At 48.0% G+C, this 249,737-nt stretch overlaps 5 protein-coding genes and 1 pseudogene across 8 annotated transcripts; 3 read left to right on the forward strand and 3 right to left on the reverse strand.

Annotated features, from left to right (window-relative positions):
* The first annotated feature begins 8,755 nt into the window (after positions 1 to 8,755).
* EXOSC2 (exosome component 2) lies at positions 8,756 to 22,691 on the forward strand. Of its 3 annotated transcripts, XM_059925840.1 has the most exons (9): positions 8,756 to 8,884; positions 10,232 to 10,333; positions 12,109 to 12,154; positions 12,379 to 12,468; positions 13,539 to 13,604; positions 19,483 to 19,551; positions 20,714 to 20,890; positions 21,295 to 21,423; positions 21,953 to 22,691. In XM_059925840.1, the coding sequence occupies exons 1-9, from the start codon at positions 8,763 to 8,765 to the stop codon at positions 22,031 to 22,033; spliced, it is 882 nt and encodes a 293-aa protein (XP_059781823.1). In that variant the 5' UTR covers positions 8,756 to 8,762; the 3' UTR covers positions 22,034 to 22,691. The 3 variants fall into 3 exon arrangements, with proteins under 3 accessions (XP_059781823.1, XP_059781824.1, XP_059781825.1); XM_059925841.1 differs by lacking the exon at positions 10,232 to 10,333; XM_059925842.1 differs by lacking the exons at positions 13,539 to 13,604; positions 19,483 to 19,551.
* Positions 22,692 to 26,098: 3,407 nt separating this feature from the next.
* Positions 26,099 to 26,965, forward strand: LOC132367449 (uncharacterized). The gene has a single exon (XM_059925846.1). It carries the CDS (start codon positions 26,865 to 26,867, stop codon positions 26,961 to 26,963), a length of 99 nt encoding a protein of 32 aa, XP_059781829.1. The 5' UTR covers positions 26,099 to 26,864; the 3' UTR covers positions 26,964 to 26,965.
* A 19-nt stretch (positions 26,966 to 26,984) lies between these two features.
* Positions 26,985 to 160,649, forward strand: ABL1 (ABL proto-oncogene 1, non-receptor tyrosine kinase). 2 transcript variants are annotated; one of them, XM_059925843.1, is made up of 11 exons: positions 26,985 to 27,713; positions 131,401 to 131,574; positions 132,123 to 132,418; positions 139,443 to 139,715; positions 147,718 to 147,802; positions 148,461 to 148,638; positions 150,445 to 150,629; positions 152,735 to 152,887; positions 154,088 to 154,177; positions 154,522 to 154,686; positions 156,940 to 160,649. In XM_059925843.1, exons 1-11 carry the CDS (start codon positions 27,578 to 27,580, stop codon positions 158,652 to 158,654), a joined length of 3,450 nt encoding a protein of 1,149 aa, XP_059781826.1. In that variant the 5' UTR covers positions 26,985 to 27,577; the 3' UTR covers positions 158,655 to 160,649. The 2 variants fall into 2 exon arrangements, with proteins under 2 accessions (XP_059781826.1, XP_059781827.1); XM_059925844.1 differs by lacking the exon at positions 26,985 to 27,713 and adding an exon at positions 117,950 to 118,128.
* On the reverse strand, positions 89,498 to 90,498 carry LOC132367998 (S-adenosylmethionine decarboxylase proenzyme-like; annotated as a pseudogene).
* A 5,790-nt stretch (positions 160,650 to 166,439) lies between the features above and the next one.
* On the reverse strand, positions 166,440 to 166,847 carry QRFP (pyroglutamylated RFamide peptide). The gene has a single exon (XM_059926601.1). It carries the CDS (start codon positions 166,845 to 166,847, stop codon positions 166,440 to 166,442), a length of 408 nt encoding a protein of 135 aa, XP_059782584.1.
* An 8,893-nt stretch (positions 166,848 to 175,740) lies between these two features.
* Positions 175,741 to 204,207, reverse strand: FIBCD1 (fibrinogen C domain containing 1). Its single transcript, XM_059926603.1, has 7 exons — positions 204,136 to 204,207; positions 194,527 to 195,006; positions 192,282 to 192,441; positions 191,722 to 191,858; positions 181,686 to 181,782; positions 176,616 to 176,795; positions 175,741 to 176,000 (listed from the first exon to the last, which is right to left on the reverse strand). The coding sequence occupies exons 1-7, from the start codon at positions 204,205 to 204,207 to the stop codon at positions 175,741 to 175,743; spliced, it is 1,386 nt and encodes a 461-aa protein (XP_059782586.1).
* Positions 204,208 to 249,737: the final 45,530 nt, after the last annotated feature.

Raw genomic sequence — 249,737 nt, forward strand, 5'->3', positions numbered from 1 at the left:
AAGGGGTTCAGGGGCAGCCAGAAGAGGCCGGAGAGACCTGCCCTTCCCTGCCAAGCGGGCCCTTCTCTCCTTCGGGCCACCTTCCCCCGAAAGTCGGCTCCTTGGGGATGGACGAGGCACAAATGTGCCAGGTAGGCTGAGAATGAAGGCAAGACGGAAATCCACTATGGGGACCCTGGGAAAGGCCCTGCCCTTCTTTGGGCCTCCGTTTACCCTTTCCCCATCTGTAAAATGAGAGGGTTGGACCAATGCCTCCTCCCCTTCAGCTCTGACATCAAGCCTGGAAAGTGGAAGTTTCCCGCCCCTCCTCGCCACTCTCCGACCCGAGGAGGCCAAGACTGGCTTCTCAGCCCGGAAAGCATCTCCGAGCTGTGCGGGATCCCGGGAGGTTCCGCCCTTGCTCTGTCCCAAGTTTCCCCAAGCTCCGGCCGTGGGCGCCCTCTGGTGTCGCCTTTCCCACCTTGCAGTCATTAACTAGAATTCCCGTAGGGCGTTTTGTAAAATAAACTATAATATTAATGAAAAGTACAAAATGTATAGAATTTTCAAAAACTTGTGTTCTACTTCCAGAAAATGGTCACTTTAACTTTGTAAATATTTATCTAAAATGATATTTACGAAACTGTGATATATATTATTTGATTGTATATGTACAACTGTAAATACATTTGTACCTCTCTTGTATTCTAAAATAAAAATTACTTGGAACATTTATCACTTAGCATCTGAATGGATTGATGCTTTTGTCTGCATGAAAAGGAAATATGGAAAAGGAAAAGGAAATATGGAAAAGGAAAAGGAAAAATGTCTAGAAGTTGGAGAGGCGGCAGGAAGAGTTGTTCCACTTACTGGTTTTGAAAGTCACCCTTGTCACAGCTGGGTGTCAGCTCCCAGAGAGATGACCACAGTACAAAAAAATCAGAAATCTCCCAAGGGGCTGGGCAGATTCCTTGTGGTTTCCAGCTGACTCTCAAATATCAGTGTCTTGCTTTGTTACTGCCCCCAAATCTTTACTTACTTTTTTTTTTTTTTTTTTTCATTTTCATGGACAACTTGAGGAATCTAAGCAGCCAGTGTGGGTGGACCAAGATGGACACCAAGTGCACTCCCAAAACCTAGAATTTCCAAATGCTCTGGGCACCCATTTCCAGACCCTCCTTGAGGAAGACCAAAGAGACCATCAATGTAGGGCCAGGCCCTGGCTCTCCTTTCCAGGACCTCCTGACCAGGAGGAGGTGTACAAACTGGGAAGTATGAGTTCACACCTGTGCTCCGGCATGTAAGGCTGTGAGGCTATCACCCTTCCAACCCACTGGCATCCCTCAGGCACACCTCTCTGTGCACCCTCATCTAGCTGTACACACACACACACACAAACACCTGAAGACACTGGAATTCACACTTGTACACACAGGCCATCCCCATTTGGAGCTTCAGGTATTCCCAAAGACCGCATACTTTGGGGGACTGGTCTTGCACCCTGGCAGATGGGGGAACAGGCAGAGATGTACACTTGATGTGTTCACTTGTAGGTCCCATCTAGGGTCTGGGGTTTCCTCCTTGGGCTAGTGGGGGATGTCACCCTTGGTACTCCCCCTCCTCCCATTACAAACCTTGCCTCTCCTTTGATTCCTCACCATGAGGATTCCGATGCCTCTGGTGGCCCCTGGCCTTACTCTTCTCTCACTGCAGTGCAGGTGTCAGACTTCAGAGAAGTCAGTGGGGCCCTTGATCAAAAATCTAAATCGCTCTCTGTTAGGTAATTCTGTGAAGTTTCAGCTACAGTTCACAGGGCCGCAGAGCGGGCTCCAGAACCCACCTGGTGGCAGCAGACTGTAATTGCAGACGAAAGTGCATGTGGTCTGCCGGCTGCTGACCTGTTTCTCCTCCAGAAGTGTGCTGGCGCTGGAGATGCTAGGATGAGCAGATAGGAATCATCATTCTGAAGAATTGCACACTGGTGGGAGGCCTGGTACTCAAAGCCTAATCTACCTTGCTCCCATTTCCAGAAGAGGCTTCGGGCCCCTTTCCCAAGAGTGCACGCCCCCTCCTCCCCACAAAGGCATGCAAACACAGCCACAGTCATTTTGGGGTTTAGGGATTTACATGCGTGCATTCCAGGAATCCTCCCCATGAACCGATGAGCTTGGTACTCTTTTTTCTTGTTTCTCCCCCATGCTCTATTAAAGTCCATTTGAAGTATGAGAAAACTGTGGCAGAGAGGAAGTCATTTGCCCGTGTCACTCAGCCAATGAGTGGCAGAGCAGGTTTCACCATGGCAACTGACCTTAGAAGCCATGCTCATGACCAGCAGGCCACACCACCTCCCAGTCAGCCTGCAGATTCGGCCAGAAGGGCTTGCTGCGTATCCCATAGGGATGCAGTGTAGACCAGCACTGTAAATTGTCCTTGTATATTTCAACCTTGCAAAACTCACTTATTCATTCTCGTAGCTTTTTGGGGTAGACTCCTTAGGACTTCTATGTACATGATCATGTTGTCTGTGAATAAAGGCAGTTATATTTCTTCCTCTTCAATCAAGATGCCTTTTATGCCTTTTTTATTGCATGGTTCAGGACCTCCAGGTGTAGAGGATCCTAGATAGAGGCCACTGGTCTGTGTTTGAAACCCTGCTCGGCCATTCACTAGCTGTGTGACCTTGGGCAAGTCAATTAATGGCTCTGTGTCACAAGTTCCTCAAATGGAAAATGGGGTGATACTTAGCTCCTGAGGATATTGTGAGGATTAAGTGGGATAATATAAATAAATGAATAAAGTACATGGCTTGGTATCTGGCACATAGTAAGTGCTCGATATATGGGAGCTGTTGTTAATATACGGATGCCTTTGGTGGTTAAGAAGGGTTGTAGCTGCTTCTACCACCTACCTCACTGGACATCCCCCAGAGGGTATCTAAGGCAGCTGTCCATCTCCTCTTCTCCTGCCCTGTCCTATAGCCATTATCCTCAGATCTCTTGAAATGGAAGAACAGATATCCTAAGCTTTCAGCTTCCTTCCCCCCTTGGATCTGGTCTGCTGGGATGTGTGGCCGTGAGGGGTGGGAAAGGTTATGGATGCTGGCAGGTTAGCACCCATCCTGACTGCTTCCTACAACATGGTTGCCTCAGGGAAGTCAGACTTCGTGCCTGTTGTCTCAGGGCTTCAAGGGCAGGTGTTGCAGAAGAACCAGGTGGAAGCCACATGGTCTATTCTGACCAGTCCTTGGAGTCCCGTAGAGGCACTTCTGACATGCGCTAGCTATTGAAGCAGTCACAAGCCTGCCCGGATGCAAGATGAGGAGGCACTGACTGCACTTCTTAATTGAAGACGTGGCAAAAAATCTGTGGACAGGGACTTCCCTGGTGGCACAGTGGTTAAGAATCTGCCTGCCAATGCAGGGGACACGAGTTCGAACCCTGGTCCGGGAAGATCCCACATGCCGTGGAGCAGCTAGGCCCGTGTGCCACAACTACTGAGGCCCGCATGCCTAGAGCTCGGGCTCTGCAACAAGAGAAGCCACTGCTATGAGAAGCCCGCACACCACACAAAGAGTGGCCCTTGCTCGCCACAACTAAAGAAAGCCCACGCGCAGCAACAAAGACCCAGCACAGCCAAAAATAAATAAATAAATAAATACATTTATAAAAAAAAAAAAAAAAAAAAATCTGTGGACATGTATAAAAACTGCCACAGACATCAAGGCTATTTCTATGTTTTCAGGAGAAGGCAATACTTTGATGAGGGTCCTTGGGCAGAAATCTTTCTGCACACCTCTGATTAGAAATTTTCTGAAGAAAAAAGAAAAAGGGAACTCCCTGGCGGTCCAGTGCTTAGGACTCGATGCTTCCACTGCCAGGGGCACGGGTTCAATCTCTGGTTGAGGAACTAAGATCCCACAAGCCTCGTGGCACGGCCAAAAAAAAAAAAAACAAAAGAGAAAATTTCTGCAGTTACTTTTACCATTTCATGGAACACAAGGTGAAGCCAGTGGGTAGATCAGGATTGGGCAAGAGCTCAGGGCCGGAGGGTTCCTGCTGCCTCTGTTTTCACACTTTTCAAGATTTCCTTGTTGTTTACTTTCACTTGAAGTTCATCTGTCCCTCTCAACCCCCTCCCCAGTGTCAATAATTCCTTTCCTTCAAGGCTCACTCATATGCCGCTGCTGTCAGGAGGCCTTTTCTGTCCTCCCCTCACTCCCCCCCACCCCATCCCTGAGCTCCTGACCGAGCACCTTGATGCCTGGGGCAGAAGATGCTCCAGAAATGCTTGCCGAATAAGTTTATTCATTCGTTCCGCAAATATTTATTGAGTGCTGTTCTAAGGGTACCCGGGATTTGTTTTAATCAAGTATGGTAAGACATGCAAACATGGAAATGACTGTCCTGAGGGAGAAGTTCATCATACTTAAGATTGCCTAGAAACAGGAGGCACAGTACACCACGGAGAGCCACATGGGGAAGCACGTGGGGGGCCGATCAGAAGGCAGCGGGAATGAGGAGAAAATGTGGGAAGGAGCCTTTGCTAGGGTTTCCAAAAGGAAGGACCAGGGGAAGCAGGGGAAGCAGGTTTAGGATTGGCTGGTTTCAATAATTTCAGTAGGCTCTGAGGCACAGGGCCTGGCCCTAGTTGTCTGGTACAGAGCCCTGGGGGGATTAGGGCAGGCGCATAGGGGTCCAGAGTCTGAGAGCCCCGTAAAAGAGGTGGTAGGGGGCATGGGCTCTGGATTGATTGGTTTGCATTCAAAAGGCACACTTCTGGGCCAGTTGCTTACCATTTCTAGGAATCGGCTAACCCTGGAAGGGGCAGTCCTTCCAGGCTCTGGGAGGCCCCAAAATGTCCAAACATCAGACTACAATCGAAGATATGGTTAATAAAAGGGCCTACTCTGTACCCAGACAGTGCTAGGGACTGGGCAGTGAACAAAAAGTCTGGGCATTTGCGGGGCTTATACCCTGTGGGGAAGATACATGGTGAGTAAATATTTTGTAAATATATGTCATTTTTTCGACAAATGTTTTATGGTTGCCCTCTAGGTACCAGATGAACAAAATAGATAAAGGCCCTATTCTCAGAGTATTCCCGTTCTAGTGGAGGAAGACTGCAATAAACAAACAAACAAAAAAAACAAATAAGAAAATTCACTGACAAGAAATAAAACAGGATCAAGTGGTAAAAGAGGGACTGAGGATTATTCCAGATAAGGTGGTCAGGAAAGGCCTCTCTGAGGAGGTGATATTTGAGCAGAGATCTAAGTGAGGAAGAGCAGCCAGCTGCACAAAGACCGGGAGAAGAGCATTCCATGCAGAGAGCACCAAAAGCACGCAGATCCTGGGGCCAGCGCCTCTGGCTGCAGCGTCTGTAGTGAGTAATAGAGCAGGTTAGGTCAGAGATGGGCAGAGCCAGGCAAATGCGAGTTTGGATTTCATTCTTGTGTACAGGGAAGCTGCCAGAAGTGTTCTAAGCAAGGAAGTGGTTTAATCTGATCTGTTTTTATTTATTTATTTATTTTTGAATATCCTAAAAGACTTATTTATTAATTTTTATTCTTTTCCATTATGGTTTATTACAGGATATTGAATGTAGTTCCCTGTGCTGTACAGTGGGACCTTGTTGTTTATCCATTCTATATATAATAGTTTGCATCTGCTAATCCCCAACTCTCAATCCATCCTTCTCCTATTCTCCCTCCCCCTTGGCAACCACAGGTCTGTTCTCTGTGTCTGTGACTTCGTTTCTGTTTCGTAGATAAGTTCAGCTCCCTCTGGCTGCTGTATGGAAATTGGGTGGTAGGAGGGGCAAACACAGAATTAGGGAGCTGAGTTAGATGGTGATGCCCAGGTGAGAGATGACATTGATTGGCTTGGGGAGATGGCCCTGGAGATGCACAGATGGGGAGGTAGAAGGATATGGGAAGAAGTGGTGAATGTTAGACCTGATCAGCAATTAAAATCACACTGGGAGTTAAGACACACCCTCACAGACTTCTGGACCCCACTATGCAGAGCCCCAGTGCCTAAATCTGGTTTCAGGAATCTGTATTTCTAACAAGCCCCTTAAGGATATGCACTCAGTGGCCCCAAACGTCCATCAAGGATAGCAATGCCTACGTCCAAGATGGGCTGAGTATAAGGAATTCATAACGTAATGTTTGTAAAGCATTCAGCAAAGGACCAGTCCCTCAGGACGTGCGGGCTCTAGCGTAAAGCAGGTGCAGTCTGAAGGAACATGGCCCTGTTACCAACTGCTGTATGAATTCTAGTCCTTTTGGGGCCTCGGTTTCCTCCTCTTTAAAAAGGTACCTACAATGGACTGAATGTTTATGTCCCTCCCCCCAAGTTCATATATTGAAATCCTAACCCCAAGGTGATGGTAGTAGGAGGTGGGACCTTTGGGAGGTGATTAGGTCATGAGGGTGGAGCCTCCATGAATTGGATTAGTGCCTTATAAAAGAGGCCCCAGAGAGCCCCCAGCCCCTCCCACCATGTGGGGACACAGGGAGAAGACAGCTATCTGAACCAGGAAGTGAGCCCTCACCAGACACTGAATCCGCCACTACACTAAGACAGATCCATAATCCCAACGTTGTGACAAGCTCCCTAAACGTAAGTGCTGTGAGAATGGGAGGGGTTAACGTTATGTCCATCCCTCCTTGAAACTGAATGATGTCAAGACTACACCCCAGCCTTGGTCTAGGGGCACTCCCAGGCCTAGCTGCCTAGCGGACTGAGCTATGCTGGTTCAAAGGACAGCAGCGCCCTCTTCTGGCTGAGGCCAGACTCCACATATGGACCCTTCTCATGCTTTCTTGGCTCTAGCCCCTTCCTCCAGGCAAGGAGGAGGGCAAGCGTCTGGCCTGTCCACTTATCCATGACCTGTGGGGCATTAGAATTTATACCATTGACTGTCTCACAGGGTTGGCTTTCTTGACAAGTGTAGTTGTGAGCCGTGCTTAGGTGAAAGAAATGCTGTCCTTTTGGAGATTTATCAATCTCCAGACAATTCCTGGCTCAATTCACTGTATGAGTAAATACAAGCGAAGATCTTCGTATTATGTGTGCGCTTGTCCTCCCTGCCAAATACACCCTTCTTGAAACGCTCCTGGCCCAGTGTCCCTAGACCAAGGCTGGGGTATAGTCTTGACATCATTCAGTTTCAAGGAGGGATGGACATAACGTTAACCCCTCCCATTCTCACAGCACTTACGTTTAGGGAGCTTGTCACAACGTTGGGATTATGGATCTGTCTTAGTGTAGTGGCGGATTCAGTGTCTGGTGAGAGCTCACCTCCTGGTTCAGATAGCTGTCTTCTCCCTGTTGGACCTTCAGGAGGTCTGTTTGACCTTCAGGAGGCAGCAGACCTGATTTACTGGGCTCAGTGTGTGGTGCTGACACAAGTTATTTCATTGAATCCTCTTTAGAGTCTCTGTGCATGAAGAATTATCATCTCCAATTCCCTGAGGTTGAAACTCAGTCTGTTGTGGATGCTATAAACCATGCAGGGGAAAGGTGAAGGAGAGGGTAGTGGGAAGCAGGGAGAGAAACGAGGGAAATGCTCTTGGCCCAGAGATAAAGCCACACATCCATCTATCTGTTCATCATGGAACCCTTAGAACAGCTCCTGGCTCAATTCACTGCATGAGTAAATACAAGCAAAGATCTTCGTATTATGTGTGCATTTGTCCTCCCTGCCAAATACACCCTTCTGGCAAGGTTTGAATGTCTTCTTAGATGGTTCCTTGTTTTTTCAAAAGAAATACTAGGGAAATCAGCTCACTTAAGAAAGAATGGAAACAGCACCTGGAGCATTGTTTGGGGGTGTAGGTGATGGTTGGTGCTGAATCAGCGCCCACGAGGCAGCAGTATGTAGAACACAGGGGCCACTAGTAACAGTATGAAAAGGGGCTCTTCTCTCTGTCCAAATGGTGTTTTCTGTATATCCCACCTCCTGATCCTCCTGGGCAATCTCATACCCAAAAAATTAGATTTTTTTTTTTAAGATAAGCACTTCTTAAAAATTAATTAATTAATTAATTTTTGGCCGCCTTGGGTCTTCGTTTAAAGATAAGGACTTTTTAAAAATTAATTAATTAATTTATTTTTGGCCTTGTTGGGTCTTCGTTACTGCCCGCGGGCTTTCTCTAATAGCAACAAGCTTCACTGTTGTGTACAGGCTTCGCATTGCGGTGGCTTCTCTTTGTTGCGGAGCACAGGCTCTAGGTTCACGGGCTTCAGTAATTGCAACACATGGGCTCAGTAGTTGTGACACATGGGCTTAGTTGCTCTGCGGCATGTGGGATCTTCCAGGACCAGGGCTCAAATCTGCATCCCCCTGCATTAGGCAGGTGGATTCTTAACCACTGAGCCACCAGGGAAGCCCTCCCAAAATTAGATTTTAGCAGCTTAGAGTTGGAAGGAAACTCTGAGGCCCATTTCTCAATTATCTCTAACCCTGTAAAACAATAACTGGGATGACGAGTACAAGAGAGCTTTGGTGAAAAGTCAATACATCATACAGCTTGAGATTTTTATTACTCCACAAAGGCAGCCTTGCCAATAATAAAAATGGCAACTCGACTCCTTCCTTCCCTTCATGTTAACCTAATGGTTGACAATAGTCAATATGGCAGCCAGACCGTGAGTTCCCATTGGCGGCTGCTCTGAGACCCCGCCCCGCCCCGCCCCAAAGAGCGAAGGGCGGGAATTGCGGAGGCGGATATTGCGACTCCGAGTCGGGCTGCGCCTGCGCAGGTTATTGACGTCAAGATGGCGATGGAGATGAGGCTTCCCGTGGCTCGCAAGCCTCTTAGCGAGAGCCTGGGCCGTGAGACGAAGAAACACCTGGTAGTGCCGGGGGACACGATCACCACGGACACAGGCTTCATGCGGTACGTGGGGTCGTGGGGGACTCTGGGCCACAAGGGGCGGCTACATTGCTCTCCACGTGAAACCCGGGCCTGTGCTCTCTTGCATCTAAGTTCCCGTGGTACCCGGGGCACATCTGCTGAGCATCTCAGTCGCCTCGTTTTCTAGGCTTCGGACTTCTTACCCCCTGCATCTTGTGTTTCCTCGTCTGCATTTGCCCCAGTCTCCCGAAACCTTCCTCTCTTGACCTCTGGTGGCCGCGACTCGTGGGTCCTCTGCCTGAGGCCCAGATCCCGAGCCTTCCTCGTTGAGGACTTGGAAAACTGGGGTGGGTTAGGAGCTGGGGCCTCTTAACAGTTTTAGGCGGGGAGGCGGTGGGCGTTTTTGACTTGGCGCCCTTATCCCTCAGCGTCGTCTCCTAGCCAGGGGCACGGTTTTGGAACGAGTCATTGTTTGGGCTTAGGGCGTACAAATACATTGCTATATGCACCCAAATCTCCACCTTTGAATCTGAGGGCGGTACCGTATGTTGTCGTTAAGAGGGCAGGCCCTTGAGTTGGACAGCTGGAGCCCCAGTCCTGCTGCCATCACAATATTATTGGCTGTATTGTCTCTCCGAGGCCGGTTTCCTCATCTGTAAACTAGTGATAATAACATTAACGATTCGATAAGGTTGTGAGGATTAAATTAGGTAATGATTACGAAAAGAAGCAAAACTCACCGTTCTGTCACCATCATAGAGAAGCACTAGTGGTTATCTCAGCCTTTTTTTGGGGGGGGGGGTACACTTGTACATACAGGAGAGGTACAGCATTTATACCGTTGCCCTTTAACCTCTTAGTTTGGGGTTATTGGATCCCAGGAAATCTTAAGATTCAGTCCTTTATTCATGCATTCAGTATATGTGTGCTTGGGGTACAACAGTGAACAAAGTGGAAGTCAATGTCCTGGTGAAGTTTATATTCTACTTGGGAGAGACAGATAACAAACAATAAGCACGACAAGCAAATACGTTATTCAGAATGTTTGGCGATAAATGCAATAGAAAAACTTAAAAGCCAGGCAGGGTGAGTGGAGCGTAGTTGGGATATGGTAGTGGTGGCAGCAGCAGGGTGAGTGACTATTATAAATGGGATAGTCAAGGAAGGCCTGGTGGAGAAAGTGACATTTGAGTAGACTTGAGTAGAATGAGGGAGATGTCCACGTCGCTGTCTAAAGAAGGAGTGGTTTAGGAATAGATGGCAACCAGGGCAAAAGCCTGCCTTTAAGGGCAGGAGAAGTCTGTTAGGTTTGAGGAACACACTGGTCTTGATGCGAGAGGTCACCTCAAGTGTTACCCTGGTATTCTTTGTATCTTCCTGGTGCAACAGGGGCCATGGGACCTATATGGGGGAAGAGAAGCTCATTGCATCTGTGGCTGGCTCTGTGGAGAGAGTAAACAAGTTGGTCTGTGTGAAAGCTTTGAAAACCAGGTGAGAACAAAAGGTGTGTATTCTCTTGTGGCATCCGAGTTGCACAGCCAGGTCTTCTGCCACGACATACCCTCCACCCCGATCCCGGCCTGCTCTGTCGTTCTGTAGGTCTGGGATTTTGGGAACATGGCTATAGGAAGGGTATAGATGACTACAGGTAAGCGCGGGCTTCAAAGGTTTCCCTGTGTTACCTGACCTCTCCAAACTTTGGTTCCCTCCTCTGCAAAATGAGACCTAGCATGACCTACCTTGTAGAATTTTCAATGGAATTCATTGAAACAGTGCATGTAAAGTACTTACACAGAGCCTCCTACCTAGAAGGGCTCAGTGAAGGTCAGCCCCAGAATGTAAGCCAGTGGGGTTGGAACAGAGTGAGCAGGCGAGGGGTAGGAGCAGATGCAGGCAGAGAGGTGAGGTGGGCAGTTTGTCTGCCTTGTAGCCACAATAAACATTTTCGACTTCCACTCTGTAATCTAGGAAGCCACTGGAGGAGGTGGAGCAGAGGAGGGACATGATCTGACTTCTGTTTTAATAAAATCACTCTGGCTGCTGTGGGCGGCCGGGGAGGTGGGGGGATAGGGGCAGGGTTAGGGAGACAGATTAATGTACTGTTTTGAGTATGTTTTGTGTTCTGAGTGGTTTTTTAATCATGAAAATGTGTTGGATTTTATATTCCTTGGCATTTTCTCTATATAGGACCATGGTCCAATATAGAGAAGAGATATTCTTCCTTTCCAATTTGGATGCCTTTTATTTTCTGCCTATATCGTAAAGGTCGAGGTAGTAGGATCTGCTGCTGGACTTGTCCTGGAGCATGAGAGAGAGAGACAGAGAGCGAGAGATTGAGAGAGATCAAGGGTTCCTCCAAGGATTGTGGCTTGAGCCACTGGAGGGGTGGAGTTGCCATTTCCTGAGCTCGTGACAACTGGGAGAGTTTCAGTTTGCTATGGGGGAGTGAAGGGGGCTGGTGGAAAGCTTTGTTGTAGGTGTGTTACTTTTGCAAATTCCTATTAGTCACGTAAATGGAGGTGCTGGGTAGCCAGCAGTTGACTAGAGTCTGGAATTGAGGGGAATGGTGTACTCATTAGTGGTATTTAAAGCCATTAGGCTGGATGAGCTCACCAAGTGAGCATGGGCTGAAAAGAGAAGAGGTCCAAGGACTGCGCGCCTTCGGCATGGAACACGTCCTCATTAGAATTGGGATGAGGAACTAGCAAAGGGGCCTGAGACAGGCAGCCAGTGGGTGGGGGCACGGTGAGCAGACTGGTTTGGGCAGTGTCCTGTCTCAGTTTCCTTTCTCCTCCTCTGGCTGATGCAGAACCCGTCTGTGTTCCAGAGCCCCCCAGAAAAGATTCCATGCTTATCATTTTCTTTTTATTTATTTATTTATTGTTTTAAGTTTTTGGCCGCACCCCACGGCATGTGGGATCTTAGTTCCCCGACCAGGCCTCCTGCATTGGAGGGCAGAGTCTTAACCACTGGACCGCAGGGGAAGTCCCTCACTTTCATGTAATTAAGAAAATAGGGGTTTCAGGCTTAATGAACTATTTGCAATAAATGGTTTAAGAATAGTTAGTTAATGGAGACTTTGTACATATAGGACGTTTGAAGTTATCAGTTCCTGAGAATAAGTCCAACCAGCATAGTTATGTGAATTTACTAAATGTGGTGCCTCATCAAGGCCTTCATCCCTGTTTAACTAAAATCTCAAATGGTAACTTGGTCTTGTAATGAAGTCTTTTCACTGATGGAGGACCTTCTGTTTTATCTTTCAGATACCATGGTGAAGTGGGAGACATTGTAGTGGGGAGAATCACAGAGGTAAAGTCTATCTGATTGGTTTTTACAAAGTAAAAGCAGGCTGGTGATCTAATGAATAGCATAGTCATTCTACATGCATTTATGCTAACTAGGCATTCGTTGTGTTTGGCTCTCATGTGACCTTTGATGTCAACAGTTTGTTACATTTGGAATTATTGGTCATTTACAGTGTGAGCTCTGGCCCCTGGAGTATGTGTCCAGGTGTGGGGTTTCTTTGTTTGTAGGTTCAACAGAAGAGGTGGAAGGTGGAGACCAACTCCAGGCTGGATTCAGTCTTGCTTCTCTCATCCATGAACCTTCCCGGAGGAGAGCTGGTAAGGGTCTCTGGCTGGGACTGTATAGTTTGCTGGCGAGAGCTCTGGGGTCCTTTGCTCCACCAGAGAACTTCGCTTTACCCTGAGGTTGCCACTTTTACAAGGCAGTTTGCTACCTTGATGTACATGTAGGCTTTTCACTTGGCCCAGGCCTCCCAACTTAGGCAGCAACTGGCATATGGTAGGATCTGGAATGTCCATGGGGAGCGATCCCAAAAGAGAGTTGAGAGAAGCTCTCAGATGCTTGGTGCTAATAATTTTCCTTTTCTGGGTGTATCAGCTTTGCTCAGTGAAAGTGTTCCTTGAAAAGTTGTGTTTAGATTAGCTTTTCATGAATTGAGTAGCGTTTGATTATTCCAGACAACCACAGGACCTAAGCTGCCTCCTTTTATAAAATGCAGTGGTTCAGCTTTACCTTCAGGCCAGCATCTATCTATAGAGAGGCTCACTGTGCTAGGCTCTCTGGAGAATGCCAAGATCCAGGAGGCACGACTGAGTTCCTGAAAGAGCTTAGACTAGCAGGGGATATGAAATAACTGGTCTGAATACCCGGCAGTCCAAGAATAAACAAGCGTGTGATTGTACAAAAGGAGTGATTAAGTTCCCGGAGAGAAGCTCATAGGAAAGATGAGTGTTGGAGTTGATCCTTGAAGGATGGGTAGAATTTTAATGATGAGTTCAGGGAATCTGAGATAAAGGGAAATGTGTGAGCAAAGATACAGTCAAGCTGGAGGTAGTCTGGTTCTGCTGGAGCGTGGAGGGCCTCTACAGAAGGTAAGCGCGGAAAAGGGGCCTGGTCTAGATTGGGAGGGTTTTGAATATCACGTAAGGAGTTTGAATATTATTCAGAGGAAGGAGAAGAGGAGCCGTGGGAAGGTCTGTAAGACGGAAAGTAGTGGTTGTCACTTTGTCTTCCTTCAGTGGTACAGGTTACCTACTCTGGTGTGTGAACATTGTGGCTGCCTTCAGAGATCTCGGGAGGAAGTGAAAGAGAAAGAAGAGATGGATGGAGAGAGATCTTCCTTTAGGATCTGACTTCCATAACGTGGCCATCTCTTTGTGTATTTCAGAGGAGAAGATCTGCAAAAGATGAGCTGGCGATGAGAGGTTTCTTGCAGGAAGGGGACCTTATCAGTGTATCCTGTACCTTGCATTCCAGCATCTTTATGTTTGCTGTGGAGCTGGCAATTGGGGCTTAAACTGTAGGTCTCCCACACGAGAAACATGTAATCCTGGCAGGGATCAGAGTCTTTGACTGGGTGTGAAGGGCTCTGCTACAGCCTTTCTCTGTCTCCTTAACCCAGCTGACCCTCCAGCTCTTGTTCGGACCTGCTGCTGCTCAGGCATGTCTTTGGGTCTTGTAACTTACGGTGGCCCGTGCTTTAAGCTAGCTCAAATTTTCTTAGCGATGTTAACTTTTTTTTTTTTTTTAATGAAACTATAAGAAAGATATTGTTTGGTAAAACTTTTGTTTCAGTTGCTTACACAAACACAGATACATGTACTCTGAGTAAAATATGCTTCTTACTGTGGGTTGTATAAAGAAAAGTTTGAAAGCCACTGATCTATATTTTTGTTTATTTATTTATTTATTTGAATTTTTGAAATTAATTTTTTTATACAGCAGGTTCTTATTAGTCATCAATTTTTTTTTTAAATCAGTCATCAATTTTATACACATCAGTGTATACATGTCAATCCCAATCTCCCAATTCATCCCACCACCACCCCCACCCCCTCGCCGCTTTCCCCCCTTGGTGTGCATACGTTTGTTCTCTACATCTGTGTCTCAATTTCTGCCCTGCAAACCGGTTCATCTGTACCGTTTTTCTAGGTTCCACATACATGCGTTAATATATTTGTTTTTCTCTTTCTGACTTACTTCACTCTGTATGACAGTCTCTAGATCCATCCACGTCTCTACAAATGACCCAGTTTCGTTCCTTTTTATAGCTGAGTAATATTCCATTGTATATATGTACCACATCTTCTTTATCCACTCATCTGTTGATGGGCATTTAGGTTCCGTGTCCTGGCTATTGTAAATAGTGCTGCAATGAACATTGGGGTGCATGTGTCTTTTTGAATTATGGTTTTCTCTGGGTATATGCCCAGTAGTGGGATTGCTGGGTCATATGGTAATTCTATTTTTAGTTTTTTAAGGAACCTCCATACTGTTCTCCATAGTGGCTGTATCAATTTACATTCCCACCAACAGTGCAAGAGGGTTCCCTTTTCTCCACACTCTCTCCAGCATTTGTTGTTTGTAGATTTTCTGATGATGCCCATTCTAACTGGTGTGAGGTGATATCTCATTGTAGTTTTGATTTGCATTTCTCTAATAATTAGTGATGTTGAGCAGCTTTTCATGTGCTTCTTGGCCATCTGTATGTCTTCTTTGGAGAAATGTCTGTTTAGGTCTTCTGCCCATTTTTGGATTGGGTTGTTTGTTTCTTGAATATTGAGCTGCATGAGCTGTTTATATATTTTGGAGATTAATCCTTTGTCCGTTGATTCGTTTGCAAATATTTTCTCCCATTCTGAGGGTTGTCTTTTCGTCTTGTTTGTAGTTTCCTTTGCTGTGCAAAAGCTTTTAAGTTTCATTAGGTCCCATTTGTTTATTTTTGTTTTTATTTCCATTACTCTAGGAGGTGGATCAAAAAAGATCTTGCTGTGAGTTATGTCAAAGAGTGTTCTTCCTATGTTTTCCTCTAAGAGTTTTATAGTGTCCGGTCTTACATTTAGGTCTTTAATCCATTTTGAGTTTTTTTTTGTGTATGTTGTTAGGGAGTGTTCTAATTTCACTCTTTTACATGTAGCTGTCCAGTTTTCCCAGCACCACTTATTGAAGAGACTGTTGTTTCTCCATTGTATATCCTTGCCTCCTTTGTCATAGATTAGTCGACCATAGGTGTGTGGGTTTATCTCTGGGCTTTCTATCCTGTTCCATTGATCTATATTTCTGTTTTTGTGCCAGTACCATATTGTCTTGATTACTGTAGCTTTGTAGTATAGTCTGAAGTCAGGGAGTCTGATTCCTCCAGCTCCGTTTTTTTCCCTCAAGACTGCTTTGGCTATTCGGGGTCTTTTGTGTCTCCGTACAAATTTTAAGACTTTTTGTGCTAGTTCTGTAAAAAATGCCACTGGTAATTTGATAGGGATTGCATTGAATCTGTAGATTGCTTTGGGTAGTATAGTCATTTTCACAATATTGATTCTTCCAATCCAAGAACATGGTATATCTCTCTATCTGTTTGTATCATCTTTAATCTCTTTTATCAGTGTCTTACAGTTTTCTGCATACAGATCTTTTGTCTCCCTAGGTAGGTTTATTCCTAGGTATTTTATTCTTTTTGTTGCAGTGGTAAATGGGAGTGTTTCCTTAATTTCTCTTTCAGATTTTTCATCATTAGTGTACAGGAATGCAAGAGATTTCTGTGCATTAATTTTGTATCCTGCAACTTTACCAAATTCATTGATTAGCTCTAGTAGTTTTCTGGTGGCATCGTTAGGATTCTCTATGTATAGTATCATGGCATCTGCAAACAGTGACAGTTTTACTTTTTCTTTTCCAATTTGTATTCCTTTTATTTCTTTTTCTTCTCTGATGGCCATGGCTAGGACTTCCAAAATTATGTTGAATAATAGTGGTGAGAGTGGACATCCTTGTCTTGTTCCTGATCTTAGAGGAAATGCTTTCAGTTTTTCACCATTGAGAATGATGTTTGCTGTGGGTTTGTCGTATATGACCTTCATTATGTTGAGGTAGGTTCCCTCTATGCCCACTTTCTGGAGAGTTTTTAATCATAAATGGGTATTGAATTTTGTCAAAAACTTTTTCTGCATCTATTGAGATGGTCATATGGTTTTTCTTCAATTTGTTAATATGGTGTATCACATTGATTGATTCATGTATATTGAAGAATCCTTGCATCCCTGGGATAAATCCCACTTGATCATGGTGTATGATCCTTTTAATGTGTTGTTGCATTTTGTTTGCTAGTATTTTGTTGAGGATTTTTGCATCTATATTCATGAGTGATATTGGTCTGTAATTTTCTTTTTTTGTAGTATCTTTGTCTGGTTTTGGTATCAGGGTGATGGTGGCCTCATAAAATGAGTTTGGGAGTGTTCCTTCCTCTGCAATTTTTTGGAAGAGTTTGAGAAGGATGGGTGTAAGCTCTTCTGTAAATGTTTGATAGAATTCACCTGTGAAGCCATTTGGTCCTGGACTTTTGTTTGTTGGAAGATTTTTAATCACAGTCTCAATTTCATTACTTGTGATTGGTCTGTTCATATTTTCTATTTCTTCCTGGTTCAGTCTTGGAAGGCTATACCTTTCTAAGAATTTGTCCATTTCTTCCAGGTTGTCCACTTTATTGGCATAGAGTTGCTTGTAGTAGTCTCTTAGGATGCTTTGTATTTCTGCAGTGTCAGTTGTTACTTCTCCTTTTTCATTTCTAATTTTATTGATTTGAGTCCTCTCTTTTTCTTGATGAGTCTGGCATATGGTTTATCAATTTTGTTTATCTTCTCAAAGAACCAGCTTTTAGTTTTATTGATCTTTGCTATTGTTTTCTTTGTTTCTATTTCACTTATGTCTGCTCTGATCTTTATGATTTCCTTCCTTCTGCTAACTTTGGGTTTTGTTTGTTCTTCTTTCTCTAGATCCTTTAGGTGTAAGGTTAGATTGTTTGAGATTTTTCTTGTTTCTTGAGGTAGGATTGTATTGCTATAAACTTCCCTCTTAGAACTGCTTTTGCTGCATCCCATAGGTTTTGGATCGTCGTGTTTTCATTGTCATTTGTCTCTAGGTATATTTTGATTTCCTCTTTGATTTCTTCAGTGATCTCTTGGTTATTTAGTAACGTATTGTTTAGCCTCCATGTGTTTGTGTTTTTCACGTTTTTTCCCTGTAATTGATTTCTAATCTCATAGCGTTGTGGTCAGAAAAGATGCTTGATATGATTTCAATTTTCTTAAATTTACTGAGGCTTGATTTGTGGCCCAAGATGTGATCTATCCTGGAGAATGTTCCGTGCTCACTTGAGAAGAAAGTGTAATCTGCTGTTTATGAATGGAATGTCCTATAAACGTCAATTAAATCTATCTGATCTGTTGTGTCATTTAAAGCTTATGTTTCCTTTTTAATTTTCTGTCTGGATGATCTGTCCATTGGTGTAAGTGAGGTGTTAAAGTCCCCCAGTATTACTGTGCTACTGTCGATTTCCTCTTTTATAGCTGTTAGCAGTTGCCTTATGTATTGAGGTGCTCCTATGTTGGGTGCATATATATTTATAATTGTTATATCTTCTTCTTGGACTGATCCCTTGATCATTATGTAGTGTCCTTCCTTGTCTCTTGTAACATTCTTTATTTTAAAGTCTATTTTATCTGATATGAGTATTGCTACTCCAGCTTTCTTTTGATTTCCATTTGCATGGAATACCTTTTTCCATCCCCTCACTTTCAGTCTGTATGTGTCCCTAGGTCTGAAGTGGGTCTCTTGTAGACAGCATATAGATGGGTCTTGTTTTTGTATCCATTCAGCAAGCCTGTGTCTTGGTTGGAGCATTTAATCCATTCACGTTTAAGGTAATTATCGATATGTATGTTCCTATGACCATTTTCTTAATTGTTTTGGGTTTGTTTTTGTAGGTCCTTTTCTTCTCTTGTGTTTCCCACTTAGAGAAGTTCCTTTAGCATTTGTTGTAGAGCTGGTTTGGTGGTGCGGAATTCTCTTAGCTTTGATTTCTCCATCGAATCTGAGTGAGATCCTTGCTGGGTAGAGTAATCTTGGTTGTAGTTTCTTCCCTTTCATCACTTTAAGTACGTCATGCCATTCCCTTCTGGCTTGTAGAGTTTCTGCTGAGAAATCAGCTGTAAACCTTATGGGAGTTCCCTTGTATGTTATTTGTCATTTTTCCCTTGTTGCTTTCAATAATTTTTCTTTGTCTTTAATTCTTGTCAATTTGGTTACTGTGTGTCTCGGCGTGTTTCTCCTTGGGTTTATCTTGCCTGGGACTCTCTGCGCTTCCTGGACTTGGGTGGCTATTTCCTTTCCCACCTTAGGGAAGTTTTCGACTATAATCTCCTCAGATATTTTCTCGGGTCCTTTCTCTCTCTCTTCTCCTTCTGGGACCCCTATAATGCGAATGTTGGTGCATTTAATGTTGTCCCAGAGGTCTCTTAGGCTGTCTTCATTTCTTTTCATTCTTTTTTCTTTATTCTGTTCCGCAGCAGTGAATTCCACCATTCTGTCTTCCAGGTCACTTATCCGTTCTTCTGCCTCAGTTATTCTGCTATTAATCCCTTCTAGTGTATTTTCATTTCAGTTATTGTATAGTTCATCTCTGTGTGTTTGTTCTTTAATTCTTCTAGGTCTTTGTTAAACATTTCTTGCATCTTCTCGATCTTTGCCTCCATTCTTTTTCTGAAGTCCTGGATCATCTTCACTATCATTATTCTGAATTCTTTTTATGGAAGGTTGCCTGTCTCCACTTCATTTAATTGTTTTTCTGAGGTTTTATCTTGTTCCTTAATCTGGTACATTGCCCTCTGCTTTTTCATCTTGTCTGTGAATGTGGTTTTTGTTCCACAGGCTGCAGGATTGTAGTTCTTCTTGCTTCTGCTGTCTGCCCTCTGGTGGATCAGGCTATCTCGATCTGCTAGTGTTGGAGGGTCTCCTGCAGAGGCGGGGGGTGGCTGTGTCTCACCGTGAGGACAAGGACACTGGCAGCAGAAGTTCTGGGAAGTACTACTTGGTGTGAGCCCTCCCAGAGTCCACCATTAACCCCACCCGCGATGTTAACTTTTATCCGAGGGAGTAGAAAAGGTGGTGTTCATGCCAGAGTATTCATGACAGCCAAGGGGGACAGGTTAGGTCACAGCAGTGTGACCTCTGGGTCTGTCTACGACTTTGGGCGGGACTCTTGGCCATGAGAGGAAAGGATGGAGGGGGGAGCCAGGGACGCAGGTGACGTGAAAGTGTTTGTTCCTTCATCACCCGGCCAGGCTGAGGTCCAGGCAGTGTTCTCTGATGGAGCTGTCTCTCTGCACACGAGGAGCCTCAAATACGGGAAAGTAAGTTGGGCTCTGGCTGTTCTCATTTGCTGACTGAGACTTCAAATCCATTTCCCAATCCCCAGTGCTCTCTGGAATTCTGACCTAAAGCCCCCCAGAAGTCAAGCCTTATCAGGCTGGCAGCCTACACACTGATTCACACAGTCAAGGGCCGGTAGCATCATAAAGGATGGCAATTCTTAACCCTTTTTCTACGGAGGAGATTGTTCTGGCAGAAGAGCCCCTATGACCCTGGACCCGGGGCCCTGCGGCCCTGCTGTCTCTGCTCTCTCCCAAGGGGCGTGGCAGCTTTGCATTGCATTTGTGCTGAGAACAAAGGGAGGTCATGTACTGATGAAGTAGGATGGCCTCAGCCCTTAGACACATGTCCAGTCAATAAAATGGATATTATTGTTAGGAAAGATGGGCTTGTCACTTGAGCCTCTAAATGAAATTTTACCACTTTTCTTATTTAAGGTGACAGTATGGAGGCTATTTATTTTTTTAATGACAGCATACTTTCCAAAACAAATTATGATTTATCGGTCTCTTGCCTTTCTCTGGGTGAACCTTCTCATTTTCTGAGTGGAACAAAAAACCTCTGTCCTCAGTGGAGTGGCTACAGCCAATCATGCTCACATCCTTGAAGCAGGAGAGGAAACAGCTACACTGCACGTGCTAACCTTCGTGGGCCTGGGTCCTGTAATAGACGCCCCCTCAGCGGGATGTGGGCCTTGAGCTGACCTGCCGGGACCAGGGATGGATTTGCACTCAGCCTAGGCCAGTCGCCTTGTCCAATGGCGTATCTCGTGGGCAGGATGGGTGGTTGGGGTCGAGGTGGAACAGAATAATGCTCCTTGACCCACAGGAGGCTCGAGCCCACGTCCTCATTGGCTCCAGCTTCTCTAACAGCTGTGGCACCAGCCCTGGATTAGAATGTGAAGACGACTGCAAAGGAAAATAAATGGTAGAGAAGGGATGGAAAGTTACCTTCTGTTGGGATATGTAAACAACTTAATGCATCCGGAAGTGTTCTCTGTATTTACTATGTGTGTGCATGTAGGGGCAGTTATCAACAGGAAGGACCCTGATTCCAGTCTAACTAGGACATATCCTGTACTCTGCTTTTAAGTTACCTCACTGATGACCCTACAGTGACTGAATTTGCGATATACTTTTTTAGCTAGGTCAGGGCGTTTTGGTTCAGGTCTCCCCCTCCCTGGTGAAACGGCAGAAGACTCACTTCCATGACTTGCCATGTGGTGCCTCAGTGATTCTGGGCAACAACGGCTTCGTCTGGATCTACCCAACACCTGAGCACAAAGAAGAGGATGCAGGGGGCTTCACTGCAAACCTGGAGGTGAGTAAACGCCATCGTCACTGTTGGGATGGAGCGGCACTTAGTCGGGGCTGTGCTTCTGTGGCGGGTGGGGACGCTCTCTATCTCTCTGCCGCATTGCTATAGTTTGAGTTGGTTTGAATTTCCATTGAGACATTGTGTCGCCCTCTCTTGTTCTAAAGAGATGAAATCAGCGCCTGGTTTGATCTTTGTTGGCAGAGATGGCAAAGTTGCAGGGTAATAGCCCAAGAGCCACTGAAGAAGCCGTCCTTTTTAATCTCCCTTGGAGTTAGCTGTTTGATTGGTTTGGAGTCCCAGAGTGATACTGCCTCAGTTATAAATGATTCCCGGGATTTGCTGTAACCATTCGCTTCTTTTGGTCCTGATTCTATTTCCCTCCCCTTCCCCTTGGCATCCCCTGGTAGCCTGTCTCCCTTGCTGATCGAGAGGTGATCTCCCGGCTTCGGAACTGCATCATCTCGCTGGCAACTCAGAGAATGCTGCTGTATGATACCAGTATCCTGTATTGCTATGAAGCATCCCTTCCACATCAGGTACTCTACCCGGGGCTTCCCTTTTCCTTGTTGATCTGTGAGCAGCCTTAAGTGTCATCTGCTCCATGTTTCCTCAGACAGCAGGCACGTCTCCCACATACCTTAACCATGTCCATCCGTGTGAACTGATCTGGTGGACAGCCTTGTTGAGTGTCTGGAGAGCTTTCGCCGAGTTGCTAGTAATATTCTCAATGTCTAATGTCAGTGTAAGGATTTGTGGGCCTTTGGAGGTGCCAGGTGGGGCTAATTTACAACAGCGACCCCCTGGACTTCATCTTGCCCATCCCAAGTTTTAGCTGTCTTTCTAGTGACTGCCAGAGTAACATCTTTGTTCTTGTCAGCTGTATCCCATAGAATCTTGCTGATTTATTAAGCTGGTTCTAGCAGATCATATCTTGCAAATACTTAGCCTCTGATACATGAAAGGAAAACAGAAGGTTCATGTTAACCATGCTTGGTTTCTGCATTTGGATTGGCTTGATGGTGTGCTTATTGATTGAACAAGTACCTTTTTTCCTTTCTTTTTCAGATCAAAGACATCTTAAAGCCAGAAATAATGGAGGAAATTGTGATGGAAACACGCCAGAGGCTTTTAGAACAGGAGGGATAAGGAGAGGCACCTGAAGGACAGGACTGTGTGTACCTGACCGGAGCAGTCCTTGAAAGTGAACAGTTTGCTTGGTGGTCCCCATGTGCAGCTCAGTGAAGACCTGGGGAGCTCATCACTTTACCTACAAGGGGCTGCCTCCACCCTCAAGACCTGCTTTCTCCTGTTTTAAGGCAAAGCCTGGGGGAAGGTGAACAGCACTGCCAGCCCCTTGGGTTGCCCACAGAGTTTTGGTACTAGGGGTAGTTTCAGGCCTTAAAAGCACTCAGTGTTCCAGCCGAGTGGACTCCTATCCTGGAATAATACAAGGAATCTTTTGTCCTGTACTTACCATCAACTCACCAGGCACAATGCCCCATGAAATTGCCTGTATAAAAAACGTGGCCTCCCTGACCCCCAAATTGTCTGTTTTGGCCTCCATTCCCACCTCCTCTACAGCGCGAGTACAGCACTGAAGAATATAGTTGGTAAAGTTAACCCAAGAATCAAATGGAAGAATAAAGCAACCAAGCAGCCTTTGGCTTGGTTGGAATCTTATTTCCCATTGCGTGTTCCTCCTAGTGATAGATGCGAGTATATTCCCGCCAGGCTGCCTTAATCTGTCCTGCCTTCAAGGATGATTTGTAAGAAGTTCAATTATTGATAAAAGAGAATGAATGTTTTGGGTACTCTGATAAACATGAAAACAAAGTAAGAAAAATGGAGATGGGAAAAGAAAAGGTGTTTTCCTCCTACAATTGAAGGAGTAATGCATTAACTGTTCAATAATTCAGGGTTAAAAGGTAAAAAGAAGCTGTTGAAATTCTCAGTGGGAAAGGCTAGAATGTCTATGCATTGTTTTTCAGATGACTATCTAAAAATGATGCCCTGATTTGGGTTTTGGGAAACATTCTTTTAAAGTCAGTATATGAGAGTGCTGTTTGGTGAACTATTTTTTTATATTTATAAATGTGGCATCACTTTCTGTTCTTGTGTTCTGTGTAATACTTGGGAGCTGAGTACAGTTGAAGGAAGGCTTGGGAGATAGGAATTCTTCTGACAGAGACCTAACTAATCTACTCGGGTCACCTAGTAAAATTTAAACCTAGGACAGTTTCAGGAGTAAGGTGGCGCATTTGACAGTTTTGAAATATAGCTCAGCTCTTTCTTGTTAAATTGTATGTTTTTTCTTTATAACATTATTCAGACAAATTTTATCTCATTTTTTTTTTTCTGTCCCAAGTGTATCACCTGTTTTGAGGAGTTTGCAGACAACTGAATACTGTATAGGCTATGTTGCAACTTTGGATTTGCTCCCTTGTTGTTTCTGAAACACATTCCAGGTTGTGTGCCCCTTAAGAGAAGGGAATGGGGAAGGATGGGAGCCTGCATCCCTGGTTTGGGTTGGTTTTGACCAGGACCATATGGAGGTTCGTTGAAAGTTTATCTTTCTCACTTGGTCTCCCAAGCTGCCAGCCTCTGCTGTTCATTCAGTATATTCTGAATAGTGATTACCTACTAAGTGGAAATATATAAAGGTCTGAAAGCACCTTTTGGTGATTATCCACTTTCTGTGGCCCACTAGAGGGTGCCCTTGTTAAGTGTAATTCCAGTAGGTGTTTTTAAAAAAAAGCTGACGTTTTTACACGGGTACTGAATCCCGGTAGCAACTTGTGGGTTGCTTTGCTTTATAAACATGAGGACAAAATTAGACTGAACTGAATCACTTTTAATAGAATATATGAGCTTAAAGGGATTTGTTCAAATTTGGCAACATTTATTTACTTCTGACTGTCAGGTATTTGCTGGGCTCAGGATTCTAGTTTTAAGTCCCTTAAGAGTATCATTCTACAGTGTTATACAGTGCATCTGTGGAAGAAAATATTACAGTCTGGGCTTGGGGTTCACCTAAAACTAGTGCCGTTGGCTTCTACCCAGACTTTAGGAAGCATAGTCTCAATCTTTGTGGGAAACAAGATCCCATTTGATCCTCATGATAACCTTGTAAAGTTTGATATGTCCCCCATTTATAAATGAAAGCCATTCACAGAATTAAAGTGACTTCATTAAAGCTCATTAGCAACTATGAATCAGTAGGTTTAAGCTCTAGAGAGGGGTCATAAAGCAACCCTTTAGAGAATGGGTTGGACTGATTGTGAAAGGTTATGGGGTACAGAAATTTTATTTCCAGCATTGAGACCAATACTTGGTTTGGATTTTACTCATTTTACTTATTGCCTGTCCCTCCCATGTCTGCTCTGGGAGGACAAGGATGAATCCGTTTGTGTCCCCCCCTCAATTTTATCCCAGCACCTAGGACGGTGGTACACAGGGGCTCAACAATGCTTGTGAATGAATTATTAGTTTAAGAAGTGTGGGTTAGTAAGAGTTCTGATTTGATTGCTCAATTTTAAGCTAAACTAGAGAGTGAAGAATGAAGATGTGTAGGAAATGATGAAAGCATTGATAGGAATAAAAAGCAAAATTCAAAGAGAAAGATTAGGGTGATAATCAGGATAAGAATGGGTGAGTAAAGGGAACAAAGTTGTGGAAGTTTGAAGAGTGATCTACAAGCCAGGACCAAGTCTGTCAGCCAGACTATTTAGTGATAGAGCAAAGCTAACCCAATTAACATCTAAATATAAATTCCACTTCTAAATTTGGGCACACATTTTCATATGCTTCACATTCAGTACCTCCAAGTGACTATTTTTTCTTCAAGCCAATATCTATAAAATTAGCACCATTTCCCAATCCAGCAAAAGTATTTCTAAAATACACAACTCAGTAACTGAATGTACAACACCCGTTAATACAACTGGTTTCCCCCTACTCTCAGTAGCAACTTCTAAAAAATCAACTGTCTGACACTAAGTCAACAGTTACTTGATACTGAATGGTACAGTGGAAAAATCAAGGGCTTTGGAGCAGTATCAGTCTGGGCTCAAATAGTGACTTTGTCACATCACTAGGCCAGTGACCTTGAGTAAGTCACATCTCATTCGGTTTCCCCATCTGTATATGGGGGAAAGCAATCCATGCCTCACTGGGCTAGAGTGAGGATTAAATGAGAATACAGTTTATGAAAAGCATAACAGCATAGTATAGACTAGGCGTTGTGATGAGTGGATCCCCTTAGAAATGGGTATATCCGGAGAAGGTAGGTGCACTGCTCTGGGGAGACATGGAGTGAAGAACTGGGGACAAGGGTACATTTTAGCTGCATAAAATGGGTTATGGCAGGTGTGGGTTTGGTGTGTCCGGGTCATCGGCTAGCTCTGTAGGCCTACTCAACAATCTCGGCTAACATGTTTTCATGTAAATATGTGTACACCTCTGAAATTAGATTGTTTAATCTTCCCCCCCCCCCCCCCAGAAGTTAACATACATCACTGTGTGAGTTTGAGATTAATCTCAAAGGTTCCTTCTCACCCAAACATCTACGATTGTGCTTGGTTTTGCCTCCGAAAGGTTCTTAAATGCTGTTTCTTTAATGGGTGAGCTTCCTGATACTCCAAAGGAAGAATTCGTTAGCAGAATGTCGGACGCTTTCCAGTTGTCTATTTTTCGTTAGTTCTAGTATTTATGCTTCTTGGAGTAAAGGTGGAAGTCGGGGGTGAGGGACGGCGGTGAAGTCACCAAATACCTCGGTTTCCAGAGGCGAGCTAAATTTTCTCTCCTAAAGAGGCTCAAGGAAGTAATCCAACTCCAGTCTGGGGAAATCCAATCCGCAGATTTCCCCTTGCTTTGGTTCCTCGCCGGTCTTAACTACCCGCTCAGGGGAGCCATCGGCCAGCCCTACGCGAGGCCGGATAGAGTCCACCGGCTCCCAGGAGGGCGGGACCGAAGCTCAGGAGCTGGGAGTAGAAGGCAAGTCCCCGGCGAGCGCTGACAGGCGCTGGCGCCGCAGGACCACAACTCCCAGCACGCCCTGCGGGCTACGCCGAAAGTGGTTGGCTGGGAGCTCTAGCCGTACCGTCCCTAACGGCCAATGGGATGCAGGAGAGTGATCTGACCCGGATTCTCGGGGACCAATGGCAGTACAGGGGAGGCGGGAGCTTCCTTACCACTCACCTTGCGCTCGGAAAAAATACATTTAACAGGTCATGCGGGGCTGGGCTCCGGAGGGCAGGAAGACTAGAGCCGAAAGGCGCGGCGGCGTCCCAGAAAGCGGTGCCGGGAGGGTCCCGGTCACCTCGCGGCGCGCACCGGACGTCACTGGGGGCGGGGCCGGAGGCGGGGCCTGGCCTCGTTGTGAGCGGCTCGTAATCCATCATGGCGGCCGCGGGGGTCGGTGACCGTCCCTGAACAGCGCTGGAGCCGGAGCCGGTTCCCGGGTCCTGCGGCTGAGGAGCCCTTCCGTTGTCCACGGCCCCTACCTGCGGGGGGAGGTCGGGTCCTGCGACGGAGCCCGGGGGATGTGACTGCCTGGCGGCGGCGGCCGTAGCAACGTCCGGGGCCGGGGGAGGGGGTGTTTCGGGCAGAGACCCCCAGGCTCGGAGCAGCTGAGGCAGCCGGGCCTCCTCCCCCCTCTCCGCCCGCCACCCGCCTTCGGGGCCGCGAGAGTCTTTCGTCCCTTACAGCCCCGCCCCGGCTCTGGGACCCTCGGGGTGGTCTCTTTCCCCAGACCTAGGACACCCCGTTTCCTGAGGCGTGGAGGAGCGTCGCCCCCGGAGTAAGCCGCCCGTGCCTCGTCCCGGCAGCCTCCCTCTTGCCCCCGAGCCGCTCCTTGCTCCGACTCCCGGCCCCAGGTTTGGCCTCGGAGCTCCCCATTCAAATCCCATCCCTGCTGTCAAGGGGCCTCCCCTTCCCCCCAGGTTGCTCCCGTGAGGCTCTAATGCCCTGACTTCTTCCAATGTCACCTACGGCCCCCTTAGTCTCAGCCCAGCCAAAAACTTTAATGCAAAGGAAAAGCTTGGACTGGTTTCACAGGCCTTTTAAAAAGCGGACTTAAAAGTTGCTGGCAATGCATTCCTTCTCGTCTGAGTGGAGGGCCAGCCCTCGCTGAAGTCGGGGTGACCCGTGTCCTTTTCCGGAGAGCAGGGTAGAGAAGCAGGAGCGGCAGCTAGTGCAGCAGGAAGTTTGTCGGAAGATGAAGACACCAAGATAGGGGCTGGGTGACTTCCCCAGGAAAAGTTCTGGAGGAGCATCCAAACACGATCAACGTTTCCTTGATGTGTGGAAATCGACATGACTTTAGCCTTACTGACCCTTGTACAGCATACCCTGTGAATATTTCTGTTTAGGTTTTTCTCCTTGAAAGGGAAGAAACTTACTCAGCCAGTAAAAGACACTTAAAATCAAGAAACTTTGGGATCACAAAGCAATTACATTACTTCGAATTGATAAACTGCGAATATAATCTGAACTCCTCTGTTTACATATGTCAACCTAAAATCTTCGCTTCCTTTCACTGTGGAAGATGTCTTGTGATTGACCTCAATTACTGACTTGTGGAGATGCGGTGAATGTGAAATCCCACATATAGATCGTTTTCCTTCTAAGCTCACTGATCAATTCTGAAAGATCTTGAACCCTCTTCTGGAAAGGGGTGCCTATCGTTACTTTATGGGGCAGCAGCCTGGAAAAGTTCTTGGGGACCAGAGAAGGCCAAGTTTGCCTGCCCTGCACTTTATCAAAGGAGCAGGGAAGAAAGAATCATCGAGGCATGGGGGTCCACACTGCAATGTTTTTGTGGAACATGGTGAGTGCTTTTCAAGCTTTCCTGGTCCTGTTTTCAGCTTCGGGATGCCTAAGGAACTTTTGAACCACAGCACTTGTTGTCGGTTCTTTCCAGTTTTACTTAAAACTTCTGTTTCTGTAGTTATCTCTTAGTTTCTGGTGGAACTTTCTTTGTATAAGAAAAAGTTACTTGGTGACACTGGATGGCTTTATTCAAAATCTCTTTTGAGTTGGTTATTTTTGCCTGATTCCCCTTCTAACTCACTGTTGACCTTGGACAAGCCATTTTACTATTCCACCTTCCTGAGGAGGTTGGATTTAAGTGGTTTCTCAGGATCCACAGTCCACGATTCTGCTCTGATCTAACGCATGGGCTCTTCCTTCCCCTGCGGTGCGGGGATCTTTTACTACTTTATCTACAGGGAGCTTTTACCATACCCTCAAAGGGGTTTGTGCTCCCCTCAAAGTTAAAAACCACAGGTCCTAGTTGACACTAATATTCTTGACCTTTTCAATCATAAGTAGAACTTGAAAATACTCACTTTGGAGCTATGTGGGAACAGTCGAGGCGGGGGAGGCAGCATTCCTTGTGAATTGAGGACCCCCAGCTTCTAGTTATTGCACCTTACGCCAGGAGTACTCCTTTGCCATGGATGGAGCTTTTTCCTCCTCCTCTCTCCCTGTTTCATGTGACATTTGGGGCAAGAAAGGTTGTCTTTGACATTTTTATGAACGTCACTGGCATTTGAGTGCCGACAGTACATATTACACTGGTCACGTCCAGTCATTTTGTGTGAAGTTTTAATGCTAAGTGTCAGCTTAGACTGATGTCTGGGACAGGGGACAGCCATGCGCCAATTAATTAGGGTCCTGTTTGTACTGTCACAGCCTGACATTTTTCAGACTGTGTACTTTATATTAAAATATCAACTGAGCTCACCCACCCTGTTAGCAAATGTAGGACGTGTGCAAGTAGCATATACTTTGAAATTCAATCACAAATACCCTTAACAATGGGTGACTACAGTGAACAAAGTTCTCTATTCAGTGAACTTGCATTTGACAGTTGAGATTGATTTTCTTAACGGAAATCGTCATCTAAATAATCTGAGTACTTGGATTTTACTTTGCCTTGAAACATTAGTTATATTTTAGCATTGGTTTTAGACAGGCGAGTATAGTAATATGTTATGGCGCTTCCCAAGTTCAGGATTTATAAAGTGAATTGTTCACATTTTTAATTAGTGATGATCATGCAACCTTAGTGAAAATTGGTACAGACTTTTTGGAGAGCTTTGGCCAAACTTATCAGAATCTACAATGTACATACCAGTGACCCAGTAATCTCACTTCTAGGAAACTATTCCTGGTATAGAACACTGTAGTGCCTTACATGTGCCTTATACCCCTTCAGGGGGTCCAGAGGTTAAAACTTTTCATATTAACACAATACTAAGACGTTATTTGCACTCTTTGCTCTATTGGTGCAAAAGTAATGCAGGCTCCTAAGCATGAATCAAGGCTGTGGCAACTAACTATAGTAGCCATTGTGTCCTTCAGGCCATGCACTCATAGTAAAAAAAAAAAAATTTTCTTTTTGGTTTTCACTTAAGAACGTTCCTGGTGAAGCAGCAAAAATTATTAATTTTACTAACTCTTGACTCTTGTGTATATATCTTGTTAATCTTCTGTGGATGAACAGGGAAGTAATTTTGTTTGCTGGTTGTCTTCTAGGAAGAGTGCTTGGGCAGTGGTTAGTTGCGAGCTGAACTTGCCACTTTTTTCATGGACTACCATTTTTACCGACAAACTGTGGTTATTCAGATTAAAAAATGTATAACAGAGTCTTTCAAGGAAGACAACTGGTAGTGTCTATTGTCAATGATAACATTTTTGCTTTCCAGCGAAAATTAGGGTTTTGGAAAACTTGTATCTGCTACTGTGATGTAGAGATTGGTGGTAATATTTACAAATGTGCTATTTTGATATCTTATAATGGAATGTATTATTTGGAAAATCTACATAATTCAGTGAACTGATATTTTCTAAATGATCAACACATGATGTTATAAAATCAGGCACAGGTAAAAAAGATTCATTCAAGGTGCAAGATGGACCATTGGATTTTAATGTAACAGAATACAAAAATTAATTGATAGAGTTTTAGATTCTACTCAAAACTAATCTTTAAGAAACTACCACTTAGCGAGTTTGGTGTAGCTTCAAAGAACAATACCTACAATTATGTATAAACAGGGGAAAACAAGTTATTTTCCAGTGTTAATAAACTGTTTATTTTTAGGTGAACAAATGAATAAATGATTTAAATTTTTCAGTTTAAATTTATACTGTGGTAAATATTGGTGAGATAACCTATATAAACAAAAGCACTTTGGGGTCCTATATAATTTTCAAGAGAGTAAAGTGGTCATGAGATAAAGTTTTAGAACTGCTGCTACAGAAAGTTTATCAAGAAGTCATATAAGGGCGTGCTCAAAAAAAAAAAAAAAAAAAGGAAAGTCATATAAGGATGTGTATTGCCAGCATACTCTAAAGTACCAACACTGAAAGATGCCCATGTAATGGTAAGTGGAAAAAAGCAATTTGGGGATCAGTCTGCATGGTATGGCTCTATTTTTGTAAAACAAAAATTAACTATTTATTTGTACATGCACAGAAAAAAGTGTGGAAGGATTTAGACTGACATAGTGGTTAATCTCTAGGGAATTGGGATTTAGGTGGAACAGCACAGAGAACTTTCACTTTTTACTTTGCATTTGTGATATTCCAGACCTTTTACAACATATTTGTTTTATTTTGTAATACCCAAATTATGAGGGTTTAAAAACCAAATTGGTGGCATCCCAACCAAATAATCACTTCTTTGTAGCACCTTTTAATGAAAGAAGTTGCCTAGATCATGTTTTACTGAAGACAAGTCAATTTCTTTGGACTTCGGGTGTACTTTTTCTAGGGGAACAAATGGTTCTTGATCTCTCACAGGCTGATCTTTCTAGAGTTGGTTAACATCCGTATAGACTGGATTAAAAAACTCGCAGCCATAACATACAACGTTGAACCAGACGTGAATCTGGAAGCCAAGAATAATGTTACGTGGTGGTGGTGAACCTGAAAGGAGTGGGCAGATGGCAGCTTTTTGCTAGGATCTTTCAGGGTCAAAGGGCTGGTCATATGTACAGGGGAAAAAAAAAGGAAACCATGATATTATTTCAGGGACCATATGTTCCTTCCAAATTTCGGTGTCTTGACTAAGAAAATTCACTTTTATGAAAGCTGGTAAAACAGGATTGAAAGCATTCACTAGTAAACCTGTTTACCTTAGTGTGTCCTTCTTTCTTCAACAAATATTTATTGAGCTCACACTATGTTCCAGGTAGTGTTTTAGTCATTGGTGATACATTAGTGAATAAAAACGCTTCCTTAAACTTACATTCTAGTGGGTGGAGACAGACCATAAATAAGCTAAATAAGTAAAATATAGAGTATATTAGGTGGTGGTAGGTGCTGAGGAGAAGAATAACATAGAAAAGGGGGCAGGGAATATTGGGGGGGGGGTGATTTTAGTTAGGGTGGCTAGAGAGGCCCCACTGAGAAGGTGGCATTTGAATAAAGACCTGAGGAAGGAGGTGAGGGAGCAAGCCATGGAAATGATGGCTTTCAGGCAGAGGGGAATCAGGGCGCACAGGGCCCTAGGCAGAGCTTGCTTAGCAGGTTCACGGAGAAGCCTAGAGTAGCTGGAGCAGAGAGGGCAGAAGGAGAGTTGTAGGGGATGAAATGGGGGGTGGGGGGAGGTGGCTGGAGAAGAATGTGGCCTTGTTGTCCATTTCAAGAATTTTGACTTTTACTCATGTGTTGGGAGAATTTTGAGGGAGGAGTAACAGGGCCTGATTTACGCTTTAATAAAATCTCTCTGGCTGCTACGTTCTGAAGGAAAGCAAAGGAGGAAGGAGGGATTCCACTTGGCTGTTGATGGCACTACCCTGGATGAGAATGGTGAAGGCTTGGCCCAGGGTGTGGCGGTGGTGAAGGGTCAGATTCTGTGAATATCTGAAGGCACGGCAGACTAGATTTGCTCTTATATTAGATATGAGACGTGGGGTGTGAGGGAAGTCAAGCGTTTTTGGACTGAATAACTGGAAAAATGGCGTTGCCTTTTACTGAAATGTAAACTGGAGGAGCGGGGTTTGGGGAATGGGTTGGGGGATGAAGATCTGGAGCTGAAGTGCGTGTTAAGCATCCAGGTGGATATGACAGATACACAGTTGGGTCTACAAGTCTGAATTCAGGGAAGCAATCCAAGTTGGTGAGAGAACCTGGGAGTCACCAGGTTCTAGATGGTATTTAAAGCTAGGAGAATGGATGACATCCCCAAGGGAAATCTCCTTGTATGTGTCTTTCATATAAGTAAGGTGCTATTCAGTAGTTTATGATATTAAGACTTTACATTTTTATATAGGATTAGTTTGAATCTTTTGTGCTTTTTTTTTTTTTTTTTTGCGGGGCGGGGGCGACATTCAAATTTTGCATGGGAATGATTTTTAAATCCTATATCTCCGTGGGTTTTTTTTCCTCTAAATCAGAAAGTTGCAGAGTTAAACAAAAATTGCACACAATTTTTCCTGTTTTTCTTGGTAGTGAATATTTTTAATATAAAATCATCTCAATTTTTAAAGTTTTGTAATGCTTTTCTAGTTAATGCTTTAAAAAGATTGAAGCTTTTTTTTTTTCTCTACAAATTATTTCTGGATTTTCTAATTTTAAGTTAGTACATCTATGTCCTTCAAGGTATTACTTATTTAATTTGTTTATATCAGATGTTTTGCTATGACCTTAACTGAAAAATGATTTTAAGAAATTGTTTACTCTCAATTTAAAACTGTTTTCAAATAAAACTTTATTCAAGGTAATCGAATAGGAACTTGATAGATCAACACTGTAATTCTCATCACTGTTAAATTATACTAAGCATTCAAACACATCAGGAGGTGGGAGAACATACAGCTATTGAGTCTTACAGGTATTAAAATTCAATCAGATCCTTAAAAAGAGGTTGTTTGGAAAGATTATATCCCTATATTTATGTTGGGTATTGGGGTTGTGGTACATGAACTAAGAAAATGCAAAATTGTATGTTTGTACATTTTTTTTAAGGCATCCTGTTATTTTCCATAGTCTAATACATTTTGTATGGTTTCTTGTTTTTCATGAAATCTTATTGCCCACTTTAAGAAATATGCTTATAATATAGAAGAATACAGAAATTTCAGTTATGGGATAAGTAACGGAGGATGATCAAAGATGATTTAACAAAAAGAGTTTTTACCTTATTTAAATGAAACATCCGTTAAAGAAAATAATAGAAATTGGAGAAAACAAGAAAGCATTTTGTATTGGTTAAGATCTGTGCTTCAGATCTCCGTGTGATAACCGCTGGTGTGTTGTGAAGTGTGTTGCAAAGAGATAAATTTTATGAGTGGGAGGAAGAAGGATGAGTTAACATGACTGAGTTAGGAATTATACCCATAGGAGTATGTCAGGCATATTATCTGGGTCTACAGGATAAAAAGATTAAAATTGCTACTTAGATGATGAGCTTCAGTTAAAAGAAGCACTCCCTTAAGGTCTTCTGTGTGCGTATTCTGCAGTTCCCTGACTCCTTGCCTTTTTGGTGGTTGTGCCCCTGATGTCACTCTTCTGTGGGTTCAAAACCCACCTGCCTTTCAAAACTCTGCTTGGGGTCCCACTTCCTTCTTGAACACAGATTTTGATGTGTTGTTTTTGAAGTGTTTATTTCCCAGATATTTGGGAGAGTCTAGATATCTTACTGATTTCTAACTTAATTCCATGTGGTCAGAGAACATCCTCTGTAAAATTTCAGTTTTTTGACATTTACTGAGATTAATTTTATGGCCCAGCCTATGACCTGTCTTACTGAGTGTTCCATTTGTACTTGAAAAGAATATGTGTTCTGCAGTTGTTGGTTGTAATTTTCTATAAATGTGAATTAGATCAAGTTGGTTGACAGTGCTGTTTAAAATCTTCTACAGCCTTACTTATTTTTTGTATACTTTTCTTATCTGTACTTTCGCTAAGTTTCTTTTTGGTCTCTTTTGTTACTGAGCGGGGATGTTAAAAATCACAGCTATGATAGATTTTGGGTTTTCTTTGCTTTTAATTCTATCTTAAAATTTTTTTTTAGCTTTTAAAGTGTTTATTAGAAAACAAAGATGGCAGGGGTGGGGGAAGGAGGGGGCTAAGCAATTAACTAAAGAAGCTAGAAAAACAAAGTAATCCCACAGTACACAGAAGGAAGAGAATGGTAAAAATAAAAACAGAAATTAAGGGACTTTCCTGGTGGCACAGTGGTTAAGAATCCGCCTGTCAACACAGGGTACACAGGTTCAAGCCCTGGTCTGGGAAGATCCCACATGCCGTGGAGCAACTAAGCCTGTGCGCCACAACTACTGAGCCCACATGCCACAGCTACTGAAGCCCGCGCACCTAGAGCCCGTGCTCCACAACAAGAGAGGCCACCACAATGAGAAGCCCACACACCGCAACGAAGAGTAGCCCCCACTCACCACAACTAGAGAAAGCCCATGTGCAGTAATGAAGACCCGACACAACCAAAAAAAAAAAAAACAAATTAAGAAATGATAAAAATACCAAAAGCTGGCTTTGAAAGAAATTTGTAAATTAGGTGAACGTCTAGCAAGATTGATGAAGAAAAAGAATAGGTATACATGAGCAATATTGAGAATGAAAATATAACTATAAGTATTCTGTTAGTTTTTGTTTCATGTATTTTGAGGCTCTGTTAGGTCACCAAAACTTAATTTTTTTTTTCTGTTTTTCAGTTGGGATACTTTCTGTTGATCTGTGTTCAAGTTCACTAACTCTTCTGCAGTTTCCAGTCTTAAGTTTCTTTAAAATTTTCATTTCAGATATTGTCATTTTAAATTGTGAAATTTTCATTTGGTTCTTTTTTATAGTTTGCATTTTTCTATTGAGATTCACCATCTTTTCACTCATTAGGTCCATCTTTTCCTCCAAATCCTTGAAGGTATTTATAATAAAGATCTGTCTGTTTATTTAAATATCCAGGTCATCTTGGGGTCTATTTTTATTGATTGCTTTTTCTCTACATTATGAATCACATTTTCCTGCTTCTTTGCATGTTTAATCATTTTTTATTATATGTCAGACTTATGTATGTTACATTGTAGGGATTTTTGGATCTTGTCTTACTTTAGAGAGGTTTTCATTTTGTTCTGACAGGAAATTAAGTTACTGACATACTCTTTTGACCCTGAAGTTTGGTTTGTGTTTTGTTAGATTGAGTCTATTTTGGATTTATCCTCAGTTCATAGGCATGGCCCTTACTCTAGGGGTCATTCTTTTTTTTTTTGGCTGCGTTGGGTGTTCATTGCTGTGCGCAGGCTTTCTCTAGTTGTGGTGAGCGGGGGCTACTCTTCATTGTGGTGCAGTGGCTTCTCTTGTTGCGGATCACTGGCTCTAGGTGGGTGGGCTTCAGTAGTTGTGGCTCGTGGGCTCTAGAGCGCAGGCTCAGTAATTGTGGCTCACGGGCTTAGTTGCTCTGTGGCATGTGGGATCTTCCTGGACCAGGGATTGAACCCATGTCCCCTGCACTGGCAGGCAGATTCTTAACCACTGCCCCACCAGGGAAGTCCTAAAATGCTTTTAAATTAAAAATTTTCTTTCAAATTTTCTTTGATACTTAGTACTTGGTTCCTTGATGGTAGAGACCAAGTTCATACATCTTCATGGGTCAAGCACTATATTTTTTACAGGCTAGATGCTCAGTAAATATGGAATTGAATCTAGTTAAGTGATTTTCTCAATGCCCCCTCTGTATCATGGACTGTGTCAGTCTGGGGTAGGACAGCAGACTACCCCAGAACAAGGCGGCAAGGTAGCTAGCCAACAAAAGACTCTTTGTGTCCGGTTTACAATCCTGAGGACCACCATTGGCCATCTGCTTGGGAAAGTGGTTATTGCCTTTGAATCAACAGTGTGGGGTAGGTCCAATAAACGGGCTGAAGTAAGGGGATACTTGTTCAATTTGATCTTGGTGGTTAAGTGGTGGGGAGACCCCTGTTGGAGCCAACAGTACCTTTCACCTAGGTTCTCATCTTTTTATGCCAAGGGCTGCTTGTGGCCACTAACTGAATCTGGAAATACAGTATAGCACAGGAGTATTGGGCTGAATTTATAGTAATACCTAAACTTAATTGGAACCTTCACTTAAATAGATTTTATTTTTGGCATTTTCACTTTTATGAGAAAGAAAGAAAGGCAGCCAATCCAGTATTAAGAATTTGGTCAAAACAAACAACTCCTGAATTTGCCCTGGTATTGAGTAGATTCAACCTCAACTTCTGTACTTTCTGCTTCTGAAATATCATTTAGTAATTCATGGTTTTATTGGTGATTCTGTAGAATCCTGAATTACAGAGGGTGTTTCTTATGGATGTGTAAAGATCTAAATATTTTAAAAGCACTTTCATATACTTTTTTGGGGGAAATCTATGATGTAGATAGGATAGATGTTATTCCTCCTTTTCAGTAGAGAAAACTGAGGTTCAGGGTGGTGAAGTAGTGTTTTTAGGATTATATTGCTGATTCATTATAGAGCTGGGGTTGAAATCAAGTGTTTTTTGATAGCTTGAGTATTTTTTCTGTCAAAAACATTACTTTTTTGAAGATGGACTAATGCCTTTTGAAAATCTTCACAACGTTGAAATGGAGCAGCGGGGTGTTTAGATTTAGAATGCATCTAATCAAGAAGTTTATTTTTTTACTGCTTTGTGGAATATGTTTTTGACACTATATTGAATATTCTTACCTTTTGGTAGTTGGGTGTTTGGGGATGCTAGTACATAACAAAGTACCTTATTTAGGCATTTATAACTTATAATTTATGCTTTAATAAATTTAATTTTATTGTTCATAATTTTAGAAACCTATAAATTTTCCATGCTTTGTGACAGTTTTAAATTTTATTTTAAAATTTTTAATAATTTCAAATAGTACAATTTCTGATTTAACTACAAAACTACATTACATACATTTAAACTATAAAACTATATTACAAATGTCTATTCTGAGAAGCTTGCTTCTATCCCAGGCCTCTCTATCCTTTTTATTCCACTACTCCCTTTGGGAAGCCAGTTTTATTAGTTTCTCTTATCCTTCCAGTGTTTCTTTTGCAAATATATATTTATTAAACAAACGATAGCATGCAGTATATACTGTTCTGTACTTTTAAAATTTTTCACTTAATGTATCCTTAGGATCTCTCCATATTGGAATATAGATATCTTCATTCTTTCCGTTGGCTTCTGTTGTATCCCACTGTCTTGGAAGTACCATTGGTTTTTCAACTAGTCCTCTGTTTCTGGATATTTGGGTTGTTTCCTGTCTTTAGCTATTATGGACAAAGCTGCAAGAATAACCTTATATCTGTCATTTTATACTTGTGCAGGTATAGCTGTGGGAGAGATTCCTAAAAATGGGAGTACTGGGCTAAAGGGTAAATGCATTTGTAATTTTTATTAATAGCTAGATATTACTTAGTAGATAGTAGTAGCAGATAGATAGATATTAATATGGATACTATGTTGATAGCTACGTTCCCTTCACTAGTAATGCACAAGAGTGATTGTATCCCCAGAGCCGAGCTGAGAGAGTGTTACCAAGTTTGGGGACTTTTAAGTAAGTGATAGTATTTTGGATTTACTATGGATTTAATTAGTAGCTCTCCTATGAGCTAGGTTGAGCATTTTGAACATGCTTAATGGACATACATATTTACCTTGCCGTGAACCATCTCACCAGGTTCATTATGTGGCAAATGCTGAAGTAGGGAACTGCGCAGGGCCAGGTTGGTTGCCTGCACAGCATCCGCTGTCCTCTGATCCGTCACTGCCCGGGTATCTCACAAGAAACAACCCCATCCCAGCCGCCGGAGGGGGCCTGATTAGGTGGTATCCAGCCGTAGCTGTACATTAAAATCTCAGGAGCTTAAAAAGACTTCTGTCCAGGTCCCACCCCTAGGGAGGATTTAATTGGCCTGGGGAGATGCCCGAGCATCAGTTTTTTGCTTGGTTTTCTATTAAGGAGAGATTTTATTCAAAAAGTTTATTGCGAGGGAGGGTAAGGGACTATTGAAATAGAACGCTCTGACCATAAGGGCTGCAAAGTGTCCCCTTGTTTTTGTTTTTAATTCTCCAGGTGATTCTAACAGGCAGCCAGGATTGAGCACCCCTGGTCTAAGACAGTCATAGCATTCTGAGTTGACCCAGTCTGATGGAAAGCAAGGCCTTTTCTTCCCTGGAGCTGGGGGTGGACCGTCTTTGCTTCTGGTCGTCAGTGTAAACCTAGAGGGCAGCCAGGCTCAGGCTGGAGCCTGAAAGCCTTGGGGGGGGGTTGGTGTTGGGGGTGGAGTGGGGGAGGGAGTGGGCACAACGTGGGGCTGCTACGCCAGCTTGCCTCTGGACTTTGAATTATGTGACGTCGTATGTTTCCTTATAGTTTAAGTCATTTTGTGTTGGGTTTACTATTACTTGCACCACCGGTGTTCTCGCTGAAAAAGCAATACATTTTAACTTGATCAATTATTTCACCTTTCCATCTTTTGAGAGAAAAACGACAGATTCCATTGACAAATGATGTTATAATTCTTTATATTTGTTAGGCTCTTAATTTACATACCACTTTCACACTTGTTTTTATGTTTTGTAAAATTGGCAAAATCCTGTGTTATAAGGATATTCTTACTTCTCCCTAGCACAGTGTACTAATTATATCCCTGAGGTGTACTGCTGGACTGCCACGTTAGAGCAGCACTTTGTTAAAGATAACGCGTTAGTTATATTGTCTTAAAACCCAGTCCTGGGTTGGCCGTGCGGCCTGGCTGCTGCCACTTCTCGGGCACTGACTGGCTCAGCCACTGCCAGCCCTGCTGTGCCCCTACAGCCTGGCTTGTCCTGCAGTTGGCACCTCCAGCTAACGTGCTGAACGCCGGGCAGCTTTAAAGAACGCAGGACTTCTGGCTTAAGGACCTTTTATGTTTGTTCCAGACTGTGCTTCGAGGAAGCCACGGGGAGAGTGGTAAAGCCTGCTGAGTGCTCAGGGGGAAAGGCTGGTCAAGGACTCAGCTCAGTTCCGGTATCTACCTTGAAGAATGCTTCTGGCTACTGTTTGCCTAAATGTTAAAACAGCTTCTACCTCACAACAGTGTCTGTTCTTGAGAAATGACGGTCAATTAGGAGGAAAACCAAAAAAAAAAAAAAATCCCAATGCTAAGAACCTCATAGCCTAAGATATAGTCAGAACATTGCCTAAGGGGAAAGAAATGTCATGATAATGTTTGTCTTTCAATTGCCCTTCCTTCCGGAGGCTGACAGTACTGACAGGTGACATTTGATGAGTGCGTACTATATTCAGGCACTAGTCCAATCACTTGTAATGTATTAAGTTATTTAACACAACAACAATTTCAGATATTTTTAACAGCAACGAAAAAATGGAAATTAAGAAGTGATCATTATTAGCACATCTGGAAGGTTTGTTTTTGTTTGAGAATCGCATTTGAGGTAGTTGCTGGGATCCGGTGGTTTGTGTGGATGAACGATAACACATAAAAATGTTAAAACATGCTATTATGAGTAATAGTAATAGTTACTACTCTCCACCCCCCACTATCCAGAACAAAATATATTGTTCAGTGGCTACAAGGTAAGGAAAAATTTTTACCCTTAGAGAAATGTGTTGTTTTTTTTGGGTGTTGGGGGGTGATATGTGAGCCTTTTCAGTCTAGCGGGGAAAATAGAGCTCTTGAAATACAGAAAAGTGCATTGCCTCTGTTATGTGTTCGCAGTAAGCTGCCTGCATAGCCCTGTGTTACTTCGGCTGAGCCATGACATGTGACGTTTAATTAGTAGCACCCTCCTTGGCATTGTCTAATTCACGAACATGCCATCATGTCATTGTCAGTTAAATTAAATGCGTAGTGTTTCCTGAAAAAAATTTTTTTGAGGGCTCTTTTTTTTAAGTTTAATTAAGATATGGGCACAATAGAGAAAAGCCTTCAGGAAATATAAGAAAGATGTATTATTTTTTAAATAGCTACATTGTTTTTTATTAAAAAAACATGCATTTCTGTAAATTATTCAAAGAAGATTTGATTCAGAAAGTAATTCGAAGTTCAGTCAGCCTGATGAGTGTTACTTTAATTCCTGTTCAAATGAAAAGTAATCATTTCCTAGTAAAAGTAATACATGATCAAAGTAAGAAAAATGTAGGTGTCCTAAGAGCAGTTTTCAGGGTGCATTTGGGTTACAGTGTTTCCAACTTATGAAGTCATCGTTACTGGATGGATTTTTATAAGTTGATCAAATCCTGGTATGACTTTCTGTGTAAGTTCACATCATTGCTTTGTAAGAATGTGTAATCATGATGTTGATAGTGAGTCAGAAGGGCCAGTAACTTACGATTCTTTAATAGAAATGAAGTTTTTGTTTAAATTGGCTTGTTGGAGAACTTATCAGTAAATTCATAATGAATCCCGTAATGAATGGTCACAAATACACAGTCCAAAGAGCCACGTCCTTGCTCTTTGGGATGTCCTTTCATTGTAGGGCTGGAAAGAACTGGAAACTGCCTCCTTCTCTGTGCTCAGGTACAAAGTTCCTAAGCTAAGTGGGCGGCTGCTCTGCTCTGTGTGAGTGCTAGTCATGGGTCTGCCTGTGCCCACAGATGCCGTTGCAGACCCATGAGCAGGGATGCCAGTTAACCCACTGGAGAGCATGTTTTGGCCAAGAATTGTGGCTTACCCAGAAGAGGGCAAGACCACACCTGTCCTCAGGCATTTACAATCCAGTACAGAGAAAAACAAGAGAGAGGTGAGAAAAATGTAGTAAAAAGGAAATTGGATGAGGGCCTAAGAAAAGGGATAAAGTAGGTTGGTTAGGATTGGTGACACCCAGCTGCTTGCCACTGCATAGCACCGGGGCTCTGGGGGCTGCAGTACATCTGACCCAGACCTTCTCGAGCAGGGGACTCTGTGCCCTTTTCAGACCAGTCGTCAAGAGAGAGGAACCCAGACCAGAGGGCAGACAGCAGAAGCAAGAAGAACTACAAGAAGAACTACAGTCTTGCAGCCTGTGGAACAAAAACCACATTCACAGAAAGATAGACAAAATGAAAAGGCAAAAGACTATGTACCAGATGAAGGAACAAGATAAAACCTCAGAAAAACAATTAAATGAAGTGGAGATAGGCAACCTTCCAGAAAAAGAATTCAGAATAATGATAGTGAAGATGATCCAGGACCTTGGAAAAAGAATGGAGGCAAAGATCGAGAAGATGTAAGAAATGTTTAACAAAGACCTAAGAATTAAAAAACAAACAAACAAAGATGAACAATACAATAACTGAAATGAAAAATACACTAGAAGGAATCAATAGCAGAATAACTGAGGCAGAAGAACGGATAAGTGACCTGGAAGATAGAGTGGTGGAATTCACTGCCGTGGAACAGAATAAAGAAAAAAGAATGAAAAGAAATGAAGACAGCCTAAGAGACCTCTGGGACAACATTAAATGCACCAACATTCGCATTATAGGGGTCCCAGAAGGAGAAGAGAGAGAGAAAGGACCCGAGAAAATATTTGAGGAGATTATAGTCAAAAACTTCCCTAACGTGGGAAAGGAAATAGCCACCCAAGTCCAGGAAGCACAGAGAGTCCCAGGCAGGATAAACCCAAGGAGTTTATGCTAAGCTAAGACACATAGTAACCAAATTGACAAGAATTAAAGACAAAGAAAAATTATTAAAAGCAACGAGGGAAAAACGACAAACAACATACACGGGAACTCCCATAAGGTTAACAGCTGATTTCTCAGCAGAAACTCTGTAAGCCAGAAGGGAATGGCTTGATGTATTTAAAGTGATGAAAGGGAGGAACCTACAACCAAGATTACTCTACCTGGCAAGGCTCTCATTCAGATTCGACAGAGAAATCAAAAGCTTTACAGACAAGAGGGAGGAACTCGGCCATTTGCCCCATAGTCTAAGTCCTCTGTTGTGGTGTGAGTCTCATTCCTAGGCCCATCAAGGTTACAGTGTCATGTGTGTTCTCTGGTTGTCTTTGGTTTTGGCTGAACTCAAGGGATGGCCATTTGTGAGGAATATTGGTACATTTTACCACTTATGGGCTCCAGCTGCAGTGGATGTCATTTTGAGGATGTACGCTTGGCAGTGAGTCAGATGGGATGCACACATGGCTTTTCAGTTATTAACCCAATACAGTGCACTCTCCTGACAGACTTCTGAGAAGTACGGGTGACTACATTTAAAAGCTTTTCTCCGCTGGCTGGAGGTTGAGCCCTATTTCAGCAAAAGCACTTCCATCTCTTCTGAAGTGCATTAGGAAAACTGGAGGCCGTCCCTGATTCACAGACAATGGGTTGCATCTAAATAACCCATCTTAGACACCAGAATGTCATACATTCCTTACCTGTTGTAGCTGCCCTTTGAGTGCTTTCTCTGTGCTAGACTCTGTGCAGAGCCCTTGGCATATTATTTTTAAAAGTTACCAAACAATGCCAGAGTCCTTATGCTAAGAACAATCTAAGTTTGGGGTTTTGTAGCTTAAAACCCTCTCGTGGTTCCCACTGTGTGGAGCAACAGTCTCTATTTTTGTAAAAAATCACGTACCTTTATCCCTAAAAATTTTTTGAGCAAGCAAATTATAGTTACCAATTAATGTCAGAGCCCTTATGCTAAGTTGCAATCTGCTTGGCGTTTTGTAGCTCAAAAACTTCTGGTGGTTCCCATTATATAGTGCGGCAGTCTCTATTTTTGTAAAAATTTATGTACTCTTTTTTTTTTTTTTTGCTGTGCCATGTGGCATGTGAGATCTTAGTTCCTCGACCAGTGATTGAACCCACGCCCCCTGCAGTAGAAGTGCAGAGTCTTAACCATTGGACCACCAGGGAAGTCCCCAAAATTATGTACTCATCTGAAAATTTTTTGAGCAAGCAAACCATATATATATATATATTTTTTTTCTTTTGCCAAAGTTGTATTTAAAGTTTTGGAGTTGAATTTTCTCACCTGTTTGCTTTTATGAAGACCACGTGGGCAAGGAGTAAAGGTAGGGAGGTGAGAGGGTACTACCCTTCCTTGGGACCTTTAATTGTCTAGTGTGTGGGTGGTTTTTGCTGGCCGACCTAATAGAGCACCCTGCTGTTTTGATTTGCAGTTTTCGGTAGAAGGAAAAAAAAAAATCAAAGCTCCTCGTTTCTCCCTTCCTTCTGCCTACATACTCTGGCTTATGATAGGAAATGGAAACTCCCGGAGTGAGCGGGAAATGACTTTCACATTTAGGTTTCTCATTCTAAAGTTCTTTCCCTCAGATTTCAGCCTGAACTCTTTTGATAACAGACCTTAGCTCTGTTCTTTGAAGTGCATATGGAAAAATGTTTATCAATGTTGAAATTTAGCATTTTTGATTTCATAAAACTCCCAGTTTGGCTGATTATTAAATTCCTGCTTGTTTGGTTGTGGCTGAATTCTGTTTTTAAAAGAGTAGACTGTGCTCCCAGCAAATTGAAGATCAAATTAATAAATAAAAGTGGACCTGGAAAAGTAAGGCTTGACAGTGTGACAGTATATGTTAAACCAAACCTTCCCAGAAATGAAAGTACAGACTATAGAATGTATAGTTATTTTGTCCCTTGACAATTTCCTGCTTCTGTGTTTATCTCCTAGTCCAACAGGGAGACAGGGGTGATATTGAAATCATGGTTTTATCTGAACTCAAACCCCAGTTTACCACTTAGCAGCAGCGTGACCGCAGGCATCAGGACTGATGTAGTAGATACTGGTTGAGCGCATTGCTAGCAACTGGCAGTACAACAAGTCGTTTTAATTCTCGGAGTCTCTGGTTCCTGATTTGCAAAATGGGAATATAGTACTTACCTTGATTGTGCTGTTGATGAGAGAATTAAATGAAATAATAAGTAAAAAATGTCTAACAATGCCGGGCACTTAGCCTCTAACAAATATTAATTATTGCTGCTATTATTATTTATAATTCTGGAATAATATACCTGTCAGTAATAAGGAGCAGGCCAAAAGAGACTACACCAGAGAAAGATTAAGAAATAAACTCTAGTAGTGATAACGTGGTGATGAGCAGTTTGCCTGAGACAAGGTTGTACAGGGTTGGTAATTATGGATTATCTGTAAAATCCGTGGGTTATATCTGAACACATTGATGACACTGGAATGCAGCTCCTCCAGAAAATTCTAGAGAAGACCCCTGCTTAAACTGTAAATACTTTTTTTTTTTCAAAGTACTTCCTATAGGGTGATTGGAGGATGTGAGCTGTAGAGATCTTTCCACCCCTGCTGCATGAAATCCGGGCTTCTCATGACTCGCCCTGAGGATTCCCTTGTCTGGGCCTTCAGGCAGTTCTTGCTGTGAGAAGCAGCATCCTCTGACCAGATGGCTGCCTTTCTTTTCCTCGTGTAATTTATTGTTTCTTCAGGACAAAGTTATCTGATCCTTAAATCTACTGCTTCTTGTTTAGCACACATTTTTTCAGCTCTTTTCTCCGAGTCTGCATAGGTTTTATTTATGAACCTGTGTAGACGACAGATTCGTGAAGCACAGTTTGGTGTAATATATTGTGGTTAGTTGGCTGGAGGTGAGTTCTGAGGTTTATAAGTGTGTGTGGTCACCAACCCAGCAAGCTTTTTTTTTTTTTTTTTTTCTTTTTTTTTTTTTTTTTTTTTTAAGTACAGTTTTTTTTTTTTTTTTTTTAAAGTTTTTTTAATTTATTGATTGATTGATTGCTTGATGGCTATGTTGGGTCTTCGTTTCCGTGCCAGGGCCCTCCCCAGTTGCGGCAAGCGGGGGCCACTCCTCATCGCGGTGTGCGGGCCTCTCACCATCGTGGCCTCTCCTGTTGCGGAGCACAGGCTCCAGACGCGCAGGCTCAGCAGCTGCGGCTCACGGGTCCCGTCGCTCCACGGCATGTGGGATCCTCCCAGACCAGGGCGCGAACCCGCGTCCCCTGCATTAGCAGGCAGACTCCCAACCACTGCGCCACCAGGGAAGCCCCCAGCAAGCTTTTAATTTTCCTTGGTCCGAAGGATTTCTTGTGTGGACAAAAGCCTAAGAAATTTACTGGTCTACCAGAGTATTTGTGTTTTTTCTTTATGTTGTTGTGATGGCTAATTCTCCTCATGACTTTCTGGGAATCTGTCAATTTAAAGAAATTTATAGGAATTTAAAGTAAACCTTACGCTCTGTGCCAGTTATTTGGAGATTGGTCTTCCAGGCCCCTGCTTTCAGTCTCCTCCCTTCTTATGCCATTTAGCCATGTTATTTTTTGCCAGCATCTTCACTACCCATACGATGAAGGGAACAGGTGAATTTCTTTGAGGCTCTTCCCCTATAGGAGCATTTTTTGACTTTATAGCCCTTAAGTTTATATTTAATTGTGCAATGAAAGTGGGCTGACCCAAACGTCTTTGGAGAATTCTTCTGGCTCAGAAGTTATTTCATTCTCCTTTGTCACTGTGCTAGTGCTGATTTAAGTAGGGAAGATATAGAATAGACTATAAATAAAACTTAAAGATTTGTGTAACTACCACCCACCACAACAGGACGCAAAATACTTCCATAACCCCCATAACCTTTCTCATGTGATCCCTTTACAGTCATTCCCTCCCCTCACCCCTGCCCCCTGGCAACCACTGATCTGTTCTTGTCACTGTATTTTGTCTTTCTGAGAATGTCATGTAAATGGAACCATGCAGTGTATAACCTTTTAAGACTGGCTTCTTTCACTGTGCACAAGGCCTTTGAGATGCATCCAAGTGTTGCATGTAACAATAGTTTGTTCCTTTTCATTACTGAGTAGTATTCTGTTGTATGGATGTACCACAGTTTGTTTATTCACTCACCTGTTGAAGGACATTTGGGTTGTTTCCAGTTACTGATGCTTATGAATAGAGTTGTTATAAATCTTTGCGTACAGTTTTTATGGGAATACACACTTTCATTTCACTTAGCATCTTAGTTTCCTATGGTTGCTGTAACAAATTACCACAAGCTGGGTAGCTTAAAACAAGAGGAATTTCTTTTCCCACTATTCTGGAAACTAGAAGTCTGAAATTAGTATTGCTGGCCCAAAGTCATGGTGTCAGCAGGGCCTTGCTCCTTCAGAGGTTCTAGGGAAGAACCTCTTCCTTTCCTCTTCCAGCTTCTAGAGGCCACCAGCATTCCTTGACTTGTGACCCCTTCCTTGAATCCCTCCAACCTCTCACTTCCATTGTTACATCTTCTTCTCCTGTTTTGTAGTCACATTTCCCTCAGCCTCCCTCTTGTTTTTTTTTCTGTTTTGTTGTATTCATTCACTTGTTTTATTTTTTAGATTCCACGTATAAGTGATAACATACAGTATGTGTGTTTCTCTGACATTTCACTAAGCAAAATACCCTCGAGGTCCATCCATGTCCTTGCAAATGGCAACATTTCAGTCTTTTTTATGGCTGAGTAGTATTCCATTGTATGTATATATACCACACCTTTTTTTATCCATTCCTCTGTTGATAGACACTTAGGTTGCTTCCATATCTTGGCTATTTGTAAATAATGCTGCTATGAACATTGTGGTGCATGTATCTTTTTGAATTAGTGTTTTTGTTTTCTTTGGACATATACCCAGGAGTGGAATTGTTAGATTATATGGTAATTCTAGTTTCAGTTTTTTGAGGAGCTTTCATATTGTTTTCCATAGTGGCCAGTTTACATTCCCACCAACAAGGTACAAGAGCTCCCTTTTCTCTACATCTTTGCCAGTATTTGTCAATTGTGGTCTTTTTGGTGATAGCCATTCTGACAGGTGTGAAATGGTATCTCATTGTGGTTTTGATTTGTATTTGCCTGATGATTAGTAATGTGGAGCATCTTTTCATGTGTCTGTTGGCCATCTATATATCTTCTTTGGAAAAATGTCTATTCAGTTTTTCTTTCCATTTTTTAATGGGGTTGTTTTTTCGATAATGAATTTTATTAGCTGTATATATATTTTGGATATTAACCCCTTATCGGTCATATCATTTGCAAGTATTTTCTCCCATTCTGTAGGTTGTCCTCTCATGTTGTCACTGGTTTCCTTTGCTATGCAAAAAGTCTTAAGTTTAATTAGGTCCCATTTGTTTGTGTTTGTGTTTGCTTCTTTTGCCTTAGGAAACAGATCCCCAAAATATAGCTAAAATTTATGTCAAAGAGTGTTCTGCCTATGTTTTCTTCCAGGAGTTTTATGGTTTCTGGTCTTACATTTAGGTCTTTAATCCATTTTGAGTTTATTTTTGTATATCGTGTGAGAAAATGTTCTAATTTTATTCTTTTGTATGTAGCTGTCTAGTTTTCTGAGCACCACTTATTGAAGAGACTATCTTTTCTCCATTGTATATACTTGCCTCCTTTGTTGTAGATTAACCATAAGTGCATGGGTTTATTTCTGGGCATGGATATTACTGGCTCTTGTGATAAGTTTGTTTAGTTTTATAGGAAACTTCTGAACTATTTTGCAGAGTGGCTATTATTTTACATCCCTACCAGCATCTTTTCATGCCAGAAGTCCTGGCATCCTTGCCAGCACTTGGTATTATGATTATTATTTATTTTTGCCATTCTTGTTGAGTACTCATTATGGTTTTAATTTACATTTCCCTGCCGGCTAATGATGGTGAGCATCTTTTCATATGAAAACTTCAGGGGCTTCCCTGGTGTCACAGTGGTTAAGAATCTGCTTGCCAGTGCAGGGGGCACGGGTTCGAGCCCTGGTCCGGGAAGATCCCACATGCCGCGGAGCAACTAAGCCCGTGCGCCACAACTGCTGAGCCTGCACTCTAGAGCCCGCAAGCCACAACTACTGAGCCCACGTACTACAACTACTGAAGCCCGCGTGCCTAGAGCCCATGCTCCGCAACAAGAGAAGCCACTGCAATGAGAAGCCCGCACACTGCAACAAAGAGTAGCCCCCGCTCGCCGCAACTAGAGAAAGCCCACGCGCAGCAACGAACACCCAATGCAGCCAAAAATAAATAAGTAAAATAAATTTATTAAAAAAAAAAAGAAAGAAAAGAAAACTTCATGCCTTTTAATTTTTGTCTTTTTGTTGCCTTCATAAGTATGAGGAAGAAAAGCGTGAACTGAATCATAGCTAAAGAAAGAAGAGCATTATAGTCTTACAGCAGAATCTCGCCTAATAGCATTGTTATACAGTACAGTACCATAACACGTTCCAAGTCTCTTTTATACCATTTAATCTGTCTTCTGTTAAATGTCTTTAATTTTTTAAATAAAGTATTATCTGAGTTGTTGATATGCTTGGTTCTATTTTAAGAGGTAAGTGTTATATAGCTTTCTAATGAATAATAAAAAATCTAAATCATGCTGATTCTCTACCAAATTATCTTTTTAAATGAAAAATCTCTACCAGACCCCACCACCACCATGATCCCAAGCATGATATGGGCTTATCTTTTTGCTTCTGTCAGGCTGCAGTTCACGCTGGTTTAATGTTGCTGTAGATCACTTTTAGGGACATTTAATCATCACTTAGACTACATTTGAAGTCCTGACCATTTATCTTCTCTTGAAGCAGTGGTTTATAGTAATAAGTTGTGCTAAGTTGTGGTTTGGTCCTTGATTAAGTCCAACACAGTAGCTTCTGATGCTTGAGTTCTTACTGAGCTATGACGGGCAATTAAATGAACGCTGGTAACCATTATCTGAGAATTAAAAACCTCAGTTCAGAAGGGCATGGCAGAGTAGAATAAATGAGCTGATGCAAAGTAAATGACATATCTTTATATTATTAAGTTATTCTAATTGTGCTCCTTTTAATATGACATTTGGGGTTTAATATAAATAAATAGTACCAAGTTTCAGTCTCTGAAAATTGAAGAGCCCATTATTTCACCTAAAAATGGTCATGGCTCAGAAAATGGGATTACATGTCATTTCCTTGCTACCTACCAGAATCCGCCCCCTCCAAAGAGGTATCACTTCCTCTGCTCCCACAGCATTCTTTGCTTATCACTGTGTTATTTATCGCACTGTGTTATAATTGCCTCCCTGTCACTTCCTCTTAAATGCCTTTAGAGCAGAGATTGTGTGGTAGTGCCTATCACATAGGATGTTCAGTAAATATTAAATGAATGAATGCAAAATGAATAGTTAAAGAACCTGGGTGATGTTTTGAGCTTGGAGGAGAGGAGACTAAGGGAAGGTGTGTTAGCTGTCTGAAAATATTTAAAGGATGGTCATATAAGAGGCAGTTGGTCTCACCCTGCACTGCTTTGGAAAGCAGAATTAGGAGAAGTAGATGGCAGTCACAAAATAAGACATGTTTGGGCTTAGTGTGGAAAGAGCTTTCAGACAAGGAGAGCAGTCAAGCAATAGAATGGGTGCCTTGGAAGACCATGATTATTCTGTCACTGGGGATATTCAAGAGGAGGCAAGATATGGCAATAAGGAGGGATTTGAACACAGTGGGGCTTCTCAGGACTCTTCCTTCTCTGAGTATCGTTGTTGAGTACACTAGGGAACAGTCTCAGGGAGATTATTATCTAGTAAGGGAGAGACGATAGCTTCAGGTGGCAAAGGGCAAAGTATGTTAGGAATAGCTTGGCTGGGATATTCAGGGTAGTACATGGATTAAGATGGAAAGGCACGTTTGGTCTACTTCAGTGATGACCTTGAGTGCCAAGCCAATTCCAGAGATATTTGGTGGCCAATGAAAGTTATAGATGTTAGCATCATGAAAGTATCCCCAGTACATAGAACAGTGATAGTACATGTTCAATAAATATTTGTTGAAGGAGTTTGTCAAAAGATCAGAGCCGCATGATTTAGCAAAATTAACCTGTAATCTAAGTTTAGGTTGCAAGTGGAAGGGAGGACACTTAAGTAGGAAGTAAGGAGAGCCTGAAGAAAGGAAGATGACACAAAGAGCCCTCTTGGATATGGGATTGACTGGATTGGTCAAGTGGGCAGAGATGGGGAAGAGGTAAAAATGATTCTCTGAAGTTCAGTCTGGTGACCAGAAATGGGAGTGACATTCACAGAAATAGGGTGGTTCCTTGTAGTTCTTATGTAAGCAGAAGGCAAGGCTTTTGGTTCTGGACATGCTTCAGTAATGGTGTTGGGTTGACAGTGTCTATCCACTCTTCCCACTGTGGTTTGTACGCATGTGTCACTCACTCCTCACTTACTTCCATGTTATTCACGGTTCTCACCATGACTTGGAAGTCTGGGTCACTAGAGAGGATCAAATGTAATGATGAGAATAAGTGCCTGGTAGGACTTATTTCCTGTAGGTTCAGTAAGACACGCCCCTTCATGTGGTTTTCCTGTTCACTCATAAGGTGTATTTGATGTGTTAGCTATAGTAGTGGGTACATTAGGAGACCCTTTTGACCCATTCTCCCCTTTTTGCTATGTTGGAAAAGCCAAGCAAAGCTCTATTTTGTTGAGTCGTTGGCGCCAGCCCTGGAGGTCCTTTCCCTGGGCATGTGGGGTTGTGGAATAAGGGCGCTCTGCGCAAACCCAGCGTAAGGGGCCTCTGCTTGGATGCTGCTCTGCCTGGTCCCCAGAGATGGGGTCTGTGACCCGCCATCTGTAGATGTCCGCTTCAGGTGACCGAGGAGGACCAGGACACGCTCCAGGACCTATGCCTTTTAGGACTTTCGTTGTGCAGAAAGAACACTCTTTAGTGTCAGGATAAGTTTTTGTCAAAATACAGAAAAGTGTTGATTACACTTCTCATTTATTAAAAAGTGATTTGTAAGCATTGTAGTTGGCCCATTATGTAAGCTATTTAGTATAATATTTCTCCATGAGAAAAGGGGCAACTGCTTTTCTTATGAAGAAGAATGGGTTTATTTATTTATTATTTTTTAATTTTTTAATTTTTGGGGGCAGTGTTTGGGTCTTCATTGCTGTGCATGGGCTTTTCTCTAGCTGCGGAGCGGGGAGGCTACTCTTCATTGCGGTGCGGGGACTTCTCTTGTTGCAGAGCATGGGCTCTAGGCTCACGGGCTCAGTAGTTGTGGCTCGTGGGCTCTAGAGCCCAGGCTCAGTAGTTGTGGCTCACGGGCTTAGTTGCTCCGCGGCATGTGGGATCTTCCTGGACCAGGGCTCGAACCCGTGTCCCCTGCATTGGCAGGCAGATTCTTACCCACTGCGCCACCAGGGAAGTCCCAAGGATAGGTTTAGAAATGCAAAGATCAACAAATAGAAGTTGGTTCCCTGCTGTAGCCTGCTTCCAAATTTATACTGCTTTAGGAAAGCCGCTGTATTTGGGAGGCTTTGTATTTTTTCCTTTCTCCTGACTTTTGACACACCGGGTTCACACCGAGGCTTCCCCCCAGTTCTCCTCCTGCAGAAAGCTGCTTCTTGGGCTTTCTGCATTTGGATAGGGAGTTTAATTAATTATTTGGTCAAATGAAAGACACTTACCTCAGATTTTCCACATGAAATTGCAGCAGTCTTTAGATTTCCAGTCAGCTAATTCAGTGGGTCACGTAGTTCTTCGTGACTTTTAAACATTTTACAAATTCGAACACTACAAAGTTGGTGCCTTTTTCAGCTATTTTTCAGCACTGCTATAAATGGAAGGTTTTCTCTTCCGAGCCATTGAAATGCATTTTACCCTAACATTGTCTCTTCACCTTTGGAGTTATCTTGACAGTGTCTAGGGCAAAGAAGAGAAGTTAGTAGGGCTGCGGGAGTGAAGGGAAGGTGTTGTTTCTGTTGCTGCTACTTGCCGAATCATCTTTGGATGTCTAAGGGAACTTTCGTACCCGCGGTGCGGGCCGGCTGCTGGCCTCTGCAGCGTCAGCGCTGGCTGGCTGCGTTCTAATATGTGATAACTGATCTGTGTCCGCTTTGACTTGACTGTAAGAAAGTTTTGAGGTGTGTGTGTCTGGGGCGTTTTAAAAGGAAATGAAAACAAAGCTCTTTCTTGCCTTGCGCTCATGGTTCTGGAATCTGGGCATTTGGAATCCTCCAGGCCCTCAGCCTGGGCCGAGTTGGGCCCTTCTTGGTGCTGCCTGCTGTCCTCTCCACATAGTTGACCTCAGGGAAGGGGGGGAACCCTGAACACTGGATTTTATTCTGCAGAATGCTCTTCTGACCTTGTGGGAAGGCAGTTTGGGGCCCTTTTAGAAGCTTGCTTTATAAGTAAAGAAACTGAGGTTGGCTCAAGCGTATATTCTCAGAGCTCAGAACAAGTTGCTCTAAGACAGGCTCTGAGATCAGCCCCCTTGGGAAGGGCTGCTCGCCTCCTGGAGGAGAGCACCAGATGGTGGGAAGCATACAGGCCCTGCTGAGAATCTAACTTTCATACAAGAAACTGGAGGAGTTTGAGGAAGATTCTGAGAAAGCTAAGAAGCTGTGGTCCCTCCAGGGCATCCCCCAGGCACTGTCTTTTCTCCCCCAGGAGTTTTACCTCAGTTCCTTTAGAAACTGGGACCAGTGATACCTTCCTTGAAGGGAAATTGTTAATGCTACTTAGATGATTCGCCAACTTATATTGAGTGCTTACTCTGAGCGGGCGATGTGCTGGGTGCTTGACATATTGTCCCCCTTTTGATTTGCAGAGTGGCGAAGAGTTTGGGCGCAGGAGTCAGTCAGACCTGGGATGGAGTTCTGACTCTGTCTTTACTAGCCGTCAGACCTAACTACTTATTTCGGCCCAAATCATACCTGTTTCATTGGGTTTGGGAGGTTGACTAAGAGAGGACATTCTCTCATTCATCAGAGGAGAGGCAGGCCTGGTAAGGTGCCTTCCAACCGTTCTCCAGAGCTGTGGGGGCCTGGGGGCGCCTGCACAACTTGCAGGCACGGGAGCAAGGGGTGAGCGTTTCCCAGGATATCTGCCATTATCGTAGTAATTGTTGAGTATATTGTGTGTCTGGGATTCTCCTAGTCTCTTGCTTAATCCTCCCAATAGCACTGCAGGGCCAGGATTACTCACTAGCCACGCTTCTCACTTACTCAGTGGTGAGGCCAGGACGGGAGCCCAGGCTCCTGTTGCAGACTTGGAAGGCTCACCCCAGGCCACGTTGCAGTTGTTTAGTTTTCATGATTTAACCTGGTTGAAATTGGTCTCCTTATGTTGAGTCACAAACCAATTGTCATTGCCTTGATTGCATATCCTGGTGCCGTTGGGATGTCATTTTGCTGTACCAAGGAGAAGCAATTGCTGTGTTTGGTCTCTTACCCGCTCCTTGAAGGCAGTCCTTTGGTGTGGGGACTCGCATTATTAAGAACTGGAACAGGGGCTTCCCTGGTGATGCAGTGGTTAAGAATCTGCCTGCCAATGCAGAGGACACGGGTTCGAGCCCTGGTCTGGGAAGATCCCACATGCCGCGGAGCAACTAAGCCCGTGAACCACAACTACTGAGCCTGCGCGTCTGGAGCCTGTGCTCCACAACGGGAGAGGCCACGACAGTGAGAGGCCCGCGCACCGCGATGAAGAGTGGCCCCCGCTCGCCACAGCTGGAGAAAGCCCTCGCACAGAAACGAAGACCCAACACAGCCAAAAATAAATAAATAAATAAATAAATTTATTAAAAAAAGAACTGGAACATTGTTATCAAATGGATTCCTGGTATTCTTGGATTTGTAATAGACACTACCATCCTGTAACAAGAGACCTGTTGTTCCTGGATTTCTTTCTGTTCACTTAACATACACCCTTCCCAGTCTTACAAATATCAGGGGCTCTTGAAAGCAGGAAATATTCTGATCTTTTCCAAGGGGCTGCATAACTGATCCTTGTAAAAAGACCCAAAAATATTAGGAGGTGACTTTTCTGCTTAAACGTTAGGATAATAAATCATTATACTGCTTCTCTACGTTTTAAGGAAGAAAATTTCTCTTATCAGTTTTTTTTGGTGGCTAAATGTACTTTTTCCTACTTTTGTGACTATTCACGGTCTTTGGCATATTACTAAAATCTGATAATTGACTTCTGGTTAGCAAAGTGACATCTATCTTCTCTCCAACCTGTCCGTTCTTCCCCACCCTGAAGCCTCTCACAGCCTTTTCTCTTTTCTTTGTGAAGGAAAGGTCTTTGTTTTGAAGCATTTTTAGGACCAGGAGAACAAAAATCAAGAAATGCTGAAATATCCTGTTTTAACCAACTCCTCCTTTAATTTTTTAAAAAGTCATCATTAGACGTTAACAGACAAGAAGCCGTTCACTGTTATCCAGCACTGAGAGCATCATTTCTTCCCTGCTCTATCATGAACGTTGCATTTCGCTGTTGCAATATGATCAGAAGATTCTCCCCGTTAATATTATTTCTCCTTTGAAATAATATAAATCTTCATTTAGTGGACTATCCAGCCATTTCTTCAAATTTCTTTCTTTTTCTTTAAGTATACAGAAAAGTTAAGTGTTTTCCTACAAATGAAAACAATTTTATATTTATCTCTATTAAATAAATACATGTTCATCATTAAAAAAGAATTCAGAAGTATAGAAAGGGATAAGGAAGAAAGTAAAAATCACCCACATCTGCACTGAGATCTCTAATCCTATTTAGAGATAACCACTGTTTATTTTGTGGAAACCATTCAGATTTATTTCTCTGCTTAGAGCCATGCCCCTCATGCATAGAAACTGTTCATTTGCTCTTTAAAAAACCTTTAACAATATACTGTAAACATTTTTCCATGCCATTGAATGTAGAATACGGTAAGTTTTTATTCTGTGTTGTGTGCATGTGTACTTTATAGTGATTGCATACGTTTATAGTGATCTTCAAATTGAGCATTTGCAAAGAAAAAATAACAGTTGGGTGCATAAAGTCTGCCAGGCGTTGTGCTAAGCACTATATAGGAATCATCTCATCAAATCCTCACTTCATCTGGACTTGTGCAACGGCCTCCTCTTGCTTTCAGACTTTCTGCTTTACAACTTATTTTTCATACAGAAACCTGAATAATCTTTCAGGAATGCAAATGAGATCATATTGCTCCTCTGCTAAAAACCCTGCAGTAGCTTCTCATTTCACTTCGACTAAAAGCCAAACGCCTAACTGAGATCTGGCCTATGTCCCCGGCATCCCCTCACAGCCACGTTGGCCCATCTTTCTATTCATTAAATATGACAAATCCATTTCAACCATAGGGTCTTTGCACTGCTTTCTAGTTCTTCTGCCCTGGGGCATTTGGATGATTGGCTTTCTTTTCTTTCAGATCCCAGTTCAAATTGAATTCAAGTGAGGTGAACCCCATAATACATGTACTTTGTAGAAAAATTTTAAAATATAGCAAAGTATAGAATAGAACATGTCACCTATAATCCCACCATTGACTCTTAACATTTCTGTGATTCTTTGCATTTCATTCACTCCATTTATTCATTCTTTTGACAAAATATCTGCTATATGCCAGGTATATTGTACTAGTGTTTGGTGGGGTTACAGCATTAAAAAGACAGTCATGGTTCTTGCCTTGTGAGGTCTTTTGGGGCGTTAATCCTGCTGTGGAGAAGGCTGCCTGGTGTAAAGGTTAAGAACTCAGGTTCTGGAGTCAGACTAGCAGGATTCAAACATTTTGGTCCCACCACTTATAAGCTGTGTAACTGTGAGCTAGTTACACTCTGAGTCTCAGTTTTCCCATCAGTATTAGTTTAGTTATCTATTTCTGCATGACAAATCACCTCACAATGTAGTGGCTTAAAACAGCAAATATGTATTATCTCAGAGTGTCTGTGGGCCAGGAATTTAGAAGTGGGTTAGCTGGCTGGATCTGGCTTGTGGTCTTCACTGAGATTGCAGGCTGGATGTCAGCTGGGGCTGCAGTCATCTGACAGCTTGACTGGGGCTGGAGGGTCCGCTTCCAAGGCGGCTCACTTGCAGGACTGGCTAGGCGGTGGTCGGCAGGAGGCTTTAGTTCCTGGCCACATGGCCCTCTCCACAGGCTGCTTGAGTGGCTTCAGAGCAGGCAATCCCAAGAGACCACAAGACAGAAACCATTATGTCTTTTATGACCTGGCGGCAGAAGTCACACTGTCATTTCTGCAGTATCCTATTGGTTACACAGGTCAGCCCTATTCAGTGAGGGAGGGGACTAAACAAGTGCGATGGGAATCACTGGGGACCATTTTGGGGGCTGACTACTATACCAGCTGTACAGTGACCATCATAATGGTACCCACATCCTTGGTTTATAAGGAGGATTAAATGAGAAATACACGTAAAGTGAATGAGGAAAAGTCCTGGTACTTAGTGAGCACTCCAGAAATCTTAGTTGCAATTGTGTGTTGTCATTACCATCACCACTACCTCCTCTGCCAGCCCAAGTGGGAAACGAACCTAACATGATGGGGTCGGGGGGGGGGGGAGGGCAGGAGGAGGAGACATTTAAGCCGAGACTGGACCAAGGGGCAGGCTTTGGAGAAGTAAGAACATTGCAGGCCAAGGGGCAGTATATGCGAAGGTCCTGAGAGGGCAGGCTGCTGAGTGGAGAGGGCAGAGTGGCCACGAGGGGGCAGAGATCACGTCACGCCCAGCTGCCGAGGCCAGGATGCAGTCATCACCATGCTCTTTAGGGAGATTTTCTTCTCTAGGAGTATAGCTGAGTTTATCCAGAAACCAGTGGAGAAAATAAGAGTCGAGCTTTCTGGATTGCATTTATCTTGCAAAGTGAGGTTCTTGTGTACCATGCATCTCCCCAGAGCTCTTGAAGTGGTTTTGTTTCATTACCCTGGGGGGGAATGTATATCTGGGTCTTCTGGTTCAGACTAAACTCCGTTGTTGACCTTTCTTTTGGTGAGAAGGTCCATAGCCTTTACCGGCTTCTCAAGGCGGTTGTTGGAGGTGCTAGGCGAGGCTTTGGCGCGGTGATGGTAGCGCTGCAGCCAGCAGCCCGGGGCCACCTGCGTGCTGCTCACCTGCGTGCTGCTCACCTGCTTCTCTGCTGAGTTCTTGCAGGAGGAGGGAGTGCCATACAAACGTGTGGCAGAATGGAAATCTGCCATGTGAGAGATGTGGATATATCATGATTTATTCTCCTAATCCCCTATTCATGAGCACTTAATGTTGTTTGCAGTTTTTCTCCCCAGAATCTTCTTCATGATACATTTTTGTATGTTCTTATTATTTCCTTAGGATAAGTTTCTAGGAGTGGGATTTCTGCATCGAAATAATAGGTACTTTAAAGGATTTAGAGACATACTGCGAACTGCCCCTCTGGAAGGTGTGTCCAGTAGAACAGTTTACCTGCACGCTGACAAGGACAGATCAGTATGTATTTCTCTTTATCAACGAGGAAATCCAAGTCAGTTTGTGGCGTAGAGCCGTAATTCCACCCGACAGCCCCTGTTTCTGATCTGTCTCTTAGGCCACCAAGAGCCCTTTTTCCTTTTTTTTTTTTTTTTTAACACCATAGCTTAATGCTTTAACAAATGTTGAAATTTTTGAAAGTGTTATAAATCCAATAGGGCATCACAGTCTGGCACATTTTCCCAATCCTGGCACTGACCAAAAATTCAGTTGTGTGCGGCGGCTTGGTGGAAAAACCATTCATCAGCAGAGTTAGGTAAGGAGACTGTCACAAGGACTGGGTGTTGGTCTCTTTTTGAGCACTTCCCCGAGGAGAGAGAAGATAAAGCAAAGAATTGGGTAAATTCATCAGATTGTATTTGGCAGCATGGAGACCAAGTGGGTGCGGGTCATCGCCCACGACAAGTTTCCCAGGGTTGTAGAGAAACGGCTGCCCGGGGCTTCCGGTGCGTTGGTGTGCTCTGAGGAATGCGGCCGTGGCCGTGGCATTCCACCCGCACATACCGAGCCCACTTGGCCTCCCCCGGCGTCGCCCGCCACTTGCTCACGGTCGGGCTGAATAACCAGAGCAAGTCGTGTGACCACAGCATGGAAAGTGGGTCCGGCCGGGCACCCCAGACGCCTTACTGTTGGCTCAGGGAGAGAAAGGATGATCCTAGACAAACCTCTGAGGAGGACCCTGAGAAAAGAATGGAAAACCCGTTGTGAACGGCAGCCCCAGCCAACAGTGGCTTCTGATAGGAAATTGTAGGGCCGAGTAGGTAGGCTGCCGGGGTGGCTGTGTTGGACGTGGCTCATTAGGGCACAGATGAGAATGTGCCCTATGATTATGAAGAGAAGGAAGGGCAGGTCTTTCAGGGGCTTTTTTTTTTTCGCATTAATGGGTTCTCACCAAACCTGGTCTTCACATTGTCGTCCTGTCCTCTTTTGGATGGCTTAGGACCTGGGGAAAGGGTGACAGCCTGTGACCATGGCATCATATCCCCAGGTACCCTGCCACCCCCGTAGGTGTCATCCTTGACTCCTCACTCCCACATCTGATGCAGCAGCAAACACTCCAGAATAATGAATCCTACAATAAATCTTAGAATAATCCTAGAGTCCTAGAAAAAATCCTAGAGTAAATAAATACCACCCTGGCCCCTCACCACCACCATCTCTATTCTGAAAAATTTCTCAGCCTTCCAGCCTGGTCTTGTTCCCACCTGTGTCTGCTCTCTTGCCAGCAGAGAGACCTTTCCTCAGACATTTATGTCAGACCTTTTCACTACCCAGTTTTTAGCCTCCATTAGGTACTCACCTCAGAATAGAATTCCCAACTTCTCTCCACAGCCTGTTGGCCCTGTGTGGTCTGGGCCTGGTTTCCCTCTTGGACTTCCCCTCCCGTCACTCCCTTTGTTTACTGGGGTGCTCTTCTCTGTTAGTGCCCGCCGCAGGCCCTGCCCTGCCCTGCCCTCTGCTGGGTACTGTTACACCAGATCTGGTGCAGGCCCCAGCTCATGTGGCACCTTTAGGAAAGACCTCCCCTGACGACCTAATCCAGAGTACCCATGCCAGCACCAGCTCTTTATCTGCTTTCCCCCTTCAATTTCTTCACAGTTCATGCCATCTGAAATCACCTTGTTTAGTTATGGGTATAGTTTGCACTCTTACTAGAATGCCGAGGATGCCTTCATACTCCTGTTCTTCTGAAGGCTCCCCTGGCCTCAGAAGGCCCTGGGGAGTCTGACCTCATGAGGAAATACCAAATTTTAGTTCCGGAAGAGCTGCAGGTTGTATGAGAAACACATTTGATTCCTCAAACCAGCCACGGCACAGCCTTCCAAAATAAAGTGCACACATACACCCGTTCCTGCCCCACCCTCCGCAGAAGTAAGGCATCTCTTTTAAACAGAAACTGTCACCTGCATTTGAGCAAGGGAAGTTTTCCCACGAAAGGAAACATCAAAATATATCTCCTACCATGTTAAGCTCAGTCATCAAAATTTAGACAGAGGGGAACTCTGGAACAAATGACTTGGTTTAATTAATGAGTAAATTAGAAGAAAAAAATTAAGTGGAACCTATAGATTAAAGGAGACATAATCACAATATATGGAGCTTATTAAGATCTGAATTCAGACAAAGTATAAAAATTGGGGTGGTGGAAATCCATGAATTATATAATATTAGATATAGGCTTCAAAATTATTTGGGCCAGAGGAGTGGGTGGGGGTCTAGGTGAAAGAAAATGAGCTATGAGTCGATGCTTGTTGAAGCCAGGAGGAGTAGGACGTGGGTACGTGGGGTATGTGGAGTGCACGGAGGTTCTGATGCTCTCCTACTTTGAGATATATTTTTTAAATTCCATAATCCTTTTTTTTAACTGGGAGATTTTTATCCCCTGCATTTTTACTTGCAGCTGTCTGCTGGAGCTGAGTGGCTGCTTTTCTCTTAAGTAGCATCTCTTAAAATGGGAGAGCTGGGACTTCCCTGGTGGCACAGTGGTTAAGAATCCGCCTGCCAATGCAGGGGACACGGGTTCGAGCCCTGGTCCAGGAAGATCCCACATGCCGCGGAGCAACTAAGCCCATGCTCCACAACTACAGAGCCTGTGCTCTAGAGCCCGCGAGCCACAACTACTAAGCCCGTGTGCCGCAACTACTGAAGCCCGTGCACTCTAGGGCCTGTGCTTGGCAACAAGACGAGCCACCACAATGAGAAGCACGTGCACCGCCACAATTAGAGAAAGCCCGCGTGCAGCAAGGAAGACCAATGCAGCCAAAAGTAAATAAATTAAATAAATAAAATTAAAAAAAAAAAAAAATGGGAGAGCTCTCCCTGTACATTTCATTCATGTGTACAACTATCAGAGCTTATGATCTCCTCTTTTTGTGTCCTTTTTTAAAAATTTAATATCTGTCTGTCTGTCTGTCTGTCTATCTATCTATCTACCTACCTACCTATCTAGGCAGGCTGCGCCGAGTCTTAGCTGTGGCACTCGGGATCTTCAATCTTTGTCGAAGCGTGTGGGATCTTTAGTTGCGGCATGCGGACTCTTAGTTGCGGCATGTGGACTTCTTAGTTGCGGCATGCATGTGGGATCTAGTTCCCTGACCAAGGATTGAACCCAGGCCCCCTGCACTGGGAGCGCAGAGTCTTATCCACTGGACCACCAGGGAAGTTTCCTTCTTGATAGAAAGATTGGTGGCAGGATTTACTTGGTGGCTACATTTGTGAACACGTGAAATAATTCATGATTTGCTGAGTATACAACTTCCTCGGAGGCTTGGTGTGAACTGGCATTTAGTAGCAACATGCAGCTTATGGAAGACTTTCGTTTCGAGAGCAAAGCCTCTCTAGGATAGAGCCAGTGTTGACTCTCACTGTGTGTCCTTAAGCTGATGGGGATGGAGGAGAGGCAGCACCAAGGAGCAGAAACAGGAAGCCCTCCCCCGGTGGTCACCCTGCACCCAGTCCGGGCTGAGAGTCCCTCTGCAGGCCCCCAGAGCCCTCCTCTCATCAACCCTGACTTGTATGGTCAGGGGGGTTGAGAGGGTTGTTGCCTGTTACAGCCAGTGAAGAAGAAAGGTAGTGAGTTACATGATGGCCAGGAGTATCTGACCCTGTGCACTGTTGTATTCCTGGCACAGAGTAGTATTTGTTGAAGGAACAAATTAGTGCATCTTTCCAAGCCTTGGGGGACTTATCTGTAACAGGTCCACTCTACAGGGTCGTTGGGGGAATTAAACCCTCTGTGAGGAACCTGACTTAGAGCATTTGGAATGACTTAAATATTCATCATTAGGGAATGGCTAAATAAATTGTGGCCAGGGTTCTGTGTAACATTCTGCAGCTGTTAAAGAGATGAAGGTAGCTTTATGTGGATTGCCACGGAGAGATGTTTAAAGCATCCAATAGAAAAGCAAGTGTACTACAATCCCATTCATACTACAGGGAAAACTGTGGGTCTGTACATGTGTAGAAAAAAGTCTGTTGATAGCTGTTATCTCTTGGGAGTGGATTGGATGGCGGAGTATGGTGTGGAGAGGTGAGGGGGCATGTTTCCCTCTTTATTTTACATACATCTGTAACTGACATAGAAAATTAAGCAGTAAACCTAAAGAAACAGAATAGTACTTGTTACATAGTTAGCTCAATAAATTATAACTATTATAAAGGGTAGTTATAAAGTTAATAAAGGCTAGAGGTCTAATTAGAGTAGGTCACTTACAGAGAAAAAATCTAATCAGGTTTTGTTTAACTTTTATGGAATGCAACTTCTTTAGCTTCTGAAAACATAACCAGTCTTTAATTTGGAAAGCCAAACTATGGACCTAGTCTTTTATTGTATTTTATCTTATTATTTATAGTCAGGTTTATTGAGTTATAATTTCTATATAGTATAAAACTTACTCTTGGGGCTTCCCTGGTGGCGCAGTGGTTGAGAATCTGCCTGTCAATGCAGGGGACACGGGTTCGAGCCCTGGTCTGGGAGGATCCCACATGCCGCCGAGCAACTAGGCCCGTGAGCCACAACTACTGAGCCTGCGCGTCTGGAGCCTGTGCTCCGCAACAAGAGAGGCCGCGATAATGAGAGGCCCGCGCACCGCGATGAAGAGTGGCCCCCGCTCGCCGCAACTAGAGAAAGCCCTCGCACAGAAACGAAGATCCAACACAGCCAAAAATAAATAAATTAATTAATTAAAAAAAAAAAACAACTGCATTGAGGTACCTTTAAAAAAAAACCCAACTTACTCTTTAGTGTATAGTTCTGTGGACTTTGACAAATGCATACAGTTGTGAAATTACCACCTCATTCAGATGCAGAACAGTGTTATCACCCCCGAAATTCCCTTGTGCTGCTCCTTTATAGTCATCCTTCCTCGATCCCTCCTCAGCTCCTGGCAACCACAGTCAGTTTTCTGTCCTTATATGTACAGGATGACGTATAATGGAATCATGCAGTATATGGCCTTTTGAGTCTGGCTTCTTTCACTTACCATCATGCACTGCAAGTCGTTCACAATGTTACATGTTTTCACAGTTCCTCCTGTTATATCTCTGAGTGGTATCCCCTTGTGTGGATGTACCACTGCTTGTTTATCCAGTCAGCAGTTGAAGGACAGTGCTCCAGCCTTTTGGAGCACAAACAGACTTCTGGCTTTTGCTGTTAGCTTTATTTCTACCAATTTTGCCTCCTTTTTTTTTTTTTTTAACCCTAGAAGATTGTTGAGATTTTATAATATAGGCTGTTATTTCAGAATCCTCAGATGAGAAGAGTTGCATTAAATACAAATTATTTGGAGGTTTTAATTTTTTGTTTATTTGACACATATAGTGCTTACAACAGGTGCAGGCACATAGTAAGTGCTATATACATGTTTGTTAAATAAATTAAAAATTTAAAGTTGCCAAATAACTTGCATTTTATATAGAAGAGCGGGGCTGTGGGGTAGTACAGAGAGGCAGGAGACCAGGGTGGTAGGCCCTAGCGATATTCCTTCCCCATCTCACCCCTGCCCCAGTTGCAGGCTTTGGTACTGTGGGTGATTAATTGACTCTGGGTCTCACTAATGTGAAATAAGGGTCCCAATCTGAATTCTCCTGAAAGGAGCAGATAATATCTTAACTCTAATATTTTAACTCTAAAGTTTGGTCATTGTGAAAGTAATCTGTTATAAAATATCCTATAAAATGTGCCCTGGGTAATTTGTTCCTTCCCCTACTGTTCTCAAGTACATAACACATCCAATTGGTATCTATGTTAAAAGTGTACTAAAGTTAGTCACCACATGGTGGCACTCCCTTAAAAAATGAAATTTAAAACATTATAGTTTTGGGCATGGAATTGAGTACAGGCAGCTAGAGTGCCAGTTTATGTTCTATACATTTGTGCCTTGAGTTTTGGGGGACAAATAGGGACATAGAATCCTTTCATTCTGTTGGCTCAGGAAATTATGCAGATGTCAGGATATAGGAGCATTTGTTCTTTCTTAAACAGTGTGACATATTCATGTTACATTAACCAATGCTATACTTTTAAAATGTTGCAGATATCTTCACTCAGAAGCTTGTGTGCTTAGCAGGAAAAAAATACATCTGTAAAGAAAATATCACCAATATTTCTCCTTCAAAAATTGGTATTAAAAAATGCTGCCTGATAATTACTGTAGGGAGTGCAGTTTTTTTAAAAATTATTTTGTTAGATTTTCTTCTCAAATTTAGGATTTTTTTAAAAAATTAATTAATTTATTTATTTTATTTTTGTCTGTGTTGGGTCTTCGTTTCTGTGCGAGGGCTTTCTCTAGTTGTGGCAAGCGGGGGCCACTCTTCATCGCGGTGCACGGGCCTCTCACTATCGCGGCCTCTCTTGTTGCGGAGCACAGGCTCCAGACGCACAGGCTCAGTAGTTGTGGCTCACGAGCCTAGTTGCTCCGCGGCATGTGGGATCTTCCCAGAGCAGGGCTCGAACCCGTGTCCCCTGCATTAGCAGGCAGATTCTCAACCACTGCGCCACCAGCAAAGCCCCCGGGAGTGCAGTTTTAACATTTTAGGTGTGATTCTCTTGAAGCAAAGTGTACATGCCTTGTAGATTTGAAGTGGATGTTTCTAAGCAGTTCTTGCTGTGACTGTCTGGATTTGGGACATTTACATCAGAATGTCAGGCTGGTTGACCTTGGCACCTTTGGGAGCTATCTCCCATTATACTACTTTCTCTTCAGGATTTTCATTCCTGCGTGTGTCCAGTGATTCACTTGCCAGGTATTTATTGTTTGCTCACATGAGCACAAGGCATTGTGCTATAGAGCTGTGGGAGATTCAAAGATGGTCCTGATTTTCAGGAATCAAATTGAGAAGACGAAACACCCAAACGTTTAATTCAAATGCTAGGCCTCATGTTGTTCACATTAATAATATAGGTAAGAAGAATTACAGTGGTTGAGAGAAGGAGAGACTGCTCTTCACTAGGGTGAATGGTCAAGGAGAAACTTGGGAGTGGTATTTGGTGGGGGGAGATGAGGAGGGAGAGCTTTTGGGCGTATGAAGAGACCAGGAGTAAGGAGGTAGAATTTCACCCCACCCCAAATCTGACTATTGAAAAGAGTGAAGGGTACAGGACAGTGACACAGATTCCTGGCAGAGGGCATGTCCTTCCTGTACAAGAGTCTGAGGAAAGGAAAATACAAGGTCCTTAGGAATTAGGTTGTGATCCAGCTCTGTATGCTTGCCCAAGGGGTTTTGTTGTTGAAGGATTTGGGGTGGGATGGGGACAATGTGACAGAACTTCGGGGAAATTTAGCATTGCCTTCAAACACAGATATGAGGGAGACTTTTGCTGGTGATATGACAGATTAACTGTTCTGAAAATCCACCTGATAAAAACACTTAGACATGATGCCTAAATATATGACATCTTTTTAATGAATAGCTGAACTTGCAAGAAAAGGGGGAACTCCTCAAGGCCTAAAAAATAAAGGACAAACTGGAAGTTTGAGGTGCAAGCTCAAACTACAGCTGTCTTGGAGTCATTTGCTGATTTCAGTAACCAAGAGGCTTTTTTTCCCCCCAGATAGTTTTATTGAGGTTAATTGACATACAGTAAACTGCAGATATTTAAAGTGTACAATTTAATAAATTATGACATGTGTGTATACCCATGAAATCATCACCATAATTAAAATAATGAAAATATCGATCAGCAAGTTTATGACCTTCTGCAGTCTTTTGCTCATCTACACCCCTCCATCCCCAGTCAACCACTTAGCTGTTTTCTATCCCCATACATTAGTTTTCATCTATATAAAATTCTAGACAGTACAGTCATATACTATATACTCTTATCTGCCTGACCTAATAATTTTGAGATTCATCTGTGTTGTTGTGTGTATCAATAGTTTGTTCCTTTTTATTGCTAAGTACTATTTCATTGTCTGAATGTACCATACTTTGTTTATCTATTCACCTGTGGGTGGGCATTTGGGTTGTTTCCACTTTGGGGTTATTACAGATAAAGCTGCCAGAACATTTGTGAACAAGTCTTTGTGCGGACATATGCTTTTATTTCCCTTTGGTAAGGAGCTAGGAGTGGAATGGTTCAGTCATATGGTGGGTGTCTGTGAGACTTGGGTTTTAAAGGCTATTTGGGTGCAGGAGACAAAGTCTTGGGCTTGTGTTAAACATGGAGGTGGAACTGAGACCACCATATAAAGCTGGGACTTTTGAAGTGCTATCCATGTCTCTAGCAAAATGGTAGAATGAAAAAATAAGCCCATTGGCAGATTTTTTTTTTTTTTTTTAACTTGTCTGATTTGGCCTATACTTTGAATGGGGGAAAAAAGTCTCCTCAGGTAGTTTTTACCCTAGGCCTGCCTTCTCTTGAACTTTGTTTGAATTTACCTGACCTATGTAGTCTGGGTATTTCCAAGAAGAGAAATTATCTTAAAGAGATCCTAGGTTGATAGAGTTCCCAGATATTAGCAGTAGTCAATACATATCCTTTTTGGATATTCCTGCCTTTATCCAGCCTTAGCCCAGGATTCCCACAGATAAATCCTCGCCAAACATGAGCTCATAATCCAAAACTTAAAAACACAAGGAAATAAACAACCATGAATGAGAGAGAGAGAAAAAAGCAGAACTAGAGTGGAGCTTTAGATATTAGAATTATCAGGTTCAGAATATAAAATAATGGCTTAAAAACATTTAAATAAGTAAAATGTGAAGTAGAAAATAAGTGAGGGCTAAAATCCTATGAAGAAAGATCTGGAAGAATTGAAAACACAGATATATAATCAGTGAAATTAAACCCTAATGGATCGGTCAAACGATGAGTTAGACACAGCTAAAGAGAGATTTTGTAAATTGGGGATAAAGATTAAGAAATTACACAGAATGCAGTATAGAAAGACAAAGATGAAAACTATGAAAATTAAATCTAAAGAAACAGAACAGAATGAGATGATTTAAAATAAATGGTGAGAGACTTCCCTGGTGGTCCAGTGGTTACGAATCTGCCTTCCAGTGCAGGGGACGCATGTTCGATCCCTGGTCGGGGAACTAATATCCCACATGCCACAGGGCAACTAAGCCCTCACACTCCAACGAAGAGCCCGCACGCGACAATGAAAGATCCCGGATGCCTAAACTAAGACCCGATGCAGCCAAAAATAAATAAATAAATAAATAAATAAATAAATAAATAAATATTTTTTTAAAAATGGCAAGGCAGAAGATGATAGAGGTAATAGGGGAGAGGCAGTATTTGAGGAAATTATGCTAAAAATTTCCAACAATATTGAAAACCAGAACTCTTTAGATTTAGGAATCAGAGTAAATCCCAAGTAGAATTTTTTTTAAAAAACCTTATCCAACTCTCCCCTCCTCCTCGGCTTCTCCCTGCGCCCCGCCAGCCCTCGCGCTCTCCCACTCCCTCTGCCCATCCTCCCCGCTCCCCTCCTCCTGCTCATTCACTTGCCCCTCTCCCTTCTCCACTCTCTCCCCCTCTCTCCTTTCTTCTCCTTCTTTCACCCTGGGTCTCTCACACCCCCTCCATTCCCCTGTCTCCTTTCTGACACTGCACTGCAGCTGCTCCTCAGCCCTGCCCCCTCCCCAGTGAGAACAAACCAGCAACATTGCTTTTTTTTCCTAAAGAGATTTCTATTGATCCGATTAAAAAAAACAAAAACAAAACAACCTTAAGAAACCCCAAAAGCAAAAAAAAAAAACAAAACAAAAAAACCTTATCCAGACAAACTGGAGTATAATAGAACACCAAAGACATAAAGGTGATCTTAAAGCAATCAAAGAGAAACTGATTACCTACCAAGGAATGCTATTTGACTGCAAGGAAACCTCTGCAGCAACGATGGAAACCAGAATACAGAGGAATAGTATCTTAAAGTGCTGAGAGAAAATTACCGCCAACCTAGAATTTTAAACTCAGCTAAAATATAATTTAATAATGAGGGAATGATAACATTTTCAGTTAAACAAAAACTGAGCTTTTACCTCCAACAGACTCACAAAGGAACTTTTATACTTTAAAAAAAGGGAAAATGACCCCAAAAGGGAGAATATCTGCAATGCAAAAGAGAATGTCTGTGCAATACCCAGGAGATTAGCTCTTGAATGATGAAGCCACTCTGAGATAAAGGAGTTAAACCTGAGAGTCCTCTGTCAGTCTGCTCTAGGTGTCCGCTGTGAAATCTGAATCAAGTGAGCTTTAAGTTAACCTAAATTAAGAAGTTTTGGTAACTGATTTTCAGGCACATTGGTGGCCAAGGATGGTATGCAAGAGAAAGCCCTGGAGAGGATGGGCAGAGTTGCAGGGATAGTGCAGGCAGCTACAGAGCGATGAAACAGGGTCACGTTTCTTAGAAGGGGCTCTTTGTTTGTATTAATTTAATATTTGCCCTCCTGGACCTTTGCCTTTTTTCCTTTGCTGTTTGGGAAATTTCCTTGACTACTTTTCATTCATTTTTTTAAATTAATTTTTTATTTTGGCAGTCACATTTTTAACTACCAGAGGTTTTTTTTTTTTTTAATTAATTTTAAAAATCTTTCTCATAACATGACATTCTTGATTTCTGAACATATAATCCTTATGAGTCTCTCTGAGGATGTAAACTAGAGGAGTTGTGGGGTTTTGTTTTTTGGTGTTTTTAAAAATTTTCTCCAGTTTCCGAAATTATCTGTTTCCTTCAGGGTTAATCTGTTTGTCTTGGTCTTTTTCTGTGATGTTCTATGCTTTCCTTAAAAGTCTGATGATCCTTGTTGTCTATTTCTATTTAAGAAAGTGGGAATGGGAAGGTTGATTGGGAGTTCTATGTATGTGGGTGGAATTGTAGCTTGGCTGGTTCCATTTCTGGATTAACGAGTAGGGGAATTAAGAAATCTTCTCAGATGGCTTATATGACATTGGGGCACCAACATGCTGCATTAGTGTTTTCCAGACTTTCCTTTAATTTCTTTTCTTTTTTTATTAATTAATTTATTTATTTTTGGCTGCGTTGGGTCTTTGTTGCTGCGCGCGGGCTTTCCCTAGTTGTGGCGAGCAGAGGCTACTCTTTGTTGCGGTGTGTGGGCTTCTCATTGCGGTGGCTTCTCTTGTTGCAGAGCACGGGCTCTAGGAGCGAGGGCTCAGTAGTTGTGGCTCGGGAGTTCTAGAGCACAGGCTCAGTAGCTGTGGCGCACGGGCCTAGTTTCTCCGCGGCATGTGGGATCTTCCCGGACCAGGGTCGAACCCTGTCCCTTGCGTTGGCAGGCAGATTCTTAACCACTGCACCACCAGGGGAGTCCCTCCTTTAATTTCTTTAGAGGAGATTCCTCCTTACTGGTGGTAAATGTCTGGGCGTGCAGAGGTGGGTCAGGTGTGTGTTTTGGCTGTTGACCATTTCATGTACAGATGTAGACTCATCAGTTTTCACCCCTATGTCTCACTTCCACCTGCATTCTACCTGCAGTCTTCATGTTCGGAGCTCTTCCTGGCACATGGGCTCCCTCTGTCACTCTCCTCTTTCAAGACTCTCCTCAGCAGGGATTTCCTCCGCTCTGCTTCACTAGGCAACGTGCACCCATCCACTTTCAGATTCCAAAAAATTTGTTGAAATTTGTTGTATGATGACAACCCCCTTTTTTTTCTCTTCACTGTTGTGGGTTTAGACTTTTTAAAAATTCCTTTATTGTAATTTAAAGGGGTCACAGTCAGGAGAGGGGATAAGCACATGTGCTCTGTCCACCATCTTTCCCCAGAAACACAGTCATTATTTTAACACCTTTGATAATTATGGATTACTGCAGATAGAGAAAACATAGGCCATGAAGCCAAATATATATTAACCTCTAGGGTATTATCCAGAGCTTAGAATTTTTTTTTAAGTTCCTTATATTTTGAAAATTTGTCATTTTCTCCTTGAAAATTAAAAAAAAGTTTATGGTAATTTGGGAGGAAAAACCTTTCTAGTTAATTGAGAATTATGATTAAGTGAGATTTAAATGTTATCATATATTGAGAACTATGACTTTTTAAAAAAATCTAAGAATTAATTTCTAATTACTTTTTCACGAAACAGCCCCCCTGTGTGATGTGATAACAGCCTCTGGTCTAAGCAGCTGCCAGGTGAATGAAAGCTGAACTGGAGTGACAGAGTGGCAATAACAGCTCTGGAGATGTGTATGCAGTTGTTAAGATGATTCAAATGGTAGTTATGGCAACGAAGATCAACAGAGGGAAAAAGAGAGACACTGGAAAAGCAGCAGCACATTTTAGGAACAGTCATTATTCACAATGGCAAAGTTGTTTACTATAAAAATTCCATCCTCCTTTGCCTCTTTGCAGCCCTCCGCCATTTTTTACTTTATGTTAGAGCTTGCTGATTTATGGCATAATGTGGTACAATTTCACCTCTGAAACAGAGTCTGTAAAGTCTCGAGGTACATTAAAGACTTTAGTCCCCAACTGTAAATCACGAAAGGATCTTGTACTGTTTATCCCTTTATGCTTGGAGAGGGGGAGCTTATAAATTTATATAGAGAAATGAGTTTGAAGTGGTGTGTTTGATAGTGAAATGCCTCAACTAACCAACCAACAATATGTATATCATATGAGTAATCTGTTATGTGGGGAGTTACTTTGGGTTTAAAACAATGTCATACTTTTGATACTTTTAGGTGGCTAATGTCTTGGTAAGGATAAAATAGAAATACAGTGAAGTTGCATTTGATTTTGAGATACTACTGGCAAAGCCTGACATTTAGCTTGATTACTAGAGGTTTTATTATTTACAGCTGCTCAGTTATTATATTAATAGAGCCCACTCTGCTTTCTGGCACCACGGATACCTTTTATAATTTGAGTGTTCTCAAAAGAACACTGTGTGAAAATGATCAGCCCCAAATGTAAACTACTTTTGTAAAAAGCAGACACATTTTATGTTGGTTCAGTCTCTGGTTTTTGGTTGTGTGTTTTGGGAAGGAAGCTGTAGGGCTGGAGATGTGGTGAACCAGGTAACGCCACAGTTATCTGGTTACAGGCCACGCAGACGTAGCCTTATTTGCCTTTGTCATATTGGTGGTGATCTTGGGACTGTCTGTATCTGACCAGTCCCCAAATGAAACCTCTTGAAGCTTCAGTTTTGGATTCTGTTCACCTCATATTGATTCTCGTAGTAGGTCCTTCCTTCCCTCAGGCCTTTGTACCTGCTATTTCTAGGTGAACTGTTCCCCCCCACTTCCCATATCTCACACTTTCCTCTCCTTGGCTAACATCACCTCTTCCTCCAGGTCTCATCTTATATGTCACTTTCACAGAGACCTTTCCACTCTCAGTCAGATTCTCTAGCACTCGTGTTAGTCTGTGTTGGCATGTTCCATACTTAACAATGAACCCTATTAGTGTGGCAGTTATTTAAAGCCTTCCTCCTTCACTGTACTGTCAGCTCCAGGCAGGGAAGGGCCGTGACTGTCTTAGTCAGTCTGCTCTGTCTCCAGCGCCTGCATTGAGCCTGGCACATGCCACGGGCTGATGTTCTTCATTTTGAATGGCTGGGTGGAGGTCTGCCATTGCCAGTCCTTTCCATAGTTATCCACTATGCCCATGGTTGGTGGATGCAGATGGGGACTGATTTAGGAGATCAGGTGAGCCATTCAGTGTCATCTCTATTAGTACTGGAAGAAATACTGAGTTATAGCCAGCTCTCAGTTATTTCTAATAATGAGGCAGGAGAGCATGGATAATTTAAGTTGCTCTCCCACTCCCCACAATGAGTTTTCTTTTTTTAGATTAAAAAAAAAAAGGAGGGAACTGGAGATGTGTGAGATACCCAGCACTGGAGAAATGTGAAGTGGATTTCTTGTTTCCATTCTTTTCTTACCACATGATCAAGTAAGTCCAAGAAAGTAGATTGGCCCCTGAATGGGCAGTGAAGATGGATGTGAGGTCCCAGAGAGGATGGGCAAGTTAAGAAAAGATTTAGAAAAGATGGTCAAGCTATTTTACCAGTTGAAGAAAGAGATTAGACTGTGATGAAACAGAAGATGAGGAGCAGAGCATTCTCATTACCTGCCCGGTCCTAGCAGTCCTGTGAATGGGCGCCTGGTTGGTCTCTTGGCTCCTAAGACAGCCTTTGCCTGGATATATTCACAGTCTGTTTTGAAGTTGTACAGAGAAGCTCACTTGCGTCATTCTGAAGATGCAGTGAGTCAACACAGTCCCAGGGGAGCAGTAATGGCCTCAAACAGAAACTTGGAATGAAAAATTGCTGTGGATTTAAAGACATAGTACTTTCTTCCTATGACTTCACTTGGTAATGGTAAGATTAATTCAGATAACCCTCCTTTAACGGTGGGCCTTAAACACATACGGAATTTTTTGTTTCTTCACTTTTGTCATTTAACCTTTTAAAATAGGACATCTAGTTGGGTGCTTGGTTTGGGGAGACTCTACTGATATAATTCTCTACCGCTCACTTGCCCTGCCCACCTCCCCCCACCACCCCCCGCCAAACAGCACAGACACATACATGCAGTCCTCAACTTGGACTTCTCAGTATAGTTTTCCCTGGTCATTCTTGACCTCAGTCATGTTGACATGCAATGGGATTTTCAGTGGAGAAGAATCACCAGAGAAGAATCTTCACTTAACTTTAACAATTGACCATATTTATATGTACTATTTCAGCCAGAATTTTAAATTGATATTATTTAATAGGATTGCAGATAACATTTTACTATAACAAACATCAAGGGGATTATCCAAATTCCTACTTGCAAATGTCTTAGCAAATTTAGCAAATTTACCAGCTGCATGATTATCCGATAGTGTGTACTAAAAGTATATTATTTTGGCTTACTTTGAGATTAGAGAATTCTCAATAGAATTTTTCCCTTAACTATCCAAATCTGCATTGCTTTTTTTCCCTCTAGTCCCCTAAACAGTGAGCCTTCTGGGCAGGAAATGAAAGAGGAGGAAGGAGGCAATATAGAATAATGTAGTAGTTTTCAAGCATTGCAACCTGCGTGGGGAATACATAACTCTACTATGAGTCTGTGTGTGTGTGTGTGTGTGTGTGTGTGTATGTGTATCTGAAGAAAGTCTGTGAATTAATACATACCCTCATTATACAGCACAGTGATTGTTCTTTTTTATTTCATATTGAAAAATGCTGGCTGTGACTTACTAGTGGATTTCATGACCAAGAGGGAGTCCTGATCTAGGTTTGAAGAGATGGTAGTGTAAAGAGTGTGGGCTCCAGAGTTTCTCTATCCAGAAATCCTGACTCTACCATAACTTGAGTGGGATCACACAGTTACTGGATTCGCCCTTGAAAGCTTTGGCTCTGACTCCTGTGAGATAGGAATGGAGATAACACACACCCACCTCAAAGGATTATTGAGAGGGTGCGAAGAGGCAGTGCACTAAAGCTCTTAGCATGGTGCCTGCAGAGAACCCCAGTAATTGTAGCTGCTGCAGTGGTAGTTGTGACTGTCCTTACTAAGGTGCTGTAGCTGTATTGGCTTCATGGGAAGTCATGGAATTTCCTTTCCTGAAGATGTTTAGAAGGATGGATTGTATTTATCAAGAGCATTTATTTTATTTTCTTAATTTTTTATTATGAAAAATTTCAAACCTATAAAAACTTGAAAGAATAGTGCAAAGAACTACCAATCTATCCCTCACCTTGATTCCAACTCTTAACACTTGCCACACGCTCTCCATCTCTCTTTACATAAAACACTTCCCTTTTACCAGACCACCTGGAAATTGGCTGTAGACTCATGATAGCCAAGAATAAGGACATTCTCTTACACCACCACAGCACCGTTGCTACACATAAGAAAACCATCATTAATCCAATAACACTGTTCAACATGCAGTCCATGTTCAGAATTCTCCAGCTCTCAGTAATGTTTTAAACATGAACCATTCAAAGAGTTTAGGATGAACTAGATGGCCTATGAAGTTCCTCATGGAGCTGAAGACTCCTGTGAAGTTGAAAGTAACCACCAAAAGTGTAACTCTCATGTGGAATATTAATCAGTTGTTGGCATCCTTTTATGTGAACCTTAAAGAGCTGGTGAGGTGAGATGGAGGCTGTGGTTGTCTCCTCTGTGTGGGACAGTCAACACACCTGCTTTAGAGATTGCATCCTTTACTTTGCCAGTTCACACAGATGTGTCCTGGTAATAAAATGAGGCACCAAAAAGATACCCGCCGGAATGCAAAAGTGGTAGAGCAGTAGGTTACGTTTGAATTTAAACGGCTGTGAATTGGAAACACATATTTGTTGGAATTAGAATGTGTCTAGGTAGGAATTTAAGTTCTTCCCTCAAATTGAGGATGACAAGGATGTTTTTTAAGGAGAGAATTTAAGATGAATAGTATGGAAGTTTGTACATGTGTGTTTTTTAAATACACATACACACACAGTAAGAAAATGAAAGCAACAAAGGCAGGCATTCAGTAGAAGTAAGGCCTACCTTACTGGTTTCTTCTGTATTTTTTCAAAGCTAATTAATTCCAAAATGTCCATTATTTCACATTTAAAAAAACTCTATAGCAAATATCTTATAATAACTACAAATGGAATATAACCTTTAAAAATTGTGAATCACTATATTGTACACCTGTAACATATATCAACTATACTTCAGTTTAAAAAATTAGTTAAAAAATAAAAAATTGAGAAGAAAAAAAATCTCTAAAATTAGGATGGATCTTATAATAATTCTATTATAATAGAATGCCATGGTTTAATGGAACATAAAGTAAAGTGTATCTCACAGTGGCATCTTAGACTTGATGAAGTATAATATTCTATGCATTTACAAGTTTGTGTGTTCTTTTTGTTTTTTTCCTCTTTTTTAAGACATATAGTAATGTAGAAGAGTCATAGATTTGTATACTAGTCTACTACCCAGCTGTGCAGAGATATGATAGTCTTAAAAAAAAAAAAATCACCAATCTGCCTTCCTCATAAATTGCCATGTTGTAGTGGGGAGAAGTAAAGAGAAGTGTTTTAATTAGGCAATTAACAAGGTCTCTCTGCCTTATCCTGCCATGCTACTCCCGACTTTTATTCTGTGGCCATCCATGTATACATGGATGGGAGGTTGCATCCCGCAAGGTGATCTTCTCTCAGAGTTTCAATTAGGAGGTGGGGCAAAAGCTCATTATTTCCCCCTCAATCTACCAGTCTGACCTCCCTTCCCCTCACTGTGCCAGTTACCAGTTTATTGCCCTTCATCCCCAAATCCATTTTTCTTCGCTCTGCTTTGTGACATAGGATCTGGACTCTGTAAGCATTTCTCCCTTGCCAGCTGGCTTACTGTTAGGCTTTGTCAATAGAGGGACAATGTTAAAGGGACACTGCAAGGCCATCGAGGGAGAAGGGGTTTCCTTTCCTATTTCCGGTGTGCTGGTTTTCAGTGGGGTATGGCTTTCAGTGGACTATGCCCAGTGACAGCATCCCTCACAGACCACCCAGGAGGCCGCACTGTGGACTAGCGCCAGCCCATTCACACCCTCCAACAAATTTCTCCACTGCATGGTGGGCCGCTTTCATAGACCTCTGTGGATTACTCCCTCTGGCAGGCGTCCTTGCCGCTAGCAGGCTGTGTGTTCCTGCGGAGCACGACCTCTCTGCAGGGTCTGAACCTAATCTTTGGAATGGAGGGGAGGTTCTCCTAAGTTCTTTAGTTCCTTCCTTGTTTGCTTTCCCTCAGCCCTAGTTGTCTGGTGCTTGGCCCTGGGTGACTTAGGGCAGGGGAAATACTGGCTTGGTGTATGGGAGTTGGATAAGGAGGTGGTTTAGAGTATTGGCTCTGGATCACAGGGCAGATCTAAACAAGTTGGCTGGGTACTTTGGCCTTGTAATTAATGGATGCCAAATAGACAAACAGGGACTCTTAAGAATACACAGTTAGAAAATCCTCTTATTAGTTAACAACTTTTTGTTAGTTAATTCTTTTTTTTTTTTTTTAATATTTTATTTAGTTATTTATTTATTTATGGCTGTGTTGGGTCTTCGTTTCTGTGCGAGGGCTTTCTCCAGTTGCGGCAAGTAGGGGCCATTCTTCATCGCGGTGCGCGGGCCTCTCACTATCGCGGCCTCTCTTGTTGCGGAGCACAGGCTCCAGACGCGCAGGCTCAGTAATTGTGGCTCACGGGCCTAGTTGCTCCGCGGCATGTGGGATCTTCCCAGACCAGGGCTCGAACCCGTGTCCCCTGCATTGGCAGGCAGATTCTCAACCACTGCGCCACCAGGGAAGCCCTAGTTAATTCTTTATATTAAAATTTCCCTGTACAAATTACTGGTTTGGTTTCCGTCTCCTGACTGGACCCTGACTGATTTCCCTCAGAATTTTGCAGGGAGGGCAAGTAATGACACTTGTTTGACTATTTGCTTCTTCCTCTCTTCTTCTCTTCACACTTTGATATGATGGAAGGGTTGGACCTTCTACTCCTTTCTGGTGGGATGGAGCTCCTCTCATATCATTTCCTCCCTCTTCCCTAATGCAGTAAACATCTCTGCCAATTTGTCATAGAAGGACATTTGAGTTATTTTGCTAACACAAACAGTGCTGCAGTGAAAATATGGCATATTTTGAAATGAGTTATTAGCTTTAAAAGCTGGTTATCGTATAATAATAAGTAAAAAATTATATAAATAATTAGCTTTAAAAGCTGGTTATCATATAATAGTAAGTAATAAAAGTTGGACCAATAAGTATGGAGGAAAAGCAAAGAAATGACTAGTCAGAATTAAAGGGAAGACTAAATTACTTTTATTTATATTATTTCTTTTTATATTTTGAAGCTCTGTTATTAGGTACATACACATTTAGGATTGTTAAGACTTTTTGTTGAATGGACCCTTTTATCATTATGTAACATCCCTCCTTATCCCTGGTAATATTTCTTGTTCTGATAGCCAGTTCAGCTTTCTTTTGATAATGCTTGTGTAATATTTTTTCCCCATTCTTTTACTTTTAACCTACCTTTATTATTACCCTAGTGGTAAATTGCTGTAGCTTTTTACTTGGAGCCAGGCTCATGGTTGGTTGGGGCAGAGAGTTTCTTGGTCCTCTTAGTTCTTAGTCTTAGGCATGTCCTGTGGTGGGGATCTCTTAGCATTCCAGCACTTCCACCGGTGCTCCGTGGCACCCAAACTCTACCTTCCGGTTGGGGGGGGTTGGTTGGGTGGGATAGAATTTCTCATGGGCCCCTCCTCCCCAGCAATAGCAAACCTCTATGTTGTATCAGTGCATGATCCAGCCGACAATGGCTTTGCTTCTCCTCCACCCCGAGAAGCAGTAGATCTTTGCCTGGATCCTGGGGGGCAGGGAGGGTTTCTTGCCCTTCCCCCAGTGGATTAAAGTTTTCACGCTATATGAGAGAATGGTCCAGGAAGTGGGCAAGATTTTATCCCAGTTCAGTATTGGGGGGCTCTCTCTAGTCTCCTTCTCTGCTCTCAACCTTTATCATGAGTATCTGGTAGAGGTCCCATGGAAAAGAGCTTGCAAGTCCGTTCAGACAGCTGTGATGTCTGGAACTCCCAGGGATTCGATATGTTATACTAAGCCACACTGGACTTTATAAGAATTTATTAAAATTTAAGCTGTTTTCCTCTTACCTAATTTTATGGCAGACACCTGTTCCTCCTGTGCTCTGTGAAAGGTCACACAGTTTGTATGTCTTGTCTCTCTTTGGAGGGACTTGTCACTCTTTAGAATTCTGTTCACTTGGTTACCTTGTGACCTTAGCTCTCTGATTAGCTTAAGAAATGTTACGATTTTATAGATTATCCAGGCTTTTCTTATTAGTTTGGGACGGATGTTCTCTTACGGCTTTCTATGTCTTAAGCAGGAGCAGAACTCTATATTATTTCTTCACCTGTTCCTCAGCAGAAATATTTGGTAAAATGGAGTTTTAGATTCCTCACAGATCAGTACAGTTTGCTAATGCAAACACTGTATGTTTGTTTATTCTGTTTTCCACATCTACCATTGGCTCAAGTTTTTTTACTTTGTTTTTTACTTTGTATTTTGAAATTGTTTCAAAATTTACTAGTAGAGATTCCCACATGCTCTTTACTTAGAGTCATCAACTTTTAGCATTTTGCCACATTACATTTGCTTTATCATTCTCCCCCCTCCTGTCTCTCTTTCTGTATGTGTATGTGGATAGAAAATTCATTTTTCTGAGTCAGTTGAGATTAGGTTGTAACATTTTGTCCCTTATGCTTCAAATATATTTCTTTAGACCAAGGATATTCTCTTACTTAACTACCGTATAATTACCAATTTTAGGAAATTTAACCCTGATAACAATATTTTCATTTAATCTACCGTCCATGTTCCAGTTTTCTCACATAATGCCTTTTATAGCATCCCCCCACCCCCACCCCCAAGTGTAGGATCCAGCCCAGGATCATGGATTGCATTGTCATGTTCTTTAATCTCCTGTAATCTGGAACAGTTCCTTAGTATTTCTGTCTTGCATAACATTGATATTTTTAAAGAGTATAGGCCAGTTATTTTATAGAATGTTTTTCAATTTTGGTCTGATGTTTCCTTACTATTAGATTCAGGTTACACATTCCTGGTTAGAATACTACAGGAGTAATGTTATGTCTTTCTCATGGTATCACATCCAGGTGCACACAGTGTCCTTCTGCCTGTCATTAGTGACATTAATTTTGATTATCTAGTCAACAGTGTGGTTTGGTTCCTCCATTGGATAATTAGTTGCTAGTTTTCCTCTTGCAACTAAAAAGCAATCTGTGGGGAAGACATTCCCTGACCATGTAAATAATCTGCTCCTCACAAAACTTTAACCCCAGAAATTGATGATACCCTGGGTATACAGATTCAAATGACCCAGAACTCTGGTGGGGTGAGGGAGGAGAGTAGTGTGCCTGTGACAAGCTTGGGCTCTCTTAGGGTAGAGAAAGGGGTCGCTGATCCAAGACTATTTCTTGTAAAGCCAAGACTTCAGAGAGGTTACACTCTCAGAGAAAAGGTGGACTAGGAGAGGAGTACTTTACACAGTATCAAGCAGCAAAGAAAATTTTCCATTTCACTTTTGGCTTTGGGTGGAGGACAAACTAAAAAAAAAAAAAAAAAGTCACATAAGAACTTGTGGCTACTGACCAGCTCTCACATGGGTTTGGAAATTGATTTTATACTATTTGTGTGACACTGCCCCCCCATACTTGCAAGTTGGAAATCTTGATTTAAAGTGGACCTAGGTTTTTAGTGTCCCTGGGCACATGACAGAAGCAAATTGAAGTCTTCTCTGGACTCAAAGAATTCCCATTGATCATTCCAACTAATATGAACACACCAAAAAAGGAGAAAGGCAGACACACAGACCCAAAGAAAGAGGATATCATGAGCAAGAGTCACTAGAAATCATAGTAAACTCAGACATCTAAAGATTTCAGATATTGGAAATATTGGATATTGAATATAAAATAAATTCACTTAGTAATTTTTGGAAACAAAAGAAGGAATAGAAAATATGAGTGAAGAAAAAGATATCATCAAGAACAGCCAGGCAAATTTATTTTAAAAACCAAATATAATGTCAAGAAGTGAAAAGTGTAATCTTTGAAATAAAAAATTCAAGGAGGGGTTGAATATCAGAATAGATATAGCTGAAGAGAGAATTAATGAACTGGAAGATAAATCTGAAGACGTAACACAGCTTGCAGTTTAGAGAGATAAAGAGATAGAAAATATGATTGGTTAACAGACAGGGTATATAGTGAGAAGATCCAACTTATGTTTAATTGGAGTTCCAAGAACATAAGAGGATGCTATGGGGAATGGCAAAGAGGAAATATTGAAAGAGATAACTGGTGAGAATTTTTATAATTGATAAACATCAGGCCATCCCTTGTCATTTGTGGAAGCTAGGGCATCAGTATAAATGGAGGCCCACAAACTATATGTCTAAATATTTAAAAGTTACAAGTGTAACAAACTACTAAATAAAATATATTCTATACTCCTGCCTTGGTGAATATACCATAGTAACCTAGAAATTTAGAGTGTTTGAACTTCACAGAGCTTCGCACTGGCATGTAGCAGCACAGACTGAGCCAGACCCTGACCTATGGCCTGACCCTCTTCTCTTTCTTCCCCCAGCTTTTTTGTGCACTGTGAGGGGCCTCCTGCACACATGTATAGATGTTTCAGCCTGCCTATATAATCTCTGTTCACATTTCTCACAAACATGCCACTAGAGGACACCTCTGGCATGTTTAATCTGTGCACACTGCTGGTGCATTCCATTTTCAGAGTAGACCTGGGAAGAGATCCATGTAAGCCTTGAATGTGGGCTTGGAGCTGACTAGGTAGGGAATTCCAGGGTCCTGGATACCTAGAATATGGTAGTTAGGTTCTGGGTGGGCACATCCCCTGAGCCTTCAGACCCCTTGCCTTGTGGGGAGAGCTGGAGTCTGTTAAATTGTGGAATTGAGGACAGGGTCCTCTCTTGTCCTAAGTTCTAAGTGTGGTAGAGAGATAAAAGTTCTCAGGTTCAGGAAGCCCATCAAAGTCCAACACAGTCAAAAAGGAAGGAAAAGAAGGAAAGAAACCCATGTCTAAATATATAGTGAACCTATAGAATATCAAAGACAGAAAAGACTCTTAAAATAGCTAGAGAGAAAAGACAGATTACCTACAAAGGATTAGAGTGACGGCTGGCTTTTCTACAGCAAGAGTAGAGGCCCTGAAAAGGTAGAATAATATTTTCAAAGTAGGCAGAGAAAATAACTATTAACCTAGAATTGTATAGCCATAAAACAGTCTTTCAAGAATGAGAATGAAATAAAGACATTTTCAGATAAATAAAAACAAAAAGAATTTACCACTGAGAACTCATCACAAAAGGACATTCTCAAGGATATATTTCAAGAAGGGAAATGACTCCAAGAAAGAAGGTTTAGAATTTAAGAAGTTAAAGTTAATCCACCCAGAGATGTGGATTAACTTGCCTAAAGATCCCAGTTGGTTTAGAACCGAGCCAGGACTTAAACCCCCAAATCATCTTTCTTCCATCCAGACAGAATGCAAGTAAGAAATAAAGTTGAAAGCAGAATAGCATTTTCATCTAGGAAGTAGACCTAGGGTGCCTTGGGGTTCACTTCTGAGGTAAGCCCTACGTTTGTGCGAGGACACACCATCACTTAGATTGAGTCTTGACAGCCTCTGGGAATTCGATCTGAGCTTCCCATTGCTAATGTGTCATTTTTCCTTTCTCCTGACACTGAGTTGGTTGCTCAAACTGAGAACTTTACATTCTGCCCTTCAAGAGGCCACATGGTAGCCTGAGGCCACAAGTAACCGAAAGCCTCTCCAGGGAGGTGACCACTTTCATGTCACTGCTTGTCTCTTGATTTTCTTCTTTTTCCTTTCCAGTTTCCATCAGCTACCTCCTGCACCGACTGGTCCTTCAAGAATTTCTTCATCCTCCCAGCCCTCCGCTTGTACACTTTCTCTATAATAAACCAGTAACCATGTCAAATAAGATTTCTGATGTGGGGTCCTGGGCAGCACAAAGAGTGGAAGTATTGAATGGGGGAGGGTATAAGATGTGTGGAAAATGTTGAATAGGATATTTTAAGAGAAAAGCAACTATACTTGAAGAAAACTTAAAAAAGGATATTTTAAGAGATATTTCAAATAATACTGTACTGTCTATTTACGTAGTTGTGCTTGAATTTTTAACTGGTGGTAGTCATAATAATCAGGATTTCCTGTAATTGGAATGTTCTTAAACCTTTCAGAACATTGTTGATATTATCCTCTCCGTGCAGTTTAGAAGTTTCAGACTATTTCTTCTAAGAAATAAATCTGGTCCATACAAGCTGTGTTGTGAATTGCACATTTTGACTTGAGTTTTAGTACTGAGCTTTGCCTGCTTTTTAAAGAGTCAGGTAAACACAGCTAATGAGTGCAGTTTCAAACCTGAGCTACTATTATCCTGCAGGTGACATTGGATCATGGTACATCGCTATCTTGTTGAGTTTGGTGCTTCAAACAGCAAAGTTTGTGACTGCCCTTAGGTCATATATATTTTCTTACCTGCAAGCTTACATCCATAAAGTTAGCAGAATATATCATAGTCAAGTTCATAAACTAGCTGATTTATTTTGTTCGTTTACTGAGCTTGGGAAGAATCTTTTTTTAAAGGCCAAGTTTAAGATACCTTAGAACATAAAAATATGTGTGTTTCCTGGCCCATTCTATCTTTTGAAGGCCAGATTTCATCAAAACAGATGAATCACTGTTTTTTCTTCCTTCATCATCCCCTAATTGGTTTCCAAAATAAAATGATTAATGGCTGCGTTTCTCAACTGCATTGTTTTGATTACAGTCCTACCACCAGTACTGATGATACACTGGGAAACACTTTCAAAATGGGTGATGTTCTTGACTGGGTCACATGACTTCCCGAAGGGTTCCCCTGATGTGTTGCCACCAGGAAGTCTTCAAAGGGGCAAGCCCTTTCATATGCTTTTGTTATAAGTTAAGGAAAATGATTTTAAATAATGAAACCTTGGTTATGATTCAGGCTCCATTTTTCTTCAGATCTGTTCTAGTTTTCAGACTGGAAAAAAGTATGCTAAAATTTTAGAATTCCCTAGAGCATATTTTTAATTCCTGGAGTGTTTTTTGTATTTTTTTTTTTTAAATCATCAGTATGTGTGAAAGCGTCATCAGTTGACCCACTGGCAGAATATGATTATTCCTGACTGTAGGCACCTCTCTCCTGGTACCCTCAAAAGAGCGACTCTCTTCACATTTCTTGAGCACTTTGTCCGATGTGTGATAAGGAAGCATAAAGCTAGTTGGACCAGCTAGAAGACCCAAGGGTTTCTTGTGAGCATCCCTTGTACTACAATTGGGCCTTTTGTTCATTGGTGAACTGCTCCTTGCCATGCTGTCTTATAGCTCGTTGGCCATTGAGTATTTCATTTATAGCAACAGGAAGGAATAATTACCCAGATATTATGAAGTGGGTGGTTTTAGAATTCCACTTCAGATGGCATCGACCCTTAATGCAGCTGGTTTCACTTAATACATTTTGTTTAAACAAACCCTGTTCCTGGAAGTGGTTTCGGAATAGTCTGTTCCTGTAGCTGTTCCTTTGCTCTTATTTTTAAAAATGTTTTCCCAACGATATCCTAAGTGCATGAGCCTGACAGATACAAAAATTTTGCTTAAAGTTATTGCACTTATGAATAGAGTTGTGTCCAGATATGATATATTGATTATTGTATTCATAGCTTAAAGATTTAATTGGGTACCTTTATTTTGCATAACTGGCCACATTTTTTGTTTGTTTGTTTAGGTATATTTCTCTTTAAGGGACTCTGATGTCTAGAAATCACCACTGACTAAATAGATAGAGAATAAGTGTTTTTCACTTTATAAACATGAAAAATTCTTAACAAAAAGCCATGGCTAGGCTGATTAAGCAATCAGTATATTTTCAAGTGGGCTATAAATTTCTAGTTTAGGTAGGATACCACAATATTAAAATTAAATTTTAAAAAAGACTGACTAGAAATAAAAAATAAGATACTGGTAGTGTCTACTCTGACTTTTCTAAAACAAGTTTGTATTACTTTATCAAAAGAATTTTAATGAGAGAATCTTTTAAGAACAGGAATTTAGAAAACATATGCAAGTCATTAAGAACTTTTTATATAAACTTTCATTTTGTTGTATTCTCTCATAGGATTTATTCTTGTCTTTGGAGAACTTATTTCGAATTATAATTATACTTTAATTAATGTGATACTTTGTTCACTGCCCCTCCCCTCCTGGACTGTAAGCTCCCTTAGGACAGGACCATATCTTGTGCTTTTATTAAATCTCAGTACATATTCTGTTACCTGGCACATAGTAGATGTTTAGTAGAAACTTATTGAATGAATGAATGAATCAGTGAAATGCTTTTCACATTTCTATACTACTAGAGTGCAGTATAGTGATAATGATAGCAAACTTACATTACTCTTAACTATGTCAGACCCTGTTCTGAGTGCTTTATGTACTCCCTAAGTATTGGGTGGTCACTGCATACAAAGCATTCAACAATGTGATGGTTAACATTTAAATCTTGCTGCCAAGACCTTTATTATTTGTGTTTGACAGTTATTCCAGGCATTTTCCATATAGGAATATTCTGGTAATAAAAGAACACAGGATGTTCTTCCGCTCCCAGGACTAGTGCGTTTGTGATTCCAGGTGCAAATCTCTGTTGCCAGGACCCGTGGACCTGTTCTCAAAGCTCAAACACTACATCAAGAGATTAGACCAGGTACCTTTTCCTTTTTTCCCTCTCTTTTTCTCTCCTTTTCCCCACTTTGATGTTCATCTCTTCAGCAGGTCAGAATTGATACAGCTTCCAGAAGCTTCCAGTAAACAAATGATTACCTTTTAATTCTTATTCTGATGAATACTTTTTGGTTGTAATTGTTTTTATTACAAAGGTAGTATTTACTCATTATTTTAACGTAAGTAAATGTCTCTTTCTCTTGATCACCCACCTTAGGAGTAACCCCTGTTGTTTGTTGAATATTCATCAGACCTTTTTCTCCTGGCTTCTTGAATGTTTAAGAAGGTTGCATTTTGAAAACACTGTATCCTACACCATATGTAAAAGTGGATGTTCTGCTTCTCAGAGTACAATTTAATTTACTTTGTAGATGTTATTAATGGAAGGCAGAGAAGACTCTGGGCCCAATATTAAGTGTGGAACTTACAAAACGTTTATTAATGATTGTTACTAAGTTATTGCTCCCAATGGAACCTGTAACATATTCCTGTTAAATTAATCTCAAATTGCTAAGTATATTATTCCAGTAATCAGAAAATGTAGATAAGTAACAAGGAGCAGGAGACTTGTGCCCAAGTAAAAAATAAATGTGGATTTACAACATATAAGAATCTTTTGGCAAATCAAGAATGATCACCACGGGGCTTCCCTGGTGGCGCAGTGGTTAAGAATCCGCCTGCCAATGCAGGGGACACGGGTTCGAGCCCTGGTCTGGGAAGATCCCACATGCCGCGGAACGGCTGGGCCCCGTGAGCCACAACTACTGAGCCTGCGCGTCTGGAGCCTGTGCTCCCCAAAAAGAGAGGCCGCGATAGTGAGAGGCCTGTGCACCGCGATGAAGAGTGGCCCCCGCTTGCCGCAACTAGAGAAAGCCCTCACACAGAAACGAAGACCCAACACAGCCATAAATAAATAAATAAATAATAATTAAATAAAATGGAGATTTCTTTAAAAAAAAAAAAAAAAAAAAAGAGTTAAAAGAATGATCACCAGTAGCAAACAGCTTTACTGCTCATCTGTCTGCTTGGATTTAGTACACTGGTTTAGTATAATATTTGGTAGAACATTACTGACCAGAAAACATGGATGTCACATCTCTAGAAAGAAAAACTATAGTAGTTCAATTCCCAATGTGTACCTTAGTTGTTTTTTGTTGTTGTTTTTATTTTTACTTTTCAAGTAAAAATAAGAATCTCTAAAAAAAAGAAAAGAATAATCACCAAGCTCTTTCTCACTACTTGAGAATTGTGAAAGTACAGAGGAGACATGCAATGAGATTGATTGGTATTTCCCAGCGTGCTTTTTCTATTTCTTTTCTTTTCTTTTTTTTTTTTAATTTATTTATTTATTTATGGCTGCACTGGGTCTTCGTTTCTGCGCGAGGGCCTTCTCCAGTTGCGGCAAGCGGGGGCCACTCTTCATCGTGGTGCGTGGGCCTCTCACCATCGCGGCCTCTCCTGTTGCGGAGCACAGGCTCCAGACGCGCAGGCTCAGTAATTGTGGCTCACGGGCCCAGCCGCTCCATGGCATGTGGGATCTTCCCAGACCAGGGCTTGAACCCACGTCCCCTGCATCAGCAAGCAGACTCTCAACCACTGCGCCACCAGGGAAGCCCTTTTTCTATTTCTTGAAAATTGTACAGTACTTTGCCACGGTTTGTTGAAATGAGAAACCTGTGCCTTCAGTATTTCCTACCAACCCTTTCTTGACTTTGTTCTCCGCTTCTCCCTATAGTAACAATGAATTCTTTAAGGATAGCAGGGGGATTGAAGAAGCAAGGTGGTTAAACAAAAATTGTCTTTACACATACTAGCCCATTCTGTGATGTACATGAGTTCAGAGCAACCTCAAAGGCCCCTCTTCCAGCCCCATGCTTCACCCTTAACAGTAATGTGAATGAAGCCAGGAGAGTCATAAAACTGTGGGTTTAAGGTGCCATAAGGAAAGGAGGCTTCACTAACGCCAATGTTTGGAGCTGTGTTTGTCCTCCCAGAGGTGTTCGTACTGGTAAGCAATGCTTGGTGGTGAGGGTAAGCTTTGCCTTTGTAAAGTGCATGACGGGTGATAGTGAAAGGGCCATGAGAAAGAATTACTGGGAGGGTTGCAGGTGCATTGGCTCAGGCAGATTGATTGTAGGAAGAGTACACAGGAAGGCTGAGGTTTGGGAGTTTATTCTTTTGAAAGTGATCCGTGTCTAATAACCCCTGGAAAATCTTCATTTACTTCCAAGGGGTACACATACCCCAGTCTGAGTCCTGATCTAGATTCTATCATGTATTAGCTGTGACCCTGGACAAATAACTTTACTCTTATGGCCTCAGTAAGAAAGTGGATCATAATGCCACCTCCCTAACGGGTTTGATGGGATTTCAATGGGATATTGCATATAGAGTGCTTGATACAGTAAGTAAAAAGTTATGTGTCAACCATTATTGATATCATGATGATAAAATCTGTAACATAATGGTTTTTATAAGTGAAATATAGTTGAAATTTGTTAACAGTCAACTCCTCACAGACCTTCAGGGAAGCCTGTCAAGGAAGGAAATCTTAGTGACGTAATGGAGAACACTGAACACTACCTTGACAGAGTCTTAGGGGAGGCTATGTATAGAATATTAGGACCTGGCTTGGGGGATTTTTTTTAAGTAATTAAAAAAAAAAATTAAGGTATTCTTTACATGTTATATAAAGTCCACCCATTTTATAAACTTTTTTTTTAAACTAAGTTTGGGTTTATTTATTTATTTATGGCTGTGTTGGGTCTTCGTTTCTGTGCGAGGGCTTTCTCCAGTTGCGGCCAGCGGGGGCCACTCTTCATCGCGGTGCGCGGGCCTCTCACTATCGCGGCCTCTCTTGTTGCAGAGCACAGGCTCCAGACGCACAGGCTCAGTAATTGTGGCTCACGGGCCTAGTTGCTCCGCAGCATGTGGGATCTTCCCAGAGCAGGGCTCGAACCCGTGTCCCCTACATTGGCAGGCAGATTCTCAACCACTGCGCCACCAGGGAAGCCCAGTCCACCCATTTTAAGTGTACGTTTTGATGAATTTTGGTGCGTAATCATGGAACCTCTGTCACAACTGAGATTATAAAACAGTTCTTTCATTATTACAATTTTTTCTGTGCCCCTTTCCAGTTAATTCCCTTCTCCAACCACTGGTTCCAGGCAACTACCCATCTGCCTTCTGTCTCTGTAATTTTGCCTTTTCAAGAAGTTCATGTAAGTGGAATGATACAAAAACCATAGACTTTTGTATTTGACTTCTTCCACATAGCATGATTTTTTGGTATTCAATCATATTGTTGTGTATACTGTCTCTTTTCTTTTCCTTGATAAGTTTGTTTATCCATTTATCAGTGGATAACATATGAATTGCTTCCGTTGCTGGGGCTCTTATGAATACTGCTGCTATCAACAGTCCTGTACTCGTCATTGTGTGGACATATGCTTTTATTTTTGCTGGAGAAATACCTAGGAATGGAATTTCTGGGTCATAGGACAAGTGTAAATATGGACCTACAGATGGACTCTATTCTGATCCTGTTGATATGTGTCTGTTCTTCTACCAATGTCATACTATCCTGGTTACTGTAGCTGTATAATGTATCTTGAATTAAGGTGTCATCAGATTTTATTGTTCTTTTTCAAAATTGTTCGGCTATTCTAGGTCTTTGCCTGTCCTTATAGAGTTTAAAATTACCTTGTCAATTTCTTCAAAAAAGCCAGTTAAGATTTTGATTGAGATTGCATTGTCTATTATCCATTTGGAGGGGATTGCCATCTTAATATTGGCTTCATGAGGAATCAGTATTCTACAATCCATGAGTATGTCTCTCAGTGTATTTAGGTATTTTATAATTTCCCTTTCCAATGTCTTAATAATTTTCAGTGTACAGGGCTTGCACATCTTTCATTAGGTATATAAAAAGTATTGTTAAATGATATTGTAAATAGAATTATTATTTAATCTTTCTAACTTTTTTTTTTCACTAGACAATGAATTAAGCAAACCTTCACTGAAGCTTAAATTGTGGTACAGAAATACATTTCAACGGATATAAGTCCAACACCAGGAAGAAATTATGGCACCAAAATTTTCCCTCCTCTATCATACACACTAGGATTAATTTAGATTACTATTCAATCTAGTTTTCATTTTTCTAGGCTTTGTCCATACAAATTTGTGCAGTTTTTCAACATTAAATAGAAATCTTAAATCTATTGGGGTGGGGAGAATCAGACCTCAAGCCAATAAATGTTCATCAAATCTACTGGGACACTGTTCAAGAACAAAATCCACTTTGAGCATTGGTCCTCATAATAGCACCAAAACATTAGGTACTGTGCGCTAATTACAGAATCAGACTGATCCATTGATTGAAAGCTTTTTCAGTGAAGCTCTGAATCAACAACATGTTTAAAAGTCAAAAGTGTTCCAACCACTTGATTTCAAACCAAGTAGAATTTATGTTTAGAAACACTAAAAAAAAGTGTTTCATTTTTAAATACGGAAGGAATAAAAACATCACTGCATCATCCAGAAAGAATCAAAAATTGTTTGAGGACAAGAAGAAATACAAAATTGAGTCAACTTTGCTCTTTTCTCACATGCTTAAATGTCCGTATTAGCAAATACAGCTAAAAGATGCCAACTCTTTTAAGCCTGTATTTCTAGTCATTTCCCATTGACCATTTTGGAATTTTGTATGTTATGTTTTATGGATAGCGTTCTGCTTCACTGTGTAGTATGTCTGAATAATCTGAACGGTTCTCATTCATCACTTGATGTTACTCCATGGTGAAAGAAATACCAGTCAGAGGAACCGTCAGAACACTATCACATGCATCACAAAGTCACAGAACTTTTTAAGTCACAAGATGGCAAAGACATCGATTCTGCTTTGAACCAAAGTTTATGGCATTACCATTAATAGAAATTAGTGGAAATGGCTGCAAAAGTAAAAGTTAAGGTGAATCATCTGAGCTGACTTGACTTGTTGAATCCAATACAACCTTTATCTTAAATCTCCTTGCTAACAAATTTAGTGATAATTCTTTTATACTACTACTTAGCAAGTTAATAAAGCCATGGTACTCACGAGAAGCTAATCTCATTTAATGGGGGGCACAGAATGGCATACGTTTTCCATACAGTTCTGCCAATATTCCCTAGTATCAATCTACACCTTCTTTGCTAATCAACACCAGCTTATTCCAAAAGAGCTCATGGTAACGAAAAATGCCAAACTCCCTTGACCTTAAAAGAAAATTAAGCCCAGGGTCCATCCCCCCGTTCCCCCTCTGGGGTATAAGGTTAGTGTAAACCCACAGTGTAACAGTGTATTGCTTTATGGAGTGGGTGTGGTTGGGAGGGAGACACCATGGTGAGGAACGTATCAATTAAAGTCACACAAGTATAGGAAGCAGTGAGATAGTAATACACAAAATGGATAACCACAGTCATTTTCTTAGAGGACTCGACTCGTGGAAGAAGAACTTTGATTGGTGCTGCAAAAACATTTGTATGAAGTAGAAATTGGTTTCAATAACATTAGTAGAGAGTATGTTCTAGTAAGTGGAGATAACTGGATGCAAAATCCTGGTAGCAATTTAATAGAACAGTCCCAGATGGCTAGGCTGAGGCCAACGCCTAATGAGGACGAAAGCCTTGTCTTTGGGGAATTTTAGATGATACCTGGAGAAATATTACACTGTACATAAACCAAATTGAATCGTTTTCACAAGTGTTGTAAAGTTTCATATAGTAAAAGGTTTTTTCTACATGCACTTCAATGTCACAGCAAGAGTGACATAGGATACCTAAACAAAGAAGAGAGCATTCATGCAAGATATCTAACTCCTAGATATAATAATGCATACAATTCAAAATGATTACACTATCATTACATCTAGGGCTTTCTGCAACTACAAGGTGGTGGTTATGGAAAGCGTGGCCCTTGGTATCAGTATCTAAAAAGCAGCCACCACCTTCTTCTATGTGTGTTCTCTTTTTGAGTTTTTTCTTCATTTTTCTTAATCAACTCTGCTGTTGTTGCTGCTTCTTAGCAAAACTGGTAAAAAAACAAAATTGTAATCATTGAACATAGCGCTCTGGCAATCAAGACGTTTAAAACCTTCAGTCTTCTGGGGCGAAGAAAGCACTGTGTGACATTTAGAACTCTGATTTACAAACAGGGTGGTCACAAATTTTCCTGGCTTGAAGGCTTCCACAACTTTCCTGATCAGGTCATCATAGGAGGTCGGACTTAAGTTTGTTTCAAAGCTAACATAAGAAAATTGTGGTTCTGGAGTGATGTGAATAGTCCAATAAGTTCCATCCGATTTCATTCCATTCATTGAATAGCCACAAGGATTGAACAGTGTGGGATCAATGACGGAACCTGGTATCAGGTCACGAATTCCACTCTCACGAGTGACATCCTTTGCAGTAACACCATCTTTCATGTAGAACTGGTCCATAACTGCTGGGTCAAGCTCACTCATCAGAATTTCCAGGGTTTGATCTGGCTGATTGATTACCCGACTCCCTGGGAAATCCAAAGTATACAAGTACCAACAATCAGAATTCATGCCTCCCATACAATATGCTGCTCCATTTGGGAAAATTGCATTAAGAAACTCTATTTCTTCCTGGAAATTCCAGTGTGGGTACCCTTGGTGAGAAGACTTCATGAAATTCTTACAAGAATAAAAGAAGCTTTGAGTCAAACCCACTGTAATCCCTAGCAAGTTTCAACAAGGGAACCAGTGCTTTCAGCAAGAGGGAGTACCACATGTCTTCAAAATGAAACGTCTCTTGGAGACAAACATGCTACTCTCACTGAGTACATAAGCTTCCTGCTTGTCAGTTTTTGTCACACTTCTGATTGAACACTGCACATCCTTCAAAAGTATGTCCCACTCGGATCTTGGGATGGTGCGAAGATCCCCAGATCCTTGGTTTGCATCGCATTGCTGCCTGGAGAACCAAACCTCCATCAGCTTCTCGGTCCCTTCGAAAAAATGTACAACTTCCATCACCGTGAGACTAGCGAACAACCAACAACCACAGAAAATCAACTAAATTAAATCTCTTCTCCCGCCGCTGCCACCGCAGCTGCGGATTGTTCCAGCTGTGTTAACTAAACTTCAGGTTCCATTTTTGCTATAATTTTATATTAACTTTTTTTTAAAAAGGGTTAATAAAATTTTCCCGGCTTTTTTTGTGTGTGTGTGAGCGAAAGTTGAACGTGAGTCTGTTGGAAATAGAGGCAGATACAGCTCAGTCTCTTGTAGTCTGCTGTTTCCCCATTAGAGAGAGTAGAGCGAGCGCTGACTAATGTCGCCAGCCATACTGTGGAAGCCTCAAACTTTTTATTGCTAGAAGTAAGAATGACTTTTGTATACTGAACTTGTATCCTGCAATATGCTAAATTCACTTATTAGTTCTAGTACCCTTTTTGTGTGTTGCTTAGGGTTTTCTTCGAACACTCGGAGTTTTTTGTTGTTGTTTCTGTCTTTAGATCTTTTGTCTTTAGCTGAGCTGCTTTGAGTCTGTCCCACATATGAGTATGAGTAATTCAAGGGTCAGTGAGAGATGAGTGTACTGAATTTGGAGATCACGCCGTCTCTCTCCCTTCTAAGATTACTCTACACTTTTCGGCATTCGTAGTTTATTGGCTTCACTTTCCTGATTCACCAAGTCAGAAATGCTGTGAGTTTCTCTATGCATGTTCCTACCCCCTCTGTATATGACATGTCATAGTATCCAAAGACAAGAAATTGTTGATTATAGGAACTTAAAAAAAAAAGGGAACTTTTTTTCAAAATGATTCTTGAGTAATGACAGAAAATTCAGATAGTTAACATAATATTTTGTTGATAAACAGGAAAGGAATCTCTTATCTGGCAGTGGAATAACTTGGTCACTTTACAGAAAGAAAACCCAAATTCTGATTTTACTTTTTGTCTATCACTCATTTAAAAATTTGCAATAAAGATTTATAAGTCCTTTTCTTAATGAATAAATAAATTTATTAACATTGAGCCAAGATTTCCAGTATTTTTAAACACAATTCAATATTTTCTTCAAATTCACTATCTGTAGGCATTATAAATCTAGACAAACAATTTATTTTCCTCAGACCCTTTACGTTTACCATTAATAGTTTATCCTCAAATTTGTCTTCTGGTTATCTTTTATCATTTATAAACCTTTGAATTAATTAATATACCTTCTTAGGTATGTGTTTATGAATAGATGACAAAATTTTTTTTTTAATTTTATTTTCTATTTATTTATTTATTTTTGGCTGCCTGGGGTCTTTGTTGCTGCACGCAGGCTTTCTCTACTTGAGGCGAGCGGGGGCTACTCTTCATTGCCGTGCGCGGGCTTCTTATTGCGGTAGCTTCTCTTGTTGCGGAGCACGGGCTCTAAGCGCGTGGGCTTCAGTAGTTGTGGCACGTGGGCACAGTAGTTGTGGCTCCCGGGCTATAGAGCGCGGGCTAAGTAATTGTGGCGCACAGGCTTAGTTGCTCCGTGGCATGTGGGATCTTCCCAGACCGGGGCTTGAGCCCGTGTCCCCTGCATTGGCAGGCGGATTCCCAACCACTGAGCCACCAGGGAAGTCCCATAGATGATAAAATTAAACCTCTTAACTAGTTGTAAAATTGAACTGACTATATCACATTAAATAAAACAATGCATAGATTATATTTGTTTACTCTCTTAATAAACTAATAATTTTCTTAATGAAAAAAACAGACAAACCACATTTATCTTACACACATATTCCTATTTCTCTGTAACCATTTATATTAGCCAACTTTAAAGTTAAAGTTTCTAGACACAGGAGAACACTAGAAGACTGGAAACCAAGAACTGTCTAGCAAATTTTTCTATGAGCATACATTTTATGTCACTTTAACAAATTTTAAAGTGGCAAAATAAGCATGGATATATCATTTAGAGAAATTTACACATCCAGTTAATCAATCTATAGGTAATTTTTATATAAAAATAAGGAGGAAGGGTAATTTAAAACTATATGTGGTGCCCAATGTTTGGATCTTTTCCTTTAGTTAGAAATTATCCATATATCCAAAGATTATTAATTAACTCAATTTATCATTTGTTTAAGAGATCTTTAAGTGGACTAAACATCTGGAAATTAAAACTTAGACCAACACATCAAATCTTTATGATTTAAAGCATTGTAAGAATTCATGAGATTGTCATTTTAAAAAGATATTTTATTATATAAGTTCTTTCAATTAAATTCAATTTTATTTTTTATAATTTTAAACAATTTGTGGAAACAATGATAACTTACTGGATCCATAGAACTAATAAAGTTAATTTAGAAGGTTTAAATCATGAGAAATTAACCCCAAATCTTACACTGATTTAATTATTGCATTATTTTTATATCATAATAAAATCAGGAGGCATAGAGTTATTTTTAAGCTAATTTTATCTCACTCTTGTATATAGTCCAAAGAATCATCTAATTATCAGGAATATTACATAAATATTTTAATATAAATAAACCTCCTATGGTCATATATCCAAAAAGATTTTTAAGACTCTTGGATATACTAAGCCTAGGTATAGGAAACAAAACTATTACCCAAACCCACATTTAAACTTTTGGGTTATAATTTCAGCAAGGGAAAAGTAGAAGCAAAAATAGTTTAATTTTTCTCTCTTTCTTATGGAAATTTTGGACTGTTAATCTGTACTAGATATTTCTTGAGCCTGCACAGAAGGACAGAAAAACTATTTATAATTAGTTAATCTCCAGACTTTCCCAAGAAAAGAGAAAATATGGGAAAGGAAGGAAGAAAGAAGTGAGAGCAAGCTGCCTGCAGATAGATGGGAGTGGCTGATTATCTTCTCTGTGTAAGGAGAGGAGAAGACTTAGACAAAGCAAAACCCATTTTGACACACCCACTCAAAACTACCAGAGCTAAAGTCAGTACAGCTCGTTTAAATAGTAATTCAGATTCTTGGCATCCTATTAAGTCATGTCCTTTAAAAGCTGGCACTTAGTAAGTATGGAAAAAAAAAGGAGGTCTCCCAATTTAAAAAGGTGATCTGTCTTTTAGATGGGCAAGACAGAGACTTTCCTCATGAGGTTTCTTCCCTTTTTTGTTCTGCGTTTAATGTGTCTCTTAAATGAAAAATCTTACTCATAACAAAATTTTCAAAATGGCAACTGCAATTTCAGATTGGTACAATTATACCAGTTAGAGAGAGATACGTATGCGTTCAAATATGAAGAGAGCAGGTATTTGGCCCAAAGGGCCAGGAAAAGAAGACCTCACAAGAATGGTGTCAGTAGGAATGGTGCTTATGCAATCTTGAGAAAGAAGAATAGAGCTAGAGGTATCACACTCCTTGGCTTCAGACTATACTACAAAGCTACAATAATCAAAACGGTATGGTAGTGACACAAAAACAGACACATAGATCAATGGAACAGAATAGAGAGCCCAGAAATAAACCCATGCACTTAAACAGTCAACTGATCTATGCCAAAGGGGGCAAGAATATATAATGGGGAAAAAGACAGTCTCTTCAATAAGTGGTGCTGGGAAAACTGGACAGCTACATATGAAGGAATAAAATTAGAACATTTTCTTACACCATATACAAAAACTCAGATTAAATGTAAGACCAGAAACCATAAAACTCCTAGAAGAAAGCATAGAACACTGTTTGACAGAAATTGTAACAATATATTTTTTATCTGTCCTAAGGCAAAGGAAGCAAAAGCAAACATAAATAAATGGGACCTGATTAAACTTAAAAGCTTTTGCACAGCAAAGGAAACCATCGAAAATATGAAAGGACAGCCTACAGAATGGGAAAAAAATATCTGCAAATGATATGACTGATAAGGGGTTATTATCCAAAATATATAAATAGCTCATACCACTCATTATCAAAAAAATAAACAACCCAATTAAAATAGGCAGAAGACCTGCACAGACATTTTTCCAAAGAAGACACAGAGATAACCAACAGACACATGGAAAGATGTTCAACATCACTAATCATCAGAGAAAGGCAAATCAAAACCACAGTGAGATATCACCTCACACCTGTCAGAATGGCTATCATCAAAAAAGACCACAAATAACAATTGTTGGCAAGGATGTAGAGAAAAGGGAACTCTTGTACACTGCTGGTGGGAATGTAAATTGGTGCAGCCCCTATGGAAAACAATATGGAAGTTCCTCAAAAAACTGAAAAAGAATTACCATATGATCTAGCAGTTCCACTCCTGGATATATATCCAAAGAAAACAAAAACACTAACTTGAAAAGATACACGCACCCCAATGTTCAAAACAGCATTATTTACTTACAGTAGCCAAGATATGGAAGCAACCTAAGTGTCCATCAACAGATGAATGGATAAAGAAGATGTGGTGTGTGTGTGTGTGTGTATGTATGTGTATAATGGAATACTACTCAGCCATAAGAAAGAATGAAATTTTGCCACTTGCAGTGACATGGATGGACCTGGAGGGTATTATGCTTAGTGAAATGTCAGACTGAGGACGATAGATACTGTATGTTGTCACTTATATGTGGAATCTAAGAAATAAAACAAATTAATATAACAACTGAAACAGACTTAAAGATATAGAGAACAAACCAGTGGTTATCAGTGGGGAGAGGAAAGGCAGAGGGGTTAAGAGCTACATACTACTATGTATAAAATAAATAAGCTACAAGGATATATTTTACAGCACAGGGAATATAGCGAATATTTTATAATAGCTTTAAATGGAGTACAGCTATAAAAAAATTTTGAATCACTGTGTTGTACACCTGAAACTAATATAATATTATAAATCAACTATACCTCAATTTAAAAAAAAAGAGAGAGACTGGTGCTTATGCAAACTTCATATCTCCAGAATCTGGTCAAAGGCCAGGGAGTCACCAAGTGGAGTCCCAATGAACCCCCCAACAATTGATGTCTATCACTACCCTTAGAAAACAGGGCTTGTGGAAATTCACTTTAACACCATTTGCTTAATGGTAGAATTAGGTTCTTAATTCAACCAACCCAAGCAATCAAGAATGAGCGACTGTATACAGGACTTGGCTGTAGGTATATACAAAGATGGATCAGACAGAAGACATAGTTTCAGCTGCCTAGGGAGCTCACAGTCTAGCTCTTCTTTTGAGCAAAATATTGCTTAAGTTGTTGCCTTAATGGTAGGATAAATCTGCCTTGGAATTGATCCAAGGTGATTTAATTACTGTGAAATAGTTACACCAATAAGACTTAAATTCCAGAGAACCCCCCTACTGGATTCCAGCATGCTGCAGAATATTAGGATTCCTGTTCTTATGTTAGTAAGCCAGGCCAGCCCTATTTTCTGTGATGACTTTTTTTTTTAAATAAAATAATGCATTCACTAGTTTAAAAATATATAAAAATGTAGATTGACAAGTCTTACTCTGACCCTTGTGCATATCTACTTGGTTATTGCATTCTCATTTCTCCCATGAATAAACACTATAATTAGTTTCTTAGATGTCTTTCCATTGTTTCTTTGTGCAAATACAAGCAAAAATGAATTCATATACTTTTAAATCCCATTCTTACACAGAAGCTAGAATACCAGTTCAAAGGTGGTCAGGCAGGAGGAATTCTGTCTTACTTGGGAGAGGATCAGGGCTTTTTTTTCTAGTCAGGCCTTCAACTGATTGGATGAAATCCACCCACATTAAGGAGGGCAATCTCATCCAAAAACACCCTCATGGAAACACCAGAATAATGTTTGACCAAATATCTGGATATTCTGTGACCCAGTTAAGCTGACATAAAATTAACCATCGCAAGGGTCTTGTCCCAATTAATGGTAGAATAAATGCTACTCTGGTCTTGCCTAACAACATTTAAGAGGAAAACCCAAATGGATCAAATTGTTTCCAGACTGTATCTCAGAACAAAGCTAAAGAATATTTTTAGCAATGCAAAAATATCTAGGACCCAACATGGTAAAATACACAATGTCTGCATCCAGTCAAAAATTACTAGGTACGTAAGGAAGTAGGAAATATTCCAGTAACTGACCAGAAATGACACAGATGGTAGAATTAGTAAATATGGACATTAAAATAATTATTATAATTGTATTCCATATGTTTAAGAAGCTAGAGGAAAGATTGTGTTAGAGACATGGAAGATGAACTAGAGATGAAAACTACAATTTCTGAGATGAATACACTGAATGAAATTGATGTCAGAATAAACAGTGTAGAAATAAAGATTAGTGATTTTGAAGACAATGTAAACTGTCCAAAATGAAACACAGAAAGAAAAAAATCTGAAAAAAATTAATGAACAGAGCATCAGTGAAGTACGGGGCCAATTATATGTGTAACTGGAGTGCCTGAAGGAGGAAGGAAGTGTGAGGGATAGAAGAAATAACAGAAGAAAAAAATGACTGAATAAAAAGCACCTCCAAATGTAATGAAAGTAATAAACCCATAAATCCAAGAATCTCAAGGAACTCCAAGCACAAGAAACATGAAGAAAAATGGTATCAAGGCACATTATACTCAAATTGCTTAAAACTAGTGATAGAGAAGAATGTTAAAAGCAGCCAGAGAAAATGAAGATTAGGATGACAGCAGATCCCTCTTTGAAAACAGTGTAAGCCAGGCAACAGTGGAGCAACATCTTTAAACTAGCAAAAGAAAAACATCGTCAACCTAGAATTATTTGCTTGGTGAAAATATCTTTCAAAAACAAAGGCTGGGCTTCCCTGGTGGCGCAGTGGTTGAGAATCTGCCTGCCAATGCAGAGGACACGGGTTCGAGCCCTGGTCTGGGAAGATCCCACATGCCGCAGAGCAACTGAGCCCGTGAGCCACAATTACTGAGCCTGTGCGTCTGGAGCCTGTGCTCCGCAACGAGAGAGGCCGCAATGGTGAGAGGCCCGTGCACCGTGATGAAGAGTGGCCCCCGCTTGCCACAACTAGAGAAAGCCCTTGCACAGAAACGAAGACCCAACACAGCCATAAATAAATAAATAAATAGATTAAAAAATAATAATAATAATAATAATAATGATCCTAACAATAAAATATCCTCTTTAAAAAAAAAAACAAAAACAAAGGCAATATAAAGTCTTCTTCAGACATAGCAAAAACTGAAAGAATTCATTACCAGCAGGCTTGCACTAAAAAAAATGTAAAAGAATGTCCTTGAAGCAGAAGAAAAATGATACCTGGTGGAAACCAGAGCTACAAAAAGAAAGTGAAACACTGGAGAAGGGTAACTACCTTGTAAATATATAATATTTTTTCTCATTATTAATTAATTAATTAACTTATTTATTATTTATTTTTGGCTGTGTTGGGTCTTCGTTGCTGCACGCAGGCTTTCTCTAGTTGCGGAGAGTGGGGGCTACTCTTCGTTGCGGTGCGCGGGCTTCTCATTGCAGTGGCTTCTCGTTGTGGAGCACGGGCTCTAGGCACACGGGCTTCAGTAGTTGTGGCACGTGGACTCAGTAGTTGTGGCTCACGGGCTCTAGAGCGCAGGCTCAGTAGTTGTGGCGCACGGGCTTAGTTGCTCCGCGGCATGTGGGATCTTCCCGGCCCAGGGCTCAAACCCGTGTCCCCTGCATTGGCAGGCGGATTCTTAACCACTGCGCCACCAGGGAAGCCCTTTTCTCATTATTTAAATATCTTTAAAAGATATGTCTTTTAAACAAAAGCAGAAATAACACACTGGCATTTACAGCTTATGTAGAAGTAAAGTTTATGACAGCAGTAGCACAAATGGGAGTGGGAAAATGGAAGTATACTGTTGTAAGATTCTTATACTTTATGTGAAGTAATATATCATTTGCAAGTAGATTGTGATAAGTTAAAGATGTATATGATAAACTCTAAAGCAGCAGAGTTATAGCTAATAAGCCAACAGAGATAAATTATAAAAATGAAGATATTTAATTAATACAAAAAAGAGCAGACAGAAAAACTTGGAAAAATGAACAAAGAACAGATTACATAGCAGTACATCTGAAACTTATTTTTTTAAAAAGAACAGATTGTATAAATATAAAATAGCAAGATGGTAGATTAAATTCCATATTGATATTATGTTAAATATAAAAGTCTAAACGTCCCAATAAAAAACAGAGATTGTCAGATTGGATAAAAAAGTAAGACCCATTTATATGTTACCTACAATGAACCCACTTTTAATATAAAGATACAAATAGATTAAAAGCAAAAGGGTGGAAAAAGATGTACCATGTCAACATTAATCAAAAGATTAACTTGAGGGCTTCCCTGGTGGCGCAGCGGTTGAGAATCTGCCTGCCAATGCAGGGGACACGGCTTCGAGCCCTGGTCTGGGAAGATCCTGCATGCCACGGAGCGGCTGGGCCCGTGAGCCACAATTACTGAGCCTGCGCGTCTGGAGCCTGTGCTCTGCAACAAGAGAGGCCGCGATGGTGAGAGGCCAGCGCACCGCGATGAAGAGTGGCCCCCGCTTGCCGCAACTGGAGAAAGCCCTCGCACAGAAACGAAGACCCAACACAGCCATAAATAAATAAATAAATAAATAATTTTAAAAAAATAAAAAAGAGTGGAGTCTCTGTTTCCCACAGTCCTGTCGAAGTCCTGCAATCAAATCCCACTAGCCTTCAAAGTCTGATTCTCTGGGAATTCCTCCTCCTGTTAAAAAAAAAAAAAAAAAAGATTAACTTGAATGTCTATATCAGACAAAGTAGATTTCAAAACAGAACATATTACCAAGGATAAAGAGAGTCATTTCATAATGGTAAAGAGGTCAATCCAATAAGAATATATAATCCTAAGTGTTTATATATGTATTAGAGAGTCAAAATACATGAATCAAAAACTGATAGAACTGCAAGGAGAAATCCACAATTATATTTGGAGATTTTAACACCTCTCACTCAATTGATAAAACACATAGACAAAAATCAATAAGGATATGGGAGATTTGAACAATATAAACAACTGTCTTGGCTTAATTAACATTTATAGAACACTCTACCCCTCCACCCCAAACAGTAGAATACACATTCTTTACAAGCGCACATGAAACTGTTACCAAGATAAATCATTTTCTGGGCTATTAAAAAAGTCTCAATGAATGTAAGCTGATTCAAGTCATAGAAAGTATGATCTCTGACCACAGGGGAATTAAATGAGGAATCAGTAACAGAAAGATATCTGGAAGAGCTTTCAATTATTTGGAAATGAAATAACACACCTTTAAATAAACCATGAGTCAAAGAAAAAAAAATCAAAAGTGAAATTAATAAGTATTTGGAACTGAATGAAGGTGAAAATGCAACATAAAATTTGGGGGATGGGGCTAAAGGGAAATTTATTTAACACTAAAACCCTGTATTAGGAAAGAAAAAAGCTTCAAATAACTGACCTTGGGATCCCATCTTAAGAAACTAGAAAAATGAAAGCTAGTGAAACCCAAATTAAGCAGAAAAAAAGGCCAATGTGGAAATCAATGAAATGGAAAACAGAAAAACCATAAAGAAATCTATGAAACCAAAAGCCAGTTCTTTGAAAAGAGCAGTAAAATTGATAAACCTCTAGCCAGACCAATCAGGAAAAAAAGAGAAGACAAAAGAGCAACCTAGAAAAAACAGACAAGTTCCTTGAAACACACAAACTGCCAAAACTCACTCAAGAAGAAACAACCAGAATAGGCCCAAATCTATTAAAGAAACTGAGTTTGTATTGTAGTTAAAAAACCTTCCCACAAAGAAAATGCCAGGGCCTGATGGTTTTACTGGTGAATACTACCAAACATTTAAGAAAGAAATATTACAAGTTCTATACAGCCTTTCCAGAAATTACAAAAAGAGGGAACAAACACTTCCCAGCTCATTCTTCAAGGTAAGCATTACTGTGCAGATGTTCCCTCTTAGTCTCTTCTCCCTGTACAGCCAGAGTACTCCTTTTAAATATAATCAAATCCCAGTCTCTCCTCTGCCCCAAACCTCCAGTGCCTTCCCAGCTCCTTCAGAGTAAAAGCCAAAGCCCTAGCAATCACCTTAGGCAGACAAGATCTCCCCACCTTCCTGCAACTTCTGAATAATGTCCTTTTACTCTACCTCTTACCTACTCTGTTCCATCCACGTTGACCTCTTTGCTCTTCCTTGGACCTCCCCCAGTCATCCTTCCTGCCCACTGACTTTGCAATTGCTGTTCCCTATGCTAGGAAAGTGCTTCCCCCATAGTTCACGCTACCTCCTTTGGGTCTTTGCTCAATTGTCATCTTCAGTGATGGCGTTTCTGACCACTTTACTTAAAATTATAATCTCAATCCCCACTCCTCAACCTCAGCAATCCCATCCCTCTTACCTGCTTTTTCTCCCTAGCGGTTTTTACCCTCTTATGTATTCTATAATTTATTTTGTTGTCTGTCTCCCCTCCCCCCAATGGAATGTGAACTATCGAGGGGCAGGGATTTTTCCCCCATATTCTACCTGTTGTAACCCTAGAGCGTAGGACAGTACCTAGCTCTTAGTATGTACTCTGTAAACATTTGCAGAATATTTCTCTCTTAATGGTGCTCTCTTTGCTTTGTTCTCAAAAAAAAGAAATAAAAAGAAAACCACCTTCCTGTCTAAAGCGATATATTCTCAGATTGCCCCATAGTTTGATGACCAGGAATTTTTAAACCCATGGATTTACGAGAGGTGTTCCTCTCCTTTGCGGGGAAGGAGAGGGGTAATTACGAAAGCAACATCAGGAAAGGAGAACTGACAGAGGAGTTCTTAGGCAGATCAGTTTTAGAAAGGATGATGTATGAAATTGAGGCTTTGAAAGTTGATTCCTTTTTAAATAAATACTTGCATACTTCTTGGAAAGCTTACATGAACCCCCATCCAGGCATCAATGTACCCCATTTTGAAGGCTAAGACCAAAGTTTATTTAACTTAATGATAGATCCTTGCTATTTAAACAATCTACAGTGAATATAAGTGTATTCATATTCACTTGTATGTGTATGTGTAGGCAAGTCTGTAAATTCCCAGAAATAGAATTGCTGGGTCAAAGGGTAAATAAATTTGAAGTTTTGAGAGATATTGAATATTGCCAAATTTCACTTATGGGGCTTTTTTGAGAACCAGGAATCAGATATGCAAATCCTAGGCAGAGTCAAGAGCTAGCAACTATAGGTCAAAGTTAAAGGCAATTTTGTCACCTTAAATAGTGGAAAGCTGCAGAATTAATTAAACACTGCTTTCAGTCCTTAGGAGACCACGTACAAACCTGATAAGCCCCCGCCCCTTGTCTTTGTACAACTCACTGGCAGGAGGTTGAACACCCAGGGCTCTGGACACTGTTTTTCATAAAGCTTTCTGGCTCACTTGCTCTGGAAATGTTGAGACAGGAATCAGTTGCAGCCAGCCAGGGCTGACTGTCCATGTTCTTGATGTGGTTTGCTGGAGACCTGCCCCTCATCCTCCTGTGGCCCAAAGGCTCCTAAATCCATTTGTGAGGATTGGTTGGTTGTGGGCACAGTCTAGATAAGGGAAGCCAGTTTTGGCGTACAAGTGCCGGCATTTGTAAGTTAGCAAACTTACTCTTTCTAGTCAGGAAAATGTCATTTTTAAAAAGCCCTTGACAAGGAGAAAGAGAAAAATTTACCTTAGACCTTGAATCAGCTCACAGACTGAGAGCCTAGACAGATGATAACGCATTTGGCTCAGCCTCCATTTTGCAGGTGAATGAGGCTCAGAGTGGGGGAAGTACCTCCCCGAGCCTCCCACTGGAACCCAGGGCCCTGCTGTCTTGCAGGGCTTCTCTCTACCACCCACAGCTGCCTCTCCTCCACAGTCACCAGTGCTTTCCTATCCAGGTACAGGGAGGTTTGCATTAGAGAAAGACAACCCTTTAGCATGGATTTCTACCACCTGGCATGACAATGGATAAAGCTACTTATTGGTGCTGTTTGTACTTCTGGTATATATTCCACTTGGGGTCTTGTAAAGCAGAAGGAACGAAGGGAAAGAAACCGAACTGTATAGACTGTACTCACTCTAGGACCACTCATATAATTCTCACCAGCCAAATCAAGTCCAGCAATGGCGTGCCCTCTCACCGCCCCAGAGGGGCTCTGTTCACAGGGAAGCACCAAGCAGGGCCTCTGGCAGTGAGTGGACTCTCCTGAGGAATGGGACATTTGAAGAAGGAAAGCAGTGTTTTTATTGAGGTATAATTTACATATGGTAAAATTTGCCCCTTTTAGAGTATGAGTTTTGACAGTGCTTGTAGTCATGTAACTACCACCACCCTTGAAATCTAGAACTGTCCCATCACTCCCTGCCCCTCCCCCGCCAGTCCTAATTCCTTTGGTCGTCAGTGCATCCTCCCAGCCCCTGCAACCACTTTTCAGTTTTCTGTCCTTAGGATTTTGTCTGTTACAGAATATCATAAATAGAATTATGAAGTGTATAACCTTTTTTTTTTTTTTTTTTTAAAGGGAAGAAAGGAAGGAGGGAGGGAGGGAAGAAATGGGATTGAGTTTTATTTATTTATTTATTTATTTTCGGCTGTGTCGGGTCTTCGTTTCTGTGCGAGGGCTTTCTCTAGTTGCGGCAAGTGGGGGCCACTCTTCATCGCGGTGCGCGGGCCTCTCACTATCGCGGCCTCTCTTGTTGCCGAGCACAGGCTCCAGATGCGCAGGCTCAGCAATTGTGGCTCACAGGCCTAGTCGCTCCGGGGCATGTGGGATCTTCCCAGACCAGGGCTCGAACCCATGTCCCCTGCATTGGCAGGCAGATTCTCAACCACTGCGCCACCAGGGAAGCCCCGTGTATAACCTTTTGAGTCAGGATGCATTTAAGATTCATCCATGTTGTTGCATGTAATCAACGTGGTTCATTCCTTGTCATTGCTGAGTAGCATTCTGTTGTATGAAGATACCCCAGTGTGTTTATCCATTCAGCTGTTGAAGGACATTTGAGTTGTTTCCAGTTTTTGATGATTATGAATAAAGCCACTGTAAATTCACATACAGGTTTTTGTGTAGACATTAATTTTCATTTCTCTTGATTAAATAATTAGGAATGGAATTGCTAGGCCATATGTTAAGTGTATGCTTAACTTCTGAGAAACTGCCAAACTGTTTTACAAAGTGAATGTATTATTTTGCATTCCCACCAGCAGTTCCTACCAATTTGCATTCATGCCAGTTGCTCCACATTTTTACCAGCACTTGATATTTTCTCCCAGTCTTTGACTTGTTCTTTTCATTCTCTTAACAGTGTCCTTAGAAGAGCATAAATTTTGGGAATTCCCTGGCGGTCCAGTGGGTAGGACTCCACGCTTTCACTGCCATGGGCCCAGGTTCAATCCCTGGTTGGGGGGAACTAAGATCCTGCAAGCCTCATGGCACGGCCAAAAAAAAAGAATGGCATAAATTTTTAATTTTGATGGGAGTCCTATGTATGAGTTATTTCTCTTAAGGTTCATACTTGGTATTGTACCTAAGAAATTTTGCCTAACCCAAGATCACAAAGATCTTCTTCTAGAAGTTTTCAAAGTTTTAATTTAACATTTAGATCTATAATCCATTTTGTATTAAATTTTATATGTGGTGCATACTGACCAAGTGTCATCATTTTGTATATGGATGCACGATATTCCAGGACCATTTGTTCAAAACACTGTCCTTTCTCCATTGAATTGTCTTTGCACCTTTGTGGAGAATCAATTCAGCACATGTGAGTGGGCTACTTGTATGCTTTTAACTGATTTCTAAATTCTGAAAGGAGAATGTAAAAGGAAGAATCTTCCAGTCTTTCTATACTACTCCTTTCTCCACTAGGAAGCCTCTCCTAACATCTGTAGGCAGAATTATCCACTTCTTCTGGGCTCCTTTTTATTATTATTTACTTATTTACTTATTTATTTGGCCGCACAGCACGGTTTACGGGATCTTACTTCCCCGACCAGGGATTGAACCTGTTCCCTCAGCAGTGAAAGCGCGGAGTCCTAACCACTGGACTGCCAGGGCATTCCTGGGGCTCCTATAGCTATTATGCATATACTTATTATTGAATTTTTCTCACCCTTATGATTCCTTGTTTCAGGGTCTGCTCCTCTCTCCTTCCCACCTCTCTCTCAAGACCAAGCATCCTTGGAGGCCCAGAAGTGTGTCTTCTTCCTTTTAATCATCTTCATCACCACTGGCTCTATAATGTTTGTTGAATGAATGGCCCATTCTCAAATCTCTGATGACAGGTCAAATCTTTGATTGACAAGTGATGACAAGTCAAGAGTTTTATGAGAGCTATACCAGTCAGATGAGGACCAAGAAGTGAAGATAAAGACCCAATTCTCTTTAAAGCAGGAGCTGTTTCTTATTCTACTTTGGTGTGACGTCTGTTTTGCCAGGCACGTGTAGGGTGGGTCTGTCATACCAGGCACATTTGGGTTATTGGTGGAATCTCAGCTTCAGAGCATGCCTGGCTTCTTGAGTCCCTCTTCCTGTGGGATTCCTTCGTGCTGGGCTTCAGTCACTGTGGCTTTGTTGGGAATACAACTCCCTACTTCCCTTGAGTTGTTTTGGAGATCAGGCAAGAAAAAGTAAGGGAAAACGCTGGACAGTATTGAGAATTATTGACTGATTAACCTTTGCAATTCGTTTGTGTATCAGAAGCCTAAGACTCATGAAATATTTACTGTTAATTCCAGTATTTAATTGGTTGCTTCTCCTTCTCCTAGTACTTTGGAAACATAATATTTACTACCTAGAAATTTTACTACCTAGAAATTTTCCTACAATAGATCTTAAATATTCTGCTTAACATTTTGATCTCAACTAATTTACTCTGATTCTTGATTTCTATGAGAAGTTTAACAGTTTGGACTGTCTGTCCAGATGATGAGTGGTGCCAGGGTGTATATTTGGGAACTCTTAAAGTTGCAGCCCTTCAGGCGTCTGTGAAGGCTGCAGACTGGAAAGCTGCAGTTACTTGTGAGAGTATCCAGGTGCTTCCTATGAGTGGGAGATGTGTTTCTGTGCCTTTCAGTCTCTGATGTGCCAGGCTGCTGGCTTTCTCAGATGTCTCTATTTTAATCAACCTGAGCTACATCTCCCACTCCCACCCAGGTCTTGACCATCTTAGTTGTATATACTTGTATATACAGTCCTCCCCCTCACATAACACTCCTTAGCCAGGGGTATGCTGGGAGTCAGTAGAGGTGTCAGGGCTGGGTGGAATTGTTGCATGTTTCCTCTCCGGGAATGTGGCTCTCACCAGAAGCATCTCTAAATAAGATGCCACGTACCTGCAACACATAGAGCACGGTCTTTTTAGGTTCACAGCATGGAACTGAGCAGCCAAACTTACTGCATTTCTAATCCTCTGTCTCATCCTTTGTATGACATCCAATCAGGAAATGGGGTCAAAATCCTAGAACACATTGCTTTCTCCCTTTTTTATTAACATTTTTTGAGGTAAGATTTACATGCCATAAAATTTACCATTTTAGTGTACAGTTCAGTGATTTCTAGTAAATTTATAGAGTGTGCAGCCATTACCACAGTCCAGTTTTAGAACATTTCCATCATCCCAAAAAGATCCCTTGTGCCCCTTTGCAGTCAGTCCCACCCCCATGCCCAGGCAGCCGCTAAATCTGCCCTCTGTCTCTGTAGATTTGCCTTTTCTGCACACTTCCTATAAATGGAATTATACAATATGTAGTCTTTGTGACTGGCTTCTTTCATATCACAGTGTGTTTTTGAGGTTTATCTATATCGTAGCACATATCAGTACTTCCTTTTTATTATTGAATATTACTCCATTCTTTGGATGTACATTTTGTTTATTAATTCATCAACTGATGAATTTATTAATTCATCAACTGACGTTTGGATTGTTTCCAATTTTGGCTGTTATGAATAATGCTTCTGTGGACATTCATGTACAAGTCTTTGTGTGGATATGTTTTCATTCCTCTAGGGTAGATTCCTAGGAGTAGAGTTGTTGGGTCTTGTAGTAAGTTTACGTTTAACTTTTTAAGAAACTGCCACAGTGTTTTCTGTAGTAGGGCTGTACCATTTTATGTTCCCACCAGCAGTGTATGAGTGTTCTAGTTTCTCCACATCCTCACCAACACTTGGTTTTGTCTGTCGTTTTGATCATAACTATTTGAGTGGCTGTGAAGAAGTACCTCACTGTGGTTTTAGTTTCCATTTCTGGAATGACTAATGATGCTGAGCATCTTTTCATGTGCTTATTAGCCATTCATATTTCTTCTGTGGTGACACATCAATTTAAATCTTTTATCCATTTTTTAATTGGTTTGCTTACTGTCTTATTATTGTGTGTTGAGTTCTCTGTATTCAAATTCTTTATCAGATATATGATAGAACACAGAATTTTTTAATCTTCCTCACACCAGTACCAGAGACTCTGGAAAGGGGAAGGGACAGTTAAGGTAGCAATAATAATTAATGTGTAATTTTTGAGTCTTTGTTATGACCTGGATACTGGACTATGTGTTTCACAGCGATTATTTAAGACACTTTCTCATTTTCTAAAGGTTATAGGATAATTTCAAACGCTTGCTCTTCAATGAACAGTTTTTAATAGATAAAGAAAAGAAACAATTGATTTGGGAAATTCTTAGATTTACAGGAGTTAAAACTGGTCTTTTAGTATTACCGTAAAGACTAAATGGCTGTTATACAGATGCAGAATACCAGCGGTTTAAACAGCTAGATGTTTATTTCTCGCTTCTGTTAACAGGCTGACATTAGCAGTCCTGCATGTGTATGGGGACTCCACAGAATCAGACACCTGCTATGTTGTTACTTTTAAGGTGTGGATTCTACCTCAGGATCCAAATGGCCACTCCAGCAAGCCTGTCCCCTTGCAGGCAGTGGGAAGTAGAAAAGAGAGGGAGGGCATTCTCATTCCTTTTAAGAACCTGACCCAGAAGTTGCATGTATCGGTTCTGCTCACCATATCATTGGTTAAAACTTAGTTACCTGGTAATGACTAGGCACAAGAGGGACTAGGAAATGTAGTCTTTATTCTGGGGCCATATGTCCATCTAAAGCTTAAGGGTTGATGGTGAGAGAGGAGAACAGATGTTAGGGGACATTGCTGGGCTTGGCAGTTCCTGTAACTAGTCTGTGTGGGATTCCCATTACTTTTTCATCAAAGAAAGTCTAGTTGATATGAGGTTATTGGCCTAAACCTTTTGGAGGAGTTCATTTTACTTTTGTTTTAGAATTGCACTAGAATGTTCTTAATGGTGAAGTAGCGATAAATATGAATTACTATTGCTTAGGGAATGTGAAGATACCTTAGTGATTAAATACAATTCTGGAGTTGCTTTACTGAATACAGATTTTATATACCAGCTCGGAGGAGGGGTAGCAAACAAGAGGACAGCTTCTGCCAGGTTGACTTTGTTTTGTAGTTTTCTTTTCAAGTGGCTCTTTCCTCCTGACTGTGCCATTTAATGAGCAGTTTCTCCAATGTTAACTGTAGCTGTTCTTCTCTGGTTAGTATGTAGTTCTGGATCAATATGCCAGATCTGTCTCTTTAGGAAGAAAAAGAGCAGTACTGTTTCATTTAGAGATGTCATTACTTGTCTAAGGACAACAGTAATTTCTAACACGTGTAGGGAAGCAATCTTCTGGCTCCATTTGTCCTTTGTATGTTTAAAACCCTGACAACAAAACAAATTGGTACTGAATGTTTTGAAGAAGCAAACATTAATGCTCTCTGAGTGTTTCATTTCTAGGTTTTCAGGCCTTGGTAACATTACCAAGAAATCTGCTTTCCCGGGTGCAGCTCTATTGCTGAGAAGATTTTAATATCAAAGGAGCCCATACTTTTACAGCCCATTTCAGCTGCCCCAGAGATAACTTGGATAAACATGGGCTCCTCCACGTACCTCCTAATCCCTGCTGGGTCTTACACTGTGGGGAGGTTCAGACAACTTGTTTTCTTTCCCTTCTGGCCCTTCTCTCTACACTCCCCTCCAGCTGCCTTCTTTCCCCCACCCCCAAAGTAACGTGATCTCCTAGGCCTGGTCTGCTGCTTTGGCAGATTCTTTTAGTCTTAGAGAAAGAGAGGAAAAAAATTAACCATTGGTTTTCCAGTTCAGACTTAACAAAACTATAAAAGCCAAAAGCAGTACCAGTGTTTGAAAATAAAAGTATTGTTTGTAAATAACCAGTGCTTGGGCTTTTCTTCTATCAACGAGTTCTACTTAAGTGAGATTAAATTTACCTTATTATAATGATGATAGTTTATCGCCTTTAGATTTTTGCAACATTGCTACTTTTGACTTGTTTGTTTTGTAGATATCTTAATCTTTATTCAGTACTCAGATTAAAAACAAACAAACAAGACTTTCCACGATTTAAAATAAAATTCTGTGGCATTTATTTCAAAAGTTAACCAAAGTAAAAGGGACAAAGACAATTCATGAAATCATGCAAAACCTCTTTAAGTTGAATTCAAGCACTTAGATTTTAATAAGAATATCTCAAACTATTTTTGTTTAATAACTGTTTATAATTTAACTTTAAGTTATGTGACTGGATTTAAGAATTCGGGGTTTGGTTGTTTCTTCACCACCAGCAATATTAAGATTTGAGACCTGTAGTTTGCAACAAATTTTAAATACTTTTTCAGCCTAGTATCCTAAAACTAGTCTGTCACCTCTTAATTATGGGTGCCTAGTGGGTGTCACATAATCGAAAAAATCTAGCAAGGTGGTTTGGAGATCTGGGCTCTTTTCCTGGCTCTGCCACTAACTTGCTATGAGACCTTGTACAAGTTTCTTAGCCTGTTTGTGCCTCAGTTGCCTCATTCGTAAAATGGTCGAACTAGATTCTTTTTTTTTTTTGATTTTTTAAAAAACTTAATTAATTTATTTTTTATTTATTTATTTTTGGCTGTGTTGGCTCTTCCTTGCTGCACGCGGGCTTTTTCTAGTGGCGGCGAGCGTGGGCTACTCTTCGTTGCGGTGCACGGGCTTCTCATTGTGGTGGCCTTTCTTGTTGCGGAGCACGGGCTCTAGGCACGCGGGTTTCAGTAGCTGTAGCATGCGGGCTCAGTAGTTGTGGCTTGCGGACTTTAGCGTGCAGGCTTAGTAGTTGTGGCACATGGGCTTTGTTGCTCCGTGGCATGTGGGATCTTCCCAGACCAGGGATCGAACCCATGTCCTCTGCATTGGCAGGCGGATTCTTAACCACTGTGCCACCAGGGAAGTCCCAAAACTAGATTGTAATTTAAAATGATTAAAGTTTGCAGACCTGTTTTTTTTTAATTTTTTATTTATTATTATCTATTTATTATTTATTTTTGACTGTGTTGGGTCTTCGTTTCTGTGCGAGGGCTGTCTCTAGTTGCGGCAAGCGGGAGCCACCCTTCATCGCGGTGCGCGGGCCTCTCACTGTCGCGGCCTCTTTTGTTGCAGAGCACAGGCTCCAGACGCGCAGGCTCAGTAGTTGTGGCGCACGGGCCTAGTTGCTCCGTGGCATGTGGGATCTTCCCAGACCAGGGCTCGAACCCGTGTCCCCTGCATTGGCAGGCAGATTCTCAACCGCTGCGCCACCAGGGAAGGCCTGTTTTTATTTCTATTACCTCCTCCAAGCCCCACTGGAATGATAATAAAAAGATTTTTTGAAAAGTGAAAATGCATAAGGACCAAATGAACCCAAAGGGAAAAGTAGATAAGAAAGGTGAACACATTTTTGGAAAATGAGAGGCAGTCAAAAGCATAGTAATAGACTTAGCAGAATCGAAGAAGCTGAAGCCTAACCTCTTCTAAGAGAGACATTGATTAGAAGTAAGCCAGTTTACTTGTACGAACCTGAGAGAAAAAGTCCGAAATTAGAGGCATTAGTACCATGGAAAGCAAGGGGTCGTGAGGCCTTAACTGAAATCAAGGGGATCAGTTGAAAGTCTGTAAAGGAGTTTTTAGATTCTTCACACCCTTCCTCATCCCTGTACAGCCAGATGACCACTTCTGTTTCCCACCTACATGAGATGAGAAGTATTATTGAGAAATTGCCCTATAAAGGCTCCAGACTCAGGGATATTACCCCCAGCTGGGGTGCAGGTAAGCCATTGGGCTGAAAACAGTGGGGTGGGCAAGAGCAGATTTTTTTTTTTTTTAAGTCTGCATGCTGAATAATGAGATTCTCAGCCCTCTTCCAATATCTGGTAGCTAGAGCCCTAACAGAGAAGAGATGGAAAGATTCTTTTCTAGAGAAAAAACAAAAAAATAAAATTGAATGGTCCCAGAGAAAAGCCCATTTGGGGGTTCTCTTGCTGGAAAAGTAAGCTCACCACCTCCCTTCACTGAAGTCCACATGTTGTACCACTTCCATGCATATTTTTTTAGTTCCTCTTTCATGTATAATGAATGGACAGTCAAATTAAAAGTTTCTATATGATAGATAGAGGGTAAAACAAATTCGCAGAAAAAGGGAACATGGTGGAAATAAAAACAATGCAGGAAACAGAAGAAAAATTCAGAAGAACTATTCATTGCTCTCCTCAGAGAAAAATACAGCAAACATCAAACAACAGCGTGTTATTAAAAAGTAACAATCAGAATAAAATGAGCTCTTTAATATTGAAAACATGATAGCTAAAATTTAAAATTCAACACAAGACTTGGCAAATAGTCTATCTCAGAAAGCAAAACACAAGACAAAGATTTAGACAACAAAAGAGAACAGATAAGAAGATTAGAAGCTCAATCCCAGGGCTTCAGTATACATCTGGTAGGAATTCCAGAAAGAGAGAAAATGGAGGAGAATTTAGGAGACAATAAATATCAGACAAATTCCAGAGCTTAGTGAAGTGAGTATTTTCTGGAGTTAAATGACAAATCTTTGAATTGCATTGGCTCCCTGAGTACACAGCATATATATATTGAGTCCAAGCCATATCATTGTAAAATTTCAGAACACCAAGAATATTAGAAGATCCTAAAAGCTTCCAAAGAGAAAAGCAGGTGATATATAAAGGATCAGGAGTCAGAGTGGAATTGCACTTCTAAACAACAATACTGAAAACTAGAAGACAGTGGAGAAATGCCTTCAAAATTAAGTGGGGAAAATGATTTTCAACCTAGAATTCTATACCCAGCCAAACTGAGTGGAATGGAAAGGCATTTTTTAGACACGCACCTCCCCTAACCCCCCAGGAATCTACTGGATGATGAATTCCAGCAAGATGAGGATAAGTCAATACACAGAACTGAGGATATTTTAAGTGTCTTAGTATTTGGAAAAAATTCTACTAGGTGTTTGGCAGATACTTGAAATGTTTGGGGAAAAAACAGTAATAGGCATAGAGAAGACTAATTAAATGAAAAAATCAAGGCAATTAATATCTCCATGATAAAGTTATATAATAAAGGAAACATTCATAGTATATTATTGGCGGAGCAATGAACAATATTTATATCATCATAATAATGTCAACACTGACCAATGATTTAACCAAAAATTGTGATTTTATTGTTATGGGAGGTTGGAGATGGTGATAGTATAATACTACTATAACAAGTTAATATATAATGTGGAAAGCTGAGGAATCCAGAAACAACAATATGAAGATATTAAAAATCTGAAGAAGGCTGCCTCTGGGGAAACAGACAAAGGGATGGAGTCAGGGGACTACTGATTTTATTATAAGACTTTTAGTACTATTTGATTCTTAACAATGTACGTATTGATATATTACTTTGATTAAGAAAAAAATAATAAAAAATATTTAGGGCATACCAACAATATTAGTTTCTTCCAGGAGAAAAATTGTTTAATCATTATGTTTGACTTGTTGATTATAAAAAATATAGTAAAATCTTACTAAAATGGGATTTTCTAGAAAGTGGATGTAATTACCCTAAAGCAGTTTAGATTTGGCCCCCCCATTGAGAATTGTAGCTCTGTAAATACCAAAGGGACTAACAAAACAAGCAGTGTTATATGAAAGACAGTCCTATGTGTGGCCTGCACATCAAGTTCTGGGCCTGAAATAGGCCCGCACTAAAGATGTGGGGTGTGGAGTTTGTGTTTTGCCACAAAGCTGTGGTTGTAAAACTTTGGCTTTAGGATTAAAGATAGGACTCTGTGTGACATTTGAACCTTGGTTGCTACTCCTACCCCATAGCTAGTGTTTCTTTCCCTTAATAAAATAAGTTGATTTCCTTGTCCCTTGGAAAACCTCCAGACTGCTTTCACTCCCTCAGACTGTGCTTTCTGGAATCATTTGCACATATCACATTTGTTAATTTTAGCTCTTGACTTAGTGGCAGTAAGACTTAGGCAGGAAAACAGACCATCACCTGATACAGAAAGAGGCCTCTTTTGGAAATAACAATAGTTATTGTTTATTGAGCACCTTCTCTGCATTGGGCACTTTCCATACATTATTTCCAATCTTCATAACCCAGTGAGAGAGCTACTCTTAAGACCATCCCCCAATTTTACAGACTAGAAAATTGAGTCACTTGCCCAAGCTGTCACAATGAGAGGCAAGTCTGAGACTGAGAATAAGTTTGCGAGATGTCATACCTCATTCAGTCTCCACTGTGTTGCCTCCCCCTCCCACCTGGTTTCCCCATACCAGAGTCCCTGGACCTTTCTGACACTTGACCAATGAACAGTGTTATCTCACTGAAAATGTATGATACTTAAAGGGTTGCATGTATGCCCTTTACAGGGGCAAAAGTGGGTATGATTGATGTGATATTCTAAGCTGCATTCTCCAGTGGGTTGGGCCCACATCACTAGGGAGGCTGGCAGTCTCTCACTGGACAGTGTCTGCAGAATCAGAGGATGTGGGCTTTGTTGGCATGTGAAATAGCATACACATACCTCAAGATCTTTGCTCTTTCCTCCTAAAGTTATTAACTGGGCTGGAAACAGTGAAGGGATCAGTCAGATCTGGGCCCATCTGGTCCTGGGGGCCCCAAACCAGGCACCATGTCAGATTCATCTGTCTGCCTTAAACTCCCACCCCCATCCTGCTGCTCCCAGATGGAGCTTCCACATCCTGCATCTGTGTCCTGCTTTCTCCCCTTGACCAACTTCTGTGGTGGGCCCTTGTCCACCCGCCCACCCTGCTTTTAAAAAAATAGGACTGAACTCCAAACTTTAAAAAAATTCAATCTGTATCCAAAATTTTCAGAGAAGAGTTCTCTTTTGGTAATTTGTTTAGAGTTATACAATTTCTTTAACTCAAAGATTGCTTTCAAATGAGTAAATTTTAGAAATATCCGTCCCTGTTTGTCCTATTCCCAGGGAAAATAAGAAGCAGCTCTTCCCACTTCCAAAACAGTGGTTTTTAAACTTAAGTATGGGGACTTCCCTGTGGTCCAGTGGTAAAGAATCCGCCTTCCAATGAAGGGGACGTGGGTTCGATCCCTGGTTGGGGAACTAAGATCCCACATGCCGCGGGGTAACTGAGCCCGCGCGCCACAACTACTGAGCTTGTGCGCCTTAGCAAGAGAGCCCGCGTGCAACAACTAAGACCCAGTGCAGCCAAAAAGAAGAAAGAAAGAAAATAAATAAATAAATATAATTTTAAAAATGTCTAAACTTAAATATGCACACAGATCATCTGGGGAACATGTTAAGATACAGCCCGCTCCATATATTCTGATTGTGTAGGTCTAGAATGGAGATCAAGAGTCTGCATTTTAAGTAAGCACCCCAGGCGATTCAAAATAGGTTGTCCATGGACTGTACTTTTAGAAACACACAGCTCAGATCACATACTTTAATTAAGAACCTTTATTCTTTCTTTCTTAATATATTTAAAAATATTCTTAAATATCAGTAGTTCTAATTCCCTGAATTGTTTTAAGACATATTTTTCAATAGTTAATGATTTTTATTTCATCCTCTGGCTTTGCTACAGTTATCCACCTTTCACTTAAATTGCAAATTATGTCCATTTTGGAAAGTTCAAGGGCTTTAGCCCTTACTACTTCTAGGTGTGTGAACCTGGACAGAATACTTAGCTGTCCCGGTCCCTGCTTACCCCCCTGTTTCCTTACCTGTGAAATGAAGTTAAACTACACAAAATTCGTAGGGTTTTTGGGAAGCTTGTGCCTGGCACATATTAAAAGTTTATTCCTTTCCCAAACTGAATGTAATGTAGCAAACACGTTAGTTCACAGTCTTTTTAATTTCTTTGTTTGTTTTCCTTTTTTTTTTTTCTTCTTTAAGTTAATGGCTTTTAGGTTTAAGGTTGCTTAGAGGGAATCCTTCTCAGGCCTTTCTTCATTCTAGTAAGGAGATTGAAGCTCTCTTATTTGCTTGTAACAGAATGTTTTTTGTATCTTGTGAATAAGCTTCAAAGAGCATCAAAAGCCAGATCTGGAAAGAATAGTACTGGTTTAATTTGGTGGTGTGCAGCTTGAGGATGTTTTCAATATTCGTTGCTGCTAATTCAGAGTGTTTTGCCAGACCTGTTGATGTATGGTTTTATAACTTAAGTTTTAAAAGATTTGGACACGGTTTATAAGCATTACTCATTTTAAGAGTTTTTAAAGGGATAAAGTCATTTTATTTTATTTTATTATTTATTCATTTATTTAGGCTGCGCCTGACCTTCACTGCGGCATGCGGCATCTTTTTAGTTGCAGCATGTGGACTTCTTAGTTGTGGCATGAGGGTTTCTCTTAGTTGCAGCATGCGGACTTCTTAGTTGCGGCATGCATGCGGGATCTAGTTCCCCGACCAGGGATCAAACCTGGGCCCCCTTGCATTGGCAGCGTGGAGTCTTACCCATTGGACCACCAGGGAAGTCCCCAAAGGGATATGGTTATTTTAGACTCAAGAGCAGAATATTAGTAACAGTCATTAGCTTTTTAAAATAAACTTACATCCTAATATAAAGTATAGCACATGCAAACAAATACCTGGGCCTGTATTAATTGATAGAATTCAAGGATATGGTTAGAATTGCAAAAATGTCCATTAACATATAATCCTTTGCATTAAGGTGCCTACTTGAATATAGCCCATTAAATCTTAAATGCTATATAATGACAGACTTTATTATAGTCTGGTCCAAAGACCTTTAACTTTCTAAAATGGCACCAACACAGTAGTTTTCAGCTTATTTGTAATGGTGGCACCCTTTGGGATTTTATTTTTGGCATTACACTGGAGGTTGAAAGTTTCAAGTAACACTAAACAAGTTGGCTATCATTACAAACAGGCTCTCTAGCAGAAATGATAGTGGCTCCCAGAATCTAGACAGCATCCACAGTCACTTGTCACCTGGTGGCCCTGTAGCCCTGTGTCTCCAGGCGATGGGAACTGCTGTGTCTTCTTAGGTGCTCATGAGGCCTGACCTGGTACTACAACACAAACCATAGGTCCCTTACTTGCAGTAGAAACACATTTTGTACATGAATCAGAAACTGACAGGACATCTCTGAAAAGTTAATGACGCCTTGGCTGAGAAACCCTGTGATATACACTAGTCACATCCAGTCCAATCCTGAACTGTCGGGTACTAGTTTTGGCAGACCTGAGTGAAGATCTTGTTACTTAGCCATTCCTGGTGTACTGAAGATACCCAGGTTTCTGTCACTGCAGGTTAGGCTAGACCACGAACGAGTCCAGCTTTGCCTCTGGAGCTGATCACCGTAGCTGGGGTCTCTTGACAAAGGCTGCTTCTGAAACATATGACAACCTTAGTTATTTAACCAAAGATATAGATATCCAAAGCTTTAATTTACTTGGAATTTATTCTTGGTGGGAAGGGGCTGCATAATCCACTGGTTAGGAGCTTGATCCTTGGAGCTAGGTAGACCTGGGTTGAGTCCAGCTCTGCCTGTTGCCAGCCATAGGACTTTGGGCGAGGTGCTTGACTTCTCTAAACTTCAGATTTTTACCTGAAGAATCAGATAATAATTCTGTTTTCCTCACAGGACAGTTGTGCAAATGCAATGTGGTAATGAACAGAGGGTGCTTCTCACAAGAGTCTGACTCATAGTAAGATCTCAATACATGTCAGCTGTTAGTATTCATGTGCTCTAAGATGTGTACTAACTTAATTTTTCTCCCTATTGCAATTTAGTTATCTAACACTATTTAGATAACTTCACTTTCCTATAGTTACTGAAATTTATCTGATTTTATTTATTTATTTATTTTCGGCTGCATTGGGTGTTCGTTGCTGCAAGCGGGCTTTCTCTAGTTGCGGTGAGCGGGGGCTACTCTTCGTTGAGGTGCACGGGCTTCTCTTTGCGGTGGCTTCTCTTGTTGCAGAGCACGGGCTCTAGGTGTGCAGGCTTCAGTAGTTGTGGTGCACAGGCTTAGTTGCTCCGTGGCATGTGGGATCTTCCTGGACCGGGGCTTGAACCTATGTCCCCTGCATTGGCAGGTGGATTCTTAAAACACTGCGCCACCAGGGAAGTCCCTATCTGATTTTTATTAAATTATTTGATATGATTGGATTCCATATGGTTTCCCACTGATCTGGATTTCCGGTTTTGTGCCAAGGAACACATTATTGTGATTATTGTTATTTATTATGTTGTTATATGTTATGATATTGTCTTATCATTAGTTATAAAAGGATTTGAGCCAAGTACAGCAATGAAATGGGTTTTAAACAATGGCCCCCATGGCACACACCAAACAAGGGGAAGAGTTCTCTGTTGAAGAAAATGAGGCTTCTTAAAGAAGGGACACAGGCCATGACCCTGATGAGTTCTCATTGTGGAGACTAAGCTCCCTTTACAAATTATCAGAAGTTATGTTTGAATTTGAACTCGCCCATCTCTTTTGTCTCCTAGTCTGGATGTATGATTTGACAAATGTGTTGCAAACTTGTGTAGTTGTAATGTGGGTTGCAGCTCTCTGATTATTCATTCCTCAGACGCCTATTGAGTTAGCCTGAATCACAGTAAGCTCACTGAGTATAAATGAGACCAGAACTGATAATTCCAGAGGAATCTGCATTATTCACCAACAGTCTAGGGACATAGGGTTCGCCAGGGCACCGCGCCCAGTGGAACTCACTTGGCCTTAAGTGGTGCAGGTTGGGGGCATCTCCTGCCACAGAGATGCAGGCCTGCCCTCCCCAACTGCCCTAGTTGTCGGTGTCTGTCTTGGGGTGTTAGGACCGCACTTCCCAACGTTGAGAACCCGTGAATGCCGCGCTTAAAATAACCACCCCCTCTTTCCTTAACCTAGAAATTGGCGGGGCCTCGGTTTCGGACCGCGGTAACGGCCCAGGGCCGGGCTGGGCCCTGAGAACGCCGGGAAGCTCTGGGTCCGGGCGCGGCGCGGAGAGGGTTAAGGCGGCGGGGGCGGGCCTCGCGGGCCGGGCTCCTGGCCCTTTGTTAACAGGCGCGTCCGGAGCGGAGACCGAGACGCGGCCGCGGCCACGGGCGGGCGCGCGGGGCGGCGGGGAGGCGGCATGGCGGGGCCGCGGGGGCCCGGGAGGGCAGGCGGGGCCAGCCGGGAGAGCCGGGCTTGAGCCGCGCCGCGGAGCCAGCCCAGGGCGCCGGCCTCGACGCCGCCGGCACGCGAAAATGTTGGAAATTTGCTTGAAGTTGGTGGGCTGCAAATCCAAGAAGGGGCTCTCGTCCTCCTCCAGCTGTTACCTGGAAGGTAAGCGCGGGGCCGGCGCCGGGACTGGGTCTAGGCGGCCGCGTGTCCGCCGCCGGGCCTTCCTAGGCCTCGCCCGCCCGCCCGCGCGCGCTCCCTCCTCTTCCTCTCCCTCCCTCTCCCTTTCTCGCCCTCTCCCTCTTTCTCCCGCTTTCTCTTTCTTTCCCTCGCCCGCCCCTGGGCGCTGCCGTGAGCCGGGAGGGTGCGGGGCTCCGGCCCCCGCGCGCTCACCCCGGGAGAACCCACGTCGGGAGGGCGAAGTCGCGGGCCCCGGGCTGCGGGGCTCTGCCCGAAAGTTGGGGAAAGCGAACTCTATAGGCCTGAACGGCCTTGTGAGCCCACGTTGTGGAATTTCCACCGTTAATTGGGAATTATGTGTCAAAAAGGTCAACCCGTGTTTGTGAAACATATGATTTTCATTAAGTCTCGTGTACAAAGAGAACACGGCTCTACCATTTATGGATACAGAATTTCAAGTGATCTTTCTACTCCCCCACCCCCCCACCCCTTATCTACGGACCACGACGAGGTCTTAGGAATTCTCTCACTTTTGCGGGTGAAAAGAAAAGTTACACCGTATTTTAAGAAGGCATTTTGAATGAGTCCAGGGTACTTGGGAGGGAAGAGGGTAACCTCCTGTTAAGTTCCTTCGATAAAGCCTCAGAGCCCGGAGCGGTTCACTTTCGCCCTCTTTCCATTCTACTCTCCTTTTCTTCTCTAATCCCATTTTTTTTCTTTCCTGTTTATTTGTCTTTGTTTTCTGTCTTAGTAAGGTGACAACTGAAAAAAAAAAAAAAAGCCAATTGAGTATGATGAGTGGCCCTCATTTTGTAGCTTCAGGATGAATCTGAAATTTATCTGATTTGGGGACTGGTCATCCCAGACTGCTTGCTTTCAGCAGAAAGGCTAATTGTACTTCAGAGATGTAATCCTGCTTGCATTTGTTTGTCATTTTCATTTAGGACTTGAAATAGGAATAGAAATGTAAAGCTCATTTTAGAACAAGTAGGATTTCTGCTGCTGTAGTGCCATGAAGTTGTAATGTTTTTCTTTTTAAAATGAAGGCGAAATAAACGGAGGCCTTGTTAATCGTCTAACCTATTTTTCTTTTCTTTCCAACTTTTTGACTTGAGGGTCTGCCTGATGTCACACACATGTACAGCTCAAACCATAAACACCAGTGATACAGGTGAAACCCGTTGGCCCCTCTTGCCATGAGATGTGTATATTGTTAGCCCAAGGTTAGTCCCTTGGAGAAGATGCGTCCAGATGGAGTGGGCTCACAAAATCTAGCATTTAGAGGGGAAGATGGTTGATTTGTCCCTAAAAGTTGGCATCTGAGCAGCCAAAATCATCTTCAGTTAATATGTTGCTTACTTTCCAAGTTGCTCAAAATTCTGGACACATTCTCATTTACATCTGTAACGAGTTAGTGTTAGGCATTACCATCTCCATTTTGCAGATGGATACTTAAGGCAGAGTAGATGAATGGGCTTTTGTAACTGCAGAGCTGGAAGAAAGGTTAGGTCAAAGCAATGCTGTGACATTGTTTTGTTTTCCTGGGAGTAAACAGGGGATTTAGTTCTTACCTGGCTGGTTTAGTTATTGTTTTGGGGGAGGGGAGGCAAAATCTAATGAGTCTTGTTCCAGCATGTCTTGAAATACTGTTGACTGTCCAGTCTCAAAAAAAATAAAAGTTCTGATTACAGCAGACTGCCTTGCATTAAGGCTTCATCTAGGAAGGTATCACTCTAGGAATTCTTTTTTGTGACTGAGTTTTCCTTCTTTCATTGTTATGGTTAATCGGAGAAAGTAAAGGAATTACTGTTTTGTAGTTGAGAGAATTTAACAAACCTCAGTGATTGTTTCTTAAAGACTGCATGTGCTATTAGTCGCTTGGGAAAAACACTTGCCAACATCTGGATAAGTAATCCAGGCTTTTTGCTTTTACTGACATCCTCAATCAATCAGTCAGTGTTTAATTGACATGCACTAGGGACCCAGGCATCCCGAGTCACGGAGAAAATTGAATATGGTCAAGTTTTCCATTCTATCAGAGAAAGTTCAGCCATAAATGCAACTTGATCATGCATCTATTGCTACTTGGGCCTAGCTGTCAAAGCAACAATTATTAAATGCTTACTGTGTTCCAAGCACTGTTTCAGCATTCTATGTGATTTAATTTGCTTATTTTTCATGACGGCCCTTTGGTTGCTTCCATTTTATAGGTGAGAAAGCCGAGGCATCTGAAAGTTAGGAAACTTGTCTAAGGTCACAGAGCTAGCAAATGGTGGTGCTGGGATTTGAACCCTTGCTGTCTGGCTCCAGAGAGCCCAGTTTTAGCCAGTATACGCTTTACCAGCTGTGATTGTTCAGCTCCTTTGTAGCTCTCTGTGGATGTTAAAATGGTATCTTCAGAAACACTCTAAAGCCTGAAACAAGGATATTCTTTTTTTTCTCTTTTAGAAGCCTAATACTGATAAAAATGATTACCTTTAGCAGTAGATGTATATTAAAATAGCTGTACATCATAAAAAATTCTAAATAGGAGAGTGAAAAGAAAATTCTGTCCTTTATCCAGTTTCCCTACCCAGAAGCCTCACTTGAGTTTATGTGTCCTTCTAGAAACATTTTATGCATATATAAGCATTTATAGCATTTAAATTTTGTGCTCCAACTTTGTGAAAGTGTATGTTTATAGCGGTAACTAGTCACCATGACCACATTTTGCTTTACAATCTTAGGTTTACTTCAAGCACTGAATTTTCTGATTATTTCTTCCCTCTTCTAGAGGTGTGAAAGAAAACATGAACATTAGCCAATTGAATTCTTTTTTTTTCCACTTTACTTTTCTTTGTTCATGTATTTGTGTTTGCATACATTGTGCATGAATGTTGTACATGGACATGTTAGTTCTGTACTGTGGAATCAAAAACTAATGTCTGTGAAGTGAACTCTTCTTGAACTTTCAAAACTTATTTTAAGGGCCCACTTTTAAACGCTTCTTTTCAGCAGTTAACTTTCTGGTGAATGCTTTATGTGGTGCCAGCCACACAGATACACTTTTAGAACTTATGCCTCAGAGAAGCTTATGCTCTCTTTCTAAATACTCTCTTCTGAGGTCATCAAATACTTCCCTTGTTTAGTAACAAAGAAAATCTGAAGCTCTTTCTGCAACCAAATAGAAAGCCAGTCAGTCCTTTTCATTTGGGGTTACGTTGAAATTGTTGAGCATTTATGATGTGACAGTTCTTTGGCACCAAGCACTTCATAGACATCCTCACTTCATTCTCATACCAACGCTATGAGGTTTCTAGAGAAGAGGAGGAAGAAGGGCCCCAGTTCACTTTGGTTGGAAATACTTTTGAATGTGGAGTCAGGCGATCCCAGTTTTCGTCTCTCAGCTTTTCCGTTTTCTTACCTCTAAAGACCAAGAGAACAAACATTCTGTCCAGCCCACCTTCAAGGATTGTTTTGAGGATCTAGGAGATGATTCAAGGGAAAGTGTTGAGACCAATGAAGTGCTAAATGTATGTATTTATACTGATGTGAGGTTCTTTTGAGATGTCCTTAAGTCAAGGCAGTGTTATGGCTAGGGTATTGCCAAGGTCCCATTCTCACGTGAAGCACACAGCTCTTTAGCCAGCCCGCCTGGGCTCAGAGGCCGGCCTGGGCCCAGATGCCCGTGACCATGGGCATGTTGCTCTCTGAGCCTTGGTGTTCTCATTTTTAAAATAAGGCTCATAGTAGTCCCTACCTTCTTGAGTTGGGAGATTCACATGAGAGATTTCATTTAAATTGTTCAGCACAGAGCAAGATGTTTGCAAATGTTAGCTGTTGTTATTTTAAGTAAATATTTCACAGTCTAAAATATTGGCATTGCCAATTTCTCTAATGGCTGAAGTGTGATGGTAGAATAGAGCTAAACCCACCCATAGTTTTTCTTGTTGTTAAGAAAACAATTTGTTTCCAAGTTTGCTTTGATGCATGTAATTAATACTTCCTGTCCTTGGTTTTAAGGAAAAGTATCTTCCCTTCCTCTGACCCTTTTTTTTTTTTAATAAATTTATTTATTTTTTGGCTGCGTTGGGTCTTCATTGCAGCGTGTGGGCTTTCTCTAGTTGTGTTGAGCGGGGGCTACTCTTTGTTGCGGTGCGCGGGCTTCTCATTGCAGTGGCTTCTCTTGTTGCGGAGCACGGGCTCTAGGCACACGGGCTTCAGTAGTTGTGGCATGCGGGCTCAGTAGTTGTGTCTCGCGGGCTCTAGAGCACAGGCTCAGTAGTTGTGGCGCACGGGTTTAGTTGCTCCGCGGCATGTAGGATCTTCCCAGATCAGGGCTCGAACCTGTGTCCCCTGCATTGGCAGGCGGATTCTTAACCACTGCGCCACCAGGGAAGCCCTCAAATCCTTCATTCTTAATCCACACCTTCGGTACTTTGTTATACTGTATGTTGGGTGGTGGTGATAGAGAAGACAGACAGAAGGGAGAGATACAGACAGACTGGGAGACAAAGACAAGAAGTCAAGATAAGAGGGAAGGAAGGGGTGGGGGCTGGGACAGGGGCAGAGGGGGGATGGGGGGCGGCAGGGAAGAGATCCAGAGATGAGAAGGAAAAAGAGCCAGATCGTGAGAGAGCAGTGCTGGAGACTTAGTGAGACCGACAGACTGACAGACAGACAGGTGGCTGATGGATGGATAACTGGAGGGAGAGCAGGTGAGTGACTTCACCTCTGTTTCCACTTCCTGCCCTCTCAAGTGCACTCGGTACTAGCTGTTATTCACTCACGTTCAGTGGCGTAAACTTTAGCCTTATTACTCTTAAATTCTCTTTGGAGACCTAACCCTTATCAGTCTCACCAGTCCTCAGATTTACCTAATAGCATTGTACATTGAATACCTTAACATTTAATTTAAAGGCGGGCCATGAGTAGAATTAGCCGTTGCTTTTTGGAGCCAAAATACCTGTTTGGGGGTCATGTTCACTTAGTCCAATTAGCAATAGGAATAATAATGGCTAATGAGACATTCTGGGGAACTTGCCTGCCATTGGGCAGCCCCTTCACTTAAGTCAGTCGGGTCTAAACTGGCCCAGGAGCCTTGATGATGCTTTAAAAGAGAACAGGAATTGTGAAATGCGTGCTTTCAAACCATCCCAGGCCTGGCAGGCAGAGGGGAAGGCTTTCAGTCTGTTGCAAATGGCCTGTGACAGAATAAAAATGCCTTTATGGTTAGCAGGCTCACTGTGGACAGTTTGCATCTGGGCCAGTAACAGGGATTCATGGAACCTTTCTTCGCCCACAGACAAGAAGTGTGTGGAGGCATCGGGATCTCACCGGGTGTCTGCCTGTTGGGAGACTGTAACAAATCCTATTTCTTTTGAAAGCACAGAGAAATGTACTTTCCTGTTACACCTTGTTTTAGGATCTTGGCCGTGGTTTACATTCCATTAAAAAGTTACTATATTTCCTAGATCTTTATAAAAGTTTTCCTGGTCAGGTTGCATTTGCTTTTCATCTTTACTGTCTGTCATTTCTGCTTTTCTTATTTCAGGTTAACAGATAATTAAGGTGCACTCTTCAATCGTGACTTAATATTTTTACCTTGTTGCTAAAGACAAACAAGTAAAGGGTGTTCCTACAGTTGAGTTCATTTTAAGAAACACTGAGCGGTGCTGTGTGTCCTGCATTGCATTAGGCAGGTGCTGAAGACTCTGATAAGAATGCTTGGTCTCTGCCCCAAAGGAATTCACATTATTGTGGTAACAATAACAAGAGAAGGAATAATTATCCTGTAGTGCAGTGCCCTGGTGCCAGGTACCACTCCCGCATTCGTGCAAAAATTCTCTGCGTGCAGTATTCGTTGACCCCTCCTGACGGCCCAGCTAGGTTGAACCATCGTGCAGTTGAGAAACTGAGGCTCAGAAATTAATATCTTAAAGACGTGGTGGGCTGAGATTTGAACAAGGCTTGTCCACCCTGGAGCCCAGGCTTACTGTACTGCAAGGGACATGGGAACAGATTCCTTACTGTGTCCCTATCAGACACCACGTGCTCCCCAGATGAGGTGAAGGGGAAGTAATCAGCGGGAGGAGAGGCGGTAGGGAGGCAGAAGGACCCGTCAGAGGTTTCCTAGAGGGCGTGAGGGCGCAGGATACGGAGTGGGCTGGGAAGGCATTCCAGGGGGAGTGACTGGCCCTTGTCCAGGTGCACACAGCTGAGGCAGCAACAGGGAAACTGCAAGGCATTTGGGGAGGCTGGGTGAAGAGTGGGTGTCGGGGGGAAGGTGCCGCTTCTGGAGCGCGGACTTCTCCTGTAGAGGTGGTGGCAGTAACAAGCCCAGCCGTTTTCTGAGGGCCCCTTTTAGTCGCTAGGAGCAGTGTCGCCTGCACTATCGGCAGACTGCCAGCTGTCCTGCAAGGCACATGATAGCACTGTTCCTTCTGTTGCCAGAGGTGACAGTGCTAGTATTGATAAATGTGACTGAGCGTCGACAGGCAGAGCTGCCCCCCAAGGTTTCTGTTCTGCCTCTTGGCCAGCCGCCATCTCAGTGGGTTTTAACAGAAGAGTGACTTGGTCAGATCTGCATTTTAAAACGACTGCTCTGGTGGCAGCGTGGAGGCGGAATGCAGGGGGTGGGGTCAAAGGGGGAAACCAGTCAAGGGTGTGGTGGGACATGGAAAGTACGGGACTGATCAGAGGTTTGGGAGGGAAAGTGACCAGACTGTGGGTGTGCACTTACTGGGATGAGAGGGAGAGGGAGGTGGTGTGAATGATGGGGTTCAGAATTGTTTGAAGACGGTAGGGTCTTATTTTATATTGGTCTTTATACTTCATTTTCAGTAACTGTAGACTTCTTTGACAGTAGGTTCTTAGAAGATGACACAAAATTCCTTTTATTTTTTGGCTTTCTGGTGGAGGGAGGGGGGCAGGGACCGTGTATCTTCAGAAGGGAGCGCTGTGTATCTGGACTGCTGATAGGGACAGAGGTTAGGATGGAGAATTCTGTTTTCTAAAATTGGCTAGGAACATTATAAGGTAAAAAGATTCCCAGACATAGTTAGACCTTGGGCTACTTTAAATAAATTTATTTTTTAACTTTTTATTTTTTAAAGGAGATTTCTCTAAGAAACCCATTTAATTTATTACCTACAATGCCCCTAAGTGGGAAGTAATAAAACTGCATTTATCTAAAAAGAAAACTGAATAATGCGGGCTTTGCGCTAATTTACTGCAGCCCCCTTTCTAGGCCTCTCTCCCTGTCGGATGACTGGGGTTCTAGTGAACCAAATCTGTAGTGTAGCAGTTGTGAACCTGCAAGGCCCTCGGGGTCTGGCATGGAATTCGGAGCCTCCGTGTCCTTGGATGGAAAAATATGAAAACTTTATTTCACTAAACATAACTGAAAATTAGTATATTATTCTTTTAAGAATGTAGGTAACAAACCACAGTAATATTAGCAGTACATGTGACTTTGCCACCAGTAGAAATCAGATATTTTCAAATCATGTAACAATTGTAATTATTACTTACACTCATTACTACTTTGAAATGACAGTAGCTACTACTAGAGCTTGTTATTTAAGGTGTTAATAAAGGAGCATATATTTAATGCATTAATAAAGAAGCACCGTATCACAAATTACTTTTTTAAAGATATTTTGAGGACTGTTTCAATAGAGTTTTCCTTTGCAGTGCTCCATATGTATTTGATGCATTTACAAACTGTATTCTGAGAAAGAGTCCCTGGGCATCACCAGAGGGTCCGCAACACAGCCCAAGTGAAGACCCCTCCCTTAGTAGCCTTGATGTGTCAGGCTGGCCTTGGGTCCCTGTGTTAATCCTACTTCTCTAGCCAGGCACGGTCTCGTTCAGGGTCCACCTCCTTCCTACTGAGCTCGCCCCCCTCACAACTCCTGGCCCTCAGTGTCTGTGTCCTTATCAATTAATCCGCAGGGAGCGCCCATCTTCTATTAGACTTCTGCTTTGAGGGTGTGTGAATTTTCATGAACTGTGTCTCTCCCACAAGGAGCAGAGGCCGTGATGATTCCTTGCATCATTACCGCGTTGCCCTACCCCTGCTCCCCAGCAACTGACACAGTGTTTTGGGGCGCTGGGAACATTTTGTTCAGAGTGTGAACTTAATGCCAAGGCTATATGCAGCTAAACTTGTTGTTTTAAAATAATTTTAACTGCTCCGGGTGAGGGTGTAAATTACAAAATAAAGGGCCATGTAGAATGTAGATAAAATGGCTTTCATCGAGTTCAAATTGTGGGAAATAATACTTTTCCTCTAAGCTCATATCATAAAAAGTTGTATTAGACTGTTATAAACTGACTTGAGAATAGTCTGAGCATGATCTCATCAGTTGGAACCGAGTATGAAATAAAACACGAAGGCTTCCTTCTTTTTTGAAGGATCTGTTTTATAGATTTTTAAATTACAGAGATTCCTTGAGCTAGAGCATAATAATGAAGGGCCCACAAAGGAAACAAGACTAAAGCAACCAGGGTTTAAATAATTGAATGTGAGCAAAAGTAAAGGGAATGTTTATCACACGCGACACGCCCCACCCCCGCGCCCCTCCCCCACACTGAACTGTCCCCGAGAGCCCCAGTGTGGACAGTAATGACCGCCACAGAGCCGGCTGTTCTGACTCTAGAAGGAACCGTGACCTTGGGCACGAGCGCCAACAGGAAGGTAGGAAGCTTCCCAGGGATGTTTTTCCTGGAGGTGAAGTCTCCCCTCCCCTCCCCTCGGGACTGCAGTAGCACATTACTTCCTCCTGCTTGCCAGTGGCAGCTCCAGCAGCAGCCCCTGAAAGTCTAGACAGATATGCCATATGGGAGAATCTTTTGTAAACATTTTTGATCAGTGACTCACAACTTTAAGAAAGGATTATCTTTGTATAAAATGCTCTTTAAATTGTACTTTAAAGACCCAAGCTATTTTCTTAGAATACTGTCCAAATAAGTTAATCACGCACAGATCCAGTGAATTCTATGGCATTGTTCTTACAGAATTTTCAGTTTGTTATTCTCATAGTTGGAGCCATAGCTTTTTAGAGCTTTGGAGGCATTTTTTTAGACAGCACCATTCTTGGTATATGACTTTTCCTGAGTTTTGTTGGTGAGTGGGAACCTTTTCGTTGAAGATGTGGTGAAATAGCAAAAGGATTTTCAATGAGATGGGAGGCATTTTTGAAGATATAAAAAATATTTTAAAAATATAACTCAGGATGCTGCAGAAAATGTTAACTAAAATTTTTAAGAATAATAGATGCTAAGATTTCTTCATCCATTGGCAGAACAGAAGAGGGGAGCTGTTTGGGGCATCCTTTTTTAATGAATCCTTTGAGCTTCTTTAGGGGGTCTAACCTGGGACCGGCAGGAAGTTCATGTATTAAGCAAGGAAGATTTAAGTACATTCTGCAACTTTGGCCTTGTAAACTGTGATCATTTTTAAGGTTGACGAGCATAGTTCACTGTGAAATGAAGCAAGGAACTTGGCATTTATACATTGTGAGTCAATTTTGACATCAGCCTGGATTGGGAATTGACTGGAAGGTTTTGGTGTTCGACTGTGGCTACACTTCAGTGTCTCGATCCAGAGGCAAGCATGAGCAATACTTCCCTTTGGGCTTTGGCCATTAATTTGTGGAATGGAGCAAGAACTGGAGAGGAAAACTGAAAGGCTGCCTTGGATTTCCTGACGTCCTGTTGAATCAAAAAGCTGTGGGAGGCCCTTTCCTTCCTGACAAAGGCCTCATCCCCTCACATGAAATTCTCAGCATCTGTCTCCATGTTAGGGACAGTCCCTCCTTAACCCATACTTTAAGTCGACAGTCACCCCTGAGCCAGTATCTGTGTTCTGCCTATTCCAGGTGTTTTCCAGGCTACTTCCCCTGATTATGTAACTTTGATCAAATCCAGATGCTGCAGAATGTTTGATAGAAGAGGTCAAATGGCATTTGAGAAGAAAAGCATTTCTGTATTCATGACTTTGCTTTAATTTCCTGTGTAGGCCTGGTCCGCGAAAGTCGTGTGCTCATGGCCACGAGGTTGGGACACTAGAGGAGAATGCACACATACTTTTTCAGGACAGCTTGAGGAGATTCCCTCCCCACCCTGTGTACTTTTTCATGTTAGATTATCAATTATATGTGTCCGCTGGCTTCTATATGTGACCGTTTTTTAATTTTTGTAATTGTTTTCTCATTATAAAAACAATCCACATTCATTGTGAGAAATATGCCAAAATACAGAAAAGAATAAAGAAAACTTAAAATGTTTGTAATCCCACCACCCCGAGTTAAATTACTGTTAATGGTACTGTTAACATACTACCATGCATTAACTACTGTTCACATTTTGATGTAGTTCCTTCTGGACTTTTTTCAATCTTTATGAAATGGGGGATTGTTATAGTATACTTCCAAGTTAGTAGATATTTTTTCCAAAAATATTTTGAGTGGCTTTACGAATGTATTCCATTTTATCAATGGACCACGAACTAACTTATCTTGTATTGATAAATATTGTGTACCTTTCCTTTTCTGTGCTGTTATTTAAAAATCAGTATATACAAATCCTTGTGTGGGTCTCCTGGGATAAATTCCTAGCAGTATGTCAAAGGTGATGGAATTCTTTAAAGACTCAGTTCGGTTCACATTTCCAGGTTTTCTCCTAAAATGTTACAGCAATATCTATACCAACTATTAGCATTGTATGAGAGTGCCCATTTCATTGAAGTTTTACCCTGTTAGCCTCAAGAAAATGTCCCTGCCCAATTTCATGGGGAATTTGCATTTCTTTGGTTATTAGGAGGGTAGACATGCTTTCTGTGTTTAACGGTAATTTAAATTTTCTGTGCGCTGCTTGTTCATGGTTTTGGTCTATTTTTCCATAGAGGAGGGTTTTATCTTTTCCTTTTGATATGCAAGAGTTCTTTTATGTTAAGAATCCTTTGCCTAATAATTTTACATAATATCGACGTAACAGCAGTAGAAGCTCTTTTGACTTGCTTTCACCGAACTGACTTGCTGAAGCGACCAGCGGCTCGGCTTCCTTCATAACACACGACTCTCTGGTGCCCACGGGGTAGGGCAGCCGCTCCACTACCACGCATTGCTCCCACCACCTGAGTCACAGCCACACCCAGAGCCACTTGTGTTTCTTTCTACATCTCTTTATTTCAGATACACTTGTTGCTTTAATCACTTGGTTAATATGAAACCAGTGAAATCCAAATGTGAACAGAGACTTGTTTCTATGAAAATTTACGTGAATGTTTTAGATAGCCTCTGTAAATGCAGGTAACTTTTTAAAAATTGCTACAGGACTAGGTGTGAGTGACACACCTATAAACATTGGAAGGGATTGTACTGGGATGACATATCGAATGGCTCCAGCTTCTTCTTCCACCGGTAGGAAGCTGAAGTGAGATGATGCATTATAGGTAGGACGGTAAGATAACATCCAACTGTAATCACATACCCACACTCAAAAGGACAGTCCTTGGCCCTATCGTCAAGACTAGCAAATCAGTGTACATTCAGGTGGGGTTAGGGGATCACAGATTTTAATTTTCAAAAATTCTCTGCTTTGACCAGCTTTTTTTGGTTAATCGGTCAATCTGTGATCACGATGGCACTAGATATACTTTTAGAGCTGCTGTAAGTAAGTACTCAGAGAACAGGGCCTAACGCATCACTAAGCCTTTTGCACATTCTAGGAAATGGTAGTGTTACAAGACACTCTTCCTTGAAATTATCTTTGCCCTCAAGATTCATAAAATGAAATTACCAAGCACAGTAGTGACATAATTTGGGATTTTCTCTTTTAGAAAAACAATTCCTGAAGGTTCACTATAGTCAGTAGTACAAAAGCTAGAATTGAGAGGCCTTCTTATTTATGTTCTCTTGGTTTATTCCAAAGAGATAGTTTAAAGAATGTTTGTTTCTGAAAGTTCTCCAGTTGTGTTTCTGGAAATTTAGGCTAGTCTCTCAGATGTATTAGGTGCCTCCAGTGTCTTTTTTGAAGTGAGTACTGCAGAATCACGCCCATCCCTGAGATGGGTGTTATTGCCCAAGAAAAGATGTTTGGGGGTCCTCTAAGTCCATAAAAAGGGAAATTTCAAACAATTTTGTTCTGTTGCCATTTATGTTTGGTGTAAACAGATTGTAGATCTTTCCATTCTTCTCAAATTAGAATTTTCCCCTTTCCTCCTTCTTAAAAGTTTGATTTCTTAGCCATAATATTCTATAACTGTTAAGATCTACTTGGAGTAGATTTGCTGGCGTGAAAGAACCCATGGAGAGTTTGAACATAGTTCCAAAAAAAAAAAAAGAAAGACCAGAAAAATCTTCAGGACAAAATATCGAACTGTATTTAACCCTGTAATGAGTAATAGTCACACATTCCTAACATAAAAGATGTTGATTGGTTTTCAACTTTTAGAATCTACCTATAGACAAAAATGAAAGAGTTTATTAAAGAATAGAAGAACACAATTTCTTTTACACAAAGTAGAAGAAAATGTAAAGAAGGCCATACTTTGAGTGTAGAGGGGGGGAAAGCTGGAAGGAAGGGTAGGATGTGAATATCCTTATCTTGTGAGGTAAATAGTTGAGAGATACGGTCTCTAGCAGGAAGAAAAAGAAATAAAAGTATAAGTCTGTTACTGAAAATGCAAAGGTGACCAGTAGAGGCTGGTGCAGGAGAGATGGGGGGAGAGGGAACAGCGATTATAATGATATAGCTTCTGTTTAGAGAGATGGAGGTGGTCGCGAAGAAAACAGCTGTGGCCTCTGGGTGTAGAGGGGAGTGGGATGGAAACTGTTTGTCCTTCATTATAAGCTCTTCAGCACTATTTGACTTTTAAATTATGCACGTTTATTAACTTTCATACATTTAAAAATGTTTTAAAGCAAGAAACTTTTGCTCCGTGTTATAACATAAGCAACGGCAAGGACGTGTGAGGATGGACTGTCTCTATATCTAGTTGAATTTTTTGAATTAGTGAACTTAAAAAGTTTAAACCATTTGGGAACGGTAGTTACCACTCTGGAATGTAAATATTTAGGGTTTTCCACAAGATTTGGGAAAGGAAGAGTCCATTTTTTTAATCACCTTTCTGATTAATAGATAATACGTGCAGATGTTAAGAAATGAAATAAATTAAGAATATATATAATGTTGGATGCACAGACTTTTTTGCTCCTGAGAATAAAACTTTCTTCCCTGTTTCTTTCTTCTGTTTCTCTCTTTCTCTTCCAGAAGCCCTTCAGAGGCCAGTAGCATCTGACTTCGAGCCCCAAGGTCTGAGCGAAGCAGCTCGTTGGAACTCTAAGGAAAACCTTCTCGCTGGTCCCAGCGAAAATGACCCCAACCTTTTCGTTGCACTGTATGATTTTGTGGCCAGTGGGGATAACACTTTAAGCATAACTAAAGGTAAAAGAGCTGTGGGCAGCTGGTGATCGTTGCAAGAGACAGAAATCTGGGGAAGCCGGAGCCGGGCTGGCTGCCCCTTTGCTGGCGGACAGAGCAGCTTTAGTTTGGAATGCAGAGAGACCCGAAAAACTAACAGCATCCTTACAAGAGTCACTTTTCCCTAAGGAGAAGAGTTCCTGCATAGTTCTTGGCAAAAACGGAGCTTTCCATATTTTATAATGAAAAAGACATCTGGACCAAACACTGAAAACACTTTTTTTTTTTTTTTTAAGAAAAAGTATCTTTCCACTAAAAGCTTCCTTATATTAGAAACAAAGCACTTGAGTAATAGATTTATAAAAACTGAGGCTATATATTTATCTGCATATTCAATATAAACAGGAAGCTTCATACTCATACGCTTGTAAATACATATATTTATGTGGACTTGTTAAAATGAAATAGGTGTTTAGGCATTTGGAGATCTTTAGTAATCATAGACGAGTACACGAGAACGAACGAATTAGCTTTTAAAACTGATATGTCTGATTTGGTTCTTTTCTTCTAAGGTGAAAAGCTCCGGGTCTTAGGCTACAATCACAATGGGGAATGGTGTGAAGCCCAAACTAAAAATGGCCAAGGGTGGGTCCCAAGCAACTACATCACGCCAGTCAACAGTCTGGAGAAACATTCCTGGTACCATGGGCCCGTGTCCCGCAACGCCGCCGAGTACTTGCTGAGCAGTGGAATCAATGGCAGCTTCTTGGTTCGGGAGAGCGAGAGCAGTCCTGGGCAGAGGTCCATCTCGCTGAGATACGAAGGGAGGGTGTACCACTACAGAATCAACACTGCTTCTGACGGCAAGGTAGGGGGCCCCAGGCAGGGGAGCCTATGGGCCAGGGTGGGGACAAGAGGTCCTGCTGCTAGGTTGATAAGTTTTTGCAACAAAGCTCAACCAAGAAGATGTTTGAAACAGCAGGCATCATCCCGCTAGCCTTGTTAAAGACCCTCCGTTGAGGACCGATCACGTGACATTACATGTCCACAGGCCGATGTGGTTCTCTAATTGTCCTGTTGGAGTTCGGTTGTTAGCAGTTTCGTAAGATAAGCGGATTGTCTGTTGGGTTTTGGACATATTTCTTACACTAAGACTCTTCCTTTTTAAAAAAAATCTCTTATTCTGAAAGTAATTTATCCTCAGTGAGGAAAATTCACACAATAGATGGTTATTTTTAAAGTGAAAGACCACCTTAATAGCACCTCCCCAAAACAAGTCTGGTACGTAGCTTTCTTTCTACAGATAAAATCACATTTGTGTGTGTGTGTGTATAATACATATATACACACAGTTTTTCAACAAAAATGGGATCACGTCAGACCCGTATATTTCCAAACCCAAATTGTAGTTTTGTAAAGGAGTTGTTATATATGGTTTTGTGATCATCATATAAACAGTCATTAAGAGCCCATGAAGGGAAGGGAGAAATTAACATTTACTGAGCTCCTGCTGTTTGCTGGGGCATTTTTCAATCTTCATTTCTTTTAAACCTCACCTCAGTCCTCAGGGCAGATACTGCTTTTAGCTGCATTTTTGCATTAAGGAAATGAAGGCTTAGAGGGATAAAATTTCTTGCTGAAGATCACATAGTGAGTAATTGATGGAACTAGGCTCAGATTCCACTGTCTGCTCCACTGCACCATGCTGTCACTGAGGGTGTAGATAGGTGGATTGTCGGGGTGGGCCCAGATGGTGTATGTATTTTTTAATAATATGTAATGCATGCACATGGTTTTTTTAAAAAAAAAATGAATTGCCGTGAAACGTAATTCTGTCTCCTAATTCAGTTCCCCTGCCCAGAGGCAACCACTGTGACCAGTTTCTTCCAGAGTTCCCCAGTATATGTATGTTTATATTTTTTAAAAAACACAAATGATGCATAATCTACACTGTTCTGCATCTTGCTTTTCCCACCTAGTAATATATTTTGGAGATTGTTTTATGACAGCACATTTAGAGCTGCCTCATTCTTATTAATGACTACCTAGCGTGGATGGACCATCATTTATTTGAGCAGTTCCCCTGCTGGCCGGCTTTTAGGCTGTTTCCTAATCTTTCGCTATTATAAATAATGCTGTTGTAAAGTGGATTTCAAACCTTTAAAAAAAAAATCTCAGCCACGGTTAAAAAAAAAAAAAAAAAGAAGTCACCACCCAGTACCCACACTAGGAACAGAAGGTTCATGAAACCCTACTTACTCTTACTGTACGTAATGCATTCTGATATTTTCTATACCATTCTGTTCTGTTTCATTTTTTTTTTAAAACTTCTGGTCATAATGCACTGAGTTTATTTCATAGACCCCCTAGTGGGTCACAACTGGCATTTTGAAAATACACTGCACATACTTCTTTGTGTACAGTCCAAGCATATGCAAGGTAAGTTGCTAGAACTGATTGGAGGTTATGTGTATTTAAAACTTGTGTAGCTATTGCCAAATTACTTTCTTTAGAAATTGTACAGATGTGTTTTCTCACCAGCAATGTGAGAGTGCGTGTTTCCCCTTCCCCTCATCAGCAGTATATTCTCAGACTTGTAAAAACATCCCTGTCACTGATTGGTAAAGATGGTATCTCGTTATGTTTAATATACCTGTGCTTCCTATGCCATTTACCTAACTCATCCTTTCCTGTGTATTTGAGGTATACCAAATTTGCATATGTATTTAGGTCTGTTCTCTTCCATTGGTCTGTCTGTTCATATGCCAGTGTCAGACTTTTAATTGTTATGGCTTTATAATATGTTTTAATATCTGGTAGGGCTAGTTTAGTTCCCTCTTTTTTTTTTTTTTTTGGCCGTGCCATGCGGCGGCATGCAGGATCCTAGCCACCCCCCCCCAGCCCCCGGCCCCCCGACCAGGGATCGAACCCATGCCCCCTGCAGTGGAAGCACGGAGTCCTAACTACTGGGAAGTAGTGGGAACTACTGGGGACTGGGAAGTCCCTAGCTCCCATTTCTTAATCTTGCTAGCATTTTCATGGCTATCCTCACACATTCATTTGTACCATACAAATGCACAATACGTTTCTTTTTTCAGTATTCCTATCTGTTGTTTTTTCCACATGTCTCGGAGTCTTCTGGCTAAAGTCCTTATTGCCAGTATCTGATCCTTTTCGTCATCGCACACGTCTTTATACCGGCACCGTAGTCTGTAGGGCAGACAGCACGGTCTGCCTTTGATGTGTGACCAGAGATCGGCCTTATCAGCATGCTTTTCAGGTCATTGTTCTCATCCCGGATGTGGAACTACGTCCTGCATTCTGTGGGATATATTCCAGGGTGCTGGGCCCTTTGAAACCTTGACTTCAGACCACAAGGGTGCCTTTTTAGTGAAGTAGAACACCAGAGTGCACCGCCCATGAGGGAGGTGATTTCCTGGAGCTGACAGCTTGCTTCCCATCTGTGCCATTTATCCAGGGCGAGCCCCGCTGCACCACGGTAATCAGTTGAGGTTTGTACTGAACAGGATAATGGTTCCTTTTCCCTGGAGTTGTTTAATCAGCATCCTTGGAACAGATGCAGGCAAGCATGATCTAGTTTGACAACTCATTAGCTGGGGGTTGGTCTAAAATATGGTTAAAAGGGAGAGAGCAAAGCCTACGTGGATACATGATTTGCAAAATTTGAGAGTCAGCTGACGAGGAAGCTGAGCCCTCTGTCTGAAAGCTCATGTGCGCCAGGTGGGTTCCTTTCATTCCAGGTAGAGCACAAAGAACCCATTTGATCAGGCAGTATCCGCTACTCGTCAAAGTGACCTGGGCACCTTGCCCTCCTCCTTCCCTCCCCGGCAAAGACTCTCCCTTCAGGTGTCCGAGCACCTGGAGACTTCTCAACCCACGGGGTCATCAGGCCACACTCGAGGGGGCTCTGTTGGGTGGGATTATGTTCCTGGAATGAGTGGAACAATGTCAGAATCGGGGAGGGGGGCTGTTATAATGGCGCATGGGACGGTGTGGCTCGGCATTGAAGAAAAGCTGCTCACATAGCAGAGCTTTGATGCAATCCTTTTTGGATTTCGAAAGGGAAAATTTAGTTTGGTGGGAGGAATAGGCTGGGGTTGAATACGTTTTAATTCTTATTTTCAAATTAGCTAATCTTTAGAAAACAACTGAATTTAGAAGATTCTTCTCTAAGGCCCCGAAGGATTTCTTTCTGCCTCCACCCTCTTGGCTCTGGTTTACCTCCCTCCCATGTTCCTGAGCTTTCAGCAGCCGTTGTCAGTCGGTCAGTCAGCCCGGGGCCACCGGCTCAGGGCCCAGAGCCTCGGATTCTGGGAGTTTCAGGCGAGACTCTTGAAAGCACCATACCAAACTGAGCCATTGCTGTTTCCTAGGCGTTCTGAGAGTCTTAACAGCCCTCAGATACCCTGGGATTTGGTTTTCATTCTTGCCGCTTTCTTAAAGTTTGGAATCCTCTGCCAACGTAGTGGAATTAAAGACTGATTTTCCTCCTCCACCGCCCACCCCCAGTCATTCTTCACTTGTTCTGGTTATTTGTGCCTGCATCTTATGTACCTGGGTGGCGTGCTGCCACCAAGCCTCACGATTATAGCCCTTGATAGAGTCTTTCCTCTCCTTCCTTTTCTCCAAGAGATGCAGTTGACGTTTATTTTCATGGTCTCCGAAAGTGACAGGTTTGGGTTGACAGGAGTGGAATTCGGGCGTCAGCTTTAGCAGAGGTGGCAGGACACTGGCTCAGCAGGTGCAGGCATCTGGTGAAAAGCCTGCTAAACCATAGCTGATCTTCCCTTGTCGAGGAGACTTGGGAGCATTATTATTAAGCACTGCTTCATTATTAAGCACTGCCTTCCTGCTGGTATGTGAGTAGCTTGGAGGTTGGCTGGGGGTGGGGGGTCACTTCCTGGCCTTGCAGCCTGTAAATACTACGTCCCAGGTGGGACTCCAGGGTCTGAGGCAGCCAAAGGTTGCACACGTCTGATAAGCCTGTGAGTCTGGCTGTCAGGAGGAAAGCTGTTTCTGGTGAGTTTCTTTGACACGTCCTATCTTTCGGGTCCCTGCATGATTAGGAAGAGGCACACCCTGGCTGAGCACCCAGAGTGTTTATGTAACTGGGTGCATAGCGTAATGACATGCCATTCATAACACTAATTTCACTTTCTTCTGTGAACATGCCATGAATTCCTGATGAAGATTACCCAGTTCGCTAGCAAAATGCCGCTCACAAACTAGCACTAATCAGAAGGAAGCCACCAGACTTGACTGTTAGAAGATGGCTGTGCAGTACATTTAAGGGAGTTTCAATATTTAATGTGTTGGTATGTTGGTATTTTATGTTGAAAAATGAACTAAGTCTTGGGGTCTGTAAATTTAATTATTGAAAAAGATAAAGTTTGCCCATTCAGTGAAACCTCCCATAACTCTGAAACCTCTAATAAAGGAGCCTGAGAGGGAATCAGCTGAGACCAAGAACAAATTCTGCATAAACTAGGGCTTCGGGGAGCCATTAGCATTCTGGGCGATTGAGTGAACTTGATCTTCGGGTTGGGGAGTGCTCCTTTCAGGCTGACAGGGAGAAATAGGTAATGAGCCTTGTTCCCAGGCGACCTGCCCCAGGAGCCCAGCAAGTGAAACAGGCTCTTCTGCGTGTACTGTGCCAGTGATTTCCGAGGCGGGAGGGGTGCTGTGGCTCCAGGGGGTGCCTTCTTGGAGTGCGTTTTCTCTCCTCTCGTCCCTCCCTCCTTGGTAGGAAAAGTGCCCACCAGCTGAGTAGCCAGAGAGAAGAGGGCTTGGAGCATTTGCAGCCTGGAGTGAAGCAGTTGGACAGCTGACTTCTCCAGAGAGGGGCGAGGATTTGGAACCCTCCCCGCATCCCCCACTCCATCATCTTTGTGAATTGCACGTGCATTGGTGACTAACACCGAGGAGAGGGCCGTGTTGTCAGTGTGCGGGCCTTAAGCTAAGGGCAGGCTCAGCGGTGCCCGCCTCTGCCCCCCACCCCGACCCAGCCCCCGGCACGTGCAGGGGCCTGAGTGAGACTCATGGCCGCTCCCTAGAGTGGTTCACTTAGAGGTTTCTCCTCGGTGCTCTGAGGTCTAAAAGTAGGGCCTCCTGGCGGGCTGCCTCCTCACCCTGAAGGGTCCTGCCGTTCAGAGGCACCGTCTTCCGGAGGGACGAGGTCCCCAGGGCTGCAGAATCTTTCTGGACAATTCTTGGGTTGCTCAGAATTTTATTTTTAGTAGGATTGCTACAAAAAGATTGTAAATTATAAACCTCTAAGCCAAAGTTTGCCATTGGCTTGCATGATTTTTAAAAATTTGTTTGTCATCTCCCCAGGCAAAAAAGGAAAAAAAAATCTCCTGTTAAAGACTCCTGTTTACCCTCTTGAGACTTATAGATGGCTCAGATTGTATATTTGTTGTTATTTCCTTCTTCTGAAGTATTTTTATTATCTAACATTACAAACGTGCAGAAGGTAATGGAGCCTACCATCGCCAACAGCCAAGGCCTTGGCCCTGCCGTATGTGTTTCAGGCTTTTTCTTCCTGTTTCTTTTTTTTAAGTAGTAAGATATTACAGCTACAGCTGAGTGATCCTGTTCCTTTCTGTCCCTCTGGCCTCAGGCATCACCGCTGCCCCAAATCTGTTTCCTCCTTCCCGTGTCTTTGCAGTTTGGGCACGTCTTAGCTGAACACCTGGTCGTGATTCTTAGTATCCTTTCCACCTTCAGCAATCGTCGGCTGCCCTTAGTGAGCCAACAGATTCAGTTATGTGCCTGGAGTCCAGATGTTCTATGTGAATTTTAATGTGAATTGGTTTTGGTAAGGAAATATCCCCTCACTACATCACTGAACCAAACAAAAAAGAGAGGAGAAGAAAGATAGCTGTCCCCATGCACATTGTTGCTCTCTGCCGGCCTGCACCTCTGCCTCCCTCCCCTTCGCGGCGTCCAGACGCGAATGACCCAGGGAGGGGCTCCCTGCACGGGTGGGGTTCTCACCCGCTGTAGGTCTCAGTTAGAGACTCACGTGCACTTGCGTCTCATATCCCTTCTCCTGACTTCCCTGTGCCGGAGGAGGCTGTACGGCGTCTGTGCGGCCCTCCCAGTACCCACCCTGTTCTGGGAGAGCGCGGGCGGGGGCATCCCACGTGGGCATACTGCTGGGATTTGCAAGTCTTGCCCTCTGATGCTTCTTACTCAGCCCAAATCGAGGGAGCAGGAATGAGAAGGAGGTTTATGTTTTATAGTGATTTTCATCTCTGATCACTGTTTAGTTCTAGATGACTATATAATTATAGGTCTTAGGTAGTAATAATTAAAAATTACTTTCTTTTCCAGCCAGCAAATGCTTATTAAGTTCTACTCTTTATTAATTTAATCAACAACATTTATTGAGTACCTGTTACGTGCTCATTTCTTGTGCTGGACGTTGGGGATACAGGATAAAAGCAGACAGCTTAGGGCTCTGTTCTCATGAAGCTGACATTCTAGTAGCTGGAGACAGGCAGTGGTAATCAGGCAGATAAACAAGGAGTTGTGAGCTAGTGGTAAGTACAGTGCGGAGAGGTAAGACAGGTGATACGATGACTCACTGGTGCCGGGTGATGACTCTGCATTGGGTGATCAGGGACTACTTCATGGACATTTACGCTGGGCTCAGAATGGTTACAGAGAACCAGACATGTGAAAATGAGGCAGGTGGAGGAGGTCATGGAGAAACACAGCATAAGTGATTTTCTGAACACTTGGCCCTGCGCGGAGAGCCGTTTATCTGAGGTTCTGCTGCGCTTTAAGTTCAGGCTCAGCGGAGCTGGCCTCCGGAGTTGCTTGAGTGTGTGCCGCTCTGTGGCTGAAGGCCGCCCCTGTCTCCTCAGCTCTACGTCTCCTCAGAGAGCCGCTTCAGCACTTTGGCCGAGCTGGTTCACCATCACTCAACCGTGGCTGATGGGCTCATCACCACTCTCCACTACCCGGCCCCCAAGCGCAACAAGCCCACCGTCTATGGCGTGTCCCCCAACTACGACAAGTGGGAGATGGAGCGCACGGACATCACCATGAAGCACAAGCTGGGCGGAGGCCAGTACGGGGAGGTGTACGAAGGCGTGTGGAAGAAGTACAGCCTGACGGTGGCCGTGAAGACCTTGAAGGTAAGCCCGGGACCACCCGGCTGTCCGTCCGGCGAGAGCCTCGCTGCCCACAGCGCCTCGAGGTGGCGCACCACCTTAGTTCAGGGTGGCCTGTTGTCTGCTGGGGCGCAGCGACGCCTGCCTGTGCGCACGGCCCGGGGCCTCGCTCTTCAGCTCGAGCCATCTGTGTTTCCGTGTGCGGGTTGACTCATTCTCTTATTCTCAGTGTGTTTCCACATACGCCGAGAGCTGAGAAGTGCTGTGGGTTTTTTGGTGTAAAAAGATTAGTCATTTGGAGGAGTTTTTTCATTCTATGGCAAGGGTGTTTTAAAGCCGTGGGTTTCCGTTCTGTTTGTGTGGCATTTGGATCGCTTCCTACTGAGTTAAGAGAAGGGGGGCGGAGGGGGGGGTGGGTCTCTGAGTTGTAGGAGATGTAACCAAAATGCGTTTGACTCTTCCGTGGATTTTTGTTGGTGGATTTGAGAGGCAAGTGCATTGGGTGTTTCTAGCAGGTTCCCATTCCCCAAATCGTGTGTCCAAACTTCTGGAAGCACAGGTGTGGGCTGCCTCCTCTAGGAAGGCACCAAGGAGACATGGGGGCTTCGCAGGGCCTCGGGTACTGCCTGCCCGCCGTCGATGACTGCGACTTCCACTCTCCACTGACGCCTGGTGTTGGTAGTCTCTAGCGTTGTTGGCCAGCCAAGGGAAGGAAGTTCAATTTGCAGGCCTCGCCTCCGTCAAACTGTGAGCCATGTGGTTAGCTGTGGTGAGAGTGTCCCCTAGTGTTGCCCTGTGTGGCTTTCGCTTGCTTTAAATGAACTCCCATTATGTTGACCCGTGCACAGAAATTGAGAGGGGGAGCCCCGTTTTGCAGCTGTTAACAAAGAAGCAGAACTGAAACACCCACCACTGGGAAAAACGAACCCGAGTGTGTGCGTGCTTCTCGAAGGTCGGTCAGGTGCACGCAGCCAGAATGCCCGCCTTTTCCAGACTCGGTCGTTTCCCTGCTGCCCTCACTCAAAGGCACAGTAAAATGGAAATTGTGATTTCTGGTTGATATGAAGTGACACTTTAGAGAAAAGATTGCATTCTTTAGTCCCAGAAACCAAAGGTGGCTTCCTGGCCTTCATGTCGACTGTGTCCCCTTAGCTTGGTCCTTGGGGCAGGACTGACGCTTGGGGAGGGGGGTGGGGAATGGTGGTGGCATGGGTATTTCGAGGACCCCTGGATATTTTCCAGATAGGATTTTCTTTAACTTAATAAGCATTTATCAAACTCCTCACTTTTATTTGCCGGACCCTGAACTTGACACTGGGATTGTGGAAGCGAATGGGACAGAGTTCTTCACCTCAGGCTGGTCTAGGTGCTTAGAATCATCTGGTTGGTGGTAGTCTAGTTAGTAGGAGAAATAGGCAAGTGTGACAGTAATTGCGGTGTGGTGTGACAAGGGCTGTGTTAGAGGCACGAGCTCAGATCTGTGGCACCACGTGGAGATGAGAGGAGGGACGGGTGAGCTCTGCTCAGCAGGGAGAAAGCAGGACGGGAGTTGTGAGGGGGCGAGCAGGAGTTGGCCAAGGGAACGGGGCCAGGAGAGGAAGGTAGAGGGCAGAGAGGGCTCGCCGAGTCGCAGAGGCCTTGAACCCGGCTGAGGAGCTGGGACGCTGTTCCGGAGGCAGTGGGGCGTGTTGAAGGGTTTGATGCACGGGAATAAGGTGGTCGGATTCGCTGTTCTCAGGGACGCCTATGTTGGCGAGCCCTCGAATGAGCTGAACAGCTATTGCCCCACCTCCCGGAGCCCAGGCCAGGGCACGGGGAGGCGTGCGCTCCAGCGTCCCAGGGCGGCACGCGGCCGAAGACCAGGCCCAGGGAAACTGGGCCTTGACCAGCTTGCAGAGCTGTTAAAGGCTCAGGCGCTACCCACACATTTGCCAGGATTTGCCAAAACAAAACAAGAGTAAAAGCACAAAATACACTAGATAGCAGTCCAGGAAAGGCTTGTTGGAAAACTTTAAAAAGAGGTAGAGTTTGCACTTGGGGAAACTGTAGCTCAGTAGCTAATGCTGTGCCATTATTTTCCGAACAACTGAAGAAGATGATTCTAGAGGAGGGACCCCCTGGAGCTCAGCGGTGGGTTTTTTTTATACCAATACATCAGAATTACCTGGAAGTGGGTGCCTTCTAGAACATACTTCTCTAATGATGTGTTATTAAGCTTTTTATTATACTTTTAATGATTTTTCCTAAGAGCCTTATTAACTTGTGATCCCATAGTTCATAAAAAAAATTACAGAATATAGTTGCATAGATTTCTGTGAATAGTCACTCCAAGGGGTAGCTAATTAGGGAAAAGGGAATGTGTCATTTTCTTCTTTTTTTTTTTTTTTTTTAACTTGTGAATGTGGTTCTTTTTTTTTTTTTTTTTTTTTTAATTTATTTTTGTCTGTGTTGGGTCTTCGTTGCTGCGCGTGGGCTTTCTCTAGTTGCGGCGAGCAGGGGCTACTCTTCCTTGCGGTGCGCGGGCTTCTCATTGTGGTGGCTTCTCTTGCTGTGGAGCATGGGCTCTAGGCATGCGGGCTTCAGTAGTAGTGGCATGTGGGCTTCAGTAGTTGTGGCTCGAGGACTCTAGAGCGCAGGCTCAGTAGTTATGGGTCACGGACTTAGTTGCTCGGTGGCATGTGGGATCTTCCCGGACCAGGGCTCAAACCCGTGTCCCCTGCATTGGCAGGTGGATTCTTAACCACTGTGCCACCAGGGAAGTCCCAAGGGACTGTGTCATTTTCTAGAGGTATATTAACCCAAAATAAGGTACTGAGCAACTGCTAAATAAATTATCCCTCCTTCCACCCCACCCTGCACAAAAAACATCTGTACAGTATGTTTCCCACTTGGCAAATAAGATTAGTATCAACATCTGGGGCGTTCATCTCCACTACAGACATTGAGCGTTTGAGTGGGTTCTAAATAGCAGTGATGGCTAACATTTATTGATTCTTACTACGTGCCTGAGTCTGAGTGCCTTATGCTTTACACAGAGCACCTCATTTAATCCTTCCAGCCACCTTAAGAGAAGGCTACTGATATTACCACCATGTAAGGTTGAGAAAACTGAAGCAGAGAGAGGTTAAGTAACCAACCTAGCATTAGTTACATGGCTAGCAGTGACAGAGCCAGGATTTGAACCCAGGTATCCTGCTCCAAAGCCCAGGTCTTTTTTTAAATTGTTACGCAGGTTCTGATTCCTCATATACCATGAAAAATATACATAAACCACAGTTATGCATTTTAAAAATCACCTTTTCCCCAACCCCCCGTTCACTTCCCTCACAGGCTATAGCTACGATCTGCCTGTCTCTTGAAGACTACTTGGGAAATCCTTGCAGTTCTAGCCCAAGCTTTTGTTTGTTCAGCCAGTTCCCACTGAGCCCCTGTTTGTGCCGGACCTCCTTGTCCTGGGTGTTTGGTATTGCGGCCCCCTCAGCGGACAGACCAGACTCTCCTTAACCAGCAGGGGGAGCGAGGCCCTACTTTTATCCACCACTGGGCCCTGTACCTTCAGGTCAAAAGGAAGACCCGGAGAGAAAAAAAGGGAGCACTCGGTTGGCCCCTATGGATGGGAAACTGGAATTACAACAAAGGCCCCCTGATGGGGACTGGCTAGTTTGAATTTTGACACTCTTCAGCAGGTTGTAGGCATGTACTCTCTTTGTTAAAGGTAGGATGTGCCTAAGAGAACTGTCAAGTACAAGAAGCCCGAGGTTTCAGATGAGCTGTATAGTAAGTTTGTAAGTCTGTTTTCTTTCTTGAAACAGTTGTGTACGTGATAGAATTTGGAAAGGTCTACTGTTAATCTAATTGTGTTATTAAAATTGACTCATAAGCTAGCTGACAAATTTACTAAAACAGCAGAAATTAACACTGTTGAAAAAAGTTAAAACTTAGCACTGTACTCAGTTCTTTACCTATTTTTCCAATACGTAATATATACAGATAGTTTCCTCTACCCTTGATTTTGGTGTTTTTCCAGAAACAGTCCACATGCACGTATCTTTCTTAAGCATATGGCAGTGTGCTATAGACACTGCTGCTCTGTACCCTCTGTTGTTTACTTAATGTGTCTTGGCAGATATTCCTTGACAGTACGTGTAAGGTGGTCTTGTTTTTGTATGGATATATTTTAATATCTCACCAGCCTTCAGTAGACATTTGTCTTCTTTCCACTACTTTGCTGTTACAAACAGTGCACCGGGATTCTCCTTGTTTGCGCACGAGGGAGAGTGTCCTGTTAGGTCAGCTCCTCCGAGTAGAACTGCTGGATCAAAGCGCTCGTACCAATTTGCGCTCCACCACTGGTGTGGAGGAAGTGCCTCTTTTCCCTACCCTCACCAACACAGTATGTTTTGGTTTGGGTTTTATGTTTGTTATTTTCCCCCGCAGGAAATAAGGGCTCCAGGACGGCGTGAACACTGGGCCGTCGCACGCGGCGGCTCTCACTTCACGGCGGGACGGGGGCTGTGCGCTGGGGAGAGAGGCCACTGCCATGTCGCAGTCGCTCGGGCAGCGGCTTCCCTTCTGGCCATGGAGCTAGATACGGCCGCAGTACTGGGGGACCAGAGTCATGGGGGCTCCTCTGTGAGATTGTTTCCTGTGGACTTTTCACTTGAGCTTCAAGTCCCCCACCTGGTTTGTGAAGCATCCGCCTTCCTCGGTCTAGCTCAGAAACTGCCCCGTCTCTCCAGTGCGTGGACCCTGGTCGAGCTGATAGGTGCAGGGTGGCACTTCACTGTGCTTGTAACCTTGCTCCCCTGACATCGGGTAAGAACCGGAAACATGTGGAAACTGATCTGTCTTAGACACGAGCCCAGCACTGCGGCCAGGGGTCCCTGCTGAGAGGAGGCATGGAGAGCTCTAAAAGCTGTGCAGCAGCAGCGGGGCGCTGAGCTGTGTTTAAAAATAGTGTTCTTTTTTATGCTGTAGAATTCCTACTCTTGGGGATGAGGCCAGTGAGCAAAAGGGACGAAGCTGGTTAGAAAACACCTGTGAGATGTTGAGTCTGGAAGAATGTATCTTTGAGAAAGACCAAAAAGCCAGCGTTAATTAAAGAACCAGCCTGTCTTCCATACAAGCAATATGTTTAGTCTGCGTCTCAGGAGTAGAGATCAACTGTGTTAATAGTAATAAAAGCGAGTCCCACCGAGCGGGTGCTGACCGTGTTCTGGGCACTGCACTCGGCACCCTTTGTGCACGAGGCAGATACTGCCGTTCTCTCCATTTGGTAGATGAGAAGACAAGCTCAGAGATAATCTGTTATCTATTATGTAGGTAACTTACCGTGGTTACACAGCAGCAGAGCTTGGTCGGTATAACTCTCAATCACCCTCTTAACCTCTGTGCCAGCCAAAGCATTTGTCCACACCTGGCCAGGCGAGTCAATCCTCATGAAGAGGGAGGGGGCAGTTGACCCAACTCCCTCCTTGACAGACAAGACTGAAATTCACAGCTTTTATTCAGAGTGTTGCCTTTGCCCTAATCATTCGGAATTACCTTTTTTTTTAAAAATTTAATTTATTTATTTATATATTTTTGGCTGTGTTGGGTCTTCGTTTCTGTGCGAGGGCTTTCTCTAGTTGTGGCAAGTGGGGGCCACTCTTCATCACGGTGCGCGGGCCTCTCACTATTGCGGCCTCTCTTGTTGTGGAGCACAGGCTCCAGACGCGCAGGCTCAGCAATTGTGGCTCACGGGCCTAGTTGCTCTGCGGCATGTGGGATCTTCCAAGACCAGGGCTTGAACCCGTGTCCCCTGCATTGGCAGGCAGATTCTCAACCACTGTGCCACCAGGGAAGCCCCGGAATTACTTTTATTTTACTATGTAAATGGAAGAATCCTCTTCAAAAAGATGATGGAAATTTTTAAAATAAAAGCAAAGGAATATAACAGGGATAGCATCAGGGATATTTCCAGTTTAACACAGCTAGAAATGTAGGATGCTGTTAGTAGTTTAAATTATAAATTGAACCAGGTCTGATTCCAGCAGGGGGAGACAGGTTCACACTGATTGTCCTGAAAGAAAAAACAAGGAATTATTTATACTGTCCACACATCATGTGCGTGTGGTTCGTGTGTGTGTGTGTGTGTGTGTGTGTGTGTGTGTGTGTGAGAATGAAGAGAGAAAGGCAGAAGAGGGATGCCTTTGAAAGCCATAGTGTTCCTTTTTCATGTCCGTGCCTCTCAAGACCTAGAACATGGTTCTTGTAGAAAAGAGTCAGTAGCTATAAGAGCAGTGTTCTATCGGAAATGATTTCACTGTGCGAGGTTCATTATCTGGTGCTTTAAACCTAGAGAGCCTCATTTGAGAGCTACTTTTTGAACATACTGTTGGCTGAGCAAGATTCTTAAAGGCCCTGGTCCTTACGTGAGCAGCACTGAATCCCCTAGTTCTGGCAGGCACTTGGCTCTGCAGCCGTTGACGGCAGTAGCGCGTCACCCTGGTAGATCAGAGCACTCCACGCCAGAAACGGTATGGTCTGCTGAGCATGTTCAGGGGCAGGGAGGACTCCGGAGAATTAAGCAGCCAGTGAGGTGGTGGCGGGGACGTGTTCTTCTCCCACCCATGCAGCTCGACACAGAGACTACCCAGGATGTTTAACTGACATTAGGAGCAGCACACCATTTTTAAAGAGCGGTAAACTGTGTCTAAGTTTCAGCCCCATCGAGCCCTAAGCCAAGTGATAGTGGGCTGACACATCTCCCCACTGGTCATGCTTCGCTTGTAAACACGATTGACCAAAGCAAGACAGCACTAAGTAAAGGGTGACCCATCCTCTGGAAGTCTTCCCCACGTGCCAGGGTAGGAACCGGCTAGCCACAGTGAGTAGGACACTTTAGCTCTTTGTTTCCCGAAGGGGCAGGTACGGTGTAAATAAAGCTCCACATTTAAAGTACAGTTGGTAAAGCTTCTCTTGGGGAATCTGGTTTTCTAGAAGCTCTCTCCCTATCTCCCATGCAGTCTTGCTCTTCGGACAGACTCAGACTCCATGTTGCAACTTGGAGGGTGGGGTCCTGCTTCCCTTGCTGGTTTTTATAGCAACAGACTGTGTCATGTATCACCCACCTGCTTCTTGCTTTGATGGTCAGTTGAGAGGACAGTGGGTTCTTCAAGTCAAAAAGAGGTTTACCGGACGTAAACCCACAGCCAGGCTCCTGAAAACAGAGCCGACAACGGCACTCCAGACTGATACGTGAGGAAATGCAGAAACATTATCACATTTGCTCTGGGCATTTGCTGATACCTTTGTCTCCCGTTGGCATTTAAATACTGTGAACTTGCCTAAAACGCGATGTGTACTGATGGTACTTGTGAAGCCGTTGTTAGGGGAGCTGCTAGTGAAGGTTACTTTAGAATCTGTGAGTAACTGACCTGACAGGTAGTGGTGATTGCTTCATTGAGAGCCCCGTGAGCCCGCATTCTTAAGCAGTTCAACATCCTCTCTTTCTGCCATATCTTGAGGCATCGTTCTTTGGTAGTGCTATACATCTTTTTGTGTCATCAAGGTCTCTTCTCTTAAATCAAGTATATTTCGGATTCTTCAAGTGATTTTTCTTTTTTTTTATATTAAGCATTTTGGGAGGCCTTGGAAGCCAGCTGTTCTTTAGGGAAGTGGCACCAAGTTTGTGGTATTTGCCTGTACACATCTCCCTTGCTCCCCACAAACTCCACGGATGATGGAAACAAGGATAGTCTGCATAGAGCCACCAGGGCGAGTCACCAGCATATACAGCCAGCCTTGACGTAGTGCTCAGGGTGAGAGTTCCAAAGCTCAGCACCGAAGTGGACAATTCTTCCTGCCGTTGGGGTGATGATCGGGCCACCTTGGAACCTGTCCAGAGCGATGTCGTGGTTGAGACTGGTGGACCGGGGTGATTGTTCGTGGAAGCTCCAGTTTGTATTAACCATTCGGGTCGTACTTCCCCACTTCAACACTTTCCTTGCTGAGATAATGTCATCACTTCTTTTTTTTCCTGCAGGAGGATACCATGGAGGTGGAAGAGTTCTTGAAAGAGGCCGCAGTAATGAAAGAGATCAAGCACCCCAATTTAGTACAGTTACTCGGTGAGTGTGTGGAGCTCTGGAGAGAGGGCCTTTTAATTAGACCCTCTGGGGTGATACAGGTGCTATTAGAGAAGAGGTGGGTGGCTCACTGCATTGAGGTTTCCGATTTGTACATCTGTCCCCCACCAGCATCCAGCCCTTGGTAAAAGGAGGCCTGTGTGGGAGGGAGGTGTGTGTGTATGTGTCCGTCCGTGTGCCCACGCGAGTGAGGGAGAATGTTATTACTTTAAATTGATACCCAAAAGCAGTCAGATGCAAATTGGCATCTGAAACCTAAGAATTTCAAGAGTTCCTTCACGGAAGTGATTCTGTATGTAGACATATCCAGTTGCGGGGAGGGTCGGGGGTGGGCGGCGGGCCTTAAACTAACAGTGATTTAGTTTGTCTGATGTGGCCCAGCCTTTGCTTATGAACTCAGTGGCAGCCTCTTCCTGTTGAAGTTCATTGGCTTGAGAGGAAGGAAAGAGCGGGGCCACGTCCCTCCCACAGGAACATAATCTCAACCCACAAGTGCATGGAACCATCTTAGAACTTGGGCCCAGGACGCAGGGGCAGAGTCCGAATCCGTTTCGGAAGCCTTGTTCTTCAGGGCTCGTCTTTTGTGATATGTGTTCAGTCGGGAGCAGGGCAGCACCCTGAAGCCTTGTCTCGTTGGCAGGGGTCTGCACCCGGGAGCCCCCGTTCTACATAATCACTGAGTTCATGACCTATGGGAACCTGCTGGATTACCTGAGGGAGTGTAATCGGCAGGAGGTGGACGCCGTGGTGCTGCTGTACATGGCCACTCAGATCTCGTCGGCCATGGAGTACCTGGAGAAGAAGAACTTCATCCACAGGTAGGAGCCCGGCGAAGCTGCCCCCCACGGGTCTGTGGGGCGCACGTGGGGCGCGGGCATCCTTCGACAGAGAGCCCCAACCTGCGAGGTCTTCTGGCGCAGCCTCTCACTTCAGTGCTGGCAGCTCATCGGACCTTGGAGCAAAGGCAGCCACCAGGTTCCTGACGCCGCCGGCTTCGGGTGTGCATCCGGGACTAAATTCAGCCCGGCCTGGCTCCTGGACCGCCAGAGCGCTTAATCCCCAGCCTGAGAAGTATTGAATATTTCACTGCGGAAGCATTTTGGGCTAAGAGGAATATTGAATGAAGTTTATAAAAGGCGCCCCTTCTAATCATCACGGCTCCCTCTGGAGTAGAGCGCTCATTGCTCCTCCAGGGCCGGGGTTCATCAGTTATGACCTCTTCCTGGGAGCCGTTGGCATTGCTTTTTACACAAGCGCTCAGTAACAGCCGTGCGTGGGCTTTGTTTCTGTGCCACGTGTTTTTCCTTCTCGTCATTATCATTTCATTCTCCACTTAACTTGCTGTCATCTGGTTCAGGGATGTTTCCACGAGTGTCAGAATTGTGTATACGTCATTCTGAATTAAGCGTCTTTGCTGCTTTAAAGCCTGGAGTGTTTTGACCTTCAAGTGTGCCACAATTATCCCGGTCTTTGCATTCTTTGCTGGTGGAAATGGCTTCCTAGCAAAGTGACGGCCTGTGCAGGACAGAGCCTGATGGGCTTTGCCAGAGTCTTTTACACAAGACGTTCTCCCCGCCACCATGGGGACCTTTCCTACCCAATTAACTCAAGTATGAAACCTGTACATGAGACTTCATAGTGAGGAGTAAGAGTAGCATGTGTGAAATGCTGGCGGCTCCTTGTAAGACGGATTTTCTCTGCTCCATGCGAGCCTGCTTCAGATGCGCCTGTCACTCAAGAAAGTGAACCCTCTGAGGCTGCAGGTTGAGATTTCGTGACTCCTGGTTTGCCTTGCACGGCTAGGTTCGTTGTCTCTTCATTCAAGCAAACTTAAAGTGCTTTACCAAACTCCTATCAGGCACAACTCTCCTGTATTTCCTTCCCCTCTGATCGCTGATGACCAGGCTATCTTACGCAGCCATCGCCTTAAGCTGGTGCGTCTTCTCATCCCTCATTTGCCTTGCGATTTCATGGTTAATGTCCGTGAACCAAAGATTAGACTCCTACTTGCCAGGGAGAATCAGGAGGCGAGAGGAAGCTGATTACACAGGAGAGAATTTATAGGATGCATTTGGATAGGCATCAGGAAGAAATAGGACAGTGGGAAATACATTTGGGTAAAGGATGTCGTGGGCTTTTTTTAAAATTTTGTCCTATCAAGTCTGAATAGGACAAGCGAGGCTCAGTCTGATGCAAGTTTCTCGAGATCGAGGCCTGGCCTATGCGTTTGTGCCCCGTGCCTGGCACAGAGCAGTAATAACTCAACAGACGCTTAGATGACACTTCTCCAGGCATCGGTGGAAGTGCTTTACCTATTAATTCACTACCACTCACAACCACCCTAAGAAGTAAGCGCCGTCATTATCATCTCCATTTTATGGCTGGCATAACTGAATCCGAGGGTGGTTAACTTGCTCCAGGTCACGGGGCCAGGGAGCCTGCTCCCTGTGCCACCCTCGATGCGTGGGAGCGCGGTGGGTGCTGAGGGACGGGCGCTGCCCCCCAGGGGGCCCGGACTCCATTTTCCCATTGTCGGTATTGCACCTTTATAGACGACGGCGGTGGACTTGTGAAGCTGGAAAGCTAGCTGGGAACTCTCACAGATTAACTTTTTCCTTCCCCAGAGATCTTGCTGCCCGCAACTGCCTGGTAGGGGAAAACCACTTGGTGAAGGTGGCTGATTTCGGCCTGAGCAGGTTAATGACAGGGGACACCTACACAGCCCACGCCGGGGCCAAGTTCCCGATCAAGTGGACGGCACCCGAAAGCCTGGCCTACAACAAGTTCTCCATCAAGTCGGATGTCTGGGGTAAGGGCTGCTGCTCCGGTTTTGTCCTCGCCCGTGCAGGGTGGGGCTGTTTCCCTGGTTTTCTTCCTCTCCTTGCTTTTTCACTTCCTCTTTCTTGCTCTTTCATTTCTTTTTCACTACTTAATTCTCTTTCTTACTTCTTTTTCATTTTAAAATCTTTTCTCCCCTGTTTTCTGTCCACAATGAAGTAAAAGTGAGCTTTTTTCTTCCAGAATAATTCAGATTAACTGTTTTTCCCCACTCCCCAGCTTTATGTCTTCACTCTTAGTTTGCTGCCTAGGTTTGCAGGGGCAGCTGGCCCACCCTGCAGGCACCCAGAGTCTTCCTCTGTGGAGAGAATGCTGTATAGTTTGGTTTGGGATTCAGATAGAATATTACCCTCTGAAGCCTCTGAAGTGTGACAGTATTTTATTTTTACTTTTTTGAAAAGAACTTTTTATTATGCCAATTGTAAGCATACCCTAAAGAAGACGGAGTTGCCTAATGCGCCCCCGGCACCCATCACCCAGCTTTGCCGTCATCACCTCATGGCACCTCTCATCCTGTACACCTGCCCACCCGCCCGATCCTTGTTATTTCAAAGCAGATCCCAGACAGCATAATATCTTGTCCATGAATATTTCACATAAGTCTCTTAAAGATGACTTTTTTATTTGTATAACCACAAGTTGAGATTAATTTCTGAATATTATCAAATATCTAGTCAGTGTTCAAATTTCCAATGAAATCATAAAAGTCATGCTTTTTTTTTTTTTTTTTAACAATATGTTTGAATTGGGATGGAAATACGAATCTCACAGTGCTATTAGTTGACAGTGGCCCTTAGGTCTCCTCTAATGTGTAAAATTCCTTCTTTAACCCTCTGCGTCCCTTGCTAGTTATTTGTTGAAGAAATCCCGTCATTTGTCCTTTAAAGTCTCCCACACTCTGGATTCTGCTCACTGTACCCCTGTGGTGAGAGTTATCATGTTCTTCGGTCTTCACTCTCCCTAGATAATGGGTATTTGGATCGAGACAGCTTGATCACATTCGAGTTTGACTTGTTTTTCTTTTAGTAAGAGTACTTCATAGGAAGGGGTGTACATTTTCATCAGTAGGCCCATAATTCTTGATTTTCTCTGTTTGTCTAGATCTGCTGATTTATTAGGGGTTGCCAAATGATAATTCTCTAATTCTCATTCCTTATGCATTTATTAGCTCAATAATTCTATAAAAAACTTCTTCTCCCCTACTGTTTGGTTATAGTAGAAGTACAGTTCATACAGGAAAGATAGGATAAATGTTTGCTTCCTTGCCATTATTTACCAGTTTCCACGATAACAGATTGGTTTCTTAATACCCTCCAATGGTGACCAGGTTTTTGTTGTTTTTCTTTTGTGATATTATTATAAGCTCTTGGATTGAAATATATTTGAGTATATTATTGACTAATCCACTGCAGTTATTTTTTTAATTGATATTCAGATTGTCTCATCTTTGGCCAGTGGGTTCTTCAAATTGTTCCTGGTCCTTTTGACAAAACCCTATAGTCTTCTGTAGCATCTCTGCTATCTGGAATGATAAACTATTCCAGGTTCATTCTCTGCCCCAGACCTGAATCACCTGTTTCTCCAAGGAGTTCTGGTTCCTCAATGGGACCTGGAATTTCAGCGATTCTGTAAGATTTTAATGAAATTTTTGGAGTTGGAAGGGCCCTTGGAGATAATCTCATGTACCCAGAAAGGAGAGGTGGCCTGTCCTAGGCACATGGCTAGTTGCTCACAGAGCCATGAGTAGTAATGGCCCCCTCAGTTCCAGTCCTAGGTTCCTTCCAGCACGTCTCCCAACAAGATGGCTAGGCTACCTAAAAGACCCTGGAGGGGCTGCTCAACCCAGGCCCCTTCTCTCCTTCTGTTTTAGTCGGTGGGAGTGAGTAAACGGAAAGCCTCATCCTGTCCTGTTCTATCCGGGGCTGTTGGTAATTAAGAGCCGGGTAAAATGTCAGTGTCTGACCTGCTTCTGAGGGTGTAACTTCTGATGTCTACTGCACAGTTAACCAGTTTTAAATGCAATGTAGTTAAATCTTACACATCTTGAACGATCCTGCTCTTTCTTTTTTCTTTTAGCATTTGGAGTGTTGCTTTGGGAAATTGCTACCTACGGCATGTCACCTTACCCAGGAATTGACTTGTCCCAGGTGTATGAACTCCTAGAGAAAGACTATCGCATGGAGCGCCCGGAAGGCTGCCCGGAGAAGGTCTACGAACTCATGCGAGCATGTGAGCCTTCCCCTGCCAGTTCTAGAAGTCTCTGTGGGCACTTTACATATACCCAGGGCAGGAGGATATATGTAAAGTAAAAAAATCGAAGTATTCCGTTTCCTCTCTTCATTCCCTTTCTTCAGAAGCAACTAATGTAACAGTTTGCTACCTATTTTTTTTCCGCTTTTTTCAGTATGCCTTTATTTACGCATAGTATTTTATGTGTGAGTGTTTTTTGTTTGTTTTTAATGCAAAAATGAGATTGATAGATACCAAACCTGGGTTTCTTAATAAATACAAATTTCTGGTATAGTAGGTAAATATTCCAGGTGACTTTTATCCACTCTTTTTTTATATATATGTATAAAAATGTATTCCCTCAACTTTTTTTTTTTTTTTTTGCACTTAGCGTAACAGGCATGTCTTTCCATGTCTGTAATTCAGAGCTTGTGCTCTTTCTCTCTCTCGCTCTCTCTCCTGCTTTCTCGCCTCGTGTCTTTCTTTATATAGCTGCCTGGCATCTATTACATGATTTATTCATTCATCCAGTCCTCTTTTGATGAACATTTGTTTGTTTTTTGCCATTATAAACAAGACAGGAACCAGCACCCTCATACATACATACCTCTGTGCGTTATGCTAGTACTTATAGAAGTTGAACTGTTGGTTCAGAGAGCCATGTGCATTTTAAGTTTTGATAGATTTTCTCAAATTGTTTTCCCAAAAAGTCTATATGAATTTATATTCTCACCAGAAACATGTGAGAGGGACCCTACGTCCTCACCTACACTGGGCTTGTCAGTCAGTCCTTAATCCTCATTTTAATCTTGTTTTAATTAGCACGTCTTTACTGATGAGGAATTCGGACTTTGATAACCATGAAGTAAGGGTGAGATAGGAAGCAGGCTACTTGGTTGAGTAATTTTCTGCATTTGCTGGAGGCAGGTTGGGAAGAATATATTTGTAAACGTAGTTGTTGATGTCAGCGTGTCTCTGGGATTTTATAATCCATATTCCTGCCAGTATCTAAAGTCTTCCCAAATTCTGAATGTCTGCAACAGGGCACAGTGACATTCGTCACTTTAACTTGTCATAGCAAAAGGCGGTTAGCAGGATTGGAACGCTGCTTTAATTTCCAGGCTTTTCCTTGAGAATTTCTCGTCCCCTGCTTGTTAGCAAGGCCTCATGGGTAGTCTGACTTGGGTCTCATCTGTCCAGGTTGGCAGTGGAATCCCTCTGACCGGCCCTCCTTCGCTGAAATCCACCAAGCCTTTGAAACAATGTTCCAGGAATCCAGCATATCAGATGGTAAAGTGCTGGTCCTTGGGGTGCCTGCAGTGGGGAGAGGGGTTGGGATGGGAGGGACGGCCGTGTGGGACCCAGCCCAGTCCTTCAGTCCACTTCCTGCTAGAGTGCATGGGCCAGCGGCTTACCTGAGACCAGAAAGCTGGGCGGGGGGTGGCCCTCTGTCTCTTGCAGCCAGGGTTCTGAAAACTACTCAAGTACTATTTCCTCAGGATGTGTATCTCTTTTCTGTAACTGTGTATAGATGACTACTCTTGTCTTAAAAAGAAAAAGAAAACCAACATACCAAAATGACGTCGTTACTGATGACTGCTGGTTTTGTTGTTGATTTTTTTGGTGGTTCTTAGAAGTGGAAAAGGAATTGGGGAAGAAAGGCATGCGAGGGGTTGCAGGTACTCTGCTGCAGGCCCCAGAGCTGCCCACCAAGACGAGAACCTCCAGGAGAGCTGCCGAACACAAAGACGCCCCCGACGTGCCCGAGACGCCCCACTCCAAGGGCCCAGGAGAGACCGGTACGTCCTCACCACCCGCACCCGCCTGAGGCCTGGGGGAGTCGACCCTCAGAGCCAGTGCAGGCAGATGGGAAGCAGTGAGTGGGAACTGCACAGAAAGACAGGCAGACCCCGTGTTAGTGGTCCAGCTTCGAAGAGAGGAAGGTTCTCCTTTTCCTACGGCAACCCCCTGCCCCGTCATTTAGGAGCCATTGGCTTAGGCAGTGGTGCTTATGAAACCTACTAAGAACAAACCCACCTTTTCACGTATTATTCACAGCATTTGTGGTTGCTCTTGCGGCAGATACAGCAATAATAAAATATTGAACCACACGAAGAGCAGCTCGTTGTGAAAGCACTGATACGAAAAACTCACTGGCACTGACGGGGCCGGGAGACGGCTGCGGAAAGCTGAGCCAGTGTCCCCTCGAGGCCTCTGAGAAGAATCTGTTTCTGGTGCTGTTCCTAGACCAGCGAGGGCGGTGGGAGTGGTGAGAAAGGGCTCTCAAGAAGTTATCAGGAGTAACATTAGCAAACACTGATCCAGTGCTTCCTATGGGCCAGGCTTGACTCTAAGCGAGACTGTTCTGATTTAGCAGTTCCCCCAACAAAAAAAAAAAAAAGAAAAAGAAAAAATACAGAAGCCTCGGTTCTACAGCAGACCAACTGAATGGAGGTGTCTGAGGTGGGCCTGGCCTCTGGGTGTTGCTGTGATGGACCACACGCTGGGTGAATGGGAAGGGACAGGACACAGCCAGAATCTATAGACCCCATGGTTCCCAATTTTTTTTCATCATGTACCCATATTAATTTTAAAAAGTTGAGGGTGGGAGGGAGGGAGACACAAGAGGGAAGAGAGATGGGGACATATGTATATGTATAACTGATTCACTTTGTTATAAAGCAGAAACTAACACACCATCGTAAAGCAATTATACTCCAATAAAGATGTTAAAAAAAAAAAAAGTTGAGTGTGCAGGTCTTATACATAGGTATGTGTATGTACTACTGCACAGACATGTATACTATAAAATATAGCAAAAATATACCCTTGAAAGGTTTACATAAGAAATGAATCTAAATTAGAGTGCATTCTTGGCGCGCCCTTGGACCGTCTTGCTCACCCCGCTTTGACAGCATGTAAATTATCCAGAATCTGGCCCCTGCGTCCTTCTCTTAGTGGTTCTGATTTCAGGTCGCGGAACAGTGTGGGGAGGAGAGGCTGCTATGAAAACTTGCGGCTTATTGAAAGCCCACTGATAAGCAATCGTGTTCATTTATGCCCATCAGTATTCATCTGAGGGGTGTTTTGATACGTAATCTCATGGTGTGCCAAGAGTGTCAGTTAGCTGTTCAGCCCTGAAGTGGAGCTGTGCATAATTCATTAGAATTTCACTTTCTTCACCTTCTTCCGCTGGATGAAGGTTTGGGGAGGTCCTTGGCTTCCCCTGATTCAGAAGCCCTGTGTGCCGCCTGGTGTTCTCACAAAGGTCCCCGCTACCTCAGCTTTGAGTTCCAGGGCGCTGACGGCACCCGTGCTCGCAGCTGCCCTCAGAGGGAGAGTTCTGTCATTCACTCGCGGGGAGCTTGGCAACAGCAGAAAGATTTCTTAGGAGCTATTATTCATATTTAAAGAATGCCCATTTAAAAATTTTAAAAGGTCACCCATCTTGTTTCCCAGGCATAATGGCCCATTGTCACTGCACCCTGTGGTATGTGGCCCCTTCCCTCCTGACCATCCTCGTGGGAGCCTCAAGCGGCTGACTGGTCTGAGAGGCACAGGTTCTGACCCTGTGCTTGGCCTTGTCATGCTTTTTACTCTCCAGATAGTGGTGTTGAGGGGACTCTGCTACTTTAAAGGAAACCAGCAAAGAGATGAGGGGACTGGGGGTGTCCCCGCTTTTTGCTGTGCCGTCTTCAAGGAGAGAGACCTAAGCTTTTCCTAATAATAATACCAACAACAGTGACAACAGTGGCTGAGAAATTTCGTGCCAAGAGCTGTGATTGCTCCACGTTCGTTATCGCGTTACATTCTCACAGCAGCACTGTGGATAGGTTTCATGTCCTCCGTGTTATAGGCGAGAAAGCCGAGGATGAGCAGGGAGAACTAACTCGCCCAGGCGGCTGGCAGTGGGACCGCGTGCAGGCCCATCAGAGCCCAGCGCCCAGACCCGTGGCTGCTCTGTAGGAAGAGGCCGGCCGGTCCGGGCAGGTTCCCCGCTCACTCGGTCGCCTTTGGCCTGGACTCATTAAACTCTTCCCCATGTGTTTCAGATGCTCTGGACCACGAGCCTGCTGTGTCTCCACTGCTCCCTCGAAAAGAACGAGGTCCTCAGGATGGCGGCCTAAATGAAGATGAGCGCCTTCTCCCCAAAGACAAGAAGACCAACTTGTTCAGTGCCTTGATCAAGAAGAAGAAGAAAACAGCCCCAACCCCTCCCAAACGCAGCAGCTCCTTCCGGGAGATGGACGGCCAGCCAGAGCGCAAGGGGGCCCCTGAGGAAGAAGGCCGAGACATCAGCAACGGGGCGCTGGCCCTCGCACCCGCGGACGCAGCCGAGCCAGCCAAGTCCCTAAAGCCCAGCAGCGGGGCTGGCGTCCCCAATGGAGCTTTCCGGGAGTCGGGGGGTACAGGCTTCCGGTCTCCCCACCTGTGGAAAAAGTCCAGCACGCTGACCAGCAGCCGCTTAGCAGCCGGCGAGGAGGAGAGCGGCGGCAGCTCCAGCAAGCGCTTCCTGCGGTCCTGCTCCGCCTCGTGCGTGCCCCACGGGGCCAAGGACACCGAGTGGCGGTCGGTCACGCTGCCTCGGGATCTGCAGTCCACGGGAAGACAGTTTGACTCGTCCACGTTTGGAGGGCACAAGAGTGAGAAGCCAGCTCTGCCTCGGAAGCGGGCAAGTGAGAACAGGCCTGACCAGGTGACCAGAGGCACAGGCACTCCCCCACCCAGGCTGGTGAAGAAGACCGAGGAAGCAGCCGACGAGGTCTTCAAAGACGCGGCCGAGTCCAGCCCGGGCTCCAGCCCTCCCAGCCTGACCCCAAAACTCCTCCGTAGGCAAGTTGTGGTCGCGCCTTCCTCTAGCCTTCCCCACAAGGACGAGGCTGGGAAGTCCAGTGCCTTGGGGACGCCTGCTGAGCCGGTGCCCCCCACCAGCAGGGCAGGGCCAGGTGCTTCTGGAGGGGCCAGCAAGGCCCCTGCCGAGGAGTCCAGAGTGAGGAGGCACAAGCCCTCCTCCGAGTCCCCAGGGAGAGACAAGGGCAAATTGTCCAAGCTCAAACCCGCCCCGCCGCCCCCTCCTCCAGCCTCCTCCGTTGGGAAAGCCGGGAAGTCCTCCCAGAGCCCGAGCCAGGAAGCAGCCGGGGAGACAGGTGCCAGTGGGAAAGCAAAACCCATGGCTCTGGTTGTGGATGCCGTGAACAGTGACGCTGCCAAACCCAGCCAGCCGGGAGAGGGCGTCAAAAAGCCCGCGCTCCCGTCCATGCCAAAGCCACAGTCGTCCGCCAAGCCAGCGGGGACCCCAACCAGCCCGGCCCCCGCTCCCTCCGCGTTGCCCTCAGCATCCTCTGCCCTGGCAGGGGACCAGCCGTCCTCCACCGCCTTCATCCCTCTCATATCGACCCGCGTGTCTCTTCGGAAAACCCGCCAGCCTCCGGAGCGGATCGCCAGTGGTGCCATCACCAAGGGCATGGTCCTGGACGGCACCGAGGCCCTGTGCCTGGCCATCTCCAAGAACTCCGAGCAGATGGCCAGCCACAGCGCCGTGCTGGAAGCCGGCAAAAACCTGTACACGTTCTGTGTGAGCTACGTGGACTCCATCCAGCAGATGAGGAACAAGTTCGCCTTCCGCGAGGCCATCAACAAGCTGGAGGGCAGCCTCCGGGAGCTCCAGATCTGCCCGGCGACGGCGGGCAGCGGCCCGGCGGCCGCTCAGGACTTCAGCAAGCTCCTCGGCTCCGTGAAGGAGATCAGTGACATCGTACAGAGGTAGCAGAAGCCGGGCGTCCGCAGCCTGCAGTGCGTGAGGGCTCCCCCGTGCCCGTGACGGTGGCCGAGAGAGGACCGGCGAGCTGGGACCTTGGCCCAGGAGCTCTGCGCCGGGCAGAGCCGAGGCCGCCGTGGAATGCAGCCCTACCTACTACCTATGTCGTGGCCCCGCTGTCCTCCTGCACTTGCCGTCTCCTCAGCCCGGGCTCCCTGAGCCACCTGTCCGAGTTCTATCTGTGGAGTTCCTGCTCTGTGGACTGCACGCCAGCCTCTTCCCCACGTCGTGCTTCAGAACTGAGCTCTTGGGGGCAGGTGGGAAGGCAGATGAGCGCTTCGTTTTCATCTGTCTTTCTGGAGGACCTGCCCTGGCTATGCCTTCACCTCCGTTTCACCCCAAGAACGAGTACCCTGCACGGGAGCTGTGTCACCAAGGCCTTGGGAACCGTCACCTCCGCTCACCCTGTGCAGAGAGGTTGTGCACTCATCTTCCTCGTGCCTCCTGCGCTGAAGACACGTTTCCAGAACTGCATCTTGGGAAGCGCTGCCAGCTGGCCACCCTGCCCTCCACTGCTGCCGCGGGCTGGTGCCCTCACCATTTCCTCACGTGAAGGACAGCTCTTGATTTGGGGGGTAAAACAGGGTGCTAAAACCAACCAGCCTCCGGGTCCCGGGACAGGTGGGGAAGCCGAGGAGGCGCGTGATGTGGGGGAGGCTCCGTGTCCCCCGCTGTCTCCGTGCCCTTAGAGCCCAGTTCCCGGCGCTCTTGTGACGTGCACTGCTAATCCTGGATAGAAACCTTGAGTCTCAAGGGTAGCAGGGTCGCTGGTCAGCATACGGGGGCTCCAGAGGCGGGAGGGGTGGCGGTGGGTGAGCAGCTGCTGCCGAGATAGCCCAGGGCTGGGCCGGTCTGCGGTGAGCGCGGGGTTACCTTCCTTCTGAATTTCCAGGTGCCCTGAAAAGGCGCTTGGTCTCGCTTTCCGATTGATCTCTTTCGGCTCTGTTGTCCTCCTCTAAGGCAAAGCAGATGCTTGCAGGTCTCTTTCCCTGGTGACAAGCGAGTCTTCAGCTTTCTGGAGTTCTTGAAGCCTTTCAGAACTCGGCCCTCAGCACAGCTGCCTCCGGTACAGAAGGAGCTGCCATTGGGCGCCAGTGCACGCAAAGGAGGAAAGGGACTGGAGCACCAAAGCCCAGCCAGCGTTGGCTGCACCCTGACGGGCACATGTCTTATTTAATTACGACGAGCAACACTTAACCTAATGTTTCGGTTGGGCTCATCAGGGATGAAGAAAATCACAAACGAAGCCCCAGAAAGGGTCTCAGAGAGCAGCGTAATCTCCCCCAGGCTGTCCAGGACTAGGCTCGGAGGGCAGGAGCCCAGCGTCCTTGACCTTGACCTAGAGCGGCTGCTGAAGAGCAGGCTGACGGGCACCTCTCTGGGCCTCGCCGCGCTCGGGAGCGCCCCCTGGAGAAGCCAGGAGGAAACCACCTTCCGCTCCCCAGGCCTCCTAGGGCCCGTGACCCGCACAGGCCCGATTTTTACGCTCGTCATCTAAATTTGTATTTTATTTCTCTGGTAGAGATGGTGTCCTCTGAGTCGTTTTATGCTGTTTTCACAGCACGTCACCTCTTTGCCCCCCAGACTGCTGTGCTACACAGACCGAGGGAGGTGCCAGAACACTGCCAGTGGCCTTGCAGACAAAGCAAAACAAAGCCCACCCAGGTTCCCTCCACTGCCTGTTTCTGTGAGGTACTGGTCTCTTCTTGTTCACATGATGTGCCACTATATTTTGCATTTATACTTTGGTATTACACTCTTTTTATAGACTTGCTCTTTTATAAATGATGTGTAAATAGTTTTCCACCGTCCTCCCTTCCGGAATGCCTATGGTGTCTTTTTTTTTTTTTTCAGTCCAATACATTTTGTTTCTGTATGTGACTCTGTTTTTTGAATCCACGTCTCTCCTCCGTAGTATTTTTTAAATAAATGTTTACAACACTAGCACGTGGGCAGGTTGCTTTGGTCTGCCAATTCCTCCCTGTTGTTCAGAGCCGTGGCGTGCGTGTGGGCAGGAAAGGACTCAAGCTTTCCTGAAGGGGCCGGGGGCTCCGTGTTGGGTCTTACGGAATAGAACGATCGCATCGGCCGTTTCACAAGCCTGTCCTCATCTCAGGCCCTTCCTGTGCCCTTAACACCTACCTGCCAGCAGCCTGGCTCTTGGCGGCGGCACTGAGAGTGGGCTGTGCCACCTGTCAGGCCGTCACGGTGTCATTGGAATGGGGGAGGGAGGTCACGTCCCGGATTTCTCTCTGGCCTGAAAGGGTTAATCCCTCCCCAAGTGCATTCTTTCTCTTTACATTTGAACTCACTTTCAGCCACTGTCATCAGTCCCCAAAGCACCCCTCGCTTGTGTTCGACGCCCCAGACATCTTATTTCTTCGGGTGGCTGAGGAAGAGCAGGGTGTGCCGGCCCGGGCCGGGCTGTGACCTCTCCCAAGGGAACTGTCGAGGAGGGTGCTGACGAGTCCTCGTCTCGGTCTGCATTTAACGCCAGCTGGCAGCTTGGAAAGTGGAAGTCGGGGGGAGTGAGTAGCACCCGCTGATAATGATACTTATTAAGCCAGCAGCCTTGTCAGAGGATACAGATCCTGTCCACCAAAGCACGTCGAAGAGCGCGGTTCTGTGAAGCCGCTTCCCCGGAGACCTCGGCAGCGGCCCACGCTGCACATCAGGCGGCGCGCTCGAGCCGGAGCTGCAGGCGGCCCCCGGGACCCATTTCTTCCCTCGTCTCACAGAGGCGGGACCCATTTCTTCCCTCGTCTCACAGAGGCAGGACCCAGGCCCAGGCCGCAGAGTCTGAGAGTGGCTGAACGATCGCTTGACACCAGACCTCCCGAGTCCAGGGCTTTTCCCCCGGCAGCACACTCTTCCCTTGAGTGACAGCTCGCAATCTGCAAGAGGGCGTAGAGTGATTATGTTGACAGCCACACTGATGTGTGCCCGTCACGGGATCCTCACGGCAGCCTCTTAGGCAGGGTGCATTGTCCCGTTGCCCCACGCTCTATGACTGGAGTTTACTTGTCCAGCCGTAGCTCACAAGTGGTGAGGCCGGGACGCAGCCTCGTATACACGCTAACCACCTTGGCGGCTGTTCCGGTGTGAAATAAGGGTCTTAGAAGACTCTTCTCCAAAGTGAGAATCTTCCATGAATGTCACCCGAGCCCAAGAAACTTACTTGGGTCTAGCCATTCTAGGACAGTGGTCCTTAACCTTTTTTAGGTCACAGAAACCCTTGAGGACCAAATGAGGACTGCGGATTTAGCCCCAGGAAGACGTACCCGTGTGCACACACAACGGTGTTCAGAGAGTTCTGAGTCCTGCCCTCAAGGTCCAGAACCAAGGAGTGAGGACCCGAGGGCCAAGCCCACCAAAGGCGGGCAGCTGCTGTTGATAGTGCTACCACAAAATACAAGCCTCGAGTGTCAAAGTTTAAAAAACAAAACAAACACTTGCTCTTTCTGACTACCGAACGTAAAATAGATAGCTAGTGGGAAGCAGCCTCATAGCACAGGGAGATCAGCTCGGTGCTCTGTGACCACCTAGAGGGGTGGGATAGGGAGGGTGGGAGGGAGGCTCAAGAGGTAGGAGATATGGGGATATATGTATACGTATAGCTGATTCACTTTGTTATAAAGCAGAAACTAACACACCATTGTAAAGCAATTCTACTCCAATAAAGATGTTAAAAAATATATATACATAACAAAAAAAACCCCAAACACTGAAGAACCCCAAACGGAAAACAACCCAAGGTCATCAAGAGCAGGAAGGATAGGTACATGCGGGGTGTTCACTCCGTGGGATGTCGGGGAGCAGTGGGGTGGGACAGACTTGCCCCACTTCATGCTATGTTATGCCGGCGGCCGCCAGGCGACACGGTGATGCGTCAGCTCCCATGTACTTCAACGGGCATGTAGTCGGGTGTAGAAGTCGGGGGGCGGGTGATCGGGGTGCGGGAGGAGACTCATGCCTGGTCGGGGCACAAGGGAGCTCTGGGGGCAGGTGGTGTCCTCTTGCTTAGTCTGGGTGGTGCTGGCTAATGGGTGTGTCACTTGGTGAAAATTCATCAGACTACACTTAGAATTGGGGCACGTTCTGGATGTGTGTTATATTGCGATGAAAGTTTTCTTAGAATTACAGCTCACACGTGCGTGCTTTTAGCTATTACAGACGCGCTCTGCATTACTACGTGAAACACCCACACTTCTTTTTAAAAAATGAGGGAGGTTCTGTCACTGTCTTCATTTAGTGGGCGAGAAAGCTGGCTTCAGAGACGTGAAGCAGCTTGCCCGAGGTCACACAGCACGTGCCAGCTTACATCTTCTGTGCCAGACGAATTTGTTGATGGTCCAGAGGGCCACAGCATGACTAGCAGAGACCTGGGCCCCAGGGCCAGGCTCCTCCCTTCATCGTGGAAGAGAAGAAGTCAGAATTACAGCTAGCCCAGCTTTTTGGGTGTCGGGGATATTTTATAGACAGGGTTCCCCAGCTGAGTGCTCTGGGGGATCGATTTCTAAATGTCATCTTGGTACAGAAGACATCAGGTGGGATAAGAGTGCCCAACCACAGTATGCCCTGTCTGTGTCTGCCCTCCTCCTTGGTCGCCCAGCATCTTGGGTGGGGGCCCCAGCTCCCTGCCTGGAGGGTGAAAGCCCCTTGCCTGGGTCGGGGTCTCCAGTGGTGTGTGTCGTGCAGCATCTTGGGCACCAGCGCCAAGTTAGGACGAGGTGGCTCCTTGTTTACTATGGCAGTGCCCTGACGCCTTGCTGGCCACACAAATCTCTTTTCTTAGACATTTTTCTTAACATTTCAAACATACAAGAAAATATAGACAAATATTCCCCGTCCGTTTTAATAGCTAAATACCTTGAGATCTACACACCAAGATGAAGCCTTTTTTGTGTCTTGAATGTATAAAATGGGCAAATGCAAACAGCTCTTGGGTGCCTGGGCTGGAGGAGAGAGCACTGCCACGCCAGGTGGAGCGGGCCTGGCGGCCCAGGGGAGCTTAATCTCCCCGCTTCCAAAATAAGTGTTTTCCGAAGAGCCTCACCTTCGCTAATCTGGGGAGTAAACTTCCCCACCAAGAAGAGAGCGAGGGTGTGGGGTGGCACGAGAGGCCCCCAAACCTTGACAGAGCCAGTGGGTTCGAGAGGGCTGGGGGGTAAAGACGAAATTTAGCCAAATGTAGTGGGAGTGGATCTAACAGATCAATGCCCTCAGCAGTTGGATTGCTCTGATTTCCAGGGTTACTGAGTTCAAATACACAGGCAACTGGAAAGAACAGCTTTGTTGTTGATTTTTGTTCAATGATGAAAGCCTAATGACAGGATATCCTCTGCTTTGAAGGCTCTCCCCCTCCCCGCTTTATCTCAGATTTCTCCATCAAGGTTAATCTAATCCTACTAAATTAAAAACCAGCCAGTGTATACCCAGAGTGGGTGTAAACACATGCAGGAGTGTCTCCACCTTGGTGACCTCTGAGTTCTCACAATTAGTGACTACAGGGGCGGCTCCTTTTGTCCTAAGAGTACAAGTTGGCGAGAGAACATCAGCCAGGGGACCTCGCCACAGGGCGTCCCTCTGACCTTGGCCTCTGGTCTGTTCTGTTTCACCTGGTCTTTCGTGAGCACGTTCCCTGGCTTCTTTGTGTGTATAAATGAGCTAAGGGATGGGGTAATCCAGGCTGCTGCCCCCGCACCGCCCTTAACAGTGTGGAAATGAGCACATGCTTGGGTGAGAGCCTGGGCTGGGGTCGTACTTCCTTCATCCGGCCACCCTGTATTGTACAGTCTCAGCACCAGGGCTGTCCTTTATGGACACACTGGGGCTCGTTTTCTTGAGATCTGCCTCCTGTGGCTTGAGGGCTTGAGTGTTTGCCTCTTTCACCAACAGACAAAGAGCCACCCCTGTCAGTCTGTCACGTTAGCAGGAGGCATCCTGGATCATCCCTTCCTCGACAGTGGCAGAGGACAAAGAGTATGTTGTGCCTCCCAGACTCAGTGTCACTGTCTGGCCCCTGTCACAGCGGCCCTGAGCCCCAGGACACGTATACCGAGGCATCGGGGGGAGCAGGGAGGAGCCCCAGGAGAAGGCAGCTCGCCTCAGCATAAGGTGTGTTCTGACTCCTGTGTTCCCGTCCCATCTCTCCAGCCCATTTCTGCTCCCCAGTCAGCCCGCCTCTTTTGTGGCTCGGATCCGTCACCCCTTAATGAAGTGGCTCTCTGGCTGTTGAGGACTGAGAGCTGCTACTGGAGAATATGTCTCTAATAGAATGGAAAACACTGTGAAATGCTCCAAGGTGCCAAGCTGGGCCCTGCCCAGTGTGGGTCGAAAAGGCTAATAAAAATCTACCAATTAATTGTGACAGGTCAATGGAAAATTATTCAGTTGTGAACAGGGGCAAGCAATAGCTCAGAAGGAGGAGGGGAGATGTTGCCATGGGAACATCAATACAGGTTCTCATCTCAGCGGTTGAAGCCAGCCTAGGAGCGAGCAGCAACAGACTGCTGTATCTGACTCGGGATGGGATGCAGGACACACCAAAGCAGCGTTTGAAAGAGATGCTCTGCCTCACGCCCGGGCTGCAGCCACTCCAGGCCCAGCGCCGGCTTCCCTCGGGGCAGAGAAGTTGTTTTCAGAATGCTCCCTGCTTTGAGAAAACCAGGGAGAGAGCAATCTAGTGGGAGAGGAAAATGCACTTTGTGTGTGTCTCCCTATACCTTTGGCCATGGGTATTTTACCAACTGCCAATTAAGGGGATGCTGGGAGGGGTGTGTGGGTACATGCAACACGATTTCCATCTCCCAAGTTAAGGCACTTGCAACTCAGGAAAGCGAAGTTCCTGGGGCACAGAGGACCTGTAGCCAAGAGTCAGGCGGGCTTTCCATTACAGTTTTGCAGTTGTTACAACTTTTATTTCAAAAGATACAACACACTCATAGTCTGAACATTGGAAATGCAACCTTGCTACAGCAAAAATGTATTCCTTCCTCGTTCATCTCCCACGGAACTCTTGGCTTGGCAAATGCTGCACCACCTAGGAGAGTCGTCAGAAGGGGATGGGCAGGTGTTTCTGAATGGCATCTCAACACCAGCGGGATGAGGTTTTCTTGCCAGAGGGATGTTGTGTTAATGGAATGGAGAACGAGATTTCTTTTTTCCGTCGTTAACTTTCAGAACCATACTCTGTGCCCAGTGGAATGTGCTCGCTCACAGTTGCACTTTGGATGTCAACCACAGACGTCCCGATGGAGGCGGTCAAAACTTTATCCCACTGTAATCGCTCAGTCCACCGACCTTCAACTCGGAGCCAGCACGGCCAGCTCTGCCTATTCATATTCGCGGCCCAACGGCATCCTCGGCTCCATGCCACCCCACCGGGGCCAGGGGACTGCTCAGAGCCAGCCCCCCAGGGGAGGGGGCTGAAACACAACAGTCCGCCAGGGAGCTCCACCAGCAGCAGTGTTCTCTTCTTAACTGGGACTTGCTTTTGGTCACTTCCTTTTTGACACCGTCCAGAATTTTGCTTCAGCAAAGTTGGAAATCAGAAGTAAGCACCCACCTAACCAAACCCACTGCTATTATAATTCCTGTTATAATTCATTATACTAATATCCACACCTTCTCAGCATCTTGGTCTTTGAGGCTCGAGGAGAAGATGGGAATGGAAACGGCTGGGGGCAGTGGGGCAGGTCACGGAGGAGCCCTTTCTGGGGTGCTCTGGCCCCTTCACCCCTGGCCGAAGCGGAAGCTGAAGCCGCCTTTCTTCCTGCTGTAGCTGTTGAGCTCCTCTGCCAGGGTCCCTAACAGGCCACCAGCTTTCTCACCGTCACCCAGAAGGAAGCCAGTGGCCTCACTGCCATCGTCCTGCTGCCTCCCGAGCCTCAACTTGAAGCCGGCACACACTCTGCCCAATGTCTGCAGCTCCTTGGCCATGCCGAGCAGGGCGTGTGGGTGTGGCGCTCTCGGCCACCCAGGGGAGCCCCAGGGGAAGTGACGTCCCCCCGCCAGGTCGGCCCGGCTCATTTCACCTCCGATGCCACCCACAGTGTCCACGGGCTCTGCTGTGTCCAGCACAGGAAAGCAGGCACCCAGCGGCAGGAAGAGGAGGTAGGGCAGCGAGTAAGGGCTCATCATCTGGTCCAGGGGAGAGAGAGGAGGGTTACATGCTGCACTCCTGGGCCACAGCACACTTCCCAGGGCCCAGGCAGCCATCAAAGGCGTAAGCTGGTGGCTCGGCTGAGCCCAGCTCGCAGGCAGCGAGAGGAAGTGTCACCCTGTCGGGGGACCAGGCCTTTGTTGTCTTAGCAGGCTCAGGAGCCGAGCGCACCAATTAGGCTGGTTCTCCCTCTCCTGCAATCTTTGACGGCCTTGGCAACTGAGCGCTCTAACACCACTGCTGCTGGGATGGCTTACAGACAGCCCCGGGAGAGCCGAGCAAATTTGGGCTCATTCTTCCTGTATTATAATTACTGACTCTTGGGCCATATCATCTCAGAGCCGTGGGCTAGAAAGTTAATAGCATCAATCCCTCTTAGTTTTCAACTTGATAATGAATGGGTCTGGTTAAGCTGTTTAGCCGGGACGCTCTGCTAATGTCTCTCTGACGTGGAGACGAGTTGCTCCTGAAAGCAGGCCTAACTCAGACGTCCCCCTGGAGAGGAGTGGCCGCCAGTACCTGCTGAGCGCCACCTGTGTGCCAGGCTGTGAGCGAAACCTCTACGGGCACGGTTGCACTTTATCTTCACGATGAACCTTATTTTAGGCACGGTTATTCCCATTCTTTTCAGCCAAGAGCTCTGTGAGAAAGGCTAGGAGATTGTGCCCGGGCCACACAGCTAGAAAGTGGAGGCTCTGGGGTTCCTGATCCTAACGGCCAGGGGGCTTGTTGGCGTGCCAGGTCTGTGGGCAGTGCTTTCCGTCCGTACCTGATACTGTCCCTCCTGCAGGAGGGCGTCCCTTATCCCCTTTTACAGAGGAGGGAGCAGTCTCAAAACAGGTGACTTGCCCAAACTTGTCACAGTTTTGTAAGTGACAGAGCTGGGATGCTAGCCCAGGTCTAATTGGGCCTGATGCAGGAATTGCCACTCTACCCCAAGGATGGCGGTCCATGGGGGATTTGAAACAGAAATAGAGCTTCCCAAAATGCCCCTGCCTTGGCAGTAATTGCTCGTTCCCTCGCAAAGGAAGCCTTTTTGGTAACGACCACGGTGAGTCTGTGCCGGCTGGTCCTCTGAGGAGTAGAGCCGAGGCTAGAATAAAGAGAGTGGGTTCTGGAGAAGACAGCGCAGACCCCCAGAGCTCTTTCCGGAAATGGCTCCCTTGAAGACATTTCAAAGTGTACTCAGCCAGAAAGCTTAAAAAAAATAAATCAGAAAAGCAGCCCTCCTCTTCCCAAATCCAGTCCTCCTAAGCTCCCCTCATCCCCTGAGGCTGGAGCAGCCTCTCACCTGCTTCAGGGAAGCCTCTCCAGCGGGGCCTGGATGGAGTGGGGGCTTTTCACAAGGTGTTTCCTCCCCATAGAAAGCAATGCAGACAGCTTTTGGACCGGGTGGAATTCCATCTGGTGGATGAATCCACCTGGGAATGCTGGCCTCTGGGTCTCAAGAAGGGGGGCATCTTGATGCACAGAAGGAAGTGACACTTCTCCCCTTTGGGAGGGACCATGGACCTCTTCAAGAACCTAGTGGAAGCTTGGGACACTCAACACCGAAAATCGGGCCCCAGCACAGATGCAAGACCAGGGGCCAAACCCTGGAGGGCACCTGTGGCCAATCTCTGCGCTGCTCTGGGCTGCAAGGTGAGGTGCTGGTCTCCACCTCTCTGGGCCTTCCCAGCCCCGTGGGTCCCCGTGGTTCCTACTGCCCATGCCCAGCTCCTGAGCTGGAGGAGGGCCTGCGTGGGGTTCCTGCTGAGGATGGAGCGGCTGTACTCACCATGCTGCAGGCCTGCTCCCAGGAGGGCAGCTGGACCCTGGGCCGGGCTGGGCAGAGCTGCTCTGGGTTCCCGTCCAGGAGGTGTGGCTCCGGGTTCTCCCTGCCTTATACAGGCCCCCTGGGTGCACGTGTGTGGTGCGCTCTGATTGTTGCACATTCCTGACCCTGGGATTCCATTGGGGACCTGGTGGTGAAGGAGGGCGCAGGGTGGACCACACTGATAAAAGACCCAACACAAACAGGATGTGGTCTGATGAGAGGGCCAGACGGGGCTGCCCTTTGCCCAGAGGCCCGCCTTGTTCGGAGGAGCGCGGGGGGCGGCGTCGTTAACTATGAGTCACAGGCGTGGCCCTTGAGTACCCTTGGAAGAGGCGTCCGAGCCCACCCTGCAGAACCCTAACAGTCCTGCCTTCGTGGGGTCCGCCTTGGGCTCACTGCTCACGCACCCGCCGCCCAGCCAGCACCACCGCCCCGTGGGCTCAGGAGGTCAGATGGCTGTGAAGCCAGCCCTGGCCTTTCACTCCGGTTCGGTGCCACAGCCCAGCTGCTCTGGAGCCTTATGAGGGGCATTCGGCGCCAAGAGGCTGAGCTGGGCAAGTGGGCGAGGGCGCGGAGGGGGTTTGGCGAGCCCCTCTCTCAAGCCCACGGCCCCCGAGCCACGGTAGGTTTGCTCCTTAGGAGGGAAGCTCAGGCTTCCCATCACCACAGCCCCAGGGCCTGTCTCGGTGCCTGCGGCCCACTTGGGAAAGGACAGTCGGACCAGCGAGTGTTTTCAAAACTCGTCTGCCTCTCTGACGTGAGTCATGGAGGTGAGGCTGTTAACCCAGGGCAGGGTTTGTCAAGGGCTGGGTGAGGGTCCTGGTCACGGAGGACACCAGCGTGTCATCTCCCCAGGTGAGCTTACGGGCCAGGATGGGGCACATCACGACTTGTCACCTGCACCGCACCCCCACGGTGGGCTTTGGGGCTGGAGGGTTAGCACCGAGTCCCTGTGGGATCCACGCTGGTCCAGGCGTGGCCACGGCCGGGCATCTTGCTCACGCCTCAGGGCGCCCACCCCCCGACTATTCACAGCGAAGTCTGCTGCATCCCTCCCCCTGCACCTGTGTGATCGCAGAGCGTCCCTGGGGTCTGCTGCGGGCACAGGGGCTGTGCGGCTAAGCCAGGGCGCGGGTCCCGGTTGGGCAGAGCGCTCTGCCCGGTGTTCTCCAGCCACCAGCCAAGGGGCAGGGCCTGCGCCCAGGACGGGGAAGGGCTGCCCATGGGTGCCCTGCTGACTGGTCCAACCGCCCACAGACCCAGGAGCGCCCCTCCCCTGCCCGTCCCCTCCTCCTGTCCCACCGCTGCTGGGAGGCCAGCAGCAGATGCCGAGAGGGCCCAGTGCTGCCCCAGCCTCTGCTTCTCGCCAGGCCTAGATCTTCCCTCCGCTGAGAGCGAGCAGGTGCTTGGTGAGGCTGCGGCCACCCTGCAGTTGTCTGGGGGTAGCCGCGCGGGCCAGGCTGGGGACTGAGCACAGAGGATTCCGTCTCCAGGGCCCCCATCCAGCTGGCCTGTCGCCTTTGCCTGTGGGGTTGAGGGAGTGGAGGGACCGAGGGGTGGAAAATCACCCCCCACGGAATAGACGGCCTCGAAGACCCTTCCCCGCCCCCAGCGCCCTAAGGGAGGGACCAGAGTCTTTACCCCCTCGTGGTGAGAGGGTGGGGAAACTGAGGCTCCCAAGTCAGAGCCCTGTCCTGCGCTCCCCTCTCCGGCCCCGTCTGAGGCAGGAATGAGGTCAAGAACAGGCAGAGAGCGTGGGCTGCCTTTGGACCCCTCGGGGGGGAGATGGGGTGCACTCTGGGTCCCTTGGCAAGGGTGAGGGCTTTGAGAGCAGGTGAGGGCAGAGGGTGCACCCATGGGCCAACCGGAGCAGGTGCAGAGCCAGGGCTGCCACTGAGGGGCTGGCGTGCACATGCATGCACGTGTGCGCACGCGTGTGCATGTGTGCACGTGAGATGGGAGGTGCGGTGTCATTTTATCTCCCTGGTTAGTGCTGGTTGGTGCTGGTTCATGATGGAGTGCAGCCTGCAGTGGGTCACCAACTCGCTGTGAGGCCTTGGGCCAGACGCTTGCCCTCTCTGTGCCTCAGTTCCCTCGGGTGTAAAATGAGAGGTTTTGGTTCCCAGGCTGCGCTCTGCGGAATTCCTCAGGGACAGCTGTGGAGTGTGGGGAGGGCAGAGGTGAGGTCGAGCCCCGAGGGCCACACCCCACCCCAGGAGGAAAGCTCCACTTGGCCGTTGACACATTGGGCCCCAAGAAAATACTGCTGTGAAAACCACCACTGGCCTGGCTCCCTTCAGGACGGGGGCCTGGGGCTCTGGGAAGTGGCCATAGAAGGTCCCGAGTGTTGGGCATGGGTTGCGTGGGGGGCAAGACTGGGGGCGGGTATGACTCCTCGGCCCCAGCCCTCAAGTAGGGGCACCTGGAGCCAAGTCTGATGCCAGATTTGGTGCCAAGCTTCCCGACTCCAGGGGCTGCCAGGTGATCTCCAGAACTCCTGGCCCAAAAGATGGTTTGCAAGCGCACTTCACTGCATCTGGGAAAGATTCCGTGAACCGGGCCAGAGCAGCTTGGCTTGGTGGCGGCAGGAGAGGGACCCACCTGGGGGGTGGGTGTGGCCCGTGGGGAGGTGGGTGGCCACAATCACCTCAGTGACTCCCCACGGCCTGGCTCAGGGGTGTCACCCCCAGGCGTCCCTGGGGGCCTGATACGAGCCATCAGCGGGCCGGAGGTCACGCCTGTTGGTGAGAACATTTTCTGGAGGGGAGTAGTTAGTGCTGAGGATGGTCTGGGAGACCTCAGGCCGCACAGCAGAGACCTCTGTCTGCAGAGGCGGGCGGTGCAGACGCTCCAGCCACGGGTCCCCTCGCAGGTTGGCCCGAGGCGGGACGTGGGGCACATTCACTTCCCCTGGCCCTGCACCAGGTCTCCAACACAGGCACTCGATAAATACTGGATTTCATCACATAAACTCAGGAGATTGCTTTGTCCTTAAGCTTCAAATTGGTTTTATGAATAAACAGCCATTAGGGACTGTTTTTCTTAATAAAGAGTCTCGACCCCTCAGGACTCCAGCCCCGGCCACAAGAGAGACCCACAGGGACTGACTGTGACCCTGGGGACCATGATGGGAAGCACAGGTAGAGCGGCCTCCCCTCCAGCCACGCCCACCCCCGCGGCTGCCGGCCAGGTGTGGAGCCGGCTCTGCCCGAGGGTCTCGGGCAGCTCCTGGGGGCACAAAGCTGTCCGGGGAACACTGTTTCCCATGCAGAAATAACGGCGCTGGGGAGTCCGGGGAAATGGTGCAGGAGGCGTCTTGGAACGCTGGGGTGTCTGACCCACCCTGTGGGGCGCTGAGCAGGGTGGGGGGCAGAGGCCCGAGTCGGTCACCACGAGACTTTATTGGAGACAGGACCACACACACGACAAGTGCACACAGGCCGCACTGGCGGCCGTGCCTGCTTTGTCCATCGCAAGCTGCGCTGGCCTCTAGCTCCCTCCGAGCCCCGCCCCTCTTCCCACCGCAGGTCTTGTGTGGAGTCAGACAGCCTGAGGGCACCGCCGATCAGAGCCCGGCTCCCCACTCCCTGGGCCCCCCGTCCCGCCGAGGTCCAACTTCAGCCCTCCGGGTTTGCCGGGTCCTGCCAGCTGCGTGGCCACTCAGGGTTTGGGGACAGCCCTCTCCCTGCTAGCGGATGAGGAGACAGGCCCTGGGGAGGCCCCAGCCACTCGGACCAAAGCCTCATGTCCTTGTCTGTACATCCTCTAATGTGTCCTCCGGTTGGCACGTGGCTCCTTAAACTCCACAGGTCCGAGCCCTGCCCCCGTCCCGCCACCTCCTCCCTCCCCTTCTGCTGTAGCAGAGGCAGCTGGCAGTTCCTGCTGATGAACCTCACGAATCCTGGGTGACGGGGCTCCCACCTTCCAGGCCAGAGGCCTGCGTGGATGAGGGTGGGTGGCCGTGGGGGACCCAGGAAGAGGTGGGCCCTGGGATATGGATATCGCTTCTGCCCCAAGGCAAACATTATACAACCTATTTACATGCGGCTGCAGGAGGAACATGCAGTTTGAGACCTGCCCACAGCTCTGGCCTCATCTCCTGCTGACCGTGCTGAGGCCATCAGGGTGGAAACCCAGCGTCCGTCCCTCCCCTGGACTCGGGGAGCTGGGGTGGCCAGCTGGGTGGCGTCCCAGAGATGCATCCAAAGTTTGCAGGGCAAGGAATGAGGCCATTGGCTGATCCCACAGGACCGACCTGTGCTGTGGAAAGGAACTTTCGGAAGCTTTGGGGGGATAAATGCACTGCCTGAGGGTCCCAGTGTGGAGAGCACCCCTCCCCTGCTTGGCTCTCTCCTCACGGGAGAAGGAAGGAAAGGAGGGGGGGCGGTCAGCCAGGTCACGTGGTACAACTGGGCCACAGGCACCCCACCATCAAGCCATCAACTCAGGCATTGTGGGTCACGGTTCGGGTGCAGTGAGCATGGGTCCTGGGTGACCTTTGCACCCATCTGTCATTCCTCGGTCTCAGCAGAGCTGTCGCTCCCCCTGGCTTTCCCAGGGCCCCCTTCCTTCTGTGGTCACGCCCATCTCCAGTGATGGCCGTTTGCGCTGAAATCACACTGTGAGCTCCTCCAGGCCAGGGCCCAGGCCTGCCTCGCTCACCTCGGCCTCCTGGCCCAGGGACTGTTCATGCTCAGCACCAGCCTGTGAAGGTTTGCCCTTCAGGAAAGGGGGTGCGCTGGCCTCAGCTGTCCTCACCATGACGGGCTTTGTGCCCATTCAGCCAGCATTTAGTCCGGCCATGTCCCCAGTGGTGCCAGGCCTGGGCTAGGACTGGGGCTGGTGCTCTCCGGCGGGAAGGAACCAGTGTCTGCAGGTCGGCCAGACGCTCCTGAAAGCCACCCTCACCCAGCCCCCCGCCAGGCCCAAGCGGTGGCATGTCTGTTCCTCGGCCACGCCCTGGCACGAGCGCCCCAGAGCTTCCTGATGCACACACACATCTGTGAATCCACGCATCTGTGAATCCATTAACATCACGCTCACCAGGAGTGTGTTTGATGACAGATCAGAAAGCGCTTGGCACTTTCTAAACAGTGGCTGGCACTGTGAGGCTGGCAGCAGAGGCTTGCCCCAGCCTGGAGCGGGAGGGGGAAAAGGGGCTCCCGGGATGAGGACGCAGGGCCCATCCAGCCTCTGCTTCGTGGCTGGGGGGCCCAGCGGCCCAGGTGGGCTGTCTCTTGGTTTCTAGAGGATGGGAAAGGAGGCAGCAGGGGGGCTCTGGGGTCTTCTTACACACACCTCTGCCACACTGCCCCCTACCCGCCCGCGCCTGTGTGCTCCCGTCACCGCCCTGCTGACACTGAGCTGTCGTCACCTGTTCCTTGGCTGTCTCTGATACCAGCTGAGGGCCAGGAGGGCAGGGATGGGTCTTGTCCAGCAAACCTTGCCAAACGCCGACAGCCAGGTGGGGCTAGAGGGGACCGGCCAGGTCACGTGGCGAGTCAGTGGCGCTCGGGGCCTTTCCTGCTGCCCCTGGCCGACTCTGAATTATCATTATTGAAGCACAAAGCTTGGTGGGAGGGGAAGGGAGAGCTGAACCCCGCACTCCTCCACTTGGCTGCCTTCAGGTGTCCTGTATCGGAAGCACCCCTGCCCCCTGCCTGAGGAGGGGTCGCTGGGCTGCCCACCCTCTGGGCGGCTCTCCAGGCTGACCTCCTGGCCGCCTCAGGCCCCCTCAGGCGGGAACGTGGAAAAGCAGCCCTGCTCTTCCTGGCCGCTGGCCTTGGGAACCTGTGCTTCTTGTTGGGGGAGCAGTAACAGTACATCGGGCGTTGAGAGGATTCAGTGAGAAATGTCTCTGAGTGCCTGGCGGGCACCTCAAGCTCCCCCACTTGCCCGGTGAGGCCCTCCCTGCCCCCGCCTCCAGGTGGCAACACCCCCAGCCACCAGCAGGGGGCGACCTCCCCACTGAGACAGCAGTGTCCAGGCTGACCCGGTAACAGCCACCAAACCCATCTGGGTCCAGCCTTCACCCTCCAGGCCTGCTCCTAGGAGGTCCTAGGGTCCCAGGGTCCTTGCCTGGAAATCGGAGGTGGGGTGGTACAAGCCCAGCCACAGCCCAGGAAATCAAAAGGTCTTCACTGGCCCGGCCCGGCCCAGCCCAGCCCGGTCCAGCCCAGCCCAGCGGTGCAGGCCCCGCCCCCGCCTTCCACAGGCAGGGGAATGGGGTGGGGCGGGTCTCCAGCTGCCCCGGGAAGACAGGAGGCGGGAGGGCACAACAGCCAAGGGGACTGGGGACGTCCCAGGCCGGCAGAGACAGCGGGGTGGTCCGGGGTGGGGGGCGGGGGAAGGGCTCCAGGGAACTGATCTCAGTCACCTTGGGGAGTGAGTTCCCGAAGGCAGCTGCACCCCAGCCTGGCCGAGGGGCATGGCGGGATGTGGCCGCCCAGCCCATGGGCACAGGCAGCCCTTAGCACCAGCCACTCCCCAGTCCTTGGGAGAGCGGCCGGACCTCCAGGCACCAGAGAAACGAGGAGGCGTCCGGAGGGCCAGGGAGGCTGGCCTCAGACCTGACCCAGAAAGACCTGACCCTTCCCTCTGTCTGCTAAAAGGGCTCCAGGGGTGCCATCTGCCCCTCCTCTGTGTGCCCATCACTCCAGGCGTCTGGGCTGGCAAAGTGGAAGGGCTGCCAGGAGCACGTGGCGGATTCCTGGCCCAGGGAAGGCAAACAGCCCAGGAGCCAAAGTCTGGGCAGGCAGAATTTGGGGTGGTCAAATTTGCCTGGCCCGCAGCAGCCGGGGCAAATGGGGGATGGGGACAATGTGAAGGTGATGTGTGGCCTCACTTGTTCAGGGAGTGCTTAGTGTCGGGGTTGGCCTGGCCCACTCCATCGCGAGAGCGGGTCAGTCATGTGCGGGCAGGTGGGGGCGTCTGAGCAGGAGCGGAGTTCGGGGTGGGGGTGGGCGTGGGGACGGCGGGCGGGGGTGGCAGGGGATGGCGAGGGGACGGGCGGGGGCGGGGACGGGCGGTGGGCGGGGACGGACAGCGCGCCCCGTCTAGCGGTCCTCACGGACCGGCCGGATCTTCATCTCGGAGAACTTGAGTGAGTACTGCCAGCCGGTCCAGGAGGACCACTCGACGCCGTCGGCGTAGGAGGCGTGCGCGCCGCGCAGGTACTGCCCGTTAAGGTTGGATGTGTGGCAGTTGCGGTACCACCAGGCGCCGCGGTAGAAGGCCGCGCAGTTGTTCTCCGAGTGGTCACTGTCTCGGTCCTTGGTGGTGAACCTCATGCCGCTGTGCTTCAGGAGGGAGTCCCCTGCGCAGGCGCACACACAGGTGTGTGCTCACGGGGGCACAGGGGCGTGCGTGCATCACAGCTTCCCGTACGCGATGCAGTCCCCTGGACGTGCGTGCAGGATGTGTGTGTGCCCACATGCAGACATGCGCCCCCCCATATGCACACTGGTGCACACATGTGCGTGCACACCTGCCCCGCCGCCACGCTCGGTGTCCACGCAGCTCACAGGCACGCACGGTGCTGCCTTGGTGGTCCCTAAGGCTGTCCCTGCGTCCAGGCAGCCTCTCCCTCCTCCTAGCTTTGTCACACACTCCCTTTCCTTGTTTTCTTGCCTTGGCCTGAGAGGAGAGACACAGCCCAGAGGGGGTCTAGAGGCTCAGCAGAGCCCAGACTCCAGATGTCCTGATTCCTGGCTCTGGGCTCATTTTGTTCATCTGCAAAATGGGTGATTTTGCAGGTGAGGCCCTGCAAGCTTCACGTGGCTGGTGTGAGGACCAGTGGGGACTGGGAGGTGGCAGTGAGAAGCCTTGATCCTGGCCCCTGGCCTGGAAAGACCTCCTTTGTCCTCCCAGCTGGGGAGACTGCTGGGCTACCCTTGCCCTTCCCCATCCCCGCTGTAGCCTGGAGCCCTACCTGCAGTGCCCGAGTAGTCGGCCACTGTGAGCGGGTACCCGTCTTCCTCGGGGTCCACGGAGAACAAGCCCACGCCAAAGCTCCCATAGTGGGCATAGGCTGTGCCATTGTCAAAGTCCTCCAGGTCCACGTGTAACTCGTAGGCTGCCTGTGTGGTCAGGGCGTGGATCCTCTTGAGCCCTGGAATGGGGGAGAGAACGGTGGGAGAAGTTGGGGGGGCCTAGGAAGTGACCTCCCCAGAGAGAACCAAGGAGAGACAAGAGTTAAGCTCACGTGGCTGGTGACAGAAAGGGACAACCACCACCAAGTGTATGCTGTCAGTCCTGGGCTGCTTCCTTCTTCCTGCAGGCCTGTGTTTGGCAGGAAACAGGACTGACAGTTTTTCATGTTTCATGTTTTCTGTGCTCGCTTTAAGTCAGGCTGTGCTTTCCAAATGTTTTAAGCTGAAGGCTGGTAGAAAGACTGCAGGAATCAGGAAGAGTCTGGAAACTCTTCTGGATTGGGGGTGATGGCACCTTTATCTTCTCTGACACTCTGGGCTCCAGCCAGACGGGATCTGGTACTCACATGCACTTCCCTGGCCTCTGAGCCTTTGCACATGCTGTTCCCTCTGCCTGGGACACTTGGCCCTACTCCTCCTCACCTGGCTACCTTCTGTTCATTTTCAGGTCTCACTTCCTCAGGAAGGCTGCCTGACCTCCTGTGGAGGTTGAGGACCTCTGCCAACCCAGGTGCCCCCATCGGTGTTTATCATTCTGGTCCTGGCTGCCTATTTCCTTGTCGGGCTTCCCCCCATGTGTGAAAGCTCCATGAGAGAGCAAGACGACTGTCCCGCTCCCTGTAGAACCCCAGCATCTGAGGGTGGGTCCAGCACACAATAGGTGCTCAATAAGTGCTGGCTTCGTGGATGAGAGGCAGAAGACCATGCCCGCTGCCGTCTCTGGGGCCTGGCTCTGGATGCCCCCTCAGCACCCCTGTCCCCTTCCTCCCCCACCCCACACCCCGTCCTCCCCTCCTCGGTTCTCCTGCGCCCACCTTGGGGTCTCACACCAGGCCCTCTCCCACACTCACACTCAAGGTGCTTCCCTGCCGGTTTGATTACCTCTTGATTAAGAGGGCATTTAATTAAATGCCTTGCAAGTTATCAGCACTGAGTGACATTTCATCAGCCGCTCCACCCCCCCCACCCCGCTTTCCTTTCCTGCCTGAGTCAGCGTGTGCACGCCCCTAGGGCGTGAGGGCTGTGCGGCCCCCTCCCCACCCAGCCCAGAGGAAAGCGTCTGGTCCAGGGTCCAGGTCCAGGGTCCAGGTCCAGGGTCCAGGTCCAGGGCAAAGGGGAAGGAGCCATGAAAAGAGCAACAGCCGTAGACAGCAGACCCGCCAGAACCTCAGAGCATCCACCCGCACTCCTCACCGAGGACCCGGCCTCGGGAGCATAAGGGCCTCGTCTCCCTGCCTCTCTCGCTCCTCCCTGGGCTGGAGGCTCGCGGCAAGCTGCTGTCCCCCTCTGGGCCCCAGGCTGCACACCTGTGGAGGGGGGGCCAGAGGGCTTTCCAAGCTGTAAAGGGCAGACTATAGGCAACACTGACAACAGCTGCCCCCCTACCTGGGCAGCACTTACCAGTCTAGGCACTGCTATGAGCGCCGCACGTGGGTTAGTGAAGCCAGTGGGATTAGAACGAGTCCAGTTTAATTAAAGTGTCCCTGTACAGCTCTTAGAACAGTGCCTGGCCCATTGCACACATTATCCAGGTGTTTGCTGCTTCTGTCAGGATCCAATGAGGCAGGTGCTATTATTATCCCTGTTTTATAGGTGAGGAAAATGAGGCACTGAGAGGTTAAGGAACTGGCCCAGGTCACACAGCTGGTAAGTGGCAGAGCTGGGATCTGAACCCAGGCAGACTTGCCCAGACTCTGTGCTCTCATTCAGTACTTTTTTTTTTTAAGGTATTTTCCCCCCAACTTTAGAACTCTATTTATTTATGTTTTCAAAACGGACACTGCTTTACATCATCATCATGAAAATAACGCATGGCCTTTAAACAAAGGAACAAAATCCAGTAGTACATGAAGAATGAAGTGAACATGTATCTTCCCAACTCATCATCTTTTGCAAACAGTTATTTAGAATTAACTATTGTTAACAAGTTGATTGACATACTCCAAGACATTTAAAATATCTCATTCAGTTCTTGCCCAGGACAAATAATCTGATCCAGGAATAGGGCAAGAGGGAGAGCAGCCCAGCGGGGATGCTGGAAGATTCCTTTCCCCACCACTGAGTGGTTGCTGGTGCCCATCATTAGCACCCCACTCCTCCGGGCGAATCAGGGCTCTATGTGCGGTCCCAGTGCCCACAAGGGTGCCCTGAGGGAGGGCCGGGTTCCTCTGGGATTTGGTCCCCCTCGCCTCTACCCTTCTTCCCCTGAAGGCCACCTCCCTCCCTGCCTCTACCTCCCTCAGTCTTTACTCTCTGGGTTTCTCCAGCCCTTGTTGATCTGCCAGGACGCTCAGAACCCTTGGGGTGAGCCAAGATCCAACCCCATCATCTGTCAGAGTTCAGATCACAGACAGTGGGGAGGAAGACCCTGGTGGAAGAATACTGAGATGCCCATCATCACCCCAATGAACTCCCAGATGGATTAAAGATCTGAACCTACCACCTATCACTGAAAAAGCATTTTAAAAATACTCCTATTTTTAAAATTTTTATTGATATAAAACTAGGAGGGGAAAGCAGGGCCTAAAACTCAGAAGATATGAGGGAAAAGACTAGCAGAATTGACTACATAAAAATTGAAAACTTCTAGGAAATAAGAAATAATGTTACCAAAAAAAAAAAAAAAAAAAAGCTGAAAGACAAATGACCAGGAGTAACTATGTATCATGTGTATCTGACAAAGAATCAATAACCTTAATATATAAAGAGCTCCCATAACTCAATAGGAAAAGACAAAACATGCGATGAGAAGGTGACAGGAGAGTGTGGAAAAGCAGAGGCAGGGAACAGCACAGGGCAGTCAAGGGCTGGGCTCAAGTTGACATTCTCATCAGGGCTCCCTGTCTGTCAGGAGCTAATCAAGGCCCCGCTTAAATGCTTCTCCCACACTCGGTGGCTGCCGACAGATTTCAATTAAGATGCCAGGAGTGGCAGAGTCACCAATGCTGCTCCAAGCGGGTGGGTGGTGCTGCAGGAACAGGGTCCCCACCTGGCCAACCTCTCCCTATCTTTATACACCCACCTGGGTGTGGGGGACGGGACTCCCCATCTGGAAGCTTCTCTCCCCTGACCCCTATCCTGCCCTGCTTTCATTCACTCAGTTCAGAGTATGGTTCAGAGCTTGGATGGACTCCAGCGCGTGAACCCTGCTCAGGCTTCCCCGACCCCAACTCGTGCGCGTGCACACACACACACACACACACACACACACACACACATACACACCAGCATATGACTTGGGTCACTTGCCACCTCTCTGAGCCTCAGTATCTTCATCCCTAAAAGGAGAGGACACAGCAGTTCCATCCCCCTTGGGTGGGCATGCGGTGTCAGGGCTGATGTATATAAAATGGGCTGAGCGCACGCAGGAGTGCGGTACGTAGGGGCTGAGGTCACGAGGTCCATCTTGGGGTGTCTGGCCTTTCCTGTGGCCGGTGCTCGCCTGGCACTGGGGACACAGTGGAGGTCAGGGCAGAGAGGGTCCTGACCCTCTCATGGACTCCAGGTGGGAGGGAGATAAGACATTAAGCAAATGACAGTGCAAAGCAGGTGCCTCTGTGCACAGGGGAGTGGGCACGCATCTGGATCCCGCCCCTGGGACCCACCTTCTCCTGGGTTACCTGGGACCCTCCTGACCCCCACCTGGAGCCCAGACCTTGGCACCCGGTGCCCCCTGGTTAGTGCTCCCGGCCATCCACATGCCTCCACCTTGCTCTCCCCTCCTCCCCTCCTGCCTGGCTGGGGAAGATTCCCGAAATCCATGCCCAAGAAAGCTGAAGGGGGACAGGTATGCCGTGAGGTGTTCAAGGTCATTCAAACAATGCTCGGGGTGGGGGGCACGTGGCTCCAATGACGTGTTTATTTTATGTTAAAAATATAAATGGGAGATGACTGCTAAAGGGGCACAGGGTTTCTTTTGGGGGTGGAGAAAATGTTCTGGAATTAGATAGTGGTAACGGTTGCACAATTCTGTGAATATACTAAAAACCAGTGGGACTTCTCTGGCAGTCGAGTGGTTAAGACTCCGCGCTTCCAATGCAGGGGGTGCGGGTTTCATCCCTAGTTGCGGAACTAAGATCCCACATGCCGCACAGCGTGGCCAAAAGAGAAAAAAAATAATGATAATAAAAACCACTGAATTGTGCCCTTTAAAATAGTGAATTATATTTCAAACAAACCAAAAAAAACCCAAACCTGACCTCAGGCCACAGCTTCCTCCCAAATATACACATGACCTCTGACCTGCGATGTTTATGGATGTTATTCTTTAGAATGAAATTATGTGAGATATTTACATTTTAAAATACTGAGTGAATTTAAAGATAAATAGTAAGTAAATAATAGTGATAATAATAATATTAACATAAGCTCATTGAGCCCTTACTTTGTGCCAGGTAAGGAATACGTGCCAGCCCCGGGACCGTAGGCGCTGTGGCCGGGAGCACCGACTGGCCGCTCTATTGGGAGATGCGCCCTCGGTGTCCAGAGCACAGCATCGGGCAGTGCTGACCCCCCAAGCGCAGGGCAGCACTGGGGTCGTCCTGGCCCTCCAGCACCTGGAACAGTGCCCTTGCACTGGCCACAGCTGCCTGACCCAGGACAGTGACCAGGTCTCAGGGTGTCCCCGGCAGGAAAAGCACACATCTCTGTGGGACACCCCCCCACCCCCAGCGAGAGCCTTTGGTTTCGTGCTCGTGGAGCTCCTTCACACTGGACGCACTGATCCCCTCTGCACGTAGCACCAGGGAGACCCGGACGGCATTCACGTGAGGACGGGGCTCAGATGTGACAGGGTGTGGTGCACAGGGAGAGGGCAGGCCACCCCGCGGGCCGGGCATCAGGAGTCTCACCTAGCCAGTGCTCGCCCGTGAGCTTGCCGAAGCCATCCCGGTACGCCTCCCAGCCTCTGAAGAAGTTCACGGAGCCGTCCTCCCTGCGCTGAAACACCTGCGAAGCGAGGAGGAGGATGGAGAGCTAGCTCCAACCTTCCCAGGACCCCACGTGCGTCCCCCTGCCCCACACTCTCCCTTCGCCTGCCTGCTTGGAGACAGCAGGGGCTGGGTCTCCATTTCCCTCAGCAGCTCCCACCGGGCCCCGGAGCAGAGCAGGGACTCGGGAGTCTCGTGGTGGCCCGAGCGGGGACTGACCGAGTGCCCCCAGGCCCTGAAACGTCCCCTCCAGAAGGAACTGGGGTGGGCTGGGGTGCAGTGGAGGAAGCCTGGCTTCCAGGCCCACCTCTGCCGCCTCACTGTGGGACCCTGGACAGGTCCCATCCCTGCTGGGGCTTCAGTTTCCTCACTGGTCAAATAATAAGGGGGTGAGCAAGGGTCCCTATATCTTTTCCCAGGTCAAAACAAAACTGAACAAAACCCCATTCTCAAGTTTTTAAAACCCGATCACACACACACACACACACACACACACACACACACACACACACGCACACTCAGGCCTGGCCGCCAGAGCTCTGTCTCTCGATACGCCCCTGCTGCAGTCACGCACTTCACATCCCCCCGTATAAAGAGCCTGGGCAGGGGATGAATGGGGGCTTGGGAAAGCAGAGTCCCGGCCACCTCTCAGGGGAGGACCAGGAGTCCACAGCCAGCGGGGGTGTGACTCGGGTACTGACAAGCAGTCCAGCTGCCTCTGTTCTTCATTTTAATAACATTCTTGATTTGGGAGTCGGGAATCCCATCGGTTAAATTGCTTTGAAATAAGTACCACGCTGGTCCAGGCCAGAGCTGCCTTGAGTCTGTACAAGATCCGCTGACAATCCTGTTCCCAGCTCGCCCCCCCGCCCCCCAACTCTTTCTGTCTAACAAGCCTTTTTCTTGCTCATTTGCAGAGGGAGGCAGCGTCCGCCCCCAGCACCCCCATCCGCGCCCATGTCGGAGGTGTTAGAGATCTGGCTGCGGCACCAGCGAGCCGCCCGTTTCATCCCTAAGCGGCCTGATTTCAGCCGCCCGGAGCTGCGTCTGCCCGCAGCTTCGCCTGTGTCTGCGGGGACCTATCTGTCACAGCGCTTGGGCAGCTCTGACCTCAGGTGGTAGGAGGGAGGCGACGCCTTTTTTTCTTGTTCCGCTACCTGCAACCTGGCCTAGCCCTGACATGTGAAAGCCCTCAGAAGGGACGGCGCGGAAGGAAATTCGATCAGGCTCAGAGATCTGAGAGCCCGCGGAGAGTGGTATTGATGGCTGCAGATCGGGACCCTGAGCACGCGCCCCTTGAAAGGCCTGATCCTGGCAGAAGCTCAGATGCTCCCCCGAGAAGGCATCGGACAGCGGAGCCTGTTTCTGCAGGAGGAGGCGGGGGAGAGGGGGGCTGGAGGGGCCGGGGAGAGGGGATGGGGGGGCAGTGGTTACAAACCTGGGCTCTAGAGCTCGGGCTCTGCCCCTTACAGCACCGGCCAGTTACCCCACCTCTCTGAGCCTCAGTTTCCACATCGTAAGATGGGGACCCCGGCGGCACCTCCCCCATCGGTGACCCACCGAGAGTAAGCTCGGGGCCCGGCACACCGTAGATGCTCAATCCACACCAGCCAAGGAGACCCACAGCCTCGGGATGCAGGCCGGCCAGGGCCACCCCTCCTCCCCCTCCCTCGGCCCCTGCCCCAGGCCACACCCAGCCCCTCCTTCCAGACTTGGGCCCTTCTCCTCCCGAGCCTCCTGTCCCAGGGCACGTCCCCAAGCCTCGTTCATTCGCTCAAATGTTCCACTGAGCATCTCCATGTCAGGAGCAAGGTGGGGAGACCGAGTCAGGGCCCTCGGGGCAGAGGAACACGGGGAGAGGCCTGGCTCAGGGGACCTCCACCCAGGCAGGAAGTAGGACTGGTCTGACAGTGGCGTGTGGCCAGCGGGGCCGGCATCTGGGAAGGAATCCAGGGTGGCCCTGAGGAAGCGCCAGGTCCTGGGCCCCGCATTTCCCAAGGTGTGGTCTGGGAAAACCATTCCTCCCTCCGCAGCCCCGCGGCCCGGGCCACGCTCTCCTCGCCCACTGATCAGCCCACCTCCCGGGACCTCAACGAGGAATAAATTACCGAGTGGCTGGTAGTAGTATTGCCATCGTTATTGTTGTTCCTGTTCCCGCTATTATGAAGTAGAAGTGGGGTTACCACGCTTCCAGGCACGGGCAGGACCCCAACCCCAGAAATGGGGACGGACGGGCAGAGCGGCCAAGACCGGCTGGGGTTGAGAGCTGACCACAACAGATGCTCGGGGTAAGTCTTCCCTGCCCAGCAACACGCGTGTCCTTACCCCAACCCTGGGAGGCTGGTTCTGTGTCCCCTGACCCCCCCTCCTTGTTACAGGCGACAGAAGCTCGGAAACTGGCCAGAAGTCAGGTGGCCGTGAGTGGACAGTCTGACCCACACCTCACCCCTCAGCCTGAGGCCAGGCTGGACACCCGGAGGCCAATGTCCTACCCCCCACATCCACGCTCTCATTTGTCACTGGCCAGGGCTTCCCAAGCCTGCCCCCTTGCCTCCTTGCCAGGCCTCTCAAGCCAAGAGCTGACCTCTAAGCCACCATCCTCGGCCCCTCTTTCCCTCTGCCCTCCGGGGCTGGGCGCCAGTAACAGGCAGGGCCCCTGCTGGGGCTCGGTCTGGGTGCATGATCAGAGGGGATGAGTGCACGTTCAAGGCCACCTGGGCCTCCCTGCCTTTCTCCTCCACCTGGGAAAGCATCTGCAATCGGCTGGGAGTGGCAGACATCCCGACGAGATGGCTCGAATCCGCACCAGCTCAGAGGCCACAGCACCGTTTGCTAACGCGGGCGCTTTACCCTGAGTGGTAACGAAGCATGAACCACCCCTTGAAGACACATCCACGCCGCGGCTCTGCAGAAGTGGCTTTTAGACTTTTGGACCGTGATCCAGGGAAATGCAGTTTACATCATGACACATACACTCACAGCTGTTTGTATCTGAAACAAAAGCTTCCCGAAAGGATGTTTGCCTTTAAGATGAAGAGGCACTAATATTTTCTATCCTGTTCTATTCTATTCCACTCTATTCGATTAAAAAAATAACGTTGATCACAACCCATTAAATTGACTTCTCCACCTGCCAACGGAGCACAACCGCAGTCTGACGTTGCCGGCCTTTGCCATGCGCTGCCCCGATTCCTTGGTTCAAACGCTGAGTGACTGAGCACGCTGGGCACTGGCTGGGATCTCAGACTCGAAACCCTGGCCTTGCCCTCGAGCCGACCACAGTGCATCGTGGCCAGCAGAAGCGTGTTCCAAGTGAGCACAGGACACAGGTCATCCACGGGTCCTGCAAGGCTCCCAGGAGTACGTTTCCTCTGATTCAGAGGCTCAGAGTGAACTGCAGCTGTGGCTTCAGATTTCTGGAAACCAGCTGGACTTCAGGGGACGCCGGATGGCAGGATGTCACCAAGAGAGAAAGCCTTCAGTTACAGAGCAAGGATCAGCCAGACAAGAAGATGAGAAGAGGGAACGAGCGAAGGATTGATCCCCCTCCTCCACCCCGCCCACAGAACAGGGGTCCCCACTTAGGCAAAAAGTGGGGGAAAGGCAGGGAAACAAACTAACAATTTTAGGGCTAAAACATTCATCAGTCTGGCTCCTGGGGCCTTCTCCCTAGGGTTCCGGCTGCAAAGTGATTGATGTAGAAATGCTTCCGCGGCCTCTTGGGCAGGTGCCACGAGTGGGAAGACAGACGGGGTGCGTTTTCTTGGTGCGGATTCTCAGAAGCCAGCAGCCTGCTGCCCGGCGTCTTCCAAGTGCCGCTTAGCGAGGCTCTGCCAGGGGCGCGCTGGGCCCACACGGTCCTGCAGATGGTGCCTGGCGGTTTCAAAGGAAGGCGCGGCCGCACTTGGGGCGGCAGGAGGGAGGGGGAGCGGCAGAGCGGCTGACTCTCCCGTGTGTGTCAGACGGGGCTCCCGGGGCCTGTCTCGTGCTCTGCAGGTCTGGTCTCCGCCGGGGCCCCTTCCTCAGACGGGCCCTGTCCGACCTGCTGCTTGTTTGCCATGCGGCCCAGAGTGTGGAGTCTTCCCGAGTGTCGGGGCCCGGCTCTGTGGTCACCCCAGTGCCTTCAAGGACAGTCACCGCCCTCCCTGCCACAGCCCGGGAGGGAACGGTTCGTGCTCTCATTTTTCAGATGAGAAGACTAAGGTTTGGAGAGGTGGGGCGACCTCTGCAGAATGGGGGTGCCTCAAGGTGGGGGCCCACTGAGACCAGAAGAGGAGAGACGACTGAGGGCAGCCGAGGGATACCCCATGGCTGAGCGGGTGGACATTGCTCCCCTACACCCATGAGCCCCCGTGGCCCTTATCATAGCTGAGCCAGACCGGCTCCAAAAAATGCCCTGGGCTGGCACTCAGGAGACTCAAGTTCTAGCCAGACTCCAGCCAACAGGCAGTATGACCATCTAAGTCTTGGCTTCTCTCCTCTGCAAAATGACAGGTTTGCTGCTCCAGACCCCGTATGGTGTGCCTGGACTCATGGGGGACTCTGGCCCTCAGAAAGTTCACAGCCTCAGGAGAGATGGATGCACAAGCCAGCAGTCTCAGGGCAGAGCAGCCCCCATCCTGGCATGTTCTTTTGATCCTGGTGCTTCCGTTTCCTCATCTGTAAAATGGGAATTATAAAAGCTCCAACCCACAAGGATAAATGTGCTGGTTGACACAGGGCATGCCATAAGGGTAACAATTGTTGTTACATTTGTTGGGAGCTCAGAGGGGGATGAGCCACCTGCTGGGGTGGTTGGGAGGGTGGTCCTAGAGGGCTTCCTGGAGGAGGAGATGCTCAGCTGAACTGCAGATTGAACAGGGTCTTGGCAGGTGGTCAGAGGAGCTGAGGCGCAAGAGATAGAGGCAGGGTGGGTCCAAACGCTACGAGATGGGGAGGCTGTGTCTCTGCCGCCTGAGAAGGGTCCCCACGAGGCAGCATCTGAGATTTTCCCTCAACTCTGATGAAGCTGCTGCAGAAACCAATTACAGGCAGAATCGTGTTGGTTGTGCAGCTGCGGCGTCCACCAGCTTCCCAGGCCTCCCGAGCAGGCGATTCCATGAGGAGGGGTGGCGGGCTGTGGCAGAGGCGGATTCTTGTCTCTAAAGAGCAAAGAACTTGGACAGGCGAGCAAATGCAGCCCTTCAAAGGCGGCCCCTGGGGAGACTCTGCCCGCCTTCCCGGGAGACAGTCACACCTCAAATCCTTTCTGGACACCTCTGGGTAGCACTCCCACCCCAGCCCCGCTGCCTGGGCCTGCGGCAAGAGCACACTTTCTGGGCTAAGGCCGAGCTGAGTTTAAATCCCGGCTCTGCCTCTCCTGGGCTGTGTGACCTCGTACAAGTCACGGACCTTTCTGAGCCTTAGTTTCCCTCTCTGTAAAACGGCCCCACCAGCAACGCCTTGGTGACCCCTGCAGGATCACGGCAAAGATGCAATGAAGAAAAAGGTGTACGTTCGGTGGGGGTGTGGGGGACGGAGCACAGTAGGTCTAACTTCCCTCCCCTTCAGAACCAGCTGCCAAGCCCAGAAGGAAGTGGGCCCACTCCTTGTTTTTGACTGCAAATGGTACCCCTGGGCCTGGCTCCCTGCCACGTTTCCCAGGCTTGGCAGTCGGTGCCTGCCAGCTCCTGGCAAACACTGCTCAGAGCTGCCATTTATCAGATGCTGAGGCACCGGGCCGAGCTCCACGTGCATCACCCCATCTACGTTCAAAGTTTGAGAAATCCAAACTGCTCTGGACAGAGGCAGGTTTTCTCCGACCTAATGGGTCAAGGACCAGAGGGGTGTTGTCACCAGTCGCCGTGGTCATGTTAGCGTGTGCAGGGCTCCGAGGACTCCCCAGAGCAGTTCGGAGCCCGACAACAGCCTGGGGCACTGATGTCACAGCAGGTCCTCCTGCCACCACAGCCTGTGGGACACAGGGAGGAGACAGCACCCCCTGGTGGACGCCCAAGTCCTGCTACCCGGCCTCCCCAGTGCATCCCGAAGCATCCTGGCTGGGGCTGGGGAGCTTTTCATCTCTCCGGAGCCTGATCCCCCTGCTGGGCTGGGCTCTGCTCAGGTGGCGGCTTCTTTGATGAGAGAAGGATTTTCCTCCCACCTGGGGAGCTCAGGTAGGGCGGGAACAGGGCACGGTGGGAGGGAAGGGTTTCTCTCGCAGTGGAGCCAATTGGAGGCCTATCTGAGCCGGCCGATCCCGCGAGGCAGTAAAATGCCTGGCAGAGAACGCAGGTCCGGGCCACTCGGCTCATGGCGCTGGGGAAAGCTGGCTTTGCTGTGGATCTGCATGGGGGCGCAGAGCAGAATCAATCCTATCGCAGGTCCCGGCGGTAGGAGATGCTGAACTGGACCCGATTTCTGTGACCCCGGCTGGTGATTATGCAAAGATGAGGGCTTGGCAATCAGGCCCAGTTGGCCGCACAGCAGAGGCGGATCTTGGTTGGGGACAAGGCTGTGCCTCGGGGGCCGAGGGGCAGGACAGCAGGGGACCCAGTCTGCTGATGCCGAGCTGGACCCTCCTTCCAACCATAAAACACACATGGGGCCCTGGGCATGGTCACCCTGTTCCCTAGGCTCTGAAACGTGGCCACGTGACATACAAGGGCCACCCCACTGGCTGGACGAGGAAGGGGATGCCCCAAGAGGGAATGTGATCTTTCCAGTCTCACAGGGCCGGGGAGATGAACTGGAAATGGCTGCTTCGTCCCGTGCATCACCTTCCAAATGAGGAAATTTGGCCTCTGTTTTTACGAATCTTCTTCCCCTTTAAAAACACTGCTTGACTGTAAGATCCTGCAGGGTGGAGCCAGATTCCTCTGTTGGCAGGGAATCCCCAAGGCTCACATGGACCCCTGCTGTCCCTTCCCCCTTCCCCTGCTCCTTCCCTACAGGTGAGCACCCTGTGGAGGATTCTGACTGTTCCCATCATGAAGAGCACTACATTAACCCATTTAACAGATGAGAAAAGTGAGGCTCCGAAAGGTGAAGTTACACTGCCAGAAGATGCCAACAGTCACCTGTCTGGCAAGTATTTAGGCAGCACAGATGGTGTGCAAGAACCGTGCGGACCCCTGAGCTACAGTGGCCACCAGATGACAAGTCGCTGCCCTGTGGAGTGCAAGCCTGCCTGGGACATACATGGGCAACACCTGGGCAGTGATTGCTTAGCTGCACCTGTGACAGGTCCAAAAAGGGAGCATGAGGGGTAGACCCAGGAGGCCTACCAAAGGACCTGGCGACCAAGCTGGGCCCCTTGCCCAGGGTCACAGGTCAGCAGGGGCCGGCCTTTCCTTCCTGCCTTCCCCCTTCTTTTCTGGGGCAGGGGTGGGGTTGGGTGTATGTCTTAGGTTCAGGAGTGGCCTTGCTGATCAGCGTGACCCTCTGTGGCCTGGGTCACTGGGGTCGTTGGTGAGTGTAGAGAGGGGCTGGGGCTCAGCCAGGGCCAGTGGCCACATCAGCGGAAAGGCCACCTTGAGGCCTGTGTCCATCTGTCCCCGACCTCATTCCCACATGGCGACTCCCACGCCCTCAGCAAGGGTTCAGGGCCCGAGGAACTCACGCGCCCCCTCCACCCCTCAGCCCCATGTTTCTGGGTCACTCCCTCCGTGGGGAAATTCTGAGGGCGGCAGGAGCCCACTCTGCCCCCCAGGTAAAAGCCCGATTCCTATTGCACCTGCAGAAGCCACTCGACCCAGGCCCTGCCTGCCTCTCCACCTGGCCCTGGCCCCACGAGCGCCATACACCAGCAGAACAGAGCCACCGCGGTCCCAGAACAAGCCCTGCCACCTTCCTGCTGACCCCGCACGTGTTCCCTTTGCCTGGAACACCGTTCTTGCCTCACCCCACCAGAGCTCCAAACTCCCAGTGCAGAAGCTTCTCTGGTAACCCCAGGTGGCGTGAGGGGCTCCACAGCCCTCACACAAGTCAGCTGATTGGCCCAGCTCCCCGCCAAGCCAGCAGCTTGCTGCGGAATCTTCTGGCCTGTGGTTGGCATCCTGTGGTTGAGTCCATGAATTGACAGGTGACACCATGTGACAGTCAGTTCCACGGACTTGCGTGAGGCTGGGCTGCTTATTTGCTGGGTGGCCTTGAACAAATCTCTTGCCCTCTCTGAGGCTGCCCTGCTGGCCTCCAGGGGTTGGAGGAGGGCTGGCACAGTGCCAGGCAGGGCCGTGGTATATAAACTGTAAAGTGTCCCTAAGGGGGCGGCGATGTTGAGCCGCATCCTCGCCCAGGCCCGGCCGGCTTTCTGGGAAGCAGGCTCCGGTTGACGTGTCCGGCCCCAGGCGTCCTGTCCGCCGGTGCTGGCACTTGAGGCCTGGCAGTTCGGACATGGGGCCTAATGAGGATGGATGGTATCGGGGTCCAGAAAGGCGGCGGCCAGCTCCCTCCCAAACAATTGAGTTTCCGAGCGATTCCGTGTGGCAGGGAGGTAAGCCTGACAGACGCCCAGAGGTATCCGGGACAAGATTGCCTTTGACGGAAGCCCAAATGGATATTAACGTCTATCGGCCTCGCAAGCACTTCTCAGCTGAGAATGGCCTTTCTCCCAGGCCAGCTGATGCAGATGTCTTAGAGGGAGGGCTGAGCAGGCCGGCTCTAATCGCCCGCAAAGCCCGGGCCCGAGGAATTACCCGCCTCCCGGCCCCAATCCTGATTGACTTCCCAGGAGATTGGCTTCAAGTCCACTGGAGTGGAAGATGCATGGCCCAGGCCGGCGTCTTGGTGTTTCATTTAGCCTGTCCTAACCCTTAACTCTGATTTCTGGGCTCTGGCTGGTGCATTGGAGTTGTTCTGCCCGCCGAGGGGTTCCCAGACGCAAAGGCCATAACTCAGATGTTCCGAGTTAGGAAAACAAAAGCGCTTTTAGGCCCAGAATGTGAATCCAGTACATTTAAACTGTCTCCTCTGGAGCTTGAAGAGAGGTTTAGAGGTATGTCTGTCTCGGGGTCCTCGGAGGATTCTCAGCTGCTCTCCCACCAGCTCCTAACAGCAGGCTCTACCCCCCGAGAGCATTTGCTTGCCCCCTGCCCACGCACCTCACTCGGGCCTCCCCGTCTCGCCTCCTGCTTGGATGGTTAACCACGTCGCCCTCACCCTTGCGTGCCACCATGCAGCCCCCAGGCATTTTTGCTTTGTGGCTCCGTTCCCCCCGCGAAGGCAGAGTTGAGCAATTGCGACAGAGACCGTGGGAGTCCAGTGGGCCGACCCTGCTCTAGAAGGGGCTTCCCAGCTGGCAGATCTGGAGACCCCTAGGTCTTCAAGCCAAGGCCTCTGCCCCGCCACTCCACCCCTTTCTCCTGGCACTGGGGAGGTCTCAGGGCCACCTACAGCTGTCTCAACCCTGCCTTTCCATTGCTCCCACTTCCCTCCCAGGCAGGAACCAGAAGGTGCAAGGAAATCACGACGGCTCCTTGCCAGGAGACCACCAGGGTCTCTGCCCGCAGCAGCTGTGCTCCCCCTTTTATCTCCTGCACACGCACCATTTACCGAATAACTGAAAAAGTCAGCCCTTGAACTCACATTAGCAACGGTTCATTCCAGGACCCAACCCTAGCACCCCCGGCACAACTGCTCGGGGAGGGGGTGGAGGCTCCAGCCTCAGGGAGTGGAAGGCGGCTCTGTGGTCAGACCCCCACCCGAATGGACCCCCAAGGGTCAGCACATGACCTCTACTCGCCCCGTGCAAGCTTCTCTGAACATGGAGATCTCTGGTGAGGTTATGGGCAGGTCTGCGTGGCCAGGAGCACCCAGGCAGGGCCAGGCCAAGGGTGGAAGTCTGGGTGAGAAGCCTCTCAGAGCGCCCCGGGTTCACGTGCACAGCCCCCTGGGTCACCCCAGGGCCCGCCCTGACCATCTGCGGGGCCCAAAGGAAGCGGGGCCTGGCCGAGCTGGGCACACAGCCCAGGAGACTCACCGTCCAGCCACCACCGTCAGTGCGCATGTCACAGTAGACCTGGAAGCCGGCGGGGTCGTGTGTGGGGAAGACAGAGTAAACGCCGTCCTCTTGCTGTCCACTCAGGAGGACGTCCAGACAGTCGCGTGGCCGAGAGCCTGAGACAGGGAAGGCCGTCAGGGCGCTGGGCCTGGCACCCGTGTCCCCCCACCACGGCCGCCCGCGCCGTCCCCAGGTCTCTCTGTCTTGTCCGGCCATCCGGCAATGTCAAGTGGGCTCCAGAGCACTGGCCTTGGGGTCAGACCGTGGTTCTGCCTCTCCCTGGGTGAATCTGGTGAGTGAGCACCCTCTCTGAGCCTCACTTTCCTCATCTGGAAAATGGGTACAATGAGCTCCGCCTCATCAGGCTGGGAGAGGGGTCAACAGGAGGGTGTGGGTAGGGCGCTCAGTGCTGCCCAGCAGCAGGAAGTCCTCAGCAAACAGCAGCAGTGTTTCCTTGTTAGTGGGGCAGGTGGGGGACAATGTGGGGACGAACCTGGGTACCCAGGTCACCCAAGGAAGGCAGCCCCCACCCCACTCACCATTGGCGCAGCCTCGGGGCCGCGATCCCCTGGCAGGCGCCCTCTGAAGGTCAGCCTTGACGTGGGGCCGCCCCAGCCCTCGGTCCCTCTGCAAGGCGTCCAGGACGTCACTGACGGAGTTCACTAGGTGAGCCATGTGGCCTTGGCTCTCGGAGAGAAGCTGTGGAGCACAGGGTTCGGTGGCGCTCTGGGAGGGCGGAGCACAGCAGTGGGTGGAGCTCTGGCTGGGTGGAGCGCCGGGGTGGGTGGAGCTCCGGGGAGGTGGAGCACAGGGGTTGGTGGAGCTCTGGGTGGGTGGAGCACCGGGGCGGGTGGAGTGCCAGGGTGGCAGGGGCTCTGGTGGGCACACAGCCGTCCCAAAGGTGGAGGTGGGCTCCTGGTGGGATGGCAGCCCCTGCCCTACTCTGGCCCCCATCCAAGGCTGTCTCAGCCCCAGTGCTCAGAGGGCAGGGGCTCAGGTGGGAGGAGACAGAGTGGCTTCAGCAGACACCTGTGCCCCCGCTGCCCCCAGGCCCTGTTCTTCATCCATTTCTGTGCCTTCAGCCCAAGTGAGCTGACTAAAGGAGGCCCTGATGTTCAAAACCCCAACTCACCCACTGGCCAGTTACACAGCTGCGGGTGAGTGATTAGCCAAGCCTCAAAACGGGGCTAACCTGGCCTCCCTGGCCCAAGTGCTATGGGGACCGGTGACAACGTGGGGAGTACCCAGCACAGCGTGGGGCCCACCGCAGGCACTCAGTACTCAGTACCTGGGTGCCCACCTCACTGCAAGGCACCTTCCAGGTTACAAAACACCTTCACCCACCGTCTCTTCTGACCCCCCAGCGAGACTGTGAAGGCAGGGGTGACGGGTCTGCACTGGACAGGTGGGGCCCTGGGGACTGCACTCCCACCCATGCCCCATGGCTTTGACTTTCCAGGGCCCTCTGGTGTCCACCCCTTCACCTGCCCCCCACAGTGTTGCCAGGAAGGAGGGCTTGAGGTGTCATCCGCTTGTTACAAATGGGGAAACTGAGGCCCAGAAGGAGCGGTCCCCCGGGCTGCCTGGCAGGAAAGGAACGCTATGGGACCATGAGGAGGGGAGACAGGGTCACGGGCAGACTGCAGCCAGCGAGCGTGGAAGCATGCTGGGTCTTTACACACTGAATCTGTCACTTGCCAGATAATAATAGCTCGTTCGAAGAAGGAAAACAGAAATATACAGTGCCGGCAGTTTACAAAATATGATTCTCGACTTGTCTGGAAGCAGAGGCCCTGCAAAGCTTTTAGTTGCCCTGTCAGTTTCTCCTCTACTGAGCAGATGATTCAGTGGGGCTGAGGCCTTGGGGAGAGGCTCTGAGACGGGCGGAGGGAGCATCGGGGCAGGGTGGTGGGTTTCTCCCTGGGCTCTATTGCAGGGTCCAGTAGACAGGCCCTGTTGGGGGAGCCCTGCAGAGGGATGCAGGCCGCCCCAGGGAGCAGGGGCAGGGGGCCACCCTGCAGGGTGTGGGCAGCAAAGATCACCGGGTGCATTGGTTAAGTTGAATCAGTACTGCCCATCCTTCTGTGACAATGCAGACACGCTCGAGAAACTCAGGCACGGCTGGCTCTTGCTAACGGGCAAGGAAGACCTCAGTTTAAACCAGCAAATGATTAAAGTTGAAAATGTACATACAAACATGCCCCGAATTAATGGGGAAAGTCAGTCCCTGCTCGCTGAGCCGCACAGATGCATTAAAGAGGAATTGGCAGCTTTTAGAGGCAATGAAATCGGAGTTGCTGCTTCCGGCACTTCTCAGTTGTTTGAGTTTAAACAAAGCACTTCGCCCCGCCGAGCCTCAGTCGGTCACTCCGTAGAATGGGGTAATGATCCCCACCTCCTAGGGCTATTGTGCTGCACAGTGCTTATTAACACCCCGTGTGGACCCAAAAAAAGATTTTCAGTGGCGGTCCCCCATGGGCTGAAACTTCAGTTTACAAACAATTTCCACCATCATAATAAAAGAGGTGCTGATGTGCAGACAGCCCCTCTCACGTGCCATACGCCAGCCGAGCCCTGTACAGCCACGAGCTCCAGCATCCTATCAGGTATGGACTGTGCTATCCCTGTGTTACAGGTGAGGAGGCCCAGCCCAGGGAAGGCACCTGACATGCCCAAGGTCCCACAGCTGGTACCTGGTGGAGCCTTCACTGTGCTTCACTGGCAGCCCCGCCCCCGCCTCCCCCAACTCCTGCCCAGACCCCGAGGCGCAGAGCCCACCCTTACCTGGATGAAGCGGCCCTGCTCGCTCTGCAGGGCACTGAGCCCCTGGCCCAGCGTGCTGTGCCCCTTCCGCAGCCCCACGCACTCCGCCTGCAGCTCCGAGGCCCGGGTCAGCAGCCGGGGGAGCTGGTCAGCCAAGGTGTCCAGCAGCTCCCGCTCCTGTTCCCCCGCCAGCCGCGGCTCAGGCTGGCGCTGGCTCAGCGCCTGCAGCATGGAGGCCTGGGCGCCCTCCAGGCGGGCGAAGCCGTCGGCGAGGTCAGGGCAGCGCGGGTCGATGAGGATGTTGAGGCGCGAGCCGTCGGCCCTGTCCACGGTGACCAGGGCGCTGTTGGCACCGGCTGGCCCGGTGCTGACGATGGGCGGGGGCGCCGTGCCCGGCGCATGGGCGTGGTTCAGGAAGAGCACGGCGCCGGTGACGGCCACGGCCAGCAGCACGGCCAGGGACAGCAGCACAGTGCACAGCGCGTAAGTGCAGCTCGGCCGCTGTGGGCCAGCCCGAGGCACGTGGACACAGAGACAGAGGGACAGACGGGAGAAAGAGGGGGCAGCATCAGGGGCAGGCCGGGGCCTCCAGCTCTGCCCGGTGAGGAGGGCCCAGGCAGCCCTAGGACGGGGCCTCTGGCCTTTGTGAGGCCGGGACGAGGCTCAGAGGGTCCCTTTCTTGGGGATGGGGGAAGGGAGTCACACGGAGATGAGAAACAGAGTCCCAGAGGGGAGACAGAGAGAGGAACACACCAAAGGTAGCAAGATGGAGAGAGCGAAAGTTGTAGGGAGACAAAGATGGAGAGGATGACAAGAGAAACAGACGCAGAGCTGGGGAGACCGATGGAGAGAGAGGCACCTTTCCCTCGCTGCCCCTGCCCTGGCCCATGTGGCCTGCCTGGGGTAGGCACATCTCCCCACGTGGAGCCCTCCTGGGTCTGGTAAGGGCGGGAGGTGGAGACTCCCACTCTGCAGCCAGACGGGCTGGACTCAGGTCCCCAAGCTGTCATTTCCTGCGGGGTGACCTTGGGTGAGGGACTTCATCCCCCTGAGCCTTGTTGTCCTCATCTGTAAAATGGGGGCAATAATGACATGCCCACCCCATATGCCGGTGCCCGCTGTGCAAACTCAGGGAGAGAGCTGTAACGGTGACAGCAGCGATGCTACAAATCATCGCGCTGTCTCAGCGGAATGAGCGCCTTGGGGTCATGGGCGCCCGTCACTGAAGGTCCCTTTCAACCCAGAGCACCCACATCCCGAGTCCTGAGGCCGTTGCAGGCGCACAAGGCTGCCACGAGTCCCCAGGCAGAGGGTGGCCACCTGAGCATCTCCCCTCCCCCTTTCCTCTCCTTCCTCCTCCTCCCCCCCACCTCTTCACAAAGCACCCCCTCCACCCCCCAGACCCAGTAGGGACTAAGAACAAAGGAAGCTGGAACCCAATGCAGCTTGTAATTAAAGGAGGCACCATGATGTATAGCAAATCCAGACTCGCTGGACCGAATCACGCCTGGCCCAAAGGGAGCTTGCAAAGCCATCACTGAGCATTTGACACACGGGGAAACTGAGGCCCAGAGAGGGCCAGGGGCTTGCCCACAGTCACACAGCAGATTAGAAGCAGAGCTCAGACTGGACCCTCAGCCTCCTGCCTCCTCCCAGGGCCAGGCATCTCCTCCCACTGAATTTCCCCACATTTTCAACTTTCTGAATCCGAGACGCATCTTTGAATGGGTTAGTATATTAAAGCACTTGGAGCCGTGCCTGTCATGCTGTGTTTATGCAATAAATATTAGCGGCTTTTATTATCTCATGATCAATGTGCACAGAGCATCTGGAGGTGTTGGGTTTTTTATTTTCCACCCGAAGTGCTATTTCTGTGTCATTGATGCTAGGATGTACCTTCCCTGTTTTATTTTTTTCCCTTCATATTTTAACATCTCTGACGTTTGGGGGGAATCTTACAATTGTAATTGACAACTTTCCTTTCTTTCTTGGTGATATATAAAATAGCCTCTTACATCCTGTGTTTTACTATGAGACTATATGGTAGAGCAAACAGCTTCTTTTCCATAAATTCAAATTCTACAAGTAACTCCTGAATCTCCTACTTGGCACCAGAGGAGGATGAGGGCAGGGGTCTGTGTTGTTGGCAAGATGAGGGAGAGGATTCCTTAGCCTGGCGCTACAGTGATGGGATTCAACACTCCACCCCTCCCCTCTCCACCCCTGCCCAGGCCCCGGGGGCACATCCATCCTGGGCTCCCCACACCTACGGGATTTACTCCAGCCAGACCCTAAGGTGTCAGCTCCCCTCCGTCAGCTCTGCACAGGCTGCTCCCTCAGCCCGAGGCATCCACTTCCTCTGCTTCTCTTCCACCAGCCTAAACTTGATCTCTTCCTTCAGGGCTCAGCTGGATGTCACCTCTTCCAGGAAGCCTTCCTGGACTGTTTCCTCAGCCCTTCTCCCGGTATGGGTGGGGCTCTCCCTCTGTGTTCCCACAGCCCTCTCTCCCCCCACGGTGGCATTTACCAATACAGTCATCACCTTTGACTTCATTCATTCACTCAAACACCCGTTCACTATTCCTCAGTGTCCCCCCCATGAGTCAGGCTCCAAGCCAGTCCCTGAGGAGGACAATCAGGGAAAATCATCCCAGCCCTGCCCTGAGGGAACTCATGTCCCGTGAACTATGATTCTTACCCTCTTTCGGGGCACGGATCCCCTTGGGAATTTGGGAATTTGATGAAAGCTGTGGATACAAGGAAATCTGGGACTTGGGGCCTGCAATGCCCATGTCCAGGAAACCTGCCCTGGACCATGAGCCCCTCCACCCCACAAAAGGCACAGAGCGGCTGGTTGTTGGCTTGATGGAGGGACAAGCAGATGGACTAGGTCATTTCTCCGTGGTTGGCTTGGGGAGGAAGCAAAGGCCCTGGGACCTACGGTGCTTGGCAGGGTAGAGGCCATGACCTCCACGCTGAGCCCTGTGCCCACCTGGGATGGCCTGGTAGAGAATGAAGGCCACCTCCAGGCCGCCCCATCCCTGTCACTGCGGGTCAACACGTTCCACACGGGGCAGGCACTGCCTTATCACCGCTAATCCTTGAGTGCGTACTGTGTTCCTGCCACTGAAACCTCCAACACCCCCCTGCTGTGGTTGGATTCATTTTGCAGATGGGAAAACTGAGACTCAGAGAGAGAAGACCCTTGCCCAAGGTCACACGGGAGGCAAGCGGTAGAGCCAGCATTTGAACCCAGGCCCGGGTGACTCTGGAATCGCCCATCTGTGCCGAGGCTGCTTGCTGAGCCATCTGACCCCATTCCTGCCTCTGCCAGAAGTGTGACTGGGGTCTGAGAGACAAACCCTGTGTCAGCAAGTAAGTCCCTGTCAGGCCCCTCCCAGAGTCCTCTGGGAGACACCTTGCCCGGAGCAGCTCTGAGCGACGTCCTCCACTGAAGAGCATTAAGGTCCCCAGCTGGCGAGGCAGAGTGGCCAGCCTCGTCCCTCCTGTGTCCCAGGACCCCAGCCCTCTCGGCATCCGCTTCCACCCAGGCCCTTGGTCCCTGGCGGGAAGACAGAGGGCGCAAAGGAGGGGAGGGGCTGGAGAAGGCTACAAGGTGTCCCCTGAGGGGCAGGGGGACGACGAGCCTGGAGATGAAACAGGCCACTCAGCAGAGGAGAATTAGTCTTCAGAGATCACCTTAAACATGAAGTGCTGTTCGCTTTTATAGGCTGCCGCTTACGTGCCTTGCAAAGAAATCTGCCCGAGATGATAAGGGGGGGCTTCGGGCATGAGCAGCCCAGCAGAGCGTGCGGGGGTCTGGCGCTTACTCATCAGCCCTTGGCTGGGGGGGGGGGGTGGTGCCCACACCCCTGGGATCTGCGGGAGGCGGGAGGAGGCACACAGGGCCCCCGCCTCTCAGGGCCAAGGTGCCTGGAGATGGGGAAGGTATCCCAGGTGGTGGGCCTCAGAGGAACCAGGGTCTGAGACCCACTGCTGGCATTAAACACCTGTGTGAGCTCCCGGCTGGAGGGATGTGGCTTCGTCCCCTGTGTGACCCCCAGTGCCAGCCTACGGTCCAAGGCTGCCCGGGAAGTCCCAGCCAAGGGGAGGACAAATGGGCTCGTGCCAGGGGAGGTGGGGGGCAGGAAGCCCCAGAGCTGCCTCGGTTGAGGGGTGGCGTCCATCCCAGCTGCCTCCTCTGAGTCCCCAGCCTCCAGAGGTGGCCACGGGATCGGGCGGAGGACAGGAGAGCTCTGGAGGAAGGGGCTCACGGCCACCGTGCTCCACCCAGCCCGCACCCCCTTTTCTTCCTTGTTTTTTAAGGGAGCTGGGTCGTGGTCCCCTGGGTAGGCTGAGACTACACTCCTTGTACCAAAGTGGGAAGAAGAAAGTCTCCCCCCCTGGGGGAGGCCAGGCAAGGCTGCTCCCAGCCCCCCATCTCCTAGGCACACCCCGGCCACCGGCAGCACAGCTGTTCATCGTGGCAGAAACACGCTGTGTGGCTTTGGATTGGGAAAACCAAGGGGGCCGTGGTGCGTGCTCTGGGCCCAGCAGGGACTCAGAGCTGCACGTGGGCTCACGGATCGTGCAGGGGGCGGGCAGCCCAGCCCCTGCCCAGCCTAGAGCCCCTGGGGGAGTCTTCCTCGCCTCTCCCCCGGAGCCCACATCTGCTCCCACGGCCAGGCAAATGACTCCTGACCTGGGCTGGACTCCGATCCCCTGACCCTGGCAGAAGGGGGATCCCAGAGACCCCTTGAAATGAGGAGCTGGATGTTCTGCTCAAAATTCTGGGGTCCCAAAGGCGTGGGAAGAGGGCTCGCTGGCTTGTTCTATGCGTCCTGAGGAAGAATGCCCTGTCCTGCCTCTTTTTTTTTTTTTTTTTTTTTTACATAAATTCATTTATTTTTATGTATTTAATTTTGGACCAGGGCTCGAACCCGTGTCCCCTGCCTTGGCAGGCGGATTCCTAACCACTGCACCACCAGGGAAGACCTGTCCTGCCTCTTAATGTGACCTATGCTGAGGGCCATCTGAAGCCTCAGGCCACCGGGAAGGCCCCGGGGCGAGTGGCCAGAGGTGTTCTAGGGGACAAAGAGAAGGGTGTGGGAGCCGCTCACATCCACCCCCTCCCGGAGGCTCCAAGCCCCCCAGGCTCTGTCACTCCCCAGACGGCACTCAGCTCCGGTCCTCAGCTCCGGTCCGTTTCAGATGAGGGAGGGTCTCCAGATGTTTCCTGTGAGGGTCTTGCTCACCCTCCCCACCCTCCACAGCTCCAGGCCTCCAGCCCACGGAGCCCCAAACCAGGCTCGCTCCACCCCAAACCTGAGCCCTCCTGAGATTCCCACCCGGGGTGGCACCAGCCTCACCAGCCGCCCCCGCCAAAACTTCCCCGGGCTCCCCTCCCTCACCCCCCGCACTCAGCCAGCCCCTGGCTCTGTCCACTCCACCTCCTCTAATGCCCTGGTCCCCTCTGTCCCCGTGCCCCCAGCCCTGCCCTGGTCAAAGCCCCGTCATCTGCTTCTACATCACCACAACCATCTCCCCGTTAGCCTCCCTGCCTCCGCCCGGCCCTGCCAACCAATTCCCCACCCGGTGGCCAGGGACGCTCCTGATAGCAAAGAGCCCAGGACACTCGTGCTCAGACCCCTCCAGGGCTGCGGAGGCCCAGGAGTAGGTCCCACCCCACCTCCCCCATACCAGCCTCAGCTACTGCTGCCTTCCTCCAGCCTCCGCCTGGTGGTTCTCTCCACCTGCCTGGCTTCTGTCATTTCCCCCAACACACCTTGGTGTCCCTGGAGCACAGATTTGGCAAATGCTGTTCAGCTTAAGCATCACCTCCCCGGGGAAGTGGTCTCTGCACTCCCACCCCTGGCCTCCCCTGGCCTCCTGGCCTCCCCATCACAGCCACACCACTGGGCTAGCGGGGGAGCTCCATGGGGCAGCCCGTGGCCAGAGGAGGGGCCCAGGAAATAGAAGGAGAAGGAAGGAGTCCTTGACTTGTAGCCCCTGTTCTTCACTTAATTCACCCTCCTTCTCTCTCAACCCAGGCACAGTGACCTCAACCCAAACCCCAAGCAACAAGACAACAGAAGCGTGTATTGTTTTCTTTATAGTGCCCATCGTGGTTTGTAATAATCCCACGATGTGAGTTTGTTCCTCCCATGAGACTCTAAGCTCCCGAGGCACAGGTTCACAGCTACATCTCCTAGATGAGGTAGGGACTCTATAAATAGTCACTGAGTGAATTAAATGCAGCAGGGTTTAGGTTAGACATCAAGAAGAACTTCCCAATGAGAATTTTTTTTTTCCCTTTCTGGAATGTTTTTCAAAGTTTTGAAAATATCAGGAGACATGGCCTGGGATAGTTCAGAGGTCGACCTCCCTGTGGAGTGGCTTGACTCAGGGACTGCTCAGAAAAAAGCCCTCCCCTCCCCGCAACAGGGGGAGAAGGTTAGAGGGTGACTTCCTGCCCCACACTCCAAGACTAGGAGAATCATGTCTATTTCTAGATCCTTTTATCTGAGCAACTCCAAACTCCTGGCAAATATTCCACCGTAATCTCCTGCCCTAAGGCTGTGAGAGCACCTTCGTTCTGCAAGGGGAGAAGGGAAGTTCTAACGAAGTTGGCACCTTGTCCAACGTCACCCAGCAAATGAGGAGCTGAGGCCAGACAGGCCTGGGACAGAGCCGGCCCGAGGCTGTCCCTGAAACAGCAACACTTGGATGCAGGCCCTTCAATGGCAGTGGGTGCTACGCATGACCTGGGACCACGCACTGTGCGCCGGAGCCCTCTCCTTGGGAATCACATAATGTGCCTGAGTGGGCTGAGCCAAGGGCAGCCAGCCTCTCTCCCTGCATCTTCCCAGTAAAGCTCATCGGCCACCCTGGAGGACCCAGGTTCAAGTCCTGGCTGTGGCTCTCTTAGCCTCAGTTTCCTCATCTGTCAAATGGGTTGATCGTTCTGCCGCCAACCTCCCAGGGTGGTTTGACTAAGAAAGGAGAGATCTGCAAATGAACCCAGCTGGCACTCAGAGTGTGGCATTGGCATCTTTTCTGGAGGAAGTGTCCTGTTAAAGAACCTCAGCCAGGCCCTTCTGGAGGGAACTGGGTGGTCAAGTTGCTTTCCCTGGTGGGCAAAGGGGAGATCGGGACACTGACAGCCTGTAAAAAGGGACAGGCTGCTTTGAGAATGACCCTCCTCAAGGGTGCACAGTGCTTTACAGTTTGCAAAGCACACCGGTATTTCACTCGGCCCTCGTTAACAGCCCTTGTGAAGTGAGGAGGAAGCAGGGATTGCTCTTCCCATTTTGCAGATGGTAAAGCCCAGACTCGGGGGGGTGGGTAACTTACCCAGAGTCACGCAGCATGTCAATAGTCAAGATGAAACTATTGGAGAAGCAAAGGAGGAGAGAAGGCCGGGCCCAAGGGAACCAGGGCAGGTGAGGTTCTCTCTTCCAACAGTGGGCACAGGAAAGGCCTTGTCTCGTATCTGAAGCTTCAGGCAAGCCTGGAGCTGGCATAGGACAGCCTGTCTATATGCTGGATCACCAAAGGAGTGGAGTGGGGAAGTGGTGCTTGATATTGGCCCAGGCCTCTAGGACCACAAGCCCTCAGCAGCCTCCAATGCCAAGGGGCAGACAGCTGGGCTCTGGCCTTGTGTCAGCTGGAATATATTTTCCAGGAAGCAGCGGAGGGGCTGGGGCCTGCCCAGGAGGCCTTAAAGCCACATTTCAAATAGATCCCCCAGAAGCCACTTCCCCTTGAGACACATCAGCACTTGCTGGCTGCTCTCCCACAGTTCCTCCTGGCAGGGCTTCATGCAGTTCAATTCAGCAAATATCCCTCAGCTCCCAACCTGAGCTGCATGGAAGGACAGGAGACTGGACTCAGGGGGAGACCCCAGGATGGGGGCCCAGAAGGAGTGCATGTCCACTGGGAGCTCCTGATGGAATAGGGACTCAAGGCTAGGGAACATGGCAGGGAGAGATAAAGGCAGCTGAGCAGCACAAGCTAAATGCTGCTGGGACTTCAAGGCAGAGCCACCAGGCATCAGGGAGGGCTTCCTGGAGGAGGTGGCATCTGAGTAGGTTTTGAAGTATATGTAGGGTTTTCCTGAGTGAAGTGTGTGTGTGTGTGTGTGTGTTTGGGGGAAGATGAGACAGCAAAGGTTTGGAAATGGGCAGTCTGGTGTGGGACCAGAGGCTGGCAAATGACAAGATGATAAGCAACCAGTACCTGTAAGGAAACTAACGGGAAGGGAGAGTGGGCCAGGTTGGAGATGGCTTGAACAAGTCGAGGAGGTAAGACTGCTCTTGGTAAGCTGGGAGAAAGTCAGAGCCCAGCAGGAGAGGACTTTTTGTCTGGGGCTGGCTTGGGTGTGCACCTGATTTAACAGAGGAATAGCCCAGCCCGGGAAGGCATTGGGAGAGGCTTGGGGTCAGACCTGCCTTTGAATCTTTGCTCTCCTGCTAACATGCTGTGTGACTTGGGTGCATGCCTCGACCTCTCTGAGCCACCATCCCCCTGTGACGTGGGCATGTGCATCCCTGCCTAGCCCCCAGGCTGCTGCAGAAAGTGAGATTGTGCAGACGGTTGGGAAAGGGCTTTGCAGAGTGTGGAGGCATGCCACGGCAGTGTCACTCCAGACAGAACGCGCAGGCTGCCGCTCCTGAGAGTGAGGGGCCGCCAAGGCCCGCCCCTGCCACCCCCTTCCTGCCACTGCAAACAAGAACTGTTCCTTCCCCAATGACATCTGTCTGGGAGAAATTTGAAATTTAAAACGGGCAGCTCCATTATTTCCTCTCCTTGCCGAGCGGACTCCTCATCTCGCCTGCCTGCACCAGTCCCTTGGCAGCCCAGCCTGGGGCAGCCTCAGGGCTGCCCCTCCACTCAGCTTCCCATCTCCAGCCCCCTCTCTGGCCAGCCCTGGAGCTCTGCCCTCACCCCCTTCCAGGGCACAGCCCTGGGCACCCTCCACTGCCCCTGAAGAGGCAGCAGGAAGGGTGGAATGAACAGACCTGGAGCCCAAGGGTCCAGGTTCAAATCCCAGCAGAGTTGCATAGCCTCTGGCAGAAGCAACCCTCGCTGAGTCTTACTTTCCTTGTCTTAAAGCTGGAGAACCGCAATATCCAGTGTTCTTACATGAGGCAAATATTTATTGATTCTCTACTGTATGGGGTGGGGGGTAGGCTGGCTAAAGTGTGAGGATTCAGAGGAGATGGGGGTGAGGGGGCATATGCCAGGCGCCTAGCACAGGGGGTTCCCAGGGTGAATACTTAGTAAGTGGTTCAGATGCCCATTGTAGAGGTGAGGAAACGGAGACTCACACTTAAGGGCCGGTGACACTGTAAACTCCATAGGTCCCCTACTGCCTCTGCGCAGATGGGCACCTGAGTCCGTTGTGGAACAACGGGGCTTCTGCAGGGGTGCCGCCCTCATCCGCAGCCCGAACCCCAAGTTCAAGCCTCCTATGGAGGAGGAGGAGAGGAGGGTGCCCGCCCCAACCCGGGCCTGTCGAGCCTCACGGGGGGTACGCCCCAAACTCCCGCCCGGGTGCCCAGCCCCCCGGCCAGAGCGGCCACCGCCTCGCCCACCGCCCCATGTCCCCACGATCCGGGCCGCGCGTACCTGCGGCTTGTCGCGCGGCCGGTCCTCAAGTTGGGAAGCGCCGCCCACGGTCTTCCACCGGTCGTTGACCATCTTCCGGCAGGACTGGCGGGGACGCCGGGCGAGGTGCGCCGCTGCGGAGCGCAAAGGCGCCGACGTGGGCGCGGGCTCGGACGAGGGGCGCGTTCTGCTCGCCGGCTTCCCGCCTCGGTGCCCAGCGCCGGGGCGGCCCGGGCCAGCGGGCGTGCGTGTGCGGGTGTGCGAGTGTGTGTGCCTGCTGGCGTGTGCGCGGGTGTGTGCGGGCGACAGCGGGAGCGGGAGCGCGAGAGCCGCCGGCCGCCAGCCGCCTGCCCACCGCTCGCGCTGCGCGCCGTCCCCGCTCGCGGCTCCCGCGCCTCCCCCTGCGCGCTCCTCTCCCTCTTCCCTCCTCCCTCCTCACTCTTCCCTCCTCCCTTCCTCCTTCTCAATCTCCGTGTCTTTTTTGTCTCGTACTCTCTTTGCCTTTTATTGCTCCTACGGTCTCCCTCTGACACACACGCACACACTGCGGACGGCGATAAACTCCACCTCCCCAAAGCCTAATAAAGAGGAGGCAGACCGGCCCAGAACCCAGGGCCCAGCCCGGAGGACAGCAAACAGCCGCGGGCAGCCCGGCCCTCGCCGGCTCCGGAGGGGCCCGAGAGCCCCTGGGGCCGTCTCCTCGCAAACTTCCTCCCGGGCCGGACCCGCGCCAACTCACCGTGCGCGGGGGGCGCGGCGCCGGGCGGGCCCCGTGGGCGCCCGGGATGGGCCGTCGGGCGTGTCTCGGGAGCGGCGCTGCGCTCCTCCTGGCCCCCTCAGGGCGCTGGGCTCACCCTGAGACCCGGGCTGGGCCTGGGGTGTGGGCCGGCCGGCGTGCGCCCCCTGCCGGTCTCCGAGGTCTGAGTCCGGACCCCGGGGCCAGTGCGCCCAGTCCCGGAGTCTCCAGCCACCAGGGACCGCCCCCTCCGGACCCCGACCCGCGAGGCCGGCTCTGGGGGCGCTTCGGCCACAGTCGGTAGACCTGTGTCCCGGCGCTCGCGGACGGTGAGCCGGCCCGACGCCTCCCAGCCCAGGCGGCCCGCGGGCTGAATGGGGGTCCCAGCCGCCGCGGCCGCCGCCGGCGCCGCGGTCTCGAGTACGAGCCGCTCCGCGCTCTGCCCGCGCTCCCGGCCGATCGCCCGCGTTTCCCGGGCGCGCCCCGCGCTGCCTCAGCCCCCGCCTCCTCCTCTGCCCGGTAGAGGAGGGATTTGTGCCGGGAGGGGGCTTCTTAGTCGCCCCCTTCCATCGGCAGCACATTTAAAAGCATTTAATCCGCCCGGTGCAGCCTTCAGAGGTAATTGACAAAGTCCTTAATCTGCGCTGTTAACGAGCTGCTATTGTGGCTTCTGACCGGGAGGCGCCCACACGACCCGACGCCCCATTCCTGGCGGGCCGCCCCCTCCCCGGGCCGCCTCGGGAGCCTGACCGACTGCCACCCCCGTCTCTCTCTGCGGCCCCTTATCCTCTGCTCCCCCAGCTTCAGAATAGACCCCCCTAGTCCCTGTCCCCCGCTTCTCCCCAGAGCTGTTTCCCGGCTCTCAGGGCGCCTTGGTCCGCCACGCTGTTCCCTGGCACCATCTTCGTCTCTCTCCCGCCGGCTGCCAGTCTGTCGCCCCATCTTCTTCCCTCTCCCGGCCCCTCACGGATGCAGCAGACTACCTGGGGGTGGGGGTCCGGGGCACTCCCTGCCCCTTGCCACCTAAGCAGACTGTCATTCACCCACAGAAGCTGGGTTCACAACCTGCCAGCTGTTTGTCCCCAGCCTCCTCTTCCTTCCAGGGCTGCCTGCCGGCCTCACCCGCTGCCCCACCCCCTCTGCCCCAAGGGAGGCAGCCCAGCGACCCGGAGTGGGTCCCACAGCACTAGCTGGGAGTCAGGGGACCCGGGTTGGAGTCCTGGCCCCATGGCTCTTTCTGGATGGCATCTCTCCCCGGAGGCCTTTCCTGTGGCTTAAAGGGATTGGCAGGTGACGGCGTGGGCCATCAGGCTTGGGCAGAGAGGTGTAGTGGAAAGCACAGGGCCCTGGCCAGATGGCCTGGGGCAAGCAGCTGTGCCTCTGAGCCTCAGTTTCCCCATGGATGCTAAAAGGTTAACAGCACATTCTTCAGAAGGGCTCTTGTGAAGTTCTGAGAGATAGTGCATTGAAACACCTGAGCAACTTTCCCACTATGACTTGGGCAGATTTCCTGTCTTCTCCAAGCCTCAATTTCCTCACTGAATAAGAAATCACAATCTCCCCCTTCTAAATGGGGGAATTGTGAGGTTTGTAGGCATGAGGATGGGACTGCAAATCGATTCCAGTTTGGGGAGAGCATGTAAATTCCAGACGTGTCTATGCACAGACAGAAGACCACCCTGAGGGGACCCTGAACTGAGATTCTAAGTGTTGGGAGGGATACTAAGGACCAAAAGAGTTTCAGGGTATCTGCTCTGGGTGAGCAGGGAAGGCATCCTGGAGAAGGACGGGTGTGAGCCAGGTTGTGAAGGTGGGGACAACTGGATGTTGGGGGGAAGGCATTTTGTGAAGCCAAAAAGCAAAGGCAGAGGATGGAGAGCGACAGTAGCCTGCACGGGCAGGTGCCAACCGGAGGACGCTGGCTGGAGGATCGCCTCCCAGGCCTGCAGAAGGGCGGTTGGACAGCTAAGCGGGGGCCACCTAGCGGCTCCTCCTGGCACTGTTTGCTGTCAGGCTGTCTCACATGCTCGGCCACAGATTCCTCACTTCCCTGCCCGCGGGGCCGTGGTGAGTGCATGTGTTGGCGTGGTCTTCCCCCATCACCCCCTCTGTGATGATGCCGCTGCTCAGGCCCCCCTAGAAGAACAGTCAGCCCTGGCGCAGCTCTGCCAGGAGCCTGCAGGCGTTTGCTCAGCGCCTTACACACTGCGCTCACCTGACACGCTTGGGGTGGTGTCTTGGGGAGGGGAGGGGCCGCCACCCTGTTCAGCGGCCCAAGGAGATCTAAGTGAGCAAAAGTGCAGCTGACCCCACAGAGGGGACAGTGCCCCGCCCTCTGAGTTCCTCTGGACAAAGTTGGTGTCCACAGAGCCCCAGGGATCAGCCCACGTGTGCTCAGCGGGATAGAGGGGGATCAGGGCTTTCCAGCCAGCCCAAGACAGGGCATTCGAGGAACCAGCCAGGACTTCAGGGGAGCCGGACCCCAGGACCCCCCTGGCTGCTCCGGCGCCCCGACTGCCCACTCCCTGTGCATCCACTCACCCTTCTCCCTCTGGCTCACCGATTCCCCATGTTCTTGTCTTTCCTGCCTGTGGCCACCTAGGTGTGATGGCCCCACCAACAGAAAACTCTCGTCTGGGATTTTTAGTTTAAATTCCAGAGAGACGGGCTGTGATTCGGCCTGCTCATCCTTTGGAACCAGGACATATCGATCATAGGTCATTAGCTGGCCAAAGACAGCTGTCCTTGGTCAGGTGCCTACCAGAGTCCGAAGGAGGGCAAGGCTGTGGGATCCTGACGCAGGGCACCCCCCTTAGCAGGGAGTGGGCACAGGGCAGGCAGCGAGACATGCCAACATGAGAAAGGTGGAAAGGAAGAGAGCCTTCTCATCAAGGAGACGAGAAAGAGTGTCCAGAGACGCTGGGTGACAACATTCAGGTTACTGCTGTTTGACTGGCTGTGATCCATTGCCCATCTTCCCTACACTCAGCCCTGTGCCAGGCACACTGTATCCTCCCAGCCACCCTCATAAATGAGAGCTATTGGTATCCTCATTTTATGGATGACAAAACTGACTCCAAAAGGTAAGTTACATAACTTGGGTAAGAGTGCTCTTAGTAAAATGATGTAAATAATAGCTACTATTCAGGAAGCATTTTTCATGTTCTGTGTACCATTCATTAGCAATATATCTTATTTCATGTAATCCTCACCAAAAGCCTATGGGTGTTATTAATATTCCCATTTTATAGATGAGGAAACTGAAGCTCAGAGAGGTTAAGTAACTCAGCCAAGATCACACAGCAACTGATGGGGCCAGAATCTGAACCCAGGGCTCTGCACTGCTGGAGTGTTATCTCCCTTTCTCCCCTGCCTCCACCCTTTTGGTCAGCTAGAGCTGGGCCTGAGACCAGTGAACGTGGAGCTCAGTGAAAGTGGGCTGAATGTTGAATGCTCTTGTCTCATGGGGCCCCAGGGACCGGCTGGCAGGGAGGTTGAGACCTCTGGCCTTCGTCCACCCGGCCTCTGCCCTTCGTCCACCCGGCCTCTGCCCCACGCTGCCAAGGGCACTCAACTCTCACTGAAAAGCTGTCTCAACTTACCTCTGACAGTCACATTTATCATTAAAAATAAATTTATCTTGGCTTCCCGTGGCATGGAAAGCTACTGTGCAGTGATTCAATGGGCTTGTCACCCCTCACGGTTAGGCACGGGGAGAGGAACAACTGGATGGTCTCCAATGCCAGCTCCTCATTTTCTGCGGCTGGAGCCAGAAACGTACAGTGCGCTGACATTTAATTTAGCATCCAACATACCTTGACATAAACCCATAATACAAAGGCAGGGGCGGGAGTGGGGACTGCCAAGCCCGGCGGGGGTAGGGGCATTCCAAGTGACAGGGCGGATTTCTTTCTTTCTATTTTTTATTTTGCTTTGTCAACCCTGAGTGGTGATGACAGACTAGAGGCCGCGATCAAAGGCGAGAATTAGTATGGAGTGAACGTGCGCATGTGAGTGTGTGAGCTTTTGGCGTTGATGCGCTGTGCACGGGCCGGTGGGTCTGCACCCCGAGTCCACTGGGATTCTGTGTGTGGCATCTCTGCGGCATGTCCTTTGGAGGGAACCAGAGAAACGCGTGCCAAGGCCGGGCCCTCAAGGCTGCGTCTGGAACCCAGGAGAGGGAAAACTCAGGCAGAATGGGCGAGATGGGACCTCCCCATGGGTCTTGGTGTCCCCAGCCCTTTCCACAGGTCGTCTAAGACATAATCAGTGCTCTGGAAATATGGAGCAGGACGGGAACACTGTTATTTTAAAAGCTGGAGGCAGAGTTCCGGCTTTTTATTCAGCAGAACATCCTGATGGAATATTTGGGTGCGAAAAGCTGAGGCTCAAGCTTGGCCGGGGAGGGGAGGGCAGGACCCAGGAGGGAGGCAAGAAACCCAGGGAGAAATGTGGTTTTGGCAGAAGCAGCTGGAAGGGGAGGGGCCGTGAGGGAGGGAGAAGGGAGGGAGAGCTTGAAGCCCACCCAGCGGGATGGGGGCCTCGGGGGAAGGCTGGCCTGGGAACCCCAGCGCAGTTATGAATACGAGAGGGAGGTTTGTGGTTTCCATGCTGTGCTGCAGGAGATCCCATCTGTTACCCGCCCCCCCACCCCCCCGGGTCTTTGGTAGGAGTCTGCTCTGCCCAACAGCCTGTGTTCGCAAGGCTTTGGGGGAAATGGAGGGAGTGGGCCCCGCCCCCGCCGAGGTCAGCGCAAGGCAAGGTGAAAGGAAGGTCCGGCTATGGGAGGGCAGGGGAGGGATGCTACAGAGGTCCAGAATTCAGGCCAAGCAGGAAATTCGACCAGCAGGTGACCTGAACTAGAGCCGTTTCAGTTTTTGTTTTAGGGGAATCAGGATAGGTGCCGTTTTACTGAATGCCCACTGTGCCAGGCACCATGCAGGTGACTTGGATTTTCTCACTGAAACCCTCACAAGAACCTAAGAGGCAGATGCTATCACTTCTTATGCCATCTCACAGATAAAGAAACAACTAAAGTACGTGAAGGCCAAGTACCTTGTTCAAGGTTATACATCTGATAAACATCACAGCTTGAATTTGAGCTCTGCAATCTGGCCCCAGAGCCCACTTCTCCAGAACCCACAGCTGCAGAATTCCCTATGCAGTGAACGCTTGGGTTACCAATGTTTGTTGTTGAATGAAAGGAACTGGGCATGGAAAACAAAAATCTTGCAGCCAACAAAAATCAACCAACCAAACAAAAATCCCAACTTACAACTGGCCAAACTTTCAAAAATGGCATCCCTTGCTTTCTGCTTCTTTCACATTCTGTGTACTGTAAGATACTGGATTCACCATCTCAAGTTTCTGCAGTGCTAATCCTGTTGGTCGCTATATCTGCCGACTCTCACTCATGGTGATTGTTTCCCCGTGTGTTTTGTAATTTTGGATTGTGTGTTCCTTCTTTGTTAGAGCTTTATTTTTGGGAATCCGGTGTGTTCTGGGCTGAGAATTTGTCCTTCCCTAGAAGAATGGCTTTTGTTTCCACTGGGCACCTGCGGACGCTCTGAACTCAGGGCTACTTTAAGTTCTCACCCTGCATGTAGAATGAATTCAAACCCCAAACCTTCATGAGAACAGACCTGTGGTTTTTAGTCTAAAGTGGAAACTTCTTTTAAAAAATTTATTTATTTTTAATTTATTTTTGGCTGTATTGGGTCTTCGTTGCTGCATGTGGGCTTTCTCTAGTTGCGGCGAGCAGGGGCTACTCTTCCTTGTGGAGCGCAGGCTTCTCATTGCGGTGGCTTCTCTTGTTGCGGAGCACGGGCTCTAGGTGCGAGGGCTCAATAGTTGTGGTTCGTGGGCTCTAGAGCGCAGGCTCAGTAGTTGTGGCGCATGGGCTTAGTTTCTCCGCGGCATGTGGGATCTTCCCTGACCAGGGCTCGAACCTGTGTCCCCCGCATTGGCGGGCGGATTCTTTACCACTGCGCCACCAGGGAAATCCCTAAAGTGGAAACTTTTACACACATTGTAAAGCAACTATACTCCAATTAAAAAAAAAAAAAAAAAAAAAAAAGTGGAAACTTTTTCCTTGTTCTCTTCCCTTCCCCCAAAGATGGAATTTTTCCTAGTCTCTGCCCATCTCCATGCAGGTTCCCTGCCACCGTTTCTGGCCACTGTCGATCTCCTTTTTTTTTTTTTCAGTTTAGCTACACATTTAAAAGAATATTTGTGATATCATATCCAACTTTTGTAGGCTCTTTTGTTGTAGGCGTCTAGTCTACCATATTGTTGAAAAGTCCCTTCTTCTCTCATGCCTATTTACTTTTTTTAACTTACAAGAATAAAGTCTAATTTATATATGATAAAATGCACAGATCTCAAGGGTAGCGTTTGGTGAATTTCGGCCACCACACCTGTCATTTCCATCACCCTAGAAAGTTCCCTCATGTCCCTCCCCCAACGCACTGCCCACCCCCCATCCCCCGAGGTAACCAATGCTCTGATTTCTATCACCATAGCTTCATTCTGCCTTTTCTTAAATTTCATGTAATGGAACCACATGGTGTGTGCTCTTTTGGATCTGACTTCCTTCGCTCAGCATTAGGCTGATGAAATTCATCCACGTTGTGTATTTCAGTAGTTTGTTCCTTTTTACTGCAATAGTATTTTATTTATGGTTCTGCATAATTGGCTTAACCACTTTCCTGGTGATGGACATTTGGGCCATTTCCATTTGGGGCTGTCAAGCCCAGTGTGGCTGTGAACATTTGTACGCCCATGCTGGTGCACACGTGTACACATTCCTTTCAATTGCTGGGTGATGGGATGGGAGTAAGTTTAACTTTATATGAAACAGCCAAATTGCTTTCCAATGTGGCCGTACCGTCTGACACCCCACTAGCAGTATGTGGGGTGCAGGCGCCCTGTATCTCACACCTGGTTTTCTCCCAGTGTACCTGTGGGTACCACGTGGGTGATGGTGGCTCTGGTGTGTCTGCTGGAAGCCCCCTTGCTCACTCACTCAGTCATTCCACAAATATCTCCTGAGCACCTGCCCCGCAGGCCTACCCCATCTGCCTTGCCCCATTCATCTGGGCCTCAGGGTGGCCGGGCACCCTGCCCCCATGTGCCGCTCTGCTCGTGCGGGTGGTGTCCTCTCCTATCACGCCTGCCAGAGGGTTTGTGTTGCAGCCATGGCCGGGAGGGCAGCTCAGCTGTCATCTGAGCTCCACAGTTGGCGTCCTGGTCACACCTCAGAAATGTGTCAGCGTGGGGAGGGGCCTGTCGATCATCGTTCTATTTCCCATTCCGCCACTCCCCCACTTTCCAGGTACACTGCCCGGCACCCACCAGCATCAAGGGCCGAGGGCAGGGCCCTCATGAAACAATGGCCAAATTGCTTCCCAGCGTGGTTGGAGCACTTGCCGTTCTCATTAGCAGCATGAGGGGTAGAATAAATTCAGAGCCTAGGTCTCCATGAGAACAAGCCTGTGGCCATACATTTGTGGGAGACACTTTTTCCTTGTTATTCTCCTGGCTCCTTCACCTGCAGGTGGATTTGTTCTCAGTCTGCCTGTTCACTGAGGGTGTGGCCCTGACTTTCTGCTGGGTTCTGACTCCCTGCCTTCCTGGAGCCTAAGGCCTTGGAGTGGGAGGTTCCAGGTGCCCCCCATCTCATGCTCCAGGTCTCACCTGGAGTGCCAGGTGAGGCCAGATAGAGAGAGCCCAGCAGGTAGACCAGCCCCTGAGAGCTCCTGTGGGTGAGAATGTCCCAAGCTTCAGTGGAGATTGGACCGCCCTCTGGCGGGGCCCAGGGCTCAAGAGCCGTGGTTCCCGTGCAATCCATGCCCCCTTCTGGAGACCCATCTGAAAGCCCCACACACACACCCCCCCAGCACCCTGCACCAGGCCAGCTGAGCTCCAGGGAGAGCACTTTATCTCTCACCTCTTGCCTCACTTCCCATGTCCAACCCATCAAAGAGTTCTTTCAACAAATATTTATTGAGCACCTACTATGTGGAGCTTAATTGTAATGAACAAATAAGATACTTTCAAATGGTGATGTGTGCTCTAGGAAAATAAAACAGGGTGCTGTCATACAGGGTGGTTGGGGAGGAGGTGGTGCTTGAAGGACAAGAGGGAGCCATGGGAGGCTGAGGGAGGGCTCTCCAGGCAGACATGGCAGCAGGTGCAAAGGCCCTGAGGTAGGATCGAGATTTGCATATGTTAAGACCTGACAAAGACCTTGTGGTTGGAGCACAGTGGACAAGGGGGCAGAGGTGAGGTTGGAGAGGGAAGGAGGGATGGATGATGGCAGGGCAGGGAATGAGTTTGGATTTTACACTGATTGCAATGGGAAACCATCAGAAGATTGTAACAGGGACATGGTGTGAGCTGATGGATGCTTTTGCGAGTTCATTTTGGCCGCCATGTTGAAGCTGGGCTTCAGGGGGCTCTGGGTGGGAGGGCAGGGACCACTGAGGAGGTTGCTTGCAGCCCTCTTAGTAAGAAATGGAGGCAGCTCAGACTGGGGTGTTAGCAGTGGATATGGAAAGAAGTGGACAGATGTGGGACACGTTTTAGAGATGGAGCCAGTAGGCCTGGCCGATGGAGTGGATGTGGGAAATGATGTAAAGGGAGAGAGCAAGGGTGATGCTGAGGTCTGGGGCCTGAGACCCAGGTGGATGGATGGTGGTGCCACTTACCAAGACAGGGGAAGCCCAGGGGAGGTGTGCTGGGGCTCTCTGATCAGGAGTTCTGTCCCTGCCATGTTAAGTTTGGGGTGCCTGTTAGACCTCCCAGAAGGGCATGGAGTGGGCATCAATACCAAAGCCTGGGGTTCCAGGGAGAGGTCCAGGCTGGAGTCATCAACTCTGAGCCATGAGACGAGAAGAGGTCACAAGTGGGTGGTGGGCTCTGGAGTAGATGGAATTATTGCTCCCTCTTAGGGAATCACTCAGCCATGCCCCTTGCCTGGTAACTCTCCTGTGCCTCCCACCCCATTGACATTGGACTTGGCCATGTGACTTGCTTTGGTTCCTGGAATGCGCGCAGAAGTGCAGAGTGATGTTCTGAGCCCAGACCTTGAGAGATACCCTCCTGCACTTGTCTCATGACCTTCAAAAGCACACGCCCTGGGAAGCCACTGGTCCCAGGGGTTGAGAGACATGTGGCACAGGCCTGAACCCAGCAGAGCCACAAAGCAGAAAAACTTATGCTGCTGCAGTAAGTCATTGAGTGTTGGGAGTGGTTATTACACAGCATTGTTGCAGCCGGAGCTGACTAATGCACAAGCAGAGACAGGGCCAGCTCCTCCTGCCCAGGGCAGGGGGGAGGAGGAAATGCAGCCGTGCACTTGTGGGCTCAGCGCAGGACCTGGTGCACAGTGAGTGCTCAGCCAACACCACTTAGTGTTACTAACATGGAATTAACTGTGAATCTAAACCAGAGATGCTCCCCTAAGTGTCTTCCCAACCCTGGGCTCCTCATGGTCGCCCCTGCCACAATCTGTCCCGTCTATGTTCTTTCTTCGATTTCATCAGTTTTTCCAGTTGTAAAAATCACCTGTTTCAGTTGTGCCCAGAGACAACCCTGACTTCCATTTGGGGTTCTTCCTTCCAGTCTTTTTTCTAAGTATTTACCGGACACTATGGGCCACAGGACCAGCAATGTCTTGGGAATCTATTTGTATGTACTGATATAAAACACACACGGGGAGAGGATCTTGGTGGTGTTTTTGTGGGCAGGCCCGTGGAGTTGAGATGGGAAAATATCAGCAGCATTTATTCAGTGTTTACCAGATACAAGTGCAGCGGGCACCACTGGATCTCTGCCCACGTGGGCACTCACCACACACGGTTCCAGAATGTGCGGAGACCTGCACCCTCTCCCCCAAGGGCAGCCCTTGGTGAACGACAGAGGGGAATCAGAGAGTGAAGGGTAAATACCCCAGCTCCCTCACTCTCTGGCAAGGGCATGGTCTACCCTGTTTCCCAGAGTCCCCCTGGGGGCCGGTGCTGCAGGTGCCACACAGTACAATCTGATACACAACACGCCCATTGCAGGCTGCCTTCCCTCCCTGCCTCACTCTCCTACTCCCTTGGCAGCACTTCTTGGGATCACCTCCAAATAAACCTCTTGTATTTACATCTCTGCTTCTGGGGAAGCCAACATAAGGCAACCAGGTGCTGCGTGTATAGGCTTTATGTGTATCTCTGCTCCCTCTCAGTCATTCAGCAAATTCTAGCGTAACCATATTCTTGTATTACTTACTGCTACTGTGCGCCAGACCGTGGCCGAAGCGCTGATGGAAGTGACCCAGCGTCTGTGCCCCAGCGACCAGGTCTCACCCTCAACCCAGAGGAGCGCCTCAGGCTGAAGTGGAGATGGTTATTTCCGGCGCGCATCATGTTTTACCATATGGAGATCATACCATACATACCATTGCATAACCTGATCGTGAGAATTGTCCCAGGTTCTTAAAGATTCCAAAACTCGGGCTTCCCTGGTGGCGCAGTGGTTGAGAATCTGCCTGCCAATGCAGGGAACACGGGTTCGAACCCTGGTCTGGGAAGATCCCACATGCCGCGGAGAAACTAGGCCCGTGAGCCACAACTACTGAGCCTGCGCGTCTGGAGCCTGTGCTCCGCAAGAAGAGAGGCCGCGATAGTGAGAGGCCCGCGCACCGCGATGAAGAGTGGCCCCCGCTTGCCGCAACTAGAGAAAGCCCTCGCACAGAAACGAAGACCCAACACAGCCAAATAAATAAATAAAATAAGTTTATAAAAAAAAAAAAAAAAAAAAAAAAGAAGATTCCAAAACTCACTTTTAGAGTTAAGCCTGTGTAATGATGCTGTTAGCTAATATGTACGGAAGATGATCTCTCTTTCAGGAGCTGAGCTTAGCCTGCTCCAGGTGCTAACTCATCAAACCCTTACAGGGGCCCGTAGCTAAGTCCCGTTATTCTCCCCATTGACAGAAGAGGAAGTTGAGGCACAGAGAGGTCACAGCTGTAGACTGGAGATTTATATCCGGGTCATCGGACTCCAGAGTTGGGGTCGGGGACACAGCGTTTATAAGCCTCCCTTATTTTTGGACATTTACTTCTATTTTCTAGTTGTTGTAAACAATGCATAGCCGGCCCGGCCCCCGGCCTGGCCCCCCTTGCTGTGGGCCTTGCTAATTACTTCCTTAGGGTGGATTTCCAGGAAGAGAATTACGGGGTCAAAGGACGGGACTGTCTTGAACACTCTTCATCCCCATTGCCCTGCTCTGGCCTTGCTTTTGGAATCTCTTACCTTCTTTCCCACTGTCTTGAGCCAAGCATCACTGGGAAGCGTCCAGCCTTGGCCTCTCTCCATCTGGTCCCAACCTGCCCAAGTCTGCACCTGACCTCCAGCCCAACATCCCAGGTCCTGACTTGTATCCCCACTGAGGAGGGCCGAGGCTCTCAATGAGGCAGCTTTCTCCCAGAAAGGATGGGAGAGGAGGGGAGGGTCTTAATGGAGGGATTGTGGCTGCTCCTGGCACACAGTAGGGGCTTGGTTATCATTGAATGAACGAATGAATGAATGAACAAGACCCCTGGCCTGCCTGGATCCACTTCCGGTTCCCCAGCAGCTCCTTGTGAAGCAGCCTCCCCACTCTGGAGCCCACAGGGGCAGCTCCCCACCACTGGGTGGGGAGACAGGAGGAAAGGGGACATGCAGACCCGAACCCCTCGGTCTGCAACCAAAGCCCTACGGCTATCCCTAGTTTCATCCCCACTGTGCACCTTTCCTGACAAGTGCTTTTCTTTCTGAGACGGGTGCTCCAGCCAGGGCACCTTTGCTTAAGCCAGACCTGCTCCCCAGGGTACCTTGGAGCTCGGTTTTCTAGTCTGAACAACCAGGGAACAAAAATACCTACTGTATTGGTTATCGACTGTGGCATTACAAATTACCCTGAAACTTAGCAGCTTGAAACAACAAACATTTATTATCTCACACAGTTTATGAGGGTCAGTACTTCAGGAGCAGCTTGGCTGGGTGGTTCTTGCTCAGCATCCCCCAGGAGGATGCAGTGAAAATGCCGGCTGGGGCTGCATCATCTGAAGGCTTGACTGGGGCTGGAGGACCCACTTCCAAGGTGGAACACTCACATGGCTGCTTGGCAGGAGGCCTCAGTTCCTCGCCACATGGCCCTCTCTAGAGGGTGACTTGAGCATCCTCACAGTATGGCCCCTGGCTTCCCCCGGAGCAGGGGATCAGAGAGAGCAAAAGAAGCCACAGTGTCTTTTATGACCCATGGTTAGAAGTCACACTCCATCATTTCCTCCACATTTTGTTCATTAGAAGTGAGCACCTATGTACAGTCCACATTCAAGGGCAGGGGAATTAGGTTTGCCCTAAGAGAGGAATGGAAATTTTTTAAAACCACCAGAGCTGCCTCCCGAGGGTGCTGAGAACACATGGAGATGTGCCTGACAAGCACTGAGCCTGGTGCTAGGCACCTGCAGGCCCTCAGTCCATGGTGACTCTGCTGTTTTATTATAACTACCAGCACTCAGCCTTATTACAATTACCCAGCACCCAGCACCCAGTCTATGTCAGATGGCACCAACAGCTGAGTCAAAACTGGGAACCAGAGTGGATTTGTTTGCAGCCTAAAAGAATGGTGCACCTGGGAGATCCAGCTGCATGCAACTAATGCAAGAGGACTTTCTGCTTTAGGGGTTCAGGAGGAGAAATGAGGCAGAGTCGCCCGAAACAGTTGTTCAGGCTGTGCCCTGCACAAGGGCGCCTGGCCGAGAAAGGTGGTGGGAGCTGAAATGGGTGCCTTTTTCTAATTCATTCAAAAGCACCAGGTGGGAGGGTGGGGCCTCAGAGGCATTAGCACGCGTCTAGAAGTCGAGGGTTTGGAGGGGATGGTACGGGCTAACCCAGAACATTCGAACCAACAGCAATTCCCAGGAAACACTGAGACTCTGGACACAAGAGTGTGTCTGATGGGTGGGAGGGATTGAGTTCAGCTCAGCAAGGGGAAGGGGACTTCTCTCCATGTCAGACCTGAGACGCAAGGCTGAGTCCAGCACTCACATGGACACAGCTACCGGGGCTGGGTCCCCTCGCACTGCTGCCTCCTGGGGCTGGGAGAAGGGCCCTGGCCAGGAGCCTGCTCAGGGGGCTGGGGGTAGGACCTGCAGGCATGGCACTGGAGCCCCCTGCTCCTGGGGCCTTGAGAGCCCACCCCGAAGACTCCAGCAGTAACCAGAGCTCTGAGCGAGGGCTGGGGCCTGCCCTGGGCCAGGTGGACCTTCTAGAAGCATCTGATTCATGCTGGGAGCCTACACATAGCTGTCATCACCACTACCACGACCGCCACTTCTGGGGGGTAAGGGCAGCTTCTGGAACTTAACCCCAAAGCAGGCACCGTTCAGCCACCGCAGGCCCCACAGTGTCAGGAAGGACAGTGGGAGGTAGAGGCCTTTCCCCCTGCTGATCCCTGCCCCGCGGGGAGTCAGAGACCCCTCGCTCTGACGGCGTGAGGATCTCTGCCCTCTGGGCTCACCTGGTCTCTTGCTCTCCCCTGTGTAGCCAACCCAGAGCCTGGCTCAGGCATAACTCCGCTGGGCCTCCAGCTCCTGCCTCTCCCCCTGGGGACTGCCATGCCCCCTTGGCCTGAGCTTGGGGGTGCTGGGCCCCCCAAGGTGTGCACCTCTAACACAAGCCCACGCAGCCAGCCCTGCCCACCTGTCATAGCTGCCCCTGCTGAGTTATAGGTTACAAACCCCCTGGCCCAGGGCAGGGGAAGGACAGAGTGTCTGCTCTCTGCCTGGCAGTTATCGAGGCAGACTGTCGCCTCCCTCCAGGGTGCTCAAGTGATGGGAAAGAGCGAGGAGTGGGGGAGCCATAGGGGGAGGGGTGGCTCAGGGCTGTGCGGCGGGAGCCGGGGCCTCCCAGATGCCCCCAGCTCCTGGCACCAGCTCTGTTCTGCCCGGAGCCCCATGGCTGAGCCCTCAGCTCAGAGCTGACAGCCATGCGAATCCCGTCCCAGGCTGGCGGCCGCCCCTGGCCGGGAGGGGGCACTGAGCCACCCGGAGAGCTGGTTTGGAGTCCCCATTCGTTGTGGATGGCATCACAGTGCCACCAGGAGATTATCTACACCCGGCTGGTCCCCGGCAGCCGGCCCCAGCATCCCAAAAGAAGGCAGCTACCTATTAAGGAGAGTCCTGGGAAGGGGGCCAGGCGGGAGGAAGGCTAATCAAGCCTCCTGATTGTAATCGTCCGAAGGTGCTGGCCTCCTCGTGAACATGCAGACCGGGGCCTGCCTCTGCGGCTCAGCAGGGCTTCTCCCTGCTGGGACCGTGCTGGGTAATGTTCTTTCGACATAACTCTATTTAAATTCACATTTCCATCATCCCCCAGAGGAGCCGGCAAGAGAGCTGAGCTGCGTGGTGTAAGCCAGGAAAGGATTAGATGGGGTGGGTGTGATTTTTTTCCTTTTATTTTCCCTTAGTGATGGAGATGAGGTTATAGGGGGCGGCTGTTCTAGAATCCTACAGCGTCAGAGTCAGAGGGCTGTGAGAGGCCATCCAGCCTGAACCTCCTCCCAGCGTCCAGATGGGAAACTGAGGCCACAGGGGCCCTCAGCACACACAGCAGAGCCCCCTCGCCGGCTTCCTTCCCTGACTAACCCCGGGGCGGGTGTCGAGGAAAGGCCCAGAGCCCAGGTCTTTGCCCCTTTGCTAATTGGCAGGTGGGACAACTTCCCTCGAAGCCGACCAGCTGAAACCCCCCAGAGACCCAGCCCCTCCCCTGCTGTGCTGCCGAGTGAGCTCGTCAGTCACCTTTCTCCGGAGCACAGCTGGGGCCTCATTTCCTCTGCAGGAGGCCCCCAGGGCCTGGCAAAGGCCGGGGCGTCCCAGGAGCGGAGGAGGGGGCAGGCCCAGGCGCAGGGCCAGATCTAGCTCCCGGGGGAGGCCGAAGCCTGATAGAGGGCTGAGTATACAGGAGATGGAGTGGGGGGAAGGGGGAGGAGGCAGGGGGAGGCGGGGAGGGGGATCCAGAGAGAGAAGCCGGCCCTCCCGTCCTTCTGCTGCCCACCTGGAGGGCGGGGGAAGCGTAGAGCCGAAGACAGGCGGCAGCAGGGAAGAGGAAGTTAGCTGCGTTTGGGATGAAACTCTTAGCCTTATGAATGCCAAAAATGTTCAAAGAAGCATCTGGTTTTGTTTTTTTCAATTTCCCCCATTATCAACAGCTTGGGTGCTGCGGAGAGGGCTGCAGCCCAGCCTGGATGTCCCCACTGCCAAGAGGCCTTGCCGCCCTGGTGACGGCGGGTTGTGTGCGTGTGAGGACCTCCTCCTCCGAGCAGCCCGTGGGACCCACAGCTCAGCCAGTCACGTGAGGCTCAGGAAAGCTCTTCACCTCCGAGGCTCCTCGTCTGAGACCCGTAGGAGGGGGGTTTTGGCTTGTCCTTAACTGGACTCCAACCCACTGGGATGTACTGGGTCCTGTCCTCTAGGGTGAGCACTTTCCATCCGGGGCGGTGGGCGGCGGGGTGGCCTCCTGCGTGGATCCCAAGGCTCTGGGCTTCTACCACTCGTGCCCAGCGTGGGCCCTCTCCTACATTTTGGACCAACATTTTGTCCCGTTCCAGGGCCTGTGCTGAGTCCTGACCCAGGCTCAGAGAGGTTGAGACACCCACCCATGGTTGCACAGCCAGGCAGTGCCCTCATCACTACCTTGTGCTGCCCTCATTTGGGTGTCCCCGTGACCAGGCTGATGGCCCCAGGGAGGTGCTGGGTAGAACCTGGACTGAGAGTCAGGCACTTTGCATTCTAGACCAATTGCCTCCTCAACTGTGCTCCGTGACGTCTGTCCAGTCACATCCCCTCTCTGGCCCCAGTTTCCCCATCTGCTAATCAGGTGTACCTCTTAGGACCACTGCGGAGGTCAAAGAAGACAAGGGCTGTGAAGTCAGTCTGCGAAGGAGTTAGTGAGTCACACACTCAGATGCTATCGGGGCAGGCGGGTATGTGAGGTGGCCCAGGGAAGGGTGACTGGTGGGGGGAGGGGACAAGGGGTATGCCAGTTTCCTCCAGGAGGTCTGCCACCTTCTGGCCACCTTCTGCCCCTGCAGCGGGGGCCAAATATGAGAGGTTAATGCAGTGTTATGTAGGCAGGCATACACGGTTTCCTGTCCCTACCTCACCACTTACCAACTGACCTTGATCTTGAGGAGGTGACTTTGCCAGTCTGACCCTCAATTTTATCATCTGTAAATAGGATGATAACACAAGAAGCCACACCTCCTTGGGTGGCCATGAAGATGCAGCTAGATAAGGCTCATCGACTCCTTAGGACAGGGCTTGGTACACAGCGAGGGCTCAATAAATTTTGGCTGCTGTTGTTACTATCATTGCTACCACCACCACCATCACAACCATTAGCACCACCAACATCATTATCACTACTATCACCATCATCACTACCATCAGCACCACCATCAGTACCACCATCAGCACCACCACCAAGATAACTATCAGCATCATCACCACCATCATCACCACCACCACCATCACTACCACCACCATCATCACCATCACCACCACCACTATCACCATCATCACCACCATCACCACCACCACCATCATCACCACCATCACCATCATCACCACCACCACTATCACCATCATCACAACCACCACCAACACTATCACCATCATCACCACCACCACCATCATCACCACCATCACCACCACTATCACCATCATCACCACCACCACCATCACTACCACCACCATCATCACCATCACTACCACCACTATCACCATCATCACCACTATCACCACCATCACCACCACCACCATCATCACCACCATCACCACCACACCTCCCCATTACTTTTACACAAAAGTCCTCATTCCCCCCCTTCCACCCCAACCCTACTCTCCCCATAGACCATCAGGGACACTCCCAGGGCCTGGGCTGAATCTGATGGGCCCTTGAGCATGAGAGCTCTCTACCTAGCTCACAGGGCCCAGTGTTAATGCCTTGATGATCATCCGAGCTCAGGCCCGCCCAGTGGGACCTGCTTATGAAGCAAGGGCCTATCTTTAGCCTGGATTTCCTGCTGGCCTTCCTCCGCCCCCCCACCCGCCAGTCAGCCCCCTTTTCCATAAATTATCAACATCAAACCTAAGAGGGCTCACAGAGGACCAGGATGGGGTAAACCATGGACATGGCTACCCCAGGGCTCCAGCCCCAAAGGCACCTGGAAAAGGGGGTGAGACAGACTCTGCAGGATACGATTTGGCCAGGAACTCAAGGATCCTGCCCCAGACCCTGGTCACCCCACCCCAGAGGCCCCTGAGGGAGATTGGTTCCAGGGACGATAATGGTGAATGAGAGGTGAAATGGGACTTGAGTGTGCATCCAATTCCAGAAGGTTCCGTGGAGAGTTCTGCCTAGTCCTGAGCAACTCGGGTCTAAACTGCCCCGACTAAAGTGGGCTGAGAGGTGGTTCTGACCCCCAGGTGTCCACCCCGAGTCTCTGCCAGGAAAGGAAAAGTCAGTTCTCACCTCAGGCTCTAAGAAAAGGGGTATGAGAATCAGGGTGGGGTGTGGTTGGTCAGCCCTCCCTGGGGCCGGGGCCTGCACTGCCCACCCAGGCTGTGACGGGAGTAGGGGGCCCTCAAAGGCTGAGAAGAAGGAGAGGAGAGGGCTGTGGTCATGGGCTCTGACAGCTCCACACAGCTCCCTCAAGCATGGTGGCCCGGGGGAGAGGCTTCCTCTGGACCCTGATGGGAGAGCAGAGTGAGGGTGACCTCCTCTCCCCAGAGGCCAGCAGTTGGGATCTTGCCCTGGAATTGGCTCTCAGCTCACATGACTGGTTGGGAGGGCTCAGGCCAGGGCAGAGAGAACAGGTGGCCTGAGGCCAGGATGGGCTCTGCCGTCCACAGGGCTGGGGGCCCTGGGACCAGTCACTGAATGGGAATCTCCAGCTCCTAGAATCTTCCAACTACTGAATCTGGGGACCAGAGGATCTTAGAATCATGAAATCATGGGCCTCCCAGGATGTTTGGGATCATATTTTTTTTTTAAAGAGAGATAACAAATGGCAAAGGAATTTGGTAATTCTTCCCAAACGTGAGGACGGCTGATTGCTTTGTGCCGTCTTGGAGGGTGGGTGTGGGGTATCTGGGAGGGGGTGGAAACACAGAGGGGGCTGGGGAGGCTGCCAGGACACCTGCTGCTTCCTGGGTGAGAGTCAGAGACTGACACCCACTCCAGATGTTGCCAAGCCCCCCTGCTCCCACCTTCTCCTGCTAACTCCCATCCCTGCTGCTGGGTCCCTGCTAGCCTGGGATGTGGCTGGGACCAGGAGGAGCCCCCAACCCAGTGCCCCCTCCCCCAGGCCCAGCTACACTTTCCCCATCTTCAAATGAGGTCTCTGGATTCGATTTTAGCTGCAACGCTCTGTTTAAATGAGATCTTTTAAGGAACCCCGCAGTCTAAGAGCAGAGTTGTTCTGGGTTGGGGGGCACGGGGTACTGAAGGCCCCTGGCCCCCTCCTGGTCTCCCAGTTTCCTCCTTCAGCCCCTCCTGCCTTCAGCACCCCCAAAGCCGCTCCACAGAACGTGAGATTGTGAGACATCTTTAACCCCTGGCCTGGATAGCTGCTCTGCAGGCGTAACACCCAAACTTCTGCACGTTGGAAAGCCCTCGGATTCTAGGACAATGGGTGAGCTCCTCAGATTCCAAGGGAACCTGGGCTCCTTGCCAGCCTGGCCGTCAGCTCTGTTCGTGTCTATAACCAGCTGAGCAGGGGCCCAAGATGTCAGCGGGTGGAGGTGACTGAAGGAGGTGGGAGTTGGCGTGTCTGCTCCGAGGAAGGGGCCCTTCCGAGGGCGGACCTTGGGACGCTCGGGGCTACGCGGTGCTGCTCTGGGACCCAGGGGACCAGGCCTGGCCCAAAGCAGGTGCTTAATAAATAGAGATTGAATAACTGGCACGGAAGGGGGTGGCCCATCTCGCATCTCGGCCTGAAGCCAGCTTCCTGGGTGATGCCAGGAATCTTACAGTGGAGCTGGCACCCCTTGGGCATTGGGAGGGTCAGCTGGTGGGGATGGTGTCCCCCGAGAGCTATCAAGTGCCCTCTGTGATGTGTCCTGAGGGAGAGAGACCCCAGCAGGGCGGGAACTTGCTTGGGGGTCTGACCTGGTCAGGAAGGGTCCCCTGAGGAAGCGACAAGGAGCAGATGAGATGGGAAGGCTAACAGGTGTTACAGGTGAGGAGAGGAGGGAGCCAGGGCCCTGTGCTGGGGTGGGGGGGGACTGTGGGGGAGGGGAGGAGAGGGGAAGGGTGTGTAATGGGGGCTGCAGGGCAAACGGACCAGACTCTGTGTCCCCTGCAAGCCCCGCTGGGGAGAGAACCGGGAACTCGCTGATGGTTTTAACCAGGGGCTTGATGTGATCAGCTGGTGCTTCTGGAAGTCCACTCTGATGGTGAGAGGAGACGGACTGGGGACCAGCCAGGGGCTGCACAGGGGCCAGAAGAGGTGCTGGCCACTTGGACCAGCCTGGGGAGAGGAGAGGGAGTGCGGAGGACAGAGCTGGCAGGGACTTAGGAAGGACAGTGTCAGAAACAGGTGAAGGAGAGGCGGGCGTCATGAGTGACCCTCAGACTGGCATCTGGCCCAGGCATTTCAATGACGGGGTGTTATTCACTTCAACAGGAAACCCGGGTGAGAACCAGGCTTGGTGGGTAGATCTGAAGCTTCCTACCGACACAGTGGGTTGGGGGAGCCCTTGAAGCATTCCATGCGGCAAGTTAGAGGCCGCAGTTAGAGGCAGTTAGAGGTCCAGGTGCCGGACTGCAGGTGCAGGTCGTGTATCATCGCTGTACGCGGGGTGATCATGGGTGCAAGATCCCGGGGCCGAGTCTCAGGGACTCCCAGCTTGAGAATCCTAGGTCGCCATCCTGGGCAGGTCGCCTGCCGCTTGGCCGAGGGGAGCTTCCTTCGTCAAGTGGCCGCTGCGGGACATCAGTAAGGACAGGTGGCCTCCTCGTGGGAAGCCCCCAGGATCTGGGTGGCTCTGAGTGTCGGCTGCAGCCACAGAGTCGTGTGGATGGTGGGGAGTAGCAAAGTGAGTCCTGTGGCTCACGTGGCTTTGTCAGAACTCACGGCTGCCAGGGCCATTTAGATGCAAGAGAGTCGGTAGCAGCCCTTCCAAGACGCCGTGAATCCGAGAATCTGTGACCTCTGATTCTCAGACACTGATCTCAGAGTCAATGATTGGGACCCATCACAAGCAAAGCTCCCGGGGGGCCGTCCCTGTGCCCCTCTCCTAAGGATGCCTCCAGCTGAACTTCCACCCTCAACAGTGGCCCCTGACACTAGTGGGGGGACAGAGGATGGAGGGAGAAGTGGAGGGACAAGGGGCAGGCCTCCCGCATCTGTCCCACAGGCTGGGGGCTGCTTGGAAAGGGACCAGGCAGCCTGAGTTGCGTCCCTGCCCACGCAGCCCCTCAGACATCCTCATAATATTAATATTATTAATATTAATATTAATAATGAAAGGGCCTGCACTTGGCTCCAGCAGGAGCTTGGAATGCCAAGTTGTCCCCCGCAGACAGATGAGGGAGCACTTGGGCTGGCTGCGTGGGCAGGGCCCCGCCCCTGGGGGGCCGTCTGGGCCGTCTTTAAGAATGCTTTGTTAAGCCCCATTAAATATGCATTGTCCCCATGAAACTTTAATGTCCCATTAAAGGTGTCACATTTTTCACCTCCTGGGATGAGGGAGGGTTGATCTTCCAGTGTTGACATCTGGCACTGGGGACCCAGGCCCAGCCCCTCGGCCAGCGCCTGGGCCTTGGACAAGGCACAGCTGGGAGACATCGCCCAAGAGTGTGGATTGTGCCCCAAACCTCATGCACCCACCCCCGCCTGAGGATGGGGGGCTCCTCCATAAGAGTTTCTCCTCTGGGCAAAGCTGGGGTCAGCAAACTCTTCCTGTAAAGGGCTGGCAGTGAATGCTTTCGGCTTTGCATGTACATCTTTGATTTCTTCTGGCAACCCTTTAAAAATATGAACACCCTTAGCTCACAGGCTGGAGCTGAATTTAACTCTGGGCTGTAGTTTGTCAACCCCTGGGCTACCATATTGTGCCTAGAGATGGGGGAGCAAAGGGCTTTGGAATCAGGCAGACATGGGCCAGGGTTGGTGACCTTTGAAATATTCAGCAACCTGTTCATCTTTGTTCCACCAATCAGAACAGGTGCCAGCTGAGCCCTGTTACCCTGCCTGCCCGACCTCTGGGCGTCTGTTTTCTCTCTCAGTATAAAGTGGGTACACAAACAGGGACTCCAAAGACTGTCATGAGAATCAGAGATAAGGTGGGAAAACACTGACCAAAGCAAGCTAGGAGTTTATACCACAGGCTGCCCATCAGAATCACCCAGGTCCTGAAAAAATTCTGGGGGCAAAACCACAGTGAACGAACAAGGCAAGGTTGTCTGCTTTAACCACATCTGTTCAATGTGGTATTAGAAGTTCTAGCCACAGCCAGAAAAAGAAATGAGAGGCGTCCATCAGAGAAATGAAAATCAAAACTGGAGATACCACTTCACAACTATTAGGATGGCTGTTACTGAAAACAAAACAAAATAAAACAGAAAATAACAAGTGTTAGTGGGGATGTGGAGAAATTGGACTCCTGTGCACTGCTGGTAAAAATGTAAAATGGTGGTTCCTTAAAAAATTAAAAATAGAATTACTGTATGATCAGCAATTCCACTTCTGGGTATATTCCAAGAAAAATATATTCCCAAAAGAACTGAAAGCAGGGTCTCAAAGAGGTATTTGTACACCCGCATTCTCAGCAGTATTACTCACAATAGCTAAAAGATGGAAGCAATCTAGATGTCCATCAATGGATGAACGGATGAACAAAACATGGTACATCCATACAATGGAAAATTACTGAGCCATAAAAAGGAATGACGTTCTGATACATGTTTCAACGTGGATGAACCTCAAAATCATCATGGCAAGTAAAAGAAGCCAGACACAAAAGGCTGAATATTGTATGATTCCATTTATACGAAATACCCAGAATAGAAAAATACATAGAGACACAAAGTAGAATAAGTGGTTGCTAGAGGCTGGGGGGAGGGGTTGGAGGAGGAGAGAATGGAGACTGACTGCTGTATGGGTATAGGGTTTCCACTGGGGTGATGGAAAAGTTCTGGAACCCGATAGTGGAGATGGTTGCACAGCAATGTAGAAGTATTGAATTCCATTGAACTGTACACTTTAAAATGGTTAAAACGGTACATTTTATGTTTTGTGTATTTTACCACTGTAAGCAAATACCAGGAGATATCCGGGCTGGTGGAATTGGACGGTGCCGTGTGAGACCCAGGAATCTGGGCCTCTGATGTACAGCCAGGGTTGGGTCGCAGCCACCTAAGGGAGGGGCTTCAGGAAGCGTATGTTTGGAGAGGAAGCTCATGGGTGGGGGGAATAAGACGGTGAGGGGAGCAGTTTCCCTCTAACCCTCTGTTCTATTGAGCCCTTGGGGCCGAGCAGCGTGGATGCCACCCGCTAAGGCAGGAAGGCTGTGCCGTTGAGCTGGCACTCTGCGGAGAAGGGGCGGGCAGAGTCCAATCGCTGCTTAGCTGGGTTATGGTGACGATTCGTAGACCAGGGTGGCGAAGACCTTTTGCTCCACGCAGAGGCAGGACCCCAGGACCAAGCCCCAGAGATGAGCCCGAAGTGGCCACACCTGTGCAGGCCCTGAGCGAGGACACGTGGGTTAGGGGCACGGGCGGGAGGTGTTGCTGGGCAAGGGCCCTGGCCTGACGGACGGGAAGGTGGCCCAGAGCACGGGCTGGGGTCCCAGTTCTGCCACCACAAGCTGTGCGACCTCAGATGTGACACCTCCCTCTCCCAGCTTTTAAGTGAAGCCGTGAAGGCGCTCTCCTTCCTGCGGTGGCAAAGCTGAAAGGGGGCCGCACCTGGGCCTGGCACGTTGCTGCCCAGGCCTGATCTGATGGGGTGCGGCGGGCAGGCCCCCCAAGATGGATGCCCAGCTCCAGTCTCCCCTCCCCTCCCTCCTTCAGGGTGCACCAGCCAGGGTAACCTTGCACAGAAGAGGTCCCACGCGGTTTCTGAGCTCGGAGAAGGAGGTCTGAGGTCCAGCAATCCGCGGGTGGTCAAGGACACTTAGAACAGCCTCTGAGGAACAGTGGAAGGGACGGGAGATACCTAGTTTCCAAAACTGTTTATCAGTAATCTACACTAGCCAGACAACTCACACATGTTCAAGAAGTGAATGAATGAGTGAGTGAATGAATGAGTGAATGGTTCTCTGCCCCTGGTGGTGGACATTTACCTATTTTTTTTTTTTTTTGAAGTATAGTTAATTTACAATGCTGTGTTAGTTTCAGGTGTACAGCAAAGTGATTCAGTTATACATACACATATATCTATTCTTTTTCAGATTCTTTTCCTATATAGGTTATTACAGAGTATTGAGTAGAGTTCCCTGTGCTATACAGTAGGTCCTTATTGATTATTTATTTTATATATAGTAGTGTGTATATGTTAATCCCAAACTCCTAATTTATCCCTCCCTCACCCCCTTTCCCCTTTGGTAACCGTAAGTTTGTTTTCTATGTCTGTGAGTCTGTTTCTGTTTTGTAAATAAGTTCATTTGTTTCATTTTTTTTTTTAGATTCCATGTATAAGTGATATCATATGATATTTGTCTTTGTCTGACTTACTTCACTTAGTATGACAATCTCTAGGTTCATCCATGTTGCTGCGAATGCCATTATTTTGTTCTTTGTTATGGCTGAGTAATATTCCGTTGTATACATGTACCACATCTTCTTTATCCATTCCTCTGTCGATGAACATTTAGGTTGCTTCCGTGTCTTGGCTATTCGTTCACCCATTCTTAACAAAGGACTTGGGTTGCTTGGTCCGCCTGCTCCTAGGACTTGAGTGGTAGAAACAGATTTAAAAATGGAAAGAACAAGAAGGGTCCGTGTCCCGATCTCACCTCTGCGGAGGTACTTCTGTGGCCTCGGTCGCGTCACTTCTCTTGTTGGCCTCCGTGTTCTCATCTGGAAACGGGGCCTCTGTGCCTCACTCTGATGGTCCTCAGGTCCCCAGACGGACCTGGCACGTCAGAAGTTTCCAGAAAGGGTAGCTGCTGCTGGACTAGTGGTTCTCATCGTCTTCACCTCGTTTAACCCTCGAGACCACCCTGGGAGGCAAGAGGTGGGGCCTCCCCCTCCATTTTGCAGATATAGAAACTGAGGCAGGAGAGTGGTGAGCTGGCCTGGGGTGGGAGGTCACAGCCCCGCCCATCCCTCTGACCTCAGGCACTGCTGTCAGGTGGTCCATCGTTCTGTGTCCTGAGCACTGGGGCAGGGGGATGGCTACACACACGCCCCTCACCTGAGGACCAAGGACAAGACCCCGTAGCTGGGATGACAGTGGGCCCAGGACTTCAGCAGCTTCACCCAAGCTCCCCTGAGGAGGCTCAGACCCCATAGCTCTACTCCCCCCAGCGCCCCGGATCTCCGGTGTCCCCCATTCTCTGGGTGTCCCCCTGTGTCCCTGTCTCTGTTTCTGGGTGTATGTGTCGTGGTGGGGGTCTCAGTCTCTCCCTTTCTCTGTGCTGTATCTCTGTGTGTCTCCGTGTTATGTATTTATCTGGGTCTGTCTCTCTCCATCCCTCTGTCTCTGTGGATTTCTGCCTGTATCTCTCTGTGTCGTATCTCTCCGTGTATGAGTATCTCTCTCTGTTTTCGTCTCTGTTAATCTGTGTTTCCCTAGGTCTCTCGTGTCTCTCTGGGTCAGTCTCTCCCCCTCCCTCTGTCCCTCTCCTTCAGTGGAATATCGATCAGCCTGGCTTATTAAGCCTCATTATCTCTCAGAACATTTGCCTTTGAAATTCCAGCAGGTGGGCTGGGGCCTCGGGTAGCACAGCCCGCTGGGGGCCCAGCCGGAGGGGTGCCGGGTCCACTTCCCACTTCCCATTTGTGCAGATGCCAGACCAGCCTTCTTGAGGTCTCTGCCAGCCCCTGCGGCTCCCAGGCTGTGGGCAGCCATCGCCTGTGACAGTGACAGCGACGGTGGCAGGACGGGGCCATTCCAGGAAGAGTCACTGTAGAAGGGAGTGGTGTGCAGGGAGAAGCAATGGTCCCAGCACCACGGCTGGGGGCTCCTCTGCAGGCCACCCAGGGCTGACCCCCTCTCGGCGTGCCGCGGGGAAGAGGAATTGACCTAGGTCTGCGGGCACCGGGGTTCACTGAGGCCCCAGAGCAGCAAGTCCCTGTCTGCTAACACAGCCCGGCTTTCTTCCAGAGTGTAGTTGCACACACCGGGGCTGCGGGGGTGGTCCCCTGCTTCCAGCAGCCTCCCATCGGCCCCAGCCCCAGCCTCTACCTCCTGCGTATCCCCAGGCTGTTTAAATGACAGTCCCTCCGTCAGGCCTGGAGGCTGGGGGCATAGCTGTGGCCACAGCTGGGACCCTTCAGTGCAGACCCTGCCACCTCCCCGGTGGGACAGGAGGGGCGATCCCCTCCCTTCCGGGCTCAGCCCCGCCTCCAGGACAAAGCCCAGACTCGTGCCTGGGGGGCTGCTGTGCCCACCTCTCCAGCCCCGTGTCTCACTCCTCCCCCCACCCCCGCCCCGCCAGGAGCAGTCACCCAGCCTTCCCTACACACACACTACACACAGACACTCTGCGTCTTTATTTCCTCAGGGCCTTTGCACAAGCTGCCCTTCTGCCTAGACCGCTCTTCCCTGCCCGTCATCAGCAGCTGACTGTAACTCTGGTTGATCCTTGGGTCCAGTCTTCCCTGACAGCCCATGCCGGCCCCTGAACTTCCATCACAGCCCGTGGCCAAGGACTGCTCTCTCTGCTTCCTGCACCTGCGGCCAGAGTCATGTCTGTGTGCATCCCCGTGGTATCCCCTCCTCCGGCTCCACTGGCCCCAAGCGGGCACCCATTGAGGAAGGGGCGGAAATGCTTCCAGAGCTCAGTGTAGGAGGACCTGCCTCTCCGGGGCTTCCTTGGGGACCACCACACAGCCTTTCGCTGAGCCGTGCTGTCACCTGTGAGCCCTCCCTTCCCAGCTCTGCCCCCACGGGAGGAGACAGGGAGCGGGAGACACAGAGGCAGCCCCACGACGGTCCCGTGGTGGGGACTCCCCTGCCTTGGTCCCAGGCAAGTGGGAGGCCGCGGGGGGCTCCCACGGGGCAGCAGGAGCCAGGAGAGCAATGTCCACCAGGCCACGACCCCTGGCCATTCCAGCCGCTCCCACCTCTTGCTTTGGGTCATAAATTCAAATTCTGGACCGGCCCACGTTTCTCACTCACTCCTGCCCAAACTCCAGGGACTTCTGTTCATTGTAATTGATCACGGCCGGAGGATCACAGGTTTGGAAACGTGACCAAGACTTTCTCTCTCAAGCCCTGCCTGGGCTCAGAGAGAAGAGAGAAGGTTCACCTAATGATCCCTCAGGCCGTCACCTGATAGCTGCCAGCCTGGTGGGACGTGGCCCTTCTCCCAAGGTGAGGCCACACGGGCTCTCGGGGTGGGAGCACTCTCCAGTGATGTTGGTGTCACACCTTCGACAGGTTCGTCTTCCTTGAGAATGCAGACAGGTGAGTGGTTTCTTCCAGATATGAAACACTCCACCATCAAGGCCCCTCGGTGGGAGAGGTAGTTTCCGCAGAGGGCCAGTCCATTTTAACACCCTGTGAATCTCTCGTGGTCAGCAGTACCAGCCTGGGGAAGCAGGTCCAAAGGGCAGGGCTGGGTGGCCACGGTCATAATAGTAACAACTTCAGACTCTGGCAGTTGGCTCCCCAAATCCTCATAATGGCCCTTGGAGGTGGTACCATTTTATACCCATTTTACAGAGGAAAAGACTGAGGCTTCCACCGAGTTGTCCAGTGACTTGTCCAAAGTCACACAGCTAGTAAGAGGGACTGGAAGGGAGGTCTCTCTGGCTCCAAAGGCCAAGGTCTTTACTACCCAGAACCAACGTGAGGCACATGCTCAAGGCTGGAGGTCTGGCTCCTGGGGGGCACAAGGGATTCTGCACATGAACTTCAGAGAACACAGACCCTGAGCACAGGGGCACCAGGCGCTGCCAGGACTGTGGGCAGGAAGGTCAAGTTCACGAGGGTGTTTCCCTATGAAGGGCATGGCTCGTCCATGAGAGGGGGCGGGTCTTGGCCTGGGTGTGGACCCCAGGACAGGGGCAGCTGGGTCTGTGTCCCAGCTGGGACAGGCAGAGAAATTCAAATATATCTTCATTGACTCATGGCCACTCGAGGTGTCAACCAGTACAAGGCATTCATTCATTCATTCATTCATTCAGTGACTATTTAAATGCCTCCTTTGTGCCAGGCACTGGGCAAGACTCTAAGGACACACAGTAAAAAGGCAACGTCCCCACCCGCATGGAGCTTCTGTTCAAGTAGGGGAGGTGGACTGGGAGCAAGCATGGCTTGACGCAGTGGGGACAGGGCCTGGGCAGAGACTAGGGCCTGGGGAGGGGTGTTAGGGAAGATGGAGGTCACACACACACACACACACACGCTCACATGTGTGCACCCACGGTTCCTGGGCCCTGACTCTGGGCTCTGGGGCTTCTCCACCCTCACATTTACTGCTTGATACTGCAGAGGCCTCTTAGACGTCTGAGATGCGGCCTGAAGGAGGTGTGAGAGTGAGCTAAGATCGCAGGGACAAGTGTTCCAGGCAGTGGGAACAGCCTGTGTGTGGGGTTTTGAGGGACTGAAACAAGCCCAGATTGTCCCAGGGATAGAAAGGAGCTGGCCTGGGGGTGCTGAAGGGACTGGATCCGGGTCCTGCCGCCCCACTTCCAGGGGCATGACCTTGGGCAAGTCTCCTCTGGCCTCTGAGCCTGTTTGCTTATTTGTGAAATGCCCCATCAACATGACTGGCTGATAGCAAGCCCAGAATTGCCTTGGCTTAAAAGCTCTGGGAGCCAGGCGAATGGAAGCTCTACCATTTGGAGGGAGAGCAGAGCCGGGGGTCCCACACCCACATGTACCTGCTCTGGCCCACAAGTGGCCCCCTACCTCCCCGTCAGCTTTCCTTTGCCAGAGCAAGCCACATGTCTGCATCTAACTTCGAGAGGTGACAGCCCCCAGAAGCGGGGTGATGGATCCCACTTCCCAGGGCGTTGTGAGGATGGCAGCTGCCTTGTGTGGAGCCGATGCCCCGTATAGGCAGGAATGACTCTTCCAGGAGTGACTCCCCGTCCCTGCCCCTCTGTTTCCTCCTCCCTCAACCGGGCGGCTTGATCCGAACCTCAGTCACCCGGCCATACCCATGGGCCAATGGTCACATCATTTACAGAATCGTTTTCTTTAAATCCACTCGTTCGTTTGTTCGCTTTGCCAGGCAAGGAGAGGGGCCCTAATTCAGGAGCGTCTAATTGTCCCTCTGCGCGTGGGGAGTTCTCCGAGTGTGCAGGGCCATATGGGTATATATCCAAGGCTCCCCCACTGTACCCCCACCGAGAGTCCCATTGCATAAAAGATACATGAGGCCCTGAACTATATTTTCCATGGTGAGACGTTTATTAGACATGATACAGTACATGCGATAATGAAGGCGTGTCACTTCGGCACCTACAATATGCCCCGTGGCTTCCTAGTAGAGAGCAGGGAACAGAGGGGATGCCGGCCTCTGAGTGAGGACATGCCAGCCCCAGGAGAGCCCATGCAGGACAGTGGGTGAGAACCCAGGGCTTAGCGCCTGGCTGGACTGGGTTTGAATCCTGGCTCTGCCACTTTCCAGATGTGTGACTTACAGCAAGTAAGGTAGAGACTTTGGTGTTCGGCCGGGTCCCCAGAGTCCCCTTTACTGGCGCTGTTGCCCATCTGCCAGCTTCTCTGGCTTTGCTGATAACGGTTTAGAGCCACTGGCTGGTGGGTGGGTACAGAAGCCCAGCTTGGTCCTCAGATGAGGCAAAGGCCAAGGGTACAACCTCGGCTCCAGCGCTCCTCGCGGGATCAGGCTGAGTCCGGGCCTCACCTGAAATCACACCCTTGTCTTCCTTCTCCCCCTCCCCGTCCTGCTTCCCCCACTGCTTCGGGCTTCTCCTGGGAGCACTTCCTTCATAAAATCACTTGCCCTGAAATCCTTGACTCCGTTCTGCTCCTGGAAGACCTCGCCTAAGACAGCAGGTGACTTTGCCTCTCTGAGCCTCACTTACCTCACCTGTAAAATGGACAGACGTAACATTCCCTGCTGCACGCAGTTAGCACGACGGGCCTTAGTGTAGGGCCTGGCACACAGTAAGTGCTCACTAAATGAAATCTCTTCTGATTGCCGTGGATGCATAACCGTCCTGTCAGTGTGGACACTCAGGAACGAGACCCTGCCCCTCGGGCAGAGGAGGGTGTCCCGGGTCACCTGCACAGTGGTTGGGCAGAAGCAGCTTTAGAAAACGTCTGTAGCCCCCTGAGCCCCGTCCCACTGACCCCTTCTCATCAGAGAAGTTCTCATCCTTGGCTCTGTGATTTAACAGCCCCTCTGACTCTCAGGCCATGCGCTGGTGCCTTGGGGGGTGGTCAGTTATGAGAGTGGGTTTGGCCTCTGACATGGTCATTTCCTGGAGATGTGGTCTAGGCCATGTGGGACTCTGGGTTAGAGAGTGTGGGCATTTTACTGTGAAGCCATCCTCATTGCGAGGGGACTTGAGGGTCTCTGCACAGACGGCAGAGCCGATGGGCTGTCAGAAAAAAGAGCCATCGGTGGGGGCCACCTGGACCTCATCCCCACCCTGGGCCACCCACCTCGGCCAGAGAAGACTCAACTGGCTGGGGAGCCCCGGGCAAGTCATATCGTCTCCCGGGGCTTGTGGCCATGTCTGTAAAGAGGGACATAAGTGAATAAGGGATCAAGGCAGGAACGTGCCCTTGCCCCAGAGCAGGCCATGGTGAGCCTCTCTTCCAAGTCCAAGGGAGATGATTTTGCAGTTCTGCAAACTGGTTCAAAAAAAGAAAAGGAGGGACTTCCCTGGCGATCCAGTGGTTAAGACTCCTCGCTTCCAATGCAGGGGGCGCGGATTCAATCCCTGGTTGGGGAACGAAGATCCCATGTGCCGCATGATGCGGCCAAAAAAAAAAAAAAAAAGAAAAGGTCAGGCTGGGGCGAGGCCACCCCCCCACATCCACGATGAGGGCAGAGCTGGCCGTTGGATGGGGCCGCTCCACTAAGGGCCTCACCGTGCTCTCTCACTCAGCCCCCACCCCCCAACCCCGGGGAGAGATGCTACGACTCCCCCAGTTCTGATGAGGAGAAGGCCGCCCGGCCTGTGAAAAGAGGGGACTCAGGGCCAACCAGAGCTGGACTCTAGCCACCGGCCAGCCATGCCCACCTCTCAGGAGCCACGACTCACACGGGTCCCTCCAAGGCTCTGTCCCCGCCTGGCGGGTATTTGGGACCTGAGGACTTTCCTCACACCTGGGCCTGGCTTCCCCGGCCCCCAAGCCACATCTCAAACCTGCAGTTGGTGTTTCCTGCACCATCAGAGCTGCCTTTATTCTTTTTTTTTTTTTTAATTAATTTATATATATATATATATATATATATATATATATATTTTTTTTTTTTTTTTTTTTTTTTTTTTTTTTTTGGCTGTGTTGGGTCTTCGTTTCCGTGCAAGGGCTTTCTCTAGTTGCGGCAAGTGGGGGCCACTCTTCATCGCGGTGCGCGGGCCTCCCACCGTTGCGGCCTCCCCAGTTGTGGAGCACAGGCTCCAGACGCGCAAGCTCAGTAGTTGTGGCTCACGGGCCTAGTTGCTCCGCGGCATGTGGGATCTTCCCAGACCAGGGCTCGAACCCGTGTCCCCTGCATTAGCAGGCAGATTCTCAACCACTGCGCCACCAGGGAAGCCCCTGCCTTTATTCTTATTAAGTCAGCAGCCCCGTGGAAGGAGGGCGTCAGCCTTCTTCTGCCTCTCCCCCCACCCTTCCCCCTGCCCCACGCCCCTCGCTGCACCTTTCATCACAGGGAAAAACATCCCAAGAAGATGACTAACATCAACTCAGCCCGAGTTACCAAGACAACCTTCCCTGCCCACCACTGGCGGGCAGGGAGGAGAGGCTGGAGGGGCGACCCCACCCACACCCGCGGTGCCCACCCTCCAGCGGGTCCCGCCAGGAGAGGCTGGGACGGCGGGCACCGCTGCCACGGGGCTGTCAGCCTGGCTTGCAAGCTGCAGCTTTCATCTGCGAGACACTGCCTTTGCAGCAGATTTGATTCTCTCAGGTTCCCAGTGGCAAGATAATTGAGGAGGGGGTGACGAGTTGATGGAACGAAATCCTCTCCACTGTGGAAAGAGCTCGGTCATGGCTGCCTCCTCCTGCTGCTTGCTGCCTCGTTCAGCCCAGGCCCGAATTTGGAGGTCCAGAGCCCTGGGGAAGGACAGCACAGGGGCCAAGACGAGGGGCCCGAGGGGTCAGACCTGCCTGAGTGCGAACCTCAGCTCCGCTGTTTCTAAGCTGTGTGACGTTGGGCAAGTTACTTAACTTCTCTGAGCCCCAGGACTGACCAGACGCCAGTTACAGCCTTCATGGGGTTGTTGAGACATCAAACAAGAGACAGTGTGGACAGTCCCTCCCATGAACCTGGCACCTAGGAAGCGCTCAGTCGATGAAAGGGGCTAGTGGGGATGCCAGGTCTGTTTCTGTCCCCACCCCACCCTCTGGAAGGGAAGGGGACTGACGTTTACGCAGAGCCTGCGGGGCACCAGCCCCTGTTCAGTGCTGCAGCAGCGATGCCCAGGAGGAAGCGTTAGACCCTGTTTGCGGTTGGTTTGTGTAACGGGTGGGGCTCAGAGAGTGAGCTACTGCCCACAGCACTCAGCAGGGAGGGGGAGGCGGTGCAATCCTGCCAGGCTGCTGTGATTCGAAGCCCAAGGTCTTCCCCAGAGCCTGCCTTCTGCAAGCCGCCCCAAGTTGCCATGGCTTCAGCAGCAGGGGAGGCAGGGCCTGCAATTAACGGTGGGGACACTGGAGTCTCCATGAGGGTCCACGGCCCTCGGAGAGCCCCAGTCTCCTCATGACCACCCCCTCCTCCTACTCTGGGCCTCTTCCTGGGTGGTGGCCAGGCTTTCTACCCACCTCCTGTCCTTGCGGTGACCTCAGAACTGTGACAGAATCCCTGAGAGACACACAGAATCCGATCACCTGTCATTAGGAGTCCTCCATGGCAGCAGCCCTAACTGAGAGGAGGGATATGAAGAGCTCAGGACAGAGGAATCAGTAAACTGATTAGCTGAATCCAATCTGCTGGGGAGGGGGAGGACGGGATGGGGGGCTTCAGGCTGGACTGAGCAGAGAGGAGAAGGAAGGGCCCAGGGTCACATCCCCACCAGCCAGGAAGCCCCGGGAACCTGATCTTTCCATGCTGGGTTAGCATATTTCAGCCTCAAGAAGCTTTAGAATTAAGAATAGGCACCTTTGTGACTTCCCTGGTGGTCCAGTGGTTAAGGCTGCACGCTTCCACTGCAGGGGACACTGGTTCGATCCCTGGTCGGGGAACTAAGATCCCGCATGCCGCACGATGCAGCCACAGGGGGGGGGGGAAAAAGGCACTTTTAAGAGAATCAAAACAACATTAATATCTTTGTCTTTAGTGTGTGCAGGTTGGGTGGCTTAAGCATTTGTAAGTTTCAGGATTTGCTGATTAAAGCACTAGTCAAGCCTTGCAATTCGAATTTAAAATATGAAATTGAGTACTTGATTTAGACTTGGGATTTCAGGTTATACTCTTAGGAAGTTTGTAAACAGTGCTGGAGTTTACCACATTTACAAATTCCATGTATTAGATGTGCAAAGAATGTACTTAATTTTGCAGAGAGGCTGCCTTCTCAGTCAGATCATTGAAGTACTTAAAAGAAAACTTGATATATTCAATTTATTTATGCAGTTTCAAATGCTTAAAGGAGTTTGATTAACTAGTTTTGTAAACGGGACCAAAGAGCAATCAAATGGCCCTTAAAAGAGATTGTTCAGTTGTGCTACATTTATAAATATAGAAATAGAAATAGAATAGTAAGATGTAAGGTGAACTTAAAAACTTAAGAAAGAACAGCATTTTTGTGTTTGGTTTTCTTTTTGGCCACACCACGTGGCTTACAGGATCTTAGTTCCCCAACCAGGGATTGAACCCAGGCCCTCGGCAGTGAAAGCGCCATGTCCTAACCACTGAACTGTCAGGGAAGTCCCAGAACAGCATTTTTTAATATGGCACATTCATGAATCAAATCTGAATGTTTAAAGTCAAAGTCATTGTCTCAGTCATCTTTTCTGTGCACAAAAGTCACCCAGGGAGCAAACCAATCACAAGCCTACATTCCTGCCCCCGTTCAAAACTTATCCCTCCTGTGCACCCCACCTGCCATGTCCCTTCCCAAAGGTGGGCTCTGGAGGTGACAGGCCTGGCTGTACTCATGGGTTTGTGGTTAACAGGCTAATGTCTGGCTTCAGCGGGAAACACTTGGCCCTTTGATCCTGGCCTTGGTCTCTAATGGTGGGGCTGCCCCGAGGCCTTTTGTTGACCCTCCTGTTCAAGGGGGAAGGAGCTCCAGTCGTAACTAGGAAGTGTTCAAGGTACCCAACAAGGTAACAAAAGCTAACACGGCTGTGGTGTTATTAACACCAGGGGTATTAACTCATGAGATGGTCATAACAACCCATTTCACAGATGAGGAGGCTGAGACGCAGAGCTGTGGGCGGCAAAGCTGGGACGTGGCTCTGAAGAGCCTGGTGGCAGGACTTTGGCTCTTCATCATCTTCATCTCCTCCATTCTCCCGCCTCTGGGAAGTAGACATTATTGTCCCATTGTGCAGATAGTCAACTGAGGCTCAGAGAGTCTAGAGCCTTGCTCAAGGCTGCATGGCCAGCATGGGACAGAGACTCAGCAGCTTCTGGCCCTTCCAACCTCTGTGTAGCCCAAATCCAGTGAGGGGAGATGGATTTCCACATACAGCCCTCAAATGGTTTTGTAATAATTATTGTCATGGCCAATGTTTTGCAGGCAGAGGACAGGGGCTCAGAGTGCACGCAGCAGGGAGACCTGGACTGGTCTGGGGACAGGGGAGGCCGGGTGGGTGCAAGGGAGGGAGATGGGCGGCAGGCTGGAGCGGGTAAAGGGACCGGGATAGGCAGCACCCTGGAGGTGTTTCCTGCCTTTGGACTTTCTCCTGAGAACAGCTGGAGGTGATTGAAGGGTTCTGAGCACGGAAGAGACATGGTTAGACTTAGGTTTGTAAACCATCCATCATGGGAGGGCAGCAAGACGAGACAGGGAGACCAGAGAGGGGCTGCCTTTGGCGTCCAGGTGAGGGAGCTGGAGCCTGGGCCAGCCTAGTGGCTGGAAAACTGAGCCAGCTGGGTGCGTTGAGGTTGGTTCAGTTGGCAGCCTGGATAGGGTTTGGAAAGGGTGGAGTGGGGGAGGGACTGGACATCAAGGAGGACCTCCAGGGCCTGCTTGGGCCCTGGCACGTGTGTGGACCCCCTGGCCTGCCACACCAGGACCCCAAGCCGAGGGCCTTCTGCTGGCCTGGAGTACAGCGTGGAGGGCAACCTGCAGGGCCGGCTACAGCAAACTGGCCTCCGTCGAGCCCCCCAGCCTGGCCTGAGGTGCCCTCACAGTGACCTGAACTGCTTAACACCCCCCAGGGGCGTCCGGGTAATTCAGTCTCTGTGTTTATTCCCACGGTGAGTGCCTCTGAATCTTTCAACTTGACTGCTGACTGTATCAAAATTCCCGTGGTAATTGGATCAGGTGCAGTATTTTCCATGAGGATATTAAATCAGGCCTTCTGCCCGCATCCAGAACGATCCGCTTCAGAATATAAAGACGCAGGAGATGGCATTACCCAAGGTATTTTTCCTCCTTTAAACTTTCTCCCCTGCTCTTAATCATGGCGGCTCTTTATTTGTTGCCAAATAAATTGGGTCGTCCTCCCCTCCCCCAGGTATCAGCCAAAGGAAAGGAAAGATTCCTGCGGGTCGAAGAGGGAGGCCGGGGGTGTGAGGGAGGCGGGCAGGAGTGTGGGACGGCAGAGCCCAGGTTTGCCAGGACTGTCCCACCTGTAGGGGACCTGTGGGCCCAGGCAGAGTGGCCAACGGTGTGTGTGTTGTTGGGTGGCGGGAGAGGGGTGGACAACCAGCCACTTCCCTGCCCCCAGTCTCTGCATCAGGCCCCTGGGAAGGCCACGTGGAGCGGGACATTCTGGGCATGGGGATGGGAGCCCCCGGTCAGCCAACCTTTAAAGTGGGACGTTTGGACCATCTGTAAACACCGTAGGAGAGAGCTCCAGGACACAGCAAGACTCAGGGCTGGGAGCTGGAAACTCACAGACATTTAGTTGTTTAAAAAAGTAAAGAGGGGAGACTGTTAAGGTCACATCAGAAGTTGAGGAGGCCACGTCAAAACTGCTGTCATTTGGAAAAAGACAGGGATGGTGGTTGCATGACAGTGTGAATGTGGTACGTGCCACTGGACTGTGTGCTTTAAAATGCTTACTTCTATGTTATGAGTTTCATGTTCACTCAGAACAGGGGCTCTGCTAAATGCCATGTTACCTGCCACTGACTCGTTTCAACTGTTCAGCCAGTATTGATTGAGCCTCTGCTCTGTGCCAGGCGCTGACCTAGGCTATGGGGATGCAACAGGGAGCAAAACACAGGTGCTGCCCTTGGAGAGCTGGCACCAGAGAAGGGGGGACAGATGACAATGGTGGGGGAAGGCCCGAGCACAGCAGGACCCATCAGGACCTCAGCTTTTACTTTCAGTGAGCTGGGAGCTATGGGAGAGTTCTGAGCAGAGGAGGGTCTTGACCTGACAACAGGGTCCCTCTGGCTACTGAGTGCTGGATGGACTGCAGGGGACAGGAAGTCAGCCCAGGGACCCCAGGTGGGAGGTCAGTGAAGTCATCTAGGTAAGAGTCGGTGGGAAATACAAATTAAAACCACAAAGAGATCTAGTACATAGCCACCAGAGTGGCTAAAGTTAAAGACAGATATAACCAAGTGTTGACATGCACCTGGAGCAACCAGAACTCTCATATGTTGCTGTGGGCACATAATGTTACGGCCGCTTTGAAGACGTTCTTGGCAGTTTCCGGTAAAGTTAAATGTACCTCTACCCTACAACACAACAATTCCACTCACAGCCATATACCCGAGAGAAATGAGTGCTTATATTCACAAAAAGACACATACAAGCAGCTTTATTCACGATAACCCCAAATTAGAAACAGCTCAATTGTCCATCCACAGGAGAATGGATGAAACAATTGTGTATCCACACAATGAAATACTACACAGCAATGAAAAAGGAGGAACCCCTGATACAAACAGTGACATGGATGCATCTCCTATACACTAATGTCAAACAAATTAGAAAACAGACACAAAAGAGTACATATTATACGACTGCATTCTTCTGAAGTTCTAGAACCTGCAAAGTGACCTACAGTGACAGAAGTGCAGCTTCCTTTGGAAAGGTGTTAATGACAGGGAGGGAGCATGAGGGAACTTTCCCCAGTGACAAACGTTCTTTGTCTTGATCTTGGTGGTGTTTTTACATACTCATGTAAAATTTCATCAAGCTATGTACTTATGTGTGCATTTCACTGAATGTGAATTACATCTTGGGAAAAAAAAAACTGTCATAGGATGATAGAGAAAGAATCCAGGTTCCAACCAGGTGCCAGGGTGGTAGGTGTGCAAGTGGAAGCAAAGGGCCTGCAGAAACTTACTACCCTCCGTGGGCTCACTGCATCGGGGCCCGGGCACCTTGTAATTCCAGCTACCGCCTGCCCTTTCCTGAGGACCCCGCCCCTTACTCTGGGTGAAGGCAGCCCGAGTGACCAGATGCCTGTCTTAAAGAGGGCAGGTGGCCTGAGGAAGTGCTTATTTATTTTGGGGACTCAGCCCATTTGTCTAATGGGAGAGGGGCTGGTGGTGAGCATCGCGGGACCAGATTCCTGATTATAACTTCATAACGGGCACTGGCTATTCGGGAGGTGCTGATATTTATGGAATAAATACGACGCGATTTATGGCTGTTTCTCCCTCTGATGTCCCATCTGATATGCAATTCAATTTCTTTTATTGTCTTTGGGCTTTTGCCATGGAGGAGAATGCATAAATAAATAAATATATGGGTAAATGGCAGCCGGCAGGCCGGGCTGGGGCTGCCAGCCCGCCGTCTCCAGTCCCATATTAGGCCCATCTATCACGCTTTATGAAGCCTGAGCCTGTCCCCCGGCTGGGTCGGGGAGCAGTCATGCCGGTCACTCCCTGTTATTTAGGGGTGTCTGCTGGCAGGCTGCCCTGCCCGCCTTCTTCCTGCCACCGGGCCGAGGCGTCCCTACTCAGGACCGAAACCTGTGCCACCCGCTCGCAGGGACCCCTGAGGTCCAGGTGTCCCAGCTCTTCTGCAGGTGGAGAACACTGAAGACTCGTGACATGTGCCCCCTGCCCGCTCTCCCATGGGGACCCCACGCCAAGTGGCCAGGCCGTGCTTCTACTTGGGAGACAAACCACATCTTGAAAACCAAGCAGCGGCACCTCTGAGCCCTGGGGGCCTGGGTAAGTCACCCTGCCTGACCCTTGCTTCCTCATCTGAGGAGGGAGCAGCGGCCTTTATCCCGGGGCTGCTTCCAAGATGCGGGGAGGGCCTGCGCACGCTCGGGGCACAGGGCTGGGCGTTCAGTGCCACACAGTTGCCCGGGCACTGACTGGTTGAGGGGCCTCGGGAGTGGGCAGACCCCAGCCCTGCCCTCAGCCAGCCCTGTTCTGGGGGTGACAGAAGGACTCAGTGGCTGGTTCCCTGCCCCTTGCTGAGGACACAGCTGGAGAGCCCTGAGGCTGGCTTCAAGGCTGCCCTCCACAGCCGCTCTGTGGCCCCCCATCTCATGTGGACTCCTGCACCCCATGATTTGAGTAGCCTGCAGCGCCCCCATGTGCCCCTTGGGGACTGTCCTCCAGGGGCCAGCCTCTGGCCTCAAGCCCCCCTCCGCGAGGTGCTCCCGTCCTCTGTGTCTCTCCATCCCAGCAGTAGGCTTGGAGCCCTGCACGCCCCCAGCCGGGCCAGGCCACAGGGTCTATGACAACCACCACTAACTTCAGCCTCCAGGGGATGCGTCCCTCACCCCCCATCAGTTCCCGCCACTCTTCCTCCTCCACCTCCCACGGAGCCTGCCTGCTGGACCCCACGTGTCTCAGGGCTCCACAGCCTTCAGACCGTGTCTGTGCCCACCCCCAGCCCAGGTCCCAGCACACACACCACAGTCACACCCACACAAGCACACACCACACACACACACAGACACACACCACACACACCCGCCCATACCCCACATCGATCTCACACACACACGGCTCACACTCACAAAACACACATGTGTGCTCATGCATGCACACACACGTGAATGCACACACACACACGTGCACACACGCACACGCACACACATCCAAACGGAAGCCTGACAGCTCCAGCACATCCCTGACACAGCAGTGCGGGAAGGGCGATTTGCAAAGATGATCTCCATTGAAGAGATAAACTTCCCTGCTGGGGAGCAGGACTGACAATCGACCACAGTTTTGGAAAGCAAGGGGGTGCGGTGGGGAGGTGATCCAGCGGCAGGAACAGCGCATGTGCAAGTGCTCCGTGGCCCAGGCAGAGCACCCAGGATGCTCTCGGAGGGACTTCTAATCTGACACGGTTGCTGGGGGCTGTCCTACACGTGGTTTGTTCTGGAAATCGGGAAAGGTGGGGGAGGGCAGGCACAGAGGCTGCTAGAGAATCCAAGAGAACTGAGTGAGTTCAAATCCCACCTGACCCCTCCCAGCCAGGTAACACTGGGCAAGTTACTTTGCTTCCTGAGCCACAGTCTCCCCTTCCGAAGCGTGGGGCCGATACCTGCCCCCTAGTAGGATCCCTGTGAGGAGGAGCCTGATGGTTTGCGTGTCAGGTGGTCAGGGACAGGCCCTGTCTGAGGCGGGGAGGGTGAGCGGTCAGCATCCAAGGGTGCAGCAAAGGGGGGCCTCTAACCCCCAGGTCCCCATGGCTACGCCCACCTGTGGGAGCTACCCTCTGCCCACCTCCCTGTCCTCCAGGTGCCCCACCCTCCTGGGAGAGGCACAGATTTGGCAGCTTTACCGTTTTATTTTCTAGATGCCCCTGCTCCTGCCTTGGCCTTGGACCGGCCCCAGCAGGCGGCATAAATTTCCCGCAGCCCCTGCAGAGCCCCATTAAGCTGGCACCAGGAATGCTAATGGCTCCTTGTGGTCCCAGGCTGAGAATCCCAGCCTCTCCCTGATATTTGTAAGGTTCACGTTTTTAAAATAAAGCTACGTGAAGGGTGAGGTGCATTTGTAGATCACTTCCCAGTCGTGGGTCATGGGCTTGCGAGCTCCTTCCCTGCCCTTGGCCTTCACCCCCATTTACGGGCAGCCTCACCCCCAAAGAAGAGCCCAACTGGAGCCTGGGCCTCGCTGCCAGATTTCTGTCTCCTTCCTTCCCTCCCTCCATCCAGTCTGCTTTCCTTCACTCATTCATTCACTCTGTACTATTTATGGACCACCTAGTGTACACCCTGCCTTGGGTGCACGTCAGGGACAGAGCGGGAAGCCACAGGATTCTTGTCCTCTGGGACCGGCAGCCTGATGGGAAAGAGGGACATGAAAATACTGATGGGTTTAGAGGTGCCATGAGGTCAGGGGGCGGGGCAGCCTGAGGAAGTGCCATTGTCCTGAGATCTGAGCCCTAGAGGAGGAGCAAGCGTCAGGCTGGTGAGAAGAGCAGAGGAGCATCTCAGGCAGAGGGACCGGCAGGTGCCAAAGTCCTGGGGTTGGAGGGGACCTGGAGAGTCTGAGGGTCGGAAGGTGCTGGCCGATGACGTAGGAGTTCTGGAGTCTTAGGAGCTGAGGTCTCAGAGACCGCCCTTACCTGAGAGCAATGGGAGCCTCTGCAGGGTCGTGCCAGGCCCTGGGGACAGACAGGGGCCCAACTCAGGCCTGGGGGTCGCATCCTGGTTCCAGCGGTGCTCATGGCAAGGGTTAAGAATCCCTGGGGCAGCTGGAGTGCAGATGTGGCTTATCTGTGCCTTCCCTTCCCTTGCTAGGTTCTGCTGCTGACTTATAATTGCCGTTTCCTTGTCCTCAGCAGAAAGAGCTTGGAAATGAAATTACTGTTTTTGTTTTTGTTTTTGTTTTTTAATTATTTATTTATTTATTTATTTTTGGCTGTGTTGGGTCTTCGGTTCGTGCGAGGGCTTTCTCTAGTTACGGCAAGTGGGGGCCACTCTTCATCGCGGTGCGCCGGCCTCTCACTATCGCGGCCTCTCTTGTTGCGAAGCACAGGCTCCAGACGCACAGGCTCAGTAGTTGTGGCTCACGGGCCCAGCTGCTCCGTGGCATGTGGGATCCTCCCAGACCAGGGCTCGAACCCGTGTCCCCTGCATTAGCAGGCAGATTCTCAACCACTGCGCCACTAGGGAAGCCCCGAAATTACTGTTTAAGGGCGGCTTCCCTGTGGTGGGGACTGCTGGTGCAGACCAGTGTCTGCGTGGAGCTGGTCACTCCACTGGGGACTCTGTGCCCTCATCTGCTGCTTTGTGCCCCATGGATTCATCCCACAAGTGTCCCTGCTGGGCAGAGAAAGGGAGGGCAAGCACAGTTGCCACCCTCAGGAAGCTCCCAGTCTGATGGGAGAGACAGACCACAGACAAACAAGCGAGTATGTGTCTGTGTCACAGGTTAGGAAGAAACACACTGCACAGTGCAGGAGTAGGAAGCACAGGGGAAGGTCAACGAAGATCTGGGTCGGACTCTCCATATCGGGACCCTGGGCCAGGGAGGGGCACAGAAATCTGCAGGAACAGTGCTCCAGGCATAAGGCACAGCACGTGCAAAAGCCTTGAGGTGGGAATGCGCTCTGTGTGTTTGGGAAGGAGGCCCGTGTAGCCGGAGCTGAGTGGCCAAAAGGAGAGGGTGGCAGGTGCAGTGGGAGAAATGGGGAGGGGGCTATCAGGTTGTGCTTTCTGCTGAGAGGGCAAGGGCCCCAGAACTAGGGGCAGAGGCTGTGTGAGGAGAACCCAGGGAGCAGAAGCCCTCACTTCCCACATGCATGCATTCATTCATCACCATCATAATCACCATCATCATCACTTCATCTTTATCATCACCATAATCATCACCACCATCATCACCATCACCATCATCATCATCACCACAATCAGCATTACTATCATCATCACCATCATCACCATCACCATCATCATCACCATCAACATTACTATCATCATCACCATCATCACCATCACCACCATCATCACCATCATCATCACTTCATCTTTATCATCACCATCATCATCACCACCATCATCACCATCACCATCATCATCACCATCATCACCATGATCATCACCATCACCATCATCATCACCATCATCACCACCATCAACATTACTATCATCAGCACCATCATCACCACCATCATCACCATCACCATCATCGTCATCACCACCATCAGCATTACTATCATCATCACCATCATCACCATCACCATTATCATCACCATCACCATCATCATCATCATCACCATCATCATCATCACCATCATCATCATCATCATCACCACCATTAGCATTACTATCAACATCACCATCATCACCATCACCACCATCATCACCATCATCATCACTTCATCTTTATCATCACCATCATCATCACCACCATCATCACCACCATCAACATTACTATCATCATCACCATCATCACCACCATCATCACCATCATCACCATCATCATCGTCACCATCATCACCATCATCATCAATCACACTTACATCCATTTGTTCACCATCCATGCATCCATCCATCCATCCATCCCTCCATCCATCCATTCATTCAGATGCTCTCATTCTTCATGTACTTTTCATTCACTTACCATCCATTTAACATTCATCATCCTTCATCCATTCACTAGGCATTCTGCAAGCACCCACTTTGCTGCCCACCCAGGGGATGAGTCACACCCCTCCTGCCTACCCTCCAGGGGCCCCTAGTTGGGGAAGCGGTGCAGACAAACAAGAAAAGCCACTGAGGAGCAGCTGGGCTCTGTGATCTACCCACAGGGTGGGCTCCATGGCCTTGTGTTCCTGGCTGACCTGTGTTGTGGGTGACTTTGGCTGCGTGTGGGCAGTGTCAGGCACAGCAGAGACATGTCTGTGTGGACTCGGCTGGGGGGTTTCCCCAGGGAGTGCCAGGCCCAAGGAGTACCAGGCCCAAGGATTGCCGTGCTGGACCCTGAGTGCTCAGAGGAAGTGGGAGGGGACCTAGCAGGGGCCAGAGGCTGGATCTAGGGCAGGAGCCTCTCACTGGGGAACAGGGAGCCTGGACCCCTGGGAGAGGTTGGAGAAGGGAGGCTGCTCTCTGGCAGTCCCCACGTGGAGTCCAGCTCTTCATCAGGACATGTGGGGCTGGCCCTTGCCCACCCCACCAGCCCCAACCTGCTTCTTCCCAAACTCCCATCTCCAGCCACCCTGGGCTTCCTTCAGTTCTTCGGTTTTGTCTCCAAGCCTTTCACATGCTGTTTCCTCTCCTGGAATGCTCATTCCCATCCCCTTTACTGGATATTTCCTCCTCTCTGGGTCTCAGCTGAGACCTCACCTCTTCCAGGAAGCCTTCCCTGACTTCTCCAGACTGGGGTAAGCACCTTCTCTTTACTCTCTCTTCCCCAGTGCTCATATCACTCTGTGTTATAATCACTAGTTTATTATTGGCGCCCCCCAAGTGCAGGGACAGTTTTACCAATTCATCACTCTGTCCCCTGTGCCCAGCCCAGGGCATGGCATGTGGACTAAGTAAATGTCTGTCCAGCGAGTGAATGAATGATGAGTGGACAGCCTTTTTTTTTTTTTTTTAGAAATTTATTTATTTTTGGCAGCGTTGGGTCTTTGTTGCTGCACGCGGGCTTTCTCTAGTTGCGGCGAGCGGGGGCTACTCTTTGTTGCGGTGCACGGGCTTCTCATTGCGGTGGCTTCTCTTGTTTCACAGCACGGGCTCTAGGCGTGCGGGCTTCAGCAGTTGTGGCACGTGGGCTCAGTAGTTGTAGCTCACGGGATCTAGAGTACAGGCTCAGTAGTTGTGGCTCACGGGCTTAGTTGCTCTGCAGCATGTGGGATCTTCCTGGACCAGAGATTGAAGCCGTGTCCCCGGCATTGGCAGGCAGATTCTTAACCACTGCGCCACCAGGGAAGTCCCAACAGCCATTGTTACCTCCTTTGGAGCCCAGCCTCTGACCCCTGCACCACCCACAAGGGGGTGCATCATTTATCCATCTGGGCCCCTTGGATTTGAAGGGCTATCCAGGGTTGACTCAATCCCAGGCCCAGGCCCTGCTCGGGCTGGGGACAGAGGAGGGTTGAGACAGTTGCTGTACTGAGGGGTGGCATGTCCCGAGGCCAACCATGTCCCTGGGCCTGTCTGAACTTGTTAACTCCAGGGAGAAGATGTTCTCTGAGGGTGACAGCTGAGGGGTCCCTGTCAGCTCCCATCAGTGTGAGCCCTCCCTCTCCACCCTGCCTCTCATCTCATCTTTCAGGTCTCCACTGTGCTGTCACCTCTTCCAAGAAGCCTCCCCTGATTGCCCAAACTAAACTTAGCCCCTCATCCTGGCCCCTTAGTGTGGTGTGGTCCCCTCAAGAGCCATTGCCAGGAGCTGGGCAAGGTCAGGGAGCACCCGGCTGGCACCTCTTAAAGGAGCCATCATCTCCGGCCCTGCCCCTGTAGGATCAGCCTTTGCCAGCCATGTGGTTCCTGCTTGTTCCCCAAACATTCCCTGAACTATACTCAGCTCAGGTCCTGGGGACAGGGGGCGAGGCACACGAGGTCCCTGCCCGCCAAGAACTCACAACCCACAGCAGCTGCAGATCCTCTACAGGACGAAGCCCCTGCTCATCACCATGGTGCCCAGCACCCCACATCATCTGGCCTCTGCACCTTGCTCCAGCCTCACCCCCAGGACCAACTCCCCACCCAGAGCTGCAAACACACAACAGGTTTGCCCTACCCATTCAGACCTCTGAGCCTTTGCACATGCTGTGCCTCCTGCCTGAGATGCCCTTTCCCCTACTCATCCTTTACAACTTGGCCTATTTATCACCTCTTCTAGGAAGCACCCTCCACCTGCAGGCAGAACTAGCCACCCCACCCTCCCTACACCCCAAGCCCCCCATGCACCACCTTCTGTTACATCCTATCAGCCTCTTCATGGACATCAATGGATATGGTGTCTCTCCCTCACTAGGAGGTGGGGTGGGGGTTGTCTAATTCACCTCTGTGTCCCCAACACAGTGCAGGGTACACAGTGGGCAACAGTACATGTTTGCTAAGGAACAAACAACTGGAAAACACGTGGTCACAATCCAGTCTTATAAAACAGGCAAGAACAAGCCTTGGAATGTCATCAGGCTGTTTCTTAGTGCCCTGTCTCCCTCTCCAGTCAGACCGAGGGCTCATAGAGAGCAGGATCTTGCCTTCATTGTAGTGACAGCAATTTATTGCCCACCCTCTCCACCCTCACCACGCTGGGCTCGGCGCCAAGCACTTGGCAAGTGCTTAGGTGTCTGCAACAGGAAGGACTGAATGCAGAGAGGTAAGTGCTCAGGGGATGGGTGGAAGGACACTGGAAGTGCTGACATCCAGGGCATTGCAGAACTGACCCGCCCGGGAAGCTGCCACCACCTGAGGCTCTGGGAGCTCACTCTGTAACTGCAATCCAGGAGGCAGAAATAGGAGTCAAGATGCCACG

Source organism: Balaenoptera ricei, chromosome 6, assembly GCF_028023285.1.
Source record: "Balaenoptera ricei isolate mBalRic1 chromosome 6, mBalRic1.hap2, whole genome shotgun sequence".
Lineage (NCBI taxonomy): Eukaryota > Metazoa > Chordata > Mammalia > Artiodactyla > Balaenopteridae > Balaenoptera > Balaenoptera ricei.

What these genes read in the sequence shown, in the direction of transcription:
- EXOSC2 (XM_059925840.1), top strand. Translation starts at nt 8,763, where the DNA reads ATGGCGATGGAGATGAGGCTTCCCGTGGCTCGCAAGCCTCTTAGCGAG. An exon ending in TAGTGGGGAGAATCACAGAG is followed by an intron (nt 12,155 to 12,378) that starts GTAAAGTCTATC and finishes CTTTGTTTGTAG; the next exon opens with GTTCAACAGAAGAGGTGGAA. An exon ending in ACCTTCCCGGAGGAGAGCTG is followed by an intron (nt 12,469 to 13,538) that starts GTAAGGGTCTCT and finishes TGTGTATTTCAG; the next exon opens with AGGAGAAGATCTGCAAAAGA.
- ABL1 (XM_059925843.1), top strand. Translation starts at nt 27,578, where the DNA reads ATGGGGCAGCAGCCTGGAAAAGTTCTTGGGGACCAGAGAAGGCCAAGT. An exon ending in CAATTTAGTACAGTTACTCG is followed by an intron (nt 147,803 to 148,460) that starts GTGAGTGTGTGG and finishes TCTCGTTGGCAG; the next exon opens with GGGTCTGCACCCGGGAGCCC. An exon ending in CAAGGGCCCAGGAGAGACCG is followed by an intron (nt 154,687 to 156,939) that starts GTACGTCCTCAC and finishes CATGTGTTTCAG; the next exon opens with ATGCTCTGGACCACGAGCCT.
- QRFP (XM_059926601.1), bottom strand. Translation starts at nt 166,847, where the DNA reads ATGATGAGCCCTTACTCGCTGCCCTACCTCCTCTTCCTGCCGCTGGGT.
- FIBCD1 (XM_059926603.1), bottom strand. Translation starts at nt 204,207, where the DNA reads ATGGTCAACGACCGGTGGAAGACCGTGGGCGGCGCTTCCCAACTTGAG. An exon ending in GGCCGCGCGACAAGCCGCAG is followed by an intron (nt 195,007 to 204,135) that starts GTACGCGCGGCC and finishes GCTGGCCCACAG; the next exon opens with CGGCCGAGCTGCACTTACGC. An exon ending in CGACTACTCGGGCACTGCAG is followed by an intron (nt 176,001 to 176,615) that starts GTAGGGCTCCAG and finishes GCGCCTGCGCAG; the next exon opens with GGGACTCCCTCCTGAAGCAC.
- LOC132367449 (XM_059925846.1), top strand. Translation starts at nt 26,865, where the DNA reads ATGTCACCTACGGCCCCCTTAGTCTCAGCCCAGCCAAAAACTTTAATG.